The sequence below is a fragment of the Lacerta agilis genome, chromosome 10, assembly GCF_009819535.1.
Source record: "Lacerta agilis isolate rLacAgi1 chromosome 10, rLacAgi1.pri, whole genome shotgun sequence".
Taxonomy (NCBI): domain Eukaryota; kingdom Metazoa; phylum Chordata; class Lepidosauria; order Squamata; family Lacertidae; genus Lacerta; species Lacerta agilis.
The window spans coordinates 54,053,795-54,272,377 of NC_046321.1; the positions used below are offsets into that span (position 1 = coordinate 54,053,795).

At 42.0% G+C, this 218,583-nt stretch overlaps 1 protein-coding gene across 5 annotated transcripts; it reads left to right on the plus strand.

Annotated features, from left to right (window-relative positions):
- Positions 1 to 100,648: 100,648 nt before the first annotated feature.
- On the plus strand, positions 100,649 to 210,471 carry PTPRZ1 (protein tyrosine phosphatase receptor type Z1). Of its 5 annotated transcripts, none has more exons than XM_033162744.1 (30): positions 100,649 to 100,785; positions 131,777 to 131,842; positions 150,226 to 150,405; positions 153,435 to 153,586; positions 156,214 to 156,309; positions 156,587 to 156,653; positions 160,562 to 160,719; positions 161,128 to 161,278; positions 166,169 to 166,353; positions 167,405 to 167,531; positions 171,118 to 171,159; positions 172,323 to 172,664; positions 180,505 to 180,634; positions 186,205 to 186,296; positions 190,848 to 190,933; positions 192,302 to 192,322; positions 192,457 to 192,553; positions 194,309 to 194,391; positions 195,374 to 195,508; positions 195,971 to 196,105; positions 197,014 to 197,177; positions 197,780 to 197,915; positions 199,200 to 199,346; positions 200,285 to 200,378; positions 201,218 to 201,291; positions 205,562 to 205,690; positions 206,346 to 206,495; positions 207,171 to 207,313; positions 207,966 to 208,101; positions 209,454 to 210,471. In XM_033162744.1, the coding sequence occupies exons 1-30, from the start codon at positions 100,719 to 100,721 to the stop codon at positions 209,592 to 209,594; spliced, it is 3,726 nt and encodes a 1,241-aa protein (XP_033018635.1). In that variant the 5' UTR covers positions 100,649 to 100,718; the 3' UTR covers positions 209,595 to 210,471. The 5 variants fall into 5 exon arrangements, with proteins under 5 accessions (XP_033018635.1, XP_033018632.1, XP_033018633.1 ...); XM_033162741.1 differs by having other exon boundaries at positions 171,118 to 171,158; positions 172,325 to 175,853; XM_033162742.1 differs by having other exon boundaries at positions 171,118 to 171,158; positions 172,325 to 175,853; positions 206,349 to 206,495.
- The last annotated feature ends 8,112 nt before the right edge of the window (positions 210,472 to 218,583 follow it).

Genomic DNA, 218,583 nt, shown 5'->3' on the forward strand with positions numbered 1-218,583 from the left:
GAGCGTCGCAACCCCAGAGTCGGATACAACTGGACCTGATGGTCAGGGGTCCCTTTACCTTTACCTTTATAATTTCTTTTATAAATTTTATATTTTTAACCTAATACTAATATTAATATTAATAGTCTCCTACATCTATATATATATATATATAGATGTAGCGGTGTAGGAGTCAGTGGAGGCGGGTTTTGGGGCCGGCCTGACTCAAGGTGGCGGCGGAGTCGGCGGAGGTGGCTTTTGGGGCCGTCCTGGCTCTGGAGGTGGCAGCGGAGTTGGCTTTTACACCTGGCCTGGCTCTGGAGGAGGCAGTGCAGGCTGGAGGCGGTGGGGGGGGGGGCGTTGACTACCGTGGTTTGTAGAAGGAGGTGGAGTAGGGGGAGGGTGGTGGTGACGTAGGAGGAGGAGGGGGCGGGTGTGGTGTGGTGGTGAAATGAGATGACGTCTGCAGTTTTGATGTCCACTGGAGGGCGCTATATTGTTTTGCATAAAATCATGTTTTTACCGGTGAGGGGTGTGCTATCTGTACAATGTAAGTATGCACAAACACTCCCATATGGCCATGGAACGTTGTGTCCAAATTTCAATGGAATAGGTCAAGTGGTTACGAAGAAAGGTGATTGGTCACTAACATCCACCTTTTACATTTATATATATATATATATATATATATATATATATATATATATATATATATATATATATATATTCTGTTGGGAGCCACCCAGAGTGGCTGGGGAAACCCAGCCATATATTATATTATATTATATTATATTATATTATATTATATTATATTATATTATATTATATTATATTATATTATATTATATTATATTATATTATATTATATCATATCAACCTACCTGGCAGTAACTCTTGTTGTTCTCAGAAGGGCATAGAGTTGAATAGCCATGTAGGCATTCCTATCTTTTCACAACCCGGCATTGAGAGCACCTATAAAAATGTCCTGGAACAGTTCCATCCAGGGCTGCAGAATTTAATAGGGGGGGGGGAGGGCAACCAAAAAAGCTGCTAATTGTATGGTTTTTGCTGGGAGAACCGACTGTGATTGCTTTGCTAAGATGGGTGACCTTGCCATTGCATCACTTGTTTCTAAAGAATTGGGGCATGTTCTCATAGAAATGTCTATGGCTCAACAAAAAAACAGAATGACAGCTTGGAAGAAAGTTTCAAGAAATTGCATTGTTTATTATAAAGTAAGATATGGCTGAGGGAAATGTTGGTTTCATTGTGAACATGGTTTTGGAAACTGTAATGATGAAAAATAGAAATAATTTTTTAAAAAATAAAGTTTCAAGAAATGTCATTTATTATAAAGTAAGATACAATTGAGGAAAATGTTGATTTCAATGGGAATATGTTTTTGGAAACTGTAATAATGAATTAAAAATAAATAAATTTAAGTTTCAAGAAATTCCAGGTTTACCTGCTGCTCCAGCTATTACGATGGACCAGAGGAGGCTGATCTGATGCTCAGCCTATCCTAGGCTTCCCCAAACTGCCACTCTCCAGATGTGTAGAACTACAATTTCCATCACCCCCAACCAGCACTCCTGGTTTTTCAGAGTCTCAGACTATTGTGCATTTAAAGCACACAACTTTCCCTCAAAGAATCCAGGGAACCATAATATCTAGCACCCTTAGCAAACCACAATTCCTGGGATTCTTTGGGGGGAAGAAGACAATCCTTTCTCAATACGTTCTTCCTTCTTCCGACTCTCATCTCCAGCTTGAGGAGACCACAAACAACCACACATGGACTCAGCTACACAGCTGCCAATAAAATGTAAAGTGCAATATACAAATGTGACATTAGATGGCGGCGGTGAGCTATGGCAAGTTCAATGTGGGTTTCTAAACGTTTTGAGAAGAAGCATTTTGACAGCATTTTTTATGTGTGTGTAGATTCTACCTTAGTCAAGCCAGAGGCTTGAGCAGGGTGTTCCAAACTTGGGTCTCAGGCTGTTTTTCGACTATGATTCCTGTCATCCCTAGCCAGCAGGACCAGAGGTCAGGAATGATGGGAGTTGTAGTCCAAAAACAGCTGGAGACCCTAGTTTGGGAGACCCTGAGCTAGAAGCAGTTTGCTGCCCTTAACCCAGTTTCTAGGGTTTTGAGATGAGGGGGGGGCATATTGGAAACCTATTTCCTCCTTCTCGAATGACTACCGGTAGGTCAGGCACCCCCAAACTCAGCACTCCAGATGTTTTGGGACTACAACTCCCATCATCCCTAGCTAGTTAGGGATTTTTTCAAAAAAATGTTTTTCCGCAGGTTAAGTTGTCGAAGCCTGATTTCTTGTCCTATGATAAAACCCTTCTGTTTCCACCGCCAAACCTTTCAGGGGAGAATTTGCAACAGTTTGGCACCATTTTTGAGTGAATTGGAGAACGTCAGATTTTTGGTGAAATTCTGACCCCGCGGGTTAGGGATTTTTTCAAAAAAATGTTTTCCCGCAGGTTAAGTTGTCGAGGCCTGATTTCTTGACCTATGATAAAAACCCTTCTGTTTCCACCACCAATCTTCCAGCGGAGTTTTTCCAAGAGTTTGGCAACATTTTTGATTGAATTGGAGAATGTCAGATTTTTGGTTAGGGATTTTTTCAAAAAAATTCTTTTCCACAGGTTAAGTTGTCGAAGCCTGATTTCTTGATGTATGATAAAAAGCCTTCTGTTTTTCCACAAGTTAAGTTGTCGAGGCCTGATTTCTTGATGTATGATAAATGTCTAAAGTATACACCTCCAAATATTCCAGGGAAGTTTTTGCAACAGTTTGGCACCATTTGAGTTAATTGGAGAACGTCAGATTTTTGGTGAAATTCTGACACCGCGGTTCAGGGAGTTTTTCAAGAAAATATTTTTCCGCAGTTTAAGTTGTCGAGGCCTGATTTCTTGATGTATGATAAAAAGCCTTTTGTATCTACCGCCAAATCTTCTAGGGGAGAAGTTGCAACAGTTTGGCACCATTTTTGAGTGAATTGGAGAACGTCAGTTATTTGGTGAAATTCTGACCCCACGGGTTAGGGATTTTTTTTAAAAAAAATGTTTTTCCACAAGTTAAGTTGTCGAGGCCTGATTTCTTGACCTATGATAAAAACCCTTCTCTTTCCACCTCCAAATCTTCTGGATAGTTTTTGCAAGAGTTTGGCACCATTTTTGAGTGAATCGGACAACGTCAGATTTTTGATGAAATATGCAGAATTCATCATGTGAAAGGCTGGACTGGATGAATCCCAATCCAGAATTAAGATTGTCGGAAGAAATATCAACAACCTCAGATATGCAGATAACACAACTTTGATGGCAGAAAGTGAGAAAGAATTAAAGAACCTCTTAATGAGGGTGAAAGAGGAGAGTGCAAAATATGGTCTAAAGCTCAACATCAAAAAAACTAAGATCATGGCCACTGGTCCCATCACCTCCTGGCAAATAGAAGGGGAAGAAATGGAGACAGTGAGAGATTTTACTTTCTTGGGTTCCATGATCACTGCAGATGGTGACAGCAGTCAAATAACGTTACTTCTAGCTAAATCAATACCTAAAGATGGTAAGAGAACACAGGCCTTGCAAACATTACTTATTTCTTGTATTTAAAGATTCAGACTAGACACTACAGGTTTAAATGAAACAAAGAAAAATACCCTTTTCATGCACTACTATTATACTGGGATCAAGGAGCATATTGGACACTTTGGAGAAACCCAGAAGCTAGGAAACTGTAATCACAACCAGATATTGGGTATATTCCAGGGGGAATTTCTGGAAGGCAGCGCTTTGTCCTGGATGGACAAAGGGAAGTCAAAATTGTGTTTTTGTAAAATTGACCAATGACCACAAATTATGGTAGCTGTAATTGTATTGTTGGGGGAAATACAACACAGGGAGCAATCATGCTTTTATTACTTTCCTTCAAGCTTTAGAAACATAATTTCTCTCTAATCAAAGCCTTATGGACCAGTAACTGTAAGTTTATGACCCTTATAATGAGATTCTTTTGCACTACCTAATCTATTAATTCCACAAAATTACTTAGAGCTGATGAAAGGCAAAAATCCTGCATTTATTTTTAATACAACACAGGGGACCAAACATCTTGTTCAAACAAAATGTTAATATGCCATGGTATTAATATTTTTCAAATCAGCAGGATGTCTGTATCCCCCTGCTTTATTAGATTTAGGAGAGTTAACTGAATTTGAAAGTTTTAATTATTAGTCTCGGCTCACACAAACAAGAATCAAATGAAGGGAAGAAGAATAACCCTCATCCACCATTATGTCAGAGGCCACAAAAGTGGCAGAGTTTTGCTGCCTTTCCAAAGTGTTCTGCAGTGACAAAAAAGAAAGCCACACTAAAAATCCATACGATTCATTTTTATTTTTATTTTACGTTTTCTGCTGTCCATTTGTTCATCCAAACAAAAGAAAAGGAAAACCTGTTTGACCAGGGGCCAAAATGAGACAGGCACAATAAATATCTGCATTGTGGCCAACGACAACTGTGCCATCATTGAAGTCTCTGAAAATCCATAATTTATCATAGCTTCACACATACACAATCATCATTCTGTACGCGCAGCAGCCAGTGGTGCCTTGCGAGTGTGAAAGAGATCATATGCCACAGACATATATCATTGGTCTCACACTACCACATATTCCACATTTTCCAATGGAGGATTCCGTCCCTCTCATCTCCAGTTCAAAGGATAGTATCACAGAGTTGGAAGGGACCCCATGAGTCATCTAGTCCAACCCCCTGCAATGCAGGAATCTTAGCTACAGCATCCATGACAGATGGCCATCCAACCTCTGCTGAAAAACCTCCAAGGAAGGAGAGCCCACAACCTCCCGACGGAGAACATTCCACTGCTGAACAGCTCTTACTGTCAGAAAGTTCCCCCCTATGTTTCATCGGAATGGCCTTTCTCGTAACTTGAAGCCATTGGTTCGAGTCAAACCCTAAGGGTAGGAGAAAACAAGCTGGCTCCCTCTTCCACGTGACAGTCCTTGAGACAGTTGAAGATGGCTATCATATCAACTCTTGTTCTTCTCTTCCAGGCTGAATGTGTTGGATGTTGGGTGCTAAGTGCTGAATAAGATGAAGGCAGGTCCTTTGCACCAAGGCAAGTCTCACTGTGCTCAGTGGAACTAATTCCCAACTAATTGCGAATAGGATTTTTGTAGCCTTACTGATGCAAACTGCTGAGAGACAAACAGTTATTAAAAAGAGCTGAATCGGGATTTGGAAGCAGGTCACATCCTGACTTGTGCATGTTTGTTCTTCCAATTCTCCCTTAAGCATCAGTTGCAGTGTCGTCCTGCCTTTAACATCAATTTCCAGTGCTTTTTAAAAGGCGCGTAAAAGCTCTCTGGACAACTTTCATTTACAAGTTGTCTAGTTGCCGTGCATTTTTTAAAAAAGCGAGAGGGAAAGCCTAGAGCATATTTAAGTCTTTAAAACAAATTTAGCTTTATGGCAGTTTTTAAAAAGGTCATGCTAGAAGTGAATTTTTCTTATACCTAATTAGCATTCAAGAAGCGGCTTTATATTTTGAACGTAGCAACATTCTGCGGCCTGACCGTATTATTATTATTTAATGGGTTTCCTAACTGTGTTTAGTTTGGCCCGTGTGAAAGAGAGAATTAAGGGCTCTCGAAAAATGAATGTTTACGTCTCCTTTGATCCAAATAGCAGAAATTAAAAGCCCGGTTCCCAAAGTGCTCTGTTAGATGAGACTTATATTGAAAAGAATGGCAGTGCTTTTTAGCAGAGCAGTGTAAGGATCAGAAGATAGCATTGCAAGGCACTTCAGACAGCTCAGTCAATGGGCTCCCATTATTCTCTTGAAATAATATCCAAGGAGTTGCACACTTACTGCCTATACAGAAACACTTCCGTCAGTATTTATAACACTGTGCTATTTCCTTGCATACCGTATTGTCCGGCGTATAAGACGACTGGGCGTATAAGACGGCCCCCAACTTTTCCAGTTAAAATATAGAGTTTGAGATATACTCGACCACAGATTCTCCACCTGGTGTATAAGACGACCCCCAACTTTTGAGAAGATTTTCCTGGATTAAAAAGTAGTCTTATACGCCAGAATATACAGTAGTTTAATTCTTGCCGTGTCCCTTAGCAGTTAGCTGTGGTTAAGGGGCGGTCTTGTGTTTTAGCACTGTAGCTTTTTTAACAAAAACCCAGAAGCAGTTGAGCTTTTTTGTTTGTTTGTTTGTTTGTTTTTGTAACACAAACACGATCTTCTGATTGACTTGCCTAAGATCCAGGACGAAGCACCACCTTTTGGAAATCCACCCTACCCCCCCCCCCCCCGGATGTCAATTCCACCTGTGCTATCTGCCCCATCTGTAAATGAAGTTGTTGATTGGATAACAATGGCCTATTTGCAAGGGAAGCTTCTGTAGTGTGACATTAAGTTCTGGTGATATTTAAGTTGATTTCTCATCTTCCCTTTAAGAGATTTCTCAAAGAACCATAGAATTGTAGAGGTGAAATTGGTTAGCAGTTAGATGCACAGACCCATTGTGCCATGCATGTGATACTTTTAAAACCATGACTTTTACTGCTATAGTTCAGTATGTATTGATTTATTCTTTTTTAATGACACAAGAATGGAGGCGGGGACCCCTAGTTTGCCCGTTTGTTAATTCATCTGATGCCATGAAAGCTTAACTTGAGTAACAGCACCAAAATTAACATTAATAAGCTGACGTGCCTAATGTTGTCCAATTGGACAAAATGCTCTATATCAGCTTTCACCAACCTAACGCCACCCAGATGTTTTTGACTACAACTCCCATCTGCCCCAGCCAGCATGTGGGAGATGCTGAGAGTTGTAGGCTTGTCGACCACAGGAAGGCAAAGGCTGTTCTGTAGACAATTTCAGCCATCAAACAGGCAGTCAAAGTCAGTTGGTCTCATACCACTCAGAAAAGCAGTCCCTCCCACCGTGCTTCCAGGCTGTTGCTATTTTTGGATGGGATTCAGTCACACGTTGGCAAATTCAGGTTGCACAGTTATAGTTGTTTTGTAGCTCTTATGCAACAAATGAGGACTGCAATACCCCAAGGACCGCCTCTTTCCATATGAACCTATCCGGACTCTGAGATCATCTTCTGAGACCCTCCTTTGTGTGCCCCCTCCTCAAGAGGTCCGGAGGGTGGCAACACGAGAATGGGACTTCTCTGCAGTGGCTCCCGGTTTATGGAATGCTCTCCCCAGGGAAGTTCACCTGGCGCCTTCATTAAACACCTTTAGGTACCAGGCAAAAACGTTCCTTTTTAACCTTTTGGTCGATCTGTTTGACATCCTATACCCTTTTAAAATGTGGCTCTTTTGGGGGGGGTGTTATTGGGTTGTTGTTGTTGTTCTGATTATATATGTTGTGAACTTTTCAGTGGACCGCCCTGAAACCTCTGGGTATAGGGCAGTATATAAACTCAATAAACAACAACAAATCTGCTTCCCAAAAATTTGGGCTTTTTGCGAGAAGGGAAACGATGGGGCGGGCGGGAATGTACTGGAAAGTGCAGGATAACGTTTGCTTTGACACAACATCATCTAACTTCCCCACAAACAAATCGCAACAAATGCTCATTGAACAGCCAGCATCGTCCAATCTCCTTGCAAACATATCTGGATGAATGTTCAGTAAACAGGTCACCTGGAATCACCCAAAGAGGTTTTGCCTGGCTGGGATGTGTCTTTCCAGTCTGACAATGCTTCTTCCTAGCCTGGATGGAGGATAGAGAAAGGCTTGCAAGCGTGTGTAGAAACTAGCCTTATGTACAAAGGTAAAATCTGTGCCCCTTTTGCTTCTGGCCCCGCACACCATTAGCATGTGGCCCCCAGAAGGTTGTACAGAAAAGAATGTGGCCCTTGGGCTGGAAGGGATTCCCCATCCCTGCCGTAGGGGAAGGAGGCCAGTGATAAATAGCCTCCCCCTCACCAAAAAATTGAGCACTACTTATATGCGCAATGGGAAACGGGTGTGTGAAACATTCTTTAAAATATGCAAACTGTTTTGTATTTTATAAAACTAATAAGAGCTTGAAAAATGTGATTGAAGTTCCTGAGGTCCAATTTGGTCCTGCCCATCTGCTGAGATTTCTAGATAGAAATTGTGGCGTAAACAACAAGCAGCGGCTGTTTATAAGATGCTCCTGGAGGCTATATAGCCTATTTTTGCAATATATGCAAAAATACTGACTTTTCATTTCAGTACACGCTTAATTGACGTGCTTCATCTCCCTGAAGTTTGAGGAAATGGGAGACCTGTCTTCATCTGCAAATAGGCGTGTGACCTAACATGATGAATTGGAGTTTAAAATCACATTACTTTTGAAAACGAAGCCTTATAAATCTTAATGAAACATTGACGGAGAAGCACCTAAGGCGTTTAGTTTCATCATGTTCTGAAGGGGGTGCGGGATTATGCTTTTCTAGTTGATGCTTATACTACCATCTAGTGGTATTTCAAAGATATGGCATAGGGGAGGCTGAGAGTGCTCTTGATTTTTTTTCCAATAGAATTCTAGGGTTGCCATATTTCAAAAAGTAAAAACCAGGACACTGTTGAGCTTTTTTAAAAGGAAGACCCTTTTTTATATACAAAAACACCAGGTGTCAATTCCTCCTTTGAAATCCCTGTAATGTCTGGACGTATGGCAGCCCTATTTGGGGGCATTTATGAGGACAGGCCCCTTCATGGATCACTGCCTTGTTGTGGCAAAGGGGCTTGAATTACTCAGGGAAGCTATGGACAGGTCAAGATGGACAGGTCATAGTGTTTGGCCAAACTGCGAGAGGCAGTGAAGGATAGGCGTGCCTGGCGTGCTCTGGTCCATGGGGTCACGAAGAGTCGGACACGACTGAACGACTGAACAACAACAACAACAATGAGGACAGGTGTCCAATCCTGTCATCCAATGAAATGTGGGCACTTAAAAAAAGTTATTATTAAAGATTTTTTTTGTGTTACAGAACAAACAGATAAACTTACTCCTGGGCAGAGGTGTCCCCCCCCCCCCCATTTTTGGCAAGCATTCTTTTGTAAATCCTTTAAATATCCATCTGCAAAATAAACTGGCTCATAAATCAGGATGCAGGAAACCTTTTCACTGGCAATTTTCCTGTTGCGAAGCAATTGGCTGCCTGTTTTAATAAAGAGTGATACATAATAAGCAATTGTGCCTTGGACAGGAATTTGATCTTGGGGGATTTTCTGCTGAGGTTTCAAAGTAAGGTGTTTGGCTTGAACAATTTATGAATGATAGCAAGTTCCTGGCATTGCCCCAAAGCACAGCAGAAGCATTCATTCTGGTTTTCACACACACACACACACACACACACCAGGTTGTTTACAACATGAAAGGACAAGAAATCTGAAATGCCAGCAGTTATATCTCATGCTATAGTGTCAATCTGGTCTAATCAGCAAGGAAGGAAAAAATTATAGGGAGCTTCCCAAAAATATTTGGTTTGAAATAAATTCATTTTAGGCTTCTTACAGTGCCTCTTGTGCAGAGATCATTCTGTTTTCCAATGCATTGCAGAAATGTCTTCCATATACATTCTAACATAGCAGTCTTCATTTGGGTGGTGGGAAATAAAAGCATCTGTTTGGTGGTATCTGACACAGAAGTGGGATTAAATGCAACAGAGTTAAAAGGAGATTATTGTGCATTTGGCAAAGAAGTTTTTTTTTACAGGAAAATAATTTGTTGTGGATTACGGGGGCGGGGGGCAGGGATACTTTTTCAATATAGATGTGGGTTTTGTGAGGAAAAAAGCAAAACCATCAAGTTGTCAAATTCTGGGGGAACAGGAGTATTTCAGTGTGTTTTGAATTTATTTTATTTTATTTTTTGTATCATCAAATGTAATGAAAAAAATTCCCACCACTTAAAAGCTGTTTTTGCTCTGGATTGCATAAAACTAATTATTAGAAGCAAACACAGTTGCAATTAACAGGCATAAAATCAAAAACAAAAAAAGAGTATGAGAGGCTTTTTTTAATCTGGCATATTAGCGATGCAGATTCCCTGCCAAGATGCCACATTTGTAAAATTATCTCCTTCTGGCAGCATAAAGGATTTAGAGATTTTCTCTTCATTCAAGCCACCATGAGCCATTGATAGGTCACCTGACTGGTGTTGGATTCCAGTGTCGAAATTAAATCATAGAATTGTAGGGACGGGTGCCAATTGGCCTGCCAGTCACCTATGCCCTTTGTGTGGTTAAAATGAATGCTTTAACCCATGTCAACCATCTCATAATAACAACCTCTGGAGGGAGAGAAAATTACCCAGAACATGCCAGCCTTGCTCCCCACAGGTTTCCTGCAGCTTGCCTTTCCAGCCCAGGAAAAAACACCACATCAGTCAATGCATTTTGGTCTCAGCCAACTACAAGAAGCTGGAGTCAGAGAGAAGAGGGAGACAAAAGGAGTATCGGACCCTCCAAGTGTCCCTATTTTCCAGGGACAGTCCCTTGTTCGTACAAGGCAGCTAACTCTTCATACTGTGCAAATCCTCTTGCCACCTGACACTTAAACTGAAGGTTACTTTTTTAAAAATGTTCAACAATCTACCAATATGTACTTTAGAGGGTTATGCAAGGTTGGCAGTGTTGGCCGTCTCAGGAAGACAATTGCAATTTTAAGTTCTTGCAGGTATCAAGCGGGCACTGCCTTTTCACAAGTTAAACCCAGTTCACCAGAGTCCACCTCTCTTAACCACTACGCCACTGCTGGCTTCATTACATGCTGTCAGGAAAATAAAACAGCACTCCATGCTATTTATCACATGCTGTTGCTACAATTTAAATACCACGATCTCCTGTCAACCAGCCTCTGTCAAATTCATGGCAGGCTTGGGGTGATGACCTTTAGTATGCAATTGTCATGCAAGGATTCATGCCAATTAGCATCTCTGTGGGTGTGTGGGGGGAGCTTTCATCAAATGCTGAGCAAGGCATGTCAGATGATTGACACAATTGTAGACAGATGCTTCTTGAGATGGACACATCTCTCTGGCCGGGGAGAGAGACAATGAAAAGCAAACGTTCCTTGTGTGGAAGATGGAATTTCTGCAATAATATGAGAGGCTGCCCTTGCTGAAATGGCCTGTTTTACCCTGCATATTTCTTTGTCACATCTGAATCCCACAGCTCCTCGAAGGAGCTCAGGGTGGCCTACACATAAGGATGTCGGAGAATTCAAACAGATACGGGATGCAGAAATGTGTGACGTTCTTTTTTCCGTCCTGTGTCCTGAATGGAAATCAATGCAGGAAACACAATTGGCATTCACTGTTGTTGTTTTCAGCCCACAGACAACACATAATTGGTGAGGCCCTCCCCACCCTGAATTTGCATTGCATTTCCTTTGCACAGAGATGAACAGCCTCTGCATTTAAATGAATGGTGTGGAATAATGTAAAAAGGATGTAATTAATTCTGTTTAGATATAAAAACAACATCATTCTCACTGGGGTGGGTGGGTGTTCAACCCTGTGTGGGCCTGGCTCCACAGGTGAACTTCAATTCCTTGGGTTTTAAAGGATCAGGCAATGAGGGATGTGAAAACCCTGGAGAGCAGCTGCCAGTCAGAGTAAACAGCACTGGACTTGATGGACTAATAGTCTGATGGGGTAGAAGGCAGCTTGCTATGTCCAAATATACCAGCAAATCAAACCTCCCTCATCTGCTTATTCACTTCCACCTCTGTCTCTAGCTAGGGAATGTTAACAAAGTACCGCTTAAGCTTGGTGGAAGAAATGATGCAATTTCTTCTTCTTCTTCTTCTTCTTCTTCTTCTTCTTCTTCTTCTTCTTCTCACTCATAGCCGAGTAAGATTGTCTTCCATAAACACGGTTTTAACAGTGAGTCCATAAGTGACTGTGGAGGCCAATTCTGGATCCACATGTCCTTCCACAGTGGAGACATAGGTTTCTGGGAGGGAGTTGATCACAGTGAGGGTTTGCCAAGGGTGCCTTCCTCTTAGAGCGTTTCTCCCTTTCGCCCTGAGTTCGAGCGTCTTCAAAACCCATGACACCTTTGGTTGAGGCTGTTCTCCGATTGGAGCGCTCGCAGGCCAGTGTTTCCCAGTTGCCAGTGTTTATAGTACATTTTTAAAGATTTGCCTTGAGAGAGTCTTTGAACCTCTTTTGTTGACCACAAGCATTATGCTTTCCATTTTAAAGTTCAGAATAGAGTAGATGCAGCTCCATACCCCCTTAGGCCCTGATCTTTCAATGTGCTTTATTAACTTTCCAGCCTCCAAGATAGTGCCCAGGAAACAGATGGAGGAAAATGCTGCCTTCAATCAGCATTTGATTTGCTGGTGTGCTCATCCAACAGTTTATCTGTGGGTTCACAATACTGTATCTGAACACACTGTGTTTTTATATTACACCAGCCTTCAGCCTAAGAGTTGGTTGCTCAAGAGGCCACCCAGTGATCTTTATTTAAATCCATTTTAAATCCAGCATACTCTAGCTATTACCCCACACATGATCTGGTGCAGAAGTCCTCCCCTTTATTTCTATTAATTCCAAATATATTGCGACTCATGGTTGCTTAGCAACAACTCGTGCTGCCCATACGGACTGTCCAAATGCATGTAGGCACTTTTTTTTTTACATGCTGTCCTCTCATCAGCTTTTTGAGGTGTGCTATAGTGTGAAATACATACCTGGGCAAGACAATTTATGCTCCATTTCCTACACCCCCCTTCTATTATTCATTGTTGAATTGAAACTAGTGAGAACGTTGCTAAAGCTGCCTGCCTTTATGTAAATGCACCGTGTGTCATCAAAGAGGTACTTTCAAACAGCTGATAAATATTCATTTGTTGCCAGGATTACGTTACTTCATTAAAACAAGATGTTCTGCTCGGATAAACTTGTTGGATCTTGCTACCTCACCAACCCTGTGCACGGAGGTAAAGCAAATTGCATGGGAGATTTAAAGTTACATAAAATGTTCTATACAACGGCAGAGAATGTAGAATAGAGAGCCTCACAATCTCCACTTCGGTGGTCCAGGCACTTCTGCATCCTCTTCTTTGCCCCAACACTCTTTAATTCAGGAGATGGAAAGCATTAACACACCCTAAACCACAGGTGGGGAATCAGTGGCCCTCCTGATATTGTGGATAACCCATAATAACTCCCATTATCCTTGGCCATTGGGTATGCTGGCTGGGGATGAAGGAAGCTGGGAATCCAGCAACATCTGGGGTGACCCCCCCCAATTTCCCCAGTTTGTCCTCCAGTTACCCCAGTTTGATAAAGGGCACTGCTGCAAAGAGCAGCTTTGATGCATCTGATCACACACTGAGTGGAAAAGGAGTTGACTGAAATCACATACCCTCCAACATTTCTCCAATGAAATAAGTCATAATCATTTTTTTTTTTTTATACGTAGCTCATATGACTGGTTTTCCCCAGCCACTCTGGACGGCTTCCAACATACCGGTATATAAAAACATAATAAAACATTAAACATTAAGAAACTTCCCTATAGAGGGCTGCCTTCATAGTCTTCTAAAGGTTGTATGGTTACTTAGCTCCTTGGCTCGGGAGTTGCATAACCTCCATACCCTCCAACATCTCTCTGATGGAAATAGGGATGTCCTAAATGGGACATTCAGGGATCAAATCAGAAACCGGGACAGCTTCTGTAAATCCGGGACTGTCCCTGGAAAATAGGGACACTGGGAGGGTCTGAAATCATTTCCCACCCACAGCACAAATAAGCCACAGCCAAAGCAATCAGCACTCTGTTCAGCATTGATATCGCAAGGGCAGCAAGTGGACAGCCTTCGGAATAGATACATGAATTTCACACGTGGCATCCTTTTGCACATACGGCGACTGACATAGAGGGCATTCAACACACTGAAACCTGTGTACCCAAGCAGACTGCCCTTGCTAGAGTAAGGCGAATGAGTTCTGCCCATCTAAACTGAATAATCAATATTCCGCTTCCTTTCCATCACTATGCTGCTTTTTGATAGTGGTTTTCAGCCAGACACAACTGCCTCTTGTAAAAGTGGCCTCCAAACCTTCCCAAATTCCTTGCCTCTAACCTCTGACCTTTCAGATCCATTCTAAGGATCAGACACTTGTAAAATACGTCATAAATGGTGGATCTTTAGTCAAGGTGGATGTAGGGGGGTTGGGAGCCCCACCCAGTCCAAAGAATCTGAATATTCTGTTAAATGGATCCAGGGACACTGGCGGAGGTGGGGCAGGGGGAGCGGGCCACTCCGGGTACCATCCTGGGTGGGGGTGCCATCGCAGCAGCCCCCCTGTATGTGCGGCATGCACTGCGCGTTGATGGGATGTGCGCCACTTGCTTTACACCCCCCAGTGCTGGGCACCACAGCCCGCAGACGACGTGCCATGCCCCTGTGGGCGGTGTGCCATGACCCCAGTGCCGGAGCATGCAGCTCCACCACTGTCCAGGGAGAGGTGCTTTGTCCAGACACCCAAACAGGGGCTGATGGGCCATAACACTCCCAAAACAGAGGGGTTGCCCCAATTTGATATATATCACAGGGTGATTCCTAACCTTGGTTAAGCCTGCCAAATAATTATCAACCAGTAGCAGGCTGGTTGAAAGAGGACACACACATAATGCCTGCACCAAGGCCTGCTGACATCTGTTATCAATAAAATTGTGGTCTGCTTTATCCCAAAATGATTGCACTACGTTCATTTCAACTTCATCATGCCTTGACTCCATTGCCCACGGCCTCAGTGAACCGGCAAAATAAAGGGCCCTTAAATTGTTGCCCTACTGATGAAAATTGGCCCTAATTGATTGGTTATGTAAGGTTTTCAGTGGCTGCTCATGAGTAACCAGGCTGATGCAGAAACTTCTGAAACTACATTTCTTTATTGTGCAATTATATACAGTGCAGCTAAAGAAAAGACGTCCAGCTCATCCTTCGGCAGAGTCCGGGAATGACCCCTTCCGGTTCTTTGCCCAGCATAAAAGGCGTGGGATGCGGAACCCCCGCCTACCCCCTCTGCGTCTTTCCCCCCTGTGCAGATGGGGAGACAGAAAGGGTGCTTCTCCTCCAGCCTCTGCCTGGTGCGAGGGCTCTCTTCCCCTGTCAGAGCCCTGACTCCTATTTCCTGTTCCCATCTCCCCCTCCCCACTAGAGGGATCACTGCTTCCCCCACTGGATGAAGATGAATTGCTCAGCATCTGGGACGGGGGCTCGCGATACCGATAAAGCCCTGGCAACTCCTTGCCTTCCGGCGAGGGCAGTCCTCTGACAGGTTAATTAACATTGTAGTTGATCAATCTATTTACCAGAGGCCTCCCCAACTGGTGCACCACCAGGGCGAAAGTATCCTACGTTTGTCATGTATTATGGCCACATGCCTGACAACGCCCTTCCTGGAAGTGCCCCAAGTAGCTGACCAAAATGTCGTACACAGCTGGTAGGGAATGTTCACCCTGGCAAGTCATACATTGTTCTGGTCTGATCTATGGATTCAAGCATTTGAAATTTTACAGCCATTACTCTACTAAACCCTTGCTGTGTGGCCTAAGTAAACCACCACGAATCCCTGAACAGTGCTAAGCCTTTGACATTTCCCGGCCCCAGTGTGAAAAGGCCAAATAGAAATCCCTTGAACTCCTTTTTGTAAAAATGACAGGAGAGGCGCAATGGAGATTGGAGGCAGAAAAACGCTGCTCCGATGAGCTGCTCCTTGTTACTTTGTAGTAAGGCTGGTGGCGGCTGGTAGATGTGGATTACTTATTTGGAGCTGGTATGCAGAGGTGAAGACTGCAAATGCCGAGATAAAAAAGTAGCTGCTATACATCAACCCAGAGTAAAATCCATTGTGTGCTTGCTGCACAGGCAGTTAATGTTATATAGCCTGCCAGGAAAAAGAAGCTGTAATAGATGGCTAGGCCTTGATTTTTGTGATTTAATATTGTTCAGGAGAAGGAATTGCAAGCCTGTGTTCTTTTCCAAAAACAGGCAGCTTTTGTACATGTGGATAGATGCCATGCTCTCAACACCTCAGTTTACTGCACCAGAATGATTGTTGGTGTGTTTTTCCTTAATCCATTTCTGACTTTTATTTGCTACGCTGCCTTCAGAAATAAGCTATTACCAGTGACCAGTGAAACAATTCACATTCCGACACCGCATGAAATGGGGCAGAAAATAAATCTTCGTGTACTTGCTTAAGACGCTGCTGAAATTGGCCGCCAAGGTATTTTCTCAGCCTGTTTCGGGAATAAAGCAGCAAGCCAGGTAATGTCTGCTTTTGCTGCTTGCCCTCTTAACATGGGAAATGAGGTCTTCTGGGTCCTGAGCTCCACTGGATCCTATTGCAGGCCGGATTTGCAAATCCATCCCATTACAAAAAAATGGAGGAAAACAGAAGTGCCACCTTGCAGCATTAGGGACAGGACTTTTCAATAGTAGCTCCATATTCGAGGAGGAGAAGAGGGAGGAGAACGTGAATGAATGAGAATCAATCCCCTGCTCTTTCCAAAATGCTCTTGATGGAGAGCGCTTCGAACATTGCATTTGGGTTGCTCGTCTGGCCTTTTGGATGGTGCCCATACCAATCAATTCTTATGAGATGGCACATAGGTTTATCAGAGCTTCTTGATTACCTTAATATTTAACCTCAGCAGTAGTAGGGCTGCCATACAGCTCAACAACTTTGGGCAAGACGGGGGTGGGGGTGGGGAAGCTCAACAACTTTTGTCTCTGGATTTTCACTTTTTTGAAAATTACCATTCAACCATGAAACTCCCTGGGTGATATTGGTTCTAACCTGAGGATAAAGTAGGGAGAGGGAGAACCAGGCTTGCCACTTTGAGCTTTTTGGAGGAAGAAAGGTGGGGTACAAACATAATAAAAAACAACAACAACTGGTGTTCCACTTTAACTATTCAGTTACGTGAAGAATATAAAGTTGTCTTGTATTACCTCATACCTCCTATTATTTCATAAAGGAATCATAGGACTTGGCTTGTTGTTGTTCAGTCGTTCAGTTTTGTCCGACTCTTCGTGACCCCATGGACCAGAGCACGCCAGGCACCCTATCTTCCACTGCCTCCCTCAGTTTGGCCAAACTCATGCCAGTCGCTTCGAGAACACTGTCCAACTATCTCATCCTCTGTCGTCCCCTTCTCCTTGTGCCCTCAATCTTTCCCAACATCAGGGTCTTTTCCAGGGAGTCTTCTCTTCTCATGAGGTGGCCAAAGTATTGGAGCCTCAACTTCAGGATCTGTCCTTCCAGTGAGCACTCAGGGCTGATTTCTTTAAGGATGGATAGGTTTGATCTTGTTGCAGTCCATGGGACTCTCAAGAGTCTCCTCCAGCACCATAATTCAAAAGCATCAATTCTTCGGCGACCAGTCTTCTTTATGGTCCAGCTCTCACTTCCATACATTACTACTGGGAAAACCATAGCTTTAACTATACGGACCTTTGTCGGCAAGGTGATGTCTCTGCTTTTTAAGATGCTGTCTAGGTTTGTCATTGCTTTCCTCCCAAGAAGCAGGCGTCTTTTAATTTCGTGACTGCTGTCACCATCTGCAGTGATCATGGAGCCCAAGAAGGTAAAATCTCTCACTGCCTCCATTTCTTCTCCATCTGTTTGCCAGGAGGTGATGGGACCAGGACTTGGCTACACAGCTGCAAATAAAACGTTTTAAATGTGTTGTAAAATGCAATATACAAATGTGACACTAGATGGCAATAGTGAGCTGTGCCAAAATCAATGCATTTTTCAAAACGTTTTTAAAAAGCATTTTCACAGAGGTGTTTTTTTTTTAAAAAAAAAATATGTGTGTAGATTCCACCATAGAATCATAGAGTTGGAAGGGATCATCCCTTAGGGATGACATCTAGTCCAACCCCCTGCAATGCAGGAATCTTCTGCCCAACATAGAGCTGAAACCCACAACCCTGAGATTAAGAGCCTCATACTGTACCGGCTGAGCTACTTGATTGTAATAAAACATCAAAGCAGTTTACAAACAAACAAACAAAACAAAACCACCCAGTAAAACACACACGCAAAAACAAGTATTTTAAAGCATTTAAAAACAACAATAAGTTCAAACCAAATTAAAACACATGACAGCTTCTACATGCCTGGATAGACTTGCCTACACAAAAATGTAGTGTAGGCACCTGTCTGATGTCAATAGTCAGGGAGTTCCAAAATGTACATACTTCCTCGCTAAAATATCAGTTTCTTACAAGTATGGAATGATTGTTACGTGGAAAATGTATCAGGTCCAGGCATATATGGGGTAAAGGAATCTCGCTAGTAAACTGGTCCCAAGCTGTCAAGGACTTCTTCCACTGATGGTAACTTCTTGAACTTGCCTGGTAGCAGATCAACAACCAGTGCAGGTCTCTGAGAAGAGCTGTTGCCTGCTGACAGGGTTTCCCTTCCATCAGCAACCTTGCCGCAGCATTCTGCACTAACTGCAGCTTCTGGATCAAGCCGAAAGGAAACCTCACATAGACAATCTCACTTGTAAACATGCTTCTGTACAGTTCTTTTTTGGGTTGGGGGCGATAATAGTGGTGAAAGGCTCACCAGGCAAATATCTTTGTTCTCATGGAGAAATGTCATGCCAGCACACGTCGCTGTGGAAAAACTGCACTTTCAATTACATCCAATAACTTACCTGAAAGGGTTTATAATTTAATAGCCTTTCAGGGAAAAGAACATGTCTCTTCTATATAAACGTTTCCTTAGCCAATAATGGTGGGGTTCCCATATATCAAAAAGTAAAAAAAAAAACCAGGGCACCCTGAAAGATGCTGAGCCTTTTTACAAAGACGCCCACTGGACGTCAATTTCACCTTCTGTCCAGGAAAATCCAGATGTATGGCAGCCCTAGATAATGGTAGGTAAATAAATTGTTGTAGTCCTGTGCTGCCAGCCACAGCAGAGCTCATTGGAGGGAGAAGCCAGCCAACTAGCTAATTCTCAGGGAGCTACTTGCCTGGAGGCAGAGTCCATATACAAGGTCCAGTCCAGTCCAGTCCTAAGGTCAGGAATATCTCAGTTCATGTATTCAGATGATCCGGGGGTCAAGAAAGCCAAGGGTCCAAGGTCGCGTGAAGCAAGAAGCAACAAGCTCTGGTCAGGAACAAGGAATATTGTTTCCAGCAACTTACTAAGGCTGGAAACCCTAATTTTGCCTTCTGTTCCTTCAGGCTGCTGCTCAGCAGGCGAAGCCGACTCATGACATAAATACATTTAAGAAAAAGTTTATTAGGCTCCTGTAAACCCTTGGGATGGTGGGTTGAACTTTTCACCCATGGCGAAGCAGCCATTGGGAAGCCAGCCTTTCAGAACGTGCTTCCGTCAGTCTCGGGACCACAGTAGCTGTTCTATGAATGGTGACCACTTGACAGTCGCATTGTTGGCACTGGCAAGTGCTGACAATTTAGTGATGTTGCCCTCCTTGGCATTAGGTTGCGAGTATGTGGCATTTTGCAGCCTTCTGAAAGGCACAGTTCAAACGGAGACTTGGGAGTGTCTTGACCAGGACCGGGATTGCTGTGGAGCAAGCCGCTCTCTGGACGGACTATTCACAGCAGCTGTGCAAAGATTAATGTATTATCCCAGCAGCTCCGAGTGAATTGCTGGAGCAGCTGCAAATCAAGAGATAACTCATGCAGTTATTTTTGCTCCGCCAGTTTCTGAGTGAGCATGAAGCCGACATAAATATTGGAAGTGCTTAGAGCTAAGATTTAGCTACAATTCTGGGATCTGTGCCTGTAATTCCTCCACGCATTCTGATGCACCCAGATGCCGTGTGTGTGTGTGTGTGTGTGTGTGTGTGTGTGTAGCGCCAACATTCATATAAAACCGGCATCAAAATATACATCTTTTTGCTGCAGTTTGTGAGCTTGATTACGTCATGCTAGCAAACATAAGCTGAGGGCCTTTGCACGGGAAGAGCTTGGTCAGATCTAAAGGAGAGATAGAGTGTGCTGCCTTTAGGATGCTCACAGAAGTCAGTCCTTGCCAGTTTCCATACAGACTGGCTCACACTTCCCAGACTAAGCTGTGGATCGGAACCTACTTACCCACATCCTTTTGCGCTCCCTGAAAGTTCTGGCGCGGTCCTGGTCTCAAAATAGAAATTTTTAAATGTCTGTTTTGAAATAAAAAATATATCCTTTTGAAATTAGCATTTTGAGAGAAAACATGTTGTGAAATAGGTATTTCAATTCCTGCTTTAGGGTGAAAGAAATAAGCTTTCAGATGAATGTGGAAGGACTGTAGCTTAGGGGTGGACCATATGCGTTGCAGCATCACTAAGTAGGGCTGTTTGAAATCCTGGAGAGCTGCTGCCACAGTCTGTGTGGACAATACTGAGCTAAATGGACCAATGGCTTGATTCGGAATAAGCATAGCTGTCAAGTTTCGGATTTGAAAATAAGGGCTCAGCAGTCTCACCTATCCATTAAAAATGGGAAATTTAAGGGAAATAAAAAATAAGGGAGAGCAGCGGGAAACTGCTTAAAATAAGGGAGAATCCCGGGGAAAACGGGATACTTGACAGCACTGGGAATAAGGCTAGCTTCTGGTGTTCCTACTTCTAGGAAGGCATATTGAGGGGGAAAGACTGGGCATAGATAGATAGATAGATAGATAGATAGATAGATAGATAGATAGATAGATAGATAGATAGATAGATTCATCCATCTATGGTTGTCATTAGCAATATAATTCATTGATTAACTTCTTATTTTTATTCCTTTCATTTGCACCCATCGTCCAACCCGGACACTGAGATCCAGCTCCAAAAACATTTTGGTGGTTCCTGCATAGCAAGAAGCGAGGTTTTGCACTCTAAAGCAGTGCAAAGTGCCAGCAAAAAACCCCCTGCAACGTTTGGCTGTGAAAACCCTACGTTTCACTTAGCCCAACAAAATGAGCCTTTGACACCCTAACCCATGTGGTCACAGTTTTGCTGGAAATCTGACGCTGTCCAGTTCACTCTAAAGCAGCACAAAACACCTGCAAAAAGCAGTGAAAACACCATATTTCATGGAGCCCGACAAAGTGACCTCTCCAGACAATGGAACAACTCTTCTTTTCTTATCTCTGCAGCCGTGATCTTCTGGGTGACACAGATGTTAGGCAGTTGAATGCCCATGTGTATTCCATCCATTTCCCTACGTCTCCCCACTCCGCACAGCCCTGGGCTCTGGCAACCCACGCTATGCCACTGGTGAAAAGGACTGTGAATAAATCCACCCAAAAACACCTCCAAGTCAGAAGTCTTTGTGACAGCGTGCTTGATATTGTTAGAGTTGGCAGGTTTGGATCCAAGCCAGACAAATGTAGCCTTAATAAGATTACTATCATTGATGCCTGAAGTAGCTTAAAGTGCTTGACACACATATGTTATCTTTGGACATCCCATCAGTGTTTATAATCTGGGAATTGGAAGTATTGCATAATAGGCAGATTTTGAGTAATAGCTAATGAAAGGTGGCTGCAAAGAAAGCACCGTTTAAACAGTGAATGTGATGGCTTCGATGGTGCCACATTTTTGTTCCATGAATGGAGAGAGCTTCAGTTCATGGAAGGCGAGGTGTTTTTTGTGGAGGTACCCTTTCTGCTCTTAGAAAGATCCCTAACATGAGTCCAAATTTCCTTCCGTATTTCATGAGTGGTGTGAAGTGTTAGGTATTAAGGCCATGATTTAAAAAAAAACAAAAAGCAAAAACGATACAAATGCTCACAAATATTTGAAATATTCATTTCTCCTCTTCAAATTGTGAATTAGAAATTCTGAATTTGCACACAAGGTGGAGACTTTTCTGTGATGGCCCGCAGACTGTGTTTTAACCCCTCATTTTTATTGCCCTTTCTTCTTCTTCTTCTTCTTCTTCTTCTTCTTCTTCTTCTTCTTCTTCTTCTTCTTCCTCCTCCTCCTCCTCCTCCTCCTCCTCCTCCTCCTCCTCCTCCTCTTCCTCTTCTTCTAGAGAGCTCTGTAAGTCTTTGATATCTGTTGTAACAGGACTTTTAAATAAATATTGCTGCCTTTGTTGCTTTCACTTATTTTTGGATTGCTGAATGCACCATGTTTTTATGATGTTTCGAGTTGCCTCATGTGAGCTATTCCCAAAACAACAGCATATAAATAATGTTATGAATAAATAAATACATGTGTGATTTTACATCTAAATTTGATATATTAGTGCTCCACAGTGCAATCTTATGCATGCTGATTCAGAAATAAACCTCTCTATATGCAATAGAATTTCCTCCCATGTTAAGTGTGGATCACAACCATAGACCCTGATATTTTGTTTTTGTTTTGGGCAAGTATTAAAAATGAAATCCTATAAGATGCTGCCTGAAAATGCTTACCGTGGCATACCATCTGTCAAATATTAAATGCCTTTGAGTGCCAAATATCAAATGCTGCTAAAAACACTAAATCCCAATGCATGTCAGCTACCTTCTACTGTCAAATATCAAACACTGAAATAAAACATAATCAGATGTCAGATACAGGTATTAAACATTCTGCATTTGGCAAATGATTCAATATTCGTACAACATCCTGTGGTTGACTGACATTCTATTTTACAAGGGGAGAATTCTGAATTAAGAAATCTATGGGACCAATTATTTTTCCTTAGTAGGAAAAGGCAACTAAGGAGCGCTTTATGACAAGTTCAGGCAGAGGATTGGATTAGGGAGCAGTGAGCTAAGGGGGGGGGCACCCTCTGATCTCTGCCACCAGGGATGTGTCGTTGGGCAGGGATGTGGAGAAGGGAGATCAAGATCTACAGGTAGCTCTCTGGATGATCTGCAAGAGTTTAAGAGTAGCAGCAACAAAATGACTTTTCCACCTAAATTAGGCTGCCAAAATGAAGAAAGCTTGGTAGGAATGGACTTTTGTGTGAAAGGGCTACGGATGCAGTTTCTTTCTGGTACTGAAAACAAATCCCGAGGCTCAGAGCATGCCCTTTAATTCTAACTGCAGATCTTTTTGCACATGGCTCTGATTCCTTCCCCACCCCCACCCCGTACGTCTAGCTTATCATCCATTGCCATACGCCTGGAATTTCCCGGGCATATCTGGAATACTGCAGTCGGCAGCAGGGATACTGCAGTCGGCAGCAATATCCAGGAAAAGAGCTCAAAAACGGCAAGTTCTTGCGATTTTGCTAAACGAGCTCAACAACTTTGGGTAAAAAAACAAAAAAAACAGAACTCAACAACCCTGGCCAGTAGAAGAAGAAGAAGAAGAAGAAGAAGAAGAAGAAGAAGAAGAAGAAGAAGAAGCTGTCCGGATTCTCATTGTTTGGAACATGGCAAACCTATCCAGTTGCGTACCCAACAAGAACAATTAAGATTCTTGCTTAAATCCCTTCCGTTTCTCAGCTGCTCCACACGAGAGTGATAAAGGGTATGGAGCCTTCAAATACCCCATCATACCTTCACACAGATTCCTTGGGATTCGTTGGAGTAGAGAGGTAGGCCTGATCTAACTGCTTCTTTTGCAGAGAGAAGCATCGCCAGGACTCAGCAGTCTGGAATGGTGATGCATCCTTGAATTCTGCTCCACTGCTAGCAGCGAAGTGCAACTTCTGTTCCACGCAGCAAGTGTTGGTGGGGACTCAAAGCGGCCAACATGATACACACATTTGTCATTATACTGCACAATCAGTGAGGCTGAAATCAATGAGTTGGGATACAATTCATGTTCAATGTAAGTTGTTCGATTTTATTTTTTTTAAATCCCCCGATTATTATTTTTCTGTCATAATCCAGTGGTGTTGTTTCAGGACTGTTTAGCCTAGACTAGTTTTTGAATGTTTTACGGTGCTACTGAACATTATTTCAACATCATATTTTTTGGGGGGAGGGGGCAAAATTGGAGGGGGAGTTTTGCTTGTAATTATGGTTACAGGTGGGTAGCCGTGTTGGTCTACCATAGTCGAAACAAAATAGATAATTCTTTCCAGTAGCACCTTAGAGACCAACTGAGTTTGTTCTTGGTATGAGCTTTCGTGTGCACACGAAAGCTCATGCCAAGAACAAACTCAGTTGGTCTCTAAGGTGCTACTGGAAAGAATTATCTATTTTGTTTCGACTTGTAATTATGAACGTCCTGTGAAAGAGCTGCCATTGTTATTGTTCACCTAATATCATCTCATTCTTCAAACAGAACTTTTCAAAAGGCTTCCTGTAACCTAGCCACTATTTTAAATTGGGTGGCTTTACAAGTATATCTTCTCTTGACGTTTGTCATAAACGGACTTGTGATCATCACCACTGGCCCATAAATTATGTGAATCTGTTCCAAGTATGCTTGGTTGCCTGATCCTCACTGGACCATGGCCTAATTGAGGTCTGTTCCATCTGTGGCCACACTTACTGCTGTCACTGGACTATGAATTCTCCATAGATCTGCTTCATCCATGCTTGGTTGGGAAAAGCTGCAGCTATCCCTGCAGGCTGAATGTGCATTTTTAGATTTATGTAAGAGGCCAAAAATATACTGAAGTTTCTTTCAACAGGCCTCTCAACTACATACGACCAAAAATGTGTGTGTGTGTGTGTGTGTGTGTGTGTGTGTGTGTGATGAATTGGAAAGGAAAGAACTGATTAAATTTGGAGGAACCATCCTGCTTTTAAACAAATGTATTGCAGAGCAAAAGACAGAATACTGTCTTCTACCTTCTCATAGAATTATCTTCAAATCAACAAGTCTGCGAGAGCACATGGAGTAGTTGTCCTGGATCCTATTTCATTTGAAGGGTTTTTATATGTTCTGTTCATAGCATGCTCAACAACAGTTGTACGGTTCCCCCAAAGGTTTCTGTCTCTTTCATTTCCCCAGCTGAGCATGTCAAGAAGAGAACCTAGCTGGAAGGGATGCTGCTCCATTAGACTTATCTTGGGAACATGCATGGAGCAGCCAAGTATCTCTGTCAGAGAGGAGGATGAGGGAACTGCTGTGGTTTTGGTCAGACCACCAGCCTGCAGCTAAGCATCACTTAAAATAACTTGGCAGAAATCCTGCAGGTTTTGAAAGAGGGAGCATTCAGCGATGCCATCCTTTGCTTGCATCCTGAAGTGGTACAGTTTTAGGAGAGATCTACCATTTGTGTTTACTGAACGGGGGGGATAGCTCTTGGCTTAATGACATTCTAGCTTCAGTCAGTGAATGAAACCATCTGTAACGAAACGGATCTAAGTTAAGGGATTTTCAGAAACCCACGGTGTTTTATGAGTTAATGGGCACCCCAGTTTGAGTGGCAGGTATCTCATGGGAGGCAGGACATTCCGCTCTTTAAAAGGAGGGAGCAGCCGTTAGAGAGGAGAGTGGTGACTGGAAGAAGGAGGGTGTGGGGCCAGGATAGTGGTGGGTAGGTTAGGGTAGGTTAGGATAGGTTGAAGATGTGTATATGATGCTGAAAGAAAGAGTTTACGCTGTTATGAAACTAAGCTTATAAACGATTGAATTACTGAAACCGTTATGTTCTGAAAGAAATAAAGACTTATTATTGTTGAGCTAAGAAAATATCGTCGTTCATTTAGTCCAGCGAGTTATGTATGCTCATGAGGAGGTGAACTCAGGGAAAGGACAAAACTGACCTGCAGGGTGATAGTTTGTGTCTTGGAGTTCCCTCAGGAGGGGCTAGCGGGCGGAAAGCTTGGCATTGCCACAGAGTTGCTAAGAGGGCTTAGCTAACTGATATAGTGAGGGATCTAATGAAAGAGAGACCCCCAAACTGTAGGCAAAGAAGAGTTTAACCCCTGAATCCCAGAGCAGAGGATATAACCGGCCACGGCCGCTGGACAGGAAAACTCCTGTTACTAAGAGTCCCCAGATTATAAATAAAAGGGGATTGACATAACAGACGGACCTCAGAGGGACAGGTGGGGTGGATTGAAATTTGACCCAGAACACCTGATTAGAAATTCACTTAGTAACAAGGGGAGAGTGGGAAGTGGAGGTTCGTCGCACCATCCCATCATACAAGCATTTTTTCATTGGCCATTGACACATCATTAGCGTATTAGCAGTGGATTTAGACTGGACTGTCCACACATCATTCTGCTTCATTTGTTCTGTGATGCTTCCCCAGTGTTACCACATTATTGCTGTCTGGAGGGCTGTTCTTGCACAAAAGTGGGACAAATAATAAACCAGAATGTTTGTGGTGTAAAAAAGCAACAGAATTCAGCAGGAAGTTATGGAATGTGCACTGACTGGAAATGAAACTCTGCCTGTCCCAATTTTTTTTGCAGGCGTGGACAGTATTGAAAGATAGATCACATATAACCACCCCAAAACCATCATGAGCACAAACCGTCATGAATACAAAATAAAAAGGACATTTGGAGGGGCCATAAACCCAACCTGGGCCAGAATGCTGACGCTCATAAATAATCCTCTTTCATATTAGCCTTACTATTGGGAGTGGTTCTGTCCAAACAACCAAGATACTAGGGTTAATTCAAGATTAAACGCAGCCTAAGGGGAATGGTTTGAAATGTGAGATCTTGTGTTAGAGGCAGATTTGTGGAACATTTTTTTCAACAGCAAAAGCAGTTAGATTATTTTTCATTCTTTTTGCCAAGTTCAACTCATTAAATTTCAACATCCAGTTTTCAAAAACAGTAGTGCGTTGCTTCTCATGTATTCCTTTCACTTTTAGGGATTAGTACTGACTGAAGTAGCCTATCAGGCCCGCAATCTTCATTTTTATATCTCAATGATTTGCTTCAAACATTGCTATTTACCAAGACGGATCAAATGAAATTATCTGAGCCTGAGGGTGAAGATGAAAACTTGGTTCAGGCAATTAATGCAAGCCTATAAGGTGAGTTTCAACAAGACACAACAGCTAACTGATTAGTTAAACTTGGTGACTAAAGCTGATCTGACAGATTTTCTTCATGCCAACACAATGATTCCATTTCAAAGTGTCATCACAGTATGAGAATGAAATAGCGACTAAAGGAAAAGACAGCCATTTAGATAGCATCTTTCAGTAAAATAAATTTACCATATGACAGGCAGCTTCCTCTTAGCGCAATTTGCCATTAGAGATCCAGGAACATATTTATTGTGCTTAGATATTGTTAAAAATTGGCCTACAGGGAAATGTTATGGACTTTGTTGAGGACAATATTTATTGCTGAAGTTTATGAAGCGCACAATTTCAGGGTTCTGTAGGGAAGGCCAAGGGGAGGCAGCAAGATTTGCAGGAAGGCTCAAAGACCTGCTTTTGTACATATAATCAAGATTAAATGGCAAGAAAGCCCCCAAAATATTCTAAACACAATTGTTGTGTAAATCTAAATAACTCATAATAACCTAAGATATCGCGTCAGGAGCTGGGGTCAGGCATGGGTCAGCAATAAAACAATAAAGCCCTCAACGTCATTGACATCAACTCTTTATTCAAAGAAACAAAACAGCTCCGTCCTAGTGGTCACAGCAACCCTTCCAAGAAGGTCTTGCCCCAATGAAACACTTGCAAGGACTGAAGGTCTCCACCTTCCCACTGCTCTCTAAGGCAGGACCGGTGCTAGGGTTTCTGCTCGCCCATCTCACCCCCCGCCAAAGCCTGCTTTAGCAGGAGCCGGTGGGTGGTGTAGGGGGAAGGCAGCACCTCTCCGCTACAGCGGAGAAGCTGCTGCTAGCCCACCCCGCCCCCCCGCGCAAGCCTGGCCAGCGCCCCCTCCATTTTGGCGCCCTAGGCAATTGCCTAGTTCACCTTAATGGATGCGCCGGCCCTGTTCTAAGGCTCTTCCCCTGGTTCCTCCCCCAATATCCTAAGACTTCATCACCTTGTATCTTGTTGATGTTTTGGGATCAAATCAGAAACTGGGATGGCTTCTGTAAATCTGGGACTGTCCCTGGAAAACAGGTACACTTGGAGGGTCTGCACTCACTTGTAGGTTAGCAGTAGGGGTAGGGAAATCTCATCAGTTCTGGCCTGATAGATGTCTGGAACCAACTGCGTCTGTCTGGAATAGCAGCAAGTTGTGCTAAGTGCTATCACATGACAACATGGTTGCCAGAGTGTGTCATTAGCTAGAAGCTTTGTCCTGGATCTGTTAGGGGGGAAAAAGCTCAACAACTTTTGGGGTGTCCTGGTTTTTACTGTTTGAAATTTGGCAACCCTACTAGCCTGCAGCAATGGTGACGAAATTCAACTGAAGATGGAGGAAACTGTAATGGAATTTGGTGAGTTTTCCCCAGAATGTTTGTGTGGCTGGTTCTGATGAGTTCAGAGGCCAAATCTTTGCATGGAACCATGCACTCCTTGAGAAATATCAATATCCTTCCCAAAAAGTATCATTTCTTTTTAGTGCTTCACTTCTAACCCCTTGTGCCTCATTGCCACTCCCATTCCAAATGCTTCGAGGAACCTAAACACCTTTCCTCCCTTCCCAGGAGACAGAGAACACCCAAGATGCTGACAATGTGGAAACAACCCACATGATTTTACTCAAGCATTTCCCAATAGGTGTTTTTAGATAAACCTCTTGGTTTTGGTTTTGTAATCTATTAGCTGTTCCCTTTATCACTATGTGCAGGTTTGGCTTTAAGTCTACTCAGAAGAAACTAGCTTGTCAGCTCATCAGGGCAGAGATCCTGGTATTGAACAACCAAACCACACAAAGGAGACATGGCTAATTATTTTGATTGCAATTGTGTGATGTGATAGCACATGGAAGCCAGCAGTGGCTTGTGTGTGTCTCCACCTCCATCGTTTAGCCTGGGCACTAAGGTCCACCTTCTGGCGATTCCATCACTGTGAGAAGTGAAGCTACAGGGAACCAGGCAAAGGGGTTTCTCGGCAGTGGCGCTCTCCCTGTGGAACGCCTTCCCATCAGATGTCAGATGTCAGCTACACAACTTTTAGAAGACATCTGAAGGCAGTCCTATGTCAGGAAGTTTTAAATGTTTGATATTTTATTATGGTTTTATATACAGCGGTACCTCAGGTTACAGATGCTTCAGGTTACAGATGCTTCAGGTTACAGACTCCGCTAACCCAGAAATAGTATAGAATCATAGAATCATAGAGTTGGAAGAGACCACAAGGGCCATCCAGTCCAACCCCCTGCCAAGCAGGAAACACCATCAAAGCATTCCTGATAGATGGCTGTCAAGCCTCCGCTTAAAGACCTCCAAAGAAGGAGACTCCACCACACTCCTTGGCAGCAAATTCCACTGTCGAACAGCTCTTACGGTCAGGAAGTTCTTCCTAATGTTTAGGTGGAATCTTCTTTCTTGTAGTTTGAATCCATTGCCCCGTGTCCGCTTCTCTGGAGCAGCAGAAAACAACCTTTCTCCCTCATCTATATGACATCCTTTTATATATTTGAACATGGCTATCATATCACCCCTTAACCTTCTCTTCTCCAGGCTAAACATACCCAGCTCCCTAAGCCGTTCCTCATAAGGCATCGTTTCCAGGCCTTTGACCATTTTGGTTGCCCTCCTCTGGACACGTTCCAGCTTGTCAGTATCCTTCTTGAACTGTGGTGCCCAGAACTGAACACAGTACTCCAGGTGAGGTCTGACCAGAGCGGAATACAGTGGTACCATTACTTCCCTTGATCTAGATGCTATACTCCTATACCTCGGGTTACCTCCTATACCTCGAGTACCTCGGGTTAAGAACTTTGCCCCAGGATGAGAACAGAAATTGTGCAGCAGCGGCGCGGCGGCAGCAGGAGGCCCCATTAGCTAAAGTGGTACCTCAGATTAAGAACAGTTTCAGGTTAAGAACAGAAGACCTCCAGAACAAATTAAGTTCTTAACCCGAGGTACCACTGTATTCTGGAAGCTGCCCAGAATGGCTGTGGAAACCCAGCCAGATGGGCGAGGTATAAATAATAAAATTGTTGTTGTTGACTATCAATGTCCACCAGGGGAAGCTGGAGCATGCAACAGCAAGGCGTTGTGTCATCCTCTAATAAGTGTATAATGTCCCTCTCTCCCATTCAGTGGGTCTCAGGGGCAGAACCTGGTAATGTGCCAGAGAACTGCTACATGAACCATTGCTAGAAACTGTAACCAATATTTCCCTATTCATTGGCTGTCACACACACACACACACACACACACACACACTCAAACACAAAGAGCCAACAGTGTATCTGTGCTATAAACTGAACATGGTTCAACTGTCTTGGCATCCCATAGAACCCTGGGAATTGTATCTTAATGAGATCGAAAGGAATCCTTTGTCAGAAATCCCTCGACCCTTTTTAGAGTTGTATAGAGGGCATCTTCCGTACTTCCGTACGGAAGTGAGAGCTGGACCCTAAAGAAGGCTGATCGCCGAAGAATTGATGCTTTTGAATTATGGTGCTGGAGGAGACTCCTGAGAGTCCCATGGACTGCAAGAAGATCAAACCTATCCATTCTTAAAGAAATCAGCCCTGAGTGCTCACTAGAAGGACAGATCCTGAAGTTGAGGCTCCAGTACTTTGGCCACCTCATGAGAAGAGAAGACTCCCTAGAAAAGACCCTGATGTTGGGAAAGATGGAGGGCACAGGGAGAAGGGGACGACAGAGGATGAGATGGTTGGACAGTGTTCTCGAAGCGACTAGCATGAGTTTGGCCAAACTGCGAGAGGCAGTGAAGGATAGGCGTGCCTGGCGTGCTCTGGTCCATGGGGTCACGAAGAGTCGGACACGACTGAACGACTGAACAACAACAACAACAGAGGGCATCTAGGGTTGCCATATTTTGAATAGCAGAAAAGAAGACACATTTGCCAGTGCCTGGGGTAGGGGGCCTAGAGCTGGTGCATTCTACAATGTCCCTTAAAAATATACAAAAACAAGGACTTGGTCCTTTCCTGCATTATGCAAAACTCACACAATATGTATATTATTTGCTCTTGCTTGCCTAGTACTGTACTGCATATGCAACATAAAAAGTAGTCCACTCCCGCACCCCAGGACATTTTGGTAAATTCAAAAAAATCCTCCCAGGCAGAAATTTTAACCCTTAAAAAAAGGACATGTCCTGGAAAAAGAGAGTGTATGGCAACCCAGGAATGTGCCTTTGTATCTCCATGAGATGGAAATACTATCAAGCTACCACCTTTTAAATTATTTGTTATGCAGAGCGACCCTGCGCCCATGCCGAAAAATGTTCAAAAAGCTTACTTCTGCCATGATTATCTAAAGCGCCGGTGCATTTTAAGCTCTTATTTTGGTGCAATCATGTCTACTGGAATTGTGAATTTTCACAATGTAGAACAATAAGCCGTGTGAGTTGGGCTCATTACCCAACTCCTCACATTGGAGGAAGTGCAGAGTTTACAGTGCAAAATTTCCTTTTGCTAGATGTGAAAGTTTAATTCAACTTGTTTTAATGCAATGCAACTAGCCTTGCATTAGGATAAATGAAATAAGGGAAAGTCACATAGTATATTTGAGTTCAGTGTAATAGCTGTTTCCCCTTGCAAGACAATGAGCCCACTCAGAACTAATTAACATGTCAAACCACATTAAGGCATGCAGTGATTCAGAGTGTGGTTGCTGTCACAGCTCAGCTCCAGGAGATTATTATTTACAATTCTTTTTATTTGCATCAAGTCTTTGATGCTCTTGGCAATGTACAGGACTGGAAGAAAGACACAATTCTCTCTTGCCCCCTCCTGAGTTTAATATTGTTGCACAGCACCTCAATCTCCGAGTGGTGCAAGATTCCAGGAGTTCCAGGCGCTTACCCAGGGTTCATGTTTCCTTTTGGAATAAGGCATAGCGGAGACTGTGGGGTCTTTATGATATATGGTTTATTTGAACAAATATACAACCTGAAACTACAATGGAGGGGTTCACAGCATAATTACCCCAAGAGAGTCTTGCTTCTCCCATAGCCACAGCCTTGTGGGTATTCTAGTCTAGCCTAAATTTCAAATGAAATAATGGGTTTTTCTCCATAATCACTACGTTACACCTGTCCAGTTTAAGATCTTCAGCTGTTTTCCACTGAGTTCCAAGAACAAGACAGGCTGCACAGCATTTTCTGCATCAGCATCAGTTTAGGATGGCATATAGTTTGCTCTCTAGAAATGCATCATATTCATATGAAACAACTTCCAGATTTTATTTTTTAACCTAGGTACATTTCCACCATGAGATGCACATTGTCCACAGTCTCTCCTGCATAAACTTAGTTGGTCTCTAAGGTGCTACTGGACGGATTTTTTTATTTTTTATTTTGTTTTGACTATGGCAGACCAACATGGCTACCTACCTGTAACTGCATAAGGGAGATATTGATAAAATCATTCGACACAATTTCCCGGGCACGTGATACCACCTGTGTAATAGCTTTACATAGTTTGTTCAAATAAAGCTGGACACTTCCATTTTGTGCAAAAATTAATAATACATAAGAGCCAGATAGACCAAAATGACATCCTGGTGTGTATCATACCATTGCTCAGCTTCAGCAAGCTCAGGAGAATATGCACAACTCCTATTACGATGAACATTTTTAGATTACATGGGGGGGGGGAGAGTTTGCGCAACCCAATTGGCAGCATTTGATCATGCCTACATATTAATCACATTTCAGAACCCTTTCCCATATGCAAATATGTGCTGCTCGTGTATAATTTGCAACAGAGGAATGATCGTGGCAGAGGCATGCTTGGTTGTTTTTTGTTGTAAAACAAAATACATGATAGAAATGTGATGGGATCAGGTACCCAAAACATGTCTCGGAGCAACAAAAATACAGTGGTGGTGCCAAGTCTGCATTACTAGATTAAGGTAACTTTCACTCAAGCATAGAATATGCAGACAAATACCTGTCATCAAGTTCCTTCTTGAGTCAGTTTCCACCCTGAGGATTGGACAAAAGTTCCCAATCCCAGCTACTGACTTCTAAAAGACATCTGAAGGCAGCCCTCTTCAGGGGAGTTTTAAAAGGTTGGTGGTTTATTGTGTTTTTAATATTTTGTTGGGAGATGCCCAGAATGGCAGGGGCAACCCATTCAGATGGGCAACGTATAATAATAATAATAATAATAATAATAATTATTATTATTATTATTATTATTATTATTATTATTATTACAGTGGACCCTCCAGATACGAACTTAATTCGTTCCGGAGGTCTGTACGTATCCCGAAAAGTCCGCATCTAGAGGCGCTGCATCTGAGCATGCGCGTGGTGGCGTGGAGCGATAGAGTGCTTCTGCGCATGCATGTGGCATGCAGAGTGCTTCTGCGCATGTGCACACAGTGAAACCCGGAAGTATACACTTCCAAGTTTGCTGCGTTCACAACCCGAAAGTTACGTTACCCGAAGGTAACGTAACCTGAGGGTCCACTGTATTATTAATCAAAGGGTAAGTTGAGTCCCATTTCAGGATTTCTATAGTCCCTCAGTCAAGACACACCTGGCAAGTATCACAGGACTCCCTGTCAATGACACTCTCCTGCATATATTGCCAGCACAATTCTCAATCCATCCTACCTGCTGATATCACGGGCAACAGAAAGGAGTTGAGGATTAGGGATCACACTAGCTCCAGATTTGTACAGGGTTAGTTCCACCCTCTTTAAGCACAAAATGGGAACAGTGGAGCCAATGAGATAGGCCTCAAGACATTTGAATTCCCTTGAGGATTTTAAAGCTCAGAAACTTCTGCACTCTTCTGCTAGAAAGAACAAATCATCAGCAGAGGAAATGAGGACTTCCGGTTAGGTGCCGAGTCAATGGCGGACGGGAGTCCGACGGCTCCGTCCTCCGTTAGGCGATAGGGATCTCCGTGCCTGCGCCACGGGTCCCTTAAAGCCACGGGAAGAGCGTCCCGTGGACCGACGGCTTCGTAGGTCCCAGACGTGCTGTCTCCGCTCCTGATTGACCCTCGTAAGGGGGAAAATCAGGCGAGCGGAGCCCCAGCACGGGACTGAAGAAGCGACTGCCTGCGGAGGATCAAAGCAGCGATCCCGCCAGACCTGAGCACCCGGCACTTCCTACACAGAAACTTCCAAAGAAACTCTGTAAGTTAAAATATTGGATTATTTTACAAGTTTAAAGAGCACTGCTTGCAGAGGAAACTGCAAAAGGAAGCCTGTTCCCTTTGAACTGTTTGCGCGAGCTTGGTAGCGCTAAAAGATCAAAGCCGCGACTAACGGGAAAGTTTTGCGAACTCTGCCAAACTTTTTAAAAGTTGATTAAAAGTTGCTTAAAGGATGTTTAAAGACTTAAAAACAGTTGATATGGCAAAAGAAGATGCCCCTCACCCTCTGGATTAGGATTCCGGGTCAGTAGCGGGCTGTGATATATTGTTGCCATTTTTTCTTTGTTGGTGTTTCAGTGACTGTTTACCAGTGGAGACATTTTGACTTCTTTGTAACCAGATACAAGTTACTTTATGGACTTTGGTGGTAACACTGCAAGTTAGAAACTGTTACTGACTTGGGCTATATGAAAATAAACCCTTCTTGGCTTTAAGGAATTTATATTTTGGAAAATTTAAACTCTTTGCCTAAAAGCTGGATTTTTGGGACTGGTGTGGGCTCCTGGCTCAGCAGTCTCTTTGTTCTCAGAATTGAGCTGCTGGCCACCTGGTGTTTACTTTTGGGACTGTTGGCCTTCTGCTGTGAATGTCTGAGATTGTTACCACAGCAACTGGAGTGACCTTGAGATTACAATTGCAGAGCCCACAGGAGATGGACACTAGTTCAAAAACAGCTGGTTCTAGCTCTGCACAAAAAAGAGGCTCTGTTTCCCTAACTCTACAGGAACAAATGGAGAAATTGGTTGTTAGCGTGGCAGAAATTGCAGCAGGATTGAAAAGCGTCACTGAAGGGTTGAAACAAACACAAGATCAAGTTTCATCAGGAAATACAGCAGTGAACTCAGCAATAGAAAAATTACAAGCTGACATAAAAGCTGATATTAAAAATTCTACGCAGACCCTGGAAAAATCAATTGGGCAAATTGAGGAGAACGTAAGGAAGAACAGAGAAGAAATTAATAGAATTGGGCAGGAGGTGACCACCCTGAAAAAGGACTCTGAGGAAATTAAAGTGGTCAAAGAAAAAATAAAAAAGGTGGAGGAAAAATTGGACAATTTGGATTTGGAGCAGATAGAGAATATTGGAACATGACAGAGAACTGTTGAAGAGTCTCTCGCTTTTCTGCAACTACATCAGAGAGAGGGCAACATCCGTCTAAGGGGTCTTCCAGAATTGGAAGGGGAAGACCTAAAAGCTTATATTGTGAAGCTATTTTCAGGATATTGGGAGCTAGAAGAAGTTAACGTCTCAGCGCGCATAGTGAAGGCCTTCAGATTTGGTCCAAGAGGTTCCAGAGGAAAGAAAAGCAACAAAACAGTCAGTGACTGTTTGATTGTGCTACACGATCGACACGATAGGGACTTTTTTCTGGACTTGCATTATAGAAACAACCTGGTGGTAGAGCAGAATAAAGTAATTTTTTATAAGGACATCCCCAGATTTTTCCTGGACAAAAGAGTTCCTTACAACGACTTGGTGACTGAGCTTAGAAAAAGAAAAATTCCCTTCAGTTGGGAATTTCCAGAAGGCCTGGCATTTACGTTTGAAGGAAAAAAGATAAGAATAAGGTCCTTGGCGGAGAAGCAAAAGTTTTTGGACAAGCATCAGGAACAATTTAAAGGCACACCACTCGATCCAGCACAATTATACAGGTTCCCAGCGGAATTTCCACCACCGCCGGGACTACCAAGTTTACCAGGTTCAAGCCAGGATCCAGAGAAAGATAAGAAAGGAGAAGCAACTGGAGGAGAAGAATAAAGAAAGGAAAATGGCGCTCAAGCTAATGACATGGAATGTCCGGGGATTGAATCAGAGACCAAAGAGACGCAGAGTGTTTTACAGCATAGAAAAGAAGAATTTGGATATAATATGTTTACAGGAAACCCACATAGCCCGACGTCACAGAAGATTACTACAGAACAAAAAATTAGGCCAAGAGTTTATATCATCGGACAAGGTCAAGAAGAGAGGAGTAGTGATATATGCAAAGGAGAAATATAGCCCAAGACAGCTTTTTAAAGATGAAGAAGGGAGATACATCGCAATTGAAATTAATATACAAGGCGAAAAACTTTTGATTCTGGGACTTTATGCACCAAATGACGGAAAGTCAATTTTTTATAAGAAAATACATGATCTGCTGTTGGACTATTTGGATTACAAATTAGTTTGCCTTGGAGACTTTAATGGTGCAGTTTCCACACTAATGGATAGATCTCAAAGAACCAAATTAACGAATGATGGGAAACTCCCAAAGACTTTTTTCGAAATGGTGGATAATTTGAATTTGGTGGACTCTTGGAGATTAAAAAACCCTACAGATACAGAGGCAACTTACTTTAGTGAATCTCAGAAGTCATGGTCGAGGATAGATTATATTTGGATTTCGAATGAATTGGCTCCAAAAATACAAAAGGCAGAAATTGGTCCTAAAACTCTTTCAGACCACAATCCGGTACAGTTAAATTTAAAAATGATTTCCAAGGATTCTTTTAGATGGAGAATGGATGACGCTTTGATGAGAGACACCAAGCTAGTAGAAAGAGCGGCGAAAAAGATGAAAGAATACTTTCAGATAAATTGGAGTTCCGAAGTGGAGAAAAGAATTGCTTGGGATGCAAGTAAAGCTGTAATGAGAGGATTTCTCATTAGTGAAAAAGCAAAAAAGAAGAGACAACAAAATGCAGAAATGGAGAGATTGTTGAAGTCAATCAAAGAAAAGGAAAAAGAATTAAGAGGGCATCCCAGATGTGTTAAAATCCAAAAAGAAATTAAATACTTGCAATCCCAATATGCTAATATAATGAATCAGGACATCGAATGGAAAGTGAAAATGATGAAACAAAGAACATTTGAATCGGCTAATAAGTGTGGAAAACTACTAGCTTGGCAATTGAAGAAAAGACAAAAGGCAAATGTCATCAATAATTTGGTAGTAAATGGAAAAAATGTGGAGAAACCGGAGGAAATCAGATGGTGTTTTCAAAGATTCTACAAGCAACTGTACAAGGAGGAGAAGATAGATGAAGCAGAAATAGACCGATTTCTGGAAAAGAACGGATTGCAAAAAGTCCCAGAGGAAAAACTAGCTACTCTCAACCACCCAATATCGACACAGGAGATAGAAGATGCAATAAATAACATGCAATTAGGGAAGGCTCCAGGACCGGATGGATTAACAGCAAAATATTATAAGACATTGAAAGACTGGCTATCGCAGCCGCTAAGAGAAATTTGCAACAAAATACTAGAAGGAGATAGGGCACCAGAGACGTGGAAAGAAGCCTTTATCACACTGATTCCAAAACCAGATACTGATAAGACTCAAATGAAAAATTACCGTCCAATATCCCTTTTGAATGTGGATTATAAAATTTTTGCAAATGTATTGGCTACAAGGCTGAAAAGAGTGTTGAAAGATTATATACACAGAGATCAAGCAGGTTTCTTGCCAGGAAGACAAATTAGTAACAACACGAGAATTATTGTGGATATTTTAGAAAAACTGGAGAGAAACATAAACACAGATGCGGCACTATTGTTTGTTGATGCAGAGAAAGCATTTGATAAAGTTTCTTGGATATTCATGAAAAAGAATCTGGAAAGGATGGGAGTTGGAGAAAAATTCTTGAATGGCATTAAGGCCATCTACACAGAACAAAGAGCTAAAGTAATAGTAAACAGTGTGATATCGGAGGAGTTTGAAGTTGAAAAGGGAACAAGACAAGGGTGCCCTATTTCCCCTTTACTTTTTATTACGGTCCTGGAAGTCCTCCTAAATATGATACGAAAGGACAAACAGATAAAAGGAATTCGTGTGGGAGAGAAAGAATACAAACTACGCGCCTTCGCAGACGATCTGATGTTATCCCTGCAGGAACCGGAAAGCAGTGTCCCCAGAGCCTTGGAAATAATTGAACAATTTGGACTTGTAGCTGGTTTCAAATTAAACAAGCAGAAAACCAAAGTTTTAGGAAAAAATTTGAGTGCAGAACAAATTCAAAGAATACAGGAAGGCACTGGCCTCAATTTTGTCAAAACAGTAAAATATCTAGGTATCAATCTCACAACCAAGAATTTGAACCTGTACAAGGACAATTACGAAAAACTGTGGATGGAAATAAAGAAAGACATGGAGATATGGACAAGATTGAAATTGTCGTTAATGGGAAGAATTGCCGTGATAAAAATGAATGTCCTACCAAGGATGCTGTTTTTATTCCAAGCCATACCAATTTTGGACAAACTGGATTGTTTTAAGAAATGGCAAAAGGACTTATCAAAGTTTATATGGCAGGGCAAAAAGCCAAGAATCAAGTTTAAGATCCTAACAGACTCTAAAGAGAGAGGAGGCTTTGCCCTGCCGGATTTAAGACTTTACTTTGAAGCAGCGGCCTTTTGCTGGCTAAAGGATTGGTTCAAACTAGAGAACGTTGATGTATTGGACTTGGAAGGACATGATAATATGTTTGGCTGGCATGCATACCTTTGGTATGACAAGGTTAAGATCCACAGAACTTTTAAGTCTCATATTGTTAGAAAATCCTTGTATCAGGTCTGGATTAGATATAAAGACTTGTTAGAGAGAAAGACCCCTAGATGGATCTCTCCAGTGGAGGCCAAAGCCTATAAGAGACCGAATATGTCTGCAAACTGGTTAAGATATATGGACATATTGCAGCAGGAAGGGGACTCTTTTAAGCTAAAAAGCTACGATCAAGTGAAAAGCCAGGTCCCCGACTGGCTGCATTATCATCAGGTATATGAAACATTTAAAATGGACAAAAAAGTTGGTTTTCAAGTAGAAAAATCAAAACTGGAAACAGAACTGATAGAATCGAATTTTAAAAACCTTTCCAAAATGTATAATCTTTTGCTAGAGTGGCATACGAAAGATGAACTGGTTAAATCGTCAATGATAGACTGGGCGAAAGATGTAGGACATAATATCATGATGGATGACTGGGAGAGATTGTGGCAAAAAGGTATTAAATTCACTGCTTGTCATAGTTTAAGAGAAAATATAATGAAAATGGTTTACAGATGGTATTTGACACCAGTTAAGATAGCTAGGATGAATACCAAAATGTCAGATGTATGTTGGAAATGCAAACATGCGAAAGGTACCTTTTTTCATATGTGGTGGTTGTGCCCAGCGGTAAATGCTTTCTGGGACAAGATTTATAATGAACTCAAGAAGGTAATGAAGGTTACCTTTTGTAAGAAACCAGAGGCATTTCTTCTGAGCATAACTAATGAAGAGATACCCAGTCAGGATAGAGTGTTTTTTATGTATGCCACAACAGCAGCTAGAATCTTATTGGCAAGAACATGAAAAGGCGAAGAGATACCAACGGTGGAAGAATGGCAGATGAAGATGATGGAGTATATGGAACTCGCAGAACTGACCGCCAGAATCCGAGACCAGAGGGAGGAGAAGGTGTCACGGGACTGGAAGAAATTTAAAGACTATCTAGTTAAATCAGTAAAATTGAATATTTGAGCAGAATTAAATAGAATAGCGGCTTTAGCAGGTATATGTTAGATAAAATTGTTAGCAAGATATTTTTGTGTGAAAGATTTATTTGTTAGAAAATATGTTAAGATTTGGTGTTTAAGTTAAGATATAATTAAGTAAAGTAAAGCACATTAAAAATTGAGCAAATGTGAATAGAATAAGATACAAAGCTACCTAGAAGATATATATGATTTTGAAGACAGTGGAGGGAATGGGGGAAGTCCCCTAAAATAGAGAAGATAGCAACAAGAAAAGTAAGAGGATAAGTGTTAGTTTAAAGGTTTGTATATGTTTCTTTTTATTGTAATTGTTTGATTGTGTTTTTGTGTTGTGTTTATGTATTGTATTTCTGTATTGTTAATGTTGGTGTTTATGCTATGTTTTTCTTTTGTCTTAATAGAAAATAATAAAATCTTATAAAAAAAAAAATCAGCAGAGGAAATGAGCCTTCTTCAGATGATAGGCATATCTAAAACCATTTTGGGATTTTGCACTTTCTGACAAGTTTTTTTTTTAAAAAAATAAATATTACTATTCTTCACTCCATTGCTTCTTACAGACCACAGAGGGAAAATGTGCTGAAGGGAGGAAGCTGACAAAAGCTGAGCCTTTATTACACAGTCACCGGATAATACAAAGGGACACAAAAGCAGACTGGTCGCATGGGGGGAAAGGCATGAAAACCGGGGGGGGGGTAGAAAAGCAGAGGATTTTGAGCAGGGTAATATGAGGACATTGAAAGCAAGAGGAGTAGGAAGAAGAAGAAAGAAGAACTAAAGGGTAGTGCTGACTTGGAACAGTCTTCAAGACCCTGAATTTTTTTGCTGAGAGAAAGAAATCAGTCAAGGAGATGAAAGAAGGGCCAGAGCGCTAGAAAGGTCAGGAAAGAGGGGGAATTTAGCATCAAAGAAATAATGTAACAACAAAAAAAGTTCTTCTTTTATGATGGCAAGCGTGGGACAGGCAGGTGGTCAGCTTTTGGGGCAACGTGAGTCCAACCACACTGTAAGAACCCCAGTTATTTAACTATTGCTTGTTATGGATTACGAAAGCACACAGGTTGTGCTTGGGAACACACAAGGCAAACACACCCTCACAGCACTTATTGTTACATTTCAGCATGGAAACTGACTGACTCAACAAGGAACTAGACGATAGGAGCGGCTGGTAGCCCATCCCTGCCGACACATGTATTTGTGGACTAGAGTTCATGCCACACTAGGTAAAGGTAAAGGTAAAGGACCCCTGGACCAGGCATAGGCAAACTCGGCCCTCCAGGTGATTTGGGACTACAACTCCCATCATCCCTAGCTAACAGGACCAGTGGTCAGGTGATGATGGTAATTGTTGTCCCAAAACATTTGGAGGGCCGAGTTTGCCTATGCCTGCCCTGGACGGATAAGTCCAGTCAAAGGCGACTATGGGGTTGCGGCACTCATCTTGCTTTCAGGCCGAGAGAGCTGGTGTTTGTCCACAGACAGCTTTCCGGGTCATGTGGCCAGTATGGCTAAACTGCTTCTGGCGCAACGGAACACCATGACAGAAACCAGAGCGCACGGAAACACTGTTTACCTTTCCGCCACAGCGGTACCTATTTATCTACTTGCACTGGTGTGCTTTTGAACTGCTAGGTTGGCAGGAACTGGGACAGAGCAATGGGAACTCATACTGTTGCAGGGATTCAAACCGCCAACCTTCTGATCGGCAAGCCCAAGATTCTCAGTGGTTTAAACCACAGCGCCACCCGCATCCCCTTTTACGCCACACTATGGCCCCATCTGCACCGTAAATTTAAAGCCGTATTATAGCACTTTAAAAAGTCATGTTTTCTCCGCCAAATAATCTTGGGAACTGTAATTTGTTGTGGGTGCTGAGCATAGGAGCCAACTCCTAGGAGCCGAGGGGTCTTTGCCCCCCAATAAAATATTTGAGGCGGTCTTCCCCCCAGTTGATGCCCATTCAAATGATAAGTCAGTTGTCTGTGTCATACTGGGAAGTGCTGAGACTTTTGATATCCAATAGGTCCAAAACTAGTAAAAAGAAGGAGAACCTGTGGTTAGGGGTTGGGGTGAAATTCAATTTAGTTCACATTTAAAGGTGAAACTACCAGTTCACACTTTTAAAAACAATATGCAAACTGATAAACAGGCATCCTTTGAAAGTTGTACTTCTCTGAATTCTGCAAGACTGTTGCCCAGCCAAGTAATGTAGACAAAATGCATGAAACTGGGGTGAAATGAATAAAAGTCAATATACTGGTGAAGATGGAATACAAAAACGCATTACGTTGCTTTGCAAAGATACATGCATTAGGCAAAATGTGTCTACCGTAGTAGAAGAAATTCATTCCGAAATGCTGATGAATTTTCACGAGGACTTAAAAAAATAAATAAGTCGCAAAGTGATGTGGAAATGTGGGGAACTGAAATTAAAATTGATAAAATGAGAAACTGACAGATTCACAAATCCCCACCTGTGGCTGCCTCTGTCCCCTGAAGCAACTTACAAATTTTAAATTATATTTTGCATAGGATCCAAACGTCCTCCTCATTCCCAAGCTGTAGCATTGTTTTCTTCTATGCTTTTCATCAGTTTTTTTTTACACTTTGTCAATTATTTACTTCAAGCATCTTGCATTTCTACCATGCATAATGGACGGGGCCTGAATCTTTAATGACCCGTATAGTATGTCAATTGGCTTGGAAACTTCATTGAGGACTTTTATAGGGCATTTTGTACATGGAACTCTATTATATTTTAACAAATTCTCCTTCTGTCCACTTGTTTCTGACACATATTCACAGTATCGTTTCTCTTGAAATAGTTGATTCTTTCCAATGGTAGGTGTTTGCAAAACATCATTTCATATCATAGATGTTGGGCAGATTGTAAGCACTGTTATAATTCATTGCGGTATTCCACAACACTCCCCCTACCCCAAAAAAAGAAACAACTTTTGGGTTAGGACTGAGGCAATATGCTAAATATCCCAAGATTCTCCTGTGATTGCCTGTGAATATTACATGCTGTGGTTTCAGATAATCCTAGAATGTATAGACTTGAAACAGAGTTGAACAATGAAATAACTGGCTTTACTTTGGAACAAAAACCTTCTGCAGCGTGTAATCATGTAAGGTCTTGAACAAAATACTATAGGCAGTGCCGACTGGCACAAACAGTTTTTGTGTCTTTACATATTTTATTTATTTCTAATTCATTCTGGATTATTGGTTTTTAACCTTTGATGTTGGCCAATGTGCTTTTTATTCTGCGCATTTCTTAACTGTTTAACTGGATTGCTCATTTTTGTAAGCGGCTTTGGAAATTTCTAATTATAGAAATGGGATGGATATAAATGTTTATACGAAGTTTATAGATAGACATAAATAAACAAGTGTATGTGATCATGCTAATCATCATCATAATCATCATCATCATCACCATCCACTCATCTGGCTGGATTACCCCCAGCCACTCTGGGTGGCTTCCAACACATAAAAACATAATAAAATGTCAAGCATTAAAAACTTCCCAATACAGGGCCTATATCTCTTTCCAAACTCATCCTCATTTACTTTAATTAAATGCATTTTGTTATAATGTATCATGCCAATTAGGAGAACAATAACCTCCCCTTTATATCCTTAAATTATTTACATGGGCCATTTTAGCTCCATATCTTATGATTTTGCGTTGTGCAAAATAAACTAACATTATCAAAACAAAATAGGAAATTCTTTCCAGTAGCACCTTAGAGACCAACTGAGTTTGTTCTTGGTATGAGCTTTCGTCTGCATCTGAAGAAGTGTGCATGCACACGAAAGCTCATACCAAGAACAAACTTAGCTGGTCTCTAAGGTGCTACTGGAAGGATTTTTATTTATTTTTTATTTTGTTAAAATTATCAAATTGTCAATTTTATATCTGATGAGATTGTTTTAATACTTTCAGAATTTGTTGATGTGATTTTACTGTTCTTAGAGCATGCACTTCGGTGTTATATTCTGTTTTTTACAATGTACACAGTTTTGATGGATTTATGCTGTGCTTGACTTTGCTATGGACTATTTGATGGTTGCCATATTTGGGGACAGGCAGGAATGACTCCATCAGACTAATTGGCTCTGTCCTTTGGTTTTTCCTACCTCATAGCAATTGTCACAACTTTAGCAATTTAGGCATTGAGTAAATTTGGTGTACAGGAGCCCGGTTCTCTTGTCTATGTGGGTTTATTGATAAAGGGACCTGGAAGGAGTCGCTTCTGTCCAGAAGCCCAGGTGAGGGCTAGGGCCATAGCACTCTTCAAGGCAGCAACTCAGCAAAGGGTTCCTACCTGGTATGTGCCATAGGACCTCTTCTCCTCCCATTGATCCCCAACAGGTATACCCCAGCAGGCGGGCTGGTGGTTCAGTGGTTAGACTCAATGCCCATGCCAAACCTCTTGATTTGATGCAAAGTAATGTTGTCCTATCTGTTTATTTGGAAGCCCAGCATTGGGGATGAGATGCCTGGGCCACACAAGAAGCTGATGAGCCACTGTTTTTCTTTGTGGCTTCTCAACATGGTCTGCTTATTGAGCATTCATCCTGATGTGCTTGCAAAACGGATATTAAAGTTCTCTTTAAAAAAATCTGTAGACATTTTATTTGCAAATATCCACCAGTTTGAATTTAAATGTATAGATTAATATAAGCAGCTCATGTGTCCCAACATGTACCTAAATGAGACCGAGAATTATAAACCATGTGTTTGAATATAGAAAGGGCAGTGAGATCTTCCAACCACTAAGCAGAAAATAATGGGTGCTTGTCCTTGTAATATAAGTCTCTCAACAAGCAAAGGGGCTTGTAAAATCCATTTTTGTTGTCCATCTATTAGACCTTTCGCCACACCACAGGAATATAATTTAAGAGCATGTGAAAATCTGCAAATATAAAGGATTTCTGCAAAACAAAGCGAATACCAGCAATAATTTCAGTCCAGAAAGACACCGTGTGGCGTCTTCCCCACAGAGGTTAGACGATATCCAGTCTTCATCAAGCATTCATTCTGACTGGTTTGTGCGGAGGTTATATGGCAATCAGCATTCATCTTAATTTCATCCTAGTTTACTTATGAGGTGGTTATGCCCTCTTGTCAATCAATCGGTTGTTTTAGTTACAGGTAGGTAGCTGTGTTGGTCTGCCATAGTCGAAACAAAATAATTTTTTAAGGTGCTACTGGAAGGATTTTTTTTAAATTTTGAATCAGTTGTTTATCAGTTGTGCATTTCCTCAGCACTTTCCTAACCCCAAACAGTCTGGTGTTTTTAAAGTGGATTTGTTGTAGCAGAGCAACAGAACACTTTAATCCACTTTAATTATGCAAATGTAAAGTTTCAGGGTGCATTTGAATCCCTGCCAGTCTGGAGCTGATTTAGACTGTTGAACAACAAGACAGTCATTTGAGCACAAGTCTTTGTTGAGACTACATCCTTGTTTTGCCTAGCAGCTCTTCTCTTTCTTGTGCATGTCTTTCTATTACCGTCCTTCTGGGTTTGCTACTGCACCAAAGCACTGCTCGTTGGGTTAAATTATTGAATACTTTCCGCTGCCCAACACAAATTGTGGATGTGCTTTGTTATTTTCATCAGCACTGGTGCAATTCAGACCTAACCCTAAAGCACAGGCTGTTGCGTGTCGAGGTCCCCAAGCCACCCCCCAAAATAAATTCACACTTCAGACGTAATTTTTGTTTGGGTTTTTGGTAATAATTTAGGCCACAACTTTATTAAAATACAAATTATGTGAGTGGTTGCGCAGGCATTGGTTCTGACTAGCTGTCTGATGGGACAGAGCTGACCACCGGTCAGCGGCGGGAGATCCCATCCGGGGAGAGATATGGAGGCTAGGGGCAGAGCCCTCCCCCTCCCCGGAGGTTCCCAGGGGCTCCTGCGTGGCCCTGTCCCCCAACCGGGGGCTCGGACAAAAGCAATGTCGAGCCCCTGGCTTCCTTTAACGGAATTCCCTACACCATCATCATTTGGAGGGGCGACCACCCCTCCAATCACAATCACAATGAACCAATGCCTAACCGCCAACCTTACAAGTTGTGACTAGTTGCTACTGCAGTAGGCGAAAACCAGGTGGCCACAGCCAATCAGCCAAATGGAAAAATTCCTACTGGGCCCCTGCCCCAAAAGCAGACGACCCCGTAACAGGCAGTTGCAAGGTCAATACGGAGGCCTATGAAAACAAAGGGAGGGAAGGGCGGGTGATCCAAAGCACGCGGCCAAGAGAAGGCTCGCTCTGCGTGCCAGAGTATAAAAAGGACGCTGGGCTGTCCATCACAAATGGCAACATATACTTTCCCCCTGCAACACCGCAAAGACCTATTGAAGCTGTGGCCAGCCAACTACCCTGCCCAGCTGCAAGGGAGGTGGCTTGCCAGCCCCGTCCGCAACACGTGCTCTCCCTGAGGAGAACCCGATTTGTTAATGTGCACATGCTGCATCAAGTCTTAGGGCTCATGTGATCCCCTTCCCCCCTTCTCTGTGTGTGAGGAGGGATTTTTTTTTTTAAGATTCTGGTTAAAGTGAGTCACAAAATGCATTCTCTCTTTTTGCTCAAATACAGGAAACTGTGGTTTGCAGAACCCATTGTGGCTTTGATATCCTGATTTATTAGCTGGCCGTGGTTTATGCAAAGCACTGTTTTGTGTGTATTCTCTTGAAATGGAAACCCATGGTTTGTAACCTATGGTTTAAATTGCTTCCCAAATGCATAAAAGGAGGAAGGAAGTGAAGGAGAGTAGATAAACCTGAGACTTGTGGCGGCTACTGCACAGAATAATAATCTGTGGTTGGGTGTTTAGGTCTGAATTGGCAAACGTGTCTGGAATGTTCACCTAGGAAGAAGTTGTTGGAGCCTCAGGCTTCTGCTTCTGATACCAAGGTGGGGTAGGACTAAAATACTGGACCTGGATATGATGTGTGGGGAAGATAAAGAGCTAGCACCCAGTTTTCCTAGTTTTAAAGGGACGGGAGATTTAAGATCCATATAAACCTTGTCCTTGGATATTCCCAATAAGTGTAGTTCACCGGTAAAACTCTCTTTACAGCACTTACTATCTAAGTCTTGTTTTCATTTACAGCACTAAGGACTTACTTGGCCTAAACCAGAAACAGAAACTAATTTAAACCATACGTTGTGGGGTTTTTTAATACACTAGTCTATGGAAAACATTTAAGTATTTGATCCTATATTTCACTTTCAAGAGCTCCTCTGTTTTGTACAACATTAACATAAAACAAGAGAGAATGATAGGACAGAGATCCATGGGGGTGGGGTGAGGGAGGCTGGGTTTAATTTAACGATTAGGCAAATAAGTCCCTGGTTTTCTACTCTTTCATTTCAGGTTGTTCTGTTTTTGCTCTGTTGCTGACCAAGGTTCCCACTTTCCCTGTGATGCAGGATCATTATTTTCCAGGAACATGCACGTTGCATTGACAAAGTCAGTGCTTTGCTCATTCCATAAGAAAGGAAAGCCTTAACCCGTTTATTCCTGACATCTTTGCTGAATTGTATGCACTAACAATAAGATACCGTTCCTTGTACATATGGAAAACAACAGGAGGCATTGCTTTGAGCTCTGCGGAAGTGCTGTAAATTTGCAACCTGGTGGGAGGAGGAAGGAAGTCCCCTCTACTTAACTATCACAATAAATTCTCCAGCTGGCTGCCTCATACTGAACCATGGCAATAAACACATTCCAAGTGCAGAGCTGGAGCACCATGAAAATGCAGGTAGCTATCAAACGGCAGTCGTTGTTCCCATAAAAAGGGCATTTCCTTTGTGTGCAATAAACAAGGCAAGGTATTGAAATGCCCCATGTATTGCGTGCCTCTGCACATTATGGGATCAACCCCAGCATTCTCTTTATGGGAAGAAAGGGCTAGGCAAACAAAAGCTAATGGCGTCAGTGCGAGAAGTCTGCCTTTTGGATGTTGCCTCTTCACTCCCTACCCACCCAAACTACGCTTGTCCTGGATCTTAGCCAAGTCAATTGAAAAATCGGTGTGTCCTGGTTTTTACTTTTTGAAATATGGCAACCCTATTTTAAGTATAAATAATAATGCCTGCAGGCGGTTGGAGGATGGATGGCGGCAAACAGATTGAGGTTGAATCCTGACAAGACAGAAGTACTGTTTTGGGGGGACAGGAGGAGGGCAGGTGTGGAGGATTCCCTGGTCCTGAATGGGGTAACTGTGCCCCTGAAGGACCAGGTGCACAGCCTGGGAGTCATTTTGGACTCACAGCTCTCCATGGAGGCGCAGGTTAATTCTGTGTCCAGGGCAGCTGTCTACCAGCTCCATCTGGTACGCAGGCTGAGACCCTACCTGCCCACGGACTGTCTCGCCAGAGTGGTGCATGCTCTGGTTATCTCCCGCTTGGACTACTGCAATGCGCTCTATGTGGGGCTACCTTTGAAGGTGACCCGGAAACTGCAACTAATCCAGAATGCGGCAGCTAGACTGGTGACTGGGAGTGGCCGCCGGGACCACATAACACCGGTCCTGAGAGATCTACATTGGCTCCCAGTGCGTCTCCGAGCACAATTCAAAGTGTTGGTGCTGACCTTTAAAGCCCTAAACGGCCTCGGTCCTGTATACCTGAAGGAGCGTCTCCACCCCCATCATTCAGCCCGGACACTGAGATCCAGCGTCGAGGGCCTTCTGGCGGTTCCCTCACTGTGAGAAGCAAAACTACAGGGAACCAGGCAGAGGGCCTTTTTGGTAGTGGCGCCCGCCCTGTGGAATGCCCTCCCATCACAGGTCAAGGAAATAAACAACTACCTGACATTCAGAAAATACCTGAAGGCAGCCCTTTTAAGGGAAGTTTTTAATGTGTGATATTTTTGTATTTGATTTCTGTTGGAAGCCGCCCAGAGTGGCTGGGGAAATCCAGCCAGATGGGCGGGGTACAAATTATTATTATCATCATCATCATCATCATCATCATAGAATTGCAGAGTTGGAAGGGACCCCGAGGATCATGTACAGGATTAAGCTGTCATTTAATATATATTTTTTTAAAAAAACAACAACAACAAAGTTAAATGGATCAGAAAGTAAATCACACCTACAACTTGCCGTAAGGATTAACCTTTCCCATGTTAACAACTTGTACGTAGATCTTTCAAACAGATAAACACTTCTCTCTCTTTGCCTTCTAAATCACCTAGGAAACCCACAAAAATCTTTGTGCAATGAAACCGTGAAGATATTCACTGACCTTCTAGGATTACATACGCTGGATCAGGAAAAAAAAAAAAAGCTTCTGAAATATCTGGGTCATTGTTTAAAGTGCCACTTCAACTTTGGTGAATGATTGCAAATAATTGCAACTACTGAGCTTAAACTAAGGGTGGCTCCTGAAACAATTGATCTGTCTAGTAATACTAGGTAATACTAGTAATGCTAGCAGTTGCTAACTTGTCTTGCAGTAATTGAATTGGTCACCTTTTCTTCACCCAGGCAAAAATCTAGCTCGTTTCTTCCAAGTACGCCAACATGTAGGTCAGTACCATAAATTACGCTTGTTTTAGACAAATGGAAAACTTCCAGGCTGATTGTATTTCTTGTTTTTCACTCGCAAAGGCAAATCTGTCATCTTGTTAGATGCTGTTTCTACGCAAATAGAACACCCCTGTTACTGGGGTGAAAGTAGCAAGTGAGGCTGATGAACATGTGGTAGCTCCAGTGGGGTTTTTTCAGATTGGCAAATGAAACAGAGGTGGAATCTACACACATATCAAAAACGCCGTGAAAATGCTTTTTTAAAATAACGTTTTGAAAAATACATTAAATTCTGCATAGCTCACTTCCACCATCTAGTGTCACATTTGTATATTGCACTTTGCAACACACTTAAAATGTTTTATTTGCAGCTGTATAGCTGAGTCCCAAATTCAGAAAAAAGAATTTGAAGCACCCACGTAAGATCAGGCTGCGTTTTGTTCCTATGCTAGCATGTTTGAAACAAGAAGGCTGGGGATGATTTTAGACTTCTGCTACTGATAAACAATGGTGATACCTTTATTCCATAAAAAATACAGCTTGCTGTTTGCAAGAGACTTCTGCAGGAGATTCTTTTCCCGCTATCCATACTGCTGAAGAAGGGGGAAGTGTCATCTACAGAATAACAATCCTGGTTGTCTCTGTAAATCTCCCTCTCTGATTTGAGATAGGTGAAGAAGCCCAGCAGCCCACCCCATAAGTCTAGGCTTGGTCCTAGGGACGTGGGTGGCCATGGGGTCTAAACCACTGAGCCTCTTGGGCTTCCCATTCAGAAGGTCGGCACTCCAAATCTGTGCAAAAGGGTGGGCTCCTGTTGCTCTGTTCCAGCTCCTGTCAACTTAGAAACTCGAAAGCATGCCTGTGCACTCTGGCACTCATCACGGTGTTCCATTGCACCAGAAACTGTTTAGTCATGCTGGCCACATGACCTGGAAAGCTGTCTGTGGATGAATGCCGGCTCCCTCGGCCTGAAGTGAGATAAGTCCTGCAACCCCATAGTCACCTTTGACTGGACTTAGTTGTCCAGAGATTCTCTACCTTTACCTTTAGGTTTGGTCTTACAGCAGAGCACCTATAAACCACAAATGCCAGGTCTTTGTGAAGGCAGGGGTTTAAATCCCCCGACAACACAAATGCTATTCAGTTTGATCTAAGCATTGTCCCCTGCTGTCGGTGGTGTGGCCACACCTGGCAGCAAAGGGCCACCCCATGGAGTCCTGAGTTAAGTGGCTATTCTTTGAACATTGCACTTCTTAGCATTCTGCAAAGTAGTTCTTCCTTCCAAAACAACAACAACAACAACAAAATGTGTATGTTAGGTAGAATTGCATACAAAATGAATATATTCAGGAAAATGTGTGTGGAAATGCGTATAAATTTTCATGCAGATTAAAAAAAAAATAATGCTGGAAAACTGATGTGTTAATGGGAACAACCAAATTTAAGATCAGAAAAATGAGGGTCTGCGGATTCAGCAACACGCTCCAGAACATGTGGTTTGTAGATTATACAAAGTACAGCCTTTTTAAATTTATGCAGATGGCTCACTAGTCCATTTATAGGTGCTTTTTGTGTTCCATTATTTATATATCTTAAACATTTGATATATAGTATTGCCTGGAACAAATGTCCACCCAATGTGAGCAAACCACATTCAGAATAATTTCTATAGTTTTATTATTCTTAGTCATGTATCTGATTTCACAACCATCGTGAGAAATGGTTTAGCACCAGCTAGAATATTCTTGCTAGACCTCTTATTCTGTCGGTTTAAACACCCTGGCCCTAGGGTCTAAATATCTATAGAATTATTCCAAATTTCTCGTGATAAAACCAAGAGCTACGTTTTCACCCTGTGTGCTTGCAGCCTTTCGTACTCACCCAACATATTCCTACTAAAGGCAACGTGGTGAAATCAAGCGAAGTTGTTATTAAATAATGTCATTACATCTATAAGATCCCTTGAAGCAGTGACTTTTGATTGTATAGCACTGAATAAGAAGGCAACTTTCATACGACATTGCATGTGGAAAAGCCGTACATAATTAAAAAGGGTGTTTTCTGTCCTTACACACTCATGCCATAATTGCCCATTTAATTTTATCAGAAGCCTTAATGAGAGATCCTTTGATAACCTAGTTACTTGGAAACGGAGAAGGTGTGGTTTGTAATTCCGCAAAGTTTCACAATGCATCTCACTTTGCTTTGTTATTGCCCTCTGTTTAGTAATGGACTCACCTTCACGGCTTTCAACATACATCCCATGGGAAAGCTTTTTATCGCCGGCTACGTACAGAGGACCGTGTTTTGGAACCAGTTAAAACATGAGTTAGTTACAACTGAAACCGTAAAGGTATCACTGAAAGGCAACTTCCAAAACGCTTCTACTTGTTTGTAATCCAGCAACCAACCTGCTTCATTTTGCCCAAGCTACGTAGGTACAAAACAATCCAGTTTAATTGAACCAGATGGGTTTGATTAAAGCCTCAGAAGGCTATGTTTCGATAATACTAAACATCTGTAAATACTTCACATGCGTTCTTATGTTGCATCCCTTTCAACAGGCCTGTCACTTAGGTAGGTTAAAACTGCATTATTATTATTCCCCCATCTCCACTGCATTTAAAGCATTATCATACCACATTAAACCCTCTCAGTTCCCTAGTAACAAGCATACTGATTCTCATATATACACTTCTGTGGAATGGAAGAAATGGTGGATGCGGTTAACTATCGCTTGACAAGTATTGAACGTATCTCTGCGATGGAGCGTTGCAAATGTGTAGCTACCTTTTCCTCCGCTGCTGTGAGCTAATATTCCATTGGGTGAAAGGAGAATGAATGCGTTAAACTAGACCAGGGGTCCCCAACATGCGGCCCATGGGCCAAAAGCGGCCCATGGGCCAAAAGCAGCCCACGGAAAATGTTTAACCAGCGTACGATCCGCTCCCAAACTGAGCCGCCCGCTCAGCGAGTCCCTGTGTGCTGCGCTAACCTGGCGCAGCGTGGCATGGGGACTCTCTTCTGCGGCTCTGGAAATCGCTTCTGCGCATGCCCAGACGCAGGAAATCACACCTGCGCAGGCACAGTTTTTGGCATCTGGGCATGCGCAGAAGTGATTTCCAGCGCCGCAGACATGCGCAGACGCGATTTGCGGCGTTGTGCTGCACTGGTCCGACTCATGGAGGATCTCTGCGGGAGTGATCCGGCCCATGCCCAGTAAGCCTTGCCAACCCCTGAACTAGACATTATCAGTTTAAATCAATAAAACATGTCCTATGGATGGATGTCGGCTAACGGATTGAGGTTGAATCCTGACAAGACAGAAGTAACTGTTTTGGTGGGATAGGAGGCAGGCAGGTGTGGGGGACTCCCTGGTCCTGAATGGGCTAACTGTGACCCTGAAGGACCAGGTATGCAGCCTGTGAGTCATTTTGGACTCACAGCTCTCCATGGAGGCGCATGTCAATTCTGTGTCCAGGGCAGCTGTCTACCTGGTACACCAACTGAGACCCTAACTGCCCACGGACTGTCTTGCCAGAGTGGTGCATGCTTTGGTTATCTCCCGCTTAGACTACTGCAATGCTCTCTACGTGGGGCTATCTTTGAAGGTGACTTGGAAACTGTAACTAATCCAGAATGCGGCTGCTAGACTGGTGATTGGAAGTGGCCGCCAAGACCATATAACACCAGTCCTGAAAGACCTACATTGGCTCCCAGTACATTTCTGAGCACAATTCAAAGTGTTGGTGCTGACCTTTGAAGCCCTAAATGGCCTCGGCCCAGTATACCTGAAGGAGCATCTCCACCTCCATTGTTCAGCTCGGACACTGAGGTCCAGCTCCGAGGGCCTTCTGGCAGTTCCCTCACTGTGAGAAGTGAGGTTAAAGGGAATCAGGTAGAGCGCCTTCTTGGTAGTGGTGCCCTTCCTGTGGAACGCCTTCCCATCAGATGTCAAGGAAATAAAGAACTATCTGACTTTTAGAAGATATCTGAAGGCAACTATGTTTCAGCAAATTTTTAATGTCTAATGTTTTACAATTTTTTATGAGCTGTAAGCCACCCAGAGTGGCTGGGGAAACCCAGTCAGATGGGCAGGGAATAATAATAATAATAATAATAATAATAATAATAATAATAACGTGCACCAGGGTGGAATCTGTCGCTTTTTCTGTGTAATTTTCAAGTAGGTCAGTCTTTATATGATATGGCAGAATTGTATCATTTTTGTAGGTTTGCTCAATGCTTTTGATACACCAGGTTTGCATTTGATGAAAAGTAGGTTACAGCAGCTCTGGGATTGAAGGATTCCATCTAGGTTCTATTCCAATTAATTTTCAAAAGCTGTTAGTGCCAGATACTGGCTTGTAAATTCTTGTTCTGTCTCCTGCCAATTCATTCATCTCTTTGGTTTCAGTAACGTCCCACATACTAGGACAGATTCTCGTTTAATAATACGAAGCGCTTCTGGGCCTGTAACTTTTGTAATTTTCAAGCCCTGTGCAAAAATCAAGCCCCTGCTATTATGCACAAACATCTATCTCCCCTTTCTGGTGACCATACTTGGAGCAGTTAAAACAACAATGTTATACAAAATTATGCGAAAAATACAATAAAATACAACAGCGTTAAAGACCGCAGATAAAAAGCACAACCTTTAAATAACTTTGCAAAAAAAATAAGTCAGTACTTAGCAGGCAAAATCCTACAGAATAACAATTTATTCACTAGCCAGAGACAGACACATGCACTTCATGGGGTAAGGTATTCTACAATGCTGGACGGTGCAGCCACCGAAAAGGCCCTGTCTCTTGTCACCCACCCACAACCAGGCCTCCATGTTCACAGTTTCACTTCTGCTTTATACTTCATGATGCTGATATTGCATATTATTAATCCCAAAATAGCAATTCACGGAGCGGTATACGTTAGCATTACAACTAAATGAAAAGCAGTGATTTTTATGCTTAAGCTTAACCTAAGAAGCTATTGACCACCAGCGATTTTGAGAGAAGTCTAGAAAGCCATAGAAATACTGTTTATTTATTAAATCCATCTATTGCTCTGCATCCGAAGATCACAGTGCAGTTCATGAGATAAAGTGACTAAAAAGTGAACTGAGCCATAGATATAGGAAGGTGGGGTATGTGGCTGGTCGGAAATACTGTATATTCTGGCATATAAGACTCCTTTTTAATCCAGGAAAATCTTCTCAAAAGTCAGGGGTCATCTTATACGCCGGGTGGAGAATCTGCGGTCGAGTATATCTCAAATTCTATATTTTAACTGGAAAAGTTGGGGGTCGTCTTATACACCCAGTTGTCTTATACACCGGAAAATACGGCATGTATTTTGTTCTATTTTTTAAGGCTCATGTCTTTCTCCTACCATATTGCCACATGTTTGGAAATTGTTAAAATGGGTGGTTCACCAGAAGAAGAGTCCTAGCCTAGATAGGTCTAGTCAGCTTTAGCTAGAACCTAACATGGGAGCAATAACTGCAGACCCACCAAGTGTCTCTATTTTCCAGGGACATCTCAGACTTAGAGAAGCTGTCCCAGTTTCTGTTTTGATCCTGGAATGTCCTGCTTTTCCTTAGGATGTCCCAATTTTCATTGGAGAAATGTTGGGGGGCATGGAGTCATCCAGTCCCCAAGCTGTCTGAAGGCAATCCTGTATAGGGAAGATATTTTAATGTTTAATGTTTTTTATATATGTTGGAAGCTACCCAGAGTAAGATAGGTGAGGTATGAATGGTAAAATTACCATTATGGAATGGGACGTCCCTATTTTCATCAGAGAAATGTTGGAGGGTATGTAACTTTGCAGCCTCGCAACTCTGGTGTAGAAAATGGCGTGAGTTTGTCCAGGGGAAGTCGAGAGAGTAGAATTAAATGAAGAAACAGCAGAAACAGCTGCATCTGGCATACAAGTAGTAGAGTAACAGATGGAATTGAAGAGGACAATATTTCAGGGAAAAAAGCCTCTACAACAATGATTTGGATATCGCAAAAAGGAGCATAACCCTGTTGAGGGGAGGAACATGAACAGTACTAAAAGAGATAACATGGCGATCTGACAAAACAAAAACAAAAACAGTAGCAGAAATAGAGAAGTTATGAGAAAGGACAAGACCTCTTAATATGAGCAGGGAAGTGAATCGAAGACTTCAAATAAAAACAAGCAAAAAGAGAAAGAGAAACACAACGAGAAGTGGCAGAATGAGACAGATCATCCATGTGAATACAGACATTTCCCGCTACCAAAGCACAGGTATTATCTGAAAGAAAAACAGTAAGCCAGGAATCAAAAACAGATATGAGAGATGAAAGAGGGTTATATACCAAAGTCCCTGTATAGCTAAGTACAATTGATAATTGAACCAGAGCTGGAAGTCTTCAACTGCTCCAATGATCTTCATCTATTCCCAACTCAGCTTGACCTGCTTAAAGAACCTACAATTAAACTGCATGAACTTTTAACAAATCATTAGTGCTCACGCATACCGTTACAATACCTTCTCCTGAATAAATACCGTGACTTATCTTCTTTCACTGGAATTTAATAACTTTAGGGCTTATAAGCGTACACTTTATTACGCCATTTCTGCTATAAAATAGAAATTGAAAACTGACTGTTTGCTACTAAGGCTTTGGTCTTTTATTTTAAGAACGCCAAAGTGGAAGCAGCATAAAACGCATAGGAAGGCAATCCCCCGTAGCCCCAAATCAAGCCTAACGCAGAGGACGCATTTCATTACAAACAATTCACGGCGGGATGCAGAGGAAGGGTAATGAGATGTGCATACATTACGGGCCTGTGAGATGAAGCATTCCCACTGAAAGCAGATACCCCTGAGCTATCAACACGAAATAATTCCCCTCGAGGAGTTTTCTGATATTTGCGCGCATGTACTTGTCTGATGCCGGAGCTATAATTTATTGAAGCAAAACCATTCCTAAGGGAGAGATGGGGAGACAGTAAAAGCGCCGCCATTGCCTTCTAAATCACCACGTGACTTTCTGCATTTAAGCACTTTGGGTGGCAGACTCTTGGAGGTAACGGGTAATAATTAAAAACCCCAACTGAGAAGCAGATAATAGCAACCAAATAAAAATGAGCCAAGTGCAGTGGTTTTCAACCAGTGTGCCGTGTCACCCTGGGGTGCCTTGTATGATGGTCAGGGGAGCCGTGGGCAACACTGGCCTCTGTCCCTCTTTCCTTCTCTCCCTTCCTCTGATGCCCTCTCACCTTGTCTCTGCCCCCCCAAGGCTTCCACAGCTGTTTGTTGCAGCAGCCCTGGCTACAAGTTCCACAGGCAAGTGGTGTCTTTGAGGCTGGTCAGGGGGTGCTTCCCAGGCCCCTGTGGGGCAATGTGAGGAGGCACCTCTCTTTGGGGCAGGAGGTCAGCTCAGAGACCAGGGGCGGCAGCAGTGGCTGCCTGGAGGACTCCCAAGGAGAAGGGAGAGGAGCATTCCACAAGGGAGGGTGTTTGAAAAAGGTTGAGAGGCTGCCAGCTCTGCAGGCAAGGGGTGACATAACTGGGCTTCATAGCCCCACAGGGGTGCCACAGAAAGAATGTAGTTGGTCAAGGGAGCTGTGGACTCAAAAAGGTTGAAAACCTCTGTCCTAGTGGATGAAACCTTTAGCACTCTAGTTCTTAAACATTGATGATGGTAGCTAGCTATGGGCACTGGGATAAGGTTACCTCAATACCTGTGTGAGATAGAGTTCATCGTAAGTTTCTGTGTTCACGCACAGAACATTTTCAGACTCTACATCTTGTTTTCAAATTGTCCTATGCAGGGCTCCCCCCCCCCCCGACGGAACTCACTGGAACTCAGTTCCGGCACCTCTCAGATGGGCGCCATTGCCATTCTACCGTATGTAAAAAATCGTAACACAGTAATAGCACAGCCTTAAAAGATAGTTAGAACAGTGGCATCAAGTAAAAATCAATCGCAGCTCTTGCTGGACAGAAATATTATAGCTGGTAGCAGAAAGCAATAAACGGCAGCCTTTGTGGGATTTCTTGGGGAGAGCCAGATGGTTTTGAGTTGTCCAGAACTGTTCCAGAATTGCCTATTGCCTTACTAGTTACCTAGTTAGGATATGTTGCAGTCCAACTGTGAGAGAGCCACAGTTTCCCCAGACATGTAGCAGCAGAGCAAGCCGATCGGGCACCTGGGGCGACGTGCGTGCCCTGCACCCAGGGGCGGGGCCAGCCTCCCATGGGGCGGGGGCGGTTGCCTGCGGGGGCAGGATGCTCCACAGGGCCTCCAAGGAGTCTGCCTGCCTCCTCCCACTCAGCTGCCCTACAAGCAGCGGACGGACTGTTTGGGGCAGCACAGAGCCTGCGGGCACCCAAGCCACCACATCACTTCCAGGAGAGACACGTGGCTCAGGTGTGCTGCAGGCCCTGCAGTGAGTGCTGCCTGGCATTTTGTCACCCCCCTCAGTGGGGACACATGGGGCAACACCCCCTCAACCCCCCCACTGCACCCCCTTCCTCCACCCCTGAAGCCATGACTATAATAGGTAATTTCACTATGAAAGAAGTGTGGCTATATTAATTGTATTGCAGGTAACCTACCAAGATATTGATAGGTATAGATTCTGGACATTTCATGCTCTTAAGGAAAGAAGAAAATTAAAATGCGTCAGCCGTCGCCAAGGAAACAGTTCTCAATGAATTTTGTGCCAGCCAGTTTGACTAACCACCGGGGATTAGGAGAGAACAGACAGAAATATTAAAATCTTCAATGAAATACTTTTGATGTCACTGCAAGCAAGAGACCAGAGTAAAGTGATGGGGAAAAGGAGGATGCTAAATAATGAAAAAGGCATGATAAAGAGCAGGCAGCTTAAATGGGAAATGCTCGCAGACAAGTCATTTGGGGTGAAAAATGGGGAAAGAACTATTTTTTGAAAAGAACAGATGTTCTGCCCCTAAAAAGCATATGGGCTTTGATAGACATAATAGGACATTTCCTTGCCCGCTTCAAACATGCTCTAAATGAGAGCATTTTAATTTCAATAAAATAAATGTATATAAATATTAAACAATTATTGCCGGTTTCCTCTTCTTCTTAAGAGGCAGTTTAGCAAAGCACCGAATTCATTTCTCTTCAGTCATGTGCTTAATATAGGCCCACATACAAAGATATAAACAGAACATAGCACATGAACACACCTGGGTACATACATTCAAATTGCCTGAAAACAGCACATTCAGTCCGTATGCCAGATTTTTGAAGAGTTCCGTCCGCATGAAGACTTTTCGTTCACCTCCATTAACACAAACATATTCCTTGCATATTCCTAGCACAACGTGTGAACAGCCCTCACAGCATTCAAACGCATGGGCAAGGAAATGTTGAAGGCTTCTGCTTTGCAGGTTGCCTACCCATGTGGTATCTTTTAGAGCCAAACTACATGTTATGCTGAATGCACAGCATGCGACTATGTCTCTTGTTTTCCTTTAATTGCAGGCATGGGGGGGGGGTGCAAACTGTTATCAGGAGCACAGTGCACAGCAGCCATGACTGCCTTAAAAATCATTCCTCACCTGTGCAGTTATGGGGCTTAGGGGGAGTTCCCATTGGCATCATGTGTGGGAAACAAATTTGCAAGAGAGTCATGGCTGGAAAAACCCCATGAACCCATGATACAGTGGTACCTCAGGTTTCAGACGCTTCAGGTTACAGACTCCGCTAACCCAGAAATAGTACCTCGTGTTAAGAGCTTTGCTTCAGGATGAGAACAGAAATTGCACAGCGGCAGCGGGAGGCCCGATTAGCTAAAGTGGTACCTCAGGTTAAGAGCAGTTTCAGGTTAAGAACAGGCCTCCAGAATGAATTAAGTTCTTAACCCGAGGTACCACTATATTCTTATTGTCACCCCTCACCAGCAAGTTCCGGAGCAGGTTACTACCATTTTTTTAAATCATTATTAAAAACAATTTCTAAACATTTTGTTATTGGCATCCATCTGTCTCAGGAGATGAAGGAGGAGTGCGAGTTTGGGGTCAAACTGTTGAAGAGTTACAGAGTCTGCTGTGGTTGTAGAAACTGATATGGAACAGACATGTTTTATTGCAGCTGGGGCATATGAAGGCATCCAGTTGTGCTGCTGCAGATGCACCATGGCGTTTCTTCTCTCTGCGCTCCTCGCATTGGTCATTCCTTCTCTGGTCACTGTTGTGGGTGCATGACCTGACTGATTGTGCCCAGGCACTGCGGTCGTCTGCAAGGGATTCCCACATGGTGGGCTTGGTGTTCTTAGTCTTCATGCCACGTTTGCAGACATCTTTGTAACACAGAGTTGGTCTGCCGATGGGCCTGCTGCTTGAAGCCATTTCCCCGAAGAGCACGTCATGAGGACATGACAAAGCCATATATAGTCGCAGGAATAACACACATCTCAGGTGTCAAAGAGGTGTGTCTTCAGCATTCACCTAAGGTTATACAGTATAGTGAAGCTGCCAGATGCATCTCTGTGATGATGTAATTCAACAATTTAGGGGCTGCCACAGAGGATGCCCTCTCCTGGGCCACAACCCTACAAAATTTGGAGAGAGGTGGCACTACCAAAAGGGCCCCCTCTGCTGATGTGAACACCTGGAAAGGTCTGTAGAGACCCTAGCATCTGATCCTGATTGCAATCACAACTGTGCCTGTGACTGAAGAAAAACAAGAAGCATAGTAACATGCTACACAATAAAGTGTAATATGTAGTTTGGCCCTCATGGAGCAAATAGTTGCTTCTGGGGAGTAAGAGCTATTTTCACTGGGCAAATGGTTGGCAGGAAGGGTTATGCCCACTATCACTCAATGTTGTCGTTTCAGTTACGTCAGCTATCAGTTTGAAAGTACAACAACATGGGAGAGTTGATCATGAATTGGCTGCCATTATATCAGAGTGCTCTGGTCCGTGGGGTCACGAAGAGTCGGACACGACTGAACGACTGAACAACAACAACAACATATCAGATATGGAAATCCTATGACGTATGTACTCTGTACAAATGCATATTCCAACTGTAGAATCCCACAGCCCCTAATTATGATAGTCTGCGTTCTATATATTATTTTTGTTGCTTCATTGGAATATTGTTCCCCACTTGATCCATTTAAGAATTGATGGAGCAAAATGCAAGATAAAAGGTAAAGGTAAAGGGACCCCTGACCATCAGGTCCAGTCGTGTCCGACTCTGGGGTTGCAGCGCTCATCTCGCTCTATAGGCCGAGGGAGCCGACGTTTGTCCACAGACAGCTTCCGGGTCATGTGGCCAGCATGACTAAGCCGCTTCTGGCAAACCAGAGCAGCGCACGGAAACGCCGTTTACCTTCCCGCCGGAGCGGTCCCTATTTATCTACTTGCACTTTGATGTGCTTTCGAACTGCTAGGTGGGCAGGAGCTGGGACCGAGCAACGGGAGCTCACCCCATGGCAGGGATTCAAACTGCCGACCTTCTGATCAGCAAGCCCTAGGCTCTGTGGTTTAACCCACAGCGCCACCTGGGTCCCTAAAAAATGCAAGATATAAACAGATAAATGAAGCTCTAGGTACAGCATAGACAGAAAGCATGATTTCAAAAGATTTACGAGTTTCACATCTTGCATCTATCTGCAGGTGTGGGGAGAAAAGCACAAAAGCACAATTAACTAAGTAGGATCCGTAGTGCGGTAGCTAAAAAACCTGAAAGAGCACCTGGAATATTACCCCCAGAAAAGCTTTATATATTTTTCTCAAGAGATCCCACAATAAATGAATAAAAAGTACTGATGCACAAATAGCCCAGCATGAAACAATTAAAAAGAAGATGAAAAGAGATTTAAATTTAAAAGGCATTGTTCCTTTGAAAGCCATTCTCATTGAACGTCCTTTGCATCTCTTCTGCATTTTCCCCAACAGGTTATTTGTCTTCTCTATCAATCTCGCTGTGGCTCCCTCTCTCCCGGCGGAGCATGCATCTGCCCTTGATGTAAGGAATGACAGGCAGCTGCAGAAGCCTTTTCTAAATCAAAAGGGGAAGTTTTTGGTTTTGAGTCTTCTTCGGTTTCCCTCTTTATAACTTAAGCGAGTGAGTCGTGGGCAATAATCAGAAAAAGGGATGTACTTTAAAAGAGAGATGTACTAGTTGAGAAATATCACAATGCTCTCAATTAACCAATAGCTTTTGTAAAACAAATAATGAAAGCCATTTTTACAAGGGGAATCAAAGTCCTGAAGCCCTTTCTGAATATTAATAACCCTGGGACTGAAAGTGTCTCTGATATGCTTGTAAGAATCAGAGATGGGAAGTTCAAAGGCGACCCGATTATGCATACAAGGGTTTGATTATTCACAGGTCACATGTCTTGCAGCTGTAGACCATCTTGAGAGGCAGCAGGGGTAGGTCACCACCTTAATCGCGGGTGGTTTTCAGAGGTTGATTGTGGAGCATCTGCATTCTCTCCCCACTTTGATCAGCTTGGACTTGGGTGGTGCTTCCAGGCAAGGGCCTTTCGGACATCTGTACTTAAAAAAAAAATGAAAATGAAATCCAGGTGTATGCACTGCGATGACATTCTACAAGAAGAAGAAGAGGAGGAGGAGTTTGGACTTGATATCCTGCCTTTCACTCCCCTTAAGGAGTCTCAAAGCGGCTAACATTCTCCTTTCCCTTCCTCCCCCACAACAAACACTCTGTGAGGTGAGTGAGGCTGAGAGACTTCAGAGAAGTGTGACTAGCCCAAGGTCACCTAGCAGCTGCATGTGGAGGAGCAGGGAAGCGAACCCGGTTCACCAGATTACAAGTCCACCCAGAGGCGTAGGAAGGTCAGGTGGTACCCGGTGCGGAAAATTTCTTGTCACCCCTCCCATTCATTCCCCCCCCAAATGGTTTTACGTTATTTCATATTTTCTTACAAAGGAATAATAACAAGTAATAATAATAATAAACTTTTATTTATATCCCGCCCTCCCCAGCCGAAGTCGAGCTCAGAGTGGCTAACATCAGATATATAACATTGGTATAAAATCAAACAATAATTAAATTACCTCCTAAAAACATCTCAAAATCAAATTAAAGTCTAATTAGATGGCTTTCCACAGGGTTAGGGTTGGGAATAGTAAGTGCTCCACTGAACTGAAATTTCAGCCTTCACGACATAGGAAAACAGCCAAGTAAACAGCTATTTTGGTGGAGGAGGGTCAAGATATTAACGGATATCCATGAAATTTCATATATAGCTATATAATCCCAAACTGCGGGAGGCACTGAAAGATAGGCGTGCCTGGCGTGCCCTGGTCCATGGGGTCACGAAGAGTCGGACACGACTGAACGACTGAACAACAACAACACAGTAAGATAAGACCTTTGGAGCAGGCATTTTTTTAAAAAAAGTTTTATATGAACTGCCCTAGTAGGGCAGTAATTGTTCCTTGATAATTTGTCACCCCCTCCATTATGGAGTATGGGCTGGTCCGCCCCCTTGCTACACCCCTGAGTCCACCACTCTTAATCACTACACCACGCACCCCCAACTTCGGCCCTCCAGATGTTTTGGACTACAATTCCCATCATCCCTGACCACTGGTCCTGTTAGCTAGGGATCATGGGAGTTGTAGGCCAAAACATCTGGAGGGCCTCAGTTTGGGGATACCTGCACTACACCATGCTGGCCCACATGTTCTGTGTACAGACCTTGAAAGGAAGCTCTGCCTAACTGAGTTGCTGAAATCTGAGTGTGTGTGTATGTGTGTGTGTGTTGGAGGGGGAGGGAAACAGGTATTCTTGCGTTCTTTGGGAGAATGGTAGCAAAATGGCTAGATTGTGCTCAGGCTTGGATATGTGGTATCAAGGAGGGGGGAGCAGTAAGTGGGTGCATAATCTTGTCCTTTGTCTCAGGCAGCAAAATGTCCCGAGCTAGTTCTGCCAGCTACCTGGCCTTTTCATTTTAACCAAAGATTCTAGGCTTTGAAAGTGGCCCCCAATGCATGCTTAACATGTATTCTAACATGTATTCAGTTCTAAGCGCTCCCCATTCATTTAAATGTGAGGTCTCCCTGACAACTCCACCCCTACCCCCATTCATTTAAATATAGATTGGTGTCCAGTTCAATACTGCCATCAATTAACCATACTATAATCGAGTTTAACTTGTTATTTTCTCACAACGGTGGAATGGAAAAAGAAGGGCACATGGGAGTTTAAAATGTATGAGTGCGGTGAGATTTCTCCCAGGTAAATTAGAAGTCCAGAATCTAGCAAGCTGGAATTAGTTTCAATAACATTGTCAGTGAATGTCATCTAATTTCCAAGAGAACTATTCGTTCTTCTTCTTTGGCAATCACTTGTGGCCGAGTAAGATTGTCTTCCACGAACACGGTCTTAACAATGATTCTGTAAGTGACTGTGGAGGCCAGTTCTGGATCTACATGTCCTTCTACAGTGGGGACATAGGTTTCTGGGAGGGAGTTGATCACAGTGAGGGTTTGGCAAATGTGCTTTCCTCTTAGCACGCTTCTCTCTTTCATCCTGAGTTTGAGTGTCTTGTAAAGGCTGTTCTCCAACTGGAGCACTCGCAGGTCAGTGTTTCCCAATTGTCGGTGTTTATACTACATTTTTTAAAGATTTGCCTTGATGGAGTCTTTAAACCTCTTTTGTTGACCACCAGCATTACGCTTTCCATTTTTAAGAGTAGAGTAGTTGCTTTGGAAGATGATAACCAGGCATCCAAACAACATGACCAGTCCAATGAAGTTGATGTTGAAGAATCATTGTTTTGACACTGGTAAGCTTTGCTTCTTCCAGTACACTGGCATTAGTTCACCTGTCTTCCTAATTGATGTGTAACATTTTTCAGAGACACTGTTGATGGAATCTGTCAAGGAGTTGGAGATGGCGTTTATAAGTGATCCATGTTTCACAAGCATGCAGTTGGTAGTACAATAGCTTTGTAAACAACCATTTTGGTTTCCCTGCAAATGTCCTGGTCCTCAAACACTCTGCACTTCAACTAGGAGAAAGCTGCACTCACAGAGCTAAAGCTGGGTTGAAGGACAAAAATTCTCCTGCTTATGCAGTATTCATCTCTAAATTTCAGTTACAGGTGGGTAGCCGTGTTGGTCTGCCATAGTCAAAACAAAATAGAAAATTCTTTCCAGTAGCACCTTAGAGACCAACTAAGTTTGTTCTTGGTATGAGCTTTCGTGTGCATGCACACTTCTTCAGATACACTGAAACAGAAGTCACCAGATCCTTAAATATAGTGAGGGAGTGGGGAGGGGTATTACTCAGAAGGGTGGTGGGAATGGGTGATCAGCTGATAGGTGTGGAAAACCTGTTGACGACTCTTAACGGCCTGAGTAATACCCCTCCCCACTCCCTCACTATATTTAAGGATCTGGTGACTTCTGTTTCAGTGTATCTGAAGAAGTGTGCATGCACACGAAAGCTCATACCAAGAACAAACTTAGTTGGTCTCTAAGGTGCTACTGGAAAGAATTTTCTATTTTGTTTCATCTCTAAAGCTATGTATATATACAGAACAAACCCTGCCCATGTAAATTCTATTTGGTAATTATAGCTCTCCCTAAGAGAGAAATTAGCAATCCTCTGTTAACTTGCTAGGTGTAGCTGGGAGGTATTTCAGTGTGTTCTCTTTTCTCCCTCTCTGAAACAGGGTTCAATGTGGGCACACCTGAACTGAATAGGCATTTCGCAAAGCCTTCTAGCAAATTTCATGCACAGGCTTGTGTGCCAGGCTCCCATCAACCACCCATGTTTGTTCGTTTCCTTTATCTCACTGTCATCTGCATAAAAGTTGCTTCTAATCACATCTGGATTGTTGAACTTCTGTAAAAGTATCCAGATAAATTCCTCACAAATGCCCTGTGACATAGCTTCCCTGACCAAAGTCTCAGTACAATCCCCAAAGTTGACAAAATTTATTTTGCCCTTTTTGTGTGTGCGTCACTGCTAATTTGCTGGCACTGTTAAACTTGTGAATGTTCGTGGATTAAAACATTCTTTAAGGGACTCAAAATACTATTCTCTCACACTTCTTGTTCAAAGGGAGCTAATACCAACTGACATCTTCTAGGACTTTGTCAGGTCAACTTTATTGTTGTTGTTGTTGTTGTTAGAATTAATACACTGCCTTATACCCACAGGTCTCAGGGATAAAATCAGAATAAAGAAACACAGAGTACGTAATCAAAATAAAAAGGACAACAACACAATAACCCCCCAAAACATTTTAAAAGGGCATAGGATGTCAATCAAATTGACCAAAGGCCGGGCTAAAGAGAAACATTTTAGTTGAGCAGCCAGCCAAATACTTACTTTTGAGCAGTGCTTTTTTCTGGGGGGACGCATACCCCTAAACATTTTTTGTGAATCTTTGTACAGTGGTACCTTGGGTTACAGATGCTTCAGGTTACAGACTTCGCTAACCCAGAAATAATACCTCGGGTTAAGAACTTTGCTTTAGGATGAGAACAGAAATCGCATGGCGGTGGCAGTGGGAGGCCCCATTAGCTAAAGTGGTACCTCAGGTTAAGAACAGGTTCAGGTTCAGAACAGACCTCCAAAACGAATTAAGTTCTTAACCCAAGGTACCACTGTACTTTTGTTTGTTTACTGTATTTATTTTTCCCAATTTGAACTATAAAGGTATCTGAAGAAGTATGCATGCACACGAAAGCTCATACCAAGAACAAACTTAGTTGGTCTCTAAGGTGCTACTGGAAGGGTTTTTTATTTTTTTATTTTGTTATAAAATGGTGATTTTCTTGAGTCAAAATGAGAATACCCCTAAATGTTTTTTTAAAGGAAAAAAGCACTGCTTATGAGAAACCTAACTACTTTGCAAATGAGCTGGAGCCTTTATTATGACAGTTTATGGAAATTGCTGAATCTTCACACTGATTTACAACACTGGCAATAAGCCACTTCTAAAGAATTGGGGGAAATCCCAATTCTTCTTAGCTGCCAGCCATTTCACCGGTAAAACCATGATTTAGAAGTACTTTTTAATAAAAGGAACTTAAAAAGCAATCTCAACTAAACTTGATTGGGGGAGGGAGGAAGAAAGAAATTATACAGTCCAACCAAAGGTAAGCATCTTTAATTTCTATTGATTTCAAGGTGAGAAGTTTAAGCATTTGGTTGACTCTCCCACTGAAATCAATGGAATGTGAAAGTCCTTAATTTGGGTTGGCTCAAATTATTGCTGTTCATGATGAATATTCAGAATAACCATTCTCTCTGGCCATACATAGTTCATAACAAAATGAAAACAAGATGACATTTTGAAATACTTTACCAGAAGGTATGCATCCCTTCATCCATAGCTGTTAGTAATAGTATTGTTTTGTTTTCAAATATACTCTTTTTCTTGTTCCTATATGGCAATCATGAATGTATTCTCTTTTACCTTGCTGCTCTGATCACAGGCATTGATTTGCAAAAAATGTAGGTCAGTCATTATCTGTCTCCTTGGCACCAAATAAATTTTCAAAGGCAGTTTCAAAAATTGCATGCTGAGCTGTTGCATGCTATTAAGAATTATCCCCGACTACAGTAAATAATTGCCAGCCGCGATCAAGCAGTGCCGATTCTGTACCTAACAATAACACAGTAACCCTAATAATTCTGTGCCCAACAATAACATAGTAACTCTAATAATGAGTGGTTTGTGTTGCTACCAAATACAAACTATTGTGCATTTATACATGCTATTGTTAGCCACTTCCATAATAAATAATGGGGAATTGTGAATTACAGGTATTTAATCCCACTCAGTTGTGTCAGAAGCCACAAGTCACCACTTCAGCAGTGCAATTACTTGCCAGAGCCTCTTAATAAAATTATAGGTGTGTTGCAGAAAAGTTCTTTCCTTAATAAAGGGAATATATCTGATCTTGAGCCAGTGTGGTGTAGTGGTTAAGAGCGGCAGACTCGTAATCTGGGGAACCGGGTTCGTGTCTCCGCTCCTCCACATGCAGCTGCTGGGTGACCTTGGGCTAGTCACACTTCTCTGAAGTCTCTCAGCCCCACTCACCTCACAGAGTGTTTGTTGTGGGTGAGGAAGGGAAAGGAGAATGTTAGCCGCTTTGAGACTCCTTCGGGTAGTGAAAAGCGGGATATCAAATCCAAACTCCTCTTCTTGAATCTACACCTGGCGCTATTTGAATCTCCCTTGGGTTTTGCAGGATATAAGTTCCTTAAGTAAAAATATCTGCTGGGGTGGCAACTTACCTTGCTTTTAAGCATGCAAATGCATCAAGTTACCCACTTTTAATTCTGGATGAAGCTGACACGTGCTAGTGCTGTTGGAAAGCCAGATCAACCATAAGTTTATTGGGTTGAAACTAGTACTTCAACTGAGGTCAAAGGTCTCTAAGGTGCTACTGGAAGGAATTTTTTATTTTGTTTTGTTTTGACTATGGCAGACCAACATGGCTACCTACCTGTAAATGAGGTCAAATGTGTCACTTGACAGTGCTTGTTAGCATCATCGCTCAGAATGGTGATGGAGAAACTGTGGCTTGTTTCAGTTTCATGACAACTCGTATGGCTTTTGTCTGACTACTGACCATCTCTGCCTTTTTCTTTGGTGGTCTCCTATCATCATCATTCCCTCTCCTAGCTAGGCTCACAAAAGTTTAAAACCTTTGGATACTTGATAGAAAGAACAGGCTATGCAAAGCCAGTTTGTTAATTTAAATATCCTTAATTTGTGTGATTGAACTAGACTGAGAAGACGATATCGATGAGAACATTCAAAGTGCTACCTGGGCATTAGCAACAACCCTATAACATCATTCAGTATTATTAGCTGCATATCAGCGGTGGGAAACAGAGAAGTGAGGTTGGTTGCTAGTGACTTCACAAAGGACACCGGTTGTGATTTGATTTGCTCCTGATGCGCAACTTTAGCTTCAGTGGCACAAAGCAAAGTTTTAGCTAAGTTCCCTCTCTTTACTGCAGGATTTAGCAAATTCACTTTTCTTCCGCCCCATAGCAAACTAGGCTTGCAAGAATATGAATACTGAATTGTTTGATTCCTGCATTGCAGGAGCTTGGACAAGATGACCCTTGGGGTCCCTTCCAACTCTACAATTTTATTTGATGCATGAACTGAGGGTGAGGGTTAGCAAACAAAAAGACAGCCGTACATTGCTAGCTCCCACCCTGTTTGGGGAGAAAAGGAAATGATCATTTCTTTATCAACCAAAACTTTTTGTCTATCGTCTTTAGGAAAAACTACTTGGAAAAACTTGCCTCCATGAAAGCTTTTAAATGTGCTGAGAATTACCATCTAGCATAGTTTTTTTGTTCTTCTGGTTTGTTCTTACGGCTGTGCTGTTTTTACACTGGCTGTTGGCGTCTTCTGGGTGGTGGTTGGGACCCTATTGCAAAGCTGCTGAACCATTCAGAAACAGTGACCCTCATTCTAGCAAATTCAGCACATACCTGTATGTAAATGGACAGTTGCCAAGAAAATCCAACCCAGTCACATTTGATTTTGGAAACTAGTTAAGAAACAAGAAGCAGAGAGTAGGAATGAAAATGGATGTTCTTTTTTTCTAAATTAGAAAGCCCCAAATGTTCTAACGTTTCTTCATAGGGAAGTTGCCCATGATAATTTTGGTGGCCCTCTCCTGAACTATTCCCAACTCTACAATATCCTTTTTGAGGCAACCTAACTGGAACTGTGCACAGTATTCCAAGTGTGATCTCACCATAGGTTGGCATAATAGAATTATGATATTGACAGTTTTATTTATTCTCCTTTTCCTAATGATCCCTAACATGGATTTCACCTTTTTCATAGCTGCTGAGCATTGGGTCAGCATCTTCACTGAGCTATCTATCCAAGGTTTCATTCTTGGTCATTCATCACTAGTAAATCATCACTAGTAGGGTGGCAGAATTGACGTCTGGGTGTAATTTCTGAAACGTGGCGCTTTTCCCTGGAGCTTAGGCAAGTCAATTGAAAAAAAATCACCCTTTTGATTGTTTTGTAAAGAAAAGCTCAACAACTTTCGGGGTGTCCTGGTTTTCACTTTTTGAAATATGGCAACCCTAATCACTAGTTCAGTCCCTATTATCATATAAGTGAAATTAGGGGGTAATTGCCTTAAATGTGCACCAATTTCCACCTGCTTACATTGAGTTTCGTTTGCCATTTTACCACCCATTCACCCAGTTTGGGGATATTCCATAATTAAACATTATATTAAAAAGAAGGCTTGTTTTCAAGTCCACATGCTGAACTAAGGGTATTTAATAGTAGCAGGCAACATATGGCTGCACAGAGCATTCAGTTGACCTTGCCTTATCTAATCTAATATACTCAAAACATCAAAGTCATGTTAGGTATTTGACTTTAAATACTTAATGTCATTGATCCTGGTCTCCATCCCCCCTTCTGTTTTGCACTTTGGATCTGGAATTGTTTTCTTTTTTGCTTTAAACCTTCATGCACAACAGATGCCACTAATCAACCCTGCCTTAAAATTACAACCACGTCCACTAAAAGGAACAATTTTGCTCAAAAACACAAATCAATTACAGGGGAGTTGTTTTTGACCATCCTTGTTGCAGTCAGTGATACATGGAAGCACTCGCATGTTTTCAATACCATGTCCAATAAGGATGACCTTTAGACAGATGAATTCATAGCTCTGATAGTCTTTGAAGACACAGATTAAAAGAACAGAATTAGTGTGAACTTCAGCAAAATGTCAGCTCTTCACCAAATAAATCTTGTTTCCTTCTCTAGGAAATCCACTTTGTTTTATAGCATCTACTAGGGTGCCTATTAGTTCTGTGATTACCCTAAATCAGGAGGCAAATTCAGATTATTCAGGGAAGGTTCTCATGTTTCCAGATTGGATTGTGACATTAAAAAGTGTCTCAAGTAACGAAAAACGGAGCTGTCCATTTTGATTTTCTCCAAGTTTCTCATATTATCAATCTTAAATTCAGCTCTCCACATTTCTGGGAGATGTATATAATCTCCACATTTCTGGGAGATATATATAACCCAGAAATATACCAACTCTACAATTCTATTATTCTGTTATTCTAATCCCAAAGCCTGCTCATTTTCATTCACCCAGTGTTCTGCTCCTATAATCATAGAAACCTCTCTACTACAATAAAGGGTTTATTTAGTTTTCTCCAAGGAGCCCTTCAATTCCTTCTTGTCATAAGGCAATAGAGCTAAGAAGTCAAAGGGAATGGTCGCCAGTTCTCCTCTCCCTAAGCCTAGTGCCATCCAAATGTTCCTATGGTATGCCATGCAGATCTCATAGCTAAATCTCTGAAAACTGGATCACGCAAAGGCTTTGAGTGTGTTTCAGCTCAGCTTGGAAAGCAAAGGACTGTCTGAAGTGTATCCTTCTTCCACGGCCAGATTGTGAGCTCATTGAAATCAATAGAAGTCTTCCCATTGAACTGAATAGGCTTTGGAGCAGGTCTTCCTGGTCCATTGAAGTCTTCTGTAATTTACTGTGTGCCCACTGACACTCCCTTCATGGTTGAGGCCTCTAGGCCTGCCAACTTTGAGAGCACTCACCATTATGCTGGTTTCCCTGCTTTATAAATTTTTGCTCTGTGTTTGCCAACCATTGGATTTGTTCTATGCAGCCGGCAGGGGAGGCCAGCTCCAATTGGCTTCCTCTGAGAAGATCCACCAATTTGCAGTGACTAAGAAGGTTGAAAAAGAGACTGTTTTATTCTTTAGCAGAGGACGAGAAAGCCCTAAATGGAAAAGTGCCCTGGATTTGTCAGGCAGTTTGAGTTACCATGGAGTCTGAAAGCCTACAGACTTTACTGTTGCTCTGTATGGATTTTTTCACAGGCTTCAGAATGTCTTTCCAAGCCTGTTGGCCTCAAAAGAACGGAGCTGAAGATTGCTGCATTGCATTATAAGTCAATACTGATATTGTCAAGAAATGAATGAGAAATTGAAGGCTTGTGATATCACATTATTCCAATGTAATTTTCCCCCCTGCCTCTTGTTCCAAAACTTGCAGTGCAATACGATGCATGCTTATTCCAAAGTGTGTCCCACTAGAGGTAAAAACATTTGCTCGGTCTGCTTTTCACAGCCGACTGACCTAATTTGATGGTCTCAAATTTATTTGAGGATCGGGACGCAACTCCAATCAGATTACACACTTCTCTGGATATTGCAATGAATTTTTGTTGCACAAAAGCAAGCATTTTATAGCTAAAATCCATATAAAATGTGTATTTTACATGAAAGCTCATTGGAAAATACGTACTTGGGGGGAATGCATATAATAAAACATACAATTAAAATGTGAAGTTTTCATTAAATCTTTTGATAAATCTGCACAAAAGGGGATGAGACAGACTTATTTTTGAGTAACAGCAAAAATGAAACTGGGCAAGTTGAGGCTGATCTGCCCACCCTCGCAGACTAGCAAGTGTGCATAGGATTACGGCTAGTCACCTAAGTGCACTTTTGTTACCTTTTCTTATCTGAAGCATAATAAAAGGGAGAAGCCAAGAATAGGATTATGCAACTCTTCAATGTATTGAAATCCAAGTTGTGATCAAATTATTAGACTTATGCATAGATTCATCAAGATAACAATTGTTCTGCTAGATCAGACTAAGATTGATCTAGTCTGGCATTCTGCTTCCAATATGACTGGAAGGTCACAAACAGTGTTAGAAACTGAGGTATAAAAGCTAGGAACTAAATGACACCTTAAACTAAGCTTACGGAAGCAACAACAGAACGTCTAGGTGCGCTTTTTTTAAATAACAAGAATACAAAGCTGAAAATGAACGAACTGCAGCTCAAATATTATGTTCATTTTTCATATGGTCTAGTCCTTCCCATGCCCACCCCCCATATATTCTTCAGAGGGTCTCTTATATAGTCTTCAGAGAGTAGCTGGAAGTGGAGAGGCAGAAAAAGGTCCTCCTTGCAACTTTAATTGGAAATCTTAGGCACAGTACAGCGCCCAGAGCTCAGAAACTGCTCTCGTTAATTAAATTCCCTGTCGGCACAAAATGCACCTAGAACAGTGGGAGTTTTGACCACTGCTCACAAATGGGGTGCGAATTTGCTACCCAGAAGGAATCCATTTTGAAGATGGTTCAGGAAGAGGCTGATGCAGGACGACTGTTTTGTATGCAAGGTGTACAGTTTGGAAGGCTGGAATTTCTGGGGTCAGACATGGGGCACTTTTGCCTGCATGGACTGAAGATCATTGTTGTTGTTGTTCAGTCGTTCAGTCATGTCCGACTCTTTGTGACCCCATGGACCAGAGCACGCCAGGCACCCCTATCCTCCACTGCCTCCCACAGTTTGGCCAAACTCATGCCAGTCGCTTCGAGAACACTGTCCAACTATCTCATCCTCTGTCGTTCCCTTCTCCTTGTGCCCTCCATCTTTCCCAACATCAGGGTCTTTTCCAGGGAGTCTTCTCTTCTCATGAGGTGGCCAAAGTACTGGAGCCTCAACTTCAGGATCTGTCCTTCCAGTGAGCACTCAGGGCTGATTTCTTTAAGGATGGATAAGTTTGATCTTTTTGCAGTCCATGGGACGCTCAAGAGTCTCATCCAGCACTATAATTCAAAAGCATCAATTCTTCGGCGATCAGTCTTCTTTATGGTCCAGCTCTCACTTCCATACATTACTACTGGGAAAACCCAGATCATTAAGAGAGTCTTATTTTATAAACTGGGATCCATACTCTGTACCAACTTATAGCTTGCCTTGTTCAACAAGAACACACTCCATAAATCATCGTCAGCATCCTAAGAAAGTGGCAAATTAGCTGGAAGTGTGTGCTGCAAATAATTCATTTTTAATATAGATTACTTCCCACGCACTAACAGGAGTAGTGTAGAACAAAACAATACATCCTTTCTGTCGTTCCGTAGAATTTTTAAAACAATGGATTCAGCTCCATTCAAATTAACGGAGGCTTTGTCAAGAAACTCTGTGCTATGCGGATCACACCCAGAGTGAATAATTCCATCGGCTGTTGTCTGCCAGAATCCATAATTAATGTTGTCAAAGGGAGCTACTTGTATGTTGGCAGCATATAACTGGGCTATGTTGAATCAATCTGAAGAAGTTAACAATTAATTAGTTGTTGGCTGACAACTAGTTTAGATTCCATCAATTTAGTATTATATATACATTCATTGAGTTCAGAACTCACATCTTACTTATGGTTGATCGATAAGGAATATATGCCAGTTATATAAATATATACTAGAAGCAAACAGAGAATTTCACAAACAAACTGAACTTACCTTTTGTGCACCCTGGAATTGGATATTCTGCATTCACGGAGAATACAATAATCTCTAATTACGGAGATTAATTATCTCCAGACCATAGGATCTGATAACCAAAAGCTTATGAATTCTTTATATATGGTTGTTTTAAAGTTCTCAAATGAAGATCAATGTATGCTTGAATGGCAACATTACAAATTGTTACTCACCAGTTAAGCCACCCCCAAATGGTGCAATTGAAACTGCATTTCCTACAATTGCCCCAAACTTCAGATCCAAAGTTCTTCTGCTTCACTTTCGTTGTGGAATTTATTGCTGGCACAAGGCACACATATCGCTGCGCAAGAAGAAGAAGTAAGAAGTTTGGAAAAACTCTGCAAAAGCACTGGTGAAGCAGGAAAACGCAGAGGAAGCGTAGCTGGACACCACTCCAAGTGCTAAACTGGTTTTGAGGCTTTTCCAGTTAAAAACAAAAGTCCAACATACACATATGAGTCCTGTTAGAGTGCATGTGATAGAATCCTAGAATCATAAACTAGTAGTTGGAAGGGACCACAAAAAAATCATCTAGTCCAACCCCCTGCAATGCAGGAATCTTTTTGCCCAACGTGGGGCTCTAACCCATGGCCCTGAGATTAAGAGTTCTCATACTTTACCAACTGAGGCTTATGTCATAGTGCCATTTGAGGAATTTATTACAATTGCAATATTACATATGGCCTTCTAATAACTGTGCAATCCCATAAACAAAGCTACATACTTCGCAGTGAAGATAAACCACACACGCACAATAATCTACGTTGAGGTTTTGGTAACATGCAAATTTAAATATATCCGGCTGACAAAGAAAACCAAGATTATCTTTCTGTAGGCTGTTTAAGTTGCACCATCCCAGGCTGCATGTGGTATGATCACGTGTATTTCACAGCGTATAAAACTAGCAGCTGTTCCTGAAGGTAAGCCACCCAGAGAGAACTACTTGCCATATTCTTCCCCCACAAAAAAATAGCCTAGAATCCCTGGGCACTAATATGAAGCTGAGGAAAAAAGAGCCCAGGCTCACTGAGTGCCATGCTTTGTCCTCACATGGACAACAATGTTATGGCTAAGGTGGGTCCACAAGCAACTTAGACTTTGCACACTCTCCTTCCAAGGACTATGAAACTGCCATTGCCAAGAGTGATTGGATAAAGGGCAGATGATTAATTAGCTAAATATCTTTAATCATTCTGCATCAGTAGTATGTGCTTAAAAGAGGAAAAAACACACACACCATTAGTAGTAGTAGTAAGTACCCTGCCCATCTGACTGGGTTGCCCCAGCTTTCCAACATATATAAAAACATAATAAAACATTAAGCTTTAAACAAAAAAAAACACTTCCCTATACAGGGCTGCCTTCAGATGTCTTCTATAGGCTGAGTAGTTTCTTATCTCCTTGACAACTGATGGGAGGGTGTTTCACAGAGAGGGCACCACTACCAAGAAGGGCCTCTGCCTGGTTCCCTGTAACTTCACTTCTCACAGTGAGGGAACTGCCAGAAGGCCTTCACAGCTGGACTTCAGTGTCTGGTAGTAGCAAGTGTGAAAGGGTGAGAGAGGAGGTCCCGCCCAGCCGTGCCACGGTTAAATCTCCCATGGCCACACACCCTCCTGGTGCTGATTGGTCAGCAGGGCCACCCTGGGCAGGGTACCGCCCAGCACCAGTGATGCAGCTGGGAAGACACAGATGGCGGTGTCAACTCTCCGCCCCTCACATCGGATCACTGTTGATTCCTGGATGCCCGGCTGCAATGCCGCCCACCAGGAAAGATGAGCGGACTTACAGGAATAACCATTTCTTCTTTCATTTCGTTTCATAAGCAGTTATTTAATTACAGGTGGGTAGCCGTGTTGGTCTGCCATAGTCAAAACAAAATCAAAAATTCTTTCCAGTAGCACCTTAGAGACCAACTGAGTTTGTTCCTGGTATGAGCTTTAGTGTGCATGCACACTTCTTCAGATACACTGAAACAGACTTCTGTATTCTTCAGATACACTGAAACAGACTTCTGTTTCAGTGTATCTGAAGAAGTGTGCATGCACACAAAAGCTCATACCAGGAACAAACTCAGTTGGTCTCTAAGGTGCTACTGGAAAGAATAGTTATTTAATTATTATTTTAAAGGAAACTAAATCTAACAATTGTTTCTTCTCTTAGGAAATCAACACAATGCACATATCCACATATTTCTATGTAAATGAATGTCTGATAAAATGGAGGAGGGAATCTGAATACAGTGGTAGCTCGGGTTAAGAACTTAATTTGTTCTGAAGGTCAGTTCTTAATCTGAAACTGTTCTTAACCTGAGGTACCACTTTAGCTAATGGGGCCTCCCGCTGCCGCCACGCCACCACCATGCAATTTCTGTTCTCATCCTGAAGCAAAGTTCTTAACCCGAGGTACTATTTATTGGTTAGCAGAGTCTGTAACCCGAAGCGTCTGTAACCTGAAGCGTCTGTAACCCGAGGTACCACTGTACATAAAATGTATCCCTGCTTTTACACACACACACACACACACACACACACACATTCACAAACTGAATAAATGATTGAATGGGCAAGTGTGATGTAGATGTTCACCTGCTGTGGGATCACAAAACCACTGTGAAAGTCCAACAAATACAGGATTAGAATACTCGAAGCACCAGTCAACCCAACTGAGGCAGTTAAGCATCACTTCCTGCTTAAGACAAATATCATTAGTATCCCATCAAAAGTGGAGAAAATGCCCAAGGAACTCTTGGTCTGAAGAGGGGCTCCTAGAGATGCCCTTGTTAGCTGCCCACAGAACTGCGCATAAATCTGTGGCACAGACAGCTGAGAAAAATAAATGAACTGTATTAAAGAGTTTATAATTTTTTACAGTTCCTCATTACAGCTGGCAATTCCAGCAACAGATGATCTCATAGTCTGCGGTGCGCCTGCCAGAGAGCTTGCATACAAATGGATGCCTTTGTACCACAGACCATAGAAACCTGCATCAAATTGGCCTTCTTTCCTTAACTGAGCTCCACAAACAAAGATGAGTTTGTTGCTGACCAAGAAGCAGGAGCTTTGTTTCGTAAGACTCTCTGAATGTAGTGCGCTTTACCGCAGGAGAAGGTCCTCAACTTAAAAAGAAGGGAGAAAGCGAGGGAGGGAGGGAGAAAACAAGAGAAGAATAGTAAGCGGAAACTAGACAACAAATCAAAGTGTATACTCTTCTGGTAGATATTGGTGTTGGAAGTACGGTAACCCCCCCTCCCCATCTTTGTGAATACTGGTCACATTTCACGAGTTGAATAAAAATGAAAGGGAAAGGGGCTTTAATTAATGGGATGCCTTTTGATTTGTAGAGCAAGACTGCTAGAACAGATGTAGTAGCAAAGAGGATTAGATTGTCCCTTTGCTGACACTCTGAAATTTTCTCTCTCCCTTTTTGGTTAACCCCCCATTGAGGAAGGGCAGCCTTTTAGTAAATTCAGCACTGCTAAAGAAACTGTTGTATTTGGTTACAATAGGCAGCTCTCATAAGCCTAGACAGAATATGTGAGGAGAGAGCTAATATTCATTTAAATTCAAGGTTTCATTAAGACCAAGGGAAAGTGAAGTGCTGAGTCTAAATTCCTTCAAAGTCTATGAAATGGGTATTAAAAAGGAAACCTACAATAATCTCGATTAGAGACTTTCGTTTTGTAGAACACAGATGAAAAGACTCACACGCCTGCATTTGTTTAGCATATTTTGTATTCATTTTGTCAATGGCTCTGTCCAATTTTTTTACTCCTGTATTTTTAATGCTTACCAGATTAACACTTTTCAACAGATTTGAAAATGTTCTCATTGACGAGAAGGAATCATGCCCTGCTGTTTGTCTTGTTTGTACCTTTGCTGCTGGGATATCAAGTATATAGGAAAAAGTCCCATTCAGCCCCATTTTGGGGGATCAAATCAACAGAATGTCTTCCACATCGTGAAGAAGTAACATATTTAATAAGACTCAGCTGAGACATTTGTGGCCATGCACATCTATTTAGATTCCAAGCCCATAGTTTACTGGTAGATCACATGCTCCGCATGCATACAGACCAAGCTTATCCATGGCATCCTAAAAGCTAAAAGATCTCAAGTAGCAAGTCTGAGAAAGAACGCTCTGGCTAAAACCAGAAAGTAAATATTACTGGGCTGAAAACTGCATGGTATAGCAGACTGAGAAGATACTCCCTGTCTTGAGATTCGCTTTGCATGAGGGTTTCCCAAGCTCTCTCACTCACTAATATCTCAAATGGAGCAACAGAGTTTAAAAATGGAAGAGCAATACATGGGCACGCTTTATGCTACAATATCTCTATAGAAACAACAGTCTTCCAAGTACGCTTCAGTGTCTCCCCACTCTCTACATATTTTAGACACATCTAAATTTGGTAGCCGCTGTAATTAACATTTTCCTTGCATCCAAATGAGGCACACTATAAATTATAAACGAAGAGCTACAGTTATGGAAGCATTGGGGCAACAGATTTTCGTTTTAAGTCCTACCATAGTGCTTTTGCTTTACAAATGCGCTCTTATTGATGATTGCCTGGTGGGAATTGAGGGCTATCTGAGCATTGCAACTTTCAGGCCGCATGAGATCTTTCATGAAAAACCAGAGGCTTTGTTCTTCAGGTCAGCAGAGAGAGAAACCGGAAGAGAGCTTTAGCTCATTCACAGCTTTGCCAGTATAGGAACTATCAGTCAAGGGCACAGCTAAGAGAGCTTGGGAAAAGTCATCGAACAAGCAAGAGGGAGGGGAAGTTAGACAATTTTAAAAGAGATTAGTTCAGCAGGAAACAAAGGGATGGAGCCATGTCAAAATAACAGCACAAGGAAAGCACTGGGGAATGTGGTTCCCCAGCACCACCACTGTTCTCGGTTGAGGTGGTGCATTTAACTTTTCCTCCCTTCCTGGGAGTAAGCCACTTTGAGGAGGCATATATAAGACTGCACTTCAGGTGGCGTGGCAAGGATAATGGTCTTTCTCTTCCCCTCTGCACAGAACCATCCAACCATCAACTGTCATGAGATGCATTTCAAGAAAGAGAGGGAAGAAAGAAGTCAAAAATATGCAAATAAATTCAAAATTAGTTGTGTGCCTGCCTTCAAGACACTGTCCCTCATCCCTCCAAACTTGTGCCAGTTCTTCTATGTCCTCTGGAAACCAGACCTCTGGTTTATTTACCGACATAAGTTCTGGCATCTGTAAAACCCTGTTTCTTATTACCCTTGCCCATCCCGCTTATGAAAGAGGAATTCTTCCTTTTTCTATTTGGAACCTTATTATAAAACAATTTGTGCTATATGTGAGGAGCTGAGCCATTAAAAAAAATCATAGTAATAGTCTTCTTATCGCTGTCATTTGTTAAGTTAATGTTACTCAGGGAAGTCACAGAGCAGCATATGACGGAGCCATGCAAACCCTACAAATGTGAGTGGCTGCATTTTGACCTCATGGTGACTGGCTCAAAAGCTGCTGACATCCTGACACATCCAAATAGCCAAAATGTTGCAAAGGAGTCAGGGGGCTACGATACGATGTTAGGAAATACGGGTTGAGTGGTCCTGGAAGCCAAATTTTTCGTGATTGCCACAGACATGTGGAAGCTAATGCAAAACAGTTAAAAATATATAAGGTGTTATATTACACATACCAAAGTCAATTGAAGATTGATAAAATGTATTTTGTGGGTGTACACTGTCATGGTACTGCATATTCCACTAGAAGGAATAAGCATTTCACAAGCCACTCAAACCAAATTCCTTCTAGGGTTAACTCTCTTAACATTCTCTTACTATTCCTTGCTGCATCTAACCTGCAAGATTTCACCTGTGATCCACACCTGCTCTCCCCACCCCACAACTAATAATATCTGAATCATTGGGCACAGCCTAAGGAGGTGAAGGCAGAGTTGGCCCAGTTGCATGTGGTATTAGTAGTGCCAAGTTAAAACATATCACCTTGTTTCGCTTTGGAACATCGTATGTTCCTGTTGCACCATGATCCAACTATACTTTGTGGGAGGAAGTTAACACAGTGGTGCATGCACAGATTTGTCGTCTGCACCTGTTTAGAAAAGCCTATGCTAAACAGAATAACAAGACAATCGTTTTATGTGCTCTGTTATGTAATCAGCTGCACGGTTTTAAGTCTCTCAACTCGCACTCGCAATTAGAATTTGCTCCGGTGCTGCGATACTTTGATTTGCAACAGTTTGAAATGCACTGTTCCGTTTATGAAGGAAATATAATAAAGGTCGTTTGCATCGAGTCTGATGCCGTTTACCGTTAGCTCTCTGCTAAGAAATTACGAATGTCACCAATAATCTCTTAATAAACTTAAGAAATGGAATGAGAGAGTGGAACTTTTCCTGCTCCCAGCCTACAGAGGCTGACAACATTCAGCCTCAGTTAAGCTTTCAGTTTTAGAATATCCGTTGCTTGGCAACCAAATAACCCTTATCTTCCAGAGGTGGCATTTTGCTAAACTGTACTTTTATGTACTAGCTCTTCCTTAATACGGTACCTTGTAAATAATATTTTTTAAAAAGCGGTTAACACAAAAGGGCACCATGAGACACTCCAAAAGCTCCATGACATTTATCATTAATGCAACAACCCTGATGCTTCTGTTAACGACCCACGTTTTTGGCGATGGTATAAACGAAAAGATATAATAGGCATATCAGTTGCCATGGGGAAAGCTTCTAGAGCATTGCTTTGCACAGCACTCCTTCCTTCTCCTCCCCATCCTGTCTGCCACCTCCCTACAAGAAAGAGGCTAAAATGTCATGAGTTCTATGCTGATTGCAAACTGCGTGGTTCTTTCCTAGAAAGCCTCACGATTCCCCCAGAACAGCTGGATTAGTTAATGTGATGCTGCTGACCCTTTGTACCTCTGTAAAATAAATAAAGAATACTTGCACGGAAGACGCTTCAGTGGGAAGAATTGGGGAAGGGTCACTTCGCACCGCATATGTAGATGAGCAAAAGTTTGTAGGTCGCAAGCGGTATACTCTTTGAATATTCCTACCTGTGAAGTAGTAAATAATTTATTTATTTTTAAAGGAATGGTGTGTTAGGAATGCAGGAAAGGGCACATTTAAATGTATTTTCTTCCATTGTATCACACATAATGGCTCTATTAATATAATTCATTTCTTCAGAGGCAAAGCTTCCCTTTTATTTCTATACTGTTTGGTACACATGCATTTGTATACAGAGGAGAGGGGCTATGTATGCTAGCACCAGGTTTCACATCAGTTTTCCTTTGGACAAACAAACAATCCTTAATGGAAAATAGCTGCAGTCGAGAGCACGAGTGCTAGGAACCAAGCACCAGTGAAAGCTCATGACTAAGCCTGCCCCTTTTTAAATTTTATTTATTTTGTTTAAATAGGTAGTACAGGGGGGGGGAACCATCAACGGCAAAGAAAGAAAGAAAATTAGATTGAAGACAATCGCAAAATATGGAAAGCAGATATTACATACTTATCATATAATACTCTCCTCCCTCACCCACAGCTTCCCTCCGCCACAATTCGGCTTCTTTGAATCTCTATTTCCACCTTTATCTTTGCATTCTCCAAATGTATCATTCTTTGTATTTCTTTTATCTCTTCTCTTTCATAGATATACTTTACATTTTTTATTCTAGGCATATTAGCATATCTTTCTTAGAACAATATTTTAACATATAATCTTCGAAAAAAATTCCATTCCTTTTTACATTTTTGATTTGACTGATATCTTATGATTGAGGTTAGCTTTGTCAGTTCTAAATATTAATTTAATTTGCAAATCCACTCCTCTTTTGAGGGCAAGATTTGAGATTTCCATTTAGAAGCAATCACTACTCTGGCTGCCGTAGTTGCCTATAGACCCCCCCACCCACTTGCGGTATATCTTTCCCTATCAAGCCTAGGAGATATGCCTCTGGGTTTTTTTTAACAATTGGGATTTTCAACATTTTCTTTAATTCCTCATGTATTATTCCCCAAAATTTCTTAATTGCCTCACAACCCCACCACATGTGTGTTGTTGTTCCTGCTTCTTTGCCACATTTTCAACATAGGTTGGATTTCAATTTATAGATTTTCTTTTCTTTTCTTGATTAACTGATACATAACATAACAGAAGCTACTGCTGACCTAACTTGAACAGAATCATTGGTCAAGTACATGCACAAAATGGCCTATTGCAGAAATATATACAATTCTTTGTTTCTCAGAGAAGGTAAGGATTTTGATGAAAATATGAATACACAAAGTAGAAACTGATGACATATTCTGATGTCTAACATGGCAGACTTGTCTTAGGGAAGGTGCCTCCTGGAACAGGGGTGCCGACTTGAATAAAACATTTTGGGCACCCAGGTAAACCCCGTCCCACATTATTGATCACATGGCATTGGTGCACACACACCATTTGAATGGCAATGCCCATCACCTTTGTGGGGGCGCAGCCCCCTCAAACATTTTACTGCATAAGCCGAAGCCCCCATGGCCCCTAGGAGTTGGCTCCTATGTCCTCGAACCTACCAGAAAAGTCTTTGCGGGCCCAGTCACAGAGCCATTCTCCCCTCTGCCAGCAACTAGACAACCTGTGACAGAACAGACTCAGGCCCTTTTATGCATTGCTTTCTGGCCAGTCATGGCTGTGGCCAGGGGCGCCAACTTGCCCGCCACACTGAGGGGTCGTGGTCATGTGACATGTCACATGGCACATCACATGATGCCTCCCACTGCATGCGATCTTTGCACAGAGTGCACCTGTCGGGGGGGTGACGGCCCCCTCAATATTTGGGGGACCTGCCCAAATATATTGGGGGGGCTGAAGCCCCTTCCACCCTATCCCTGGCGCCGCTGGCTGTGGCCAATGCCTGGCTGGCCAGCAAAGGAATCCCCAAGATCTGGGCCCTGTTTGGCTCATTTTTAACCTCGCTTGCTGGTAATGCCCTCATGTTCGTGGCGGCCGAGGGAAACTCCTAATTGGCCAGAGACCATGTGGGTCTGGCTTGCAGGGAAGGAGGCAGAGAGAGTGGGTCCGTAAGAGATACCTCACAGGGAAGTGGTGAGCGCCCTTTCCTTTTGCACCAGGTGCCTCTAGGCTTGTGCTGAAACCTAGCCAGCTGATGTGAGGCAATGACATTACCAGTCTGTGAGGCATGCCAGGGTGAACCTGCTGTGCAACTCTACCACCAACACATAGAAGGGGTGAGCTTGCCTCTCTCATGTTGAGGATAGTGGCAATGGCCTGGCTGAGACCTGCTGTGCTCCAGATCCAGACATGGCAGCTCCAGGGGTGTCATCACAACTACAGCTGCTCACTAAGGATGCAAGAGCTGCTCGTCCACCTGCTCCTCAGTGACAGAGCAAGCGGCAGTGCTGATTAGAGCTTGCATTCCAAACCATCCCTCCCCTGGCAAGCACAGTGTTGGTGTTATTGCTATCTGCACTTAATGTGCTGACATACCGGTGTACCTTTTTTCAAAAACGACCTAATCCTATCTCATGCAATTGCCTTCTCATTCCAAAATGAAGAAGTACATACGTATAAAAAGGAATGATAGTCACCCTTGGGACATTAGGTGAAAGAAGAAAAGAGAGGTGGAGGGAGAGAAATGAAGGGAAACGAAAATATTCTTGCAGCAAGTGCTTTGATATAGACATACACTTAATGTATACAAAGTTGGCAAATAGGTACCAGTTTTGTTGAGTACAAGCTCTTGTCACTATCAAGAGATGTTGGAAAACCGGTAATCAACTGAATGTTGATTCTTGGTATAACAGAATATGGTCCACAGCATTGACTGAGAAACTAACAGGTGAGAGCGGCAAGAGATAAACACAATCCATATTGATTTTATAGCGTATGGCAAATGTTTATTGAATACATAAATTGTCCGGACTCTGGCAGGAATCCACCTAGCACTCATGGGAAAATGTGGTGTGATCTCTTAGAGTAATCAAATGAAACTTTAACACATGGCATGACAAAAGTCGGTAATTTTATCAAGACAAGTTACTTGTTGTTTACATTTGTAACAATTGTTTTCTGAAAATTTATCTTCTGCACCATGAAAATAAATAAAAACAGTATTATTTTTTTTGAAAGGGGGGAGAGAATATATTCTTTAAATGAATTGCACTAATGCTGTTTTTCTGTGACAAGAGCAACTAAGAGAATAACAATGGTGTAAATACTTGAACTAAATTAAGGGGCAACGCAGAATGATCTCGTTCATAATACAAAGTAGCTCCAAAGAGTGTCCCACTGAACAAAACAGAAAAAAGAAATTCTGGATAGCCGGGGGGGGGGGGGAGAGAGGGATCTGCTGTTATACAAAACTATGTTAGTGCCACATATACTAGAGACATTGTTAATTAACAGAGCCCCCTCACACATGGATTATCCCTGTAGCTCTGCCAATGTCAGTTCCTGAATGGGTGATTTGCCAAGTAGGTGCCAGTTTTGTAATATACACTTTAGCAGGCATGGAAGGAATTCTTGCTTTCACACCCGCCTCCCAAATTGGCATTCTTTGTCCTCTTTGTGCCACAGTTTCCCATTCAGAAGTCTTATGGCTCTTGCGGAAAGTCAATGTCCATGTGTTTGCTTGGTAGGAAATGAAACCTGCTGACTGCAGATTTTCATGAAAGCCAAGATCCTGATTCAGAGTGCCATGCGTGCTCTAATATACATACAGTACTGAGGTCCTCTTCTGGCAAGGTTGTACACTGATTCAGTGGAAGGGGCGGGTCTATAAAGATCAAATTAATAGGGAAGGGCCTACATGCAGTTCACAATACATGAACTGAAGCTTATATACTTCCAAAGAATCACCCTCTGGACTGAGGGAAAACTATACTGTATAACATTTTTGGAACTCCAAAGGTTGCAGAGCCTAACCTGAAATACAACATAACGAGGTGAGGAGGCAGTAACAGTACATGGCTTGAGGTTCCGTTGGCTGATGAGGGAGCTCAGAATATGCCCACAGTTCTACTATATCTCCTCATTGCGCAGCTAAGCACAGGTACAGTGCAGGGATCCTCCATTGAGTTGATCTTCCTCCACCTTCGTCTTCATCCAAGTTTGATGTTTCTTCACTGGGACTGAGATTTAGGACTGCCAGCACCTTCCATGCCTCTTGCAAAAAGCAGAGTGCTGTACCATCAAGTGCTCTGCAGGAAGGCTTCCAGGAGAAGCAGGCAGGCAGATGAGGACCAGTTCAGGGCCTGTTGAACTACCGCCTCCCCAGCACCACCAAGTGATCTAGCAACAACCACCAACAACAACCCTATATGGCAATTTTAAAACTACACTTTTAAGCACATAATTGAGCATTACTTGTAAGCTACCTTGGTAGGATGTATATCCTGAAAGGTAGAGTATAAAAGGTAAAGGTACCCCTGACCATCAGGTCCAGTTGTGGATGACTCTGGGGTTGCGGCGCTCATCTCGCTCTATAGGCAGAGGGAGCCGGCATTTGTCCACAGACATCTTCCGGGTCATGTAACCAGCATGACTAAGCCGCTTCTGGCAAACCAGAGCAGCGCACGGAAATACCGTTTACCTTCCCGCCGGAGCGGTACCTATTTATCTACTTGCACTTTGACGTGCTTTCGAACTGCTGGGTGGGCAGGAGCTGGGACCGAACAACAGGAGCTCACCCCGTCGCGGGGATTCGAAACGCTGACCTTCTGATCGGCAAGCCCTAGGCTCTGTGGTTTAGTCCACAGCACCACCCGCGTCCCTATAAAGATATGCAATAATAAATAAACAGACATGGCAGGGGATTGCACATGAGCATGGACCCAGATAAATGTCTACACAGAGCAATCCTTCTCAAGGCTTAACCCTGAATCAGGTAGGCAAGCTCTTCACTTTGTGCTGAAACATAAATCAATGAGAAATCATTTGCTTCCTTTGAAACATTGTCCAAATTTGGAGCTATGTCAGTACAATATACAGAAGGATCTGCCCAAATCCCAATAAAATCAATGGAGCCTGATTTTATTCCACCACTGTTTTAGTTGTCTCTTTGCAGACACACTTAACATTATCTGTATTGCACCGCAAAGCATTTATTTATACGTCAAGGCTGTGATGCAGTGCTTTGCTACATGTGCTTGAATCATACTGAAACAATTGTAGCTAAACTTGCTGTACATCCGGGTTTCCCCTGACATTTTGCCAACTCGGCAAAATTCCTCACAGACGCCATTTTTACAACTGAAAAGCAGGACATGTCAGGAATTTTCCTGACGTATGGCAAGCCTAGCCTGAAACAAACAGCTGCTTATTGATGAACAAGCTAATCCACAACTGCAGAGGAAATTAAAAGTATGCACAACAAGCTAAAGGGTGGAGTCTTATCTCCAAAACATAAAAACTAGAGGTAGTACCGGTTATTTAACTCTAAAAATTACCAATAACTACAGCACCAAATTGTAACTTGTTGACCAATTAAAATGCTCTAATAGTTTTTATGTCCTGTTTTAATGTGCTGCTGTAGCCTCATGGCACAGCGATGATGCCCTGATTAGGAAGGGGTCACTGAGCTTCTCCCCTACAACAGCAATATGGCCTTGGGAAAACCCTTACCTTTTAAGCGAGGAGAAGGTTGGTAAGATCAATGGAGATGTCCAACGACACAAAGGAAAGAGTGATTATTCAAATCGCAAGAACAACAAAAAAAAAAGAGAGAGGCCTGGAATAAGAAGTACTGAACCCGAAGAAGAAGCAGGCATGGCGAGGAAAGAACAAGTGGGGCATGAAAAGCAGGAATGAATGCAGGGAGGATGGTCTGAATGGAAGCAGGGGAAGAATGGTAAGAGAACCTGAAAAGAAAGGAAGGGGGGAGGGAAGCAGCAAAGGTGAAGAAAAAGGGGAAAGCAGCAGAGAGTAACTAGAATGTGTCAAATTAAGCAAAGCTTGCAGAGTAATTTGGCCATTAGGGTAATATCAACTGCAGACAAAGCTAACTATCGAGACTTGTTTTAAAAGGATAAAGTCAAATAAAAATTTCTGCATCTGTTTGGAAAAATATTGAGTGAAAGCTGTAGATCAAAGATAGCTGACAACTGGGAACATGCCTATCTATGAGTGTGTGCAGTTGATCACTTATAGCTTTTATAATCACATTGAAAGGAAATTAATTAAGGGCCTTTGATTTTGCTAGGCACTTCAATATCTTTTTTCGTCTTTGTCACCTTGATCATGGAAACAAATCACTCCTTTTGTACCCATTTTTCATGCCCAGGTTGGTGGCAGTGCAGAAACAAGAGATTGTCGTTAGATAACCCCAGTTGTTATCCCAGGATCGTGGAAAGAGGTACATAGAAGCACTGTGACTTTTAAAAATACTAAGATTATGTTTTAAGTGCTAGGAGAATCGTATGTTACAAGCATCTATCGACTCCCTGTTTCTGACAGCAAGGGCTGGATTGTGATTTACAAATCCGCAGTTTACAATTAGGACAAGGAACAGAAGCAAAGTCACCCACTGAGGCAAGAATGAATGTGTCAGCTTTTGCAAAGTCAAAATAAAATATACTTTTGTCTGATGCAATAGATGCTTTGCACTCCTCCTAATGTTTCCTTGAAATATTTATTAAACATCTCAAGCCGTGCAATAGAGTTGGGTTCCCTAGGGAAAGGTATTGAAGGAGAAACCTTGTTCCCTTTCTCCTGTTATATTTTCAGCATGTTTATTGCTTATGTAATGTTGAATGTTTGGAAACATAGTCTTTGTTTTGTCCCTTTGCCTCTTTCATGAACTCATGAAAGATTAATTTGTACTGTGAAGTAGGAGCAGTAATTGTAAGCAGGGGTTATTACAAATAATAAGGCAAATTTTAAACCTTGATAATAGATGTATGATAAGCTAAGCAGTATGGCAGATAAACACACAAATGGAAAGTTAATCACATCTGCAAACAAATAGGAAGGATAAGGTTCATGATGAACAGTTAGTTTTTTCATCCCCCTTACTTTGTCCTTCCCATTCCTTAGAAAGTTCCCATTTTTTTCTAAGCAGCAGTTGTTTATATCTAGAAAGTGTGTTTAGTATTCATTGCACATAGCCCCACTGTTCTTTCCAAGAGACACTGAGTCACAGCTTTTGGCTAGAATGGATATCTTTGCAAAATAGACTAGAGCGAGGTCTAGCCAGTTAATGGCTCCTTTTTGCTAACCAGTGTTCTAGATAACACTACCGTCATGCTGTGTCAAGATGATCAGTTTTTGATCTGAAAGCACAAAACCTGATAACGCCAAGCCTCCACACATATTTTTAAAAGTATCTGTGCAGTACCTATGCTGTGTAGTGAAAAACTGAATTTTGGCCACATGGTAAATGAATAACCACACTACCATGCAGCTGAAACAGCGTTTAATCTCTAATTTGAGGTTCAAGCTCGCTGAAACCTTTGTTGTTTCTTCTCTCTGCTGTTGGGCTTGGATTCTCTAACTCTGACAAGGAAGTTAGCAAGCAGGAGAATGAGCAGTGTAGCTGCAGGTGTTGGCTTATTCTTCCTGCTAACTATACGAACCCCTTCCCCATATTCCCTCTACAATCTGTTTGAAGGTAAGGAAGGGCTGCTCAATCTGCCGCCAATATGAAAACCATGCACAAGCTGCAACAACTTGACAGCTCACTGTCCCTCCCAGGGAGGCAAAAAACAAAACCCCAGCCATGTAGTGGACAATGTCCAGAATACTAAATAATGGGTGAGCTGGCAGCCATGTTTCTGGGCTTCCCTGGATTCCAAGCCCACACAGTAGTGGGGATCTACTATCCTATTAGTGGCAATACACGTTCCTTCCCTGACTCCTTCCCTTTCCCAAGCAAAAGGACATCCATCTTTGGAAATATAGAAAATGCAAGGGCATATTAATTTTCATAAAGATCATTGGAACCTGCCCAATTCTCAGAGCTCAATCATAAATATTTTATTTGACCCATTTAAATTTGAGCACTGATTTCCCATTTAAAGGAATCTGGTCGTTAATTTCCCATTGAATTCCTATCAATTAATACATTTGGTTAGACTAGTGTTCCTAAAAATAAAGCTCCAGTAATTTTGTGGAACCTGTTTTCAAACAAGAAGGCTTAACAGATTAAAACATGTCCCTAAGGTGTCGAGAAATCCTCCTAATGATGGTTATAGCATAATCCTAAATATGTTTACTCAGAAATGTTCCCCTAGAGTGCCATTATTTTTTGGAAATCATCACATACTGGCCAATTTACGTTTGTGGAATTTCAGTGGAGTAAAGTGTTCTGGCCTGTTTGTGCAACAAACCCACTTAAAAAAACATTCTGCAGTAAGGAAAGTGGTGGAGAAATGCACTAGGAAGTATGGGATAACAATCAATTGATGTGAAGTTGAATAACATGGGTGTAGCTTTTGTACAAGCTCGTCAGGATGAATACTCAGTAAGCAGGTTGTCTGGAGGTGCCACAGTGATGTCAGTGGGGCTTCTGCCCGATTGTGTGTTTGGAAATGCACACTTATTCAGTGCATAGCTGTCAAGTTTCGGATTTGAAAATAAGGGATCAGCAGCCTCACCTATCCCAGGGACAGTCACATGGCAGTGGTGGGCGGAGCCAGAAGCAAAAGTGGGCGGCACTGGTGTGAACGCGCGCAGTAGGCTTACTGTGTTTTGGAAACGCTGCCCGTGGGCTACGACACCTGTAAGTGTGGGGAATGGCTCCCACTTGCTTTGAGGCTGCAAGGAGGCGAGGTCTTCCCAGTCCCTGGCCAGCAGGGGGAGAAAGAGGAGCTGCTTCCTTTGAAAAAACGGAAAATTAAAGGGATATAAAAAATAAGGGATAGCAGCGGGAAACTGCTTGAAATAAGGGAGATTCCCAGGGAAAATGGGATACTTGACAGCACTGATTCAGAGGTAAGGACTAACTGTGTTTGTTCTTGGTATGAACTTTCGTGTGCATGCACACTTCTTCAGATGCTACTGAAAAGAATTTTCTATTTTGTTTCGACTATGGCAGACCAACACGGCTACCCACCTGTAAGAGGTAAGGACTGTTCACTTCAAGAAGCCTTGCTGCCAGGTAAGTGTGTGTTGCAATATTGCAGTTCAAGCTTATGCATGTTTGAGAGTAGGGATGAATGTATCTGTCAGTTTCGGTTTTTCTCAGTTTCTCACTTTTCCAGTAAGTTCAGATCTCCACATTTCCACAGCAGTTTGCAATTAAAGAAGTTCTCATGGAAGTTCATCAGCAAATTTCTCATAACATGCACATTTTTGTATGCAATTTTGTCTGAGATACATCGTTTTGCAAAACAATTCCCCCTAATATATGTCATTATTTTTTTTGTATGTGATTTTCTTTTGCTAATATTTGCATATCTGTACACATGACATGGCTGGAGAATTGCACTGCAAAATTTAGAGAAGTGCAAATTTAGAAGAAGAAGAAGAAGAAGAAGAAGAAGAAGAAGAAGAAGATTTTTATTATTTATATCCCGCCCATCTGGCTGGGCCACCACAAGAATGTCTGTGTTTGGGTCTGTTCGTTGTTACAGAAACTGCAAATTAGGTATGTGTTGCTGCCAGACTGGGCATGGCAGCAACCAAAGCCCAACCAGCCAGCAAGGCGCTGCCTATCAGATGGTGCCTCTGATTGGCCCATTTGAAGCGATCTTTCTGGAGGTAAGTCCTACCCTGTGATCGTGCTGGCTGGCAGGGGGAATTCCCAGAATGGCCAGCAAATGCATGTGTTCTAGCTTTTGGAGATGTTGGCCAAGGGTGAGGGGTCACAACTGTCTCCTACCTGAGAAAGGACCGAGCAGCCATTAGGTAGCTTTCCCTTCAAAGGTGAACTGAATTAAACATTGGCCTCATTCCTATTTGGGAATATGTTCCTTTTGAACTCATTGGGGTTTAATTCCCTGCACAGAATGGGGTTGCTAATTTAGGGAAAGGTAGCTGCCACAGGGCAGGGCAGGGAAAAGCTACAGTGAAAAAACCCTAAGATGCAGTTGCGTAAGACAATGTATGCAGTTATCATTCTAATGCTAGCAAACATAATGAAGGTGGAAAAATAGAAAAACAGATATGATACCTAAGTACAGCAGTCAGTAAAGCATACATAGGGTGTGTTGACATATTTGCTACATGGTAGAAATAAAAGAGAATACAATCTGGCTGTTTGCAACAACACACCATCCAAGCTGTGCAACAGTTTTCAAGTAATAGATGTGGCCAAACTTGTGTTTAGAATGGCACAAGTAGCAAAAGAGATGCAAGGAATTCTCAAGAAATGAGACTGGAAAAACTAAGATGCAACAAAAAAATGTAGCTTAGTTGCTGGTAGCCAAACTAGCTTCCCTTTTGACTTTTCTATGCCTCTCTGGATCCTGTGAATTGCTTCTCGTAAAGTATGTCTCAGTTCCTCCTCCCACATAACAAATGGTACCTGAGCAATGTTGCCAATTTCATTTTAGCACTATGTAACCGCTGAAATGCAACCCCCACACAGGCAGTCCTGACACACACACACACACACACACACACACACACACACACACAAACACACATGCTGACAGATTGCATGGATATATGATATGATAAAAATATATTTGAAATCCAAGGGTGCTATCGGGGTGGGGTAGGGTTGTTGTTGTTGTTCAGTCGTTCAGTCGTGTCTGACTCTTCGTGACCCCATGGACCAGAGCACGCCAGGCACGCCTATCCTTCACTGCCTCCCGCAGTTTGGCCAGACTCATGTTAGTAGCTTCGAGAACACTGTCCAACCATCTCATCCTCTGTCATCCCCTTCTCCTTGTGCCCTCCATCTTTCCCAACATCAGGTTCTTTTCTAGGGAGTCTTCTCTTCTCATGAGGTGGCCAAAGTACTGGAGCCTCATCTTCAGGATCTGTCCTTCTAGTGAGCACTCAGGGCTGATTTCTTTGAGAATGGATAGGTTTGATCTTCTTGCAGTCCATGGGACTCTCAAGAGTCTCCTCCAGCACCAAAAGCATCAATTCTTCAGCGATCAGCCTTCTTTATGGTCCAGCTCTCACTTCCGTACATTCTACTGGGAAAACCATAGCTTTAACTATACGGACCTTTGTCGGCAAGGTGATGTCTTTGCTTTTTAAGATGCTGTCTAGGTTTGTCATTGCTTTTCTCCCAAGAAGCAGGTATCTTCTAATTTTGTGACTGCTGTCACCATCTGCAGTGATCATGGAACCCAAGAAAGTGAAATCTCTCACTGCCTCCATTTCTTCCCCTTCTATTTGCCAGGAGGTGATGGGGCCAGTGGGGGGGAGGGTTAGATGTCACCTAAAGTCTTTCTGCCTATGACAGGTAGCTTGCTCCTAAGGATTTGAAATCAAACCCTCTTACATTGAGCCCAATAACATCTGCAGGGTCAAGGGTTTCTCCGCCCCTGATCTAATAGGTTGCACCCAACATTATGTGATTAGAAGACAGCTTGTGCAAGCAGTCTTCCCCATCCCATCCCACCCCCCACCCCCATTCTCTACCTGAACCCCTTGAAAATCCTGTCAGGAAGACAGGGCTGCAGGAAACTCATGAAATGTTTGGTAACACCCAATGGGTTTTTGTAGTAACCTTTTCATTAACGTCATTGTGTGATTCTGCTATTTGGGAACAGTTTGGCAATAAACTATGCACACACACACACACCCCATTGCCATCCAGAATAGCACTAGTGGACTGAAGGCCTCAGGCTGTACACATCTTCTTTAAAGGTAAAGGTAAAGGGATCCTTGACCGTTAGGTCCAGTCGCGGACAACTCTGCGGTTGTGGCGCTCATCTCACTTTACTGGCCAATGGAGCTGGCATACAGCTTCTGGGTCATGTGGCCAGCATGACTAAGACACTTCTGGCAAACCAGAGCAGCGCACGGAAATGCCGTTTACCTTCCTGCCAGAGCGGTACCTATTAATCTACTTGCAGTTTGACATGCTTTTGAACTGCTAGGTTGGCAGGAGCAGGGACTGAGCAATGGGAGCTCACCCCGTCGTGGGGATTCGAACCACCAACCTTCTGGTCAGCAAGCCCTAGGCTCTGTGGTTTAGACCATAGCGCCACCCGCGTCCCCAACACATCTTCTTTACACTTTGTGTAATAGTAGATGGTTTTGTGTTTTTGGTTTTTAAACCCGTACAGTTATCATTTATTTTATTTTATTTTATTTTATTTTATTTTATTTTATTTTATTTTATTTTATTTTATTTTATTTTATTTTTGCTAAGGAAACAGCCTGGTTTGGACATCAAATGACAAAATTCTATGATGAATGCTGACAATGCAATGTTTGAAATACCAGCACTCCATTGCTTAAGTGTGGTCAAATTACTAAGTAAAAGTGACAGGTTATTGGATAATCACTCAAGAAAAACCAATATGTTTCCTGGAGGGTTAGCTAATAACTTTGCTGAAACAAGGTAGCTGTATTCTTATTTATTACGTTTATTGTGTGGGGAGGGGAGTGTTATAAGAAAAATTATCCTATCTTTCTACATCAAAGTGTGCTCAAGATGGCTCACAGTAAAAACAACAGCAAACTATAAAACGCAAGCAATCATCACAACTTCGTCATTTCGACCTTACATCCACAACTTCCAAGATTAGTCTTGTTTGTGGAACACCCTCCTATCAGATGTCAAGGACATGAGTCATTATATAACCTTTAGAAGACATCTGAAATCAGCCCTGTATAGGGAATCTTTTTAATGCGTCATGTTTGATTGTGTTTTTATATATGTTGGAAGCTGCCTAGAGTGACTAGGGCAACCCAGTCAAATGGGTGGGGCAGGGTAGTAGTAGTGGTAGTAGTAGTAATAATAATAATAATACTGCAGTGTGCTCTATGAGGTTGGCCCAGAGGCTGCAGTTACTTTAAAACATGGCTGCTGGTTTGCTTTGTGGGGACAAACTACCGCCAGCATATAACATCCTGTCTGTGGAATTTGTATGGACTTCCATTCTGCTACGAGACCAAGTTCAAGGTTTTTGGTACTAACATATACCATATATTCCGGCGTATAAGACGACTGGGCGTATAAGACGACCCCCAACTTTTCCAGTTAAAATACAGAGTTTGAGATATACTCGACCACAGATTTTCCACCCGGCGTATAAGACGACCCCCGACTTTTGAGAAGATTTTCCTGGATTAAAAAGTAGTTTTATACGCCAGAATATACTGTAAGACCCTTTACAACACCAGACCAGGTTATGTGAGAGACCACCTTATTCCTTATACTGGTCACTGTGTTCTGCAGGAGTGTTTCTCCTTCAATTCTCCGAAATATCAGAAGTTCAGTAACTTGCAGCGGGTGTTTCAGTGCGGCTGCTGTTGAGATAAGATAGGCACTCACTCTCTGTACTGTTATGAGTTTGGTGGGGTAGGCCCCCTTCCTAAATCCAGCGTGGATTCAGTTCCTGGAATAGCCATGCTAGCTTCCTGGCAAGGTAATGACCCTCTAAGTATGGGCCATTAAGGTAAGAAAGGAAGTGGCTCTGTGCCGGACAGCAAATGGGTGGCCCCCGTCCCTCAACTTGTTGGTAGTTAGAAAGACTAAATCATATATCATAGAGACACCATAGTCTCTGCTGAACTTCATTCTAAAGGAAACTAAAACCCCGGGTGAGCGATTGGGGTGACGTGAAACAGTACTTTCCAGAAACAATTGAAGACATTTTTGTTTTGGCAGGCTTTTAAGGCCTGTCAACCCAGCCAGATGAGTGGGATATTATTAGTATCGTCGTTGTCATTTTATTATTTTATCTTTATCATCATCATCATCATCATTTTATTTTGTTTTATAGCTGGATAAAAGACCTATTCCTTAGATGTTCATTTTGTATTGTTTTTAAAACCTATATTCCGTTACCTTCTGTAGTGTACTGTTTTTAAAACTATTTTAACCTGTCTTTATATATTTGTAAATCACCTTGACACAAACGTAGAAGGAGATTCATTAATAAAACAAACAAACCATGAGAAACAGATGCTCCTTAAAAAGGCAAGGTTAGTTCAGTTCCTCAAGGTTTTAATATGAACCAACAATAAAATAGTTAAAAACCAATGGTAAGGAGACCAGATTAGGGGAACTCTCATTGGAATGAAATCCTCTTTGCTCTCTCCTGAAAAGCGAGCAGTAAGAAAGAAGGTCAAGAGCATCTTCTCATGCAAGCTGTTTCAGAATCTTAGCACTACAGTCCTCTCTTTCTTATGTCTGCTTGGCATATCTCAGACAGCAAGGGAACAAAGGTTTTCCATAGACTGGAACAGATTTCCTGAACAGACTCACAGAACTGAAAGGGGACAATTTTGGAGTTCTCTGAAATGAAAAAGAAAATCTGAGCGATTTTTCCTTCTGTGTCTAGAGATGGACAGGAATATTGTATTTAAAGTTTCTCATAAACAGCCGCCTGAGAATAAGAGAATGAGCGCCACAGTTTTCAGTCACCTCGAATGTATCCACAGCTGCCACTGGCTTAGACAGGTATGTGCATGCACACAAATACACCCCCTCCCAGATGTGTTCATGCATTCATCGTGTGTGCGTTGAAGTTGACTCAGACTAGGGATTGACCCAAAACCATGACTGGGGCTTCTGAGCTTTGGAGGCAAGCAAGGAAGCTGTTGTGTTACCTAACATTTATTAAAATCCCTTCCATGGACAATAATAGTTATGTTTTTAGGAAGGATGTCCCCATGTATAGATAATTAAGAATTAAAACATGAAATGTTTTGCAAACCGCTGATGAAATAAAAAAATCCCTCTCAGCTGGAAAGTGAGGTTATTCAGTGTAAATAGATAACGGGATTGTTCCCAAAAAGAAATAAGTAATCTCAGACACAAGGGCACAAGGAGAAGGGGACAACAGAGGTCGAGATGGTTGGACAGTGTTCTCGAAGCTACCAGCATGAGTCTGACCAAACTGCGGGAGGCAGGGGTAGACAGGAGTGCCTGGCATGCTCTGGTCGATGAGGTCACGAAGAGTCAGACACAACTAAATGACTAAACAACAATCTCAGACCATAAATTCATATCCCCACCATTATTTTGTACATTTTATCTTATCTATGGAGTCAAAATGAATATTGGATTATTTCTTTTTTTTCTCCTACTGACATTAAATTGGTCACAAAAACAGAACACCGGAATATTCATACACACATAGTACACACACAAATCTGCACGCCCTATCACTATTTCGGTGGGGGGCATTTGGAGGTAATAATGGCAATTCCAGAAACAATCTGAGCTGGCTGATAATTTGGCATGTGTGGACAAAATGCAAGGCCATGTGGAATATCGGCCAAGCAGCCAATGCAGTGCCTTCTCCTTTTCACTCCCAGCGCTTAGTTCTGTAGCCAGCCTTGGGGGGAGATGGGTAACAGCAGGAGCCTGCACAAATTGTACTCGCCCTGTCAACACACGTTCTGTCAGTGCTCATGCAATCTTCCTCTCCTCCTCAGCTCCATGGTGGATGGGAAATGAAGAGTTGAGGGGGTGGGGAGGTCTCTGCATTTGTAGACTCCGGAAGCACGCACAAATTTGCTACAGAGCAGGATTTATGCATGGCATGAACTCTGAACAGTGAAATTTTGCACAGCAGATGACATATTTTTATATAACTGCAGGACTGGCCAGAGGAGGATTTAGGACAGTGCGATGGGTTCCGCCACACTGGGTGCCAAGCCTAGGGGTTGCTGCAAGGCATCGCAACTATGATGTAGTGAGTTGAGCAGAACAGAAGGTGAGAGGCAGGGGGTGCTGAATTCTGGCCTTGCACAGGGCACTGCTGACATTTGAAATACCAAAGCTTTGCCATCCTTTTTGCTTGGGCATCATTAATGAGAATCTGAATAGGTGAGGTTCAGAAACTCTGAGCCCACTGCAAGGCAAGCAAAACAGCTTTCCATAGATTGGGACTGGCTTGAACAGGCTCAGGCAACTGCCAGCCCTCTCCAGAACAGTCATTCCCTTCTAGGCTTACCAGGTAGAGACTGTGGCTGCAGCAGAAAGTCCTTGCTATTGGGCCTCATTAGACCAGGGAAGCCATGGGAGCATTATTTCTTATGGACAGAGTCAGCCATAAGAGCACTGGCACCAACAATTTTTGTTGGGGGTGCCCAGTCTCCACCACCACCCTCCCATCACTGTGTGCTGCCACCGACACCCTCCCGCCTTACCTTTGGCACTCACATGCCACCGTGATGACTGGGCTAGGACCTAGCCTCTGGGGCCTCTGTTGGGGCTCACTGCGGCAGTGGATGGAGGCCACACAGCAGCAGAGGTGCCGGCCCTGGACTAGGCGCCGTAGTGGCACCGGAGCACATGTGCACACACCATGCTGCAATGTCATGATGTTGCAGCAATGTGATGTCATGACATTGTGGCGGGCATGTGCTGGGTACCCACAGTGTGGGACCCAAGTCAGTGTCGCTGTCTAGGGGATAGATAGATAGATATTTATTATTACAGCCATTGGCCCATCGCGCACGATTTTTCAAACAACATATATATATACTTAGCCTTTCTACTTAGAACTTCGAAAGGACTTTAAAGTAACAGACTAAGCAGTAAATTTACAACATAAAACATCACCCCCTATTTATAAAATTATAAAAACATCAGTTAAGGTAACACATTATTACATCCTGAGTCATGATTTAAAAGGAATGTCGAATCCGCCCAGAAGTCCGTTTTTCTTCTTTTGGGATAGGACGGTGATCAGAAATCTGGCAACCGTAAGTGATCTTGGAGGGTCTTCATCATTCAGTAGGTATCTCAGTTTGGCTTTGTTCGAGTCATCGGCAATTCCCTTTAAATATGGAGCAAGAAACTTACTCCTGGATGATGAGTGAAGAGCATAATCAAAGATTATGTAATACAACGATTCTGGTGCTCTGCAATTACAGTCACATAAGAGCTGTCTAGGGGGAACTGAGCAGAGGCTTCTGTCCAGTGCCCACACTGGACAGCTAGGGAGATTAATCTGTGTGATGGAGATAAAAGAGACTATAAAGTAGATTTTTCCATGTACAGTTAAGTAAAGCATAATGCAGGATGTGGTAGGATCGATGGTGATTTTTACTTACCAAGAGTGGGGACTCAGATGGTTACTGAACGCTTACCATGGAGAGATTCAGTGGTTAGACCATTTGCAGATACCGTAAGACAGACATAGTCAAGGGAATCATAGCAAAGCTGAATTAAACTGCTTCCCCTACAGTTCCATTAGGTGAACCAAGCAATCTTTTATCTCTTGTATGGACTTGCATAGAAAATTAAGTCATAGATAAGAACAGCTTGTCATCTGAAGAAGCGGAGTGTTTCCCGATGAGCTTGTTCTGTCTCTCTGGACGCTCAGCCCTTCTCATCAAATAGGAGAGCCTTTAAGATGTTTCAGGGTATGAAAACCCACTTTGCTGTATTATGACAAAGGGAGATCACACTGAACAGAGATCTTGGGCAATTGCAGTCATGGCGACATCTTGCATAGCTCCCCCTTCTGGCCACTGTGTCTGGATTTTTATTTTTTGAAATATGGCAACCCTAGAAGAAATAAGTTAGAAAGTCTTGATAAGGACTATGTTACTGAGGGATGAGCATCTGAGTCATGAAGCCAAAATAAACCAGCTGGTCTGCAAGGTGTTACAATACCCCCCCCACTGTCTCTGAGCAGCTGAATACATATGTGCACTTTCAATAAAGCTTTGCTAATAATAATTTAATAATAATAATAATAATAATAATAATAATAATAATAATAATAATAATTTATTTATACCCTGCTCATCTGGCTGGGTGTCCCCAGCCACTCTGGGCAGCTTCCAAAAGAATGTTAAAATACATTAAACATTAAAAGCTTCCCTAAACAGGGCTGCTTTCAGATGTCTCCCAAAATTCTGGTAGTTGGTTTTCTCTTTGACATCTGGTGGGAGGGTGTTCCACAGGGTGGGTGCCACTACTGAGAAGGCCCTCTACATGTTTCCCTGTAACTTGGCTTCTCGCAGCGAGGGAACTGCCAGAAGGCCCTCAGCACTGGACCTCAGTGTCCGGGCAGAACGATGGGCGTGAAGATGCTCCTTCAGGTATACTGGACCGAGGCCGTTTAGGGCTTTAAAGGTCAGCACCAACACTTTGAATTATGCTCGGAAACGTACTGGGCACCAATGTAGTTCTTTCAAGACCAGTGTTATGTGGTCTCGGCAGCTGCTCCCAGTCACCAGTCTAGCTGCCACATTCTGGATTAGTTGTAGTTGCTGCCCTAATAGCTTTACTGCTTGCTTTCTGGTGCTCCATTTTGTCTTGGCCATGATTAATGTAGACAAGGCAGACCAAGCAGGGGCTGGAGAACCCAACACGCAATCGCCTTTGAGTTGGGAGCTGAGAGTTGATCACAGCCCCTCTCATTGCCTCTTTTGCGCTCTTGATTAGAAGATGGTACCCAGCTCTACCTCCCATTTAAATCGGAACCAGTGAAGGCGGTGAATGTCCTGTGTGAGTGCCTGGAGGCAGTTGGAGGATGGATGACGGCTAACGGATTGAGGTTGAATCCGGACAAGACAGAAGTACTGTTTCTGGGGGACAGGGGGAGGGCAAATGTTTCTTGAATGGAGCATGGCTAAACCAGAATGTGAAGCTTTCTCACACTTGTTGGGATTCAAGAGAATGGTGCGAACTTAATTTGGCAGCTTCATTTTTAAAATAAGCGGTGCCAGAGTTTATGTCAAACTCCTCCTAATCTTGATGTCCGAGGGCTGCTAACAGTTGCTATAATTCAGGAAGCACCCTAAGGGCAGAATCCCATGTGCCCAATTGCTGTAAAAAGGATAGCAAGAAGACCCACACTCACAGAGTGAAGCCAGCTCCGTGGGCTACCATAGCCTTTGCTCATCACTAATAGAGGCTGAAATATAAGGCTGCCATACGTCTGGACATTTCAGGGATTTCAAAGGTAGTGCTTTGTCCTGGATCTTAGGCATGTCAGTCTGAAATCTCTCTGTGTGTGTTTTTCTGAAAAAGAAAAGAAAAAAGCTCAACAACTTTCAGATTTGTCTTCAAGAACTTTGGGGTTTTCCTTTAAAAAGCTCATTAATTTTGGGGTCTTCCTAAAAAATGCTCAAAAACTTTTGGGGCGTACTGAATTTTGAAATATGGCAACCCTACTGAAATACCTCTCACGGGTCTGTGGGGAAGTGACCCCATGGGACAGAAAGAATGTGGGGCTGGCTGGCTCTACCATTAGAAAGAGTGAGGAAGTCTTTGGGCAGTTGATCCCGGTGATCCGTTCGCAGTGGCGGATTTAGGGCAGCACGACCAGTTCGGTCACACTGGGCGCGGAGCCTCGAGGGGCGCGACAACTAAGATTTTGAATGGAGCACGAGCGCGGTACTCTAGGAACGTCCGGGAAATTCCGGACGTGCGGCAGAAGGAAAAAAATCTCCCCCCCCCCCTATCTTTTCCGCAAGCTCTGAGGTAGCGCTTCCCTTCGTCTCCTGCTTTCTCGAGGGGAGACGAGAATGAGAGACTTGAAGCAGCAGCAGCAGCGACAGCAGGAGCCCCAAAGAAGGATGCTCTGGCAAGCAGCCTGCCTGGATTTCAGGCGCTCTCTTTCCCCTCACGCGGGGCGCTTTTCGTCTCGCCACCCGCCCCGCGCCTTCCCGCCAAACATTCCCCCTCCTCCCTCCCCGCGCCCCGCGCTTCGCTCCTTCTAAGCCGCGCTCGCGCGCTAACTCCGCCCGCGTCTCTCGCGCGCAGCTCTTTTCTTCCAGCGTAGCGCGCGGGCGCGCGAGCAAGCGAGAGAGAGAGAGACAGAGAGAGATGCGCCCCCCCTCCCTCCCTTCTCACAGCTACGCGCAGACGCGCACGCGCAGACGCCGGCCGCGCGAGCCGCAACAGCGCTCTCTCGGAGCGCATTCGGTCCGAGGAGGCTGCGAAGTCCCTCGCTGAGAGAGAGAGAGGCGCGTCTCCGGCGAGAGAGAGAGAGTCTTAGTTTGGCCGGGGATTATTTCGTTCTCTCTCGCTCGCTTCCTTCCCCACCCGGCGTCGTCGCCCTCGCTAGCCCGGAGAGACCGAGCGAATAGAGGGCGGTTTTTTTTTTTTTTTAATTTTACATTTCGTGGGGAGGAAAGAAGCAGCCGAGACGGTGTGGAAATGCGAATCCTCCGGCGCTGGCTGCTCGCGTCCCTGCCGCTCTTCTTCTTCTGCCTCTGCCGACTCGGTGAGTGTTTGTGGCCGTGAGGGAGGCAACTTCGCCCGGCGTCGCCTCGCCTCTCGAGCCTCACGGACCCGGGCCCGGGGGTTGGGGGGGGGGGTCCTCCTCTCCCGAAACGGGAGGTCTGCCATTCCTTTCGCTCCCAAACTTGAGGAAGACTTCTCGCGCAGGGCAGCCATTCCATCGCGTGTATGCGCAAGGGAGGGAGAACCCCTGAGGGAAGAAGAAGAGAAGGAGGAAGAAAGAATTAGAAGCACCTGCTGTTTCCCCAGGGTCTGTCATGAGCCAACTCCGAGGGGCCGAGGTCCCTTCACAACCCTCCCCCCCCACAATAAAATATTTGAGCAACCATCTCTCCCAAATTGATGGGCATATTCGCCACTAGAATGGGGTGCTTGGTCCGATTCTTGCGATTGATTATGGGGGGGCGGGGCTTAACCCCTCGTTATTTTATTCAGGTTGGCACCCTCCCTTAGATGGCAAGTTCTAGGGGCTGAGGGATCTCCCCTCCCTTCCAATAAAATATTTGAGGGGGCCAAGGGCCCCTAAAGTTTATGGGCATTATTACCATTGAATGGTGTGCGTGCACCGGATCAATTGTGTGTGGACGGAGGGGTTACCCATGGGCGTAGCCAAAGGGGGGCCAGAGAGGGGCAGCTGCCCCCCCGATAATAAAAATACATAGCAAACTGAGGTTCTGCCCCCCATAACAAAAATCCTGTCTATATCCATGGGCTTACCCCCCCCTATATTTTACTCAAGTTGGCACCTTCCCGTAGAAGCCAACTTCTAGGGGCTAAGGAATGTTTGACCCCCTCAACAATAAAATATTTGAAGGGGCCAAGGGCCCCTAAAGTTTATGCGCATTGCCATTCAAATGCCGATTTGATTATGTGGGGCAGGGCTTACCCATGGGCGTAACCAATGGGGGCAGGGAGGGGCAGCTGCCCCACCATAATAAATAAAAATCAATAAAAATGCATTAGCAAACTGAGGTTCTGCCCCCCCCCCAACAAAAATCCTGGCTATGTCCATGGGTTTACCTCCAATATTTTATTCAAGTTGGCACCCTCCCATAGGAGCCAACTTTTAGGGGCTGAAACGTCTTCAACCCCCCCCCCCCTCAATAAAATATTAGAGGAGACTGGGCCCCACAAAGTTGATAGGCATTGCCATTCAAATGGTGTGCATGCACCACGTAATGTGATTGACTATGTGGGGCGGGGCGTACCTGCCCTCCCCAAATATTTTATTCAAGTTGGCACCCTTGCACCCTCCCCCCCTGACCTCCTGCTCTTTGTTGATCACAGTGTAGGCGGGGTGTCCCTGTTTCTCTCCGGAATTGCCAGCAGACACACATCGATTGGGAGGAAGCGCGGGGGGGGGGGCCTTTTGCCTTAACTGTGAAACCACAAGGGAAAGCCTCGCTTGGTTGCATTGCAGAGCAGGAAGGAAGGATGCCCCCAAGGCATAAGCTGTGCACAAGGAAGCAGGGACACGGGGTGGGTGGGGGGAGAGATGCTGCTGCTTCAGCCATTTGTTCTCTGCCTAGCCAGGCAGGAGGACGCTCTCCTGTTGGCATCTGCACATGACAGAAGGAAGAGAGAGAGAGAAGGAGGGAAGGAAGGAAGAGAGTCACTGAATGAGAAATTGCCTACAGTCCAAACAACGCGTTGGAAACAGGCATCGACCTGCCTGTGCAATGTGCTCCAGTTGGATTGCACTGCGTGTTCGGGCAGTTGTCACTCGAGTAGCAACCGCAAGCCACGAATGTGAGAGCTGTTGCCATCGACATGAATGACACTTGTGTCCAATGAGGTTGGGGGTTGGGGTGTCTTAAGTGGGATGCGGTGAGAGTGGGAGAGGGTGGGAAATTCTTGAAGGAATCGTGTCAAATAGATGAGCTAGGCATGTGAGAGAAAAACAACTAACTGTCCAATAAATGCAAAATGAAATGAGATATGTGGCCGGGTTGTTACTTGCATGGAACACATAAATTATGTCTGTGGTTACATTATTAGCATTTGCCAAACAGAGGAATGGAGCATATTGCTTCCTGTGCTGTGAGTGAAAGTACCGTAAATATTTCCTGCAGTCATTTATACCCATGTCCAGTTTTACAACAGATAAAGTAGATATTAACCTACATTTTTGTCCAATAGGTGCTGCTGCTTTTGGTTCATTAAACCTTTGTAAACTGTAAGGGATCAGTGTCGTATTCCAGCTATGCAAGAGATGCCATTATATTAAATGTATGATTTATTGCACATATAAAAAGTAATTTGAGTTCCCATTTTGAAGACTGCTGGAAGGGCTTAATTTGTAGCTAACAGTGACTGGTTCAACAGAGGTTACATTAAAATGACTTGAGTAATTTAATGCCATTCTTATTGGCATTCAATTAAGTGCTTGGGGTTGGTTCTTTACAAAGAGGTCATTTTAATGAAATTAGTATGTCCACAACTGTAGGTCAAAATAGGTATAGCAGCAGAAATCCATCAACTGAAGTCAGTGGCAAATTCAGCAGTAGATGAACTTTATTTATTTCCTCATAATGAGGAAATGTTCATGGCTGCTGAAACGTTTTCAGGGAATTGATCGTTTTTCTCTGCATCTGTCGCTTGCAACCTTAATATTACAGGAATATTTATTTAGCCTTTTTTTAAAAAAAAAAAGCCTGCCTTTTCTGTAGCTTAGTTTATATAATAATAATAATAATAATAATAATAATAATAATAATAATAATAATAATAATTTTATTTATACCCCGCCCTTCCCAGCCAGAAAACCGGGCTCAGGGCGGCTAACATCAATTAAAATCACAGCAAGAAACATAAAAACGATCAATTTAAAATAACAGATTAAAATACAAATTTAAAAATTCAATTAAAACTGCAGGTCTCAATTTCAAAATAACCCACCAATAAAAGATGAAGCATAAATATTAAACAGAAACCAACCCAAAGGCCAGGTGGAACAGCTCCGTCTAGCAGGCCCTGTGGAAAGATGCCAAATCCCGCAGGGCCCTGGTCTCTTGTGATAGGCTGTTCCACCAAGTCGGGGCCAATATTGAGAAGGCCCTGGCCCTAGTTGAGGCCAACCTAACGTCTTTGTTACTCGGGACCTCCAAAAGATTATTATTTGAGGACCTTAAGGTCCTACATGGGACATACCAGGAGAGGCGGTCCCTTAAATATTAGTTAAAAGGCATAAAACAGAACCTTGAGTTTTGCAGACTCAATGAAATATTTCCTTACTGAAGATCCCCAAAGCTTACATTGGAAAATGGAATGCTAATTTGTGATATGTGCATATGAAACTTGGAGATACTGAAACATACAGCACCGATAAGATCAACAGTTTTATTCATACATCAGGTGTAATGTCTGAAGGCCCCCGATCATTTTTCAAATATGACCTGAGGAACTATAGCAGGTTGTTTCATCTCAGTGTGTTGTTCTGTTGTTGATCCTCTTGAGTGAGAATGACTTGTATTGCTGAATTATGGGATTATTCCCATGAATGAATATACTGTACCAAGTACTAGAGTATCATAGTAAATTTGGATGCTTTTTTCCTGTTAATGTTTTCTAATCTATACAATATTTCCACTTTGCCTAACATTTGGTTTTGTATTTTTTAAATCATTTTTTTTTAAATAATAAAAAAGTCTAGTTCCAAAATTATTGAGGAAATCTTTGTGTTTGTGGAGCATACATATAACTTCATTGAGTCCCATCAGGGGAAAAGGTGTGGTATAAATAAATATATTGTAACTACTCTGTAATCCTAGCATGAAAAGTGTTTGCTGAAGACTGGTGATTTGATTGATCATGATATGTAGACTTACCTAGTTCGTGATGCATTGTTGCAATTTCATTTGCTTTGTTTCAGTGCAACTTTTTCTTCTTCTTTTTGCGTTGCGTTGCTTATAATATACTTGAGAGCCAGTGTGGTGTAGTGGTTAAGAGCGGTAGACTTGTAATCTGGTGAACCGGGTTCGTGTCTCCACTCCTCCACATGCAGCTGCTGGGTGACCTTGGGCTACTCACACTTCTTTGAAGTCTCTCAGCCCCACACACCTCACAGAGTGTTTGTTGTGGGGGAGGAAGGGAAAGGAGAATGTTAGCCACTTTGAGACTCCTTCGGGTAGTGATAATGCGGGATATTAAATCCAAACTCTTCTTCTTCTTCTTGTATGAAATATCCTCCTCTTGGGAGCACCATTATTCATATCTTCAGCTGTGCTGTACAAATGGATGCGTGGGTGTTTGGCATCCTAACTAGTCTTTTGCCTCTCCCTAGTCTTAAATCTCTGGAAAGTATTGCCCGGTTGCACATTAATGGCCAGTGGTAACTCCTCAACTGAATGATCTTTTGTACTGCCTTTGTTTATTTCTCTCCGCTGAGACTGGTTGGGGCCTATTTAGTGAATCTTGACCATATGAAAATAAATGACAGTGCACAGATTAAACCAGAGGGTGAGCAAAAGGTCAAGAATGATACAAATGATACGATAGGTTCCACTCACAAATACTGCTGAGATCAGATTCATAGGGTTTATTATAACTACCCTGCTAAAATAGACAAATCTCTCCAAATCCACACTGTTTGCTGGAGTACAAAGAAAATTACTAACATTTTACATTAGATTGTTGCAAGGCATTTGAAAAGCTGAACAAATGAAAACTGTGTGTGGACACTATGTATAAGGAATGAGACAGTGTAAAGTTTGCAATTGTTAGTACGTTGCAATAATTTTCTTGGGGCAATGTTATTTACTCTTATTTGGACACATTTGTCACATCATATAAATAGTTCATTTTAGTAGCAGTGGTGAGTGCATACTATAATGCAGCCTCTCCCAACCTGGAGCTCTCCTCCAAATGTTGGGAAATCATAGAATCATAGAGGTGAAAGGGACCCTGAAAATCATCTAGTCCAACCTGAATATGCAGCTGTCCCATACGGGGATTGAACCTGTAACTTTGGTGTTAGCAGTACCACGCTCTAACCAACTGAGCTATCCTTATGTTGCTGTACTACAATCCCCATCACCCTCGCCATGCTGGCTGGAGCTGATGGGAGTCCAGCAACATCTGGAAGGGACAAAGTTGCAGCAATGAACTGATAAAATGCCCCCTGTTTCCCCTCACAGCATTCTTCAAAGTGCTTGAGTCACTTACAGCCCAATCGGCAGCCTAGTTGTGCCAAAGTACAGTATTGAATTTCAGCCTATTTAGGAACTGGTTTTCCCCACAGTACGCCTGAAAAGGGCTTAAATCTTAGTTTGGTTCCCCTGCATTGTCTTTGCATCTGACGTAGTTTCCATTGAATACTGTGGGATTACTGCGAAGTAATTAGTTTGAGAACTGTCATCTTAGCAAGTCTTGTTTTCCTTCTTTCTTGCACTTGTCATTTAAATGGTCAGTTCCCACTGTGGCTGCTCTAATTAGGAATTTAAGGGCGAGAAGGTTCAGCTCTTTTGCTGACAATTTCAATTTATCTTGAAACAGTGTTCTTCAAGTTTTCCTTCGAGGGCTGGACGGCTGAGTCGGTTCCAGAAATCAAGTATCACAGCTGAAAGCCTTGTTCTTAAAACTTCACGCACCATTTGTGAGCCTTCCCAGTATTGCCCCTCTCTTGTCACTATGCTTATAAACTCATCTCATTAAGACAAGTTCTGTTTGAACACACCAGAGGGTTCTGCAGAAGGAAACATAAATCAACAGGAAGAAAATCTTTAAAGCGAAAAGTCTTTAAAGCTATAAGCTAAAAGTAAGCAAAGTAAAAAAAAAAATGTAGGCTACTCATCACTGTACAAGCAGCTCTTTCAAAGAAACTTATCGGTAACTACTAATACATACAGGTCTTTTTAGCCCCCAAAACTTCTGAAGTATTTTTGTGAAGGCACACTGCCCCTGTTTTAACAAAGATTTCAGATAGAAACGAACTTGCTCTGCAGAAAATGTGGGCAAGGGTGAGTTTACAAGTCACCTTCAGAAAATAATCCAGTGAGGCTAATGAGGTTACTCCAGACATTAGAATATTGCACCCTAATCACTTGTTTAGTTTCTGATATTGCACCTCTTTGTTTCTGATGTCATATGGGAGTCAGAATACCTTCACCCACATTTTAAAAAAAATCCTAAAGGCAACTTAAATAAGTTTTATTTTTATTTTTTTTAAAAAAAATTTCCATTGTGAAATCTATGTAGAGCAACATCTATGCACCTGGAAGTGTATGGAAGTAACATTTATGCACATCCAGGTTGTTCTGCCCATCACATCAACACATCCTTAAACCATGAAGCAATCAGACTAAATCTGGGGGAATAAAGTAGGATGCCATAGTTGGGTTTACATCCAGTCCTTGCCCTGATTAGGAACAGTTGTCCTCCCAAGTGCATCTACTTAATGTGCCGGCTGTAATCAGCACTTTAAGCTTACCGTGTGGAGGGTCTCTGCAGCATGGGGAGCATTAATCATGGTCTTCTGGCAGTGGTAATAATGTTACAAAATTATTTATGCAGCATGTTTTCTAAGTGCTCAAAGCACTTTGTATACATTATGCCTGACCCAGACTTTGTCATGCTTAGAATAAGTCCATTGAAATGAATTGGTCTTTTCTAGTATTGTTATCCCCATATTACAAATGAAGGCTGTTAGGTTGAGATATCACAGCTCACCTACGGTCAGCTATTACTCTGGGGTCTTCCTTGTTCTTACCTTGTTCTCTTAATCACTATACTTCTATAGTTTTTGAATAAACTGACCTGATGTCTGAGATACCTTTCCCTTGGCAGGGTGATGGAGGTTCCACTCCAAGATCATGAAAACACCAACGATCCATCGGATAAACCACTGCAGATGTAATAGCCTCCTTGTGGAGCTGCCATGGAGGCTATTGCTATTGCTTCTGTGTTCAGGCCAATAATGTATACAGCCTAATAGAGATGTAATTCTCATTTCCATGGCAGTTTCTCTTAACCCATATGTGCTTTTTAAGGAACACCTTACTATAAAACAATCCCAGTCCCACACTACTTGCTTTCTAGCAGTTTCCTTGACCCTCACTATTGCTAAAATGTGACTTCAGGGCTTTGAAACTTTTATTACAAAACAAACAGACTGGTGGCAATGGTCAAGTTCAGGTTTTTTCACAGTATATCTGAAATTCAGAATGCTTTCTAGGCTTTCTAGAAGCTGTGGAATGGTGGCAGTGTTGAACCTGTGGGGATGTTCAGGGACGAGAGGATATATTGTTTGATTATATTCTTTCCAACTTGTGTTAATAAGTTCTACAATTTAGCAGAGTAACACCCCCCTTTTTAAACTTGCACAGCAGATGTGTTTCCTTAGGCTCGCTAAAGCCTCTAAAATACGTTACCTGGTAATTTCCCCTTTAGTTCCTCATAAAAGAAATAGACATGACACAGTCTTGTATAAAAATAGAAAGAGTTTACTCACTCACATTCTGTTCACAGATGGATCCAAGTTACAAAAGTAATATACCTGGAAACTATCCCATAAGGAGACAGCTCCTTTGTCCTCTCTTGGCTGCCAAGAGAGCATCTTAGGCTAAGCAGATGTTGCTTCTTTGATGAATGTAGTCAGAGAGAGAGTCCTATGCTTTTGTTACCTGCACAGGTGAGGCCACGGCCACCTCTCATCACATGAAATCTGTCCCAGCCTAGGAGGAAACAGGAAGTTCCGATTGGCTGGTCCAGAGTTCCCTTTTTATGTCCACTCTAGGGGTGTTGTACTTGACTGCTCTGTGTTTCACATCCCACAGAACCCAATGTAAGAAGTTAGGTTGTGCAGCAAGATTATCTGGCATTACTGTTAAAGTAGCCATGCCAAAATCACACCACATTAATAATACAGCGGGGGGGGGGGCAGGGAGACAGAGATTGAGTATCATAGAGTCTGGAATATTTTCCAAAATGACAACTATCTTAGCAAAATCAACAAAGAGTATTGTGGTGCTTTAATGACTAGTGCATTTATTATAGCGTAAGTTGAGGTGAGCAGGGGATGCAATGCAGTACAATGCAAACAAACAAACAAACCAGACTGACATTATGTTAAAGCTTAAATGCATTTGAAGTAAGGAAGAAAATTTGAATTTTCACACACCAGTGTTGAAAATGACTTATCAATGACATGATTTTTATATTAATTAACATCTGTAATGGAGTTTGCCTATGCCTGCTGTAGTCCAATAGGATCAAGAGGGCTATATGTTCCCCTTTACTACATTAAGGCAACAGCAAATGCAGGTGTATTAATCTCAATCCAGTTAAGAGCAGCACAAAATGGTGCTTATATCTTCAATACCTCCAACCACCCACATATCAACAGTGGCCATGCATCCCATCTCTCACCTGGGCTTTGCCTAGAGCAGGCATGTCCAACAGGTAGATTGTGAACTACAGGTAGATCACTGGACGTCTGTGGTAGATCACTGGTAGAGCATTGGCTCCCCCCAAAGAAGCTGAACAACTGTGGCTCCCCTAAAAAAAAGCTCAATATTTTACCTACTCCCTGAAAAAACTCAACAACTTTGACCCAAATCCCCCCAAAATGGACCTTCCTCCTTCCTAAAAAAAACTTGGACCTGAACCCCCCAGAAAGGGGGTAGATCACTGGCAGTTTTTAACTCTGTGAGTAGATCGCAGTCTCTTGGGAGTTGGCCACCCCTGGCCTAGAGTATCCTCAACCCTAGCTTCTCCTTCTCTCAGGGACCCTAAAAGCAGCCACGCTACACCTCCCACTTCAAGCTGGGTGTTTGGCCAATGAGTGAAATACCCCAATGTGCATGCGGTCTACTCATACAGAGTGTTTCCATGTAAGATAAGGTGCTGATAGGCCCAGTCTTCCCCCATGGCAGTGCAGGCATTCAGTGCATGTAGGACCGCTTCGCACGCTGGCTAAAATGCATGACTGGCATGGGGAATTGCCAGACTGCTAGGTGGCAGAGGGGCATAGCCACCAGGGATGACCTCACCCTCCTGTGCGGGATGCTGTATGAGCATCTCTATTGTCAGGGCTTTTTTTTCCAGCCAGGACTCAGTTCTGGCACCATTTAGGTGGGTGCCATTGCCATTACAAGAAAACAAGGGAGGCTTTCGTGGTGAGTTCCAGCACCTCTTTTTTTAGAAAAATAGCATTGTGTATTGTGATTTAAAAAAATTATAGGGTTTTGCATCAGTGTAACTAAATAGTGTCCAAATGGCAGCTTTATATATGCAACTTCAGTACACGGGTTGTTTGCAATGCCTATCCTGTGTCTCACCTTTAGAGCTTTGCCATACGCATGTATGGTACAGATGGTGGACTGTACTTGTTTCCAAAAAAATTGGGACAGGAGAGGTACTTGAAAAGGCTGAAACAGGACAGTTAGAGAGAAAATACAATTCCCAGCGTAGTTGCAAACCCAGATATGTAATAGCTACCAAAGCTATTAGTATGTGAATTACTGGGAGGTAGAGACCTTTAGTGCTGTTGCTGTTTAGCAACGAGGAGCATTGATAGGAAGGCATGAAAAGCAAAGGGGGGGGGAAGATAACAGATGGAGGTACAGAGACAGAACAATAAGGGATGGGGAGGAAAACAGATGAACTGAGAGAAGAGAGAATACAGAGATAAGGTTCGGGTTTTTAAAGGAAGCTAAAGAAGAGCAGGCTAAAAAGAAAACACTGAGAGTGGAATTGCTTGCCCAATGGAATGATCCCCCCTTTCTCCCCCTGCCTGCTCCTTGGGGAGGGAAGATGCAGGGGGGGGAAAGCCCCACTGCACTAGCAGGAGTTCTTGCACTGACTTCTTCTAACAGAAATGGGTAGCTGAATCTGGCTCTCAATGACAAAAATGTGTTGCCATGGTTGACATAGCAATGAATCTCTTTATATTTGGTAAAAAAATGTAAAAGTGGGTGGCAGAGTAATCAGAGTTGAGTGCTGCAGCAGCAGCAGATATTTATGGCTACAGGTGTTGCTGTGACAGTAGCTCCTTTATATCCTGAAACAACCAGAGCAGTGCAGTTTTGCACTGAGCACTTGTTGGCCTTTGTTCTCACAGGTTTTTAATCCCAGCACCCATTCATGTGACCCGCTTTGAAAATTATGGGTTACTGATCTCAGATGTTATTAGCAAAATTAAAGTCGCATATTTTGTGCATGTGAAGAATTCTGGCTTGGTTGGAGAATTAATAAAACTTCAGTCGTCCATCCAATTAAGTCAGCTCTGTCTTAAGGATATCAGTGGAACTAAATTGACTTAGAGCCAAACACTTCCGTTAAGTGATGTCTAGATAGCTCTGAAAAGTTGTTGCAGCTAAGTAACAACTTTAAATATTTTATCTCCGGTAATGCAGAATGGAGAGAGATACAATCACTAGAAAGTTTTTGAAAAATGAAACAAATAGTGTCCCCCAAGTATCAACATGCAGCTCTAGTTTTCTTCTTTCAATTGCTTTGTGTACTGAACATTGTATACAAATAAATGCACCCAGATGTATCTTGATGAATAAAGACCTGTTTCTGTGCACACAGTGATAGAATTTCACACACAGTCATTAGTGTATGTAAATTTTCTTGGCAAGTCTTTAGGCATTTCCTTTAATGTGACTAGCTTTCTGTTGCCTTGAATGTTGTATATCAGCTAATTTCAGTATTCCAGCAGTCAGTGGAAAAGCCTTAATTTGAATTTAATAGGAATGGCTTCCTTCAAGCAATTTAAGTCTTAAGAGGGACATTATTTAGCACAGACCATCCACTGAACCTCTGGAACACTGAAAATTAAAAAGCTTGAAAGCTCATGTTGAATACCAATGCAAAGAAGGCCTTTGGTCATCTTTGCCAGGTTCAGCCTCTTCTTCCCTACTTCTCTTCTGGTGGATGTTGACTAGACCTGGAAGAACAGTGCAACACAGGCTATTGTCTGATACATGTTTTGGCTTAACTCAGTCCTACAGGTAGCTAGCTATTTACCCAAGGCAAGTAATAATAGCTTCCATACCATGGGTGGCAGTGGCGTTGCTAGCCTCTGCGCTGCGGGGGGCGGCGGCAGCGCAGAGGAACCCCCCTGGGGGAGGGGCACGACGCGTGCGTCATGACGTCATCATGACGTCATGACGCACGTGGGTGCAGAAAGGGGGAATTTTCCCCTTTCCAAGGCTTTTTTTCGGCGGTGGGTGGTGGCCAGCGAGGAGGGCGTGACAAGCGCGACACCCTCCTCGCTAGTCGACCCCCCCCCCCCGCCGAAAAAAGCGGCGGAAAGGGGAAAAAAGCAGAGCCGACGCTCTGCATTCAAGCCCCGGCTCTGCTTCCTTTCCCCGCCCCCCCCCCCCGCGGGTTTTTTTCGGCGGGGGGGGGTCGACTAGCAAGGAGGGGTGACAAGCGTGACACCCTCCCTCGCTGGTCGACCCCCCCCGCCGAAAAAAGCGGCGGAAAGGGGGAAAAAGCAGAGCCGGCGCTCTGCATTCAAGCCCCGGCTCTGCTTCCTTTCCCCGCCCCCCCGCGGGTTTTTTCAGTGGGGGGGGTCGACTAGCGAGGAGGGGTGACAAGCGTGACACCCTCCCTCGCTGGTCGACCCCCCCCCCCGCCGAAAAAAAGCGGCGGAAAGGGGAAAAAAGAAGCAGAGCTGGCGCTCTGCATTCAAGCCCCGGCTCTGCTTCCTTTCCCCGCCCCCCCCCCGCGGGTTTTTTCGGCGGGGGGGGGTCGACTGGCGAGGAGGGGTGACAAGCGTGACACCCTCCCTCGCTGGTCGACCCCCCCCGCCGAAAAAAAGCGGCGGAAAGCACCCCTTCCAGGTGCTGCTGGGTGACGGAGGGAGCGGCGCGCGTGGGAGTGGCGGGAGGGGCCGCCGCTTATCACCCCCACCCGCCGCTTTTCACCCTGTCACTGGGGTCGTACCGCCCCCACCGCCCCTCCCCAGCGACGCCCCTGATGGGTGGTATCCATCTACCGGTAAGTTTTACTCAGAGAAGGCCCCTGAAATTAATGAGCATGACTAAGTTAGGACATGCCTTTTTTGTGGCTTTGTGAAGGTAGCCATAGGTGTGAAAAGTGAAGAACTATCATTATTATATTCTACACACATAGTAGAACTGTAGGGACTACTAAAAATGATGGAAGGAATAAGTTATATTCTGCTACACTTCTCATGCTGCCTAGGGAGAAGCCTCCAAAACTGAGGATGGAGTAGGATAACAATCCTCACCATAGCTTCTTTAACTCTAATTTCTTTTTAACTGTGGCCAAAGGTACCTAGGAATACTGCTCTGTGAGTTGCTGCAAGGGAGGCCATGCATTAAAACAAAAATTCTGAAGATTATGGTTGAGTTCTTTCTGCCCAGATCATAATGACCACTCACATTATACAGAGCTTATAACCCAGCTACTCTCAGCAGCCGGAAGCCTCATAGTCAGACACTGGAGGGACCTGTCAGGAGTAAACATGGACCAATGGTATCAAATTGTACGAGAAACGGCCTTACTAGAAAAGCTAACCAATAAGCTGAAACTCTTGCAATCAAGGAAATGTAATAAACGAATAGAGAGCCTACCCAGTTGACGTTGACACAAAACCCCACATGTACACTATACAAAATAACATAAGCCTCACCACCCCACCCCACCTCTCCACCCCCTCTTCTACCCCAGCCTTATACTGTACTGTACTCAACACTAATGCCTCACAACAAATGTAACTGATTTGTAAGAAAGACTGCACAACCTGAAAAAAGAGACAAGGCATGTACTTTGGTAAACCAAGAAAATCTTTAATAAAAATAAATTTAAAAAAAGAAAAAACCAGTTACATTAATAGGGTAGGTCCTGAAAACACATAGTTCAGGTGCTTTAGCAGGAACTAGGCTCTCCTAGCCATCGAGGCCACCTGAGCTTCAAGCTCCTTGGATCCAGGAGTGCCTCCAAGCAGTAAACTTGCTCCTTCCAGGGTAGTAAAGCCTTGTCCCAAACAGGTCATCGTCTTTCCTCCCAGCAGGACCAGGGAGACTAGGTTCAGATAAAGTTCACTGGCTGACTTTGAGCTAGACACTATATCTCAGCCTACCACATCTCACAATATTGCTGTGAGAATAAAGGGCAAGAGAATGAGAGGCATTTAGCCACCCAGAGTTCCCGGGAGAAAGAGTGGGATAAAATATAACAAACAGATAAATACCTGTTCATAGCCTTTCCTAGAGTTTGTTATTGGGACTGCAGTGGCTGTTCACGCTTCCCTCCCAGTTTGTCACGAACAACTTCATTTATTTCTGTAGGGGTTTTAGCATCTCCTGTTAAATGTCTGTTTTATCACTTTGTGGGGGTTATATAAGAAGGAATATTTTTTCAAGTGTTTTCAAGTGAAAAAGATTAATCTGGGCACTTCGGGCAGCCTCACTGAAGTCTGTTGGAGTAATCTGGAATAAAAATGTAATATATAATTCATGAACCGTGAACATCTGTAACCTGTTTCAAAGAAGCATGTGGCTCCTGAAACTTTTAAGAGCTGCAAGCACATATTGTCATATTGTACTGATACTGCAACAACAACAGCAACAACAACAACCGAGGGAAACAATAATTTTTGCACTAAGTTGTCGATTGCTCTGTAAAATTGTTGTTTACTGCACCACTGCGTCACCATTTTCCATGAGAGTTTTCAGCGTTTGGCATCTGTTGGTTAAGGCAAGAGAGCAAACTTCAGTAGTCAGCAACTGAGTACAAAATGGACTCAACAGTTGACATCCAAGTGTTCATACAAATAAGTTTAGCTTAGGAATTATTCTCTTTCTTCATTCACGGCCGGTAGGTCTATACAAAAAGATTTGGGGTGCTGCTGCTGCTGCTATTTAATTCTCAGTGCTTCTGTGCCTTTCCTGAATCATGCTGTCTGCTGTGAGATTTGTTTTGTAGGAATCTTGCAGAGAAATGTTCCTACCATGAGCCAGTAGTCTTTATTATCTGCACAGAGGGAGCTACAGCTTTCCCCTTCATGGCAACGTGACTGCAGTGAACAATCTGCTGGAGGTTTTTCTGACTCACGGTGTCATCTCCTAGAGCGAAAGCCTCAGAGGAAACATGGGGATGGGAAAGATAAAATTATACATCCCTATGTCGCCATGTGAATGTGTGTGCAAAAGTGCTAAATGTCCCCCCAAATATTCAAATGTTTACAATAGCTATACAAATGCAGTAGGTCAATTTTGTACCTATTGTAGTTCTCAAAGTGGGATGGTGTGGTGTAGAATACTATCCCACTTCTTTTCAGGTGGATTTAAAACTACCTCACTTCTTTTCAGTTATTGTAAAACCCCCCTGGGATTGTTTGATTGCATATACACCCTTCCATTCCTCCCAAAGGAGCCCAGGACAGCAAATAACAAGCAATAAAACAGTAAAAGCTTCTTTTAAAAATTCCAATACAGATGCAGACTGCATCTCAACTTAAAAGGCTGGTTGGAAGAGGAATACCTTCAGAAGGGTTTAATATTTAAGGGGAGGGAAATCCAAAAGGTGGATGCCATGACACTAAAGGCTTGATTCCTATATTGTGTGGAACAGACCTCCTGATAAGATGATATCTCTTAAGAGGCCTTCCTCACCTGCAGAAGATAGCCATCAACTGGGTTTGTAAGGGGTGGATGATCTTCCTGTTCCCAAGTTGTATATGGCTTTATAAACCACAACCTGCTGTCTCTATCAGCTCTACAAGCAACTCTGGCTTGGGCAACGTTAGAGAATAGAAATAAGCCCCATAGTAGCACGGTTCTTTTCATTGTGGATGCACTAATTCAACCTTGTTAGCAAATAGTTTACACAGCTATAAAGGTGGTGAACTGATAGCAGACTAAATGAAGTCTGTGCTAATTTGAAATGAAGCCATCCACACCCACCCCACCTACCCTTCAAGCACTGGTTTAGTAAGGTAGGGCTGTCTGGCATGATTCAGTAATGGGAAAAAATAGATTCTTGTGTAATCATAACTTAGATGTGGAACTGGGTTCCTTCTGTTATTTATTAATTTAGGCTGAGGCGACCTAATTGATGATTACCAAAATCTGGGCCTTATTTTGTTTTTTGGGCCTCAATGCCACATAGTATATCTCCTGTGATCATAGGAGCCAACTTCTAGAGTCTTTGTCCCCCCAATAAACTATTTGAGGGGGCTGCCCCAAAGGTTGATGGGCATTGTCATTCAAATGGTGTACGTGCACTGCATCATGTGATAGATTATGTGGGTTGGGGCTTACCTAATATTTTATTCAAGTTGGCACCACTGCCTGCGATTATATGGTAACAATGAAAAGGAGTGGGCCCTTTATTGCTGTGATTCAAATTATCTCTTACTAGTGATGAAGCACTATTAAGAACTCGACAGGATGTGGCACAGAGAATCTAGGTGGATGGGGAAAAACAGTTGGGCGATTCTAACGTTTGACCTGGACTTTTATTACAGACATTGGCAGGGGGTCGTGCTTATTGTAATGTTGAGAAAGGAAAGGAACAATGTCCTCAGTGCCTTGATGTACTTACAGTCTTTCTGTTTGATCTGGAAGTAGATGCTTGGAATGAGGTTTGTTGAATTGGAAGAAGAAGAACTCACAGAAAAGAAGGGGGAAAGATACTTTTAAGTGCCAAGTATTGCTTGTAAAGCTCAACTGACATTCTCTTTAAGGATGCGTTTTCAACACAATCTTCAAATTGCTCATAAAACAAATTCGGCTAGGCTAGTATAAGCAATGTACCAAATTCTTTGCACATTGGCTGAGGAATATATGTGATTTATTGCCTACTGCATTGATTGATTCAGTAAATCATTAGCTATGGGTATTATGTCACACAAGGGCAAGTGTGTTCCACGTGTAACTCTGTCACGTTCATATTTGTTCAATATGACAGATGCAAGCCCTGAGGAAATGAAGTATGCTTGATTTTATACTTTGGCCAAATCAAGTTTCTTTTCCTGATAAATAATCTATAAAAGCTATCTTCAACTTGGTGTAAGGGGGTTTAACAGCTATTTTAAAATCCTACCTTAATCTACTCCTAGAATTATGTATAGGACTTGATTTGAGAGCCAGCTGTTAGGATTAATCCTAAGAACCTGAGATGTTCTTCAAATTTCTGCAAGCTTCCTTCTTCCTGAAATGCTCTGCTTTCATTAGTTTTTGGCATGACTTGTTATAATTTTACTCTCCTCTGTATCATGGCATATATGATTTCTAAATAAGCTGATTTTCTGTTCATTCAAGATACATGGCTTCCTGGAAACTGTTCAGCTCTCAGGGAAAGCCTCAGGAGATAGCACGAGGAACGGAGTGTGTTGTTATGTGTCAGAAACAGGGCTAATCATCCAAAGGAATAAGCATATGTTGCCCTCTTAAAAGTCTTGCTTATGTAACTATGACACTAATTCACTGCTTTTTTATTGGCTGATGATTACAGCTATTGTGTCCCAGCTGGTCTTCCATGAGGCACTGACTGTGCTGCAGGCCAGAACAATGAATCTTAATGTTCACGTGATGCAGCAGTTGCACCACGTGAACAAGAGCAAGTAACAAAGTTAAGTTCTCTGTATGTCAAGCCACCACCGCTTTGCTGTGAGAGATGGGATGTTATCACATACAGTATTTGGGTGCCCAGATGCACATCCTCCAATTATTTCTCTGAATAATTTTATTATTTATACCCCACCCATCTGACTGAGTTGCCACAGCCACTACAAGCAGCTTCCAACATATATATTAAAACATTAACCTTCCCTATACAGGACTGTCTTCAGATGTCTTCTAAAGGTTATATAGTTGCTTATCTCCTTGGCTTGGGGGTTGCATAACTCCACACCCTCCAACATCTCTCAAATGAAAACAGGGACATCCTACGGAAAAGCGGGTCATTCCGGGATGAATAATTCCACAGCAAGGCCATAAAACATGAGCTGCCTGGCTACCTCTGGGCAGCCACAACACACAGAAAGGGCAGGCGGGACAACTGTGCTGTGTGCTGGAAGCACAACTGGCTATATGCCTGGCTGGTGGATCCCACAGAAGCCCAGCCCTACCACCTCCACCACCAGATCATCACCCAACCACCAGACCCCAATTGGCTCAATAAAGTTTTACATTTTGTCAGGCAATCTTGTCAGCCCCTGCAGCCAGCCGAGGCCAATGCTGATGACCAACCACACCCAAGATTGTGGAAGCCCAACATGCATTGAGTGTGTATGTTGCCATGTGCCTGGTGCATGTCACACGTGTGATGTCATATGTGCGATGCATGGCACATATACACTGTCACATCATCGGGAGGAGAACATGCGCGGAGTGGCTTCAGTGGCCAGTAGCTCCTCTCTCACACTCAGGAGGAGCCCCCAATGCCACATTTAGCCTCCTCTGCGCCCTCCACATTGAGGGTTCATTGCACCCTGCCAACATATATTATTGACACAAGTTGATTACTTCTCCCTCATTTCCCTGGCAACCACACTAGGTCGCAAGTTCCTCCAGTGTCTGAGTTACAGTGAGCGGTTTTTACATGCCAACTTGGTCACTGTATCCCAAATGTCTGCTATATCTTTTTTTAAAAAAAAAAAAATAACAGAATATTATACTAGGATCTTTAATGCCTAGAATGTGGCTAGAATGGAGACTAGAATGTGTTGAAATGCAAGCTTGTGATAATTGCAACAGAAAGCTTTAAATACAGAGAATGACATGGGAAGTCCACCACACAGAGATTTTTTCCTTATAATTTTTTTTTAATGTATATACTTCAGGGATGAAACAAGCTTTTCTAACATGGAGAAGATGCAAATAAAACGTTTAAAGAACAGTGTGATTATATAACAATGACCCTTGTTAGCTGCTTTTTGAGCATCTGGGACTTAAAAGTGGGGAAAATATTTTGTAAATAACTTTTTAAAAAGCCAGTCAAGGATTATAGAGCCATCTAAGAGTCACACCTCGATAGAATCTTATAAGTGGAAGCCCAGTGGATATAAGCTGGTTAATTTTATATTTTCTTTGGCCTCAGGGTCCTGTTTCACTCACTTTTTTAAGCCTAAAAGGAGTACAATACATCTTTTAATTTACATTTATTAATTGCCACGTGAAAAAAAATTCCCCTCCAAAGAAGCCATTAGGTCGCACTGTATAATGACACCTAATAATGAAGCAATAATCTTAAAAATTCATTTTGCATGCCTGATTTTTCCCCATTACATTATTACAGTGGTACCCCGCAAGACGAATGCCTCGCACAACGAAAAACTCGCAAGACGAAAGGGTTTTGCGATTTTTTGGTTGACCCGCAAGACGAATTTCTCTATGGTCGTGCTTCGCAAGACGAGGCATTCGTCTTGCGCGGTACCACTGTAAGAAGAACCCTCCCGCTTGCGCTGGCCCTCCCTGCTTGCCGCTCACTAACGATCGCCCTCCCCGCGCTCCCCGATCGAACTCCCTACACGCGGCTTCCTCCTGCTCGCCCTCCGCGCGCTGCCCCATCGCAGTCCCGACACCTGGCTTCCTCCTGCTCGCCCTCCACGCGCTGCCCCATCGCAGTCCCGACACCTGGCTTCCTCCTGCTTGCCTTCCCCGCGCTCCCCATCGCCTTCCCCACGCCTGGATCCTTCTGCTCGCCCTCCGCGCGCTGCCCCATCGCAGTCCCGACACCTGGCTTCCTCCTGCTTGCCTTCCCCGCGCTCCCCATCGCCTTCCCCACGCCTGGATCCTCCCGTTCGCCCTCCGCGCGCTGCCCCATCGCAGTCCCGACACCTGGCTTCCTCCTGCTTGCCTTCCCCGCGCTCCCCATCGCCTTCCCCACGCCTGGATCCTCCCGTTCGCCCTCCGCGCGCTGCCCCATCGCAGTCCCGACACCTGGCTTCCTCCTGCTTGCCTTCCCCGCGCTCCCCATCGCCTTCCCCACGCCTGGATCCTCCCGCTCGCCCTCCGCGCGCTGCCCCATCGCAGTCCCGACACCTGGCTTCCTCCTGCTCGCCCTCCGCGCGCTGCCCCATCGCAGTCCCGACACCCGGCTTCCTCCTGCTCGCCTTCCCCGCGCTCCCCATCGCAGTCCCCACACCCGGCTTCCTCCCGCCACCGCCGCTCACTACAGTACTGTAAGTAACCGCTCTCCCCGCTCGCTTTCCCGACACCCGGCCCCGACTGGTTTTTTCCCATAGGAACGCATTAATTAAGTTTCAATGCATTCCTATGGGAAACCGTGCTTCGCAAGACGAAATTTCCGCAAGACGAAAAGACTTGTGGAACGAATTAATTTCGTCTTGCGAGGCACCACTGTATAAGCTCCCCATTAGATGTCAATAACCTTATAGTCATTTCCTGCTCCACCATAGGAATTGCCACCCCCTTTCTCTTCTTGTTGGAAATTACTTTGAATGAAAGGTACATTGTTCAAAACATTGCATTGCTTCATAAAACTAAACCAATGACTTAATGAAGTCAGCTGCATATTATCAGGCATGCAAATCTAATTCTGTCTTGATCCATCTTTTATTATGAATTTAGTAGCACCTTTGTTTTTCTGCAGACATGGTAAGAATAGGCTTTGCATTGCCGAGAGTGAAAACAAGTGCTTGAATCTAAACATTTGCCCATATATTTTTCACCTGCAATATTGTTTCAGTCACTATGCAACTCAGTGTTTTATGTTATTGCATCACTGTATATATTGCCAATATGCCTCATTCAGGGAATTTATGCGGTTGCTTAGCTGGTCCTAACGATCCGAGTGAACTGAGTGTTTGTTGTCGATTGCTAGCACTCATTTATGGAATAAATATTACAGCGGGTAGAAACACTTTTGTGAACATCTACAGGTATACATAAGCTAGATGACTTTGCAGCTGTGGGTGACAATGCCAAAACATATGTTAAAAAATAAAAATAGAATTTGTCTGTGACTTCAGACTTAAGTGATGAGTTCAAGGCATTCTTGGTAGGGTATTTGTCCTGTGAAGATAAGACTGGAAGAGATTAGATTTTAAGAGCATGTTTATGTACAAATTGACAGTTTAAGGTATGATAGGGGTGCTGCAATATCAGTTCAGATCTCAAGGCACAATGAACGTCAACCCCAGAGTTCCAGTAGCTTTGAAGAACATGAGGCTTCTTTTTTTTCATAAAGGTAAAGGGACCCCTGACCATTAGGTCCAGTCGTGTCCAACTGGGGTTGTGGCGCTCATCTCGCGTTACTGGCCGAGGGAGCCGGTGTACAGCTTCCGGGTCATGTGGCCAGCATGACTAAGCCGCTTCTGGTGAACCAGAGCAGCGCACGGAAACACCGTTTACCTTCCCGCTGGAGCGGTTCCTATTTATCTACTTGCACTTTTTGCTTTCGAACTGCTAGGTGGGCAGGAACTGGGACCAAGCAATGGGAGCTCACCCCATCACAGGGATTCGAACCGCCGACCTTCTGATCAGCAAGCCCTAGGCTCTGTGGTTTAGCCCACAGCACCACCTGCATCCTTTCATAGCCCTCCACTAAACATTCCTAGTTTGAGTTCCAGGAATGCCCTGTTCATTGCAGCTGGTTAGACAGTTTAGACCTGGGGGCAGCAACCGTTTTCAGCCATGGGCTGGTCCATTGTCCCTCAGACCATGTGGTGGGCCGGACTATATTTTTTGGGGGGAAATGAACGAGAATTCTACACAAACATTTAAAAGTCAATATTTTTATGTAGTTGTTTACCAAGCAAAACTAAATTATATTAATTTAACCAAAATACCTTTTGAATTCCCAAGTCATGTTACAATTTTTTAGCACCCCTCATTTTTGGAAGTTGAAAAATTCAACATGCCCTAGCACGGGCATGGTTCTCCCACAGGAGACAAACAACTGGTTCCTTCCCTAGGTTATTGGGTCATCTCAGCTGAGGAACGAAGCAACAATTTGTCAATCACAGCAAGCTGGTCTGAAAATAGTCATGATTCTATTCCTTCCTTCCTTCCTTCCTTCCTTCCTTCCTTCTTTTTTACAAGGAAGGACCCCCCCCTCTTTTTCTTAATTTTTATAACCCCTTGAGGTATCGGTGGGCAGGCAACTCCACTTCTCCTCTTTCAAAAAAAAAGGGTGGAAGATTCTCTGTGCAGTTCTTCCTTGCTGTCGCTGGATGGCACACAGTGGGCCCTTGCATAGCTGTCAATCTTCCTTTTTCTTGCATTGGGAAACGGCCATAGCTGTAAACCTTTTTGCAGTTGGAAATGGCGCTGGAATAAGGGAATTTCCCGCAAAAAAAGCAAAAGTTGACAGCTATGGGCCCTTGTTCCAGGTGCAAAGTTTCCCTGACAGCACACTAATTCTTTTTCTTCATCTGTCTCTTCCTTTCCTGTTGACGAAACACTTGAGAATGGTATGCCCGGTATGCCGGCGGGCTCGTGGGGGCGCCCCTGGGGGGCCGGTGTCCTGGCGCGCTGCACCACCAGCCCCAATGGATGAGGCGGGGCTGGCTAGCCCGTCCCGCCCAAGCCTGGCCAGCGCCCCCTCCATTTTGGCGCCCTAGGCAATTGCCTAGTTCGCCTAAATGGACGCGCCGGCCCTGTTTCTAATAATTTTATTATTTGCACACACACCCCATCTGATTGGGTTGCTCCAGGTACTCTGGGCGGCTTCCAACACATATAAAAAATAATACTAAAATATTTTTATAAGGGTTTGAGATTTCCTTCCAGTCTCTCTTGGGGCCTTAAGTGAATACTTTGGGTCCATATAGCACTGGCTGTCCCTAAATCTCCCTAAATATACATGCTGTTGCAGGTCATACCTGGTTTTAAAAAATGAACTTGTGTGCATTATTATTTTCACGGGGCGGGGCGGGAATACATGCATTTTTATTTTTAAGATGTAAAAAGAATAAACCACCTGTAACTACATATTTTCTGAGTATGGTGAGAGGTGAGAATCAGGATACTTGCAAGAAGCAGTTCAACTAAGTCTTACAGAAGATGTGCGAACTGAGAGATTAGCTCTTCACCCCTCTTTACTCCTAAACATTCAGCCCCTCTACGACTTTTGATTAATATTTGCTGAAGCTATAGCATGGCTTTTGCATCTACCTTTCCTCTGTATGAGCGTTAGGGAAAGGTTAACTCACAGCTAGAAAGAATCAAGTGAGAAAGGTAATTTCACAGGCAGAAACCTCTGGATTTACTCCCTAGGGGTATAAATGAGAGGAAAGAAGGAAGGGAAAGAGGACCAGGGAAAGGAAGCTTTCAGTGCTGAGAATGGATATGAAATGGGGAAAAGCCAGCCCAGACTGTGGCTGGGAGGAGCCTATGACACAAAGTTAATAGCTCTTCACAATTTTACTGCAGCTGTCCAAGGCAGGGTGTTTATGCCATTTTAAGAGCCAGTAGTAATGTATGGAAGTGAGAGCTGGACCATAAAGAAGACTGATCGCCGAAGAATTGATGCTTTTGAATTATGGTGCTGGAGGAGACTCTTGGGAGTCCCATGGACTGCAAGAAGATCAAACTTATCCATCCTTAAAGAAATCAGCCCCGAGTGCTCCCTGGAAGGACAGATCCTGAAGTTGAGGCTTCAGTACTTTGGCCACCTCATGAGAAGAGAAGACTCCCTGGAAAAGACACTGATGTTGGGGAAGATGGAGGGCACAAGGAGAAGGGGGCGACTGAGGACGAGATGGTTGGACAGTGTTCTCGAAGCGACTGGCATGAGTTTGGCCAAACTGCGGGAGGCAGTGAAAGATAGGCGTGCCTGGCGTGCTCTGGTCCATGGGGTCACGAAGAGTCGGACACGACTGAACCACTGAACAACAACAAGAAGAAGAAGAGCCATCTTCAGACTGTTGTTGTTGTTCAGTCGTTCAGTCGTGTCCGACTCTTCGTGATCCCATGGACCAGAGCACGCCAGGCACGCCTATCCTTCACTGCCTCTCGTAGTTTGGCCAAACTCATGTTAGTAGCTTCGAGAACACTGTCCAACCATCTCATCCTCTGTGTGAAGTTATATTGAGCAGTTATCTTCAGACTATAACTGCTCAAACAAATTTAAATGAAGGCATAATATGCCTATGCAAAGGTGGAAGAAGGGCAGATACTACTCTGGATAGGAAAAGCAAGAAGTTAATAAATGCAAATTTGTTAAATGCATCAGTTCAAGCATTCTCTCTACAAAAAGTCACGATCTAGCAATTAATACCAAGAGGGGAACTATTCTGAAGGTGTAAATGCTACTTGTTTGTGTTCAGTGTTTCTTTAGCTCTTCGTGTTAATTAGTGGCTTTTTTGTATACTGTGGATTCTGTTCCTATGAGGGTATATGATTAGAATAGTTACATCTACCCTTGACTTATGAAGGGTTTTTTTTTTTAAAGGCTTGTGATAGAAAGTAGTAATTAACCCCAAGCCTAGTAAATTTCCAGCCTTTGAGATCAAAGGCAAACACACTAGCTCCATAATTAGCTCCGTATGCTACAAAATTAGATTCCAGATGGAAAAAAAACGGAGCCTTTATTAAAACCCATGAGCTTTGTAAAAGGGAAAATGACTTCAGTACAATAAGAGCCCCAGATTGCTTTGGTTAAGGAATAAACAAGATGCCTCTTTTATGATAATGCAAATATTGGCACCATTTCCACATTTTGAAGCTTTGCTATAAGCAGAATATTTCTGTGTGCCTTCCAAATAGTGGGGGAATTAAAAAACCCACAAATTGTTTGTTAGTTTATGAAGTCCATAGAGGTGAATTGTGAATATGAAAAGTAAAAGGGGCAATATGGAACTTGAATGCAAAGACCCAATCTTGGGCTTCGTACAGGTGCATCTCAACACATGTTTTTCTGCTGCAGAACGAGCTATTTCTTCACACATTACTCCTGTATTAACACACATATAGTGTCCAGGAGCAATATTGTATCACCTATCTCACCTTTCACCCCACCTTCAAGTGGTCACCACGTCATTCTTTTCCTCAAAAATTTGCAGGTTTTTCTGTTTCCCAGCAGTGAATATCTCACTAAAACAGCAACTATAGAGCTTTGTGTCCTCATATAATATGACAAAAAGCATTCTTTATTAAGCAGAACACATCAAGTATCACAATTTTTATTTATCGAAATATGGATAATATACTATCGCTTCCATACCACTAGGCGTTAGGAACTTCAGAGAAAAATACAAACCTTTCATATTGGTTATTATTAATAATTTAACTGTAACTTTGTCTTCAGAGACAGCGGGAAATGTTGCAGAAGATATATCAGAAATATTGTGCTAGTAAACTATTGGCTTTGTTCACTCTGTAGACTTGTGTAAACTTTCAGAGACCTGGTGTGAATGGTTGGGTTCTGAATCTGTGTCCATGGCAATCTGTTCAAAGTATAAAGGGACGTTACAATGGTTTTAACCCATGAAAAGGGTTGGTTGTTTTCATGGAAAGCTGTCGAGACCTGCTTTGCATTCATATGGCCAAGTTAATCAGAGCAGCGAAGAGTAAAGGATTTCTATTTCAGAAGTGGCAATGGTTGTTGTTGTTGTTTTTAACCAGGTCTGTAGCCATATTATAAAATGTGTATTGCATTGCTTAAATAAATTCTCCTCCATTTTGACTCCTGGATCTCCTGTCTCTCTGCATTATGATCTGCATAATGTTTCACCAGCACAAATAGTCAAATAGGGTTTTTTCAGCCCCACCCCCACCCCCTTTCTTTTTGCTGTCAGGCTGAATGAGATAATTGATTTGAGAAATGTACTGAAAAGTTGGCGGAGAATAAGAGGGTCAGATAAACGTCTAATTTTCCAACTGACATAAAGTAAAAACATAAGCACAGTATGTCTCATAAGACCAGTTCCATTCCTACTTGACTGATATTCAGTGTTTCTGGCATTATATTCCCAGCATGCTGCCTCAAGGAGAAGAAAGTGGATTTGGGCTAGCTTGCAAAGACTGAGGCTGGGTCCCCACAATCCTGTTTCCTGCACTGGGTTTTTAATCTGTGTTCACAGGATGTTATCTAAAATACATATGCATCCTTTGCTTTGTTATAAAACGTTACCCTTTGATGGTGTGGTTTCTCAAACCATATTCACAGCGATTGCTGTCTTTAAGCCATTCCTAATAAAGGTGTGCTGATGTGAACAGCTGGGGGTGGGGGAGCTGTGAAATGCACCAGGAAAAGCACAGCTCCGTGCTAAAGCAGTCATATGAACATACCCTAAGACTTTTGTAGGCCTTTGCCATGCAGATAGCATAGCATGCTTCCAGGTGGAGGTACAACCCCGAAATATAATTGAACCAGCCAGCTGACTGTGGACTAAACTGCAGGTCTACATTCCATCCTGACAACTGGTTTGATGGGACAGATGGTATCTGGGGGGTGGGGGTAAAATATGGCCTGGAGTGGGTCAAAATTCTCTCCTAGAACATAGTTGCTATTTAAAAAACTACGGTATCTGAAGAAGTGTGCATGCACACGAAAGCTCATACCAAGAACAATCTTAGTTGGTCTCTAAGGTGCTACTGGAAGGCATTAAAAAAACCGTAATGGTATGTCCCCACACTTTCTCAATAAAAGTTCCATTTTCTAGTTGCAGAAAGTTCTTGGATCTTTCCAAGACTATTTCTATCTGGCTGTGGAACATTGGTGGCTTAGTGCAATGCTGCTATGACCTCTCTGTTTACAGTTAGCTAATCTGAAGCCTGTTCTACACCAAAGAGCTTCCAGTTTAAATAGAGGGATAAATAGAGTACAAGATGACAATTGAAGAAAGGTCACGGCTTCCATTATTTGGTTCAACAAACCAAAATGAGACTTTTCTTGTTATGTCAGTACCATGAGATGTTGTAAATGTTTTGCTGTTGTGTTAGTAAAAGGGTTACATAGTACTGAAAAGCAAAGATTATGTCTATGTTGGTTGTTTCAAATACTGTACCTTTTTAGAGAAAAATTATCTGAGTTTTGATGTCCCTACAAACTTTTAGATTTTGGTTATACTGTATTTTGTATGGATTTAGTAGGGTAGACCAAGGACCCTCAAGGTAGCATATTTATCTCACTTTCTGAAGGTTTACAGATAGATTTGGATTGCTTCATTTACCTCTGTTTTGATTCTGTAATATAAACTTGCTGTGGTCCTTGCTCAAACTCAATGCATATTTATAAGCCTAGCAGTTGCCTGTGGGTGAGTAGTGTCAAAACAGCAACAGTGTATGGTTGTTGCTTTGTCTCTCCATATTTGGTGGGACTGAAGCCACCAAAGGCATGTGTCAGGGACTGGCTGGAAGCTGAGGGGTTGTGGCTGGATACCGATAAGTGGACACTGGAGAAGCAGGATTGGAGACTGACTTAGACGAAGGTATCAGTGATCTGGGGGAGCATGGGAGAAGATGCAGGACAGAAGAGTGAAGAACCCATGCAGAAAGAGGGAGAAATAAGTAAGCCTGGTGTAGAGTCAGGGGGCTTCCATACCTCCTCTGCGTGCCCACAACTCTCCTGCTCCACTGTCTTCCAGGACCAGGAGAGGATTGAAGTCAGAGGTACAGAAACAGATTCCATGCAGGTGGACTCTTCGCCTGCTAGTGGGCAGCTCAGGTAGGGAAGATACATAAGTTGAGGTTCGAGATGGGGCCTCTGTCTTGTTGCAACTGCCTCATTGGGTGCACACTTGAGCTTTCATGAAGCAAAGATCTGGAATATATGTGTGCATCATTCCTGCTCAAAAACCTCCCTTTGTCAATTTTAAAATGTATTTTTATCCACCTTTAGGACAGGCCCTCCCAAATTAGCTTGCAGTAAAGAAACATAATAAACACAACATCAGATTAAAAAACATGGAGGCAGCAATAAGATCAATAAAAAGTTCGGTGGAATTAATTTAGGAAGCGGGGCAAAGTGGAGCTCTTGGTGGAGAGAAGTCTACAAGAGTAGAAAAACCATTGAAAAGTCCTTTTCCACAGTATCTTCTAGCCTAGTTGACTTCAGTGGAGAGCCAGACAGCAGGATCTCAGAGGTTAATATTAGGGCCCTGGTAAGGTTCATATGGGTACAGTTGGTCTTGCAAAAACTCCGAATCTATACCATTCAGGACTTTAAAAGTTAGCACAAGAACTTTACACTGAGCTTGAAAACAAATGGGTAAACAATGAAATTATGCAATGAATTGAATACCAGAAACACCCAGTGTAAGTGGTCTTTTTCTCAGTAGATTCTGTTTGCTCCAGTTGTATGTGTATTAGAAGGAAAATCCATAGAGGATGCTTCCAATACATTGCTAACACATGTACTTATTACAAATACTGGCCCCTGCTGGGTGTGTGTGGACTGCAACTAGCATATGTGACTAGCCACATTTTTGTTCATCAAACTGATCATGATGGGAAATATTGGGCCTTTTTTATATAGATTTGTAAAAACTACTATAAACTTGTAACATTCAGAGTACTACTCCATCCTTATAACAATATAATTTTACATTCATATTTCTGATAAGATGAATACATAACATGCAGCTGTGGACAGTTATTTTTTCTACAATTAAATTTGTTTAATCAGTTTTATTTTAAAAGTCCATTTTTGAATTTGAACCGCTTTCACATTGAATTGTGTCTGGTTAATGTCTGGCATACAGAGTAGTCGTTTAACCACTGGTGAGACATTCTCCCTCTAGCCACTCCCATTTAGTAGCCTAAATGCACACCATTTAAGTTTGTTTTAAAAATACAATAAAAAATTAATTGACTAAAAGTTTGTTTTAAAATAAAACACACTGATAGAGTATGTTCCTATTACCACAAGTGCATCACCTGCTTTGCCATATTTCTGCTGACTTCATATATACCTATAATTATCAAACGAAATTTCAGTTTATGTTCCCCCATGTCATTTTATTAATGGAATTACTTTGGACTAAAGTGCATAGCAGCAGCACCCTTCATAAACTATCTTATATTATTAATTAAATAAATAAATTTCTATACCACCGTTTATCTGAAGATCACAACTTAAACACACAAAATGATAACACAAAATACATGATAAAATCAAACCAAACAATAAGCAATTCCCGCCCTCCCTAAAACACATTTTTAAAAGAACATATAATGTTAATAAGACAAAGTCCTGGTTATAGAGAAACGTTTTCACCTGGTGCCTAAAGATATGTAATGAAGGTGCCAGGCGAGTCTCCCTGGGGAGAGCATTCCACAAGCAGGAAGCCACTGCAGAAAAGTTTTGTTTTCGTGTCGCCACTCTCTGGAACTAACATGAAGAAGGGCTTCAGATGATGATCACAGGGTCTGGGTTGGTTCATATGGGGAGTGCCAGTCCTTGAGGTACAGTGGTACCTCTGGTTAAGAACTCAATTCGTTCTGGAGGTCTGTTCTTAACTGAAACTGTTCTTAACCTGAGGTAACACTTTAGCTAATGGGGCCTCCTGCTGCCGCCGCATGATTTCTGTCCTCATCCTGAGGTAAAGTTCTTAACCTGAGGTACTATTTCTGGGTTAGCGCAGTCTGTAACCTGAAGTGTTTGTAATCCGAAGCGTTTCTAACCCGAGGTACCACTGTATTGTGGTCCTGAGCCGTTTAAGGCTTTATAGTTCAGAACCAGCACTTTTGAATTGGGCCTGGCAGCCTATGTCGTTGGGTCAGTGGTGGTACTATATAATCAAACCGGTGCCACTCACCCCTAACTTGGACAGCTGCTCCAGAAGGATACCATAGTTGATAGTATCGAAAGCTGCTGAGAATTCGAGGAAAACTAACAGGGACGCATTTCACCTGTCTCTCTCCTGACAGAGGTCATCATCCAGGGAAACCAAAGCAGTTTCTGTGACAAAACTGGGCCTAAACCCTGGTTGAAATGGTTCTATAAAATCAGCTTCCTCCCAAGAGCAGCTAGATTAATGTGCTCCTTTCAGTTTCTCAGCTTTATCGTGGAAAAACTGCCTAGATTTGATTAAATTAATATTTAGCCTAAATTAAATATTTAGATTAATCTAGTTATTAATTAAATTAACAACCCAATTTATGGATCCTAAGGAAATTATATAACTTACAGGCATTTAGCAGTATGAGTTTGCCTCACTTGCCGAGCAAGAGAATGCCGTTGTAACTATGCCAACACAAACCACAGCTATTATGTCAATTATAGCTAAATATATTAATTGTTGAAACATGTTCATTACACACAAGGGAAAGCCTACAAGGAATGTTTGGAAAGGTTTGTGCTAAACTAAGCAGTCTTTGCCTCTCCATAGCTCTTCTCCCTCTCTGTATGCCTGCATGTTGAGATGCTCTGCCAAGAAGAATCCTGTTATGTTTTCCCCTAATGATACTACAGTTATTTTTTTATTTTACTGTGTCCATAGGTGAGGTATTGAATAAATCTTTTCCTTCAGGACATTCGTAAATTCTCTAGCAAAACAGTTTCTTTGCCGGTCTTTAAGCTGTCTGCTTCACACATCCGGACTACCTGTTTCCTCTACTCTTTTACCTGTTTATCCTTATTTGTTTGCACAAAGTTTGCAAGGAGGTTATACAGCTTCAGCAATTTGTGGAGAATTAATTTATTTGTGGGGACATTGTATGACATTGGGGGAACGGGTTGAGGGGAAGCAGGTTTGTTGTTTACGAGTACCAAATTAACTTCAACCTCCTTTGTAATGTTTTGTTTTTAAATCTTTAAGGTGATATTTTTGTTTCCTATTACTTGCTTACGTTGCTCTGAATGTATATTTTATATTTGACTTTCTTCAGTAATGTTTTGTTCTGGGTTTCTTTTACTTGATGTTTTAATGTGTTGTAAACTACTTTGAGATTCTCTCTCTCTTAAAAACATAAAGTGGTGTGAAAATAAAAATATAATAATAATAATAATAATAATAATAATAATAATAATAATAATAATAATAATAATAATTTTTAATTTTACAACCTGAAATTGCTGGCTTATGATCAGCAATTTGACAAAAATCAAACACCCCTTTATGATGACCAATTAAACAGTCACAAAATAATGAGCAAGCTTCTGAGTACGTACTGTATACCGGAACTATTAATCAGCCTAGATGATAAGCAAAAAGGAAGGAGTGAACAAATACTGCTTGCCCCTGCATAGACCTGTAAGATCACTTTCCGCATCTTGGGAAATTCTTTTTATGGCACTGCCCCATGCAGAATCTCATAGTGCAGAAATCCATAAATGGGCATTTTCCGCTGTTGCCCCTGTATTGTGGAATGCCCTTTGCTGAACCAATCAGTGGCATCAGGTTTCTTGTGGAAGCTTCTCTTTTAGCCCAGGCTTTCCCTGACCCATGAAATTGGCCCCTGTTTTATGTGTTTGAATCATCTGAATTTCTGTTTTATTCACTAGTCAAAACAAAATAAAATAAAAAATTCCTTCCAGTAGCACCTTAGAGACCAACTAAGTTTGTTCTTGGTATGAGCTTGGTATGAGCTTTCGTGTGCATGCACACTTTCTTCTGAAGAAATGTGCATGCACACAAAAGCTCATACCAAGAACAAACTTAGTTGGCTACCTACCTGTAACTGTTTTATTCACTGTTATATGTTTTTATGATCTTCTATATTGCTGTCTTACTGGTTCTAGGTTGTGTATTTTAAAAATATACAGTATTGTGTAGTATATATGTCTATATATATATATATATATATATATATATATATATATATAGACATATAGACTGCACACTGCTTAGGGATTTTTGAATTATTAAATGGTGCACAAAAAGCTTTTAAATAAAATAAACAGATAGGTCAAAAATTCATTTTTGTTGCATAGCCTTAGAAGAAGCTTGGCTATGAGTGTGTGGCTTGTCATGAAGACTGCCTGAGCTTCAGAATGTACCACTGCACAACTTATGTTAATTACGTTTCAATATTGTGTGAATATAGAACAAAGGTAGAACATTGACACGGATGCTGTTTCTTTTCTATTTTGTTTCTCTGTACTACTTGATGCTGACATGTTCTATTATTGCTTGTTTATTTTAGAATTTGTTTCTGGATACATTAGACAGCAACGCAAAATTATTGAAGAGGTTGACTGGTCCTATTCAGGTAAGTGTACTATTTGATATTTTATGTCGGTCTGTTATTATAAATAAGCAAACTGTATTCTTTACAATGCAAACTGAATCAACTGGGTAAAAATGTACTCCCTCATAGATTAAATCTTAGCTACTAAAAGCATGAAGAGATCAGGGAGTGTTCTGTATTTGGTCTTGTACTTAGATTTCACCTTCCTAAAAACAAAACCTGAAGTTCAGTCACTGAATGTGAAACAAGAGAGGAACTTTCTCATCTCTTCTGCTGGATTCCTTATTGAAAATGAATGAATAACTTTCTAAAGTTGAGTCAGCAGGAGGACCAGGGGAAGTGTGAAACAGGTGTGTTTTTTATTGTGAGTACCTGCATGATAGGGATGCTGGTGGCGCTGTGGTCTAAACCACTGAGACTCTGGGATGGCCGATCGGAACGTCGGTGGTTCAAATCCCCGCAATGGGGTGAGCTCCCGTTGCTCCGTCCCAGCTCCTGCCAACCTAGCAGTTCGAAAACACATCAAAGTGCGAGTAGATCAATAGGTACCGCTCTGCCAGGAAATTAAATGGCATTTCCGTGCGCTGCTCTGGTTTTGCCAGAAGCGGCTTAGTCATGCTGGCCACATTACCCGGAAGCTGTATGCCGGCTCCCTTGGCCAGTAAAGCGAGATGAGCACCGCAACCCCAGAGTCATCCACGACTGGACTTAATTGTCAGGGCTCCTTTGCCTTCTTACCTGCATGATTGTGCATTTACTGCCTTAGTTTGGCTTAGTGTGATGGGTGGACTGGGCCTTTAAGTGCTTCAGTAGTGGTCCAAGTCACCACCCTATAAATCAGAGAGCAGTTAGGCTCATGCTCTATTTCAACTTTTTCTGGAGACATTCACAAAAAAGGTGCAAAAGAAGTGACTAAATTAGATTAAACTCACAGAGTTTGGAGGCCCAATATATTGTTGTGGTGCAGTCATGCTCAAACTGTCTGTGACCTATGTCTTCCTTCCTAATCTTTGTTCTGCATACAAACATGGGAGATAAAGACCCTGCTATAGAATTATTATAGGTAGGCTTTGCACAGGATGTCAACATGCATTCAAGAGAGGACAAAATTTCCCCTCAGGTCGCAAAGCATTGGCAGATCTGCTTTACAGCTGTTCCTATTGCCTAAGGGCTTCTACTGCACCTGCGGATCTTTTCCTTTCCTTGGTGTTCAGACCTGCAACTGGATAATATGCAAGGGTTTTAACTCATTGTCTACAGTTCCTAAATGATTAAAATCTCAAGACACCTCAGCTGAGGTGTTCAGATAAAAATCCATCTCTTGGGCATTGCCTTTTCCTCTTAGGAGACAAAGGTTTCTACGCCTAGCCCAATTAAACTTCTTTTGGAGTGAGTATGCCTTTGGAGTTTTATTTGTGCAAGAAGTCCTTTTGTTCTTATATTTATATCATGTAAATGTGAATATAGTATCTTACAATATGTGATGGAAGAGACTTTGAAATTCTGTAAAACATATGATCTTTACATAATCAAGAAATAAGGCTGAGAGATTATTATATTGCCTATACAATCTCTAAGACCTGATACTTCCTTTCTGCATCTACTTATTTTCTGCTTGTACTTCTTTTGCCAAATTTTGTTGTCCCTTCTTGCTATTCCCTTAAAAACCCCCACAACATTTTCTTAATAGCTTCCTGACTCTGGTAATTGTCTGTTTACATAAGAATTGAAGTTGGTTCAACAACACTTATACTTTGCACCAGACATGGTAGAGTCCTTTAAGTTCCTGGGCTCTATAATTTCTCAAAACTTAAATTGGTCAGGCAACATCAATATTATTATTTAAAACGTCCACCAGAGATTGTATTTCTTGCGACAACTAAGAAAATTTAATTTGTCCCAAGAATTGTTGATCCAATTTTACAGAGGTACCATTGAAACGGTTCTCTGTAATTGTATTACTGCCTGGTATGGCACAGCCTCTAAGCTGGGTAAGAAGAGGCTCCAACGAGCAGTAAGAATTGCAGAGAGGGTTATTGGTGTTAGTTTGCCTCCAATAGAGACACTTTATGCTGCTCTAGCCAGGAAGAGAGCAGAGAGAATTGCCGCAGACCCTTAGCATCCTGGTCATTACCTGTTTGATTTACTTCTATCCGGATGTCATCACAGAACGCTATACACAAAAACGTCTAGGCACAGGAAAAGTTTTTTTCCTTGTGCCACCAAACTGTTGAATTTGTAGTTGTGTGCGGAAGGGAGGTCAGTTGGTGGTATGGGGCTCCTTTGTTGTGCTGTTGTAGCGTGAGGGGAATAGTGTTTGTATGAGGTACGTTTTCTTTACATTGCAATGTAGTTGAAGCAAAATTCCAAGTATGATTGATACTTGGCCAATAAAATTATTCCTATTCCTAATTATTCCTATTCATGGATGAGTGACATTTTAAGCTATGTCTCCACATATTACTCCAGTGAAATACACAACACTGACCTAATAATATATTACCGGTACATTTGTTAGAAATGCAAATCACTAATAGCTGATAGGGCTATATAATCATTCAGTATGTGAGTGACCTACACATGTTTTGTGTTACCTTATGCATCCTTCCACCTGAAAAGTGCAGGTTATGGGTGCCTGCCAAATATCAACAGGAAAGCTATTGCACAGAACAGGGGCATCATAATCCTTTGGTGTGGTGTTTTGCTACTTGGAGCAGAGTTCTGTGTATCTTGAAGGCTCACTCCATAAGCATGCTAAAAGCCTACCAACAAGGGCTGCCATTCCCCATATGAACTGACCCAGCCACTGCAGTCATAATCTGAGGCCCTTCTTCATGTTCTTTCTCCATGAGAGTTCCAAAGGGTGGCAACATGAAAAAGAGCCTTTTCTGCAGTGGCTCCCTGTTTGGGTAATGTTCTCCCCAGGGAGGCTCGCCTGGCGCCTTCATTACCTTTAGGCACCATGCAAAAACATTCCTCTTCTCCCAGGCCATTGGCTAATTGAACAAACTGTGGCCTTTTAAACTGGAGGAGGGTATATTGTTTTTGTTTGTTACTATGTTATGTATGTTTGTGTTTTTATGGACAGAGGGCGGTATAGAAATCTAATAAATAATAAGAATAATAAAATTATTATCCTATTATAAAAAAGTTGTGGCAGAACTGAAGTTAACCTCAGTCTCAGCCAAAAACCAAGGGACATAAGAGAAACTCTTCAAGGCTTCTGCAACTGTTATAAAAAGTTGTGTTTTCCCATGACTACTGAGGGCAGTGTAGCTTTCACCAGCAGCTTCCTGCTTTCTTATGCAAATAGCATTTAATTTGTCTTTCTTGCTTAGATACAACAGGAGGTCATGCTTAGGTTTTCGCTTTTGAAACAAAAACATTGACTTTCTTGCCTTGTTTTAATTCAACTGAATACACAGCTGATGTTCATAGAATTGGTATTTTACAACTTGTAGATGCAATCATAACCAGTGGTCTGATTAACTCTGTGAAATTCTACCAAGTGTCAACAACTGAGCTTTTTAGGGAAGTGCAGGAAATACCACAAAAGGAGGCCAACCCTTTTAATTCCATGTTACTATATATATGGCTGCTAGCCAAACCACATGTTTATTGGATTGTGGTGAACTTCCTACAACCTCTTACAACTGTGAATGGTGTTCTCAACCATAAATGTGTTAGAATAAAAGCTAACCTTCCAACTCCAAAAGCTGAAAGTCAGTCACCAAGATCCACTTGGTGAAACTGGAAAGTTTCATTTCTTGCAAACGGAAGTCAAGAGCCAAATCAGGACCAGCCCACCCATGAGGCAAAGTGAGGGGACTCGCCCAGGAGCACATTCCAGAACACGTGCATCTGGTTTTGGGTTTCCAAAAGTTGGACGCTATGCCACCTCTCACACTCTCACATGCATACCATGAACCTGATCTAGGTCATCCATCGTACCCCCATGGCTGTTACATAAAAACAACAATAATCGCACAAGACTAATGATATGATCTAGTTTGCCCTGAATAACTCCTTAAAACTGTTCCTTCCAGTAGCATCTTAGAGACCAACTAAGTTTCTTCTTGGTATGAGCTTTCGTGTGCATGCACACTTCTTCAGATACATGCACACGAAAGCTCATACCAAGAACAAACTTGGTTGGTCTCTAAGGTTCTACGAGAATGAATTTTTGAATTTTTTGATTTTATTTTGACTATGGCAGACCAACATGGCTACCTACCTGTATCTTTAAAACTGCTCTCAGTAAGGGACTTGGTTTACAAATAGGCCAGTTATAGACATTTATGCAAATCTAGAATTTTATTACAGTCATCATGCAGGACCAAGAGCAATTCTATGCACTCTACTTGGCAGTAAGCTCCATTGGTACTTGCTTCTGCTAAAAACAAACAAACCATGCATAGGGTTGTGCTGTACCTCACAGATTTCATTTCAGATCAATGGAGCATTTAATTCCCTTGTCTGCCAAACATCCCTGAAATAGTAGTTAAAATATGTTTTCAGTTGTCCACAGTTGTTAAATCATGAAGCAAATTAGGAAGTAGATGTCACTGTCCATTAATCTAATGAAAACTATGTAAGAATTCTAAGTAATGTAAGTGGATTCTATACTTGCAAAGCAATGATCATCTTTAAAATGCCCGTAGCTAGCAGAACAATGGTGGTTAGGGGAACCCTGATAACTTTTCATTGTCTTTCAATTTAATTCTGTACAGCAATCCACAGTACTAATTACATTTTTGAATTCGACTTTAATCTTTCTTTCTGTCTCACAAAGTGTACCAGAAGCGTTTATTAGATTATCTTAGACAATAATTTGTTTTCAGCGTTTCCCTTTGTTATAAAACATGTATGTTTTCAGTAGAGAGTTCAGCAGCCTGCTTCCATATTCCAGAAAGCACAAACCGTTTTGCCAGTGATATTCTGTACTTTACCTTCTCTTAGGTGTGTGTGTGTGTGTGTGTGTGTGTGTGTGTGTGTGTATATATATATATATATATATAACGTGAGAATACATTTTCTCACTTTTCCTATGCAAAACTGTTAATTGTAATATATTAGGAAATAGAAACGTTAGGAGCTTTGGCTTCAAAGCCATTTATTTGACATATTGGACAAGAGACTTTTGTAGTTAAGTGATGCATAAATTATTTAATTAATTAATCCTCACAAAGTATTTAATTTTGAGGAATGGTGAGTTTGTAAGGCAGCTGCAAAATCATTTTATGCAATGTTATCAAGTCTCAAGGCATAGTATAATCCAACTGAGAAGACGATTCACACGTAGTAGGTTTTGAAACCAGGACCGGTGCTAGGGTTTCTTGCGCCCTCGGCAGACCACCTTCTGGCGCCCCCCACCGCCCACCCCCCACCAAAGCCTGCTTTAGCAGGAGGTGGGGGTGGTGGAGAGGCAAGCAGCAGTTTCTCCGCTATAGTGGAGAAGCTGCTGCTAGCCCGTCCCATCCCCCTGCCCAAGCCTGGCCAGCGCCCCCCCCTAGGCAATTGTCTAGTTCGCCTTAATGGACACGCCGGCCCTGTTTGAAACCATGATAGCACTTGCAGGAAAAATGATCATGTAACAGCGCTACAAAAGTATGATAGGAGGACACAGTTTTGATAAAATGAATCTTACGTTTCTGCTCTTGACAATTTAGTCATAATTCTGAAGGAGCTATTTTAACAAAAAAAATATGTAAGAGGAGATATAATAGAAACCAAAATAGCTTGAAGTGGAAAGAAAGCGTACACTTAGTGTTGGTACAAGAAGGGAGGAGGCGAGGAAAGTAGGTATAAAAGGAGAATTCCTGGATGCCAAGAGCCAAGGTTGGGGCAAGTACTCTTTGGTGAGAGAACCTCAGCAGAGATTTAAAAACACAAATATGCAGCACAAGTAAAGCATGGGAATATAGGCCGTTAGACCTTTAAAATATCCACTTGTGTGTTCCAAAACTTCCCCTCTTCTTCTAGAATAGGAAAAACACTACACATTTTCTGGATAGAAAAATATGTACCTGCATTTATAAGGTGTTCTTATATGTAAGGTAATAGCTTAGAACTCTACTGTATCTTTGCCCATTTTCCCTGTACTAGCACCTGTGGAATATTAGCATTTCTACTTAATTTAAAGACATTTTGTGCATGCGTGTATGGAATCTTGATGAAAGTTTATGCTGCTAGTAGTGACACCACATTCTGGAACCATGTATTTGTCTTAAAATGTGAAATTTCATTATGTAGCAAAAGGAAGCAGAGAAATTACATTAATTTCATGCTCTGTAGATACTAAGATAATGCTGATTACTTGCGCTGTATGAGAAAGATGTTCAGTAAAAATAACATCTCTGTCTGCTGTATCTCTTATTCTGTGGAACCATCATAACAAATGCTATGATGGAGAAAATGGAAATTTGTAGGTTAATGTGGAAATTGCACAACATGAAAAAAATGCATTCCAGTGCTATCTGCTTTCACAATTCTGACAAGCAGGGAATCGATTTGATTAACTGGCTTGGTTCTTCACCACTGTTGCTTGCTCAGTTGCCTCAAGCTATTTAATTAACAAATTTCCATTAAGAGTATTGCAAAATCTCCAACCTTCCTGCAGTAAAACAGCCTTTTCCTGTTTTTTTAAAACTTTGATGTGTTTTGAAGTTGACCTTTTTTACAAGTCTTTTCAGAGGAAATAACTCAATTAAAAATATTTTTGTTCAATTTATTTTTTGCTACATTTGGAACATGCATTGTTTATTGTAATATGATATTAAATGCATTATTATGTAACTGTACTGATGACCGAAGAACTCAACAATAGCCATTGGCATCAATTTGGAAGAACTGGACAGGAAAGGAAAGGACTGACTAATATTAGATTTAACAGATTTGCAGATGGGTAGGCCGTGTAAAAATAACAAATCAAGTTAAGAGTTCATCTTAAGCACCCATACTTGCAAGTTAGTTCCATTGAAACCATGAGGGCTTACAGTACTTACAAACAAATGTGTTTTAAGAGGGAGTTTTCATCGTACATCCATCATAGAATTGAGTAATGTGAATTTTAAAACATTAAGCAAGGCAGAGTGAAGCATATTTCTTTTTTTAGAAAGAAGATAGGGCAAAAAAGTTATCCAATGTTTGTTTGTTTTTTGGATAATTTTTAAAAAAGGTGTTACAAGAGAAGAGCAACAAAACGATCAGATTAGCAAATGCTATTGCAGTATGTAGGTACATCTCTCTGTCGGTGGTGATATGCTAATTTTTCAAGAGGTTCAGTTTTCACTACAGAAGTTGCCATTTCAGGGGTCACAACAATGATTGCAGAGGGGGAACACAAACTTATACTCTTTCCCACCTCACCCACCTTGCTACCTGTTACCAGCCTGTGTTCCACCTTCGGCGCCATTTTTAATTATTTTTTTTTAATGTGAGAGGGCATCATAGTATTACATTGTCTTGTAACGCGATTGCATCATTGTCTGATTTGTCATGATTATGCCATTGTGAGTAAACCAAGCCTTCCAATTATCCTCATTTTGCAATGGAGAGAAAGCAAGCATCCCATTGCTGAGGCTAGTGAGCCAACCACCCCTGTTGTGTCACATCATGCCGGTGCTTGCTACATGGCAAGGTTTTCTCTGTGATACTAACTTGACTAGCAGAGTGAGTGGAGATGTACATTCAGATTGCATTCTGATTTGCATCCCGCTGAATGTATGCAGATAACAGTGCAGATGGATGGCATCCCGATTCATATCCCCAGCGACATTTGACTTAGACGTCATCCCAGAACTGGCCCTACTAAACATCTTCCAAGATCATAATTGCCCACTCACATCATAAAGAGTTCATAACCCACTTACTCTCAGCAGCCAGAAACATCATAGCCAGACACTGGAGAGACCTGTCGGGAGTAAGTATGGACCAATGGTACCAAATTATATGGGAAACAGCCTTACTAGAAAAGCTAACCAATAAACTGAAACTGACACGGGAACAAATAGAAGAGGACGCCTTCACCCCGGTATGGCTCCCCTTTATCACATACACAGCCCAACAAGACAACGACAAGTATCCGCCAAAAGCATACAAATTAATCTGGCTAACCTGATTCAAATATACATTCACCCACTCACCCCTCACTACAGCCAACCAAAGACAACCAACCACAACCTAGGCCACCCCCAACCTCTCTCACCACCAAGGAAACACAACAAGCAAATAGTAAGAGAACCCATACAAGTAACGCTGAAACAAAACCCCACTCATACACTAAGTAGAAGAACAGAAACATAACTACCCCAGCCCAGCCCAGCCCAGCCCACTCACCTTTTCCCCCCTCTCCCCCTCTTTTCTTCCTAACCTAACATTGTATGTAACACTAATGTTTCACAACAAATGAAACTGAATTGTAGAAAACACAAGTTGAAAAAAGAGACAATGCACGTGTTTTTGTACACTAAGAAATCTTTAATTAAAATGTATCAAAACAACAACAACTATGCACAACTGGGTTGAGGCAAAGGAAAGATGGACTAATTGCCTTGACAATGGTGATGCATCCCTCTTCCTCCTAAGACCTGCAAGAATTTTTATTTTTACATTCTTTCAAAAGGAGTGTGTGTAAAAAAAAAAAAATCTTCTGGAAATGTTCGCAAAACATGTGCCTCTTTGGCTCAATAGCCAAAGGTTTATGTGTATAAATTTTGGATGATAGTTGTCAGGCTGATTTAAACAGAAGTATAGCAATGTAGGGAGGGTGGGGGGAATTAAAATGTCAGCAGACTTCTCTTGCGACTGCACTTCTGACTATTTATGTCAATCTGTTTTATAGTGAATTTCATGTTTGCAGAAGATGTGTGTCATTACGAAAACTCCCAGGGAGATCAGCAGCTATCATTTACTAGACATATGTCTAACCCGGCATTTGAGCATCATTATAACCTCCCTTGCCTCGTGTTCTGATTTATCGGAGAAAGAAAAGGAGGGCACCGCTAGAGACTTGTTCTACTTGGGCTAATAAAATCCCAGCTCACTTGCAATTGTTCCTAAAAATGTACAAGCGACTATCTTATTCCAGTCTCTAGCAGTGGGCCAGGTCTGAAATCCCAGAAGTCCATAATACCGGTAGTAATATGAAATAACACAACAGAGTTTTCACACTAAGTAGTGTTAAAATTTAGAAATAGAAATATGATTTTAAATTCTTAAAGAAACAAGCAATCAATTAAGGCAAATGTTTTATTCTGAACAAGAGATTGCCACCATCTATTCTCAGGAGTCTGAATATTTTCCAGATAACAATGCTGGAAGTGTTTTTTGTCTCACAAACTAGACATCCTGACAACTGGTCGGCTCCATTTAGCAATAAGGACTTCACAATGCACTTGGTCATAGCTAGGGTATTATGTACAAAATTCAAAAGAGAAATACTATCCCACTAAAGTGTGGAATATGTCTGTTTGCTACCATGTAGAATCATATTTTTTTCAAAACTGCTTTTATAAATAAATAAAATAAAATAAGAAAAACTTGGGTCATATGCAGTTGTTGTCCCATGCTGTAGATCCATTGCTCATTTCAGCATTTGTACTGGTCACTAGGGACGCGGGTGGTGCTGTGGTCTAAACCACAGAGCCTAGGGCTTGCCAATCAAAAGGTTGGCAGTTCAAATCCCCGTGACGGGGTGAGCTTCCATTGTTTGGTCCCAGCTCCTGCCCACCTAGCAGTTCGAAAGCACGTCAAAGTGCAAGTAGATAAATAGGTACTGCTCTGGCGGGAAGGTAAACGGCATTTCCTTGCGCTGCTCTGGTTCACCAGAAGCGGCTAGTCATGCTGGCCACATGACCTGGAAGCTGTACACCGGCTCCCTCAGCCAGTAAAGCGAGATGAGTGCCGCAACCCCAGAGTCATCTGCGACTGGACCTAATGGTCAGGGGTCCCTTTGCCTTTACTTTTACAAGTCACCAAGAGTAAGATAATATCACTTTGCAAGCTGTGTGTTGATGTCACCTCTTAATTTTTTTAAAAAATGTATCAAATAATTAATCTGATGGTGGGTTATTCAGCACCTTAGGTGTAATATTGCTTCAGCAAACTTTATAAAACAATGCCTCAGGAAATCCATACATATTTACTTGAATTTAAGGTTCACTGTATTCTATGATACTTACTTCCAAGAATACACAGGATTATAGCTGTAACCTATTACGGTAAATGTCATACAATACAATAGCATCAGGCATTACAAATATGCACTGGTGTTCCCTGGAACTGCTTCCCTCCATGCACCAACTCAATGAACATTTTCAGTGCTGCTATCACTATCAACAGACAAAAGGAGTTGTAAGCTTTGGAGTGCTCATTAGGACTGAATCCATTATGCTTTATGAACCTGCCATTGTACTTTGTCCCATTAGAATAATATTTGGGCTTAGTCATAAAAATACATATATTGAAAGCTTATGCAATATTAAATTTAATGAAGAGATAAAATGGGAAGCCCTAGGAAGGAGCTATGAACAATTTTAGCCTTACTGAAGTATTCAGGAGGCTAGAATAAGATATTATTTTTAGAGAATTTACTTAAATAAAAATTATTCGGATTAAAATTACATGTAATTATATTCTTTTGTGTAGGTATGTTTATTGTGTATTTGTATTATGTGCTTGTATGTACTTGTATATGTGTACGTGTATGTATATGTAAGTTTGTAATTTGTTTATTAAAAAAAAAAGAATATTTGTAGAAGAGATGTTGTTGTTGTATGCCATGGACATTATTGTTGTGTTGGTGGAGGCAATTATCTTGAACATTCCTTATACAGTGGTACCTCTGGTTACGAACTTAATTCGTTCCGGAGGTTCGTTCTTAACCTGAAACCGTTCTTAACCTGAGGTACCACTTTAGCTAATGGGCCTCCTGCTGCCACCACACCACCACCGCTCGATTTCTGTTCTCATCCTGAGGTAAAGTTCTTAACCCGAGGTACTACTTTTGGGTTAGCAGAGTCTGTAACCCGATGTTTTTTTTAACCCGAGGTGTTTGTAGCCCGAGGTACCACTGTATCTGATCGGGGGTGGACTTTGGTAATATGGCACTCTGAGTGAGCCCAAAATTTGGGGCTCCCAAATGGATGTTATCAATTATGGCTCTTTTCAATTTTGCACCCCTTTGCCTTGGCACCCTGGGGGGGGGGGGTGCCAGCACCACCCTAAATCTGGCACTGATCTGATTTTATCTGATTGGCTTTCCATCAGGGAAATAATTGGTGGCTAGATGCACAGACTCTTAAGCAGTTGCAAAAGGTTAAAACAGAGGTAACATGCACATTTGTGTGCAGCGTGTCATAATTGCATTGTATTTTTTAATTGGAAAGCACTTACCTTTTTTAATTAAAAAGCCTTTCATATAAAACAGGCAATGAAGATAGAGAACTAATAGGTGTGTGGTGGCTGTCCAGTTTTTTTTTTCATTCGGCACCACATGAATGACTCTCTGCCGACTGGGAAGAAATGCAATGTTCTCCAGGCTCTTACGGTTAATTCCCGTGAGTGTTACATGGCTGACTTGGAGAACAGGCAGGAAGGCACATAGATAAGACTTTCAGGGATGTGGAGGAGCTGCTCTGCTACCATACTGATAACTCCTCTGCTGTGATGGAAAATGAGGGTCTCATTTTGGAAGAGCATAATAGACAATAACATGAGAATGGCTTGATCGGCCAGGCCAATAGTCTAAGAAGGAGCTGAGTACAACAGCACTCTCCCCTCTTGTGATTACCAACAACTGGAGTGGAGGTAGAATGCAGCCATCATGGCCAGTAGCCATTGACAACCCATGGCTTTGTCTAGATCTTCTTTTGAAGCAACCCAAATTGGTGTCCATCGCTATTTCTTGTGGGTGTGAATGAATTACATGCTGTGTGAACGTGTATTTTCTTTTCGCTGTACTGAACCTTGCTACATTCATCTTCAGTTGGTGTCCATGAGTTCTAGAGCTATGAGAGAGGGAGAACAAAATGATCCCTTGGAGGGGACCTATTTTGAGGGTGATTAAATACCTTTCACACCAAGGATGTTCTTTTAGGGCTAAGGGCTTGAAAGTTTATCTTAAGGTTGTTGCAACAGTTAGAACAATGGGCGTGAATTCTTGTTTGTGTTCTGCTGAATGGAACTGAGACAGGCACAGGCTTCCTCAGTTTGATGGTGTTTCAACCTTCCTTGTCCTACCTCCCTAGGCCCCAAGGACATTACATCTTAACATCTCTTTGTGTCCCAGAACCCCTGGCAGGAAACTAAAGTGCTGCACATTATTTTAATCGGGGAGCATCCATTTCTTTTTTTTTTAATCTACAGTGGTGCCCCGCTAGACGAAAATAATTCGTTCTGCGAAAATTTTCGTCTAGCGGGTTTTTCGTCTTGCGGAGCGGCAATGACAGCCGCGCTCCGCAAAACGGAAAAAAAAAGACGAAAATTTTTCGTCTTGCGAGGCAGCCCCATAGACTTTTTCGTCTTGCGGGGCAGCCTTCCGCTAGACGAATGCCTTCGTCTAGCGAGTTTTTCGTCTTGCGAGGCATTCGTCTAGCGGGGTACCACTGTACCATCTTTCTGTCCCTAAATAAATTATCTTTATGGTTATGTCGTAGGCTAGCACATTCTCCAAATCTGAACTGGCCAGTTTTCAATTACAGAGCAATTGAAACAAAACGGTGAGTGCTAACAAAGTGAGCAGTAGACTTGGAGATATAAAGGGTGTGGGTCCTAACAATTTGGAAACCAGTTAATCTCAGAATAAGCCGAGCTCGAATCCTGGCGAAATGGACAAGTGGTTCCGGAGGCACAGGTAGCCTCAGTGACTGGAAGTACCTTTTCCCAGCTGCAATTGGTGCAAAAGCGATGCAATGGTCATTCCTGGACAGGGAGAGCATGGCCACAGTGGTTCAAGCGTTGGCGCCTTCAAGATTTGATTGCTGCAATGCATCCCCTTATGCCTGATTTGGAAGCAGCAGTTAGTACAAAATGCCGCAGCTTGGTTTCTGTCAGGAGTCACATCCTGTCGGCATATGACACATCTGCTTAGATTTCTGAGCTTAGATTGCCCATTTGCTACCTGGGCAGGTTGAAGATGTTACAGTCAGTATTAAAAAAACCCCCACCCTTAATGTATTGGGACCAGTTTACCTGCAGGATTTTCTTAGTCCATATGCACCCCCTCAACCACTTCAACCTGTGGAAATGACACAATTACAGGTGCCACATAAAACTTGCTCCATGCTTCTAGGAAATCAATCTTTTTAGTGTGGAAGCACCCACACTTTGGTTCTCCCTGCCTACTGACATCGGGCAGGTGCCTTCACTGTATTCTTTTTGATGCCTGCTTAAAACATTTTTGTTTATTCAAGCCTATCCAGGCATGTAGAAGTTACAGCAGTAACATCAGAAGTTTAAAAAGAAATTCAAAGTTAGAAATATATAACTACTGTACTGTTGCTTTTACTCTTCTTGAATGTTTCAAAGTGTCTGGTTTTTAACTTTTATTGTTTATTTTACATTTTTGAAGCTGTTTAGAGGTTTTCTTGGAACCAAATTAGATAAATAAGTTTTTGGGGTTGTGTGCAATGAGCAAATGAAGTTTTCATTATCCCAACCCATGAGTATAGCCAAGTGAGCTTTGTAAATTCACAACTTAGATTCAGGGCAGTGGAGGCAAAAAAAAAAAAAAAAAAAAAAAAAAAGGTTGTGAAGAGGAGTTGGATACTCCTTATTTGTTTAAACCGACCAACATTTCAATTATTCAATTTATCACTCAAATTTGCATTTTAGACATAACATGTTGCTATGATTGGTATGCTGCGTTATTATCAATAAAAATACTTAGATCAGTCTATTTCTGATTTAATGCATATGATTGTGGTGGTTTTAGCTATTCATTATGGTTGTGCAAATGATGGAGGAAAATACATTGTTTATCTAGATGCTCAGTTCTGCCAACTGCTGTGACATTCAGAAGTAGGGATTTATTTATTTATTTTTAAGTTTTTCAACTGCTGTTCATGCTTCCTGGCATATGCACCACTTGATTAATTCATCATAGCCGGAAGTCTTAGCTCTTTCATGAGTAGCACCTTTTGAAACACTTTTCTTTCATCCTTCCTGGAATTTGGTGACAGTATGCAAAGATCAGCAGTTCTGTCGTATGCTACAGGGCAACAGAAAGACTTTGAGCTTTTCCATTAGTCACCAAGAGAAAGGTCTTGCCCTCTTTGAAATCTGAATATTCTGAAACTATGCTAGCTTCTCTGTTAGATACAAAATTGTGTATTGATGTGCCTGGCCACCTTTTCATCCTTTGTGCTCATAGTGGGGGTTTTTTGTGTGTGTGTTTTTGCAAATAAATGGCTTCTCGGCTCTTTTTCCAGCTGAATCAATGCAGCTCTCCATGTGGTGCCTTTTAGTTAGGTCTACTATTTTCTGTGCATGTACATGAGCAAATGATTTGGAGTGCTCCGATATCTTCTTTTGGAGTGGTTTAAATTGTGCTTTCCGTGAAGTTCCATTGTACGCAACAGAACTTGCACACGATTAATCTGAAACATCTTGTGTTTTCAGTGTTCCTAAATGCTTTCCTTTGGAGCCTCCAAAACAACTTCTCCTCGGTGTTCTCCCTGAGCACCTTCTTCAGGCTGACCTTTAGGAGCCAATCCTCAGCGGCTGACTCGCCTCCTTTCACTCTGAATAGCTCAAATCAGCACAAAGGGTGAGAAGACTCCTTTTCAGTCGCTGAAAAGCTGCCCTTTTGTGCTGATTGGGCACCTCTAGGATGCAGGAGACAGGCACCTTGCTGGAGAAATAGTAACAGGCATTTTACCTCCTGTAACCCCAGACCACTACACCTTTGGGGTAGGCAAGGCAGGCACCCACTAGTCTCTTATCACAAGCACACACCCCAAACCTCTGTTGTCTTCATTCATTCCAGGTAACACTAATTATTCCCTGTGCCTCTTTTCCTGGAACTATGAGGCATGGAACAATTGCCACAGAAAAGAGGAGTTTTGTTGGAAAGGTCTGGGGCCCTGCTTTGTAGCCAACAGCAATCTGAAGACAAAATGATGAAGAGGAAAAATTAGCACCTAGATGAATGGTGCAACAAGAATTTTTAAAGTGTTGGTCCTTGCTGGGAGGGTGATCATACTCCAGTTCCGGCAGTGAAATGACTTGGATTGGTGCAGCAAACTTTAGTTCCGAATTGTCCCTGGCACAATTTTAGTTGCCATTGATGTAGAGCATAAAGTGGGGTTGATGTTTGACATAGAAATTTAGCATGTTGGCAACAAGTAGCTGTTTTCAGTCTTTCTATAACTTATTAACACTCCTCAATGACATTTTTAATGACCCTTTTAACATGGTTTCCCATCTAAGTACTAAGCAGGCCTGACCCTACTTAGCTTCCGAAATCAGACGAGGTTGGGCATGTTCAGGGTAGTGTGGCCATAGACCCCTTTTAACATGGTTGAAATAAACTTAATTGCTTGTTTAATCAATATATATTTATGCAACAGTAAAAAGCGATATTTTAAAAATCCAGATATACAGTATAGTCAACTCACTTCGAAAAAACATTAAAACAGCAAGCAATAATTATCACCTCTACAATCTAATAGCTCATTACTCAGAACTTATGGTTGAATCGTAGCTATGACCAATGTTATATTTATGTCAGACTTCAAAAGAGCAGCATGAATTTTTCTGACCAGTTGACTGTTCCTAATGATCTGGAACCTTTAATTAGTGACAGCTGGCCTTATTTCTCAGTTGAGGTTAAAGATAAGATGCTGAAATGTTATATCTAATTTTAAAAATTCTGTTTCCATTTTTAAGATGGAATATGGCTACTGATATAATATTTTCGAACTGCAGTGGAACTTCAGTGCACTTATAACCTAAGGACATAATCTGGAATGTAATAAATCATAGTTTAAGCCCATAAAAATGAATGTGATTTGGCAAGTTGGAATATTTTTTTATGGTTTCCTAAATAGTAACTGTTTTTTGTGTTATTTATTCCATAGTAATTTGACTTCATTTTTTTTACCATTTTTGTTTTAATAGTAACAACTTTGCTGGGGTTTGGGATCAGTTACCCACAGTCTGTGGATAGCAGCATTCCCTCCCCCTCCATCCTGTGCCTTGTCCCTCACTCTCAGACCATTGAGGGTCCTTTACCTTCAAAGTGCTTCTAAATATTTATTGAAAGCTGCAAGGTAATTGCTGCAAAGTATCTCTTGAAATGCATATAGGGGGGGAAAGTACGGCACCCTATCAAGAGCTGTTTCCATAACAACAGTAGTTCCTGAAACCCTGCTGGAATAAGGCAGTCTTTACCTGTGAGCAGGAAAGCAAGGAGAAAGCCAGAGAAGCCTCTCTAGGAAAGAAGTTCCAATTCCTGAAAGCAGCCACCAAACATGCTTATGAGGGTTGTAGGACTGAGAGAAGGGCCTCCCCAAAGATCTCAGAGTCTTGGCAGGTTTTCATGGGAGTATATGTTCCTTCCCATAGCCTGGGACTAAGCCAAATAGATTCACAACCAGCATTTTGTATTGTGCCCAGAAAAGGACTGGTAGCCAGAGAAGTTGTTGTAACAAGGGAGTTGTGTGCTCCATCCAACCAGTGTTGGCCAACAGATTTTCAAAGGGATGTAACTAAGGCACGTGTCACTGTGGTATAAGCACAGCTGGTGAACTAGCTTTAACTATACAAATGCACTCTTGGCCACTGCAGTAACCCAGGTATCTAGGTTCAGGGCAGAATCCTGGAGCACACCGAAACTGCAAACCTCTGGCTTTTCATAGGGAGTGTAACTCCACCCAGCACAGGCTGAATCCCTGTTCTGCCTTTCAACTGACCTGTAGCACTTTGGTTTTGTCTGGATTGAGTTTCAGTTTGTTCACCCTCATCCAGATGACAGGCACTCATTTAAAACTTAAGACTGCTTTCTTGGATTTAGTTGGAAAGGAGAAATATTGTGTCTGGCAAGGAAAAGCCGTGGCTTGTTGTAGGGTGAATGATAACCAGCTACAATAGGAAAGGCACAGACTAGAACAGGGATGGCCAAACTTGGCCCTCCAGATGTTTTGGGACTACAACTCCCATCATCCCTAGCTATCAGGACCAGTGGTCAGGGATGATGGGAATTGTAGTCACAAAACATCTGGAGGGCCATGTTTGGCCATGCCTGGACTAGAAGGACAGCTGGGGGAACTTGTATGGATCATTCAAACCAGATATTGGTAATAGTACAGAAAGGCTCCTGCCTCATTAAGAGGCTAATATCTGCAACAGCCATAGAACATCAGAGTCTTTTTCAGCAGTATAGAGATAATTGGTTCTAATGAGCAGTGTAAATTTTAGGCAATCAGCCCATGTGAGATTGGCCATTCCCTTCCATAAAGTGCAATTTTTCATTTCACATAAGAGAAGGAATGTGTTTACTTAACTTGGTTGCTGACAGGTTACCATTTTCACATGGAGAAAATGGGTGAGCAGTTATTTCCAGGAGTTGTGGATATTTTCTTGAAGCTATTATAAACATTCAGACTGATATATTATCCAAATAACAGCTCTTATCCCTGCACCATTTGGACTGATATATTTATCCAAATAACAGCTCTTATCCCTGCATCAATGCTATTACCATGGATGCAATGACTGCAGAAAGCTATGTTAAGCAATGTTACCCCACAGCAAACATTCCTCCCCCCTTTTCATTTTTTGCCATTTAAGACATTTGAAAAAGACACACAGTGTGACACCATATGCAACATTCACAAAACTCTTGCCATTTTCGTGTTTCTATGTTGTAAAATTCCCTGCAATCCTCGGATGAAGGGCAGAATAATAACGATGATGATGTTCGGAGATGTTTCAAAATTAAAGTATTCCTCTTGGAAACCTGGGACCCAAGCCCTGTACTCTCAGCAAGTAAATCCGAAAGAAATCCCACAGAACTGCTAATTAGTTGTTACTATTCCAGATATTCATTTGCATGCTTGTCTTGAACCACAAGTCAACCTGCAGAATCAAAGGCAGAAACAAGGAGGTCAAGAATGCTAGGCTGGAAGCTCTTCATGTTAGCTTCACACAAGAAGCAAGTTTTTGATGCGGTACAACATTCATGTGTGCTATTCTACCACAGATGCTTTGAGATGATGCAGCCTTGTAAGGCTCTCATGCACTGAATAGGGGACAAAATTGGTCTATGATGTAAGTAGGTTTTTCTGAATGGGCATTGATGCACATTGTATTTTAAGCAGGGATTTGTTGTTGCATTCATATAAAACCAAGTGCTTTCATACCAATTTATTTAGATTGCTTACCTGTATTGTTTTGATGTTTAGGAGCATTAAATCAAACAAACTGGGGGAAGAAACATCCAGCATGCAATGGTGCCAAGCAATCGCCTATTAATATTGATGAGGATCTAACTCGAGTAAATGTGAATCTTAAGGAGCTGAAATTCCAAGGCTGGGAAAAAGAATCGGCAGAAGGCACTTTAATCTACAATACAGGCAAAACAGGTACAAATTTCACATCTCCTTTTTTTTATTTATTTAATGTTTTGATTTCACCTTTTGCGCTTAAGTATTTTAAAACCTCTTGTTTCGTTTTCTTTCTTTTAATCATCTTCACGTTTGGGTTTTTGCAATTACGAGGAAGACAGCTGTCATTAAGAGTCAAGAGGACTCAAAGGGAAATTATATGCATTGACAAAAATAGCCCTAGAAATAGCATAATTACTGTAATCCATTAATGCATACTTACTGAAAATAAAGACTTAAGTATTTTCCACATAATAATTATTGGCTGTTAATACCTACACTTGACATGCTGCTATGCTAATGTTTTCACAACTACACAGCTAGTGTTTTCAAAGAGCAATTTATAAAGGCTATTATGTTTGAACAATCATTTTATAAGAACCCCTCACTTATGTGTAGGACTGGAATTTCAAAGAGAGGCCATTACTAATTGAGCAGCTGCTGCCAGCTACAAAGGTTTACACATAGGTTTACTATGGAAAAGCGCTAGTGAACTACCTGATTTGAGATCTGGAGGAGGCTGTCTACTGCAGTTTGCTGTCTGTCTGAAAGTGCAGTGTATCATCCCTCTAGATTTTCCAGGAGAGTTGCGATATCTTGCACAGTCTTGGGTATAAATAAATTGCCCTGCATGCTACGTAAAGGGGGCTTTGAACTGTTTCTCAGGCAGCAATTTCCATGCTGAATTACCTGATGACACATCACATTGGAAACTGAAAGGTATTTCCAAAACAATTTGTAGAATGCCATTGGGCTTCTGTTGATCAAAGGACAAAAGTCCCGCTGGGCATGCACAAGCTATTGGGTGCACCAAAAAATATCTCTTGATCCCAGACACAGAATTCCTTACATTTATGTTAATACTGCTTTTAACAGTTAAACTTTGGGTGGATTGACTCAATGCATTTAATGCACACCCACCACACATTTAAAGCACATGACTTCCCCCAAAGCTTCCTGCAGTTTGTTAAGGGTGACTGGAAAGTCTAGCTCTGTGAGGTGGAAACTAGAGTTCCTCATATTCTTTGAGGGAAGTCATGTGCTTTGGATACGCTTTGCATGTACAGTCGTACCTTGGATCTCAAACGCCTTGGCTCCCAAACAAATCAGCTCCCAAACGATTGAAACCCGGAAGTGAGTGTTTTCAAATGGTTTTCAAACTTTCTTTTGGAACCCGAATGTCTGATGCAGGTTATGCGGGTTCCGAATGGCTGCAGGAGGTTCCTGCAGCCAATCAGAAGCCGCATTTTGGTTTCCGAACATTATGGAAGTCGAACGGACTTCCGGAACGGATTCCATTCAACTTCCAAGGTACGGCTGTATGTTGGTGATCTGTCCTCATTTTACAACGCGAAATTGTTTTCTCTTCCATCCTACAAGAATACAATGTGAAACTACATAACTATGAAACAGTGGCATTTGGATTGTTTTTCCTCTTAGAGGGATTTCCAAACAACCTTAGAAAGAAACAATAAATTTGTGCTGTTGCTAATGTGAAGCTGGTTTATATTTGCTGGTGGGTGAAATATTCTTGAGATCTCCCTTTAGTTTTCCATTTGAGAGCTCAAAATAGTTAGAAAGAACCAGTAAAAGAACCAGAACCAGTAAAGCAAAGGATTGCACTCATGAAGATACCAGTGTTGCTGTTTCAGTGCACAGGCAAAGTCTGTATGTGGTGCATGATCACACAGGCATTTCTTTGGTGACAGAGAGGATGAAAGTAAAATGATTGCTCAACCTTGAACTTCATCTTAAGACTCTTGGTCCATCATCAAGCTGTTAGCACTAGAATTCTGTAATTACAGCAATGAATTTTCTCATACTGCCTCCTGGAGATGCTAGAATATCCACAGTCCACAATAGGATCAATATTTATTGGGTTGGATCAAGGCAAGCAAGGTGGTCCTAACAATGTCAACTCATAATTAATTCATATTGAATTCAGTGGAGCTTACTCCCAGGTAATGTGGGGTTTGCAGCCTAAGTTACTTGAACTTAGCTCTCATTTGCATCCATGGAATATATCGAAAATGACTTTAAGCGCATTCCAAACCTTGATTACTGTCTGGCAGGAACTGAGAGAGCAGCAGGACTACCACAGCGTCCCAAACCAGACATGTCTACTGGGGCAGAAAGTTGGGAAGCAGGAAACAGCTTCACCAGCTTGGAGCTGGTGCAGCTATTGCACTTGGAACTGGCCTGATGCTGTCACATGATGGTAGTGAGGCTGGCTCAGGATCCAACAGATCACAAGCCAGCTCAAACCCTCCCTGCCCTGTAACGTTCCGTTTCAGGGCTCTCTGCTAGCTGGCGCCACCAGGCACGCTGTGGATTGCAAGGGAACGTTCCATGATGATGGAATTACATCATCAGGAATACTCAGGCAGAGGCTAGTTCAGGGGAAGGACAATAATGCTCAGCCCAGCCTGGTGCAATGGGAGGTTGGATTGTTTCGTTAGTTCCTGCTGGAGCCCATGGGGCTTAAATTGGATTAATTTAGGAACCAACTCACAGCATTGAGCTTTCATTTATACCCAAGGCTGGCCCAAGACACTTTAGCACCTAAGGCAAAGCACAAATTGGAACCACCCGCTCCCTGCCAGGGAAAAAAGTGTGAGTAAGCATCTATATTAGGAACAAGGATGGAATAAAGATCTACATCAGGATCTGCTGTCCTGTGGATCCTGCTGCCTGAAGCAGTCACCTCACCTTGCTTCATGGTTGGGCTGGCCCTGTTTATACCAGGCTTCACCAACCTGGTGTCCTCCAGGTGTTTTGAACTACAAGTCCCAACAGCCCCAGACAGCACATGCTGATGAAAGTTGTAGCCCCAAACATCTGAAGTGCACCAGGTTGATGCAGGCTGGTTATAATGAGAACTTCAAAATGTTGGGGTACTATTATTATTATTATTATTATTATTATTCTAACACGGATATGTTTGAATTGAAAAGCTGTTGCATTTTCCTCTTTAATATGCTTAATAACAACTCCTTTTCTCTTTTTAGTGGAAATTAATCTGGCAAATGAATACTATGTGATCGGAGGAGGCTTAGAAGCTGTATTTAAAGCAAGCAAAATAATGTTTCACTGGGGGAAATGCAATATATCTCATGATGGGTCTGAACATAGCATAGATGGACAAAAGTATCCTCTTGAGGTAATGAACCTGTTGAAATTTTGTACAGTAAGCCATTAGAAATACCAGGATGTTCTTGGCACTTTCATGTGTACAGAAGGCATTAAAATGTGCAATAGCCACATATAGTGCTGGCTATTAAACATGCAGCAGTGATCATTGGAGTTCTTTGTGCGCATTGCATTTATCTAAACAATTTATATACTGCTTAACTACAATTGTCTACAAGTTGTGTACAGGAAATACAATATAGAAAAGGTAAAGGGACCCCTGGCCATTAGGTCCAGTCGTGGACAACTCTGGGGTTGTGGCGCTCATCTCTTTACTGGCCAAGGGAGCCAATGTACAACTTCTGGGTCATGTGGCCAGCATGACTAAGCCGCTTCTGGCAAACCAGAGCAGCGCACGGAAATGCCATTTACCTTCCCGCCGGAGTGGTACCTATTTATCTACTTGCACTTTGATGCGCTTTTGAACTGCTAGGTGGGCAGGAGCTGGGACCGAACAACGGGAGCTCACTCCGTCACGGGGATTCGAACCGCCGACCTTCTGATCAGCAAGCCCTAGGCTCTGTGGTTTAATCCACAGTGCCACCCACATCCTTAAAAATCAGCTAATACTGCAAAGAAATCAGACTTTTATTTAAATGCCTGCAGGATTATTATTTTTTTTTAAAGTATTCAGTAGGCACTTGAAGTTCAGTACAGAAGGAGCCTGTCTGACCTGAACAGGATGGGAGTTCCATAAAATTGTCATCTGTTACTTGCTTTCTCCTTTGCCATACTGTAAGATCATTTCCCATGGTGGTTCATGCTTTCAGAATTCACAATATCTGTTGTAAGGGACCACTCTATCACCACCATAAAGCTGGCTGGGGGACCTTAGGAAGTGGTGTTCCAGTGCTGCTCTGCCAGCAGAGACACAGATGCACTAGCAGGGTGACTCTTCAGTTGCCGGACGTCCTGCAACACTGTGGAATTTATCCCTCTTGTAGATGTTTTGGAAGTGGAGCAGGAGTGGGGAGGGCATATTCGAGAATCTCCTCAAAGCCTGTCTTGGTCTTCTAAAATATGTTGTATACTCAATGTAGCCAATGCATTGGTGTAAGGATAATACACGCTAGCTTTCGTTTCAGTCAAGGAGGAAGCATTTTGCTTCCCACAGAGGTTTACATAAATTGCTTCCTCCCTTGAATGGACAGTCCTCCCTTGAGGACAGGAAAAACCTTTGTCTCTTCACTTAATGACGAACAAGAAAAGTTAATCACCTATAACTTTGATCCCCTAACTAGTCATGAAACTAGTTTTCATGACTACTTATCTTTCCTATAGTATTCCATTTCTCCCCCAGAGTATTTGTAATTGGCAGCTCTTTTCATGTTATGCCATAGAGTGTAAGCCCAAATCCTTTCCTGAACAGTGACAGGTTTGCTGGCTGCATAGTTGATATGGCAAAGGCAGAAACCAGACAGTTTCTACCAGAAATGTTTCAGATGGCCTTTAAATTATTTAGGGGTCAATTAAAACTTGACATGTACTTCGGTTTCCCCCCGACTGGAATGTAAAATACCCACATTTAAATTGCCAAGTTTCTGTGCAATAAATATGGAAGCAGGCATGTGATCCTTTCAAAATAAAAAGGTCCAGTAGCACCTTAGATACCAACTTAGTTTGTTCTTGGTATGAGCTTTCGTGTGCATGCACACTTCTTCAAATACACAGTTAATGAAGAGACACGAGGTCCACCAGTCTGTTTTTGCCATCAGCATTGCCCATCTCCTAATAGTGCATTTGAAGTTATGCTCCCACTTGAAGCACCTCTAGATCCCAACACAATTGTAGCAATGACCCCAGCTGTCTTCTCCTTAGCTGAGAAAGGAGATGGGAGAACTTTGGAAAGCAATGCAACTGGCAAGTTGGGTTGTGGACCACTGTAGGCAAACTCAGCCACACCGACATGCATTTGCAGTTTTCATAATTAAGAGTGCTTTATGAGTATTTTTTCCATTTTAACTTGCATGCATTTTGTACTTGAGTTTAATTGGCTTCTGGAAGCTGCTTGGGCACCTGGGGTGGTGTGCCCTGGGGCAGGATGAGCCGCCCATTGGGGCGGGGCACACCGTGGGGCCTTCGGAGTCTGCCTGCCTCCTCCCACTCAGCCACCCTACAGCTGGGGGGGGAGGCAGCAGGCGGACCGTTTGGGCAGCGCGGAGCCTGTGTACACCCAAGCCACTGCATCTCTCCCAGGAGAGACACATGGCTCGGGCACGCTGCAGGTCCTGCGGTGAGTGCTGACTGGCATTTTGCCACCTCCCCCCAGTTGTGACACCTGGGGTGGCCCACACCTACCGCAGCCCCCTTCCTCTGCCCCTGTGTACTGGTACAATCTAGCACAGCTGAGGCCTTGAGTCAGCTCATGTTTACTTGCTACATCAGGTCTATTTCTGATTGCCTCCTCTGTTCCCATCCTGTTTTGTAGAGTTTGATAATATTTTATTAGGTGTAAGATAGGTTTCCAAGCAGTGTTTAGATATCTTTGAACAGGGCTGAGTTTCAAAAGCTTTTATCTGAAGTTAATACGCATATCTGATATTATTGATGTTTGACAGGGAGAAAGCACCTGAATTGTTATTATTATTCTTTTTACAGATGCAAATATACTGTTATGATTCAAATCAGTTTGTGGATTTAGATAAGGCAATTGAAGGAAATGGGAAATTAAGAGCTCTATCAATTTTATTTGAGGTAATCATTTTGCATATTGTTCATCTTAACTCAAAAATGTAATCATTTTATCTTAAATGTAAGCATTGTACTTTGTGTGTGTCTTATTGCTAATTAATTTTCCATGAGGAAAAGCAAGCCTTATCCACTGAAATATTTTGGCATTCGGTTTTGTGTGTGTGTGTGTACATATGCATCAATACTAATATAAATATACTACTTTATAATTCAAGACATAACAAATTAATAAAGTTGTAGACTCGACTTAAGAATAAATCATGCAATATTTCTTCAACAGGTTGGTCTGGAAGATAATATGGATTACAATTCAATTATCGATGGAGTGGCCAGTGTTAGTCGCTTTGGTGAGTTAGTGGTGTAACATGAGAAACATGTGCACAATTATCCATTTGAATACACTGACAGTGCAATCCTATACATGTCTACTCAGGAGTAAGGTCCATTGAATTAATGTTAAGTGGGTATAGGATTGCCCTCGAAGTGATGTGAATTTATGAAGTCTAGATATACCACACTTGAAACTGAATCAATATGTGGAAGTGATTCTTACAGCCTTTCATAAATAAACCTGTAAGGGCCGGGAAGGGACATTGGGAGCTGATTTACCAGGCATCCGTGCAGAGCCTCTCTGCTGCCACCATCTGAAATGAACAGTCACATTCACTTCAGCTGAGGAAGTGAATTTGTCTGCACATGCATTCCATTGCATTTCCAGGTGTGCTTCTGAACTTGAAGTAAATGGAGATGCCCACATACTTGTTCTCATAATCTTTTAATAGCTGGGTGCTATGTATACTCTGTTTAAATTAATGATAAGGCAGCCATTAATTTTACTTGTTTTAGGATTTCTGAACTAAGCCCTTTTTAGGGAAGTTTATAAATTTTGGACTGTTCTACTACAGTGTATCCCTATAGTCAGCCTCTAAAGAGGAGGAATGTCATGGCTGATGGATTGCCTTCTAGTTACAACATGGAGTGAGCCTTTTCTGCATTGGCTCCAATGCTTTGGGACACGCAAGAGGCATCAAATGTAACATGTTTTCATTTCTTTTTTGTTTTTGTTTTGGCATTTCCTGACCATTAGGTGTTAAGACTGCACTGCTCTGTATTTTAATTCGGGATTTTTATTGTGATAATTCTGTGATTCTGTCAGTATGCATTTTGTTTTATTTGTATTTTGGCTTTGTGGCATTATGTTTTCTTATTTTGTGAAACACTTAGTCTTTTATATATTAAGCGGTCTGCAAATTAACTAAATCAATCAAAATATAACTATTGTGTACTCTTGTTCAGTTCAGAAAACAAAGATTCAAGCACTTTGCCCTCCTTTTATGGACTGGAAACAAAAGTGGCTCAGAGCTGTGTAAGACTGATTTCTTTGTACCATTGATACATTCAGTTTCACAGTCCAGAAAGTGAAACCGGATACTGTTTTTGCTGGGCTGTAAACTTCTTTTAATAAATACCAGTCATTTTGTCAGTCTTGTGTTAGTGGCAAACTGGACAAACTCTGGAGAGGATTCCTATCAATCTTTTGTGAAGTGAGCATTATCTATCTGAACACACATTTTAGTTTGTAAATGTGATACATGTATGGAAGTGTTTAACATGATGACAAAACCCTGCAACTTAGTGGAAGCATTTTTTGCTCAGCTCTGCTGACAGTGTTCAGTGCCATTATATAAGAACAAAGAAGGTACTATTAAAATCTTACTTCAGGAAAGTTCCTGGGATTCCCGTGTTTGGGAAAGATCCAAGCATCCAATAACAAAATATTAATACATTTCAGAAAGAGATGCATTCGACACAATTATTATAATAAGAATATTAAAATAATGTCTTTGGCAACATGATTTGTTGGGAAGGGGTGTAGTCAGATTTATTGTCCTTAAAGAAGGAATTCTCTTTAATTCCCATTCCCTGTGGAATCGCAGCAGGGCAGCAGTTGCCACCAAGCAAAGCTGTGATAAAGGGGGCAGCTGCCTGCTCCCCCCATCTGGCTTCAGTGTGATGGGAGAGGCTGTTCCCTGCCAGGTAAATGCCCAGGAGGCTCCAGGAGCCAATCGGATGCAAGCAGAGGGGTGCAACCTCAGAGCGGACCTGAGTGAAGACTTCATCCCTCTGGTCTGCTCCCTACCTATATGAACCAGGCACACTGAGAAAGAAGCACCTCAATCTCTACTGGATTCCCACCCATCCACCCTTTGTTCTAGTGGAAGAATAAGTAGCCTGGTGATAAACAAGCTACGGAGATAATTGGTCACCATGTTCAGGGCCAGAGACAAGTTTTCCTTGAAGACTAATTGGGCCTACCTCACAGCAATCTTCCCAACTTTGGGGCAAATAAGGCACTGGGTTGAATCCTTAGTCCAGGCAGGCAGGGGTTACCCCCGCTGCTGCCCCACTATAATGGGGTATCCCCTTTAAAGGAACCTTGGCACCTCCTGCCAGTGATCAGAGAGAGTTGCTCGGATGTGGTGCATGCCATATGGTGATGCCTGACAATGGTCAACCCCTACTGTCCATCAGCCAGCAGGGAGGCTGGTTGATCTTTGGATACACACCCAATGTCTATGCCAAAACCTCCTCATATCTATGATCAATTAAAGTTGTGGCCTTATTTGATTCCAGTATTGGACACCCCTTCCCCGTGGCTCCACTGTGCAGGGGCCCACAAATGAATTCTCTCTGTGCATCCATTGGCCTCCAGTTCGAACGACCAATCAAGGCAGCCTAGCTGAGGAATACCCTTTAAAGCCAGGCTTCCTCAAACTTGGCCCTCCAGATGTTTTTGGCCCTACAACTCCCATGATCCTGAGCTAGCAGGATCAGTGGTCAGGGATGATGGGAATTGTAGTCTCAAAACAGCTGGAGGGCGGAGTTTGAGGAAGACTGCTTTTAAGCCCTAGTCTTGCCCTAGCTAATATCCTAAGAAAGATAGACTCTCTGCAGCTGCTGCATACTTTTATTGCAGCAGTGCTTCTTAGCATTTCCTGGGAAGAGATGAGTCTGCTCTCCCATCTTTTTCCTTGGTCTCTGCCATCAGCTATTTTTTTTTATTGCCATATGGGTAAAAGTTATTGTGCGTAACTTTATACTCACTTGACATTGACTTAATTTGATGAGGCTGTCACAACTGCAAGTTCTTATGATAATATTTAAAGTATGGAGCTTATGAAAGCAATCTTAAGATATCAGAAAGACAGCTATGATGGAAGAAGGAAGGTAGCTATTATTCACAGCCCTCTGAATTTAAAACTAAGTATTGCAGGCAGCACAGATTTGGGTTTAATATTCAGAAGAACATTCCAGCTACAAAACCAAGTTGAACGAAGTTGTGACATTTCTACTACAGGCCTTAGAACTGATGTTAGTCAATTACTTGGGCTGCTGGTCATCATTGTTGACATCCATCAATGTCTCGAGAGACAATGCCGTGCGCCTCCATGGGTGAAGTCAAAATGCTACGTTAACAGCACTAAAGTGACATCCCTAGGGCACAAACCTGGACAATTTGTATGGAGGTCCTGGGCTGCTCATTCAACAAGACACCCCACCCCACCCCCCAGACTTGGTAATGTGGCCCAAAGAAAGCAGAGCAATACATCTGGCACCAGCTTGGCTGCAGGAGTTGCCGGAAGGAGGCACACAAGGCGTCATTCAAACGTCTTGGGGACTCCACTTTGGATTTGTGTAGTGTATATTCCTTAGCCTTTTCTTCTCCCGAAGACATCCTGTGGGGCAGCAGAGCTTTAGGATCAGAGTCTTCCTTCTCCTAGATGGGCTGCTGACCACTGTGTAAAATAGAAGAACTGACAGCAGAACCCAGGGACTGGGAACAGTATCTAAAGGGCATTTTTCACACATGTATAATTACTGTCATGCTTGGCTATGAATACAAAGTAGGCAGCCAGCGATGCAAGAAAGGTTAGACAAAGAGAACTCGAAGTGAAAGGACTCTAATCAACCTTTCAGTTTTTCAAAACAGGCAAGGATCAGGGCAGCAGGTGCGTGAGGCATGTTTCTACCTGGTCAAAATATGTAGTGCAACCCCCCCTCCCCCAAATAATTTACTGAATTGTGTTTATATATAAATACATTTAGTTTTTATTCTGCTGTGACCCTCACAGTAACTAACCTCACAGTGGGTTGTTTCCTTTGTTACTGTTTAAAAAATATTTTTTCCTTTTATTTTATGCATCCTGGATTTATGAATACCGTCACTGTTTACCTGTAAATTATTTTTTTGCAGGAAAAAAAACTGAATTGGAGCCTTTCATCTTGTTGAACCTATTGCCAAATGCAACAGACAGATATTACACGTATAATGGATCTTTGTCGACTCCGCCCTGCTCAGAGACAGTTGAATGGATTATATTCAAAGACACTGTTAACATTTCAGAAAACCAGGTAACTTACATAATACGTGTCAAAGAAATAATTATTTCAATCGCACACACAAAAATATACACATTTTCACCATAGTGGTAGCATTGAGTGCTGAAGTATGTATACACGCATGTCCCACTTTAGGAACATTCACAAAGCAAAATTTCACTTATCAGAACACAAAGAATTAGTACACAAACCTCGTTATACACTAAACTACAACACAAAGGAGGGCTGAAGAACTATGAGAATGTAAATGCTGCCTTTTTGATATATGTTGCATGAGAGTTATGACCCAATCACAACAATTTGTACAATGCAAATACTGATTTTTCCATCACCCTAAAAGTGCCTTTCGTTAGTATAGTTTATGCAGAGCTGTTTCTAAAGAAAACTCCCCGTGTGACTGCATTTATTGCATTTTTGCAGCTGTCGGTATTTTGCGATGTCCTTACCATGCAACAATCTGGTTACGTGATGCTGATGGACTACCTGCAAAACAATTTTAGAGAGCAACAGCATAAATTTTCCGGCCAGGTGTTTTCCTCATATACTGGAGAGGAAGTAATTCATGAAGCAGGTATGTCTTGCTAACTTGCTTACTTGACAGATACAACCATAATCTTAACCACAACAAATTGCTTCTATAAGAAATATATGGGCCCTGATTCAAATCCACACATGCACAAAACAGTCAGGAAATCGGTCATCATGCCAATTAGATGCTTGGCAGGGAGAAAAGAGCTGTGTGTACTTTAAATTAAATCCAGACCCACCTGAACAGCTGATCTTTGTGATTGTTTGCTTTCAGAGTGGGACCATATACATCCTGGTCCTGTTAAATGCAAATGCAATCAAAGAAGATTTTACTGTTCATCGCTAATGTGCATTGAACGACATATGTATTTCCATTTCTGCTATTTTCCATTGATCAGTAATTAACCTGCAGGCTTTTGCTGCACTAGTGTAAGCGAAGTTTCTTATCTGTCATGCCTATAAGTAAGTAGCTAGGATAAGGATGAGGTTGCACATAAAATTGAAATGTGTTAAGTTCTTTAGGTTCTGCATATTATAGCTCCACAAATAATTAGTAGGCATTGAAAAACACTGCTTTTATTTTGTTAAATGAATACTTAAATTTTAATTATTATTTATTTTGCATCAGAACACCAGTTGTGTGTGTTCCTTTTGTGCTACAGGTCCTGATACCATGCTTTCCCCCCTTTTCTTTTTTGACCTTGTTCTAACTGCTAGAACAGGGGCTGCAGCTGTTTCGCTTCCCTCCTCAGTTTTGTCCCATGGCTGAACATCCATTGGGGGTTGCTGTTATCCCCTATTTTTGTTCGTTGCCTTTTATCTCCTGCAGCTGTTTGGATTATTCTCCTTGGCCAGGTGGCATGCATTAAGCTATAAAATGACTGAGATGCATAAGAATCTTGAGGAACTGAAGGAGGCATATCCATCTGGTTTAAGTCTAAGTACATACAAACTTTCGTCTCATCGCAACTTGCCTTTTCACAGTAACCTCCTTGCAAAGATTCTCATGGGACCAGGCACTCACATACATCAGGTTTATGGGTCCAAACAAAAATGAATTTCGGTTTATTGGCACCCCTTCTGCAGGCAGAAGTTCCAGTGTTTACATGGAGTGGAAACAGAGCTCCATACAAGCCATTTTTTACATGTCTAACAGCAACTTCAGGCTATATGTGCATCATACTTTTCATTCCCAGCTGTGATGCCCTGGGAGTCAGACTCAGATGCTGAACCTGAGGGATCCCAGCCTGCACAGGATTCCCCGCCTCCAGAACCAGCTGAGCCAGGGCCAGGGCCAGGGCTTGAGCCTGAAGGATCCCCTCCTGTGCTGGATCCCCAGGTGCAGGCATCAGCAGAGTCTGCTCTGGCTCCTGATGGGAGGGAGGACCCATTGCCTGCAAGTGCTCCACTCCCAGCCTCATCAGAGGAAGCTGAGGCGGCCCCTGGGTCCAGTAACCCACCAGCCTCTCCTGAGCTGCAGAGGCTCAGGACAGAGAAGCGAAGAGAGCTAAGTGCTTACAGGAGGAGTGCTCGCCTCCAGGCCCGGAGGAGAGGTGAGTCTCCAGAGGATCGGGGCCGCCCTAAGCATAGGGCCAGATAAAAGCCAGCCAGCCCCAGCCCAAGTCGCGTGAGCAACTTAGCTGCAAACGTATGCTTGACCTGCAACCTTGTGCCTGCACCTGCCTTGGACCTTGACCTGCTCCCTGCCTCGCTCCCCGCCGGACAGACCTCCTTTGGACCCCTAGACCCAGGACTGGACTTGGACCTCGCTTCACGGACAAACCCCTGGGGCCAGCACACCAGCCTTCTTTATAAAGAGAAATCCTTGCGCCTCCATGTGTGGCAAGATTCATGCTGTTTTGGTGCCACTGCTTGTGCATCTGTTTTCAACAGAGCTTCTCTGAATTGCTTCAAACATTTCAAAGAATCATAAGTATAGGAAGCATGATTGACCCTCAGTTTGTTTGTTTGTTCCTTGCTTGTTTTGAGCTTCATTTTATCTACAGTTTTTATTTTACACTGCTTAAGTAGCTCTTTAATTGGCTTATAAATCTTACGAATAGAAATATAGCAACATTCATTGATCATGCATATGTGCAGACTTCTCTCTGTATCCCCAAAAAGCTTGCATGGAGCTCCATGTGCAGATTGAACACTTTGGGTTGATAGTATAGGGCTCATAATCCAATATGCAATCCTAAACACACTTGCTAGGGAATAATCTCTGTTGTCCTCCTGTGAGATTTACATCTGAGAACACATGCCTAAAATTGCATTCACAGCCAATCCTGAATTTTGAGATTTGCCAACTATTTGTTGATCCATAATTTAAAATCTCCCCATAATCCATTTCTATGAGAAAGAGAGAGATGGTAATTAAATATTAGAGTTTGGTGCCATGGGGATAGCCAGGATTTTTTTTTTTAGGGGGCGGGAGGTCTGGCTTTGTGTTGGGGCAGAACTGCGATATCTGCGATGCAATTGGTCAGTTAGTTAAGTAGTCTCCACACCTCTTGTAATCTACTGAGCACTATTTTCTTGCAGCCCTTATTCCAGTAGCTAAGATTTCATCAACTTAGAATCATAGAATAATAGAGTTGGAAGAGACCACAAGAGCCATCCAGTCCAACCCCCTGCCAAGCAGGAAACACCATCAAAGCATTCCTGACAGATGGCTGTCAAGCCTCCGCTTAAAGACCTCCAAAGAAGGAGACTCCACCACACTCCTTGGTAGCAAATTCCACTGCCGAACAGCTCTCACTGTCAGGAAGTTCTTCCTAATGTTTAGGTGGAATCTTCTTTCTTGTAGTTTGAATCCATTGCCCCGTGTCTCTGGAGCAGCAGAAAACAACCTTGTGTGTTGCATGATCATTACATTCAATAGATTGTACAAACAGTTTCAAAAATGGAAATTCAAAGTCTCTTTCCTCTGAATTATTATGACTCGAAAGACGAAATAAAGCACTATATATTTTATTACATTTTATTTATTCCAGTTCAATTGATATACCATTAAATTGCAATAGCCTCTAAGTGCTGTGCAAGTAACTCAATACAATGAGCATGTTGAGTATGGTGTGCTTATTCCGTCTGCTGCATTTTCAGCGGTTAGATATGATTGGCTCAGTATACTACAATTGAGCAAGTTTTGTCTCCACCACTAGATACTTCAGAGCATCAGAGTAATGGATCAATTTAATAATCCACATGTACTAAATGGAAGCTGACACCATGATACGTTTAGTGTTTTATTTTGAAAGAGACTTTAAATGGCTCACAAGTTAAATAAAATTGTTTCATTAAACTTTTACATGCTGTTACCATAGTATAACAAGGGAGTGCACAGGGAAGGTCTTTGAATTGTGTATTGTAACGTACAGGACTGGGGACGCGGGTGGCGCTGTGGTCTAAACCACTGAGCCTCTTGGGCTTGCCGATCAGAAGGTCAGCAGTTCGAATCCGCATGACGGTGATGAGCTCCCGTTGCTCTGTCCCAGTTTCTGCCAACCTAGCAGTTCAAAAGCACACCAGTGCAAGTAGATAAATAGGTACCGCTGCAGCGGAAAGGTAAACCGCATTTCCGTGCGCTCTGGTTTCCATCACAGTGTTCTGTTGCACCTGTAGCGATTTAGTCATGCTGGTCACATGACCCAGAAAGCTGTCTGTGGACAAACGGCGGCTCCCTTGGCCTGAAAGCGAGATGAGCACTGCAACCCCATACTCACCTTTGACTGGACTTAACCATCCAGGGGTCCTTTACCTTTTTGTATCATATAGGTTTAATACTGGGAATGAATATTGAGCTTTGAGTGCCCTCTTGTGTTCAAGAGCCAGATTCTTAGATGATTATATATATACACACACACACACACACACACACACACAGATATAAAGTCTTCCATTAAGTGAAATCATTTTAATGAAAACTGACCACTCTAGTAGCTTATTAGGTGATGGGTTAAAATTACTGTCAGTTTTAAGGCCAATGCCTATATCTGTGTGGCTGCATTTTAGCCACTTTAAATCCAGCCACACAGAAGCTGTTCCAAATGGCAGTGCACTAATTTATAGCCTTTTACCCAGGCATAGGAAACTCGGTCCTCCAGATGTTTTGGAACTACAATTCCCATCATCCCTAGCTAAGAGGACCAGTGGTCAGGGATGATGGGAATTGTAGTCTCAAAACATCTAGAGGGCCAGAGTTCGCCTATGCCTGCTCTTACCCCTATGGAAAATCCATTCCTCCACAAACCTGTGTTTCTGCTTTGAAGTGATGAAAGCAATACGCTCTGCAAAGTAATCAATTAGATACCAACAGTTTCAACATGCATACCAACCTCTATACAGATGGATCCATAATCTACACGACATGGCTGCTTGAAAATGTGAGCCATCCCTTTAGTGACTCTCTTGAGCCAGCTTTTAAGGTGAAGAAAGACTTAACATCTATTCTATTTTTTAGAGATATGTGGCCACTTTCCTCCTTAGATTTCCTCTGGGGAAGATAAGGTTCTAGCCATTGAAACAGAAGCAATCTCCCCATCCCAAAAAAAACTGTTCATCAAATTGAATGTTAGCAAAACAGGAGAAGCGAATGAGGAAAAAAGCTAGCATGGTACTGAAGCCATAGTCTGCATTGGTCAAAATGCATTTTTGTTGCATTGTCTTTGCAGGGGCAAGGCTATGAGAGTGTGACTATGGGGTTGTAATGAAGTGTACCTGCTCTTCAGAATTTACTGCTACAACCACTCCTGAAACAGCATCTGATTTAGGGGCCTGTAGCCTGTTCTTTCAGTTGTGAAGCCAGGAGGATGCTGGGCTCACCCTATAGCTGAGGAACATGTTGTGGGTTTCCTTTTTTAATGTTGTATATGTATCATTACTTTCTTTAACACGTAATAACATGGTTCTGTTTGTGTTGTTTTCTTTTAAGTTTGCAGCTTAGAGCCAGAAAATGTTCAAGCTGATCCAAAGAACTACACCAGCCTTCTGGTTACCTGGGAGAGGCCACGAGTTGTATATGACACAATGATCGAGAGATTTGCTGTTTTTTATCAGGAGTTGGAAGGAGAAGACCAGACAAAGCATGAATTTCTAACAGATGGGTATCAGGACTTGGTAACCGACCACATTTATTTATTTATTTATTTATTTAGGTACCAAAAACAAAGATAGTGATTCACTTACAACTCCTTATTGTGAGGGACTGTTTTGCTAGCACTAATGAGAACTCAGCATGCTGGTTGCCCTCTCTCAATGATAACTTTAATTACCCATGGTGATATTTATATAACTGGTACAATGCACTTCTTACAGAGGGTAAGCTTTGGGCCAGTGACAGAGCCATCATTCACATGTCTGCCCCATTCACATATAAAATTAGGTGATGCTTTAACTATGAAAGGAACAGCTGGTAGTGGGGCACTGAACTCTCCTTGTCCCTCTAACCTCTCCATATTTGCTCTGCTCCAGGCAGCATTATCTCAGCTCTGAGACTAGAAGCAAACTAATGAATTGAGAAAATTAGCTAGAACAAGGGGGGGGGGAGTAAGCTGTGCATGATTTAGGATTTGACCTGTCTCCCTTACACATTCCTTTTACTGTTAAAGGAAGACCAATCCTCTCCCTACTTTCTACCTGAATGGGACAGGCACATCAAAAGAAACAAGCATCCATCACCATTGAGCCAGTGTGGTGTAGTGGTTAAGAGCGGTGGACTCATACTCTGGTGAACTGAGTTCGCGTCTCCACTCCTCCATATGCAGTTGCTGGGTGACCTTGGGCTAGTCACACTTCTTTGAAGTCTCCCAGCCTCACTCACCTCACAGAGTGTTTGTTGTGGGGGAGGAAGGGAAAGGAGATTGTTAGCTGCTTTGAGACTCCTTAGGGTAGTGAGTCTGATTTTGAGGCTAAGCCGTGTGAATTCATTTTATTCTGTGTAACTTTGGGCAACAGCTTTGCCCATTGTCAGTTTTATCAGATGGATATCAGTTCTGACCATAACATGCATGTTTATTACTTGGAAGAGAGTGCTACACCTGAAGAGTGTTCCTTATTATAAGGGTTATTAAGAGTTGGGAATGTAGTTAACATGCAGAAACCTGAGGCAAGAAAAGAAGCAGGTGTGTTGAATGTGCATAATGTAGTTAATTGGCTTCTTTCCTTCCAGGGGGCCATTCTGAATAATCTGCTGCCTAATACAAGTTATGTTCTTCAAATAGTTGCCATTTGTGCTAATGGTCTCTATGGAAAACACAGTGATCAAGTCATTGTTGACATGCCTTTGGATGATCCAGGTAAGTGCACATTTTTTTTCTATGAAAACCCACAAGAGTCTTTTATTTGCAAACCAGCTGAAAATGCAGTGCTATGGAATTTCATTATCAATGGTTTTCATTTGACATTTCTGAGCTTCTTTGTTTCCTGACATTTCCTTAAGAGTAAACATTGGGTGTTCTGTTATTTCAGATTATGAACCATAATAATGGCAATGTTCCACAGCCATTTCGATTATGGTTTCTGCCTCTTGCTGCTGCCTAAGTTATTTCAACCAACATAGTTTTATAAAATTTATAAAACCTAGGTTTCAAATTCCTATTCGTTCAAATGCCTACTTAACCATGACATAGCTGGATCATCTATTTCACATGGTCAAATAAGCTGTCAGTTGCTAAATTGCTTGTATATTAAATAATAGTCCATGTACTAGTAAAAAGGAATTGCTGAATGTGATTCCATTGATTTTGAAATCTTATTGCATGCTGCTGCTTTGAAATTCTACTTCAGTGCAAATGTGGTGATGGAATTCCCTTGCTTCTTAATGTTGGACAGCAAAATTCAAAAGAACTAACCATTATATTTTGTTTACTTCAAAGCTCTATTTTCACTCTTTAATGTGGAATACACTATGTTGTTTGGTTTATTTCTGTTGAACTACTCATTCTAAATTTATTCTCTGAATTCAGAATAGTTGAATAGGTACTGCAGCTTAAGAAAATTGCATTTTAAAACTATATAAACATATAGATTTTCACCTTAATCCTTACATGAATAGTGCAAATTGAACAATTGTTGTTGTTGAGTCATGTCCGACTCTTCGTGACCCCATGGATCAGAGCATGCCAGGCACTTCCACTGTCTCCCGCAGTTTGGTCAGACTCATGTTGGTAGCTTCGAGAACACTGTCCTACCATCTTGTCCTCTGTTGTCCCCTTCTCCTTGTGCCCTCAATCTTTCCCAACACAGTGCAAATGCACCAGTGCAAATGCACCAGCAGGAGCTGGTTTTTAGGTGTAATCCCAGCTGCTTTGATCAACCTGGAGAGGAGCTCTATTTTTGTATAGCTTCCAGAATCTATCAAAACACAATAAGAGAATTGTGGAAAGGGTGCTAAAAGGATGTGGGGAAAGTTTGTCATCCCAACTCAAAAGACGTTATCTACATAAGAAGTAGAGCCATGATTCCTAGCTTGGGGTACAGAGGGCTAGGAATATCAGTGGCTTCTAAGAATTGATGATTGTGGCGCCAGTTGTTCATGGGAGGTTTTGGAGATGATGCAGCACAAAGAGATTAGGAAGCTCCCTTTCTGGTTCAGGGGATGAAACAGATAAAGGAAAGAAGATTCCATCAGTGCCAATTTGATAGATACTTTAAAAGCTACAGAAAACCACATGCTGCTTAGTTACTGTGCAGTACATGCCATTTTTCCTGAATTGAACACATTTTGTTGAAATCTGTCTCTAAAATGTAAATTGAAGTTTTGTTGATTTTTTATTGTTGTTGTCATAGGATTTCATTTACCAGTATGGTTTTTAACCATCCATTCATACAGTTCTAACTCCCAAGCACTGCAAAAGAAATGGGGGGGGGGAGAATTGAAATGGGGGAAGGTGGAAACCCAAGCCCAAGTTCACTCTAACTATTATAACAATCATGCTTTTCTGCAATGGAAATGAACATTGTTCAGAAAGTTTACTGAAATACAATACAATATATTTTGGACCTGCAGTATAAAATATTCTAAATGGATATGCAAAAAATAATCATTACAAACAATTGAGAAGCCAGGGAATGTCATCATTATTTTATCCCTAGCCTCCTAATCTCCAGAAAGCTAACAGGTAAGACCATTTTTAAATATTTCATGCGTCTCAATGTATAGCTGCTTCTGCTTCTGTGTTACTTCTTTACATATCAATCATTTGGTTCAGTTTTGATTAGGGCCGTGGTAGTGATAAAATGTGGGCTGGGCTGCAACATTTTCCCCATCACCACCATCATTTGTTGTTAACTATTTATTAAGAAAAAAAAATCCCACCTTTCCATTTCCCCCTCCTCCAGTATTTTTTAAAATTGTTTTTCATTTAAATACAAGAACAGCATATAACTACAGTAACTTGTCCAGTAGTACATTCTTATTAAATTTCATAGGCCACCTAAGTAGTACGCAAGCAATATGCTTGTTTAATTATTATCAATTCAAGTAGACTCTCCGCAGAGATTCTTGTGTTGAGGGTGGAATAAAAGAATCTTCTGTCTTGTTTTTTAAAAAGCTGGCAATAATCTTTAAATAAAATATGGAAAGCAACAAACAAAGAATGAAAGAAATTTAGAGACGGGAGCAGCACATTTTTTCTTTTAGTAAAAAAACTTGCAAACTCACTATGGATAAAAATAAGCTGAATTTGGCAGGTGGGTTGCCTGCCATAAAAGGTATTTGTAATATGATGAAAGGACATCAGAGGTGCAAAGCATGTCCATTTCTTGGGTTTAAGAGATGCATGCACACACAGAGATCTGCAATTAGCCACAAGGGATGAGGGTTTCCATATTGTAACTGTCTCCCCCCCCCTCCACTTCCATGACTGGAAGTGGCAGGAGATTTAATCAAGGAAGCAACATGGGAAATAGGATTAAACCCACTCACATAGCTGCTTTTAAACAAAGAAAAACAACATCCAACATTATCTAGTTTGACTCTTATAGCATAGACAACTGAAAAAATTACAATATTTGTGCTCCAACATTGAACCACAAATTGTTTTTTGTTTTTTAGAAGGGACGTGGGTGGCGCTGTGGTCTAAACCACTGAGCCTCTTGGGCTTGCCAATGAGAAGGTGGGTGGTTCAAATCCCCATGACGGGGTGAGCTCCCGTTGCTCTGTCCCAGCTCCTGCCAACCTAGCAGTTCGAAAGCATGCCAGTGCAAGTATATAAATAGTTACTGCTGCTGCAGGAAGGCCAACAGCGTTTCCGTGCACTCTGGTTTCCATCACGGTGTTCCGTTGCACCAGAAGTGGTTTAGATAGATAGATATTTATTATTACGGCCATTGGCCTATCACGCACGATTTTTCAAACAACATATATATACTTAGCCTTTCTACTTAGAACTTCGAAAGGACTTTAAAGTAACAGACTAAGCAGTAAATTTACAACATAAAACATCACCCCTATTTATAAAATTATAAAAACATCAATTAAGGTAACACATAATTACATCCTGAGTCAGGAATGTGCCAGAAGTGGTTTAGTCCTGTTGGCCACATGACCCAGAAAGCTGTCTGTGGACAAATGCCGGCTCCCTTGGCCTGAAAGCGAGATTAGTGCCGCAACCCCAGTCACCTTTGACTGGACTTAACCATCCAGGGGTCCTTTACCTTTTTACCTTACAAATTGTTGTTAAACCTCCTCCCTACACCCATCCCCTCTCACAACAAGGTCTGCGGGGGGGGGGGGGCGTTGAGAATGCTGAGCATAGAAGTTTCTCGTAAAGAAAATAACTCTTTCCGGTCCATCAGTTATTATTTCATCCCTGAATATATAAGCGATGTTTCTTTGAGGTTCAAGTATTAGGTTATATAGTGCATATTTTTGTTTTATAGAAATTGAATTTCCCGAATTGCCTGAAACTGAAGATTATGAGGTATTGTATTATCACGTACTTCACTTGCCCAATTACTGCTATACTTATGCTCGTAGAGTTTAGCGGAATATCCTTTGTGGTCTAGGGTGGCCAGATTCAAAAGAGGACAGGACACTAGCTAGAGGAGAGATTTTCAGCAGTTGTTTCATGCAACCTTCACCTTCTGAAAGCCCTCTTCTACCTATTAAATGGTCTAAGAGGCTTGTCCTCTTTTGAATCTGCCCACCCAAATTTTAAAAGTTTGAACCTTGAATTGAAATGTGAAATTAACTTTTGTGTTTACAAGTCCAAGTTGACAAGGCCTCCTTTGCATAGTTTTTTTAAAAAAATAAAATTAATAAAAAAGGTTTTGGGTTGTTGTTGTTTTTAAACAACTCTTAAACAGATATAACATCCTTCCTACCACAGAGGATGGTCAAATGGGCATGCTGAGTTGAGCAGCAATCAGCACAGCTACTGCCTGTACACACAACTGAGTGTTAGTATAGCCCTTGAGAAACTAGGAACAAATTTACTGAGTTTGTGTATTGGGGATGTTGTGTGTTGATTCACCTACATCTAGGCCAAATTTGTATACACCTTTTCACTGTTGGCTTTATGGTTCTTCCTGAATAACCATGTGTTATGAGTGCTTTTTGCTAGACTAGGGAAAGTATGGCTCAGGAGAATGCTTTATCTCTCTTAATCTGGCCCTTCTAAGCAACTTCAGCCATGAACAAATGCTGTGTTGCTTGACTGTGCATTCAACAATGATATTTTGTGCCCAAAGCAATTGCCGTTGTGAAAATTAAGTCATAATTTAATTATTCTAAACTTGGTTAAGTATAGTTTGAGATGACTATCTTCATTTTAAATGCCTAAACTAGAAGTTAATTCACAATCTTTTTAAAATAAAAAAATACATATGATTCTGTGTATGATATTTAAGCAAACAAGCCTGTTCTCCATTTTTTTTTTGGGGGGGGGGAAATCAAATGAATTATAATTTTGAACTAGCAGCTAATTTTAAAATACTTTAAATTTTAATTGCCATTTTTCTTCCATAATGTATGGAAATGCAAACACAAAGACATGAGATTTCATTGTAACATATCTCCCTCTATTTGCATATCTTCTGATAAGATGTTGACTTGTGTTTTTTATGTTTCTCTGTGTTGTTTTTGAAGGAGGAGGAAGATGAAATCGAAGAGGCAAGGGCAGGGGTGGGTGAAGAAGCTGCCGTGATTGCTGGCAGGGATAGTGTGACAAACCAGATAAGAAAAAAAGAGTTCCAGTTTACGACGCCTAGCTACAGTCAGGAGAGAATGGGGACAAAATTCAATGAAGCGGGAACAAACAGATACTTGGAAACAGAGGAAGACCCGTATGGGGGAAACGACCATTCCAAATCAATTTTTGATACAACTTCTCAATCTGCCACTGAAGTACCAAAGGAAGAAGAGGATGATTTCGTGGAATCTCAACCAGCTACTGCAGTTGTCCCTTCAGCAGACAGCTCCACCAAAGGTAATGGGGAAGAATATGAGCATGATTTTTCTGACCATGAGACAACAAGAGCATCTGCTTCTGATAGTAAAGAAGATGATATAGAGGTGTCTGCTTTTAAACCTGACCTAGACACCGAGGACTCTTGGGTTTCCGTTCCCACCACTTCTGCTACACGGTTAGTCACTGTGGAGACCTCTCAGGAAAACATCTTTAGTTCAGGAAGCCCAGAAGTAAGCATGCATGATGATCTCTCTCAAGACTATATTAAAATCCCGTCAGAAGATATAGTGCCTCCAAGAGCTGAAGATTCTGTAGAGAAAATGCCTGCAGTCGATCGGAATTTGTGGTATCATAATGGTACAGATGTTACTGCTCTTCCATTGGATAGGAAGCAGCTCTTTCACATTAGTTCCCCAAATCCTACAACGGCACCTCATCCCAGTGGTCCATTGGTGTCACAAGATGCTTCAGTTGCAGATGTAGAATTGCCACATCCTTCTACTTTTGCTCTCTCCCCAACTGAGTTGTCATCTTACTCTGTCTCTTCAAATTCTGAAGAACATGGCTCAGCTTCTGCTGCCAGTGAGGTACTCTCTCAGACAACTCAACCAGTGTATAATGGTGAGATACCACTTCAGCCTTCCTACAGTAGTGAAGTGTTTTCTCTAGTAACCCCTTTGTTGTCTGGCACTCAGATGCTCAGCACTTTTCCCGCTGCATCAAGTAGTGATGTGACCTTGCATGCCACACCCATATTCCCCAGTGTTGATGTGTCATTTGACTCCACCCTGTCTTCCTATGATGATGTACCTTTGCTTCCATTTTCCTCTGCTTCCTCCAGTAGTAAATTGTTTCACCACCTGTATATGGTTTCTCAAACATTTCCGCAAACTACTCCAGTTGTTGAGAGTGGTAAGGTGCCCCTGCATGCTTCTTTGGCATTGGCGGACGGTGGCGAATTAATACAGTCAAGCCTCGCTCAATTGTCTGATGTGGTATCGCATCAGATGGCCCGTGCTGCTTCAGAGACATTGATATTTGGTCATGATAGAACTGGCTTGTTGTCTCAAGTTGAACCATCCAGCAGTGATTTAAATATGCATGCCCTGTCTACAATGTCTGAACTTACCTATGCTTTATCTAGTAATGTGGGCACTCTCCAAAATGTTGCTGCTTATACGTCAGAATTTGTGCATGAGTCTGTTGACGCATTTCATCAGGGTCCGTTATTTAGCAGCTATAGCGGTGTGCTGGTGCATAAGACTTCTTCTGCAATCTCGCAAGCTGATACTTTGCTGCAGCCTACGCGTTCTCTTGCTAGTGAAATGGATTGGTCTGAAGCAAATTCTGGTAGCGAGTCCCTTTTGCCTGACACAGATATTTTGTCTATACGTAAAGCTTCTTCACCCGAATTGATATGCGGCACACCTGGGTTTAATGGTGTTGTTGACATGCCTCACAAAAGTGGTGCAATAAATGAAAATGACAGAGAACTGCAAATTTCTTCTTTCAGTGAAATGGCTTCTACTGAAAGTGCAAAGACTGAACTTCCACCAGCAGTTTCTAATGATGAGATTACTAAGCAGGATACAACCTTAGAAGAAAAAATCATTGCTGTTTCTAGTGCAAAGGGAATCCTTCCAGTATCTTTTGCTTTTCCTGTTACTAAGGTGTTTGATTATGATGTTAGTAAACTCTCAGAAACTCATGTTCCTATTCAGCCTTTGCATGTTACAGCTCTAGCCTTTGACGATACTTTGCTTAAGCCTGTGCTTAGTGCCTTCTCACAGCAAGCTTTCTCTACCCCTGCTTCTAGTGAAATATTGTCTCCTTCTACCCAGCAGTATTTTTATGAGGCTTCAGCTGCACTAAATAATAACGCGTTGCTGCAAACTTCCTTTCAGTCTTCTGATGGTGATATACTGCATAGAGCATCTGTAACTGTGCCTAGCACTGATCCAGTACTGACTGAAAAAATACCATGGGCTGATAATGGTAGTTCTATATTTGACCAAATATTGCACAAAATGGCACTAGATTATGCTGTGAATAAAACAGTGTTGCATTACCCTTCAGCACCATCTGCTGCAAACACATCACATACCAGCAACCACCCCACAGATTCACCAGAAGATTTAACTGTTGCCCATATAGGCAGTGAATACATTTCACCCAGGTTGCTTAGCAATGAAGACACAAACCAGGTTGCTCCTTCCTTGTACAATAATGGCATGTCATATCAGTCAACCAGTTTTGAAAACACAAGCGCCTTTCTCTTCAAAACAGTGAACAGAGTGAATATCCCTGTTTTGCCAGCTGATGTTTTACCAAAGGCAGATACATCGGCTAACAGCCATAGCCTTTCAAATGCTTCCGAAAAGGATGAGTTTCTCGCTCCTCCCTCAGCTACCAATATTATTGATATTGCCGTTCCTGTGCCTGAAATAATTTCTGATTCTGTTCAGCATACTTTTAAAGATATACTGGATATGTATATTTCTGTTGCACCTGGTTCTCCCAGCGCCGAAGTTGGTAAAGCTTTAAACACTTTATTAGTTCCCAGTAAAGTAACCGGTGAGTTATCTGCCACGGCCAGTTATGGTACAGATTTGTGGTCTTCTGTTGTTGATGATGATTATGAATACGATAGTGGCCTGCCTGTAAACAGCTGTCACACATGCATTCCCCCTAGAGACACTCAGGAGGAGGTAGATGAGGCAGATACACAGGTAAACAATGCGAACGAGCAACATAATTTAATTATAAATCCAGATGTTGAAGCGGCTGAAGAAGAAGAAACCACGATTGCTCTCTCAGACCGTATGATAACCGATGAGGTGGACCAGCTGAAATACACAGCAGCACCAGCTCTGACTTGGAAGACAAAAACTAAGAAACACAGTGATCCAGCTGTATTGGATAATTACATTCAGACTGTTAGCAATCCCTTACAAAAGGCACCGGAACCTAAATCATGGACAGTTTTTGCAAATGATGAAGAGAGTGGTTCTGGTCAAGTTCCTTCAGATAGCTTTAATGATAATGAGACTTCCACAGATTTCAGTTTTTCTGACGCTAATGACCATGACCCTGAAGGGGTAGTTGGAGCAGGTAACTCAGAAACAGAATTAACTTCTGGATCGCAGCAATCACCAGTAGCATCCATACCTAGTGGTCACTCATCAGTATTCAACGTTTCTGAGGCAGGTTAGTTATGGCCATCTATTGTGTAACTTGCAGATCAGTAGCATTCTTCCTCTACTTGGGTATAAAGGGAACCACATGGTATAACACAAATACATGACCAGTAGGAATTAGTATGACTATTTCAATTACAGGCATGGTGCAATAGTAAGATTGGGGGAAACTGAAGTAGGTCTCTTGCATATGCAACATCATATTCAAATCTGCAGGCCAGTTTTTTAATTTTAAAAAAGTCCCAAGTTGTTCTCAGTTAAGAGCTGGCTAAGGGATATGTCTATACTGTGAATTATCTTTGCAACTCTTCTCTTCTAAAGGTACTAACCAGTCTTGGATGTTCCTATCCTAGCCCTCTTAACTGCAATTACGTGCTCTGTGGCTTGACCAGCAGCATAGATATGCACTAAATGATAGTTCTCTAGCTTAAGCCCTAAGGATGTTTCCACTTACTGAAAGACTGAGAAGTTCTATGTGGTCTGAAGGCATGATTTAATTATGTCTTATTGTGCTTTTTAATTACATTTGTTTTTATATTCTTCCATGTAGGGTGATGTGAAAGGTAGCTGGCTACATAAATATTCATTTTAATTTTAATATGCCTAATAAATCTACCCTGATTATTAGTAATACATTTCCTTCTGTAGTTGCAAAAAAACTTGCAAAACGTCACAAATTTGACAACTTCCACAAGGAACACTCATCTTAACTTTCTGATCTTTCCTGCCCAAATCAAGTTTCATTTGTGCTGTCAGGTGCTAAGAGTGAAAAAGCAATTAAAACTGAGCCTTACTGAAGTACATTCCGTACTGAATTGCAAATATCAGTGGTATATCAATTTAACTGCCAAGGCATCCTCAGAAAACTCTTCCACAGAGTTACAGTTGTGCTTCGAGCCCCCAAACACCTCCCTCATAGAAATAAAGACAAAGTGAACTCAGAATTAAATTTGAATGTTGATGGGCAAATTTAGGCCACAACTTCATTGAAAAAAGTCCCAGAAGTGAGACTGGTATTGGCTTAGGCATTGGTATTAACTATTCGGGCTCTTGTCCGCCCTGCAGGCAGCCTGGGAGGGTAAACAACCAGCAGAGGGAGCTCCATCAATGCGTATTGACTGGACACACACACACACACACACACACACACACACACCCAGAGTCCCTGGGTCCTGGTATGGCCCTTACCCTATCAGGGTTTTGGACAAGACCCCAGGCACCCAGATTCCTTTAACGGAATACCCTTGAATTGGAGGGGCAGGCAATGGCCAGACCTTCCTTCCCCCAACTAATGACTGCCGTGCGAAGCAAGAAGAAACCCATGTCGCACTGCCACGATTTTAAACCCCCAAACCGTGCCACGTTACCGATTGGCTAAAAAGGCCATTGACAGCCGTAGCTGTACCGGCCTGGGCTGGGGTAAGCCCCGCCCCAAGGCCGGTTGGGGAAGATGTTTCAGGGCTGAGCGCAACGTGGCCCCTCTGTTAAGAGCATTCACCTTCTCCGGGTTCTCTGGGCAAAGGGGATGGTAATGATTATGATATGATTATTGTCCCAGCAGTCCTGATGGAGTAGCCTTTGGTATTCACACCTGCCCCCGATTAGCCAGGTGAACATGGCTGCGGCACAGATATGCTCTAATTAAAAATAGATGTGAGCTGATCAAACTGCAAATTAAATTGACAGTTGCCACTTAAGTCGGCAATCTAAAGACACTGAGGGGTTTTTTGTTTGTTTGGTTGGTTGGTTGGTTGGTTTTACACATTTCCATTGTCTGTAGAGGGCAGTGTTACCTAACTAAACAAATATTTCGAATTCAGGAAATCTCCAGGGGCCTAAACCTTAATTGGATGCATTTCAGGAATCTTAGTCATAGATATAGAACCAGAAGATTTAAGGAATATCCTGTAGCTATGCCTAATAGTTTGCTTCACTGAAGTATCTGGTATCAGGAATGAGTAAATCTGTCAATTTCAGTTGCTCTCAGTTTATCATTTTTCTAATCTTAAATTCAGGTTGCTCCATTTTTTCATCAGCTGTTACCTTTTTTAAAAAAAGTCTGTGTGACAATTCATATGCATTTTTGTCCGCATTTCTCCTAATAAATGCTTTTTATTAGGCCATTTCCGCTGCCATGCATTTTTGTACAATGTTTTCACTGTATTGTCATTTTTATTTTTATTTTACACAAGGACGATTGTGTTTTTCAGTTTGTATATTAGTTCGGGGTGCGCAAATTCGGTAGCTTCCTCTCAAAATGTGAACTAAACCATTTTCTCTCCCTCCCCTGTGTTGCACAGCTTGAAAGATAATCAAATTAAAAATTTGATATATGAACAAACCAGGGGAAGCCATATAGGTGTGTCATACAGAACTGATTCAACATAAAATCTTTCATCATTTAGAATGATGTGCTTTGTGTCCTGATTGTAGACACAGGAAAATAAGGAACCATGTTTTGAAAGAAAATGTTAAACTAGTTAATTATATAAATGGTAGAAGTTCTAATTTGCTGTAATTAAAGGTAAAATGCTTCATTTGCAATTAACACTAAGGGTCTCTAAAAGGATAACTCAAAAGCATTGTATATCATATTGCTTGGGCAACATTACTTGTTAACAACTGAGACTCCCATTCTCATTAGAGAGCACTTTCATGAGAACTGTTTCCCTTCCGACATGTGCCTTATTTTGCTTTTATCATAACAGCAATTAAACACAGGTGCTTTCTATCAGGAGGTCTTTTGCTAATCAAGCAGAGCTGCCTATTAAATCTATTTTTAAAATGACAGCGACAACAGCATAACGTTGATCTATAAAATTAGAAACCCTTCCTTGCTAAGGGTAGCAAATAAATATTTTATTGTGTTGGTATTGTGTGATTTTCATATTCACTATTGTTTTTTCTTGTCATTCACTAATTATTGTGTAATAAGAATTATAATTGTTGTTGTTATTTTATTTTATGTACTGCTTTACAGGCCAGAATTGCTTCCTAGAGTGCAATACTAACCCCCTGAGCAGCACTGCTAGAGGGGGGTTAGGATTTTTTGTAGGTTTCACTTTACCATTTGAGGGGAATCTGCCAATACAGAGGCCCTCGCTGCATTCACCAAAAGCATAGGTACCAGCCGCAGCCAGCAGAAGGCCCCCAAACTGGGCATTATGGGGTGGGGACAAAACTGGGCCAATCATGGTTCCACTCAGGACTTTTTTCAAGCAGGAACTCATCAGAACTCAGTTCTAGCACCTCTCATGTGGGTTCCATTGCCACTATAAGAGAAGGTGGCGAAGATTTTTCTGTAGTTTCTCTCAACGTCGGAACAAGCTTCCTCTGCTTAATTTCCGTGTGTGAGAATAGTGGGACTCCTAAACCAAGTTGGGAGCCCCACTTCTCAGTCGCCGCTTAAAGACGGAAGTATTTTATACATGCCTTTGACATCTATCCAGTATAAAACGACATTATTCAATTGAAATTGTGTGTATGTGTGGCAAGCACACACACATCTCACTGAAATGACCAGAAATCCTTCCATTGTGCCTGCTGTCTACTTAATATGCAATACTCCTGCCAACTAGAGATGCTAGCAACAAACAGGCACGGGGAAACTCTGAGGAGGATTTATCTAGCAATACACTAAGGTTTACATGTATCGTAAGGCAATGCAGGACCAGGATAAAGTGGGGAATCTTTGCTGGCCCCAGGCAATTCCATTCTCCCCATCTGGATTTGGCCTGAAAGACCAAGAAAAATGAGGGTGCTTAGAGGGTAAGTTGTCAATTTGTGACACTACACAACATCGTTACTGGTCATGGGACACGTCTGTTAAGGCCTCAGGCTTCGCTTCCAGTTTGCCAGCTTTGTAGAGGTCTGATAGGACTTGAAGTAGGTACGAAGCTGGAAGTTTTCTTTTTTTAAAACCATCGAATAAAAATTTATTCCAAATAGATTAATGAAGAAAAGCAGATGTTTTGGTACAGAACATTCTACAGTTTCCACCAAGTGCTACTGATTACAGCTTAATCTCTGATCTTCATAAAATACTCCAAATCCCTCCCTCTTATTAGAGCAACATTACAATACACGTGTTTATCATCAATGAAGAGCATGCTCGAGACATTCAATAATAAAATCTTTCTTGTATAGATCAGCTTTCTTATAAAAATGAGATGGATAGGGAACCAAGTTTTCACATCTTATGATAGGAACTATCAGCAACAAATATGTACTCATAATAATTCCTTTCCATTTTTAGCTAATAACAGAATGTCTAAGCAAACTATTATTTCAGGTCAATCTTTACATAATTCAGTATACCTGGTTTCAGCATCCTGGAGCTTTCTATTATTTACTAATATATAATTGAATCAAAACTTCTTCATTTTTATTCTCTTTCCTCAAAAATATTATTTTGCATTAGCTGCAAAATGAAATTCTGCTCTGCTAGGGTCTTCAGTTGCCTCAGCTGTGGTGGTCTGCTTTGCCAACTATCTGCTTACTTTTCCCTAAACTGGTTTGCAAATGTATTTGTTTCTCTGCAGTGTGTGCTAAAATTTTAGAATGGTAAGTGACAGTACCTGGGTCTCTGAAATCGTGGCCAATTATGCTGTGCCTTTTGCCAAAGTTTAAATATAGGTTGTTTCAATTTTCTCTGACTGCAGAGGCAAGTAATAGTAGCCTTCAGTCGCGTATTGGTCTCCCAGAACAGAAGACAGTCATACCTCTTGTGGTCGTATCTGCCCTGACTTTCATCTGTCTGGTGATTCTTGTGGGTATTCTCATATATTGGAGGTAAGATTATAAATGCATTTATATTGTTATTTGTGTTCATATCCTGTTGCGTTTTACACTTTTCCAGTGCTGTCCTGGGTGACGATTTCGTGATACAATTCATTGTCATGTACTTGCACGCTTTAGCACCATAGGTTAATAGCCTAAAAAACTTGCTGGTGCTGTCAGAAAAGCTGCTTCAAACAAAGAATAATTGCTGAATGTTGAAATGCCACAATCTCCAGTGAGGTGCATAGGTGGCTAGCACTCTCGTGGCTAAGCAGCAGATTGTGTATTATAAGTGGGCAAGTATCTGACACTTTCCTGTGCATGCTTCCATCTCTTTGCACCATGCTTCAAGAGTGTTTATGTTGACACAAGCATAGATAACACAACGGCAGCAAAAAAAATCCCTCTAGGACAGCCATCCCCAAACTTGGCCCTCCAGATGTTTTGGGACTACAACTCCCATCATCCCTAGCTAACAGGACCAGTGGTCAGGGATGATAGGAATTGTAGTCCCAAAACATCTGGAGGGCCAAGTTTGGGGATGCCTGCTTCAGTAGGTAAGTCACTCCCAATACAGTACTGTCTCTCTCCACCATATCCCATTGATTACCTTTAGAGCCCAATGTGTGCACAGAGAATATGAATAGGACCTATGGTCACAAGAACTTCCTGGAGCAGGATACATTTGCACAGTAACATAAAGCCATGTGTAGCTATGGTAATTATCACCAGTAGATAAGTGCATTAGGACTAATGCACTCTTTTAATATTGGTGCAAAGTCTTTTGTTGGCATCAAAACCTGGCGCCCTGCGCAAATGCCCGGGGCCCAACACCAATTGGTGCTGACTCCAGTTTATCCAGCCTTTCCTCCAGTTGCAGGCTTACCTGGTGGCGGCTTCTGACTATAGAAGCTGAGCGTCATGTTACATTTCCTATAATATTCCAGAGCACCCAAAGTTGCTATGTGAATGTTGGAAATTTAACATGGTGGTTGGCTTTTCAGACCAAATTTCTGCTATCAAGTAAGACTATGGCCACAGGGGGCACTCACAAGCTGTCCATGGTTGGTATGCAGTACCAAAAGATTTCATGTTTTGCCCTACAGTCCCTGAACTGTAGGATTAGGCTTTATGAAAGGCTTTATGAAATAGTTTTGAGCCTTGGAATCAAGCAGAATTGTGCCATACAAGAGAAGTATGTTAGTGCTATATCTCCCCTCTTTTTTTTCCTTTGCAGTTTTATTTTAAAAAATAACATCTTTTACCTCTGAATAATGGGGATGAGTACTAGTTTATGCATAAAGCTTCATCTCCTTATTGTTGAAACATCAAGAAATAACTTGCAGGCATGAAGGAGCTGTCACAGATTTAACACCACAGATTGAGCTTACATATAACCTAATATCACGGTCTCCCTCTGGAGGTTGTGGACTCTCCTTCCTTGGAGGTTTTTAAGCAGAGGCTGGATGGCCACCTGTCATTGCAGGTGGTTGGACTAGATGACCCTTGTGGTCCCTTCCAACTTTACAATTCTATGATATTAATATATAGTAATTTAATAATAAATTAATAATAGAGTCAGTTCACACATTCAGCTGTTGGTTGTGTACATACATGCGCAAACCAGCCCATTGAAGAGAAATATCCAAATAGCTGAGCATTTGCAATGTGTCCAACCAAGTCATGCACACAGTGTACTTAAGGTAGTTATTTCCATTTATTTAAACGGGTCTACAATGAGTATGGCTTATTCGAATGCAGCCCTTCACTTTTTCAGTTAACATTTCCTGTACATTTGTTCTGGGTTTCAAATTGAGATTTATAGCTAACCTTCTTCATTTTGTTGACAAGCTTCTCTGAAGCTTTGTGGCATTTTACATGACTGTTCATATTCATCTTCCAAGAGGTTTTATCTTTTGGGGCTAAATGGTACTTGAAATCTTTCCTGTTTAAGAAGAAAATACTGCCATACACTTTAATGCCAGGATTGCATGCTGTAGTTTTGGTAATCCTACATGTGTTCTTGATCCTTGTTCTTTTCAGATGACATTGTGTTCATTTTGTTCTGTTTCCCCAAAAAGATAGACAGTTTTGCAACCTTCGTGTTTCAAAATAAAACAGATATCCCATTAATTGTAATATCTCTTAGATGTTAAATTTAATCCCTCGTGTCTTTTCAGTGTACTACAAAATAGAATTTGTAGCTCTCTCTTTTTTGTTAATCTGAAAAAGGAATTGCCTTGACCACAAGAGGTCACTAACATATATTTTTTTGCAATTTCTGTGATATAACAACTAAATATAATTTAAGGAGATTACTCAGTCTTACCACAGTTTCAAAGTCTGGGAGATGAAATATTTCTTTTTGAATTATTGGTCATGAGTTTGTATCTTCAGATGATTCTACAGTGCTGTTTGTAAGAATGTAAAACACAATACATTGAACCATATTGTAAATTATTTTCTTTTTTGGCAGTTTATGTTTGTATTTGTATAAGTTTATTTCTGCCTTCCTCTGAGCTGGTTCATACATTACATGCCTTCCAGAGTATCACAAGAATGCATACTACAGGTTTCATATACAATCACGTTTACAGAATAAGTGCTGGATTCTCCCTCATCTCCCCAACAGCAATAATATTTATTGTTTTGCTACCTGTCTCTCACAGTTGCTCCATGCACTAATTATAAGTGATGGGTGACACTGCAAAGGCTCAGTGTACAGAAAATTGCAGCCTTACTTGAGAGTTCCATTGAAATCAGTGAGACTAATTTATAGGTAAAAAATTGTCAGGTTTCAAGAATACTACATAGAACACGAAGGAGCCTGTTGACCTAACCTTGGCACATGTCATATGTGAAAATGAAATTTGTATTGACACGTATATCCATGCAAAACACACGTGCGTTATAACAATAACTAAAGCTGGTTTTAAGAATACATTTTGCAAACTATGTCAGCAACATAAAATTAGCTTTGTAATAATTTTTTCCCCACTTTTTTTAATTCTTTGCTGCCTTAATACAAAGTCAGAATTGAAATGATGCCACCGTTTTTTTCAGTTTAAAAATGTCATGGGGTTAAACATTCATATAGCCTTGCTTGGTGGAATGGCCTTTTTTAATGGGCTCTCTTGTGGTAAGTTGACTGTTTATCATATCTTGATGTAATAATACTGAATATTTGTAGATCACTTTCAGTTGGTTAAAGCAGTTTATGTGTATTATCAAATTTTAACCCTTACAGTAATACTGTTATGTATTTCAATATCTTATTGATGGCAGCCAAGAAATTATATGGCTGAAATCCATACATACTGAAATCCAGGGGTAGGAAACCACTGACCCATGGGCCAAATTTGGCCAAGCACTGGTCCCATGCCATGCCCACCTGCCCCACAGGTGACATTAGATGATGCAGTGCAGGTAGAGATGAAGATAGATTGGCTACGCAGCTGAGTTCCATACAGGGAACTCGGCCACAAAGCTTGTATTGCCCAACAGCTGATAAGTGAAGGCATTAAGCTTGGTGATTAGCAGCACTTCAAAGCAGTGTGCAGGGGTTTTTGCAAGCCCTGTGTGATCATTGACAACAGGTGATTGATAGGTGAGCATCCCTACCCACCATTCAGACTTGGGACTTCAGCAGGTAGGGAAGGTTAGGATATAGTCTACTTGCCAAATCAGGTTCCCCACTCCTGCTCAGATCCTGCTGAGAGGTTCATTCCAAATGCATTAAGTACGTGGCTTTCTAGCGAACAGAATTTGTAAATTGGGTTTGAAGAAAATATTCTGGAAAGTCCTCTCGACCTTGACAAGTACCATAACAATTACCTTGTCCGCTAAAAAGGTTTAATGTGGCAAAAACATTTACAGGCAGGTGCAGAGATTGGATTGAGACAGTTGCAGTTGTGTGCATCTGTTAGAGCTGATTACAGCAAAAGAAAAATTTGGGACTTCTGAAACCACCTCCTCGGTCATTTAAATAATATTTGCAATGCACTTAAGCTGCTATATATGTACTTTTTATTGCTTTCTTTTTTTATTAGCATAGCAGGGCAGTAATTTATAAGGTTATTTCCTTTATGCCATGGCATGAAGACTATTGAAACAAAGCCAAAGGAACAATGACTTTCAGTCTGATCTAAGTTTTTAAAGTAAGCAAGAGTTATATATTCAAATCAAACTACAGAAGCTTATAAAGCTAAGTGTTTCATTTAATTGATTTGTGGGTCAGCCTAAAAAGATATTTAGGTACAGTTGGCATAAAGTAGAATGTGATAAATGTAACATTATACTTCTGCCCCCACCTTCATGCGGCTACATAGCTGTCAACTTTCCCCTTTTTTTTAAGGGAAATTCCATTATTCCGAATAGGATTCCTCGCAAGAAAAGTGAAAAGTTGACAGCTATGTAGCGGCTACCTCATTTTAAAATTAATCAATTGTGAATAATACTTCAAACAAAGCAAATGACCCATATAAAGTGTTATTAGCGAGCATAATTATCTGAAGATAGTTTTTTTTTTAATTAAGAAAATGCTGCATTGTGTAAAACTGAAGTTGATTATTACAGTCTTTTGAATTACTTATAGTAGTCCCTTACCATATGTCGTTTCTATTATCTTCACATCTGGAGTATGAAAGAGGATTCAACTAATATTGGGAGGCTCAGTAAATATTTTGATTCCAAAACCTTGCTCCCTTCATTCGTTAACATTTACATGGATACTACACACACTGCAATGTAGCAACTTACATAGATGAGATTTGTCACAGTATAGTGGACAGGGGCTTAATCAGCCTTTCCCACTACAAGCTTCTATATTTTCCCCTTCATAACTTTCTGCTTTTTCATTCAAATTTGATGTCTCTGGGGAAGCTGGTTTCTCACGGTGGTATAAAAAGGCGTATGCTCGCAGCTACAATATTAAAGAGAACATTGCCTAGCACTTGAATCGATACCACTGAAACCTGGTATGACATAAACAGTTATACCTGCTTTAGATTTGCACACCTTTGAATACTCCACTATGACAGATGCCTGCTATATCTTCTGCATCTTCTTCAGGTAAAAAAACCATTCGAAGTAGGAATGATTGTACCATCAATTCATATAATGAACTGAAGGGCATGATTCAGCCAAAGCAGCATATTTTGGGGGCTCATCATTTTCTGTGGGAGACTAAAGCATCTAGTTAACTGGTTAATTTCAGATCTGTTTTATCTGCTTTTACTTGCATTGTTATTCTTATATATACCATATACCACTTTGGTAACTTGTAAGGATTGGAGGTTTATAAATACAGCATTCCAAATAAATAAAAATAATAAACTCTCAATCAAGCAGAACTACATCTGCTTGCCTTGGTTGCAACATTCCCCAAGTGCTATTACCCTGAGATGCAAGAAAGTCCACAATGATTATTTAGCTATTAGTAGATGTAAGCAGGTAATACTTTTCAAGTGTTTCTGTAACATTAAAAAAGAGAGAGAGCTTTGGAAACAGTTCTAAGAAGGCATCTCAGAATGCTTTAGGTAGCTAATATGTATTCATTTGAAATGTTTCTTTCTTTCTTTTAGGAAATGTTTCCAAACAGCACACTTTTACTTAGAAGATAACACATCCCCTCGTGTGATATCTACTCCTCCAGCACCAGTCTTCCCTGTGGCAGGTAATTTGGTTAAGTGTGTACTTAATCCCCCCCTCCCAAAAATGAATTTATCATGTATGAATCTTTTAGTAATGGTAAATTAATGATTGTTTCTCTTACCAGGAGGAGGAGATGTCAGAAGCTATGGTTCATGTAGATGGGCAACCAGTGCTCTGAGCCAGAGCCGTCTCATCCATTGGGGCTGGTGGCGCGGCGCACCAGGGCGCAATGGCCTGGAGGGCGCCTCCGCCCTCCAGCCCCGCTGGCAGCGCCTGCCGGCAGCGCCCTCTGACTCCCGGCAAGGGAGCTGGCCGGCCACGCCACGCCCTCTGGCTGCCCAGCAGAGCACAGGAGCTCTGCGCGCCCTTCCAGCGCTTCCGGGACGGGAGGCGAGGGCAGCCGGCTCCCGCTCCCGCGCGCAGCCGGCCACCCGCCCGCCCGATGCAGCGCGAGCTGCTCAGCCGCGGCGCGCCGTCCAGCTGCGCGCAGGAGCGCGAGCCGGCCGCCCTCGCCTCCCATCCCGGAAGCGCTGGAAGGGCGCGCAGAGCCCCGCGCCGCTCCAGCGCCACGCCCCTCATCCCCCGCTCGCCCACCCCCCTCCCAAGGGGCGGCAAACGCGGGAGGGAGGCGGCGGAGAGGCGGCATGGCGGGGGCGCCGGAGGGATAGCCGCGCCAGGGCGGTAGATCCCCTTAAGACGGCTCTGCTCTGAGCTATTGGCATTGGTCTTTGGTTGTGTTCTATGTTTGGGCATCTGGGGGTGGGGGAGTCAACCCCAGATCCCAAGCTTTCATTTTTATTTATTTATTTATTTATTTATTGAAAAGTGTAAACTTCTGACATTTGTAGAGCCCTAAGATGTGTACAGTTACTGTTCTCCTTTTTTATGAGACATCTAAAGAAGACATAGGGACGCGGGTGGCGCTGTGGTCTAAACCACAGAGCCTAGGGCTTGCCGATCAGAAGGTCAGCAGTTCGAATCCCCGCGACGGGGTGAGCTCCCGTTGCTCGGTACCTGCTCCTGCCAACCTAGCAGTTCGAAAGTGCAAGTAGATAAATAGGTGCCACTCCGGCAGGAAGGTAAACGGCGTTTCCGTGAGCTGCTCTGGTTCACCAGAAGCGGCTTAGTCATGCTGGCCACATGACTCGGAAGCTGTCTGCGGACAAACGCCGGCTCCCTTGGCCAGTAAAGCGAGATGAGCGCAGCAAGCCCAGAGTCGTCTGCGACTTGACTTAATGGTCAGGGGTCCCTTTACCTTTAAAGAAGCCATAATGACTTCATGGGCAGTTATCTGATGAGCTGAGACTTTTAAATGACCGGTACAAAAAATGGAATGAGAGACTTTTAACCATTGCAATGATAGTACTCAACAGTAAGGAGTACCATGATGTGTGTGTGTGTGTGTGTGTACTGGCATCCATGGCACTTTTATCAAGCTACATCACAAGTGTCAAAAGCCAAGGTAAAGAGGCACACCTTCAGCATTTGCCGAAAGCTGTATAATGAAGGTGCCAGCAGCATTGGATATGGCAAATATTTCAGAGACTAGTTAAAATAGTGGTGGTGAATTGTATATTCAACACTGAGCTCTTTGGATGTAAATGCAGCAGATACAGAAGTAAATAAATAGGCTTTCACCTATTGTGTTGTCCATTATGGCTGTTCACTCATGCTGTGTCCGCACTATAGGTTTAAAGTCATGGAATCCTCCAAAGAATCATGAGAACCATAGTTAAGGGTGCTGACCTCACAAACCTACAACTCCTAGCATTCCTAACAAGCTGCTACTCCCAGGTTTCTCTATGAAATAAGAATGCTTTAAGTGCACAGTGTGGATGTGACCCCTATGGGATGTGATTTATCTTAAACCAATGCTTCTGTCTCCGTTATTTTGCAATGGCACCACAGTCCTTGCACAGAACAAAGCTAGAATAAATACATAGTTCTGAGTCAATCAGCGCATAGTTCTGAGTCATGTGCAGAGTTTCAGATGAACCAAGCTTCTCTGTAACAACATGCATAGGATTTCAGCCTAATTTGATTTGAAAGCACATTTGTAACAACTGTGTCCTTCTCCAAAGTTTGGAGTTAGTGTTGCGCATTTGCACAATTTTACGTAAGCTTGAATAGCTAATTCAATTTGTGCATTCAGATCCATTCAAGTAAAAAGAACAGATGGATCCCAATACAAATTAACAAATTATTGGTAACTGAAGCCTAAGAAATAATAGGTGTTGTAGATGATTAAACACCTGCTGATGGAAGCTTATGCAGCTTGCATGACATTTCCTCATCAAATTAAGAAGCACTTTGGAAATTCCATAGTGTGAAATAATAAGATACCTGTTGGATGATATTGAAGCTTCATCTTGCTCATGTGTGCCTAACCATGGCTCTCCAGGTGCCCGCAGAGAGCCCAATTCTGCACAAATAATCAGAATTCTTTTGAAAGTACTTTTGAGGAAGTGTATTGTCTTCCAGAGGCAAAGGTGATTGATACAGTGTGACCTTCACCAGTTAATAAATGCATATGTTTATTACCTTAACCTGTTTTGAGTAGATCATTTTCAGATTCTGTATGAGGCTGTGTCTATTTGAGATTATGCTTAATGCATGTTTTCTGTACCTAAAACGAATTGTGTTCTAAAATATAAAATGATGTCCTGAAAGCTCTGGCTGCAGTGTGTGAAAATATGACTCCAGTGAGCTTGCCAAGTAAACATGCTACAATCAGGCTGCAAATTCATTACAATCAGGGGAACTTCAGTGCACAGTTAAGAGCTCTGAAGTCCCCATTGATTTCAATGGCATTTATGAATGCCTGACTTTCTCTTGATTGGGCCAGTAAGTGATCATTATCTCTGGAACAAGTCCTTGATTAAGAATTATATGATTTATTCCTTGAAAATCTGCTGATATTTTGCAATGCTCGGGGTCAATCACATGCTGTTCCTTACCAGCCTTACCATTAGGCAGAATGAGGTGGTTGCCTTAAGCAGCTGGTTACAGGTGTCATGAAAGGAAAGGAAATTGTTAGTTATTTTAATTTGGTGTTATTGTACTTTTGGTGCCAGGCAGAGAGGGGTGCTTGTGGGATTTTGTGTCTCAGGTGCCAAACCCACTGCCCCCGCCTTGGTTATTATGCACGTTGACTTGGGGAGAAGAGGACACTGTTCATTACAGTAAAATATGCATATGTACATACATGATTACAATGAAAAATAATTTGAATGTGTGATCTTCTCATGGCACTGGGTAGAGTTTTCATCAGAAAACAAGCTTGCAAGCGAAGCCAGTATAACCACATGGCACCACCGTCAAAGTGATGTTTTTCTATCTCCTCCATCCAAGCCTTATACTTTTAATAAAGTAATGTATGGAAGTGAGAGCTGGACCAGAAAGAAGGCTGATCACCAAAGAATTGATACTTTTGAATTATGATGCTGGAGGAGACTCCTGAGAGTCTCATGGACTGCAAGAAGATCAAACCTATCCATTCTTAAGGAAATCAGCCCTGAGTGCTCACTGGAAGGACAGATCCTGAAGCTGAGGCTCCAATACTTTGGCCACCTCGTGAGAAGAGAAGACTCCCTGGAAAAGGCCCTGATGTTGGGAAAGATGGAGGGCATGACAGAGGACAAGATGGTTGGACAGTGTTCTCGAAGCTACCAACATGAGTCTGACCAAACTGTGGGAGGCAGTGGAAGACAGGAGTGCCTGGCATGCTCTGGTCCATGGGGTCACGAAGAGTCGGACACGACTAAACAACTAAACAACAACAACAAATTCAATCCATTGGTATTCCTATAAATTCTCTTTTGATATCAGTTGTTATGGAGCTTCCTTTGATGGACATTTAGCATTTTCCTCAATGTCCTGTCAGTTCTCCAACAGCTGAATAGATGAAATGGAACTTTGCAAAGCCAATGTGAGACTGCAGGATAACTTGAGAACAATTGGAATTTATCCCCACACTGTAGTACATATAAAGGCATGGTTGTTGTCGTTTTGTTTGGGGATTGATGACCTCCTTATCCTTATGCACCTTTTAAGGGCGGCATCTTGGCTATGCATATGTGTGAAGGTGGAAGAAACTTAACACAGCTGGAAGGGGAGATGAAGGGCACCCAGCAGCCCTCATTCATAATAACCTTTTCAACTAATATAAGCAATCCTTCTTAAGAGTGCTCCCGGGCGGAGGATTCTTTTAGTATTTGACCTGCTGCATCATCTCAGCCACCTTCACCCTCTGCAGTGACTGTATGGCTCCAAATGAAAAATGATGCATCACGAAAGCTCATACCAAGAACAAACTTAGTTGGTCTCTAAGGTGCTACTGGAAGGATTTTTTTATTTTTATTTTTTATTTTTATTTTACTTCCAGGTCTGTTCTTAGTTGTGTGAAGCAGGATTGTGGGATATTACCATGTGCTGAATTAATAAGAATATTTGAATATTTTGCATGTTTTACTCTGCCGTAATACAGTTGGGAGAAATGCGGAAACGTCTACTGCATGGTTTTGAATTATATTTCTCTCTCTCCCCCTCTGCTCTCTCAAAATTCATCTTTAAGATGATGTTGGAGCAATCCCAACAAAGCATTTTCCAAAGCATGTTGCAGACTTACATACCAGTAATGGGTTTGCTGAAGAATTTGAGGTATGAAATATTTTCCTATTAAAATGAGAATCTGATACACGTTTTGAACGTTCCATTATAATCATAGGTGTTCATGTGACTATGATAGTAGAAGTGCCACATGATTGGTAGAGGAAATATGCACTAGTATTTATGGAAGATACTTCTTTCACCCCAGTCAGATTTTATGCATGACCACAAGGTTTATCATGTGCACAGATAGGATTGTTGAGTATAAGTTCTTCAGAACATGGCTTTCTCATGTGTGGCTATGAAAAGGGGAGATCCAGACTTTCAATGTACGTGAGCACCATTTGTGTAGCTGACCATGGGGAACCCCTACATCTTGAGAGCTTCAGAAGTGCAGTAATTAAGGGACATATATCAAGCAATAAACAGAACTAGCCAAGGAAGTGCAAGGAATTATGTGTGGCTTACCTTTTCTGTTCAGTGTGTGAACTCATAAAGCTCTCTTCTGGTGAAATGCTAAGGCGCTATAATCTGCAACTCAACATATGCTTATCACATCAGGAGATACTGAGTTCCCATTTCACATGTTATACAATAATTACAAAAGCAGAAAATGCAAGCCATTTTCTCTTTACACTTGTGTATAAAACTTGAACATGTTCTGAATATAGATGGAATACATCTTCTGAACAGTGTTCTAACCCCTTGGTCAAAATGGAATGGTTATGTTTTTTCACTAATTTGACAAATTTAGAAAGATATTTGGGAAACTGTTAAACACTCATTGTGAGACTTTAATCGTGTTTTCAGTTTGCTTGTTTGTTTGACAGTGTCACTGGCCCAAAGATAATTGAATGTGATAACTCTGTGATTAATACATGATGGATAAAGTCCTATAAGAAAGTGTTAAAAAGTAATTTCATTAAACACCTAATTTCTGTGCCTTGCATCACTAAAACAGAACTTAACTTCATTTGCAATTCATATATTTTAGCTCTTTTGTGCATGGTTGAATATTTGCATGTTTCTAATGGGGGAAGTTATCATTATTAATATTTTTATTTGTAAAACAAATAAGTTGTTTGTGTCCACAAACCACTTTTTGTGGATTAGAATACTACGACAATCCATGGTTAATTATTGGCAGCCTGTGTATTGAATCAGCTTGCCATTTACCTCAGTGGCAGGTAAATTATCTCTCTAGTCACTGAAATTATATTTCTATTTTAATTTCTTTTACTTGCATGCTGTAAATTAGATATATTCAACTGTGTCCTATTATGAATGTGTATATATGTGTATATTTATCTCATAGCCATGACTGCTTTCCATTGTATTTGTACTATATAAACATTTACTCATTTGTTGTGTGCTGTGGAATTTATTTTTACCTTTTTTTTGCATTCATTTCTTCATTAGACACTGAAAGAGTTTTACCAGGTAAGGAATTCTTTCAACATACCTTATTTTAGAAAAGACATAGTTGCAACATGCATTGTATATTTTGTGGGGTGGGGCCATGTACGCAAATAGATTTGTGTATTCAACAGAATGTTCTCGCTTTCTATTTTCAGGAAATCCAGAGCTGCACAGTTGATCTGGGCATTACTTCAGATAGCTCTAATCATCCGGACAACAAGAATAAGAATAGATACATAAATATTGTTGCCTGTAAGTAACTGCATACAGCCAGGGGTATAAATTCTTCTTCTTCTTCTCCTCCTCCTCCTCCTCCATTTGTACACATATGTCAAGAGCTTAAATATTTGGTCTGTTCCAGAGCCCCTTGAGCACTCCAGTAATACTGAGTTCTTTCAGATATTATTGAGGGCCCATGAAAAGGTATTCAAGGATCTCCTACATTTACAGAGCTTTCCCATCCATTTCAACAATAAGCATGTATCCCTTTGAATGTTCAGAACAGACCCCTATAGTGAAATGTATAGGGAATCCTTTTCTGATAGAGATCCATGGGCACTCCTCCATAAAGCCTCAATATCTGTAATAAATCACTAGAATGAAACAAGTGAGTTATAAGGCATAGGTATAACTACATAAATATAATTGTTTTAAGCTGCAGAGAGTGATGAGCTATAATATTTTGGTGCTTAAAAAAAAATATTGCTAAGTTTCACCTAACAAGGCCAATGTGAAATATCAAAGCAACATCTGCCTTTTAATGCTTTTTTGTTTTTTTAAGGAAAGGATAGGGGAAGAGACAGCGCCTTGATTTTCCAAGTTAATCCCTCTTCAGTTTGGCATAATGATGACTTATCTTCTTTAAGAGCCAGAAGTCAGGAAATAAAATCAAGGGTTTACATGCAGATACAAATTTGCTGTTTGGAACTATATCCCAGGATTGGACGTTGGTAAACCAGCCAGTGCCTATTGCAATGCTGGATTTAGGGCAATGCTGGGGTGGGCAGTTCCCCCACATAGGGTGCTGAGCCGAGGGAACACAAAATTGAGAAGATCCATAATTGAGAAGAACCATTTTTTGGGTGCACCAAATTTTGGCCTTACATCGGGCGCCATATTACGAAAGTTTACCCAAGTCCACCCCTGCCTGTTATGGGAGGCCTGTGTGCAACTCTCACGCATGCATTCATTTGCTCCACTCTTCCAAAAGGCCAAACATTCAGAGTATTTGCGCTCAAAACATGCGTTGCTCTGGGATGAGTGGGTTGGTTGGACATGCACAGGCGCCTCGCATAACAGATATTGCCTGTAAGGGTGAAAAAATGGAACCAAAGTAAATGGAATAAAACCATATTGAAAAACAGTTTTCCCAATGCAGCCAACACGTGGGCAAATAGTTACATGTCACAACCAGATAGGCTTTCAGAATTTCATTTCTGTCCAAATACAGTTGTACCTTGGTTCTTGAACGCCCCAGAACTCATACGTTTCGGCTCCCTAACGATCAAAAACTGGAAGTGAGTGTTCTGGTTTCCGAACATTCTTTTGGAAGCTGAATGTCCAATGGGGCTTCCATGGCTTGTGATTGGCTGCAGGAAGCTCCTGCAGCCAATCAGAAGCTACGCTTTGGAAGTCAAACAGACTTCCGGAGCGGATTCCGTTCGACTTCCAAGTTACAACTGTATTGCAGATGTGCCTCCCAGTAGTGGCTGGTGCCCGTTGGAACTGGTAGGGTGGAAGGCAGGGTCGCACCAGAGCCAATGACAGGCAGAACCAACTCATTCTAATCCCCCCCAATATCTGTTGAGTTCTACAACACCGAGAATGAGGAGGAAGCTGACATGCAGTGCCACTCCTATACTGGAGGGATGTAAGTGGGAAGGCAGCATGTGGGGACTGAAGTAGCTTCAGCTATCAATGTTGACGTTTAACTTTGGATGTTTACTTTCAAAGAATGAAAACCACTATTCTGAAAGCTGTTTATTCCAATGTTCTTCCTCAATTTAGATGATCATAGCAGAGTTAAGCTTGCACAACTTGCAGACAAGGATGGAAAAGTTACTGACTACATTAATGCCAACTATGTAGATGTAAGTTCATCTTTCTATTTCACTGTCCTCCTTTACTATGAGCTTGTATTAGGGTTGTTCTTTCAAGCCACTAGAACTGGACTTTGGGTGTAGCAGCAGCAGATGAGAAGGACATTTTGTTTTCCGCCACTGGAACCGAAAGAGAGAAATGCCAGATTGTGGCAATGGGGGATTGGAGGAGGTAGAATGATGGAGTTCTGTTAAGTTATAGGCTAGGTAGAATAGATCAAGACTGGCTCTAGAAACTGGCCATGCAACCTAGGGCTGATGTGTGTTGGAATCCAACCATAGAATCATAGAATTGTAAAGTTGGAAGGGGCCACAATCCAACCCCCTAGAATGCAGGAACCATTCACCCAACATGGGGCTCGAACCTATGACCCTGTGTTAATTAGAGTCTCATGCTCTAACAATGGAGCTATCCAATCACCAACATCTGGTTGGCCACAGGGCCCCCCCCCTTCCATAGGGGTGTGTTTGTTTCTGGATTCTGGTGAAAGGTCATATGGTTGAACCTGTTCACCTTTACACAGTGCATCTGGAACCCTGGATTCCATTAAGAGTCCCTTGCAATTCAGTCTGTAACATCCTGAACATTGTTTCACTAGCATCAGCCCTGAAATGAATGTTAGGACCATAGAATCAAAAAATTATAGAGTTTGAAGGACCCTGAGTGTCATCCAGTTCAACTCCCTGCAATGTAGGAATCTCAAACTAGATCATACAGGACAGATAGCCCCCCAACCTCTGCTTAAAAACCTCCAAGGAAGGAGCCCCCCCCAATCTCTTGTAGGAGTCTGTTCCACTGTTGAACAACTCTCAATCTCTTCCAGTGACAAGCTACCTTTATGTGGGCTGCTGCAAGGAGACATATCACTAGGTCTCTATGGACTAGTTTCATGTGTTCCTTGCAATCAACTGATAGTTCTTCCCCTTTTATTCTGCTATATATTAATGGACGCTTTTCTTTTCTTTTACACAGGGCTACAACAGACCAAAAGCATATATTGCAGCTCAGGGGCCTTTAAAATCAACAGCAGAAGATTTCTGGAGAATGATCTGGGAACATAATGTGGAAGTCATTGTAATGATAACTAACCTGGTGGAGAAAGGAAGGGTATAAACATTCTTTATAAATGTTGTTTTCCTTTTATATAGCACATTCTAGTTAATGCACTGAGGTTGTAAACCTATACACTTTCATGAGAATTATTCTCATTGAACAAATTGGGACTTATTTCTGAGAAAATATTCACAGTATTGTACTGCAAGATTCAACTCAATACTATGAATAATGGTACTAAGGGATGCAAATAACAAGTCTGAACAGCTTGGGGACCTGGGATTAGCTGGTGGGGACAAAAAAATGTGGTTTTTCCCTTTCCTTGCTATATTATTAAAAAATACTTCCAATGTATTCCTAACCATGTCTTCTCAGGAGCAAGTCCAGCTGAATTCAGTGGGGCTTACTTCCAGGTACATGGATTTAGGATTGCAGTCTTTTTTATTTATTACACCCCACTTAATGTATGAAATAATGAAACATTGTTTTAACACTATATATTCCTTTGGCTGACAGAGAAAATGTGACCAATACTGGCCTGCTGATGGTAGTGAAGAATATGGAAACTTTCTAGTCACTCAAAAGAGCATTCATGTACTTGCCTATTACACTGTGAGGAATTTTACTATTAGAAATACCAAGGTGAAAAAGGTAGGTGGCAGTACTAAATAGTAACTTTGATACAGGAAGAAATCAAAAAAGTTTTGTATACCATTGTGAGACAACAATGTTTTTCTTGTTGCAAGGGTGTCAACTTACCAGTAAAATTCTCATTGGCCTCTGGGTTTAAACTAGGCAGAGAAATTCATTATATTATACTGATGTTCACAGGAAATTATTTTCTAGGGCTGCACCTGATTAGCAAATTACTACGGAGCTCTCTTGGGCATTGCCCAAGACAGGACTTTTTCAGTAGCAGCACCTCAGTTGCTCAACTTAGGGGTCCCACAATGTTAATATTCAGCCAATTTCTTTGCCTGCACATTTGGCTTTTGGCGATTCCCTCACTGCAATAAGTGAGGTTACAGGGAACCAGGCAGAGGGCCTTCTTGGTAGTTGTGCCCGCCCTGTGGAAAGCCCATCAAATGTCAATGAAATAAACCAATCTCTGACTTTTAGAAGACATTTAGAAGAAGGGAAGTTTTTAATGTTTGATGACTTACTGTGTTTTAATTTGTTGGAAGCCATCCAGATTGACTGGGGCAACCCAGTTGGATGGGCAGCATATGAATAAATTCCTTGTTGTCATTTTTACTACAGTTCTCTTATTATGCTGCTTTGTTATATCATGATCTAGTTTCTTAATTTTTAGAAGTTTTGGCTGTTCGCTGTATTTTTTATGATGGCAGAAGGGTGGTATAGAAATAAAATTTCCTCTCTCTCATCCGTGTCCTGGTCCTCTCTACATAGATCATTTTATATATTCATATCAGAGGCAGTGGTTTTCTGTCTCTTCCCCAACATAGAATCTGAAAATTCATAGTTTGGCCAATTAAAAAGTAATGTTTGTATTTCTTTCTTTTTAAATATGCATTGCTTGCTAATTATTGTCGTTTTAGGGTTCCCAAAAAGGAAGGCCCTGTGGTCGTGTAGTTTCTCAGTATCACTATACTCAGTGGCCTGATATGGGTGTTCCTGAATACACTTTGCCTGTGCTCACCTTTGTCCGAAAGGCATCGTACGCTAAACGTCACGCTGTAGGACCAGTTGTGGTTCATTGCAGGTCTGTTGTTTTTATCAGAGCAATTACTGCTCACATTATTTGCAAGAATAAAATCCAAATGAATGTTTTCTGGACCTACCATAATGTCTCAAATCAAGAGCTTCCTACGAACACATGTATACATGTAGATCTTCCATGAAGGTGGCTTCCTCATTCAATTAAGAACATTTAACAAAGCAGTCTTTGAACCATAATGTTTAGAATTGTTTCCTAGTATGAGTTCGAAAGCATGCCAGTGCAAGTAGATAAATATGAACCACTGCAGTGGGAAGGTAAACGGTGTTTCCGTGCACTCTGGTTTCCGTCACTGTGTTCTTTTGCACCAGAAGCAGTTTAGTTATGTTGGCCACATGACCCGGAAAGCTGTCTGTGGACAAACGCCGGCTCCCTCGGCCTGAAAGTGAGATGAGCACCACAACTCCATAGTCAACTTTGACTGGACTTAAACATCCAGGGATCCTTTACCTTTTTTACCTATACATAATACCCAACTTATTTAATCCATGTCTGGCTGTGTTTCCATGAACGGATGGCTCTGGGCTGCTGCACTTTTGCTGTTTCTTAGATTCAGATTTATTAATTTTGTTTCCAATGTTTAACAGCGCTGGTGTTGGAAGGACGGGAACATACATAGTATTAGATAGTATGCTTCAGCAGATTCAGCACGAAGGGACTGTCAACATATTTGGATTCCTGAAGCACATACGGACGCAAAGGAACTATTTGGTGCAGACGGAGGTAAGAGAAAGTGTGTTCTTAGTGTCACAAAACCTCTTACAAGATTTTAAAACAGATCGAGAAACAAACTTACTAGAACTCTCTGGTACTAATTTAAACCGCAGCTTCCAAAAGACCAATAAAAAAAAGTTGTTTACTGTTCCCTAACTCGAGGAAAAGTGCTTCCTAATTGCCAATGTATTGTTTCCATACATTATTTCTTTTCCGGTAAACTTCTTATGAATTTTATAGTAATTTGGTAGAGTAGGAATAGGAGATGTTGGCATGCGGATCCACCTTGGGAGTGGTTCAAACTGCAGCACCTTCAGAGTCGATGCTTTTCAAACAGAATCAAAGAATTGTAGGGTTGGAACAGACTCCCAAGACTCATCTAGTCCAACCACCTGCAATGCAGGAATCTCAACACAGAATCATAGAACGGAGAGGATTGCATAATTATTAATACTTGTGTACAAATAGTTCGAATCCCTGCGATGGGGTGAGCTCCCGTTGCTCAGTCCCAGCTCTTGCCCACCTAGCAGTTCGAAAGCACGTCAAAGTGCAAGTAGATAAATAGGTACCGCTCCGGCGGGAAGGGAAATGGCGTTTCCATGCACTGCTCTGGTTCACCAGAAGCGGCTTTGTCATGCTGGCCACATGACCCGGAAACTGTACGCCGGCTCCCTCGGCCCGTAACGCGAGATGAGTGCCGCAACCCCAGAGTCGGACACGACTGGACCTAATGGTCAGGGGTCCTTTTACCTTTACAAATAGTATAGAAATTTGTATACCTGCTGAGAGCCTGAGGGTCCTGCTCCTTGCCTGCTCTCCAGCTGGGCCAGGGCGGGGCCTGACAGGCTTCTTAAAGACTGCTGCTGCCCAGCAAGGACTGGGGTATTTTGGGGGAAAGTTTTGTGGGGAGTTTTTGCTGTTGTTGATACTAATTCTTTGTATTTATTTTTATGTGGAAATTGTTCAGTTTGGCTATGTAGTTTTTAATGTTTTATTTATTTTCATGATTACTTTGCTATGGTTGTAATTATGTAAATCTTGTCATGTTGTAAGCCACCTTGAGCGTTGTTTTAACTGTGGAAAGGCGGCATACAAATAAAATGATGATATTTGTATCGTGGGGATGACAGGTTTCTGACTTTTGGATAATACCCGTACATCCTTAGCATCTATTCTGGTTTTGGTGGTTAACCTGTACCATATGCAGGCGAAGGTAGCTGGCTTTTGGGTGGCAATAATAACTAAATAATAAAACTGAAATAATGTCTTTCTTTCCTTTTTTTTAAAAAATAGGAACAGTATGTCTTTATTCATGACGCACTTGTGGAGGCCATACTTAGCAAAGAAACAGAAGTACCTGAAAGCCACATTCATGCTTATGTTAATTCACTCTTAATACCTGGACCAATGGGAAATACAAGATTAGAGAAACAATTCAAGGTGAGATCCCTTTGATTTCAAGGATTCAGGACAACCGATGCTGCACAAAAATGTCTATATAGCATTTGAATCGTAGGGCTTCTTTTAGTGCGTTCGATGATGGCCAGCAGCCTGAAGCTAAAACTCACCTTTGAAGGAGCAGGTTCATAGTCTTGTTCTAGATTCAGCACTGCCACTTGAGCCCCAGGCAGTTGAGTCCAGCTAGGGCTTGCCGATCAGAAGGTCAGCAGTTCAAATCCCCGCGACGGGGTGCCCAGAGTCGTCCATGACAGGACCTAACGGTCAGGGGTACCTTTACATTTACTTTTTAATGCTCTTTGTGCTGTGTTTCCCTGAAAGACTGGCCAGAAACTGCCGCTAGTGTAGAATTCAGCATCTGCAGCATGCCATAGAACACCTATTATTCAGAGTTCTGCATGGCTGGGGATGCAAGTATTTATCAAAGCACTTCTTATATCATCCGACTGAGGTTTTAAGATTGGTGGGGAAGACCCTTCTCTCTCACTAGTGGCTGTTGTATGCTTGTTAGTGATGTGAGAATGGACCTTTCGGTGAAGGATCCATCCCTATGGAATTCTATTTCCCTGGAGCCATGCCACGTCCCATTTTAATGGGATTCCAAGGCATTTGATGACTGAAATCTATTAGGATGTGCTGATCTGTTTTTGGAGGGTTTTATAACTAATTTTAATTATTGTATAATCATTGCATCATGTTGAAAACAAAGACGTGATTCTAAAAGTTCCATTAATAAATATAATTATGTAGTGGCTGAATTGGCAGTATAAGTAATCCTATAAACTGGTAGGAGAGCTGGGGTCATTGGTCAGTGTAGCCTAATAAACGTATGTAGTCCTGGCCTGAACCACACTTGCATGTATATTTCTTGCGATTCACACAACTCAAAACTCAATTCTTTTTCTTCATTTCATCTTCAGCTTCTGAGCCAATCTAATATACAGCAGTGTGATTATTCTACTGCACTGAAACAGTGTAACAGAGAAAAGAACAGGACCTCGTCCATAATTCCTGGTAGGTTTGTTGAGAATACCTTGAGTTTGACTACAAAATTGAACCAATAAGCCACTTAAGCCTAATATCCTATATGTCACAGTGACCACCCATAAATCACATTAGGAACTTCAGAGGGAATAAATATTGCTTTGTTGCAGCTTCTACCTTTTGTTATCTGTAGCTGAAAGACTGACATGCTGTTTGGTGACCCAGATTAATTATGGTGTACCGTAGTTCCACATTTTATAAGTTCGCTTAGACCTGATTCAGCATGCAGCCTGATGTGTTGGTGGCTGATGAAAAAGACATGGTGTGGGTGTAGCACCATGTGGCAAGTTGTTTTTGAGAATTTGCTTCCTATACAGCTCAGACAATGTAATGTAAGCCATCATAAAGCCTCTTTGTTCATAGTTTGTGACAGTGTGATTCCAATAGTCACAATTGCATTGGGGAATAGTTCCACATGAATGGCGTTGCATGGGACTTTACATAATCCTGATGGACCAGAAAGAACAGTCCCGCTAAGACTAAGGTCCATAAATTTCTGGCGTGGTGCAGGAGCTGTTTTTTTCATCACTTCATCCTGGGCCACTGCTGTAAGATTGAAAGCCTACAACAAGAGCAGGATAATTTACATGGGATCTTTGCTTTTCATCATTGCGCAGACAGAAAGGAGGAAAAGACCTCTGGCATTTCCCCTTCCTACACAATGGCAGAGCAGCTGGGTAATGGGTAATGGCATTAAGTCAGTGGTTCTCCCAGATCTCTTGATTTGAAGAAATACAGGATCTGTACAAATAGCAGAAATTTGCATGTATGCTAGTGAAAGAAAAATGGCTCTCACATTTGTTTTACAGTGGAAAGATCTAGAGTTGGTATTTCATCATTGTCTGGTGAAGGCACAGACTACATCAATGCTTCCTATATTATGGTGAGAGTTTTTCTTCCTAAATTATACTGTAATTTGAAATCATCTGCATATTTTTGCCAGTTTCCTGGAGAACGCTTGGGTGATTGCACTCTGCACGTGGCTTTTGTGTGGAGTGTGGACATGTGCATGCACACAAGTAGAAGATAACATAAAAATGCTCCCAAATGTTTTTGATAACTATGCCTACCCGTGTCTGCTAATTGCACTAATTTCTAGTTCCGACGTAATTCTTTAGCGTTGCTATGCTAGCCAACCATCCGAAAAGAAACGAGATTGAGCATATCAGGGACATTGTTAATCTATAACACCTCAATTTTTCATATGGTTTTCTAAGTGTAGAAATTTATGAAAGTAAGGAGGAACATTCAATCCAGAAACAAGGCCTCTGTTGTGGTTCCACTTGCCTGTAGTGCAGCTAAGTAAGATTAATATTAAAATGTATTATTTTTCCATCTGCTAAAGAATGAAACCTCAGAATATTTGTTAGTGTAGGAAAAACAAACTAAACTAGTGAAATGAAGGCTACGGCCAGCTAGCATAATAAAATGAGTGCCTTCTATTTGCAGAGGAGTAATTGTTTATTTATATGTCACGTGTAATGTAAGCTGAAAGGGCTCCTAGGAAGCTAAACAAACAGATATAATAAAAACAAGTTTGTAACTAAGCTGGGCTTGTGAGGATTTCTTCTTATCAGGGTACAAGGGCTTCTACCTGAGTGCGAAGCAGGATCCTTTATCACCTGGTAGACCGCAGGGTGGGTTGGCTATTTTTGCCTCTTTGGCCATAAATCTCCAGGCAGAACAAATCAATATTAAGTCGCCATTCATGCTAGGAGTAAAGCTACAAATAGCAGAGGAAGTGTTTGTGGTGATCAATGTTTACCTGTACCCAGTTTACAAGAAAAACCTGGTCGACCAGAGATGGAAGGAAATTCAACTGACACTCGAAACTCTCCTTGAGAAATATCCTGAAGCCACCTTCCTGGTCGCAGGAGATTTTAATGGCCGATTGTCCTATAATGATAAATCCTTATTCACTAAATATGAGAAGTACCCATCATTACCCATTATAACTACAGATCTTTTACCCAGGAATTTTAAAGACAGTGTTGCCACATATGCAGGCTTTAAATGCAGGCAAACCTTGTTGGCTCTTAATTTTTACCTGCTAAATGGAGCTCTCAGCTCTGATTACCCAGCTGAATTTACTTTCTGGTCAGGTTCCCGTGCCTCTACCATTGATTTTATTTGGACATCATTAGATTTGATCCCTAAAATTTCCAACTTTAGGGTGGTATCGAGACTGGAAAGTGATCATTTCCCCTTAGAACTCTCCCTGAACCTGGCTGGAGAACTGGTCACGTATTCCCGTGTGCACTTAACAAACGATCAGTTGCAGATGAGGCCTACTGCCTTAAAATGGACCGATAAAATGGCTCGACGGATAAATGAACTCCTTTGGTCTGACCAACTTCAAGTGACAAGGGACTCCCTTATCCAGGCAGAAGAGCCACTGCCAATATATGAGAACTTAGTAGAACTGCTAAAACCAACCATGGCACGGGCCCCGGTAACGAATAGTAACCGTTTTTCTCATAAAAAATGGTTTGATGAGGAATGCAGGTACTTCAAGAACTGTCTATATAATGAATTTTTGGCATATAGGGCATCAAATGATCCCCTGCCCAGTAGTCATCTTATGAACCTCAAGAGAAGATATAAAGCATTATTAAAGGAAAAGAAGCTTGCGGCAGAAAGAAATAATTGGAATAACCTTTTAAAAGCTGCGGAGAATAGAAATCCCTCCTCCTTTTGGCACCTAATTTCCCAATATTTGGGTAGACCATTGACAAGAATAGAACCCCAAATTTCAGCCGACACCTGGGAAAGTTTCTTTTCCGACCTATATGCAGCCCACGCTGTTGGCGGAGGAAGGATAGAATTGGGCCCCTTGCCTGAGTGGGACCCAGTTACCTGCTCTGAAGTGGAAACACTTATAGACCAATTTAAGGCGGGCAAGGCACCTGGAGATGACCTTATATCCATTGATGCCATCAAAGCCAACAAGGACTGGTGGTGCCCACTCTTAGCAGTACTCTATACTTATATTAACAAAACAGCAAATTTTCCCCCAAGTTGGAATTCTGCGCTAATTGTATTAATACACAAGAAAGGTCCGCGCACTGATCCGGCCAACTTTAGGCCAATCAGCCTGCTGAACGTTATTGGGAAGATTTACTCAAGATACTTGCTCAACAAACTAACGACCTGGATGGAGAACAACAATATCATCGCAGAGGAACAGGCGGGTTTTCGCCCTGGAAGATCGACAACAGACCAAATTCTAATCCTGAACCATTTGGCAGACAAGTATGCTGGCAAAGGCCCAAAAGCTCTCCATGTCGCCTTTATTGACTTTAAGCAAGCCTTTGACCAAATTCCCAGGAACCAGCTATGGACAAAACTGGCAGCGACATCTATCAACCGCCGTCTTCTTCTCCTGATTATCAACCTGCATACAAATACCTTCTTGAGAATTAGGTTAGATAATAAGGGGTTAGTTTCCAATCCGGTTGCCACCACTAGGGGGGTAAGACAGGGCTGTTTGCTTGCCCCTGCCCTGTTCAATTTTTATATTAACTCGCTAGTGGCTCATATGGCCAATGCTGCTTTCCATCCTCCAAAATTAGCAGGCCGAGCTTTGAATGTCCTCCTGTATGCGGACGATGCTGCCCTTTTAGCTATTTCCCCCATTGGGCTGAGGAGGATGCTTCGAGCACTTCATGAATACGAGATCCAACATGAGCTCCAACTTAATTATGCCAAGACCAAAATAATGGTCTTTGCAGCTCGACCGAAACTCCATTCGTGGTCGATTAATGGTATTCCCCTAGAGCAGGTTAGCTGCTTCAAATACCTGGGCCAGGTAGTACGATCAAACGGGTCTTTCTTGGCACACAGAGAATATATAGCCACAAATGCATCTAAAGCAGCCTTGCTGATTAGATCCCTGTATGCCAAGAAACAGGCACAAACAGTGGAAGTTGCCCTGAGACTCTTCCAAATGAAAGTCCTTCCACTATTACTGGTGGGCATTGCTTTGGGCTCACGTAGAGACTTTGAAAGATTGGAATCTATCCAGTCACAATTCCTTAGGGCCATTCTCAGGATCCCCCCTTCCGTTGCGGGTGCGGTCATGAGACTAGAGACCGGCTGCCAAGCCTTTAGGTATGTGGCCCTGAAGGCAAAATTATGGCTATGGCTCAAGTTGTGCTTTAGACCGGTGGGTTTGGCCCCCCTGATACTGAAGGATAATTTTAAATCACCATGGGAAGGGGAGGTGGTGGAGGAAGTGCAGAAGTGCGGACTGTCCTCCCTCTATATAGAGTCCATGACTTATAAACACGCTAAAGCGGTGATTGCTCAGAGATTGGGGGATATCGCCAGACACGAGGACATAGCCCGCGTGAAACCTGGGATGTTTCTGGGGGAGCAGGTGTATCGGGCTGCACCAGCCTGTTACCTGGCGGATATCCACTATGTGGAATACCGCAGACTTCTCACTGCGGCCAGACTGAACGTTCTTGATTCGGCGGTTTTGAGGGGAAGATTTAGAGGAGTTCCATATGATCAGAGAACGTGCCATTGTGCTTTAGGAGAGGTAGAATCCACAGAACACATTCTACTGAGTTGTCCCTTTTATAACGATTTAAGGCAGTATCTCATAGCCCCATATTTATCTCAGTTTAGCTCTCGTTTAAGAGAAAGGCAGGCAGCATATCTGCTGAATAAGCCCACTGGGAAAATAGCCTTATCTGTGGCTAAATTCCTCTTCCTGGCACTCAAGTGTCGGAAGCGCAAAATCGAATGTCTCGATGTGGGTTATCTGTATGAGGTTTACTAGTGCTGTCCTATTTTTAATTTTTAATTGTGTATCCCTCTGATGTTTTTAGTTCTATAATTTTGTATTGAGAAATGTTTTTCTTCTTTCTGACTACCGGTCGAATAAAGGATTTGTATTGTATTGTAACTAAGCTGAAATTCTAGCTATGTCCTAGGATGATGACATGAAGAGAAGAACTCAGAACTTTCTATGTGTAGAACTGATGTGGAAAAACCTAGCATGGGTTTAAACCTCATCTTGTATTTGTGAGAAGTAGACTGAGATAATAATAATAATAATAATAATAATAATAATAATAATAATAATAATAATAATAATATTTCTTGATAGGAACAGGGTAACCTCGCTGAATGTGTTTGTTTTGCAGGGTTATTATCAAAGTAATGAATACATTATTACCCAGCATCCTCTACTACATACTATCAAAGATTTCTGGAGAATGATATGGGACCACAATGCTCAGATAATTGTCATGCTTCCAGATAGTCAGAACATGGTAAGACTATATTAAAGAATCAAATACTTCAGTAAGAAACATAGAACATGAGATTTCATCTTTGCTTATAGTTACCATTCATCAAGTAATTATTTTGACATTAAGAATATGAAAATAAAATAAAGAGGTAGTTGGTGATTAGTGATTAAATTTTTGTGCTGTGAGAATATTCTCAAAGCAGTGATAATTCTAATAAGGAACCAGTATTAAAGTGTAGGAATTCTGAAGACTTTAGACCTAAACTGTTTGTGCTCTGGGCATCCATATGAATAACTATAGATTGGAAAGTCATTCATTTGCATGTAAGGATGACTTGATTTAAAATAAAAATGAGTGGGGAGGTTTGTGAAGAAACGGGAAGACCATGGTTTTGGCATAACATTACTTGCATGTTTAATAATTTCAGTTAAGTTTAAGTAAGGCCTACACATCATTAGCCCTATGTATTTTTTTGGCTGTTTTGGATATAGCTTTAGTTTATAACTAATTTGGAGTTTGTTTAGAAGCATGTTTCCCCCCCCCCCCAGCAAGAACTAAGTTCTAGCACCTCCCAGGTGGGCTCCATTGCCGACCAACAAGGAGGTGTTCATGGTGAGTTCTAGCATCTCTTTTCTAGAAAAATAGCACTGTTTAGAAGTGTTTCTTTTTCTTTTAGCAGGCTGAAGATGAATTTGTATACTGGCCAAACAAAGAAGACCCTATAAATTGTGAGAGCTTTAAAGTCAGCCTGATTTCCGAAGAACACAAATGCTTGTCAAATGAAGAGAAGCTTATAATCCAGGATTTCATTTTAGAAGCTACACAGGTACCCTTGATACCATGCCTTACACCTGGAGACTAAACAACAAAACTGTGATCTGAATTGCTAACTAAAAAACATACCCCAGAATAAATTGCAGTTATTTCCCCCCCCCCAAAGTAAACAAACCAAAAGCACACACACCCAAACACCTTTTTATGTTTCAAATATTGTGCAGTAAGGTGCTTGTATGTAAAACATGCTATAGGGGTTTCTGCTAATAAAATAATCCTATGATGAAAAAGTTTCATATTTCTAACTTGTCAGATTGGCTTTTATCTCTGTATTATTGCAATTGCAAAAGGCACAGTAAGACTATCCATCTCAGTTAGTCTTGAACCCTCCTAAGGATTATATTGCTAGCAACTTTGCTGTTCAGGATTATGGCATTATGAAGATACATATTCCTTGATTAGGATTATCGGTCCAAACAAACCAAGAAATAAAAAGAATCCATTCTGCTCATGGCAATTCCCCCCCCCCCCAACCTATTTTTTATGGGCCACTGGCCCACAGGTGAGGGAGAGGGGAACCCATGAGCAGACACACAGATTGACACCTTTGAAAGCGTGAGATCATGAGAGCTGAAAGATGAATATGTGACAGCTGGCTCAATACATGCCAATACAGGACAAGAATCAGTTGAAGGTATGAATTCTGTGTCTTTTTTTTCCTATTTAGGATGATTATGTGCTTGAAGTGAGGCATTTTCAGTGCCCGAAATGGCCAAATCCAGACAGTCCTATTAGTAAAACATTTGAACTCATAAATGTCATCAAAGAAGAAACTTCCAACAGAGATGGACCCATGATTGTGCATGATGAGTAAGTATTGACCTGCTGCAGTTGCTGAAATCTTATTACAGTGGTACCTCTGGTTACGAACTTAATTCGTTCCGGAGGTCCATTCTTAACCTGAGGTACCACTTTAGCTAATGGGGTCTCCTGCTGCTGCGCGATTTCTGTTCTCATCCTGAGGGAAATTTCTTAACCTGAGGTGGTACTACCGGGTTAGCGGAGTTTGTAACCTGAGGTACCACTGTATCTCTTGTGTGTGTTTCACACAGCGACTGCAGATTTACCAAACCTGTATTTTTGGGCGACAGAAACACACAAATGTTATATTCTTTATAAAACTATATACTCAGCATGATGTTAACCATGCCTTCCTGGTTCAGATCCAGAAGACTTCTCGGCTCCAGTAGACACATTTCATCACTGCTGGTCATAAGACCTTATATGGGGAATATTTAAAGACATTCCCTCTCTAGGTAAAAAAGGAAGGTGTGCAAAATGTATACATTACGACAAATAGATGCAAACACTGGTTTTAAGAATTAAGCAATATAAATTAACATGTTTTAGTGGTCAGATTTGCACCATTGTTTAGCAAATAAATCAAGTCTCCCCTTTTCTTGCTTACTTTAAGTGTAGAAAATGACTATTTCTGCATGTGGTTTTTTTTTCCCTTTCAAAGGCATGGAGGAGTGACAGCGGGTACCTTCTGTGCATTAACGACGCTAATGCATCAGCTAGAAAATGAAAACTGTGTGGATGTTTATCATGTAGCTAAGATGATAAATCTGATGAGGCCTGGAGTCTTCACAGACATTGTAAGTAAATAAATAAATATCTGGCACAATTTTCTTATGTGTTACGAAATTCCCATCAAGGAAAGAATCACATTATATGCTTTTTATTTTTACTTACATATATATCGCACCTCTCCTCCAAAGAGCTCATGGGTGTGGGGTACACGGTTCTTTTTTCCATATTTTATCCTCACGAAAACTCTGAGGTAGGTTAGGCTGAGAGATTTTGATTGATTCAGCAATAATAATAATTTATTATTATTTATACCCCGCCTATCCGGCTGAGTTTCCCCAGCCACTCTGGGCGGCTCCCAATCAAGTGTTAAAACAATACAGTATTAAATATTAAAAGCTTCCCTAAACAGGGCTGCCTTCAGATGTCTTTTAAAAATAGATTTGCAGCTTCATAGCTAAGCTGGGATTTGAACCCTGGTCTCCTAAGTCCTAGTTCAACACTCTTAACCACCACATAATGGCTCTATAAAAAATAGGGTTAAAACTCTGGTAATTGAGTGTTACATAATTCCTCAGGTAACATGGAAGAATTACATAAAGGTTGGATATATACTTCAGCAGCTACCATCTTATTTTGCTTTGCTAGCCAGCCTTCCAGTATAGCGTTTAATGACTCGGAGAGGTGTTTTAAGGTCCCCATGCCCTTCTAATTCAGGGAAACATCCTTAAACCACTCTTCCTTCCCATAGCAATCCAGAGTCAGTTACACAGAGGTTACAATACAACATGTCTAGTAAAGCAGCAGGAATAAAATATCTGGCACCACACAGAGACTAATATCTAGCAAGGGCCTGTTCAAAATTCGTAAGGATTTTCTGCCAGTCATCTCTCAGATGAGAAGGAATTGCATAACTGAGGCAGCATCTAAAAAGGCTTTCCATAATGGTTTTGTGTGTGTGTGTGTGTTTCTGCAATATTTGAGGGTTCCCCGAGCACCCCAATCTCTCTCACAGACAATATGTTTCTGAATGTCAGTTGCTGTAAAAATCAGGAAGGAGAGTTGTGTTGTCATGTACAAGTGGTTCCTTGGAAGTCAAACGGAATCTGTTCGACTTAAGCCACTTCGGACGTTCAGGTTCCAAAGAACGTTCGCAAACCAGAACACTCGCTTCCGGGTTTGAGGCGTTCGGGATCCAAGCTACGACTGTACTCAGGCCCTGCTTAGGGGTTTCCCACACAGGCTAGCCAGTGTGAGAGCAGAATACTGGCCTGATCCAGCAGGCTCTCGTTATGTTCACCCTATTTTGGCTACAATACGACCACCACTCATCAGCTGAGCTTACAAATGGGATGTGGTGGTGATTCTTATTGTTCGGACCAACCACACTAACCTTCTACTTTACCCCTCCCCCTTTTAGGAGCAGTATCAGTTTCTCTACAAAACTATTCTGAGTCTTGTTAGCTCAAGGCAAGAAGAAAACCCTTCAGTATCTATAGACAGTAATGGTTCGGCTTTACCAGACGGCAACGCAGCAGAAAGCTTGGAATCTTTAGTTTGACTATGAACAGAACATGGCAATGGTTATCCAGAGCTGGAAATTTCACTACTGTTGCTTTTAATTTTTAAAAATGGTGTGGTGGTTGGGAGAATCATCCAGCGATTAGATAATCTTTTTTATTTCCCTTGTTCAAAAGAAACTGTTGTTACAAATGGCTCTATTACCGAACTTATATCATTAACTATGTGTGCCTTTTTGAAAAGACTCATTGTAATGCATTTTGTTATGTTTGGACTAATTTGATTGAACTATACTGTGTTTCTAAGAATGAAACTGTGGTCTCTTTTACAGTAATGGTTTCTAATTTCTTTTAAATTATTATTTTTTAAATCATAACTATAGATGCTAAGGTTCCCAGCAACAAATGTCATGTTTCAGTATCCCATTTACTTGCTGTTATTTATAGGATTCCTTACATTTGCTAGAAATCTAACTTTTAATATGGTGGAATGTAAATATAATTCTCTTCTCTGTAATATTCAACATTTTAAAACTTTTGGTAGGCATTTAGAATAGCTGATACTTACTGTAAATATTTCTAGAGTGGATTCCATGGACCAAATTTATATTTATAATTGTAGATTTTTATATTTTACTACAAAGTCAGTTTTCTAGTTCTGTGTAATTGCATTGTTAAAATGATGTAGTTCAGTACCTGTTTTTAATTTTAACTAAAAAAAACCCAACCTTCTGATATATTATCCCATGCATCCTAAGTGAGTAACCATATCTCTGCATGCAGTTTTAACTTTTGTGGGAAATTGAAATATACTTGTTTTGGAATAAGAAGTTTCTATGAGAATAACATCTGTACCCAGCATTGTTTAAAGTGTTTTTATCCAAGGCATTGCAAAAATAAATATCAATATTCCAACTACTGTAAATATATATATATGCTGAACATCCAATATTGCAGCATCAAGTTTCACTCCCATGGGCGGGTCTGTTCATTTTTTTCAAGGGCAGAATATGTTTCAGTGGGGAGGGGGAGGCAGGGTAAAAAAAAATCAGTAAATATATTAAATACTACAAATATACCACAGACCCCCTTACCACGATTAAAACCAACGGAAGCAGGACATGAATTAAACCATACCCAAAGGTCTAAACTAAGGTTACCAGGCTTTTTTCCAAAAGAGAAAAAGGGTTATTAAAAGTAGTATCTTCTCTTCTGTAATCTCCTGTCACGTGGCCTTCCTCTGGACCCTGGCCTGCTCTCTTGGAGCATTAGCCACCGTGGAGTAGGCCTGGGTTTGGCCATGTGTCCTTGCCCTCCTGGTGCTCTCCTACCTTTCCTCAGCAGCAGCAGCGGTGTGGCAAGCTCGGTGTCCCCCTCTTTTTTCTCCTTCCTCTTCCTCTCTCTTCCTTCTCCTCTTCTTCCTGCATCAGCTCCAGGGTTTTTACTGGCCCCAGAGCGCCGCTGGGCAACCGGCTGGGCGCTCTTGCTCCCAGCTCAATTTGGGTTGCGGGTATGTGTGTGTCAGTGGTTCCCCGGTTCCCCGTTTCCCCCTCGGCAGTGGCAGCCCGGAGCCAGACTGGTAGCGCAGTTGGCTCTGGATGGCTTCAGGAGCTGCTCGCTGCTGTGACGCTCGCCATTTTGCCTTACTAGAAGTCCCCATATGATGTGTCTTGTGCCGTTGAACCAATCACGCAACATTCATTCCCTACTAATAAATCTACAACACTTAAAATATAAATCCAGGGACAGGTTTGTAAATCTGGGGGCTGTCCCTAGGAAATGGGGACGTCTGGTAACCTTACTCTAAACCACCATTCAAATCCATCTCAGCCAAAATAAGAGAACTCCCTCTAACACCATGGAAACTAGCACAGATACACCCAGAAACTTCATCTAAATGCTGGAGAGGCTGCACCACAATACGCACGTACCTCTACATGTGGTGGGAATGCCCGAAAGTCCGACCCTTCTGGATATCAGTGCTGCAGGAAATTTCCAAAACAACAAAACAGCTAATAGAAGCAACTCCAGAACTCGCCCTATTAAATATCTTTCAGGACAACAACACACGTGTGTGCATAAGTCATTCTCAACTGCTAGAAGTATCACAACTAGACACTGGAAGGACCTATATGGAGCGTACATAGACCACTGGTACCAAAACGTATGGGAAACCACCCTACTAGAAAAGTTAACCAACAAACTCAAAGCAGCACAGGGGACAAGCTATGGAGGTTGCCTTCACCCTAGTGTGGTTCCCCTGTATTACATCCGCAGCACAACAGGACAATGGTCTGTCCCCTCCAACAGCATACAAATCAATATGGCTCACCTGACCCAACAACCTAGCCCACCTCCCTCACACAAATAAGCCACACCACAATCAACTAAACACAACCAACCAAGCTCGGGAACCCCTAACCTCATCAATAAAAATAAATACACAAAAAAGGACATAACCCATGTGATGCTGACACTATGAATAGGCAACAAAACAATATCCCCCTCCCCAACTGCAAGATGTCTATGACAAAAATGTTTCACCAAACTGTAAAAAAGACTATAAATTGAAAGCGGAGACAACAGATGTACCGTTCCTCATTTATCTGTTTGCTTTGTAACACACACAAAAATCCAATTTAAACAATCTTTTTATTTAAAAAAAGCACAACAAATTTGGAAAGGTTGCCTAGTCGCCAACTGCAAAAGAAGCGAAAGCAAAAACACACCAATAGTGTATTTTCTGAACATTGTGTGGATACATCCGTATACCTCTTAATAACTAGAGAGAGAGGTGCTCCCGATAGATCAGCACATGCGATCAGAAACAGGAGAGGAAGACTAGATCTTTCCATGTATGCCCTTTTCCTAAATGGCACACTATCCACTGCTCAGGTTGCTTGCTAAACGGATGCCGTGCGCACTGACAGCTTTAGCAGCTGCAGTCACCTTTCAGGATGTACAGTAAAACAACAGGTTGAACCCGCTAAAAAGGCAACCAGTGCTGTCGCTGTTTATTGTTACAAAGTGCATGCCTGCTGCTACCTCAGGGATCACTCCAGTAGTCCAGTCTGAGCGGTTACAGCACAAGACACTGAGCTGCCTTCAAAAAGAAAGTAAATCGAAATTTGCATTTCAAATACATACCGGAGGGGAGGGAGGCTTTTAATGTTCCAGATGCATGGCCTAAAAAGGCAAAACAATTTTCGCTGGGACAGTTCATCCTGCCCCCTTATTTGTTCCAAAACAAGCACTAAGCATAAACAGCCCCAATAATTCTCCATAATATCCTTGGGGATGTAAGTGCCACAGGGTTAATTTTGATCTTATGGCTGCTTCTATAACCCCATTTCCTAATCCTCTTTCCTTCTATTCTCTCTCCCACCCCATAATCCTAGGGCCCAGAGCAATTCAGATAATCACTGAGGATATAATGATCTTGTGCGCCACTCATTTGACCCAGGAAAAAAATCAACCTGGTTGCGAACTAAAGTTGCAATCCTAAAATCTCTTACTATGGAGCAAATGCCGTCCGTTAGAATGCTACACTAAGATAGTCACCTTTATGCAAAACTTCGTTGGAGGAGTGCTATTTTAAGTAAATAAAACAAAGCAAGGAATCGTCTGCTGCTTGCAAGGTTTCCTTCCATCAACATCTGTAATCACATTCATCATTTTAGCATGCTGACTAGTTATTTAAACATAAGTCCTTGGTATAATCTCTTTAGCAACACGTTGGGTTTTGATCTGGGGCAAAAAATGAATAAGAAATCTTGCATAATCTTCAACTTGTCCTGGATTATTCATTTTAATAAATGTGCACCGGTTCCTAAATTGAGCTAGCAAACAGTCTCAGACAAAAATGACATATTCTAATTAATTTTTATTGTAATCCATGCTGCAGACTCAGAAGATACAGTGCCTACTTCGATAAACTGGGTCAAGTGTGGAAAAGATGCTGTTTCATTTATTGCAAGTCTCCCAATACATCTTTAACTAGCAATGCCTATTTAACTTTTGTTTGCTTTTCTCAGACTACAAAAAAATGCAAACTGGACAATAGCTACCTAGTTAGTACGAACACAGGACAGGACAGCATCAAAGTAACAACAAAAATGGAAAACCAGGAAGTGAACTTGATACGGGTGCCAGGAAAAGATTCACCCAGGTTGCAATCCCACACTTACCGTATTTGGGAGTAAACTCTGCAGAACTTGGTGGTACTCGCTTCTGAGTAAACCTGCATGGGATAGCATTTGCCTAACACATTTCAAAAGCACAGTCATCTAGGAAAATCAACATGAGGTCACTACCAACATTTTGTAACGATGCCACTTTTAACTTCGATGAGAGTTTGTTTTGAAACTGTCGCCATTTAACCGTTTGGCAAAATGCTGTCTGTTTTCTTACATTGATTCTGTTATTGTACTACAGCTCGTTACCCGACAGGCATCCTGGGCTCAGCTACAGAACTGCAAATAAAACGTTTTACATGTGTTGTAAAGTGCAATATACAAATGTGACACTAGGTGGCGAGACTGAGCTATGCAAAATTCAATGTATTTTTCAAAACGTTTTTTTTTAAAAAAAGCATTTTTCATATGTGTGTCGATTCCACCCCTGTCAAAATGTGATGGGAAACTTAATAGGTGCTTTTCTTGGGCACAGGTTTGAGGTAAAGAATATAAGAAGAATCTGGCCAGATCCACCTAAATCCGCTTCCCACCAGGTCAACCAAATGCCTCCAGATAACCTACGAGCCACCAGTATTCACAGCTGTGATTCCTGGAGGTTACATAGCACCTTGACTACTAGCAGAATAACAAATCTAGCCATTGAAAGGAGACTCACGTTTTCACACACACACGTGTGCTTCTCTACAATAAAACAACCTTCACGCCTAAACTACATTTTTTCCACACATGCTAAACAAATTTCATTTACCCAAGATGCTTAAAAAAAACTCCCAGAAAGATACTCCACTACCTCACCAACCTTAACGTGCACAGCTCAAAACAATCAACGAAGATAAAACTGACAAGATTCACACATCAACAGCATGTAAGGCCAGGGTTGCCAACGCATGGCACCCACAAAGGCTTACTGGTGCCCTGGGCAGGTGCCAAAGATTCTGAGCTTTCATTTTTTTAAAAATAGTCTATTTCCCAGGCATGGGCAAACTCTGGCCCTCCAGATGTTTTGGTACTACAATTCCCATCACCCCTAGCTAACAGGACCAGTGGTCAGGGATGATAGGAATTGTAGTCCCAAACATCTGGAGGGCCGGAGTTTGCCTATGCCTGCTCTAGCCCTTCTAGAAACCTTTGAAGCGATTTCTGTGAAATGAGTTTGGCGTTACCACCTCGTAAACATCTCTTGGTTCCGAGAAGCGCTCTGATAGACAGGAGCAACATCAGTGTGAGTGAAACTGATATTGTGTGATGGCCGCAATCGGAAGATCAGAACTTGGCTAACTTCCCATGGTAAACAGATTGTCGGGGGCGACTCTCTAACTTTGTGTTTTGCCACCACTCGCTATAGCATATATTTTGTGACTGGGCCCCCCACATCGGTACTCTCTCAGAATTTGAAATGTGTGCATTTCAAATAAGTTCCTGGCCCCTGCGAAACCTCTAGAACGTCCTGCAGCTGGCTTACACATACAGATCTGCAAAGGGGTCCTGAAGATTAAATGCATCTTACACTCACACAGCTTTGATCCACATGAAAGGAGGCAAGTATAAACGAAAGTCAAAAGTTTTTAATTGAGAATGGCATCGCAGAAGCAGCACGGGATTTACCCAAACCCAATAAAGCACATGAAAATACACTTTGCAAAAATTAAAAACAAAAAACAAAAAAAAAACCACTTTGCCCTTGGGTAAGAAAAGGATCCCAAAAAGTATACTGAAAAGAAATGCACACACAGAACCTTTTCTGTGATCCGGGCTCTAAGTGATGCGATTCCATTTGTCCCTTTCCAGAGCTGCAAACTGAAAGTATTAAAAGTCATATAAAAGGAGAGTTTCCATGAAAAAAAACTTCTTGCCTGGGAGAGTTGGACTAGCGGTGAGAAGAGGACATGCATTGGGTTTTTAATTCTAAAATAAAAGTCATAAACAGCCTATTAGAATTGAAAAGCTGTCCAATTACTAAAAACACACACACACACACCCAAAAACAGAAGGGATGCTTCCATGCAGGGAGGGGGGGCTTTTTGTGCCCCACATTGAGGGAGAAAGTGAGAGCCCCAAATGTAGTAAACGTGACTATGGCAAGAAGACTGAAAAGGACACCCAGCCTGCATGGGGTTTGTGTGTTCCCTTCATCAGTGTTGGCACTGGAAATGTGGTATTTCACAGAGCAAACTGAAAAGAAGCCATCTTTCCCTTAGTCAACCCTCCAAGCTGTTTATGAGGGCTGAATCCAGCCAGCAGCCGAGCTGCTCTGGTATAAAAACTCCACCACAGCAATCGGACTGGGTGAGCACTAAAACCAGTTGAACTTATTTCTTCCTCACGTTTCTTGCAGCACATTCCTGTACGCAGACATATTCCGCAAAAATACGGGTAGATGACTTAAGTTAATACCTTCTTGGTTGCTCTCGAACAGACCTTTACCGTAAGGAAGTTAGAGGATTGTGAGGCATAACTTGCCCTTCATTTAAACACATTTCTAGGCTGGCAGCCCCCCGATTCGAACACAGAACATGTAGAGTCAGAATTGAAATGAAACAGTTTCACTGTTCTCCTAATTAATCATTTTCACTCTACCACTTTCCTACGGCTTCTTCTCTGTGACAACTACATGCTTTCGACAACGGTTATTTCAGTTTATAGTTCATTTCCTCGGCTCATTTTGTCCAAAAGAAACAGGAGTTTTATAACAAAACTCCATTTTCAACTCATTACTAAAGAGATCGTGCCAGAACTGACAGTATTATTTTTTGGCAATCCACCCTCAAGAGAGATGCCTGACAAATCCAGAGTACCAGAGGCAAACAAAAGGAAAATCTTTTCAGCAAGTTAAGTTTCAACTTGAAAATGAAACAACAGCATGGCTCACATGCAGTGGGGAACGGCAATACAGTGGTAACTCTCAGGTTACAGACGCTTCAGGTTACAGACTCCACTAACCCAGAAATGGTACTTTGGGTTAAGAACTTTGCTTCAGGATGAGAACAGAAATTGCACGGTAGCAGCAGCAGGAGGCCCCATTAGCTAAAGTGGTACCTCAGGTTAAGTACGGACCTCTGGAACGAATTACGTTCTTAACCTGAGGTACCACTGTAATGAAGACAAGCCATAAGGAGTCTTGGGCTCCCATGCTCCCCCAAACTACACTTTAGTTTTTACATCTGAACCCTGAACTGTGTTTTATCTTAACCATAGTTGGTGAAAATAAGGCCGCTTCAAGAACTATAGCTTGACTAAGCATGGTTCAGACTAAGCGGTCAATCTAGGTCTGGGCAACATGGAAAGCTGCAGATATAGTCTAAGACTGGATCAGAAATGGAAGTTTCCAAACTCTCCTTCAGGACTGCACTGCAGGAAGAGAATGGAGCATGCAAACACAAGACTCGCTGTGGCTCATACTTGTAGCGCTAACCCATAACCCATAAGTTTAGCATTACATGCAAAAGACAACCACTGAGTTTCAGAAGCCAAATTCCATATGATAACCAGGTCATGTGATGAATTCCATGCATCCCCGGTGCTTACAATGAAAACATACCAAAGCAGTTGGGCTCTCTTATGACCTTATTTTTTTCCAGGAAGAAAATGACCTTTTATTCATTTCTTGAGGCAAATACATTGGATGCCTGACTGTATCCAGAATGTCTCCATTTAAAACTACCAGATATGAGTGATATGAGGCAGAGAAATGGTCATAGCTAACGAGCCCAGTATGCCGAAATGTCCTATTATTGTTTTGGGCGAGGTTAATTGGGAAGGCAACTGCCGAACAAGAACACTTGGGCATTTCGCTCAAAAGGAAAGTGCATACAGTACAAAAACCGCATCTAAAATATTGCTGTTCCTCACAAGCATGAAACAAGTGAAGATATTAGAGGCACAACGTAGTAGCTTGACAGAACATATAATATAGAACTCTAAAAGCCTGTAGCAAGCATACAAGCTGCAATGCACTGTCTTTCCATAGCTTAGGTCTGTTTTGGATATTAACCAGGAGATTGAAGCATGGTTTCAAACAATACAAAATTTGGCACATGTGAAACTGTATTTGACGTAGGGTACAGAGAATGGAGGTCGCAGAAGTTATTCTCCTCCTGCCTCCCCCCCCCCCCAATTTACTTTAACCTAACTGGAACACCCTGATGAGGACAAGAGAGAGAGAGAGAGCGCAACTCCCATGGCTATGTCTGCCATGAAAGGATTTTCAGACCATTGGTCTATGTGACCCTTTATCTTCTGTCTGGAAAAAGGCCTTCAGTCCCAGGCACAGGCCTTCCTTGTTCTTTCTGCCAAAGATCCTTTTACGTGGAGATGCCAGGGCTGAGCTATGGCCTCTGCAAACCTCACGATGGGATCCATGTAGGGCACAGATGCATGAGTTTCCAACACACATCTGGCTCCATGGCCATCAGGCAAGTAGGAACTCTTGAGGTGCATATTTGTGGGAGGGCAGCCCCATATACATTCTGAGAAGGCCGAGGACAATAAAATGACTGCTATTTTGTGGAAAACAACATCTCCTGGACTTTAAGAAGAAGCTCTTCATAGTATCAGGACCGTAGGCCGACTACACATGTGATGAATAGAATGGGGAAAGCAACAAATATTACAATTTTCTTCCTTGTCATATATTTGGGGTCAGCGTTCCATTTAAAAATGAAGCCTTGAACTCACTACATTCAGCAATGTTGCAGCATTTAGGATATGAGTAAAAACATTTTGGCATCGTTTGAAGTGCCCTGTGCTCCTCTGGTATGACCGATCACCTGTTCTCCACCTGAAAGCTTTACAAATCACCTTTGCAGGGCAACCTGCTCAGAAGTAAGCCAAGCTG

What these genes read in the sequence shown, in the direction of transcription:
- PTPRZ1 (XM_033162741.1), top strand. Translation starts at nt 100,719, where the DNA reads ATGCGAATCCTCCGGCGCTGGCTGCTCGCGTCCCTGCCGCTCTTCTTC. An exon ending in TTAACATTTCAGAAAACCAG is followed by an intron (nt 160,720 to 161,127) that starts GTAACTTACATA and finishes GCATTTTTGCAG; the next exon opens with CTGTCGGTATTTTGCGATGT. An exon ending in ACTATTTGGTGCAGACGGAG is followed by an intron (nt 197,916 to 199,199) that starts GTAAGAGAAAGT and finishes TTTAAAAAATAG; the next exon opens with GAACAGTATGTCTTTATTCA.